This window comes from Myiozetetes cayanensis, unplaced genomic scaffold (genome assembly GCF_022539395.1).
Source record: "Myiozetetes cayanensis isolate MyiCay16 unplaced genomic scaffold, myiCay2020 scf4, whole genome shotgun sequence".
Classification (NCBI taxonomy): domain Eukaryota; kingdom Metazoa; phylum Chordata; class Aves; order Passeriformes; family Tyrannidae; genus Myiozetetes; species Myiozetetes cayanensis.
Window position 1 is genome coordinate 45,177,601 of NW_026087631.1, and position 288,358 is coordinate 45,465,958.

General features: G+C 40.2%; 3 protein-coding genes and 2 long non-coding RNA genes across 14 annotated transcripts; 3 read left to right on the plus strand and 2 right to left on the minus strand.

The window, feature by feature from the left end:
* Positions 1-3,759: 3,759 nt before the first annotated feature.
* IL31RA (interleukin 31 receptor A) lies at positions 3,760-40,509 on the plus strand. Its single transcript, XM_050329926.1, has 16 exons — positions 3,760-3,912; positions 16,248-16,329; positions 17,201-17,497; positions 18,812-18,932; positions 20,365-20,534; positions 21,684-21,835; positions 24,688-24,853; positions 25,474-25,556; positions 26,107-26,323; positions 27,562-27,744; positions 28,990-29,091; positions 30,070-30,216; positions 32,993-33,133; positions 34,500-34,593; positions 36,111-36,189; positions 37,001-40,509. The coding sequence occupies exons 2-16, from the start codon at positions 16,278-16,280 to the stop codon at positions 37,595-37,597; spliced, it is 2,601 nt and encodes an 866-aa protein (XP_050185883.1). The 5' UTR covers positions 3,760-3,912; positions 16,248-16,277; the 3' UTR covers positions 37,598-40,509.
* Positions 40,510-47,433: 6,924 nt separating this feature from the next.
* IL6ST (interleukin 6 cytokine family signal transducer) lies at positions 47,434-83,290 on the minus strand. 3 transcript variants are annotated; one of them, XM_050329922.1, is made up of 16 exons: positions 82,636-82,654; positions 77,444-77,524; positions 76,595-76,906; positions 74,983-75,115; positions 73,537-73,697; positions 73,052-73,203; positions 70,405-70,564; positions 65,968-66,050; positions 64,483-64,702; positions 63,108-63,284; positions 62,322-62,420; positions 61,676-61,822; positions 56,811-56,951; positions 55,687-55,783; positions 54,272-54,353; positions 47,434-53,466 (listed from the first exon to the last, which is right to left on the minus strand). In XM_050329922.1, the coding sequence occupies exons 2-16, from the start codon at positions 77,508-77,510 to the stop codon at positions 52,741-52,743; spliced, it is 2,757 nt and encodes a 918-aa protein (XP_050185879.1). In that variant the 5' UTR covers positions 77,511-77,524; positions 82,636-82,654; the 3' UTR covers positions 47,434-52,740. The 3 variants fall into 3 exon arrangements, with proteins under 3 accessions (XP_050185879.1, XP_050185881.1, XP_050185882.1); XM_050329924.1 differs by lacking the exon at positions 82,636-82,654 and adding an exon at positions 79,887-79,896; XM_050329925.1 differs by lacking the exons at positions 47,434-53,466; positions 82,636-82,654 and adding exons at positions 53,495-54,186; positions 83,214-83,290.
* Positions 83,291-83,432: 142 nt separating this feature from the next.
* LOC126647584 (uncharacterized) lies at positions 83,433-103,296 on the plus strand. 6 transcript variants are annotated; one of them, XR_007630620.1, is made up of 3 exons: positions 83,433-83,462; positions 84,326-92,218; positions 97,957-103,296. It is a non-coding gene; the product is annotated as an uncharacterized LOC126647584 (long non-coding RNA). The 6 variants fall into 6 exon arrangements; XR_007630619.1 differs by lacking the exon at positions 83,433-83,462 and having other exon boundaries at positions 83,870-90,388; positions 90,760-92,218; XR_007630621.1 differs by lacking the exon at positions 83,433-83,462 and having other exon boundaries at positions 83,871-91,300; positions 92,150-92,218.
* A 5,743-nt stretch (positions 103,297-109,039) lies between these two features.
* ANKRD55 (ankyrin repeat domain 55) lies at positions 109,040-153,395 on the minus strand. 3 transcript variants are annotated; one of them, XM_050329928.1, is made up of 11 exons: positions 153,049-153,395; positions 146,159-146,281; positions 144,237-144,367; positions 142,025-142,134; positions 138,618-138,678; positions 134,820-134,948; positions 123,870-124,054; positions 122,033-122,200; positions 120,049-120,710; positions 114,554-114,655; positions 109,040-109,754 (listed from the first exon to the last, which is right to left on the minus strand). In XM_050329928.1, the coding sequence occupies exons 1-11, from the start codon at positions 153,086-153,088 to the stop codon at positions 109,501-109,503; spliced, it is 1,965 nt and encodes a 654-aa protein (XP_050185885.1). In that variant the 5' UTR covers positions 153,089-153,395; the 3' UTR covers positions 109,040-109,500. The 3 variants fall into 3 exon arrangements, with proteins under 3 accessions (XP_050185885.1, XP_050185884.1, XP_050185886.1); XM_050329927.1 differs by having other exon boundaries at positions 120,049-120,713; XM_050329929.1 differs by lacking the exon at positions 114,554-114,655 and having other exon boundaries at positions 120,049-120,713.
* Positions 153,396-155,986: 2,591 nt separating this feature from the next.
* On the plus strand, positions 155,987-174,217 carry LOC126647585 (uncharacterized). Its single transcript, XR_007630625.1, has 3 exons — positions 155,987-156,049; positions 171,314-171,356; positions 173,927-174,217. It is a non-coding gene; the product is annotated as an uncharacterized LOC126647585 (long non-coding RNA).
* The last annotated feature ends 114,141 nt before the right edge of the window (positions 174,218-288,358 follow it).

Below are 288,358 nucleotides of genomic sequence, written 5' to 3' on the forward strand. Positions count from 1 at the left end.
GTGGTTTTGGGGTGGAAAATTACAAGAAATGGCACCTTGTAGTCGTGCTATTAAAGCCACTCAGAATTTTCAGTAATTCCTTTACCCTGTTTGTACAAATGGGTTTAATTATGTTTCTCTGCTTTTGCAATCGTAGTAAAAGGCTTGGGAAGCTTCAATTACCATAGAATGAAAACATGTAAAAAATTTCTGTAATAAACCAGCAAAGCCATCACTCTGGGAATAGAGTTGCTTCTTTGCCAGCAGAGTTGCAATACAGCTGTTGTTGCAGTGTTGCAATGATGTGAATGAAGATGTGACCAAAAGGAAGTATTGTGTAGTTCTCTATTCTGAAATTGACAAAGGCTTTGTGGCATTTTTTTGCAAAATACCTGATTCTTTTCTTGAGGAATAAGTCTTCTCTAGAGCAGAGATTAAGAAGATTCACAAATAATTACACTTAGGCATTAAAACCTTTCTGTGTATATTAAATGTTGCACACTGCACAGCATAGGAATTGGCACATTTCCTACTCCTTTTGTTAGGTTTGAATAGTTTGTAGATCTGCCTCTAAAACTATGTCAAATTAGAGTCATACAGTTGTTGCCTGTTGTAGAGGCCCACAGAAGCTGATTTGAGTCACAGGATGGATTGTGGTGGTGCACTCTGTCTCTCTTTTTCTCTTACTTTCTCTCTTTCATTCTTTAATTCATTTCTCGCTCTCTAATTCCTCTCTCCCTTTTCACCCCACCATTTCATCCAGATCCCACTGCTGTGTGCTTATATAGTGGATCAGGGACTAACATACCAATTTCCATGTGAAATGTATAATTTACTAATAAAACACTGATTGTTTGCAGACCCTCTGACTTTTTTTGTTCATTTTGATGAATAAGCATTAACAAATCTTAGGGGTTTCCTTCCCCTCAAGGGTGGATCATCATACCCGATATTGTTGCTTCTTCATTGATATGGGAGTCATTAGCTTGGAGAATGTATTGCATTTAAATGAAAGATGTAGTCATAAGTTAGTAAGTTAAAAGGGTGGTTTTGAGGGTACTGCTGCTATTGAATTTTTATGTTATACTCAAGTGAAATCTAAGAGCTACATATTAATTCTTCACCCCTTAAGAGCAGCCTTGCATGGAGGTTGAGTCTAGAGTACTTCTGGTGACTATTTACTGAAAACCAGTTATGTATACTCAGAAATTGATTTCAGAATCTTGTTATTTTCACTGGATTTTTCTTCCCACAAATGACATCACTAAGGAATAGGAGGGCACTCATGATTTTTACTTGTATTCTGCAATGGTTTAAGTCCATGGAAATCAGCATCCAGTGCCCTCCTCTTTACACTGGGAGAAGTGAAGCGGTCAGGTGGTGGTTCAGGTCAATGACCCAGGAAGAAATCAGCCTTACAAGTTACTTGATTAAAACCAGCTTTGTAACTTCTCAAGGTACATTTCTGTACATACTTTTCATCCAATCTGCTTTCATTATGACTACATATTTAAATGCTGCAAGGTCTTTTTCCAGACTGGCAGTGAAAATGGACCTCATTTTTCCACTTAACTACGTAATTCACTGTTCTGTGCCAGTGTGTTAATTCGTACAGACTCACTGTAATTATACCGTGGTCAGTAAGATCATAGGATGTGGTCGCACAGAAGTTAAATACTTTTCAAAACTGAGCTACCACAGGTAAATTAATTTACGAGGGTCAGATTTTTAGCAGTAGTTCTGCAGTGTCCTGTCCCTGACAGAAGGGACAGTGCAAATGCCTCCCTTTAAGAAGGGGTACCATCTGGGATCAACTAGTCCCTGGAGCAGCCACTTCTGAATCACCAACCAAAAGAACACAGGCAATGAAAACTGGAAGTCTTCCTGTTGAAAACACTTCCTGCCACATGTTTCAGGAACAGCAGCTCAACTTTGCTCCCACTTTCAGGAAGAAGAGTTATTTCTTTTAAAACATTCATGTGCAAAGTAGATAAAAGCATCTCTAAGTGTGGATATGAAAACACACTTCTGGCATGATTTCTATTGTACTCTAAAGGTTTACTGTCTTCTGTTTCGAATCACTTTTGGTAAATCACGTCACCTTTTTTGGGTAAGATGTTTTTTTTCTCCGCTATTAAATTGTTACCAATTGCGGTAGCTGAAACAGTTACTGACAGTATCACTAAGTGCCCTCTGCATCCTGGAATCTCCTAAGTGCTACTGCCCAGTCCCCACCCAAACATTTAAGACTATGGTCGCTTAAAGCATATAAGCAGTCCTGGAGACAGAAGAATGACTCAAGGTTTTTAAAAGTTAAGCATGTGTTTAACTAATCTAGTAGGTCTGGTGCAACTTTTCATCACTTTGAAAGGCTGAGCAGTCATCTTTCAGTGAGTCAATAAAAACAATGTTTTAATCTCTGAGTACTAGCAACTAATCAGACCAAGTCTAGAAGTTAATTTCCATTCAATTAGAATTAATTAAGGGTCTAGTCCTGCCCTTTCTTTTGTGCTCATTAGGAAAACATATCTGATATGTCAAGGAGCGTTTAGATTACACTTTGGGTCTGTTTCTGCTGAATCACATTTCTGTTCTATCTGTTACCTGCTAATAAAATAAACGCAAGTTTTCAAAATATCACTATAATGCTAATGTATCTAAATATCAAAGAGAATTTAGAAACAGTAAAACAGTTTAGAGGGTAGCCTTACACTGAGGTTATGGATAATGGGGAGATGGCAACATTATTCAAACGTAAAAAGGAAATCAATGGGCTGAATCTGATGATTAGATAAAGAGAGTGAAGGCTTGTGGGTGCTCTGAAAGTTGGAATGGGCGTTGAGCTCATGTGTTAAAATAACTGCTGTGGGGGAAAGAAGGCTAAACAAACCTGATCCGAACAAGTGATGGAAGTTAGAATGAGTCAGTGTACAGTTTTTCTTACTTAGTGACACTAGTGTAGGACAAACACATTTGTTGTCTGTAATGGATCTCTTCCTGAATTGGGGCTAAGACCTCTTGATGACATCCATATTGACTGAATTATTAAAATGCAATAGCTGTTCTTGGAGAGTGTCTGATTAGCAAAGACTGTCTGCTTAATAGGATGAACATTACTATGGACTTCGGCTTTCCATTTACTGATTTCACCGTATCTATTTTAATTGCAAGGTTCTTTCTGATTTTCAATCCTGCTATTCCTTTTTGTGTTGCTGATGGCGGCATTCTTCTTGCAAGTCATTAGTCGGAATACATTTGTTAGCTTTAAAAGGAATTATCACTTGAGTTGTTCCTCTCACAGTGCTGATGTCCTAAATGTTTCGTAAGGTACCTACTCGTGAGTGCTCTTAGTTGGTGACTATTATTCGATACGCTTGTCTCGCTGTGCGTGTTTGTGCCATTTGAACGCGCAGCTGAATTGATTCACCGGCACCAAAATGCTGCACACATCACCGCACAGCCGGCTGCTCGCTGCCCTTCGAGAGGGCTGTGAGGTTTGTGCCACGGGGGGCCGGGTCCCCGCGCCGTCCCCGCCCCGCGGAGATGGGGCGGTGTGGGGTGTCCGCGGGACGGGCGGAGCTGCTGTGCGGGGTCCGGCGGGGCGGAGAGCGGCGTGGGCGGTGCCCCTCGGTCCATGCGGTCCCCGCGGCCGTCGCTCAGCGCGGCCGGTGCCTGTCGGGGGGCTCCGGCCGCCGGGGAAGGCAGAGCATCCCCCCCGCCGCAGACCTCGCTGACGGCGGAGCCCAGCGCCGTGCGGAGTCCGGCACCGCTCCCCGCGAGTCCTGGCGGCGAGGGCGGACGTTTCTGGCCTTCAGAATTACAGGAAAAAGCGTTACTTGGGCTGAGCCGGGCAACTTCCTATTTTGTACGCCCATTCGCGTTCTCGGAGGGGCAGAGGCGCCTGCTAAACCAAACGCCCGTTCTGCAGGTGAGGTAAGTGGAAAGGATGTTTTCAGCAGAGGTCCCTCTGCTCATTTCTGTTAACACGAAGTCTTGATGAGTGTGAAGCTCTTCCCCGGACTGTTACTCGCGTGGATCTCTAACAGTGGCGATGCATGCTTGCGTTCCTGTCTCTCCAGCTGTTCACCCCAGACTTGGGGCAGGGCGTGCTTTTGCATCTATCCGGGCCAAGAAGCTCCTTTCAGTTTCTTTCTTTCAGGTCCATGAGACAGTAAGAATTGAAATTCCCCGTTTAGCTCATTGCCTTCACCTCATTTTGGAAAGAATGGGATACAGATGCTTGGCAGTGGTTTTCTTCGTGTGTCTCATGGTTGAGTCAGTTTTCAAAATGTTTGCAGCATATGCAGTCACAAAGGCAGTAAAAGCTCTTTCCTAATTGCTCTCTGCTTAAATCTTTTCTATTAAGTCAAATTTTCTCGAAGTGATGTATAAGATTTTAATGCACTGGCCCTGTGTTTCTTCAATGCTTGCAGTTTCTGCCTACTGATAAAAAATATTTTTATGTTGTGTTTGTGTCCATCACGAGTATCATCCTCACATACCCATGCTCAAAGCGGAGAAGTGTCACTTAGCTTCTCTCCTGTAATGGACTGTGTGATTTGTCTTTTGGAGGTGGAGGGTCTGGAGCACAAATCTGGTGAGGACCATCTGAGGGAGCTGGAGGTGTTTAGCCTGGAGAAAAGGAGGCTCAGGGGGGACCTTATCGTTCTCTACAAGTACCTAAAACGAGATGTAACCAGGTGGGGGTTGCTCTCTTCTCCCAGTTAACAAGAAATAGGACAAGAAAAAATTACCTCAAATTACACCAGAAGAGTTTTAGATCAGATGTTAGGAAAACTTTCTTCACAGAAGGAGTTGTCAAGCGTTGAAACAGGTTGCCCTTGGGGAGTGGTGGAGCCATGGTCCCTGGAGGTACTTAAAAGACGTGTAGATGTGGCACTTTCGGGACATGGTTTAGTGGCGGAGTTGGCAGTCTTGGGTTAACAGTTGGGCTTGAGGTATTTTGAACCAAAATGATTCTATGATTGTCTAAAATAGATGAAATCCAACTTTTAGACTCTACCTGTGAATTAAAACACTGATTGGGTAAGAGCATGTTTTCATACTTGAAGGAAGATTCAGGTGTTGTGCAGAAGAACAGAATAGTCAGTTCAGATTCTTCTGTCAGATAGAGGCTTCTGAGTTACAGAACAGTTCTCAAAAGGGATAAAAACAAGGAGAAAGAAGTTTTAGATTTATATCATAGAGATTGCAGCATTGGACATTGGACAAAGATCTTGATTTTTCTGTAATAATCATGTAAACCTGGTGAATTTTCACATTATTTGGTGCTTATAGGGAACATTTTCAATTAAAAAATGCCATACTAGGGGAGATGTCAAAATGTAATTTTGTTCAGTAGGTCTTCTGGAGCCTGATTTCACACCTCTGTGCTGTGCTTTGGCTGGCAGTTTCGACTGGGATACAAAAGTATTGTTAGTAAACTTTATATAACTAGTAAACAAGAGAAAAGCAGGATATATAACTTCTATGAGTTGATCTGAAGTAGCAGGGTAATGTGACAAATGTCTTATGCAGGTCAACACCAAGACAAACATATTTGGGATCAAGGAATACAGAGGACGCTCAACAGGACAAAAAAAGTCTTTAAAAGTAGTAATGTAAAGAATATTTTAGATAACTTCATCTGTCCTCTGTTAGGGAAAAGAAAAGGGCTAGTGTTCTGCTTCAGTGTACAGTAAATAGGAATAGCAGGTGTGTGCCTCATAGTGATCCTGTGTCCCTGTAAGAACATACCTGAGGTGTTTAACATACAGCGGTGAAAGGTGGTAAGGAATATGGGGAGGTTAGCTGTTCATGTATACATTCACTGCATTAATGCAGTAGAGATTGTAGCTCATTTCTGTAAGTTTTTCTCTGACCATTCCACACTTGAGGAAGGGTAAGAAATACCTGAGAACCTTCAAAAGAGAATATAAAAAAATAACCAAAGGGAATGGAAACCAGTGATGTATTATGTGTTGAGTGATAAGAAAGTATAAAAGTGAAGTTTTGTGCTTCTTTTGTTCCCTTCTTATGTCTGTGGGAGCACAGAATTACCTACACTGTCCTTTGTGTTCTTCTAACACTTGCAGCACTGCAGTAGGACAGGGATTATAATTATATCCTTCATTTTGGGGCTGTAACTGATTCCTTGAACAGTCCAGGAAAGTTTCTATTTTCTTTCTAAAACACATTTTGTTAATGTTATTTAAGCAGATGTGTGATTTATTCCAGAACATCTAGTTCCAGTCTTAGTTTAAGAGGCAGGACTGGTGAAGGTGAAGTAATGCTCTGGAGCAGTACAGAAAATCTTGCTTCTGATTTTTTTTTTTTTGAATCCTCCTGCACTGCCCATCCATTTTGCTCACCTAGTTGCTTGCCACAGCAGAGCCACCTTGTTCTCCACTAATGCAAAGGGGCATGAGGGCAACCATCCTGTCTAATAATATCTTACTAACTGAAAATGTCTGATAGAAAATCATCTCTCAAAGTAGATTCCTGTAGCCCAAATAGACTTCATAGTAATTCAAACACCGAGCCTAAGAAGAAGACTTCAAGACCAGACCTGTACATGAAGCCTGTTTAAACCATAACTTGTCTGGTTTTTCTTTCTCAATAAAAGAACAGGGAACGACATTGCTGCTATAAAGCTACATTCTTCTGTATCACCAACATGTATTTCTAATGATAGTGATGACCTGGCCTTTCTTTCAGTGAGCATTATCAAGTTAGATACAATCGTGTAGTTAAAATAAATGACCCCTATGTAAAGATAAATTACTCATATGTAAAGATAAAGTAAATCTAGTTTTGTGTGTTGGTAACTTTAAACTTTCTCCCTAAAATGTAAGTTTCTGTTATAAGGTACAATATATTCATTAGTAAAGAAATACCTGTTTTGCAGCTTTTTTTCTCTAGCTGAGCATTTTATACCTTAAGATATATTTAGAGGCTTATTTGTTATGCTTGTTCAGAAAAGAATGAATTATATTCTGTTTACTAGATATAGATTAATTATTTTTCTGTATTAGTATCAAGCTGTATGTAGTCAAAAATTATATTTAAATTCTAATATAACAACATTTTATATTAAAATGTATTCATATCCAGTATGCTGTTAATTATTGTTTCATAAGAAAACAAAGGTTTTATCAAAACATGTTTTGCATTTGTAATTCTAGGATATACTAAGCAAAATAACTATTATCAGCAGTTATTAACAGAACTGACCTTTCCTGGTCACTGTGTCCTTCAGAATTTTAGAACAAAAGTATCTTATCCTTTTGTTCTTGTTTTTGCTATTTAGAGACTGAAAGAGGAAAATAGCTTTCCTGCTTTTTCAGTTTCCAGTTGATTTGCAGCTTTTATTAATAAGTTGTTGAACTTGATTTTTTTGGTTGTTTAGAACATGTTTCTGTGGTCAAAAGTTGGCATGGCATTTCAAGGGCCTCTGCTTAATGTGGCTCCTTCAGATCTGTCTGTAAGCTTAGAAGTCTTCTCAACAAATATATATTGTCTGAATTTATTTAATTTATTGTTTGAATTCATTTCATATATGTGATGTTAGTAGATTATAACATTGTATTTTCAGGTAGACCATCATAATTTCAAATTTAATAGGTTTATTTTCAAAATAAAATACGCCTAGCATCTGTTTCAATAAAGTTCTATGTAAATGTTAATATTATAAATCATACTCATCCTGGTCTGACGTTCAGCTGACTATTTTTAGCTTAGTTAAGGACAGTGGATTGAGAAACAGCATGCTCAGGATCTTTCACTAGAGTGTCATTTTCCCCATAGATGGGCTTGTCATTGAATGATTTATAGGGATTAGAGAGCTGGGAAACCCCTCAAATTTACTGCTTTCTCCAATATGTTTCTGTGTCATTCTCTTCTCTGATCTGTGTAGAAAAACCTCCGTTTTCCTCTTCTGATGCTCACTGGTACACACCTTTGATGTAGTCCTGACCAAAGCTTGAAGATGATGTGCCTTGTTATCAAGAAAGGACACTGAAGTTCATATTTGGATCAGTTGCCTGAAATGTCCTCTTTCTCTCTAGGATTTGTGTAAATGCTGATGGATTTGAATCTTGCAGTTCTGAAAACTATTAGTTATTGCTTTTCCAGTTGCATCTGTGCAGAACATCACAGTCAGGTGGCCCAGTGGGGCAGAATGGAGGCTTGGGCTTCTGGCATTCAGCATTTGCTGGCCACATATAGGACAAGGTCTGTCTCTCCATAAGGCAGCTGGCACGGCAGAGATGCAATTGATAGTGAAGACTAAATAAAAGGAGTGTCTATTCAGCTTCTTTTCTCTTTCATAGTTGGTAGAAGAGTGTCAGACTTGGTAGGAAAGTATTCCCTGCCACATTCCAGCAAAGATATTAAGATATCCAGCAAAGATATTAAGAATTCTTGAAGATGACTGGAACAGAGAGTGGCAGCCAGTTGCTATTGGTGTTCCCCAGGACTCAGGATTTGAGCCAGTCCTGTTTAATTAATCTTTACTGATGATCCTGACAAGGAGATCAAGTTTCCTCTCAATTTGTTTGAGAATGACCCTGAGTTGTGTGTGAGTGTTGATCTGCTGGAGCATAGAAAGGCTCTTCAGAGGGATCTGGACAGGCTGGATTGATGGGCTGAGGCCAGTGGTATGAGATTCAACAAGGCCAAGTGCTGGGTCCTGCCCTTGGGTCACAACTATCCCAGGCAGCACTGCAGGCTATGGGAAGAGTGGCTGGAAAGCTGCCTGGTGGAAGAGGGCTTGGGTATGCTGGTTGACAGCAGCTAAACATGATCCAGCAGTGTACCAAGATGTCCAAGAAGGCCAGTGGCATCCTGGCTTGGATCAGCAATAGTGTGGTCAGGAGGATCCAGGCAGTGAGCATCCCCCTGTACTCGGCACTGGGCACTGAGCACCTCAAACAAATATGTTGCAAGGAGAGAAAGACTAGGGGTAATGTGGTCCTGCTTTGGAAGGAAAGAGCAGACCTGGATACCCTGGACAAAGAGAAGGCCAAGGTTCTCAACCATTTCTATACCTCAGTATTCAGCAGCAAGTGCTCCAGCCATATCACCTGAGTTGAGAAAGGCAAATGGGAGAATGATGACTCTAAACTCACCATAGAAGAGGATTGGTTCTGAGACCGTCTGAGGAACCTGAATGTACACAAGTCCATGGGACCCAATGAGAAACATCCATGGGTCCTGAGGGAACTGGCAGATGACGTTGCTAAACCACTATCCATCATTGAAAAATCAGTCCCTGTTGACTGGAAAGAGGTAAATATAATGCCCAATTTTAAAAAGGGGAAAGTGGAAGACCCTGGGCACTACAGAGAGTCAGTCTCACCTCTGTGCCAGGCAAGATCATTGAGCAGATTCTCCTGGACACTATGCTATGGAAGATATGGAAAACCAAGAGCTGATTGGTAATAGTCAACATGGTTTTACAAAGGGAAAATCATGGCTGACAAATTTGGTGACCTTCTATGATGGACCTACAGTATTTGTGGATGGGGCAGAGCATTGTCTACCTGGACTTCTGCAAAGTGTTTGACACCATCCCACATGACATCCTTGTCTCTATATTGGAGAGACAAGGATTTGACGGATGGACTCAGTGGATAAAGAACTGGCTGGATGGCAGCACACGAAGAGTTGTGGTCAGCGGCTCATTGTCCACACAGAGACCAGTGACAAGTGCTGTCCCTCATCAGTCAGTACTGGGGCCTGTTCAACATCTTTGTCAGTGACACGGAGAGTGGGATTGAGTGCACCCTCAGCACCAAGCTGTGCGGGGCAGTAAACATGCTGGAGGGAAGGGATGCCATCCAGAGGGACCTTACAGGCTGGAGAGATGGGCCAGTGCAAACCTCATGAGGTTCTACAAAGCAAAGTGCAGGGTCCTACACCTGGGGCAGGGCAATCCTGGGCACTCCTACAGGCTGGGGGGAGAAGTGACTGAGAGCAGCCCTGTGGAGAAGGACTGGGGCGTGATGATTGATGTAAAACTTAACATGAGCTGGCAGTATGTGCTCACAGCCCTGAATGCCAATGAAATCCTGGGCTACATCAAAATCAATGTGGCCAGCAGGTCAAGGGAGGTGATTCTGCTCCTCTGCTCTGCTCTTCTGAGACCCCACCTGGAGTGCTGCATCCAGCTCTGGGGTCCCCAACATGAGAAGGACATGGAACTGTTGGAGCAAGTCCAGAGGTGGGCCATGAAGTTGATAAGAGGATTGGAGCACCTCCCCTATGAAGATAGGCTGAGAAAGTTGTGGCTGTTCAGCCTGGAGAAGAGGTTATGTGGAGGCCTCAGAGCACCTTCCAGTATCTGAAGGGGGCCTATAGAAAATCCAGAGAGGGACTCTTTGTCAGGAACTACAGTGATCAGACAAGAAGTAATAGGTACAAACTGAAACAAGGGAAGTTTAGGTTAGGTATTATGAAGAAACTTTTTGCTGTGCAGGTGGTGAGACAGTAGAACAGGTTGCCCAGGGAGTTTGTGGATGCTCCAGTCCTGGCAATGTTGAAAACCAGGTTGGATAAGGCTTTGAGCAACGTTGTCTAGTGGGAAGAGTCACTGCCCATGGCAGGTGAGTCTGGGATTGGATGATCTTTAAGGTCCATTACAACCCCTTAACACTCTGTGCTTCTATGACATACTGCCTTTCCATTTATCCATGTGGCATGTTCTTTATTCCTGGTGTAATATCTACACTGCATGCAGAATTGTGCATGTAGTTAAAAACAATCTTAAAATTGGACCTGAATGGAAAGGATTTCCATGAAATGGGGGAGAACGATGATTAAGAAATGGTCTTACATACCGTATGGGGAAAAGTTACTTTGGATAATTTTTCCCTCTGGCTTCTTTAAATTTTTAAACCATAGCACTTTCAAACGCTGAAATTTCAAAATGAAAATGGAAAATCAGAAGTATAGAGAAAATATTGTTTCATCAAGTATGTTACACAAATTTTATCTATTTAATGTGACGTTTATTGAGATTGCGTCTGCCTGCAAGAAATCTGGGTTTGGTGAATCAATTCTTGAATTATTTGAAGAAGACAGTTCTGTTCATGCTGTTTGTTTAGTTATCTGAATTTACCTTACATGGGCATCTTGAAGTGAAACACTTCTTAATTTATAATGTGACTTTCACTCAGACATACTGTTTCATCACTTTTATGTGTGCAACCTCTTCAGTAAACAGCCAAAGAGCCGTTCAGTCATGTATCAGTATCATGACAAGCAGGTGAGACTCAAGCAGCATTGTAACCTGCTGAGTCACTACCCTGGTTTCTTGCAGGTAGTAACTAGCAGCTGGCATGTCAAATAAACAGCTGCTAATTGGTACTGGAGAAAGTGGAAGCAGGAGGACTGAACTAAATTAATAGCTCACAGTTAGGAAGAGAATGTTATGGAGGTCTCTCTCCCCAGTCCTCTGCTTTATTTCACCAGCTAAGATGACTGTCTAATCATGTAAGCAAGTTGCTTACATTTGCTAACTTAGCACAAATTCTTTCTGTTCTTAATGTTCTGCTATTTTGGCATGTGGAAGTGACTTACTGTGTGGTAAGTAGGACACTAGAGGAGCACTAGAAGAAGGGGGGAAAGGTAGCTGTTGTTACAGGGTGAGGAGCATCCACTGAGTGTGGTAGGGATCTTTGTTTAATCTTTCTGGTGAACGTGTGAAATCAGAATTTTCTCAAGGGCTTCTAAATTGGCATCACAGCCAAATTTGCTATGCCTGTTCTTTTAGCGCTGTGCTCCACTGTGGAGCAGTGGGATATGTGGTGGTATGCACTATTTTTGGCACAAGGATAATTCAAAAATGTTTTCATGATTTCCCAGTGCTTCTGAGTTCCAATTCCTGGCTAAAAAAGTGTGGGATTTCTGGAGCTAATTAAAGGAATATGATGAAGAAATGTTGTCTTTATTCTTGAAAACAGCTGAACTATTTTGGCTGAAATGCAGCCTCTTCTGATTCATGTACCCTCAAAAACAGCAAACGAGAATATGCAGAATATCAGCAGAAATTTTATTGTGGGGAAAAACAAGAGGAGTTAGATATGTACCACACGCCTGCAGGGCTGTGATCTTTGGACATCATGGAGATGCAGCGGGATGGTTCCTATGACTGGAGTGTTGAAATGGCTCTTTAGGAAGGACAGGCAGGGGAGTTGAGGAGGCAGTGTTGTCCTGTATGTCAGTGATCAGCTGGAGAGCATGAAGCTCCTCCAGGGGATGGATGAGCCAAACAAGAGCTTATGGGCCAGGATTTAAGAGTGGACAGGGACAGGGAACATTATAGTGGGAGTCTGCTATAGGGCAGGAAGACCAAGTGGATGAGGCTCTCTGCAGACAGATGAGAACAGCCTCATGTTCGTGTGTCCTGGTCCTCATGGGGAACTTAAACACCCCAACATGTGTTGGAGGGACAACAAAGTAGGGGACCCAAGTGACAGAGAAGCCAGTGAGGAGAGATTCTGTGCTGTACTTTGTTCTCACCAGCAAAGAAGGACTGGTAGAAAGGTGAAGTTCAAGGGCAGTCTTGGCAGCTGTGAAATGCTCAAGTTGAAAATCCTTAAGGCAGCAAGGACACTAGGCTCATTACCCTGGACTTAAGGGGAGCAGAATTTGGCTTCTTCAGGAATCTGCCTGGTAGAGTACCATGGGATAAAGCTGTGGAGGGAAGAGGGGCCCAAGAGAGCTGGAATGATATTCAAGGATCATTTTCTTCAAACTAAGGAGCAATGCATCCCAGCAAAGAGGAAGTCAGGCAGAAACACTGTGAGGCCTGCTTGGATTAACAAGACACTCCCAGACAAACACAAGCACAGAAAGGAAGTCTACAGAGGGTAGAAGCAGGGACAGGTAGCCTGGGTGAAATACAGTGAGCGGCCATGGATCAGGTGAGGAAAACTAAAGCCTTGATAGAATTAAATCTGGCCAGGAACATCAGGGGCAATGAGAAAGGTTTCTGTAGGTATGCTGATGCAGAATACTTGGAACAATTGCTAAAGGTTCTTTTTTTTTTTTATTGACATCAATAGTGTAACCTGTCTACTGCTTTAAGAATAAGAACATACATCCTAGGCAACTGAAGTAGTAATAGATTCTCTTTATGTACTGGCTTTGTTTCCTGTTGGAACACATCTTGCTACTGCTGGTTTTTTTGGAGTGTGTCCCTGAGCAAACTCTTCCCTCATTTTTCTTTTTATCCCATTGTCCTTTTAACTTTGTTCCTCCTGTTTCATACTGTCATAGCCTCAAAGTTTATAAAATGCTTTCCAAGAAAAACTGAAAATAGTATTCAAGATGAGTTCTGAGAGAAACTGAGCACAAATCATTGTTTTCACTATGGTTTTGTCTTTCAGATTACTGAAGACAATTTTTAATAAGCCAAAGTTTTTGTATAAGAAACCATAACATAGGACATAACTCCCTCTGCCTATATCCCACTCTGTCCTTAATGGTGACCTGGTGCTCAACTGCTTCCTATCATTGTCTGAACCTGTGGGAGGAGGAGATACCTTGTTCTGCCTGAAAGCTGCTGGTTTATCTGTTTTAGGGAAATAGGACTTGCCTCCCACCTAGAGCCTTCCGGAGATACAGGTTTGCATGGAGAGCTGAAATTCCAGATTAATACGAAAACCTAACATGAAACAGGGACCCTAACTAGCTGCAGCAATGGTAATGCCCACCTTTTGCTTATTAACATAGTAGCTGGAGCTCCTTGTCCAGTAAGTAGGAATATTGAGCTCTAGGCCCTCATCTGGTGAAGGGGATCTGAAATCTTCTACTGGCAGGTCTGCTTACTGGCTAAAGGAGTAGTCTGGATTGCTGAGAAGTTGGGCTGCTTTACAGACAGGAGTTGTTACAGACAAACTGATGAAGCATGGACTGCATGGGCAGACAGTGAGGTGGATTTAAAGCTGGCTTAACAAATGGACCCCGAGGGTGGAGATCAGTGGCATGAAGTCCAGTTGGAGGCCAGTGACTAGTGATGTTCCCCAGGGGACAATACTGGATCTAGTCCTGTTCAGCATTTTCATTAATGTGCTGGGTTTTCTCACTCAGATCTGCACTGGTGCAGCCTCACCTTGAATACTGTGTGCAGTTTTGGGCACTGCAATATAGGAAAGATTAGAGAGCATCAGAGCTACTAGAGAGCATCCAAAGGGGGGCAATGGAGGGTGAAGGGGCTTGAGAGGAAGCCGTATGAGGAGTGGCTGAGGTCGCTTGGTCTGTTCAGCCTGGAGGAGACTGAGGAGAGACCTCTTTGCAGTCGCAACTTCCTCATGAGGGGAAGAGGAGGGGCAGGCACTGATCTCTTCTCTGTGGTGACCAGTGACAGGACCAAAGGGAATGATCTGAAGTTGTGTCAGGGGAGCTTTAGGTTGGATGTTAGAGAAAGGTTCTTCACTCAGAGGGTGGGTGGGCACTGGAACAGTCTCCCCAGGGCAGTGGTCACAGCACCAAACTTGACAGAGTTTGAGAAGCATTTGGATGACACTCCCAGGCACATGGTGTGACTCTTGGGGATGGTCCTGTGTAGGGTCAGACATTGGTCTTCATGATTCTTGTGGGTCCCTTCCAACTTGGGCATATTCTGTGATTCTGCAGATTAGAATGCTCTGGCAAGAGTGTACCCTCAGCGAGTTTGCTGATCACACAAAACTGGAATGTGTGACTAATAAAACAGAGGGTTGAGTGCTGACCATAGGGACCTTGGCAAACTGGAGAAATAGGCTGACAGGAACTTCATGAAGTTCAACAAGGAGAAGTGCCAAATTCTTCAATGGGGAGGTACAAGCTCAGACACCACAAAGTACAGGGGGCTGGCCAGGTGGAGGGCAGCTTTGCAGCAAAGGCGCTGGGGCTCCTGGTGGACACCGGGTAGAACATAAACTAGCAATGTGCTGTTGTGACGAATGCTAGTGCTGCCCTGGGCTGTGTTAGGAGGAGTGTAACCAGCAGGTCGAGGTATCCTGCCTATCTGTTCAGTTCCTCTGAGGCCACATTGAGTATTTTGTCCAGTTCTGGACTGTACAGTACAAGAGAGACATAAACGTGCTGGAGAGACTTCAATGAATGGCCACCATAATGATTAAAGGAGGGGAGCATCTCTCATATGGGAGAAGCCTGAGAGGGTTGTGACTATTTAGCCTGAAGAAGAGAAGGTTCAGAGGGGATCTCAGCAGTACTTGAAAGAAGGGTGCAAAAAGAACAGAGCTAGACTCTTTCCAGTCATGGGAACAGGACGAGGGGGCACAAACTGAAACATAGGAGGTTTCCTCTGAACATCAGGAAAGGCTTTTTAGCTGTTAAGAATGACTGAGTCCTGGAGCAGGTTACCCAGAGAGTTTGTGCAGTCTCCATCGATAGAGGTCATCAAAAGCTGTCTGGACATGGTCCTGGGCAGCTGGCTCTAGGGGCGTTTATGAGCAGGGAGTTTGGATTAGATGGTCTGTAGAGGTCTCTTCCAAACTCACACATGGTGGGATTCTGTGGCTGCTGACAGCAGTGCTTGAGGCAAGACATGTTTGATTTTCATAATTTTCCCTCTGGAACCTTTTAGAAGAAATTGGTCTATGTCTTAGCTTTGCTCCTTCTTTCCCTAGGGTTTGGGGTTTTTTAGCTGCACAGTAGTTCAGCTTCAAAGAGCAAGCCAAAGGGAGGCGCCTTCCTTTGTCTTTGTGGAGTGTCCTTTAATCTGTTGCCAGGGGCACTTAACTGGGATAAAACCAATGCGAATTCACTCTCTTTTGGGTGAAAGGTGACCTGGACTGTTGTTCCCCTCCTGAACAATTGTTTTACTAGGTCGTGATGCAGAAGATAAGTGGATCACTCCTTCTCCTGCAACAGCTTTCATTTTCAAAGGAATTCACAAAGTGAATCTACTCAGAAGATGACTAGGCAGGCTGAATATCCAGTGAATATATATATATTTCTTACTAGTTCTTTATGTAATCCTTGGGAGGTAAATTACTTGGGTGGATTGGATTACCCTCAGCAGTATTTTAGGTACACTTCTCTCTCTCTTTGTTGTAGAAAATATGTGCATATGTCTTAGGAAAACTGCACTGAATTTCTTCCATTGTGCAGGAAAATAACACTCAGACAAAACAATAATTAATTTGAATACAAGTGAGAAATGCTAAATAGCATTATTAACTCTTACACAAACACTAACAAAGTATTACAGGGACATCTTTACTAGAAGGATATATTTTTTTTTCTTTTTATGACAGCATTTCTTGCCTGTAGTTACTGAGAAGGAAATGTTCAACTCTTTGATTTGGATGTTCGTCCTGCTCTGCAGCTCTGTAGCAGGTATGTTTCTTGATTATTAGCATCTATCTTGCCATAAGAAAATTTTCCAAAAGGTGATGTCCTCCAAATGAAATTCTGAAGAGTTCTGAAACAGAAAAGTGTATTTTAAAAGTCGATTGACTAAGTAGTGTACAGTATATGTAGAAAAATTAATTTATGGCAGTCTTGATGTCCTCTTGTGTACAGATTTATTTATGAAACTTATTAATGATTTAATAATTACAAATTTATGAAAGTTGGCTTCAAGAAATAAGTAACAGCAAAACAAAACAATACAAAACATGTAGCTCTTTGCAAGACTTTATTGGGTGATTCTTGCACTGTTTGATAACTTCTTTGTTGAATTCATTCATTCAGCCTACTTAAGTGTTTTTCTTTTACATGTATTTTGATTACAATTCCTGCACTCTATCTGGCAGTATAAATTCCAGGAGGTGTACAGGTACTAATGAGATACTGAAATATATTCCAGCTTAGTTATAAATTTTAACCTTATGAGTTTAATGTATTTTCTGGTATTGTAGTTAATAATGATAACATGTAAATGGTATGCATATATTTGACATATAGGAGTGTTTTACAAAATCATATTTTTCTTCACTTAGAACTAGAAGCATCTGAGTTGAAATGTCCCAATTATTTCAGTGAAGTTTTAGAAATGTCACTCCAATGTAACACCTCTTCTAATATGGTAATTAATATGAACTGAGTTTTCAAACAGCAGTGTCTGATTTGAGTGACTGAGCATTTTATTTGAGCTCCCTTTGACAAAAAGAAAAAAATTATTCCTAGATAACAAAATAACTTACCATTTTTTCCACTGGTATTTAAGATGAATTAGGCTATGTCATGTCTTTGATTTTGTTTTTAGATGAAAACTCTATCAGAGATGCTGACATTTTTCCTTCATCTACTGAAATTGAAAGAGGATCCCCTCTGAAACGATTTTGTGTTCTTGGAAAACGCCACCTGCCTCACAGAAACGCAAGCCACATCATCTGGAAATTGAATGATGAATTGATTGCTCCAGAAAACTATAACATCGTGAATGAGACTGTATCTAGTATAACCATTCCTAATTTCACTTACAGCAGAGCTTATCTGAAATGTTTCATGAAGTACTTGGACAAGGAACAGCTTCTGGTTCACACAGAAGTTAAATCTGGCTGTAAGTACAAATACAGAAAAATGAATTTTAACACTTTTTAATAATTTAGTAATTTTTCTTTTAAAAGAGCTACTTTTGTTTTTTTATCTTGTGGCATTGTAAAACACCTGTATTCAAGTATCTCATTTTTTCCCCCCTGAAATAAATAAAGTATGAATTTATGGGCATTCCTTACTGACACTGTTTTAAAACCTCTCTGATCCCAACTTTTAGCCAGTTGAGTTCCAAAGGTGCTTGGTTATATCTTCTGTCTAACTTTGCTAAATTTAGCTTTCTCCAGAGAGGACTTCTTTTCTAGTCCTCTCTTCCAAAGAAATTTTAATTATAAATCTCTTATGGAGAAGGTTAAAGTATGTATACAAATGCTCTAGTTTATTGAACAGATTAAGTCCAGATTATACTAATGTATGCCTGGAGGTCCCATTCTAATAAAAAAGGAATAAATACAGAAAGACATCTGTAGAATAAAATCCAGCAGAAGGTATTGCTTCTCTGTGAAGTTCATTGTGCCATAAACTTGTCAATAACAGAAAGTTCTTTTAAATGTTCTATTAGAGGGGCCACAAAAGTACTGTTTTGAAAAGAAGGCTTTTTCATCCAACTTATTTCAGTGGGCACAGTTCTCTTCCTTTCCACTCCAGTTTTTTCTAACCAGTGAAGTAATCTGGCTGTAACAAAGAAATCTTTGAGGATGTTACATTTTTATGGATGACTTCAGACTACAGAGATCACAGAAGATTATCTCCTTTATGCTGTTTTGTATAAAGAGATAAAGAGAGTCCAGAATTAGTGATCTTTTCAAGGTCACCTAGATCTGTTTCCCAGGAATTTGTCTTCTGCACTCTGTATGTGATTAGATGTTCTCTGAGAGAATCAAGAGGAGTTTTATCCTTCAAAGAATGCCTCTTTTTTTGGAACTTCTGTACTATTTCTTTGTTTTTCTTTTACTGCCTGGACTGGCATCGAGCTACAGGTGTGTTGCAGGTGGGAGGTGGGGTGCGTGTGTGTTTAGAGGTTCAGGACAGTGTATGTAACAAGATAGTTAATCAGTTACTGCCTTTAGGCCACCTAGTAAAGTATTTCCAAGAAGTAGCTGGAGAAAATCTCTCTGTCTCCCAAGGGAAACACAGACTGGTTTTGATTTTGATTTTATGAGGAGTTTTGAGGACAGTAAGGAATAGTAAAATGAAGTGCTATGCAATACACTGGATGAAGTTTGCTATAACCTGCTTTTTGACCAACAAAATCAGCTGTACATTAAAATTACTTATTTGTTCTTTTTTTTTTTTTTTTTTTAAACCTTTGTCATTGTAGTTCCTCCAGACACTCCAGGAAATATTTCCTGCATTTATTACTTTGATGCTAATCTTACCTGTACCTGGAATTCAGGAAGAGAAACAAGTTTAGCAAGAAACTATACTCTTTACCGAAAACTGTAAGTATAGGAGGTATTGGGAACTGGGTTGCTGGAGTGTGATAACCAGCCCCTTTCCCCTCTCATCCTGACTTCTGTTTAAAGAAAACCTGGAAACATCATGGAGTTCAGAGTTGTGGCATTAATGTAAATTAATCCAAGGTTGGTAATTGTTGAAAAAAGTTACAGCGACCTTTCTAGTGTACTGTGTAAATTAACAGTATTCTCAACCCAATATTCAGTAGAGGAATGTTTATATCAGAATTGATTTGCACTTGTTCCCTTGAAGTGGCATTACTAATTAGATTAAAATTGTAGGGTAGGAAAACCTCTTTAGTTTTATCTCCATTTTAGGTTTAACATTTTAGGCTTCTACCTTTTCTATGTGGAACTTTCTTACTTCTTCTACTGCTTATATAACTTATAACTTACCTGGGTTTGTGAAATCAGAAGCTAGAACAGCTACTGAAAGTGCGTTTCAATATTATTCTTTTCTGTACAAGCACAAATTCTTCAGTAACCGTAAAGTGAGTTGGACTGCAGAACTATTTCCAATCAAATCTAAGCATTAATTTTAATCCAGATAACTGCCCAGCTGAGTTTAGTATATGACTACAAAAGCATTGGTACAAGGGGTAGAGAACCATGGGTGGAAAACCAACAACTCCGCATTAAAGAGAAGGTTGGACTGCTGCTTTTTGCAGTAGCACAGGCTTACACTAGCTTAAAATGTTGATGAAATACCAACCCCAAACTGCATTTTGAGTTACAAAATTATCTGCTTGCTTACTGCATCATCTGAAATATTTAGCACAAGCCCCTTATCTGAGTTTTCATTAGCTGAAGAATTTCTCTGTGGGACAGTAAAATGAAACGTATTTTGTTAGTTTTGCATTCTACACTACTTATTATGAAAGTATATGCTGTAAAGACAATATAATATCAGTATGTTCTTTTGGTCAAAGTTCTGTTACCTTGGGATATAGTTTGGCAGTGGTGGATCCTGGCTTTTTTCTGTATTTAAAAAATGAATAAAAGCTTTTTATTAAATAGTTCCATGTGGCATGTGTTACTAGCTCAGTCAACCTAACAGTATTTTTAAAGGAAGTCCTGTATGGAGTTATATGATTTCCCTTATCTTTGAGATTTTAATAAAAAATAATCATAGCGTGTGGATTTCCTTTTAAGGCCTTTTTACTCTTTGCTTTGCTCCTGGAAAATACTAATTGCTATTAAAATTAACTGACTCTGTACAGGCCATTTATATGCATTTACATAAGTAAATGCAAGTAGGAAAGAGTATTCATTTGCACAAACAAATCATCTAGAGATGTTCACTGGTAAAAAAGTCCTGCAACCTCAAAAATATATAAATAAATAATAACCAAACAGTCAGTTGAATTATTCTAAGAAAAATCTCTAACTCCTATAATTTTTCTCTTATGTTTTTTAGGGCGATTAATCCAAATATTACAGACAGCACCTGCGAGAGTAAAAGAGAGTCATGTTCATTTCATCATCCAGATACTCCATATGGTAGTTCTTTTTGTTTTCAGGTGAAAGCTGAAAATGTTTTGGGTGAAGCCTTGTCGAAGTGTGTTCCTATAGCTATGGGAAAAATAGGTAACTAAAGAAGAGTTAAATAAAGATTTTATTAATGGTCTTTCTGTATAAAATTCTTCAAAGTGGTTTTGTTACAACAGTAGTTTTCATAATTTTCTTGATCTTACAGAGAGTTGATGAAAAATGACAGGGTGCTGTACATTCATACAATGAAACATCTAACTGCAGCAACATTTTTTTAGGCTAATGTCTGATGTATCCATATAAATTATTAAGTTTTAATTATTGACAAGTAAAGGCAATATACTAAAGTTTTTTTTCAAAATAAGTGGTATTTGGACTGTACTTTTCTATTTCTGAGTGGTACCAAATGTACTGCAACATCCAGATATAAATGAATAGTGATATTATAATTTCTCCAGGGCCACCCATAATTTACTCTGCTATTCTACGTTCTGGTTAGGCATGTTAAAAAACACCTGCTCTGTGTGCAATAATAATAATTGCACAGAGGAGCAAAAATAATATTTTGTCTACCTCTTCTCCCTCAGCCCTGTGCTCTGTTTTCCTCTGTTCACTTCGGTGTAGATGATCAATAATGCTTATAGCTGACTTTTTGCTGCAGCACTCATCAGCTTTTCAGTCATATGTTCCTTTATTCCTGTGTTCCAACCTGCTGTGGCTCCTCATTACTCTTCACATTCTCTGCACTAGCCATTTCTTTCCATACTAATCCGTTCTTTCCCCACTTCACCCTTCACACTTCTCTCCCCCTCAAATCCTTTTCAGCTGAATTCTTCCTTCCTCTGCAGTTCAGACTTGTCTTTGGCATCCCAACTCTGCTTTATTTATTTTCCCTGCTGTTATCTCTGAGTAGTATTTTTCAGTGCTGATACAGATGAAAGAAATCTGCACATTTGTTTGAGAGCAGGTTTGTGAGCAAAATCATAGAAAAGCTTGGCTGGCCAGGACACCTTCTACTAGATCAGGTAGTTCAAAGTCCCATTTAAGTAAAATCAGTTATGTGTGCAATTTCTCTTACAGACAACTTCCCAGACATAGAGTTATGACTGTGAAATAGACCATCACATGAATACTCTGATAGGATATGTGTTATTGAGATACTGATAAACTTCTTGGAATGCACATAGCCAGAGAAATTTATAGAGGCATTTTCCCCTCTTGATGTTTTTTTTTTCTTCATTCTAGAGAAATTTGACCCTCCTGAAATACTTTTAGTTAAAACGATCACTGGTATAAAGCAGTTACTTACAGTAATCTGGAAAATGCCTGAAAAGATTGTCGCTTCACAAGGTTTAACTTGCCAGGTTCAATACAGAAACTTGTATTCCAACTCTACAGTAAGTTACATCATTTCTCTTCTGAATGCCAGTATCTTTGTGACTAATAGTGACTAATGTGATAAAAGTTTAAATAGGAAAAAGGCAACAGTTAGTTTGAAATAATGCTTAAAACTTTATTCTAATGGTATGTAATAAGGTATTCATGGTTTTAAGAACACTGTTTTGTTGTCTAGGATTAATTGTTCTCTTTCTTTTGCTCCTTTTCTGTTTTGGTACATACCATACTTCTCAGTATATTTCTTTGAAAGGCTAAGGGATGATCCTAGGCCAAGGGATTACACAGGCAGTCAGTCAAAATATTTTATTTTACCCTTGTATTCTGATGTGGAAAACAGCACTTACTTCCAAACACAATAGTTGACTCTGATTAAGAGGAACTAATGTTACATTAATTTTAAAGTGAACTAAAATATGAAATTTGCAAGATGGAAAATAAGGGAAGTTATTTTTCTGAGTTTGTCTTTCTGACAGTTAAATGGAAATGTAGATGTCAGATGATCTATTCCTATGTTCCTCAATATGGAAGGGATTCTGTTTGAAGTTTTACTGTTTCCTCTGTCATATTCAAAAATGGGACAGGTTTCTTGGCTTACTTTTCTGAGTTCATTGAACTTAGCTGTCTGCCTTGATCTTACTGTTTTATACATTATATGTGTAATTTTGTGAAGGAAGAATTCATCAAGGTAGTCTTCAGAGCTTTCAAGAAGTTCCTAATATTGAAGATGTTTCTAATTAGCATTCATCTCACATTCTCATGGCAAACGTCAGTACCATAGATACGACATACTGATTTTTGGATTCAAGATATAATATTTGGGATGATTGGATGGGTAGAGGAGCTCAAATCCACCTGGGATATTAGAAGTGGAACTAATAGTTATTAAAAAGACCTGCTCAAGATGTTTATCTCTTTGGAGTAAAGGCACTGGTGTCCTTGTGATGCTTGCTTGCTATGGGGTCCTTCCCCAATGTTGAAAACATTCACATTTTTGCAAAGTTACAGCTTTATGGTGTATTGTGTCTGTTTTTCAGCACCAGCATTAGAAATCACGTGTCTGCTTTTCCACTACTGAATACAGTCTACATCCATTTGCTTCCTCAGATCTTACCTGCATTTTCCCACAGACAATCTAGAGAAAAAACAGTAGCTATCCATAATCAGCAAAGACATAAGACGTGCTTTTCTGTCAGCACACATGTGCAAAAAAAAAATCCCAACCAACCAACCAACGAAAAAATTTGAGCCTTTTAAGCTGTCCTACCAAAAAACAGTCTAAACAGTTTGGTGTGAACTGTTTTTACCGAGTTAAAAAACAGATGAACTGTTTTTCTGTCTGCATATACCGAGTTTCTAATAAATTTCTGATTATAATGAAATATTGTTAACAGCCTTTTGGCAAGTAACTAAAACCTAGTCTGTGATGTTTCCAGTTCTATGTCAGGTTCTGCAGGAGGCTGATAATAGTTTTGAAGTCCTTTTTGCTATAGGTTCAATGAAGAGGCTGTCACTTAGAGTGGTTTGTAGGTCCCTGAATTCATTCTCATAGAAGCAGTTTTCTTTTTTTGACAGTGAGTTTCTTGGGATCAGAATGGACTAAAAATTTCAGTTTCATTAAACAGTGCACTTTCTTTAAAAGTGCGCTTCCCATTATGGTGTTTATAGGAGTGGGTGTCTGCATTTTGTATTGTTGTAGTTTGATTCAATTTTTAATTGGAAGATTCAACTGGTGGAAGACAAGAATTTCTTCACAGTTTTTTAGTCCTGCTGAGAATCTATGTGACTTTACTACTTCAATTCAGCTCCCAAGAGGGAATCTTCCTTATTCAAAAACTTGCCTTTGCTGACCTTGTTAGAATTTAGCTTGCTTGAACACTTATTTTGGTGTCTTTCTGTTTCAGTAATCTGAAATTTAAGTGGGGAAGAGTTGGTAATTATTGAGTAATTTTTGCAGTTTGGAAGATAAGACATTAATGTTGGGTTTATATTAGTCATTATGTATTGGATATTATATTGGTGATTATATGTATATGACAACAATGCTTCATGTTGTCAGTCCAATTGAGTTGATGCATCAACTCCAGTTCCTGGTTTTCATATCTATTTTATTTGTTTTGGAAGAGCAATCTAGCTTCTGTCTTCCATCAGTAAGAAGTGAGTAGAGCTTCTTTTAAGACAAAGAAATTACTCACTTTGTCATTACTTTTCCAAAAATATGCTGCATCGGTTATTTCTCATGCTCTTTATCTTCCTTCACCATATAAAGGCTCCATCTTCTTTTCTTTTTTTTAACTCTTGATACCAAACTTTTATGTGTTTCATTTGCCTTTTCATTTTAATCCTTTGCTGATAATCTTTGGAATGGCCTACAGCCACGGTATTGTATGGCTAAGAGCTAGAAGACCTTGTAACTCAGAGAAGAAAAACAAGAAGGGAAAGAAGTACCCAGCTGGCTCACAAAATTCTTCCCCCAGGATGCTGTTGTGGGACATTATTATGATAATAGCTTTGCAGCAAGCAGCGGCTTCCCATCAGTGTCAACTGTATTCATCCAACACATCCTATGGCAGCACAGCTGTTCTTGAATCATGTGTGAACTGTACACAATTCAAACCACAGGACACCCAGTACAAACCTAGTTTTGGCTCAGGTTTTTCAAACCCTGAGGTTTTGCTGGAAGAATGAAGGGCCTACACAGAAAAAATGAAATACAATCTTGAGTTTCAGAGGGGGGAGGTGGGAAATATTAAAACTGCGTCTTTTGTGTTATTTTTGTTTTGATTTTTTTAATAAGTCAAATATCTGCATACAATTTTCTATCAAATAATTTTGTTCATGTACCCACTTTCAGAAATGTGTCACTGTCTCAATGAATTCTGCAGAGAAAATAGGATCACTTAATCTCACAGGTCTATGGGACTCCACAGAATATTCTGTTGCCATTCGGTGTATCAGTAATGAATCAATATTTTGGAGTGAATGGAGTGGAGAGAAAAATGGAAGCACAGAAGAGATAGGTGGGCTGACTACATGTAAAAGTTTTCTTTAGTTATACTTTGAGGCACTAGGATTTAATAAAGAAAAACTGTGTTTTCAGTCTGTTGTCTATCGCATTTAGAATTCTATTGCTTAAACAGAACATGTGCATTTTGTTAAAAGATAGAAGAGGAAAACTAAAAGACAAGAGCGTGATGGAGGAGATTTGAAAAGTGATTCAAACAGTATAGGGATAAAGAAGAAAATGGGTGAGTAGACAGTGAAGAGAGAGAAAATTAAGAGTGCAGATGCAGATTGAACATTGCAAAATAGAATAATAGCAGAAATGTAGTATAGCAAGTATGTTCAATACAATTAATCATAAGTAGAGACACTAAATTTCCAGTTATAAAACAAGACTATGAAATCTCCTCTAGGAGACTCTAATACTTAACAAATAAAAGAAAGCAGAAGGAAATTTATTGAAAGAGAGAAGCTGTACTTACTAGGGAAAAAAGGCACAGCATTATACAAGAGAAAACTTATTTTTAATAAGTTTCTCTCAGTCTGTATGTTTGAAACCTTTTGATTGTTTTTACCATATTAGACTATCTTTTTAATATAACAAACACATTCAAGTTATTTTTTTGTCCTTACATAGCTCCTTCAGAAAAAGTGGATTTGTGGAGAGTAATTGAGTCTTCACACTCACCTGGAAGTAGATCTGTGCATCTTATGTGGAAGGTATATACTGTTTTTATACTCTTTATGTGAATTGATAATCATATTGGTATCCTATTACTGATGTTGTGTTTAAGCATTTTAGAGTTGTAGGACATATTACTGCTAGGGTTTGCTGTCATTGGAAAAAACCTCACTGAACTAAAGCAGGATTAAAAAGGCTTTTATTTACTGAATGGTAGATGAATAGAGTTTTGTAATGTCTGTGGAAAGGAAGCATTTAATTGTGTTCAGATCACTGGAAAATCTGATTGAAAGTCTTTACAACTGCTTTGAAATAATATGGTTTACCAATGCTATGTTAAATTCACTTTAATCTTCTAGTAAATTGTCCAAAGGCTCTTTGTGTTTCAAATCTCAGGACTTTTGAACTTTTCCTTCAAGGAAATTGTTATCACTCTCTGTCCTGAAGCTGGGACTTAAGAAAGTACGTTGCTTTTCTAAATATGGTATAATCATTTTGTAATTTGGTCTGGACTCTTCAACACAGCATATATTTTTGGTTGTGCAAATAACACTGTGAAACACTTACTACTGCTTATTTTTTTAATAGCCATTAAATAGCTTCCCACCTCCTGGAAAAATTCTAGGCTACAAAATACAGTATTTTCCAGAAAACAAGACTGCGCTTAAAATGATAAAAAACTCTACTGACAAGAAAATCACTTTACTTTTAAATGAAGAGGCATATGTAGTATCTGTTACTGCCTATAACTCTGCTGGAAATTCTCCTGAAGCTGTTATGAGGATTCCATCCACAGATGAAAAAAGTAAGATTTTTTAATGCCATGTTATGTTTTTCTCATTAACAAAAAAATTATTTTCATGACATCTGTTTAAGTTCTGTTATAGTGGAAGCAAATTTGTGTTATGGACTTCTGTCATACATCTATATCTATACCTATACCTATATCTGTACCTTGTTGTTGTGCTTTGCTGTCATGAATCTCTGTTAGGGATTTTATTTTGAGATACAGTTGTTAAGATATGAATTTATGATGTCTTATTTCTATATGATTTCTATTGTATTACTTTCTGAGGTTTTTTTGGTTTGGTTTGTGTTTTTTTCTAACCTTGTACCTCCCAAATAAATTTCTAGAGTGCTGCCCAATTCTGTCACATTGCTTTGCCAGATCATAAAATTATTTACCACAGGGCAATATTGCAGAGCATTAAACAGCATAATTCAAAGATGCTTTAAATAGAAATCTCTCAGATGTGTCAGTGGAAGCAGAGAGAGAAGCTTTGTATTTATTCTCATTTCGTGTGCATTCCCAGAGTACCCCATCCCACCCACTGCCAGGGTCAGTAAGCTGGTCTGCTCTAGCACAACAGCTGAGCTCTTTGTCTCTTATGTTTTAATTCTGATACCTCTGTGAGCTTTGTATTGCAACATCCTGCTGCCTACCATAATCCAGAAGAGAGGCTACATTTGGAACACTTGAATAATTTCTGTATCAGTTGTTCATGAAATAAGTGCAAGTGTCCCCCTGGAAGTACTCAAACAAATTCCATTTCTTATTAAAAAAATGAATGTGTAGATGTGCTGCATCTTGCCCTGGAGGTTTCTGATTACCTCTCTACCTACTTCTGTATGCCACCGTAAATGTTTTTCTGATTTTTGCATGCTGTGACATGCTTTCCCCTCCCTACCCCTAGATGCATCTATTTTTCCCTCTGCTTCATCAGGTCTTTTTTGCCTCTGCTTTGCCAGGTAGGGTTTTCACTCAGACTTTCATGATGTCTGTTCTGCAGGCTGGTGGTGCACCTTTGCTTCACTGTCACTCATGACCTTGCTGACTTACTTTATGGTTCTTCTGTTGCCTTTGTTGTCTCAATCAAAACTTGCTTGTCTGCACAAACTGCAAAACTGGTAGTAAATTGGTTTGCAAGATTTTACCAACGGTAAAATTCAGATTCTAAAAGAGAAACTGGTGTTTGGATTCTGTATGTATTTTTGAAGTTTTTATGAAAATAGAATTGCTGATATTATCTGTTAAATTTTTAGCTGCTCAGATTATTGAAACAGTGAATACCCCTCCATCAAATGAAGAAGTGATTGTGGAATGGGTAACCTCTAAACCAAAAGCAACAGAATATGTAATTGAGTGGTATGAGGACTTGGAGATGGATCCTTTTGCTAGGTCGTGGCAATATGTGTTGAATTCTACAACCTGGAAAACTAACAAAAGTACGTTTATTTATCGGCTACAGCTGTAATAATGTACAGATGTATATATATTTATGGAAAGAACAAACAAGAATGAACTCATCCAGCTTTCTTCAAACCATTTTAAACATAGCAGTGTTATTACATGCTTTATTGAAATCTTTACAAGTAATTTAATAGCAATTTTAACTCTTTCAAATTTTCACGCAACACGCAAGGTGGTGTTTGCTCCCACGTAAGATTAGGCTACAGATTTTGTGTTTAAGCACCTCCGTGGCTTGATCTTATGCCAGCAGGGAGGCCTATGGCAGTTGTATGCTATTTTAGCAGAGAAATCTACAATGAAAAAGATTAATTTAAATATGGGAAAAGATCATGTATTTTAGAAGAGAGCAAGACACCTGAAAAAGGATTTGAGTGAGAATTCTACTTTGAAATAAGCAAGTGGAGTGATTGATCAATCTGGCATGTTAGATGTTATATAACCACATTTGTAGTATGATCTAAGGCATTTTTAAGGATTTTCAGTGACCTTATGAAGCACTGACAAATGGAGGAGGATCTTCTCAGGTTTCTTTCTAGAGGCTGACTTTTTAAAATCTCTGTAACTGCTAATGTTTTGACTATGCCTTTGTAGTTTCAATGACGAACCAAAAAGGGTACAGAGCTCAAGAGATATGTACAAAGGCAAAGCTGTGAATGTTGATGCCTGTTCCAATGCTCAACCACCCTCTGGGTGAAAAACCTTCTCCTAATTTGCCTGACACAACTTCACGCTGTTCCCTTAGGTTCTAAGTATTAAGAGCTGGGGTTGCACTGCACCTTTTAAACTATTTGATGCATGAGATGAAACTGTCTTCTGCAGAGCAGTACACATAAAGAAATGTGAAATTAAAAATATTAGCATAAGTGCAATTTTATACTAGTTATTTGAAAATAGAAACCTCCTCCAAAACCATAAACTCTTTTGAGATGGATGAGTTCATATAGAGAAGTCATATAAGGCTGAAATCTGATGATCCATTCAAAGTATTTCTAGTGAAAAATGAGTCAGAAACCACATGCTCTTATGAATACTACTAGCAAAAAAGTGTGTTAAGGGCAATAATGAACATTCAAAGTAATAAATACATGTTGTACTTGCTAAAGAGTTGAAGGAATAATCTGTAACACTATATTTAGAACTTCTTTGGGATTTAATCTATTTTCATTGTATTAATCTCACACAGAGAATTGTATGTAAATATTCCTTTTTTTCCTTTACAGAAAACTTTAAACCATTTGTATGCTATAACATCTCAGTGTATCCTCTTTATGGAAATAAAGTAGCAGCTCCATATACCATACAAACTCATGTTCAAGAAAGAAGTATGTATGCTTGATTTGAATGCTTGACTGCATTTGTTAGTGCTAATGTATGATGAAATTCTACTCACAAAATAATATTAATGGTTTGAAAATCTTGCTTTTTGTTAAATCTTATAATGTAACAAAATATTTGCAGTCTGCTTGTGAAAAACAGTAGGAAGCCATGACGTGTGTAGTTAGATAGAAACCGTAGATTAAATAGTGTTGGGAGGAAAGAGGAGGAATGTTTCTTTATTTGTAGAAGTTTAATGTGAATTTATACTCACAGATGTAAGAATGTAGTTTACTGGTAATTTTAAGATTTCATATGAAAATGTTGATTTGTGTGTGTGCATATACAGGACAATGCTCTACTAAACAGCATTAATTACTGGGAAGAGGAAGTGGAGTATTTTATGTTTGAGTAATACTTACTAGCACAATTAGAGCTGTACTTTGAATGCTTTCCTGTTTATAGGTAGCTGTGACAGCACTCAAGGTTGTCAGAGAATGGGAAGGAAGTTATTTGTTTTACAGCTGAAATGCAGAAAACTCTTCCTTAAGAGTTATGAGCAATGCGTTTGAGGTTGTATTGTGTAAGTAGAAAGGCTCTGTCTAATGTAATGTGCAAGACTGGGTGTGCTGAGTTAAATCTCAGCTCAGCCAGAGATGTCCTGCATGCACAGTGACCTTGCACCTGGTTCCTCCATGAGAACGTAACGTTGCTTTACCCTTGATCTGTCTCTGATCTTGTGAGGAAAGGCAATAGCACTTAGAACTATGCTAACACCAGAATAGATGAGGGGAGGTTTTATCATAAGAAATCCCATATTAAATAGAGTGATTAAAGTTAAGGAGTACTTCAGAGCACTAAGATGACACATTTTCTTGTGCATTTGTTGCCTCTAATTTTACTAGTATGTGTGAAGTAACAGAGATGGATAACATTGTGGTATATTGACTCTTACACTTTTTCTATCTTCTGATGCTTCTGTGTAGAACCATCAGAAGGACCTGTGGCTGACACAGGCATGCTGGGAAAAAATGAAGTTACTATAAAATGGAATGAGATTTCAAAGGATAAAAGAAATGGATGTATCACTAACTATACAATATTTTATAAACCTGAGGATGGAAAAGAATTGAGTAAGTATACACTAAATAGTGATGTTTTCAACAGAATTATGACAATGTGCTGTCTGCAGATAGTTATTGTCATCGTTACTAGCAAGTCTTTGTTATTGTATATCATATTGTATATCATATGTAAATATGTCTGAAAATACTGGTACTAAAATGTAGCTTACATAAAGATTGCAAAAATGTTTAGTTTCAATGGAAATGATGTGGTCTTCTGGTGAATAGTCCCTGCTTTAGTACTTTAATACAGTACATGTGTCCTCTGTTTTGTACAAGACTATTTACTCTCAGTGGAGCCCCTGGTGGTCTAGAGGTAAAGGCGCGGCGCTGTCACCGCGGAGACCCGGGTTCGATTCCCGGTCAGGGCCACTCCCGGGCAGGTGGGGCTCGTTAGCCCTTAAAGGCAACCCATCTACGTCCTGAGGACCTCGCTGCCACCGTCCAAGCTCGCTTGGCCCCGGCAGATGAACCTTAGGATTAAAGGGTGGGCTCAGTTCCGCGCACACTGTGTCTCACCTAAAAAATCCAATGCGCAGGCTGGAAAGTGTAAAGACCTTCCCCGGATCTTCGCTCGCGAAGGCTGGCCATTATTTACTCTCAGTTTACTGATAGTGTTATACTACCCATGGTAATACAGTCTTGACTGTTGACTACACTGTACTGCTTCTCAGATGTAAATCTGAGGGATCTCTAGGTGATAAATTTAGTCAGTGTATGTCAGCACTGTCATTCCTCTTCTCTTCCAGACCAGGATGAAAACCCACATATGAGGAACATTTGGCAGATTGTTTGCCGTTAACAGTAAAAAAAAAAAAAAAAAAAAAGAAATTTGCCAGATTACGCCAAATTAATGAGTATTACTAGTCAGATACTTGCTGTTTTACCATTTTACGTATGTAGTAGTGTCTCTCCATCTTCACTCTGTCTTCCATCGTGAAACACCTTTGAACTCAATTGAAAAATAATGACAGGAGTAGAGGAGCTAAAATAACATTGGAGAGTCACAGGTCTTGTGCAAATTCATGGATCATGAAGGTTCAGTGGGTTTATAAATTCCATTCATGTCCTTGGAAGGACATACCTTCAGCTTCTGCAACCCTTCAACCTCTGGAACAGTATGGTGGATATTTTCTGTTAAAAATGTTTTTACAGTCAATTTTTTATTAAAAGCAAATTAGGAAATAACAGTCGAGAAGCTAAAATAAGATGCCAGAAATAGTTTCTCTGGACACAGTTTTTAGATAAGTTTCTTGGTTTTCTGTGCTTGGTGTTGCTTTTCTTGTCTGGAGGCTGATAGCATAACTTTGAGCATATTCCTAATCTCTACCTCAGGAACCATATCCATACAATCTGACAGTGTAATGCTATCTGTTCAGAACTTCTTCAGAACAGTTTAAATCTTAGCAGAATCTTTTATGAAAAGGGTTTTGGTAACCTAAATTTATCTTCCTATATAGTTTATGAAGAATGCTGTTGGAACATTCAGTGCTTCAGAAATGTTTTTTTTCCTGCTATTTTATGAGACATCACTGTTAGCAAGCACCTAACACAATCTCTTTTGAAAATTTCTCAGACTTTCAAATCTTGCAATGTCTTCTGTTTCTTCTGGATATCCACTTCAGAGCCAGGGCATGAGTATTCTTGGTAATTTTTAAATTTGAAAGAGAAAGCTAATTATTTTTTTCAGATTCAGTCCTCTACATGCAATTTTTCCTGCCACATTGGTTTCTGAGTAATTTAATGCTGACTGCTTTGTGCAGGGTCATCCTTGTGATGTGCAGCCTCATGTTACAGAGCCATATTTGTCCATATTACTTCTGATGTAAAGCAAACTGTGTCCATTTTAGGGGTTTAGCTTAGTTTCTTTAGAAAATTAGTTCTAAATATGAACTCAGGGGAGTTAAATTTAAATGACAGAAACATACTGTACTGAAACATACCGTACCGATGTTTTTGAGGCTTCGCTGATGTCACATCTTCTTGATAAGAATAGAACATGGGATTTGTGCCAATGTGAATTCACTGGTGGCCTTTAACTCTAAAACTTCACTTTTCCCTCCTTGATTTAAGAGAAACTCAATTTATTTTAACTCTGGGCATATTGCAGCATAGCTGTTTCCTGAGTATTTCTTGACTGAACTGAATGATGACATGAGGTGGCTTAGACTTTATGCACCAGAAAATGTTTTAGTGACTGTAATTTCATAGTAGGAAGATGCTTTTGGTACTGTTAGTAGACATAGGATGGTAGAATATATACTCTGCTTAAAAAAATGTAAAGGTGAAGCTAATTTCAGTATTGGACAAGGTATTGGAAACGTTGAATTCTATTCATAAAACCATTTTGAAACTTGGAAAAAAATTCCTGTTGATTTTGGCTTTCCTTTGCCTTAATTGGGGTAATATCCCAGGGCTGATAGATTGATCAGCCAAAAAGATGCAATGTCTAACTGCACGTACTAGAAATATAGGTAAATTTCACAAGCTACAGAAACTATTTTAAGTTCCTAATTTCTGAGCCAACTATTTTAAGGAAACAAAGTTCTCAAAGCACTGATTTCAGTGATAAAATAAACTACAGGAGATCATAATTCACCTGTCTTTAATATTAGAAAAAATATTTGTATTTATTTTTGAAAAATAAATACATAATGGTTTGTGTCTTTGCTTTAAATTTTAAGTAATATTGAAAACATTTTTAAGTAAATTAAGTTTTCCCCATAAAAGAATTAACAAGATCACTTTTTTGTGTGTTTATTGACATAAATCTTCTCCTAAAAAGATGAAACAGTGAACTCTGATGTTCTACAATACAGACTGAAGTCGTTACAGAGTAATACACAGTATACTGTCTATATCATGGCAAGCAATCGAGCTGGTGGAACCACTGGAGAGCCAAAGACCTTCAAAACTTTGAAACTGGGTAAGTAATATTCCAGGTTAGTTATTACTATTTTAAAAATGGGTTTGGGAATAAGAAATACGGAACAAGGGACATTGTTGTTTAGGCAAGTTTTAGCTTTTTTTTTTTTTAAGTACTATTGAACAAAACAAGGAAGAATTGCCAGCAGTAGCTGAATTTAACGCAATTTCACTAACTGTCTCACAGACTAAAAGCTCAAGATTAGAAGTCACACCTCAAAATCTTTACCTAGTAGTCAGTAAAGCTGTGGAGTGCTGTGGATGTTTGTGGAAGCAGCAGTTTGTGTACTGTCAGTTATGGAACGGAATGCCTAAGAGTTTATTAAAAAGTAGACTTTTCCATCTGAGATATTAGGTTTAGAATAACCAGGCGTTGTGTTGTACTTTTTGTGGTATATAAGCTTAACTGATAAATGAGTGCACAGGTTATGGCCAGTATGTGTGGGGAAATACCTTTTCCTATTTCTAGCTATTTGTTCTAGCCAGATATTACTAAGGAGGTTGGTGTGATGGGAGCAGATCAGAAGTTCAGAGATTTCCACATTTCATCTTCTGGAAGAATGTTTTCAGTACATTGCTAACTTGTCATAGTGGTGGCCAAACTAAAATAGAAAAAAGTGCATGAACTGTCCCTAAACTTGTCATGGGACTCAAAGCTAATTAATTTTTTTGCCTGTAAATTAATCTGCTGATTTGCTAGTCAAATACAAGGTGTGTTAGAGTGTGCTGAGGTCAGGTCTCTTGCTGTCAGTACCTGCCTCTGGTACTTGGAAGCTAGCTCAGAAATCTGTGCAGTGTTTCAGTCAGAGTTACTGTATTTTTTGTGATTTAAAATCTATTTCCTGCACTTACTCGCTATTTATTTTGTTGTAACTGATAGAAGTGGCACTATATGTCAGTGTCAGGCGACTGTAAAGTAACGGGTGCCCAAAGCAGTGGTAGAGTCTTCATCCTAGGATGCTCTTGAAGATTGTCTTGGTAGGACCCTAGGCAGTTTAATATTAGTTTTAAAGTTGGGTGAGGTGACCTACAGATGTCCCCTCTCATCTAAATTACTGTGCGATTCTATTAAATAAAGGAAATTTTAAAATGCAATACACATGTTCCTGAGAAATCCTGAGAAGTCTCATCATGACCTAGTTTTCTGGCTGAGTAACTGGCTTGTTGGATTCAAAATACTCATCTTTTGACACATCATACAGTGCACATCATACAGTGTTCTGAGTAATTTTGGCTCTTTAGAAATGTGCTAATTAGGTGACCTGGATGTTGAAAATTAACTGTCTCCAAGGAATACATGAAGAAATGACATCTGTGGACTGATTGTTGTTTTGTTTTTTCCATTTGTGTGTTTTTTTCCTCTAAAGATAAAGAAGATGTTGTTTTCATTGCTCTACTTGTTGGAATAAGCATGTTCTGCCTGTTAGGCCTTTGGGTAACATGTGTTTTGAAAAAACACACGTAAGTACATTTTCTACTGTCTAAAACCAAATTCAACCTGTTAATTTCACCTTGTAAAAGGCAAATTTTTATGTGTCTTACAAATGCTTTTGTTTGGCTCAAAACCAGTGTCAAATTAAGAAAATAAGCAATTAGAGTAACAAATAAATAAGCATACAGTTACACTTTAACTGTAATTTATGTGCTGTAGTCCAAAAATAACTACTAATTTTTAGAAAGTTCAGTAAATCAGAACAAAATAAACGGGAGAAACAGATTTACATATCACCTGTATCATTTTATGGAAAATGCTATATGCCATTTGCCATAAGGAAGCATACCTAAAGTCAGTTACTGAAAAATTAATAATGCCAAAAAATAAAGTTTCCTAGGCATTTTTAATGTATCTGCTAGTATGGCAATAGAACCTATTTCATATAATTGCTTATCTTAGCTATAATAATATTGCTTTTGTTACTTTGTGATGCTTCCCTTGACCTGTAAAAAAGTCATGCTTTGTGTGAAAGCGTTTGGATGCTTGATCCATGATTATGGATCCGTATCCGTATGTGATCCATAGTATACTGTCACAGGTGTCCCCTGCCAGATTTGAAATTGCTTTCTCAGAGCATGGGGATGTAATAACATCCCAATGATGAATGTGAGTTTTTTTAAGGTTATAAAATATGTTTTTCTTTCACATAAAGTGACTGGGTTGTTTGGCTGAAGCTTAATGAGAAAGTTAAAAATCTTAACTATTTTGGGGTGTTCTAAGCTATTAGAACCAATATTGTGTTATTCAGCCAAGTATGGCTGAATAAATAAGTAAAATTTCCAGCTCTTTTATATCTTCTTCTGTGTTGTGGATTCTGTATTTTTGCAATAATAAGAAACTGTATTTTGGTACTGGACAATATTTGAGATGCAGTTGAATGTTTATATTCTTGTGTAATCAAACTGTAATGTGAAAAGTCAAGCTATGGACTGTTTTTCATTCCCTTACGTATATACTCAGTATCAGTGAGGGATTCAGTGGGTGAGCATCATTTATCTGCAGCTAACATTGGAACCCAGCTTAGCTCTAGTGTGATGCAGTGCTTGGGATACTTTCCTTGGCCAAAGTTTACCTGAAGCGGCTTTTCACTGAGGAAACACCCTGAAACGTGATCACAACAGATTTTGTATACAGCCTTATTTTGACATGCTATTATTTCATATATTATACTATGAGAAACATAAGAAGTATATACGTAATTATATACATAGAAATATATAATGTAATTAAAAATTACTTCTGTGAGTTATTAATTTTTCTACAATGTCTCTGTAACCCAAGAGATCTTGTTGAGATCTTTTGTAATAAAAATCAGTGTATGGGAAAACAATTTTATTGAAAAAACCTGTGTTAATATAGAAAAGACCTCCTTTGTGAAAGTTTGGTATTTTAGCAGTATTTGCACTTTATGGAGGTTTGTTCATTTTATTTTTAATAATTTATTTCTTTCACAATTTGACTAAAATTACTGTCTCCATGATAGGTTTAAGAAAGTTTGCTGGCCTGATATACCAAATCCCGCAGAGAGCATTGCAGTGGAATGGCCTCTTGCTGCATCGATGGTAATAATTGCAATTTTATACATTAAAGAAGGAATCAAATGGAGAGAAAAGAAGTCCTTCTCTGACAGTAATTTTATAACTTAAAAAAAAAGTATATTGAATTTCATTCTTCTTTTTAAGTGCTATAAAATGCTCTTCATAAGAGAGAACATGCATCTTCATAAAGTGTATTCTTTTAATTCTCATATGATAACAAGAAATAATGCTTTGAAGTTCCTAAGCGATTGGCCGACATGGTTGATTTAACAAAGTCAGTTAAATTTGCACAGCTTATTGTGTCTACTGAGTCAGGTTCCCACATTTGGATACTTCCTCCCTTCTCCATAAAAATGTGTTGCCACATATAGTAAGATTTAGTATATTATTGTACTAATATTTCCATCTTTTTATTTATGCCTTATTAAAGTTTTATGTATATTTGAATGAAGTGGAGTTGATCAGTTTTACATAGAAAGTGTAGTCTGTGGAGAATGAGATTTAAAGTTTTTTCCCCATAAGTGACTGGTTAGAGCAGACAAGACGAACTCAGTCCAAACCTGATTCTGAGCGTTCATGGAAACTCCTTATTTCACTAAGCACAGAAGACCTACCATGAAAATGTTTCACAAATGAACAGAATAACATTGTCATTTTTAGTACTCATTGACATATAACTGCATCCCTGCTGAAATGCACATGAACTCTTTATTAGTGCACTTCTAAAATTACGAGTCAAATAGAGCTCAAATGGCAATAATTTATATTTTAAAACATAAACTAATACATTATCTCTCTGTATATAACTGTCCAATTTATCTCTTGATACTGACAGAATAATTCACTTTTGAAGAGATTGGCATCTGAGGCTAAAACTTTAGACTTTGAAGACATAAGTGTTTTGGAAAATTGTTTTCCTGAAGAAAGTCAGGAAGGATCACTACTAGTGAATTGTGAAAACCATGTTTCTGAATGTGTTGATATTAATGCAGAAGACATGATCAATGGAGATAAAAAGACACTGTATAAACAAGAAAATGAAGCCGCTAAATGCTTTTCGCCATCCATGCCTTATGTAATCACTGATCAATTTACCAGAAGCCAAATGAAGTCAACTTTGATACCAGTGAAGGAAATCCAACCCATAGAAATGCTGGCAAATGATTTGTGTGGATCCCAACAGAATTCAGTCAAAAACGAAGAAAATGATGATGAAGTTTTAAAGCTGGAAAATTTCAGTGAGAAAACACTGTTCAATCCATACCTTAAAAATTCTGTTAAAACAAGGGAATTTCTGTTTTCTGAGAGCTTACCAGAGCACAGTATGCATGAACACAAAAGCCAGTCAAGTGTCTTACTTCCTTTTCAACAAAATGTAGCAGGACAACCCTACATAACACTGGACACGTTTGAGCTGGCCACAGCTCAGTAGCGTGAGAAGATTTTCCGTTGTAAAATCCCCCCGTGAAAAACCTCTTGGCACTGCTGCTCATGTGCATTCCTATGTTTCAACCTGTCTGATCTCCCTTAATTTGGATGGAAACACCCTCTTCCTTCAAACAGCTGTGAAATTATTTTTTGCACTGTGTTTATACATGTCAGGGTTCACTTTTGGTGTGGGTGGGTTTGTTTTTGGGTGTTTGAGGGGTGTTGTTTTGATTTGTTTGTTTGTGGATTTTTACCAGACATGCCAGTACTGAGGCAAAAGAAATAGCTTTTGTTGTTTCTTCTTAGTTCTCCCATAATCAGCCTACTAAAACAAACTTGTGTTTGCTGTGACAGCATCCAGCAATGCAAACAGCTCATCGATTTCCCCCCAGGTAGGCAGTTCCCAAGGCTCAGCTCTGCTGGGGAAACATGGACTGACTTGAACAGAGCCAGAATCTGATGACATCTTCCTTCAGTTACATGAAGTAAAACTACTGCCCTGTTCTTACTGTCCTTGATTGTTTTATATATGGTTTTATGTATAGTCTTCCTTTTGTATCACAAATGCCTTGTAGATTTGAGTAGTTGTCTTTTTGTATCTTGAGTCTTGAATCAATGGTTTGGTTTATAGTTTCTTTGTCTTTAATGAGAGTATATTTGTATGTTATCTGCATTTGAAAAAGACAGGTTTATGCTGTCTATGTAGCTCCTTTCTCTCATGTTTTTAGTCATTCTCTGCATTTTGTGCTGCTTTTGTCTCTCCTGTTTGTTTCCTGATTTTAAATACTATTTACTGAAGCATAACTTCTTATCTCCTTATTCCTTGGCCTCTAATTCGTCACAGTTTAAATATTCTGTGTTCCTCAGCTGAGCAGTTGAGATTTTGATATTTTGAACTAAAAAAAAAAAAAAACCCAAGGCATATTCTGTTGGAATAAGCAGTAAGTTAGGAAGTTATTTTTCTGGGAGGTAATGAAAAAAAACACTAAGTTTAAAAATATTGCTATATATCCTCTGGTAGCTGATTTAGGTTAGGTATTTCTACATGAAGGCTATAACTTTTGTAATTTGTTTTATGATTTTGATGAATCATAAAACTGCTTGTGTTTTCCATTTTACAAAACGACAATTAAGCAGGAAACACTCAATCACACCTTTTTTTTTTTTTTTTTTTTTTCAGGAAATTGGCCATTACTGTAAAATTCTTACTGAAATATTTACTCTGTTAAATAACAGGTTGAAAAGGATGAAGAGTCTAAAGAATTTGATCTTCATTATGACACATGTGACTTATGGTCACTTTAAGACTTTAATGTAATTTTACAGTACTTAAAGGCTTGATGTCATCAGTCTTGTTTGCACATAACTACAGACTTCTCTTGGGATAAAAAAAGATAGAGGAGTTATGGGGATAGAAAAACAAAAAACAAATGTGAATAGGAACAGAAAGTCTTTCTTTTCTGTGAAGGAAGAGAAGTGGGAGAATGGAAAATATATTGTCCAGCATGAATGAGAAGACTGAGCCTTTCTCTGGATGTATGGGCTATTACTTGCATTGTGTTGGGGAAGACAGGGTAAAGTTTGCATTCAGGATTTTCATCTACAGTTTGGAAGTTGCTTTTCATTACAATGATATTTGTAGTTTTCAAGGAAGGATAAGAAAACCAGTTTCTGCAAATATTCCTTGGTCAGCATCACAGATTTCCATCTCTCATATTTGTTGGGTCGCTGACTCAATCACAGAATTTTTTTTCACTTAAATCTCAGTATTTGTTTTAATATCACAAGATATAAAAATAAAGAGATGCAGAGGTATTTTGGGGCTGTCTAGGAATTTTTTAGCAGCCATATGAAAGTTGCATACTCTGTGTTGAGATCGAGACAGGTAAAAATTAAAAATAATCCAGTCTGTAATATCTCTTAGCTTTTGGAGGCTAAGTATAATCTCATTTTCTGTCCCATTATATTTCCTTCTCTACTGATATTCTGATTTTCTGTCCTCATTTTTCTCTTTTCCTTGCCCATTGTTTTCTCTGAAAAAGCAAAATGCAAGTAACTGGGCTCAGTACATTCCAGAAATTAAGGCTGCATTTTGCACATGCTTTGAAATGCCAGCTTCTTGTAATGGGTTTGTTTTGCATTGGGAATTGTACTCCTGAGCTTTTACAATTTGTCTTTCAAACTAATACTGTGACTCATTAAAAAAATAAAATTGAGAGAACACAGAAAAGTTTTTTATTGATTTATACTAAATACACCATTTAGACATTTTAGATTTTCATGTTCATTTAGAAATGTGTTCCTAGTTTGAGAGGGATTTACAATAGTACACCTGCTGTAGACGGACTGGCAAGGCATCTGACCTAGCTGGTGCTATTTAGTGTTTATCTTCCCAAAAGATGTATTTCATTACAGATAACGTGGTTTTCTCTTCCTGTTCCTGAAACATTGATTTATAATAAATAACCCAGCTAGCATGGGTTTAGGAAAGGCAGGTCCTGCTTGACCAACCTGATCACCTTCTATGATAGGGTGAAACATTTGGTGGATAATGAAAAGGCTGTAGGTGTCTGTTGTTTTGTAAAGCTTTTGGCAGTGTTTCCCATGGCATTCTGCTGAAGAAACTGGCAGCCCATGGCTTGTACAGGTGCACTCTTCCCTGGGTAAAAACTGGCTGGCCAGACAGGCTCAGAGAGTGGTGGTGAATGGAATTACATCCAAATGGCAACTGGTCACTAGTCATGTTCCCCAGGGATCAGTATTGGGACCAGTCTTATTTAATGTTTTTATTAATGATCTGGACAAAGGGATTGAGTGCACCCTCAGTCAGTTTGCTGATGACACCAAGCTGGGTGGGGATATTCATCTGCTGAAGAACAGGAAGCCTATGAAGAAGGAGCTAAGCAAGTAAGATTATAATCATGGATTTCTGAAGAGGTAACTTAGCCCATTTAGGGGTCTTCTTGGAAGAATCCCATGGGAACATATCCTGCAGGGAAGAGGGGTTTTAAGCATATGCATTGACTTCACATCTGAGTTTCCCATGTGATGAGGTGACTGTCTCCCTCCATTCACCATTCAGTGCAAACCAACACTCAAGCAGTCTGGATGATGAAGAAGCTTCAGATACATGGAGGCTCAAGTCCAGAACTACAGTGTAGATGCTCCCATGGTACAGATAATTGCTAAGATCAATAGTAAGATAATAACTTTAAATGACTAAATGAAATGGAATTCTAAATCTCAGTGGTCACGCAAAACAGTGATTTTAATAAAGTCACTCTTCTTAGAATTGTGAGGTGATTTGTGAATATTTATTCAACAGTTTATCTTTTACCAGCAGTATTCTGAAATAGATAAGATATTCTGCTGAAGGTTACTTGAAAATAACACATAGAACTTATATATCAAAATTTTTTTAAGGCTATATAAAACTTGCTTGTAAACAGATGAAATGAGTTCTAATTTAAGCTAATGTCCAAGTTGCTTTGCTCTTCTATCAAATCTACTGCAAAGATAGTGAAAGGTTTTTTCTGCTGCTCTGTGTTAATGTTTGGCATACTGACAGCAGAGAGCAGGGCATATGCTCAGTGTAGGTAAGTCTTGAGCCAGTAAGTATATGGGATTATTGCAAGTTCAGGTAGTTGTTAATAGCAGCCTCTTATACCTCCTGGCAAGACAAAAGTAAAATATGAAGTGGTTTTATGGTGTTCCTGTAGAAGGGTTATTTACCAGAAAATGTGCTACTCTCTGCTCAAAAGTAAAGGATAAGTAAAGGAATTCATGTATCCTGTATACAAAGGATGACATTTATAAATAGAGCCAACAACAACAACAAAATTAAGCACTCTTTTTGTAGCATGAACTGTTCTTAGTCATAATGTTTATTAGGCATTTTTGTTACAAAATACTAATTGTACCCTTCGCATGTACGTGTTGTACTTCGCAGTCTGACAACTTAGAAGGGTGGCTCTGAGCAAAATAGTGTCATATTCATCCTTTATATCTTTCAGTTTTCTTCTACTTTGCAGAAATTATTTTTTCAGCATTTCACAAAAATGCAGTTATTCTAGTGAATTTTCCTGGACTTTTCAATGATTATTTTGTTTACCCTTTTTTAAGAGTAAATAGTCATTTCACTGTTGCCTCGCTATTTAATTCTAAACTACTCTTTTATTTAGGTCTTTTAAACTCAGAGCTTGAACATGAAGAGTGACAATCCAAAAATGGGAACAGACATTTGACTAACATAATCTTCTGTGAAATAAGATTTTTTAAAAATAGTGATTTTTAAGACTATCAAAACATGAACAGAAACAAATGTGCATATGTATGGTGTAGATTTATTCTCCAAACAGTATTCTAACAGGATATTTGAAAAGTAAACAGAATTACAATTCCCATGCTGCCCATTCCTATGCCCTAATTCCTTCAGCTGTTAAAAGACAACACATGTGGAAAATGCTTCACTCAGACAGAAAGTTTCAAACCAGTCACGTATCTAAGTTTCTGAGAGATTTGTGCTCTAGGGCTCAGTCTACCCTGAGTTGCCCCAATTATAGATTAGTAATGTCCATTCCCAGAGTCATGAGTTATTCAGGTTGGTTGAGTGAGCTTTGGGAGCGTGGAGGAGGGTGGAGGTTACCCCACCACTCTCTGGCTGGGGGAGAGTTTCTGCAGCCCAGTGGGTGCTCAGTAACAGAACAGTCCATCTAAGGTTGCAGTGGACTTGTGCTGCCCACTTCAAGCTGTCAAAGAAATTATGATGTAATATTGTAGTTTATATTTTAGAAGTGCTGTTTTAAGATTGATTAGTCCTGCTGAGTAATGAGGCCAATACTTTTGAGTTTGAATGTCTGCTGCCAGTATTTTTGTCTGTCTCTTAGATCATCTTGGTTTTCATGCACTGCTTAGCTTCACGCTGCTGAGCAGAAAGCCTGCTGAGCCAACTAGTTTTGTCTAGGTTTCAGTGTATGACCTGATACAACTGAAGTTTCAGAGTACTTATTCCTTAGAAAAGCAGCCTTATTTACACTCCTGGGTTTGTCACTGCTGGCCTCAGAGAGCAGTACTAACTTAGCCAAGGCTAACTTCTGGAGAATTTTCATCATTACATGAGCAACTCTATGTCTAATGGAGTTTGATGCAGAAGTAGCATATTTCATAATCACGGAAAGATTATGCAATCCAGGATTTTCAGAAACAATGGGCATAAGATTACAATCGGGGTTAATGCTCTGGGATGCTCGCTTAGAACATCACTGAACTAAACCAAACACTTTATTCTAAAACAAAAGAGCATGAAAGGCTTTCTAAAATGTTACTATGGCTAATTATGTCCTAAAGTAAGAGAATACAAAGACTTTCTTAATTCTACCAAATGAGCACAGCACAATTCTGAAGTGAATCTTCTTGTAGTCAGTGTCTTCCAAGTCTGGGCATGGACTCTGTTGTCTGAAACAGTTGGGTTTGAACTGCGAGGGGTTTCATTTTTTCTTTGCTTTTCCTGTTTGGTTATTTTTTGCTTTCTTCTAGTGATTGGAATTTATGCCAGCATCAATACTTTAAGAGCTACAGATATTTCTGTTTACAAAATGTGTTTTTAAATCCTGTGGACACAGGAGGATTTAAACAGTGGGGGGTGGTGTCTTTGCTTTTAATGTAAAACTTTCTTGTAACTAGCATACTGCCCAGAAAAGCTCATATCCATTTGACTTCATGGCTTGCTGCCTTTGCTGCCTGCTTCTCTCTCCCATGACCTTACACCTCCTCCTAACATCCTCCATGCATTTGCTTTCTTGTCCGGAGATTTTTTTTGTTTTATAGCTTGGCTCACGAAGAGCCCCAGGCTTTTGCTTGCCTTTAGGGACTGTATCTCTCCTGTTGTGCTTTTGCTTTTATTTTCAGGAAGTCTTAATTGCTTTTACACATCTGATCTGCAAGAGGAAGGAAGCAGGGGAGTGTTGAATAATTTTGGATGAAAATGAATGTGCAGGAGTTTAGACTTCACTAATTTTTGCCTTTCTTCCAGCACACAGGGCTGGTTTTCTGTTTATAAGTACTGTCTTTATAAAGTAAAGCATGATCCTGGATATAAGCTGTGCACTGTATCTCTTGATACACTGTGGTAAGACGGAGAGGATATGTTTGATCTCAAATAGAGGTGACCCCATCCTTTGTGCCCATTCCTTTTCACCTTCCTTGTGAAACCCACCCACTTCCCCAGCCCCACGTCCCTAGGGACATAAAATTTCCTTGTGCCATTGATTTGTGTGAATGTCTAAATGCAAAACTACTAAACAAGTTGCTGTAAAATTACCTAAGCTTTGGATTTATTAGCAGGTCTGCTAGTTCGTAGACATGGGCTAGGTTCCTGATCTGAATTTAGGAGTGAGGTAGCTCACTTCTCAGTGAAAGTGAGCTGGCAAGGCTGTATCTAATATCGATAGGAGCATAGGTGTGCAGGGAAAATCTCTCATGTGCCTCTACTTACTTTGTGGTGACAGTTTTTTTGTTGCCATGTCCTCAGATAAATTCTTGGATGCATTGTCTCCAGCTTGTAGTTCCCCTGCTCCCTCCACTGGAGTTCTTCTGCTCCCTCCCTCTTGTAAGGACTGATTTTTTTCTTTAATGATATGGCCATGTAACTTGAGTTTCTCTCTGGAACCACGCGTTGTGTGAGAAATCTCTGTTAACTCCAGCTTTTGTGGATGAGTCTCAGTTTCAATGCCTTTAAAGGAGTTTGTTCTCCATCTGTGTTTGTTAATTTTTGGTGTTTCTATGTTGATATTTTTATTTGAATTACTTCACATGCTGCACTCTTATAGAGTCTTACCTTTTTCCTGCATTGCATTTAGGCTAATTTTGAAGGCTGATACTCATGTAACAATACAATTTGCTTTTATTTACAGATGCATTACCTATCTAAAAGGAATTAATTTATATAAATAAAATGGAAAAGATCTCTGACACATGCAGGAATGTTAATAGTTTCAGGAAGATATCCAGCAAACAGAGGAGTAAAAACACATGCAGCAAGTGGAGTATAATGGGGACATGCTGAAAGAACCGTGTCCTGAGCAGGCTCTAGAGGCATCTGCTTTTGTCCTGGGGTACTTGTGTCTGGGAGAACAAGGTGGGGAAGGGAAGAGGTGGCCTCTTCAGGTATCTGGCTGAACACTGGAAGCTTCATGTAGTCCATAATAAAGTGCAGCCAGAATCTGCTTTAAAGTTTATTACAGTGACCCATTTAGGGAAGTTTGTCTTAGTACCAAAACAGCACCCTTGCCTCGTCCATAGCAGAGTCCTGCAGTGGTGGAGGAGAGAGGCAATGTGCACAGAGTGTGTGCAAGATGTGCCCACGACTCTTTGGTGCACATGTAGTCACGCACGTTCTTTCACCAATGACACATCTCCAAACACGGGAAAAAGCTGCATCTGTTCAAGCAGGAAGAGTTTTGCTGCCAGAGGTCTGGTCCAGAAATGGTCTTCAGGAGTCTCATGCTTTTTGCCAACTGCTTGGGTCAGTGGTGATTACTTATCTGGGCAGAGCAGGGCAGTGATTCAGGCTGTAGAAGTGCATGAGAACAGGCTTCCTGTCAGCAAACCCCAGCACACTCATCAGCCCATGGGGACAAGGAAACAGTAATCTGGGCCTGTTTCATGTGGATCGGCTATTGTGTGGCCCCATCCAAGAGGATGGTGTGCCAAGTGGGCTGTGGAATTGTGACCTGCCTGGCAGCAGGCAGGGGCTGAGCCTGCCCATGGGGCTGGGGTTTATTATCCCACTCAGGGATGCGGGTGATGGAAGAACATAACAAGGGTCAGAGCTTTTGCTGGCAAGTGGAGAGGAAGAAAAATAGCCAAGGGGACTTGCTAGACTGTCAGAGAATAAATATTAAAAACCCACAGTTACTGGAGCAGTCAGCCTGTCCGACTATTACAAGCAACACGTGCTGCCATCTCCTGGCACGGTCCAGCACGGTTTAATGGGCCGTGGAGTGCTGGGGCCCAGCTGGTCCCCCTCCCAGAAATGCCCTGAGAGGCCAGAATTAGGGCTGTGCTATGCTCCTGAAAGCAGTGGTTCTGTAGCATGCCTGGTTCCCAGGAGATGCCCACTGTCCCAACACCACAGTGCTCTCTCACTGGCCTCAGTTAATGACGCTGGCATGTGTCTGCTGCTTGGCAGCACCCTGGTGGTAATGAGGGCTCCAGGCACTTGGAGCCTGAAGAGCATTGTCTGAGGAGCTTTACTTGGGATTCTGGTGCTCATAACCTGCCCCATGTCACTGTGCACTCGGTAATGGGCTGTGCTGGTGGTACCTGAGGACCAGCTGAGTGCTGCTGGAGCTGGGTGCGTGGCTCCTGCATAGCTCTCCCCTCACTGAAACCTGCTGCTGGCCCCTGACCCAGCTTTGTGTCCAAGCTCCCTGTGTGGCTCAGGCGTTGTTGTAAAAGGAAAACCAGAGTGATGCCTGGTACCTCAGTGCACATTATGTTTTCATTTTCCAGACAAGCCTGGAGTCAGATTAACTCGCTCTGAAAGTCATCCTGCATCTCCCAGCTGGTTCAATAGTGCTCAGAGCCTCCCTGGCTGCACCAGGAATTTCCTAGCTATTTTGTAGGGAGTTGGGGGAATATTTTGGCTCTGCTAGTTATTTCATGATAGATGGAGACTGCTGGGAAGTCAGAAAGGCACTGCATCACTCTGCATTTTCCAGACATTTGTGCTGTTTGTGGCAAAGATGCTTTTGCAGAGAGGTTCAATGTTACTGTGATTACCAGTGGCCAGAACGAAGCAGTAATCCCCCAGCCACCCTCCCACCACATTGCCTGGAAGTGTGCAGGGCTGGCAGGAATCCTGTGCACCGTCCCGAGGCTGTTGTGCTGTGTTGCTCTCCAGTGACCATCCTGGCTGGACAAACCCAGGTTATTCCAAGGGTAGCTCATGGTTAGGCACATCCCCTGCTCTGTCGCAGCAGACTCTACTCGCCTCTGCTGTGGGGAATGGAGAAATGTTTCCAGGAACCTGGCTGTTTCTGGCATTCTGATGTGTACCCTGCGCAAGTATGTGTTTTCAGTATTGCTCTGGCAGCAGGGAAGAAGTCTGTAAAAGACACAGCTGCTGCCTCCTCTTCTGTGCACACTTGGTCCTGCAGTAGTGAAGCACAACCACACTAATGCTCAATCAGCTGAGTGCAGGGGAGGAGGACAGGCCAAAAAATGCTGTGTCTCTGTAAAAACTTGAGGGGGCTTTTATGAAACAGTAGTAAGTGAACTACTGTGCTCTAAACTATCATTTTGGAAAAGGAGTCTAGTGGTTTTTTTGCATCTAATACCAGTAAAGCGTTGAGATGTATGATGTGCCTCAGAAGGCTTTTCTGTGGCTGCAATTATTTCTGGTGACACATAATATAACACCCCCATCCCCACGCTCCCTCAGAGTCACATGGGTCTGAGTCTGTTCAACCGAGAATTTTAGCCAGGGACGGGATGATATCTTTCCCCAGCTACCACCCCCTTGAAGCCTTTTGGGAAGGTGACCAGCCTTTGAAGGTCCACCTGTGCTTTTTCACTATGGAGAGCAATGTCAGACAAAGCTCTGTGCTGCCTTTCTTGGAAATAAGTCTGTGGGGTAGACAGCAATACATCTATTTCCTATTTTCCAAGGCTATTCACCTGCTGCTGAACATGCCCACATGTGCAAAGGTAGCCTTTTATCATGGTATTTCATGGTCATGTCTGTCTGTTTCTTGCCTATGAGGTAGTGACCCAGACTCTTCTCCTTCCTTGATTATTATTTAAGTTAGCCTCCCAAAACACTGACTCCAGGACACAAGGTAAGTATGGAATTTTGTTTTGTTTTCTTTGTGTATTATGTACTACAGAAATGCAATATTCAGGCTTAGTCAGGTAACAAAGAGGAAGACACTCAAAGCTGATCATAAAATAAATTGTAAAAAGCGGATTTTATATGACAATAGGCATGCAGCTTGCAAAAGAATGAAGACAGTGAACTAGTATTAAAACACATTTCCATACAGAGACAGCTTATGCAGTAATTTACAAGTTTAACCTCTGGCCGGAATACATAAGCCCTTTAAGCTGGCATTCAAATTACCACTAGCTTAATCAGCCATACTTATTTAAAGTACATAGTAAAATTTAACTTAATGTTTACATTCACTAGCCATCCAATCCAGCATCAAGGCACTTTCCTTGTTGGTGTATCTGTTCCTGTGTCGCACACCTCTGCTTACCTAGATGCATATATTGGCACAGCAAATTGGGTGACCAGTAACTCCTTATCCCCAAATAAAAGCAATTGGTTACCAGACATCCCTGGCTGTATCGAAGTGTCAGGCTATATGTGACACTGTAAACAAAACTGGTGTGTTAAAAAAAGCACAGCAAGTTGACTGGAGCCATTAACAAATGTGCTTTGATGACAAAAAGTGATAGGTGTTATCAGTTTCAACACTGCAGAGAATGCTCATCTATCACTTGGAGAACAGGCTGAGCAGGAGGATGTGGAGCTTTCCAGCCATCAGTCAACAGTTGTGCCATAAGTGTTTTTCATCTATTGTTACAGAAGTGTGCTTCTGCAGAGTAGCAATGACGTTATTGCATATATCCCCTTCAAGGTTGTCTTTGCAAATAAATACAAGTACTAGCTAAGGCTGCATTCTGGGAGGTACTTGCTGCCCACCCTCTCTCTACACTACAGTTAAGAGGCGGGGGGAAGTGGATAATTGTTGAAATCTGGCTCTTTGTAATTATTTTTAAGTTTGTTTTATCAAATCTGGTGGCCTTAGAAATGCATCCTTGTGCAGGAAGTCAGCACTGCTTTCATTTTCAGGAATGGCTCAGATTGCATAAGTACTACAAAGGAAACAACACTGATAGCAAATATACATGCATTTCAGCTTTTTTTTTTTTTTTTTTAACTGATGCTTTCCCTTTAAAGGAGGAGAAACAGGAATTTGAAAGTCCAATTCAAGATACTTAATTTCAACCTGCTCCAGGCTTTTGCATTTATACTTCCACTTTACTGCAGCTTTCTGGATCAACAGCAAAGCTGGAGACTCTGAGCTTGGCTTTCACTCTGTAACAGCTGTTTCATGACAAAAAACTCAAAACATTTTTCACATAAACTTTTTCTGAATAACACTAAAAGCAACTTCTGGAATTTGAAATGGCTATATGTATCCATCCTTGCAGACAGACAGGAGGTTACAAGGATTAATAAAATTTTACAGTTGATCAGTCAAGAGAACTTTTTAACACAGGTAAAGGAATGTGTCCAAATAACAGTTAATCTCAATTAGAACCACTGTCTCATAAGGGGAAATAAACTAGTGTATTTAGTCCCATTTAATGCACCTAAAATACAGTGTAAAATGCATATGTCCTGGGGTGGGGCAGACTATTAACATTCTGACAGTCTTTGGAGTTTCAGATTCCACTAAGTCTATACCATAGCAGCACATACTGATGTGGGTCTTGGATATTCAAGACCTAGCAATAATTAAACAAGCTCAGTTATTGAATTTAAATCAGTATGTGATTCCCACATACTGGGCATACTAAATGTAAGTTTTAATCATCTGGCAATGCTCATGATTTACAGACAAAGTTGAAGCTCCAAACCCCACCTGAGGTCATGGGGCTTCTCCAGTGCCGCAGAACGGGACTCAGCCTTTGCATGCAAACTCCCTCATCCTCCCGGGGCCAAAGTTTCTTCCAGCTTTTGCTAGGCTCCTGTAGGACAACCTAGCACATACTTGGCACAAAGCTCTCCAAAACAAAGTTTAGAAAAATTTCTGCTCTGCTGTGCTTTGTGCTGCCATGTTAAGGCCTAAAAGGCAGCAAGTGACAGTCCCAAGACTTTCACTACAATGGGAATGGATATTTCTAAACTAATTGACTTGAGAGTGGACCAACACACTCCAGAAAGAACACCAATCACCTTCTGGTCTAACAGAACCACCACAACAGAAGTACTTACTCCCTTGTAAACAGGGGAGCCCTTAGCCAGCCTGCAGGTAACAGATTTTTCAAATATGCTAATACAGGAAAATACTTCATAGTTCTACTAGCCTCCCTTTCCTGCCACCAAATTAAGAGTCTTACAACTATTCTTCCACCTCTACCTGAAAAATTCCATGCCATGAAATCAAGATGGATAAAAGTGTCTATACTGAAGTGTGGTTTTACTTTAATAGCCTTTGTTTTGTGAAGTGGACCACCAGCCATTAGTCGGAGGGGAGAAAACTTTTTAATGACTATGTTAGGCCCAAGTTTCAGAAAATTTCAGTTGATTGCTATAATTATGCTACAGATACTCTTAAAAATCTGTATCCAATAGTTTGATACAATTAGATTTTTACAGTCCGAAGTACAAAATCAAGTTAAACCCTGAACATTACATGATATATTTGGCACATAGGTTTATGAACTAGCTGTAAACCTTTTATTTATAAATATTGTGGCTTCTCAAAGCTGTTCACCCACTGGATCTCCTGCTTAGTCTTTAGTATTTTAACCCTAGATAAATGCACAAGCTCAAGTCAGAGCATATAACTGCCAGTCAGAACTCTCTCTAGGATCCACTCCTACACGATTCTTGGTTTATTACCACTGGCACATAAACATCAAAGAAAAATGCCAGAACTGACAGGCCAGAACTCTTGTTAGCACAGACTTTTAAAAATGGGAATCATCTTGACGCTCTAACATTAGCAATGATCCACAAGTAACAGCAACTGAGGATAAAATGCCTTCCCCTTTACATAACAGAAAAGCAAGTAGTAACTTAAGCAATAACTGACGTTCTCCCTCAAATAACAAATGTTATCAAAAGCTAGCATCCCTGGATCACAAAAACAATTAAAAAAAATCATGAGCATGTTTTTGAAAACATTCAGACCTTTTAAAGCAGTGTTTAGGCTACACAGCCCGGTTGTGGCCTACGATATTTCAGAAATGAGAAATCGAGCTGTGGCTCCTGGGCAGCCAGCGTGCTTCTAATAAGCACACACTGCTCAACAGAGACTTTCCGTTTAGTTGTGGTTTCTACAGTCACTGTAAAGTTTGCATAGAGAAGACAACTCATCCCCCAGTAAAGTAACTGCTATTTCTTTCCAAGAGGAATGTGTTCTGACAAAGGAATGCTCCTTAAACCTCTTAAAGAATGGAAGGTGGTCTCTGCTGCTTCATGACAGCAGAGTTTTCATTATACCTTTGCCCTCTGTGAGAGAGTTTGAAGGTGTTGAGGTGCAGTGGGTGAAAAGGAAGGGGACCAGTCTGATGAAAGGTGTAATTACAGTAAGCTGCAACATAGCCTTTTAGTTTAAAAAAAAGTGCCCAGATACAGAAAAATACTGTCAGGAGAAAGGAACTGTGGAATACTGAAATGTTAAAGTTTCTGCATTCTTTATCTGTTTTAAATATTCCAGTCTTAAAGAGATAATCTTATGAATTTACTCTTGCACTAAATTTCTTTGTAACAGAAGCAAAAGACACATAGACATTTATATGTACACCCACCCTTCCATGCAAGCTGTCAGACAAGGACAAGGGAAGATGAAATGATACTGACACATGCCTTTCCAGGGCCTTTAGCAAGTGCTCTGCAGAACAGCAGTGCCAGAGGTCACAGCACAAAAGGTTTCAGGTGGTTTTAAATATATAGCTCTTTTGCTGAAGGAGAAATAAAACACTTGTTTTATTCTCACAACACAGCATTTAGTGTTTTGAAATAAAGTTTTATTAGTGTCAGATTAGAAAGCTGACTAGACTAAGTTAGGTTTAAAAATAATTAAAAAAAATCTTTAGGCGTGCCATACGATTTCTGGTTATCAATGGAAAAGGGGTTTATTTTCATGTAATTGAATTTTTCTTTAAACACTGGTAGAGACAGTTTCCAAGAAATGTAGCTTTTTCAAAAAATGGAAACCATATGAGTAGGAAAAAAGTGAGACATTAAGAAAAAAGTAAGGAATTTTAACAACCACCTAAGTGTTATTTGTGGCTCATGATTGCTAATAGATACATTCTACCAAAGTTCAAATTCAGGTTTTGGTTTTAGTTTCAAGAGTGTCAGTGATTTTAATGCTTTGGCTGCTTTCAGTTTCAAGAAGGTCCTGCAGTATTAGCAGCAAGGCTACAGCACACTAATAGTTGTAGTCAATCAGGAAGAAGGTGATATTCCCTTTCTCCTGAGGGGTTAGAAAAATGGTAAAAGCTTGTTACTTGCCTCTCAAGCTGTATACAGCAAAGGTGCACTTATTAAACAAAGACATATGATTAAAGAGGTGGAATCAGACAGTGATTGGGGTACAAAATAATTTAAGCAACTGTTAATCGGTGTTGTCACCTGATTTTTAAATTTTTGAACATGAGACTGAACTGCCGTGCGTCAAGTTGCAAGGCACATATTTTAGGCCAAATTATTATACAGTTAATGTGTATACACATCTAAATGTAGATAAAATACCAGTTACTATAGTAGCATTCAGATTCAAGCAATCTTGGTGTTTTCCTATTTGCACACCACAGCAAGTTATATTTAATTTTTATAATTTTTAAACAAGGATGAACATGATTTGAATGTCCGCTAAGCTGAAAATTAAGGCACTGGGCCAAGTCAAAATTCAGTAAGTCAAACAAGTTATTGAAAAGTATATGACACAAGTATTCCATGTCAGAATACTAAGCTTCAGTCTCACTGTTGCACAAAGGTGCTCTGCACAACTAGAGTTGGCTTTTAGGCTTGTACACTGTCACAAATCAAAGTACATCTTCTAGGAGGTCTATTGGCTGATGTGATTAATTAAAACTTGCTCTTTCCATTCATGTGAAATTCTGGTATGAAAAGACCACAAAACCCCCAATATAGCACAAAGGCTTGTTCAGCTATCTAGACATAAGATTTTATGTAGTGCATAAAAGTAAGTCTCCAGGAGGTCTGGACTGCAAATTTTCCACAAAAACACAGTCCTTATTGTACTTTGTCAAATTAGTCTTCACTTAATTTCAATATTTCTATCTGCATTCAGATAAAAATACCTAGCTTAATTTATCAGAAACACTGGGGAAAATATGAACAGGCACTAATGAAGGGCTAAACAGAGCCAGTCTCTTCTCTCACTGAGGCATATAGCCCCCTTGTCTCACAGTCTGTGGAAGGTAACTTTTTGGCATTTCATCAACTGATAGGGGATTTTCTTCCACTGTTTCAGGTCTCACAGTTTGTCCTTCAGTACTTGCCTGAAAAACATTTGATAAAGCAGCTTCCTGGGTATTTTTTTCCATCCCAAGGCCCAATGGCTGTGAACTCTGACCTGAGATCTGCAGTTGTACAAATCCAACAAGATCCCCCTCATTAGCATGAGTAATTTGCTTTGTTCTGTCAAAGCATGGTCTGTCTGTGTTGGTTTCATCCTGACCACCATTTTGTCTGAAATACTGCTGCCTCTGTGCTGTACTGTCACCTCCTCCAGCATGATCCTCTGATCTCTCTTCTGAATCAAGCAGTGGCTGAGTTGACTCAGACCTTGAAAAGACTTGTACAGGAGTTTGATCTCTGTAGCCATTAAGAACTACAGTTGAATACTGCACAGTACTTGAAGTGTTTTGTGCCGTTTCACCGTCATCACTGTCAGAGACGCTTTGTCTAGGAGAAGACATACACGAGGATCCTCCAATACCACTGCTGTGCCCTTCTGAAGTACTTTTTTCTTTTTTAAGCAAGTCAAAGGGTTTTAAATCTTGTTCTGAAAAAGACTTCTTATCATCAGCTTCTATTTCCACGACGCTTACATCTGTAAAGCTGCCTTCTGGGTACATCTGATCTTTGGAACTAAAGTTATGCTGAAAGAAAGATGTACGTTGCCTAAGAGGAAGGTCATGTTAAAAAAATCAACAGCCTCATTAAATATCTGAATTTTTATTCTCTAATGGCTTTCAATCGCTTCATATAAGCTTTATCCTTACTAAATCTGGCAATATCTCCAAAGTATTTGTTAAATGATAAAGGACATAGCTTTGTTCCCAATGCAAAGCTTTAATTATGCAGCTACTTCAAAATCATAGGGGATGTGTGGGCAAGCTTTGCTCTCATTTAATTATCCTTAAGAGCTGTAAGCATAAAACCATTTGCTATACAGCACAGGAATATTCTATATTGAGAACCATACGTTAGTTCAAATAATGTATTCAACATCACAGCACTTCTTCACAGAAGTTAGCCAATATTTCTTGAACAGAATTTGCTATCTCATTCACGCCACGCAGGGCATAAATTTTGCTGCTATCTTCTCATCCATGAGAAACTCTGTGGAGTTTTCACTCTCATTCATGAGTGAACTGTGCAAACAAGTCACTCCAGGGTTTTAATAATGAGAATCACGAATTGTTTACTTAATCCTAATTAAGTAAATTAGGACTTGGCTCCTCCAACTAGTAAACTGAATCTAACTCACAATGTATTTCTAATGTTGAATCTACTGATGCAATGAAGTCTTCTAACCATATTGTATCACAATGTTAATGAAACTTAACATCCAGGTTTTTCCTTGAAATCCGTATGTGCTAGAAGACAGAAAACTCCCATTGGTTAGTTTATCTGAAACCTTGTGAACTAGGAAGATATAGAATGCAGAAAGGTTAGTACTACCTTAGCTGGAACTTGAGGAGACCACTGAGCAATGTTACTCTTGGATGGATCAGGTACTATAGGCCAGATATGCTTTTTAATTCTGCAAAAGATTGAAACCAGAAAAGTTACAAGATGCACTCCCCAAATTCCCATTCTCATAGCAAGTACAGCATAATCCAGGACACCACTCCTTTACGCAGCAATTTTGCAAGAATATTTATTTCCAAATAAGAATGCTTCTTATGATACTTTACATCTTTGTAAGAAGTCGTACTACGCAGTAAAACATAGCACTGCATTTAATTCCTCCACACATTAGATGCAGTCATCCAACATAAGGCAAAACAACAAATGGTAACAGTTAGCAATGGATTTTCAAATTTATAGCACTCCAGAATCTACAGAGCAATTACTTAGGTAGAGTCTATGATGCATGTCAGTATAAAAATACACTCTTGCTTCATTAAGATAACTATGAGTATCACAGGTCAAATTCCAAGATAACTTCACAGTTAAAAGTAAAATGAAAATATTGAAGAAAAACTTGCTTTGTAACTTTAAAGTTTAAGAATGTACTGTCACTTAACAAAAGTTTCTGTTGATACATCCCCCCAAACAAACCAACTTTTAACCTGATGCATCTATCCTGCTCTTTATAAACAGGTTCCAACAACAGATCCTCTCTAGGAGAACTATGAAGAACATTACAAGATGTGCTTTCCAACTGATGTCCATTAAGACTGATACTAGGAGCAGCAGAGATGTCAGAAATAAAAGGCCACAAAATGCTGACTTTAATTAGAAAGAAAGGAAGTTGACAAGGGACATCAGAGAGGTTCTATTCCTTGCCAAGGGAAACACTACAGCAATCTTGGTTAAGGCCACAGACAAGAGCTCTGGGTTGAGGGAACAGGCAGTTTGTTTCCCAGAAGACAGTAAACAGACACAGAATTTGACTGAGGTTATACAAGGTATATCAAGATGTCTGCCTAACTTTTTTTTTGCCTGTAAAGCCTAATGTTTGTTAACATTGTAATTAAATAGCCCAAATACAGCTAACAAATAGACCTCCTGTGCTTCACAAACTGGTGACCATCATTCCACTCATATGACGACTGAGAAAACAGACAGTATATCCTGATCAAAACCTAAGAAACCTAATCCTAACCAACTCTAGGCAAGAAAAGCAGGAATTTACTTACAGGATTGAGTCATGGAACATTTCATAAGTGTGCAGTTAACAGTAAGAAATCAGTATCAGAAGAGGCCCTGATTTCTCAAGGAAAACACAAAAAGTTTTTAACACCAATCAGGGTATGTGTGTTTTACCTTTTTTTCTACACTAACTGCAGAATACTTACTTGTTTAGTATTGAATTAACATTTTTGTTATGCTCAGAAATATAGGAAGAAAAAGATTTCATTTATACTTACAAGTCACGTTTGTTGAAGCAAAACAGAACTGCAAGGAGCACAATCAGCAGGAATGCTAGACACACAGGTACAACTATGGCTTCTATTTCTCCTTTCCCTGAAGAAGATGAAGAGAAGCAGTTATAGCACCCTTTGACATTTAACAAACTCAGCAGTGGATCAGGGAAAACCTGAAACTGAACACACCTTCAACACTCAAGTCTCAAGCTTCACACTCAGAAGGAAAAGAGGCTATTTATTGGTGAAAACATGAAGAGCTCTGTCCTAACAATATAATGCCTTGCATCAACAAAAAACAGGGGTTGTTCGAGAAGCTGTAATACTGACAGAGCAAATAATTTTTGCAGTTTGGGCAGGTATGACAGTAATGTCTGTGTCAATTTGTGTGCCATCCAGGGGTTTCAGTGGCCTGTTGGCTGCCATAACATGGTCATGGTCAAATACGTAATATAAGCAAAGTAACTACTCATCCATCAGTTTATTCTGTATATGAAAGTAACCTCTGCTTGTAAACACTTAAGTCCACCTTACTATTATGTATTCCTTTCAGTGTTATACATATTCTTAATTAACCTTAGAGAATGCTTAGAGAAGAGCAACACTATACAGAAAATAATACCTCTGCTAAATCTAAAGAAGTATCTTCCACAAATAAATTCAGTTAATAAAAAGACCATTACAAATAAGAACTCTAAAGCCGAACATACAATAAATTTAAGTATTCAAATTTAAGTATTCAAAATGAGTCTCTGTAGAGAACTGTAGCAAACTTTAATAGTAGTATAAAGGAGAATGCAGAACCTGAGGAAGGGCTGTAAGAATGGCACATGCTGACTAGAACCTAGATCAGCAGATCAAGATCCAAGCGCACCTGTCTGCAGCTTCTTAGGACACCTGAATCAGGGTAATAAAGGCCAACCTATCTTCAGAATAAAACAAAGACACTGACCAGGATAGGTGCCACTGGACACCAGAAGAGATAAGAACATTGAGTAAATCCTAATGACACATGAAAAGTCAGGGCAAAACAACACTATAATCTAAAGTATACACAAAATACATTGAAATCAGCGTGCTTGACAACATAAAAAGAGTAACTGAGGAGAACTGCCACTCTTCCTTACCAAATTTTTGTGTAGTAAATGTGAAATCAGGACCACTCCTGCTTCCATTATCTGTGGATGCCATCATCCGCACAGTATACAGTGTGTCACTGGTTAGAGAGGAAAGGGTATATTCTGTCTTGGAAGGATCCACTGTCACAACTGAAGAGAGGAAGAAATTTATACTAGTTTTCTGTAAAATTTATTAGATCTCCAAAAAACCAGCAGCATTAAGACATTCAAGACTTCAGACATATAAGACAGTTTTAGTAGAATGTACGGTTGTACAGAAAACACAACACACAGAAAGACTACAAACCTGTACAAGAAATGTCGAGATTTGTTTCTATTTGAATGTTTTAAATTAGTCTTTTTTTGATGGTATTTTATATTTAGTTTAATTTCCCCTGAGATTTTTTCCCCAGAATGCATCAATAAACTAAACTAGTAGTACAGTTGAGGCTTAAAGGTGTCTAATAAGCCAAATACACAGCTAACTAGAAATAGCTGTTTACTGACTAGAAAAAAAACACATGGTTAAAAATAATAAGACATAGGGTATGCATAAGTACCTGGTCCTTCTAATTTAAGCAAATCTAGGAAGGAAATTTTGATAGTGCTAGTTTCCTGTCTTATGTCTGCAGTTCATACACATTACTGAAAACTAAGATGTACTTAAAGCAAAATGATTTGGCTTATGACTGAATGCCTCTAAGTCAGAATCCCGCCTAGACGCAGCAATCCTGCAGTGCCGCTGGCACCTCGGTGGGTTCGTGATAAATGGCTGCCTGACCCAGATGGGCCCGGTGCGGACCACTGCTCGTTGTTGGAAATGGAGGGGTGGATGGATGCGGCGCTGCCTTTTCCCCTGTCATGTACCACATGATTGTGGGGCACCCGGCGCTAAATCATTTGTAGATGACCTGATTCTGGGTCAGGGTTTTGTATGCAGCAGAGCAGCTTTCTTGCTGCGATCTATTGAGAATCAGCCCTTGACACAAGTTTTTGTTTTCTTCTTCTTCTTTTTTTTTTTTTTTCTCTTTTTTTTTTTTTTTTTAGTAGGAGACTCCCTGAGTTAATTCGACCCTCAAATTATTCTCCACTGTTGGTAGTTCAGGCTGGCAGCGAGGATGTTAATGGAAGAAGTACCAGAGTGATTAAAAAGGATTTCAAGGTACTGAGTAGATTAGTTAATGGGACAGGAGCACAGGTGGTATTCGCTTCAATTCCTGCAGCAGCAGGGATGAATGAGGAGAGGAGTAGGAAAACCCATCTCATCAACAGGTGGCTAAAGGATTGGTGCCACTGGCAGAATTTTGGGTTTTTTGACCATGGGGCTAATTCCATGGTCTGCTAGTCTCCTCAAATCAGATGGGCTTCATCCGTCTAGCAAGGGCAAAAGGACTACAGCCCGTAAGTTGGCAGGGTTGATCAGGAGAGCTTTAAACTAAGTTTGAAGGGGGAAGGGATTGAAACCAGGCTCTCCAGAGATGAGCCTAGGGGTGGAAAGCCAGATTTAGAATCAGCAGCCCAGCTGAAGTGCATGTACACCAATGCACACAGTGTGGGTAACAAACAGGAGGAGCTGGAAGCCATCGTGCAGCAGGAAAGCTGTGATGTGATCGCCGTCACAGAAACGTGGTGGGATGACTCGCATGACTGGAGTGCTGCCATGGATGGCTACAAGCTCTCCAGAAGGGACAGGCAAGGCAGGAGAGGTGGAGGAGGCTCTGTATGTTAGAGACTCTCTTGACTCTGCAGAACCTGAAGTCAGTAACGATAAGGTGGAGTGCCTGTGGATCAGAATCAGGGGGAAGGACAATAAGGCTGACATCCTGGTGGGAGTCTGTTACAGACCACCCAACCAGGATGATGAGGGTGATGAATTATTCTGCAAGCAGCTGATGGATGTGTCAAAATCTCCAGCCCTTGTTCTTGTGGGTGACTTTAACCTGCCAAATGTCTGCTGGGAACTCCCCACAGTGGAGAAGAGGCAGTCTAGGAGATTCCTAGAGTGTATAGAGGATAATTTCCTGCTTCAGCTGGCAAATGAGCCTACCAGGGGTGGGGCCCTGCTAGACCTGCTGTTCACAAACAGGGAGAGCCTGGTGGGAGATGTGGTGGTTGGAGGCCCTCTGGGGCACAGTGACATGAAATAATAGAGTTTTCTATACTCAGGGATGCAAAGAGGGTCCTCAATAAAACTTCTACCCTGGACTTCTGGAGGGTAGATTTCGGCCTTCTCAGAAGACTGGTCCAATGCATACCCTGAGAAACAGCCCCTGAAAACAAAGGGGTCCAGGAGGGATGGACATGCTTCAAGAAGGAAGTCTTGAACGCACAAGAGAAGGCTGTCCCAGTCTGCCTAAAGGCAAGCCAACAGGGAAGACAACTGGTCTGCCTGAACAGGGAGATTTTAAAGTAAATAAGGGTAAAAAAGAGAACCTACCGATTATGAAAAAAAAGGCTGGCTACTCAGGAGGAGTTTAGGAATATAGTTACATCTTGCTGAAAGAAAATCAGAGAGATGAAGGCAAAACTTGAACTTGATCTTGCCCCTTCTGTTAGGGATAACAAAAAGTCTTTCTATAGATACATCAATAGCAAAAGGAAGGACAACCTCCATTCTTTATTGGACATGGGTGGGAACATAGTTATCAAAGATGAGGACAAGGTTGAGGTATTTAACACCTTCTTTACCTCAGTCTTCAACAGTAAGACAGGTTGTTCTCAGGACAACTGGCTTCTGGAGCTTGTGGACAGGGATAAGAAGCTGAATAGTCCCCCTGTAATCCAGGAGGAAACAGTGACCTGCTGAGACACTTGGATGCTCACAAGTCTATGTGACCAGATGGGATCCACCCAAGGGTGATGAGGGAGTTGGCAGAGGAGCTTGCCAAGCCGCTCTCCATCAAATGACAGAGAGTCAGTCCTGGCTCTCTGGGGAGGTTCCAGATGATTGGAAGTTGGCGAATGCCACGCCGATCCACAAAAAGAGCTGCAAGGAGGACCTGGGAAACTCCAGGCTTGTCAGCCTGACCTCAGTGCCTGGCAAGGTTATGGAGCAGATCATCCTGACTGCAATCACACAGCACCTACAGGATGGACAAGGGATCAGACCCAGCCAGCACAGGTTTAGGAAGGGCAGGTCCTGTCTGACCAGCCTGATCTCCTTTTATGATCAGGTGACCCGCCTGGTGGATGAGGGGAAGGCTGTGGATGTGTCTGTCTGGACTTCAGCAAAGCCTTTGACACCATCTCCCACAGCATTCTCCTGGAAAAGCTGCAGCCCACGGCTTGGACAGGGACACTCTGTGCTGGGTTAGGAACTGGCTGGAAGGCCGGGCCCAGAGAGTGCTGGTGAACGGGGCTGCATCCAGCTGGCAGCCGGTCACCAGTGGTGTCCCCCAGGGATCAGTGCTGGGCCCAGTCCTGTTTAATATCTTTATTGATGATCTGGATGAGGGGATCGAGGGTATCATCAGCAAACTTGCAGATGACACCAAGCTGGGGGCAAGTGTTGATCAGCTGGAAGGCAGGAGGGCTCTGCAGAGGGACCTGGATAGGCTGGAGAGTTGGGCTGATTCCAACAGGATGAAGTTCAACAAGGCCAAGTGCCGGGTCCTGCACTTTGGCCACAACAACCCCTGCAGCGCTACAGGCTGGGCACAGAGTGGTTGGAGAGCAGTCAGGTGGAAAGGGACCTGGGAGTTTGGATTGACAGGAAGCTGAACATGAGCCAGCAGTGTGCCCAGGTGGCCAAGAAGGCCAATGGCATCCTGGCCTGCATCAAGAACAGTGTGGCCAGCAGGAGCAGGGAAGTGATCCTTCCCCTGTACTCAGCGCTGGTGAAGACACCTGGAGTGCTGTGTCCAGTTCTGGGCCCCTCAGTTCAAGAAGGACATTGAGGTGCTGGAGCAGGTCCAGAGAAGAGCAACGAGGTTGGTGAAGGGACTCAAGCACAAGTCCTGTGAGGAGAGGCTGAGGGAGCTGGGGTTGTTTAGCCTGGAGAAGAGAAGGCTCAGGGCAGACCTCATCACTCTCTACAACTCCCTGAAAAGACATTGTAGCCAGGTGGGTGTTGGTCTCTTCTCCCAGGCAGCAATCAGTAAGACAAGAGGGCATGGTCTCAAGCTCTGCCAGGGGAGGTTTAGGTTGGATATTAGGAAGAAATTCTTTACAGAGAAGGTAATCAGGCATTGGAATGGGCTGCCCAGGGAAGTGGTGGATTCACTGTCCCTGGAGGTTTTTAAGATGAGATTGGGTGTAGCACTTAGTGCCACAGGCTGGTAACTGGGGTGGTAGTGGATCAATGGTTGGACTTGATGATCTCAGAGGTCCTTTCCAACCCATCTGATTCTATGATTCACATCCGTACTATACCAATCTATAGGTCCAGAAGGATTAATAAACTCCTCCCCATGTCCCCTTTTTTAAGGTTTTATCATAGTTAAATTATAGAACCATGGAATTAACTGGGTTGGAAGAGACCTATGAGATCATCAAGTCCAACCCTTGATCCAACCAGTCCAACCCTTGATCCAACCAAATGCAGTCAACTCCTTTTATATCTTGAAACGGTCTACCACCATCTTGATATACCACCATCTCACTCTGTATTTAGACAGAAATACGGGATGGGAGCACAATATCCACAAATCAGCTTTCAGAAGCTAAACTCAGTACCCTGCTATACATAGACAATGTTCTGAATTCTCTGCTAGGGACTCTTCTGTTCTAGATAGAGAACTTTGACCCAGACATCAGCTTTATGTTATCAGAACAGACTCTCAACCACACTTGATTCTTTTTTTTCCAGAAACAAACATAAGGAAGGAGACAGATGAAACACTTCAATGCCACAAACCACTTCTGTTTTTTGGTACCTGTTTCATTTCCATCAATAGTTTTGTAAAGTATGGTGTAATTTCTGATAAATCCATTTTGTTCATCCACTGTGAGATGGTTCCATGTCAAAACAGCTTCAGCTTTTCCTACTTTTTTTGTCTGAACGGTAGGTCCTTTTGAAGGACCTGTAATGGGAAATGAAAATTAGTTCCTGTTTGGTAGGCTTACATCCACAGAAGCAAGTGTATCAACGAGCACTGAATTGCTACCGCATAAAAACTTCAAAAGAATAGTTGGACTAACTCTTCTGGAAAGCACTATTTTCAGAAAATATAAAAACTACAAAGATGTTTTAAAAAAGAAACTTTCAGGAAAACAAATATGAAAAAGAATAATTAATTAGTCTTGGTTTTATACTTGAAATTTAAAATAAATCAGCATATAAATATCACTATACCAAATTATCTGATAGAGGTTGGAAAAACAAAATGTGCCAGCCACAGACATCTATTTAACTCCTAAATACTGTAAATAAGCAGAATGGATACAAACAGAAGAGACTAGATCAATTATGTCAGAAGTATTAGATTGTTTTTCAGTACGTAGTCCACATTAAAGCAAAGGCCTCATTTTTTTGTCAAAAAGGTCAGTGTATGTACTCCAAGATGATGATTCTGTACTTACGGTCTTGCTTCAGATAAGCCTTCACCGACTGTCCACTTCCCTGGCCATCAGCATATAGAGGGTACACAGTTATCAAGTAACACTTGAATGGCTTTATACCTAGCAAAAGGAATTTAAAAGGTGTTGTTTATTCACAGAGAGCCAAATTGCTCACCATCCTTCTCATTTACTTCAGATACAGACTTCCAAGTTTTGTCTGTTTAATTACTTGTATCTAAGGTAGCTGAGTATTTTCTAGAGCTCATTGACATACTGCTCCAAAATATCAACTAAAGGAACTGAATTCGCATTGAAATGTTAAATTTAATAAACAGGCTTCAAAGAAGTCAGGGGTCTTTTTCTAAATTATTTTAAATAAAAAGCCTTTATCTGTCTGCAGCACTAGCTCCCAAAATTACTGATTTGAGTTACTGTTCATAATCTGAAAAGAACAGTAAAGCTGATCAAGTTTCAATATTTGAACTGAAGAAGGATCAGAGAGTTTGATTTTGAAGGAACTAAGTCTGTTCACTATTTTAATGGTTTCCAAGACTGAAAAGACTAAAACCAAAATGCAGATAAAACCACTTGCTGTTACATGACATAAATTTCAAAATGCAAGATCAGATACAGTTTGACAAAAATATACTCATAATAAACTAAAAGAAAAAACTTTCTCAGCACTAACCCAGTTTCCTGTTCTACCACAAAACTGATCAGCATGAGGATGTTCTTCACCTTGGGAATACTCACTAGGTTTTTACAGCATCCCACTGTAAAACTTTTGTACACTTATGAGCTGAATACCTTTTAAGTCTATTCCTTGAACATCTCCTTGTGCAATCTGCCATTCTATGATGCAGTCTGAGCGGCTGGACACCAGACACCATTCGATCACATATTTAAGAACATAACTGTTAGGAGCAGTCCACCCTACCCACAACTTGTCATATTTAGGCAATGTTCTAAGATTCTTCACAGGAGCTGCAATGAAAGAAAACAGAAAGGTGATCAATACTAACCATTCTTCCACTAAATATTCATTATAAGAGATACTCTGAAAAATGTTGATAGTTTTGGGTTATTGCAGTGGTGGTAAACTGACAGAACCTATGTAAAAACCATTTTCTGAAATATGGAGGTATACACCTGAATCTTTGTATCAGAGATCCAAAGTAAGCAGTATTAGGCTATATGAAAACTGGAAATTAGACTCTGCTTCTCTGTTCTCCAACACAGTAAGATGCCTCATTGTATGTAAACAGACACTATGTTTCTTTCTTCCAAAAGAAAGGGTCTATTTCAGAGAGAAATCAAACTCAGAATAGGAATTTAAAGTGTATCAAACAGTCACACTTAAAAACCTTATGAAGATTTATACCTTACCTATAGTATATATATATATGTATATACATATATAAATACAGTATATATATGTTATATACTTGTATACCTTATATATAAACTACATACTCACACCTTAGCAAGTGCTTACTTGCGTCTGCAATGCTACTTTATTTGAATCATACCCTTAACTAATTCATCTAATGGTTATAGAACCAGCAGTTCTCCCTTGTGTTTACTCTAAAAGCAGCATCTACCCATAAAACTGTTTTTTGCTTCCTCTCTTGGTAATGTTTGGGCTGGAAATAAGGAGAAACCAGCCTGTAGTTCTTATTACTGTATAATAAAAAGAACATGAAAAGGAACACGAGCAGCAAGGAAACAGTGGAAACATATGACAAAGCAATGAGGCAAGATACTGAAAACATGGGAGAGTGAGACTGGGAAAAGCAAACAAAGAGGTAGAAAGAAGAGCAATGGCAAAACTGTAAGTACATGAAGTAAATGATGCTTGCTTCTTCAACACTTTTTTAAAAGAAGGACACAAAAATGCCTGCTGTGCTAAGAAAAAACCAACAGGGAATATCGGCGCACAGCAGTTCTAAGGATCAAATCCCAGCAAAACACACACATAGCTTCAAATGACCCTATGAGTACATAAATCCACATGTTCCCTGGTATATAAATGGTAGAACAGTTATAAACACAAGAGACTGTAGATACATTCAGTAGTGCTTTAATTGTGTCCATGTAAAAGGTATAATTTTACAACATTAAAGATTTTTTATAACAAAAGCCATGCAGATTTATTTGACAGAGACATTACCAGGACACTAACCTTTTGAATTACTTGCTGGGATAAGTAAAACTGATGGAGGAGACGCCCCAATTCTGTTATGGGCAGTCACAGTCACTTCATAAGTTCCATTTGGCAGTTGTAATGTAAGGTTGGTGCTGGTAACATTGAATTTCTTCACTGGACTGGAGAGAGATGATTTATCTCTGACAGTCAGTTCATATTGCAAGATTACCCCATTGGCTTCAGAAGGCTTCAATGTCTGTCAGAAACATCTTTGATTAAACTAATGTGACATGTCCCTTACTGTCTTTAATTCAAAACTCTAAAACCAAAAAAGTTGCATAGATCAAATATCTGCATATTTAAGACAAGCATAAATAACCCTTGTTCATTTATGTAAAACAGTAAATTCAAAACCTCTTTCTCGTTTAAATACTATTTTTCTTGGATCACAATCTCACCTAGTGACTTAATAAAAGCTATTCTGTAAAGATCACAAAACATGTGTTGATAAAATCCCTGTTTTATGTGACTTTACAACACAGTAACATAAAAAGGAGTCTCACATCTTAAGCTGTGTTGAATCTGAAGCAAAACACCCCAAGCAGTTTTATTATGCATGGGAAAAATACTTGTTTGTGTCATCTAACAACACAGAAAAACACTATATTTCTGTGTAACAGTATCAGTTTCCAGAAAAATTAAGGGAAAATTGAAACTGTAAGGTAACAGCAGTTTTTCTATTCTAAGCTAAATAATGTCACAATCAGAATTACAGAACATTCTGAGTTGGAAGGGACCCTCATGGATCACTGAAGTCCAGCTCCTGGCCTTGTCCAGGACCATCCCACAAATCACACCATGTGCCTATCAGTTGTCACAAGAGGTGTCAGAAAGTGTTGTCACAAGAGGTGTCAGAAAATAATGCCTTATCAATTTACATGTAACTTCACACAATCCACCTAGCAATAGGGGAGAATTAATAATAAAAAGACAGTTGGGAAACAGTTTACGGAACAAAAGAAAGCAGAGGATAGGGACTGACCGTAATTACATTCCCTGTCTCAGCTGAACCAATCATCCAATTGGACACAGCAGCCTACTGCGTGCAAACATGCAATACTGTATTTAACAAGCTTGATCTGTGCAGGATTTCTATGTTTAATGGATTTTGCAGCTGGGGTTCACTGTCCAGACAGTGAAGCTTTAGATTACAGCACAAGGCATAACATGAAGGTTTGCTTTGTTCAAGTCAAAGTTCCAAAATCACAGACTTCTTAAGGACAAGGCAGGAATCTCCAAGTGTATTCTGTATACTCTGGATCACAGTTGTGTGTCAGTTAACTGATGGCCTTTACATCTCTACTTTTAACTTTTCATAACTCATTACTATAGTAAGAACACTAAAGGAACTTCTCACATAATAAAACCTGTACTTTCCCAGGACCCTACTCAAGATTGTTGGGGCACATTTCTCCACTTAAAAAGAATTCTTGATTTCTGCAGTTTACCATGTTGCTTTACCTTCCACATTAGATGCACAGTCCAGGAAGCTGGTGAGTGAGATGCATCAATGATCCTCCATATGGGTGGTCCTTTAGATGGTTCTGATGAAAGAAACAATACTTGATAGTAGACATATTTTTATTTAATCTGTTTAAATTCATAATTATCATATGCTTTAAATATACATAATTTTAATATTTTGTACATTAATAATTTTTTGTCTGTTTTACCTCAAAAACCCCTTAGTGTTAAGTATACAGTGTGCACCTTGTTTCTTATGATTTACATTATGAAGGAAGGAGAAAAAGGAATTGAGGCAAAGGGAGCTCTTAACCTCACTTGAGTACCTGCATTTGATTTACATGAAAACGAAGCAACTGTACATCTTGCCTAATATGGATTGCGTTCATTTGCTACTACAACACCATTGTTTGAATGCTAAAATAAGACACGGCTAGTTAATCAATATTAACAGTATTTTTGCAGTTACTAGAATACTGAAATAATATTTTACAATATCTCCCCCAGAGAAAGTAAATTTTGCACAAAACTGGCGCAATGCCATTATGCACAAAATATTCACTTTTTTAATGCAAAAATTACTAAAATATTAGTCTTATTGTGCCAATTTAAGATGACAAATTCATTCAGTTAGAGCTCATTATTGCAAACTCAGTCAGGATAAACAAAGAAGGATTTCTGACCTGTTTTAACAATTGAACCTATATTGGTTTAGCTTTGTATAAGGACACGCTCTGAACTTTGCAGTAAACAGATGGCTTAGAAGTGAGCACACCTTGGAGGGCGTTATGGAATACACAGGATATTACAGAAAGAAGACTAGATGCAAGAAGAAAAGGCTAAAGGCCATTAAAAAAAAAAAGAAATCAGGTTGACCAGAAGTTAAACTGCTATCACAAAGTATTTGTAGCAATGGAAAGTAAGAATAGATCCCTACTGAGTATTAAGTACACAAACATTGGCTCCACATGGGATAGGATCAGCACAGACCAGAAACAAAGCCAATTTTGCAGGCTATCGAAGCAGAAGAGAAATGGACATTGAGCCAAGCTGAAGTATTTTAATTCTTCACAACTTTAGAATGAGTTTCTAACTGATACTAATAATCAAGTTCCTAGAAAAACAAGATAAAATCCCCACGTTATTTAATTCCCTTTAAAGTCAGAAATCAGCAAGTGATTCTCAATGCTGCTACTACTGATGATTCAGGAGGAAACCAAACAAACTTTTAAAATAAAATCCCTTTGAGGGCAATTTACTAATTCTAGAATCCCCAGAAATCAAAATGCATATTATTGTAACTTACATAGCTATGCAACAAACCTATTCTGCTGGATATGAAGACGCTTGGCTAGAATCACTACTTGGAAGTAAAAAGTAGCTATTTCCTCATAAGGATTATGTAGTAAAATAACTGCCAAAAGATTTCAAAATTGTCAGAATGCTTGCATTACTCTAACACTGTAATTCTGCATTTGTGCATTTCCATTTACGGATTCTATTGCAACTTCAGTTGATTAGTTACAATACTTAATGCTTGGAAATCTAACACTTGGATAAAACCATATAAAAAATACAGAAGAATACCTTCCTCAAAACAGTAAACAAGCCTGTATCTTGGCAGCTTGCTACTGAGACAAACACCAAATCTTTGAATGCAGAGGGCAAGCAGATGTGGAGCCTTCTGGGATGTGTGTGTAACAATCTTAGACAAAGCACAGTATTCAGAAGTTAATTTTCTAATTTGACTGAGGGCAATAACTGTGTAAGTAACTTAAGCGTCCAGTGTCTGCTTGTTTCTCATTTAATCTTTGCAACTCAAAAATAAAAATATATTATTAAAGTTTTGGTTTAGTTTTGCCAAAATTGCAACCTGGAGTCCTTTGTCTAAGCCTGACACTGGGTAGAAAAAGAATCACGAAACTACGTACTTCATAACCTTTCCAATTAAAGTTATTCCACTATCCTGTAAATTTACGACAGTATCTGCAAGAGGTGACCACACCGTTTAAGTTGCCCATAAGTGAACTCAGAATAGGAAATTATCCTACTGGTAACCTATTCCTATAATAGCACAAAGTGCCATCTGACTAGCAAGCAATGTAGGAAAAGTGTGACTACCCTATTGTCATTAGGAAGGCTAGTTATGACAATTAGTTAAAACTCTTCTCTACCAGTAAACACACTGTATTTTCATTTACAACAAATCACAACTAATGACATAGGTATTCAACAGCTTATTGCACAATGAAATTAATTATTTTTACCTTTAGCAAGAGACAATACACTAATGTAGGGTGTTCTGACACCAATACAGGTTCAAAAACATTTCAAACATATATTAAAGATGTTGAATTAGTTCCAGTCCAGACTATGCAGATTACTAAGATGAACAACAAAATGAAAACAGATCACAGAAAGCTAAGTTCTTGATGAAAGTCTGGGGGTTTTATACTGAAAGCCAATTAAAGGGTCAAATGAACAGGTCTAGGCTGTGTTGCAATATGTGCTGCACGTAATTCTGTTCTGTTAATGGAAAAATGTAAGAAATTACTATTTGAGAAGAGGATTTTTCACTCAGTAACAAATGCAGGGGCGTGATTTGAATGTGATTTTACTGCTCAGTTATTGTTGTGCAACTTTAGACGAGTTTCCAGTTGCTTGCCACAATTGCTAAGTCATTAAATGCTGCAGAACAAAACAGCTAAAAAACATCAGTAACAAAAAATACTAAATATACTCAACTAATGGTTTTAGCACAACTCAGTGGCAGAAGGTACAGTCTCTGTACTTAAGCACAAACTTGAGGGAAAGCCACTCTAGTGGGGACATACTGCAGTGATTTCCATGAGTTGAGAAGTCTCCTGAATTCATACCACAGCAAGTTCTACTTACTTTAATGCCACGGTACATTTCAAGCAATGAGTGTGTTCATGACCCACTCAAAGCAACCACTGAAGTTAAAAAACATGCTGTGGAATGCAGTGGACACACATCTTAGAAGACAAAGAATGCAGTCTCAGTGCCACTGTCCTGAAGGAATATGAATATGACCAGGCTGACATAGAACACCTGTAGAACACGCAGTTCAATGTAAACAGAGAATGCCGTAACAGCTAACTGAAGCACTGCAAGTATTTGAAAGGCCAGGCAAGTTGGTGAGCCGGTTGTAGCATGAACAGATTTAGTGCATGGTAACAGTTTTACAATGCTGAGGATTTGTTTCACAAAGCACTGAAAGCTGAGGCTTGACTGACACTCTTAAGCAGTTTTTTTTTTTTAAACAGGGCTATGAACTTTAAGCCTAGTGGTTTGCTACCTTTTGTGTATCTTTAAAATTTACACTTTGAAATTGTATGTATCCTGCTTGCAAAGTCCTTTTGTGCAAGACTAAACGTGATTCAAATACTGCCCCAAAGAGCTGAAGTATGAAGCTGGTAAGAAGTTTTCCTCATTAAATTATGACAGTAGCAATAAGTGTTCCCCCCTATTGAAAGGAACAGGATATTACAAGTCAGATCTATAAAACAACTCCAGTGGTACCTCATCAAGAAGGAACACTGAGAAAACACTGAATATTGTGATTAATTATAAACAAAATAGAACCATTTTCCACACAAACTCAATCTTGCTTAAACTGCTTAAAGATGACTTCTATAGATGGCATTCTCTTTCTTATTCCTCTCCCAGTGACAACCATATCAGTGATGAGCAGTAGGACTCTTGATTACTGTGTGTATAATGTAAAGAGTGGGTACAAGATGGTGCAGAGACAGCTCTAAGTGACTAATAAGCAATAAAGTGTTACAGATGCAGAAAACCTTAGGAAAAGTTAAAAGTAAATCAGAATGTTTTATTCAGATGCTTTGGTGCATAAGAGGCTACAGTTACTACATGTACATTATTTTGTATCATTGCTTTACTAAGTTTGTGAAGAAGCCTATGCATCCTATGTGACTGCTTCTGTTTCATGATTGTTGATGCTTGTTCACCTACAGCTTTATCTACTGGCATCCTAAACATCAAGTTGTTCTCAAAGCAAGGCAGTAGGTCTACCAATAAAACACTTTCTAATAGGTAGAATAACTTCTGTTCGAGGATAACCTTCAGAATAAAAAAAGAAAAGCATAAAGCCTACAGCTCCTCTAGAAGACTTTGAAAATAGAGTTTTCTGTGAAGAAAGCTCTTCTTCCCTTCCTCCCATTTCAGCTGTTTCCAGGAAGCACCACTAGACTAGCTTAATGGGAAGCTATTCTTATGCTCCTTGGAATGCTTGGGTCAAGTCAGTCAGTGCTGAAAGTAACTCACGAGAGCTTTGTTGCATGTCTAATCAAGAAACTAAAGTGAGGATCAGCAACTTCAGCTGGCTATTGCCAAAATGCTGAACACTCACACACTTCGAAAGTCAGTGACCTACTTTCATATACTACTTACTATCTTCAGTGGTGACCCCAGCCTTCTCTTCACTCCAGTCACTCCAGTAGCCCACTCCATCTTCCTTCATGCAACGAATGGAAAAGACATACTCTGTGAAGGGTTGGAGCCCTTGGACACTGAATGAAGTTCTTGGGGAAGCTGTATCTTCTGAAGGAATCTGTACATAGAAGAAATATTTTAAAGGCACTGATCAAAATACTGTAAAGCTGAGTTCTGTGCTACTACAGCTGTCATCCAACTGGGCTCCCCACTCCATATACACCCATAACAAACAACAGTTTCCTCCCTGCTTATTTCCAGAAGCTTCAAATCTCCACCATTGTTTGACAAAGATTCAATCACAATTGTGTTTCTTTACCAAGTATAACAACATACATGCACTAGAATAGTTAAGCACCTACCTCATATTCTGTTTTTTTAAAACGAGCTTATATCTCCCTCTTCTTCCTTCTCATGTAATTCTGCTATTTACTGATCTGTAATATCCTGTCTCACATTTCTGAACTTCACTAGGTTATCTACTTAATAATTGATTGCAAAATTATTGATTGCTAGAAACTTTCTGTGTAGCTAAACAGTCCAGGTTCATTGCTTCCACTGACACAAAACAGTGTTTCTTAACTGAAATTGAAAATAATTCTGGAGTAATTTATACTTTTGCTAATAAATCAGTTTATTTTCATAGACTCTTTTGTTAATCTTAGGTGAGCAACTGAATGCCAGAAAAATAATCTTACTTCCTATGTACAGAAACAGGTGTGATGTAGATAACAGACACAAGTAGGTACATACACACTCTGACTGTCACATGCCATTCCATTTGCAATAATGTTTTTATAGTGAGGAATCCTGCAAGAGGAATGACTGAAGATAAAACATAAATGTGGAACACTTAAGAGGTTAATCTTGAGAGCAAAGAATTACCAAGATAGTCAAATTTTACCACAGTTAAGCAAGTTCAGTTAATTTAAACTTACTATTACAATGGTCTTGTGAACATGTTAAAAAAGGCAAAACAAGTTAAAAGAACTTGCCCTATCATCCTATAAAGACAAAATATCCACAGATCCTGAAGTTGCAGACTACATTGTGCAGGTCAGTGTTCTTTAAAATATCAGTACAGGTGACTTTAATAAATAGTCTCTGCATCTAAAGCCACATTAGTCACAAAGGCAGCTGAGTTATGTCACCTGCTCCAAATACAGTATTTTGGTAAAATCAGAAGCAGCCTTCCTTCCAAGTAGTCATGGAATTCAGAATATTTTCAGGCCTCTGCACTGAAATAGGATCTTGGAAAAAAAGAGCATGTCTGGAGTACTGCTGCTCTAATAGAAGGCCTAAAATAAGGAAAAACTGAGAAGCTATTAAAAATATGTCCATAGACACAGAAGGAAAAAAAAACAACGCCAGAGATCTTGATGATGGGAAGATAAGGCAAGGCATATTCCTTACTCTTCTCCCGTTCCTCGACTGCAACACACTTAAGGCAGGGGCAGCCAGATTTACAGAATTACACAATCATTTAGGTTGGAAGACATCACTGAGGCCAACCACAAACCTATCACTGCTAAGTCCACCACTGAACTGTGTCCTTAAGTGCCACATCTAGACACTTTACAAACAGTTCCATGAATGGTGACTCTACAGCTTCCCTGGGTAGCCTGTGCCAATGCTTGACAACCCTTTCCATGAAGAAATTCTTCCTCATATCCAATCTAAACTGGCCCAGCACAACTTGAAGCCATTTCTTCTAGTCCTAACGCTTCTTACTGAGGAGAACAGACTGACCCTGACCTCGCTACAGTCTCTTTTCTGTTACTTGTAGAGAGCGATATGGTCTCCCCTGAGCCTCCTTTTCTCTGGGCTGAGTACCCCCAACTGTTCTCTGTAACACTTGTGCTTGAGACCCCTCACTAGTTTCACTGCCCTTTTCTGGACACTCCCCAGCACCTCAATGTCCTTCTAGTAGTGAGGGGCTCAAAACTAAACACAGGATTCAAGGTGCAGCCTCATCAACGCCAAGTATGTGGAGACACTCACTGTCCTGGTTCTGCTGGCCATATTATTTCTTATCCAAGCCAGGATGCCACTGGCCTTCTTGGCCACCTGGGCACACTGTTGGCTCATGTTCAGCTGCTGTTGACCAGCATTCCCAGATCCTTTTCTGCCAAGCAGTTTTCCAACCACTCTGCCCCAAGGCCATACTGCTGCTTGGGGTTATTGCAACCCTACTGCAGATATAGTAAGTTCAAAAAAGCATTCCAGAATGGTACAGTGTTTACCCAAGCTTTAACTGACATTTAGATCACTGTATCTGCAGTGCATGGGAAGTAGAAAGTTCATGAATGCTCTGAATGTTGCACATGCAGAATAAAATTCAAAATAAACATACTGCACTGTGATGGGGAGAACGGCAGAGAAGTCCACAAAGATAAGAGAAGGTCACTGTACTCAGACTGTGCCAAAAGACTGCTAATTCACAGCTTTCATGAACAGTTCAGATAAACTACCATAGGTAGCCATAAAAGGTGTAACAAAATAAAACTGAATGCTCTGAACTGCAACCGTGAGGGAACTTCTGCAGTTTGACGGATGGCTGGCTGGGTTACACAAGAAGAGTGGCAAGGGACATAAGTGGTATTACCTCCATCCAGTTTGTGTCACCAATGATTCTATAGCGAATATTGAATTTCAGCTTCATCACAGCAGATGAAATACGATTCTCCCAGGAAAGCTTCAGGACAGTAGGCAGTATTCCTGAGCCGACGTTTACATTGTGGGGAGACAGTGGTTTAACTATAAGAGAAGAAGTCAGAGTCAGGTCCACAGTTGTATTTTACAATGACTTTAGGAGCTGGTACACTCTATTGCAATACTACCATTAAAGCCTTTCAGAAGCTTATATGCTTGCTACTTCATATTATTTCTAAAGCAGACTACTCAAACTTGCCATCTGAATTGTGATGAAATCTCTCTGTCTCTACCTTTGGCCAGCACAGTTGAAATTCTAGTCAGTAACATTTTTGCAGTGTTAATTTTTATAGTGAACAAACATTAAAATACTAATTCAGCAATATTCACAGAAGTAGCAGTAATGTACTATTAAAGCTTTAACAGGCATATAGTTACCAATATCAATGGGATCAAGAACAAGGTGATCAGATTCAGCCTTCCCAAGAGCATTTGCTGCTTCTACCCAGATCTCCAGGTTAACAAAGAACTGAACATCAGGAATTGTACAAGAATTGTTTACATCTTTTGGTATACAGTCGGGAAAATTCTCTCGTGGCCTAAATAAAAGAGAAGGAAAAACAAGGTACAAAGCAGTAAGTTTGGTTTCCTTTAGAGAATATTTTAAAGTAGATCAGAGTGATCAATCAGTTTATCTTGTATGTTTCCCCTCTACCATTCCTACGCCTTATCTGTAAGCAGAGGAGTGGGAAGAAAAAGTAAACAGATGAAAATGGCTGGTTCAGCCACAAATGCATAATTGCATTAGAATTGAAAGGAGAATAAAATCTCTTGGCTTCCAGTCACATATCTTCAAAAGCACAAGCCACAGTATTTTAATTAAAGTTGTATAAAAACCTGACTTAGCTTAAAAAATTAAAGATCAAGAACTGATACAACTAATCAAAAGCAACACTGCTACTAAATAGAAGCATATTCACACATTAAAGGATGTAGTCGGTACTACCTGTATATCCATCAAGAGTACAGTGTTAGAGGTGCAACACAATTTCTGTTCACCACCTCTGCTACATTAACAGCAGATAATTCTAGGGCATCAGGATATTTGCAAAGGATTAAGGTTTTATATCTGTGCATACTTTCTACTACAGCTGTTACCACAACACTTCAGCAAACTGGGTAGATGGAAAGCTGGAGGCAGTCACTCCTGTTTCCAGAGCAGAGCAACAATTCCGCTCATTCCATTTTAAACTACAAGAGACCATTTGAATAGTCTGAAAAGTACTTAATTTGCTTTCACAGTAGAAATACTTTGCTGAAGCTTTCATATTAGGATTAACTCAGAATAGTGTTTGTCCATGATTCTTACAAAGTGCAGAGTAGATAATACCTCTGCAAAATTCAGTCACTATACGTTGGTTTCTCTACTTAGAATGACAGAATGGTTTGGATTGGAAGGGACCCTGTAAAGGTCACTTAGTCTGATCCTCCTAAAATGGGCAGAGACCTCTTCTACTTGTTTAGAATGTGACAGAACAGTCAACTCAGAAAAATGAAAAATATATAATTTGGGTACAGCCACCTTTTATTAGGCATATTGTACTCAAGCCACACTTATCATGTATTTGAAAAATGGAAAATCACAAGATTGTTGTTAATCCAAAACAAGTGCAGCAACAAAATTTCACGTCTGACTTAGAATCTTCCAATGACAACTTCTTTAACTCTTCCCTTCCCCCTCAAACCAGACAAATAACAATGCTTCAAAAAACTGGACTTAAATGTTAAGAACTCTTCCAAAGCATCAAGGAATTTCAAGGAAGTTTGGCTTAGCCTACAAGTATTCTTCAAAATTATTTAGATATTCTATAGAGGGCTACTTACCATCTGTATTTTAACCTGAACTGAGTATCCAGGAATGTATGCCTTCCAGGGTTCCAGGTACAAGTCATAGGATATGTGAGTTTTGATATCTGATGCACAATGCAACTTAAGTTCTTGGGTTTCTCTGGGGGCACTGTACAGAAAGTTAGTAATAATTAATCTATACAGACATTTCAACCCAATAAAAAATCATTAAAAGTGTCCCATTAGAGCAATTTCAGTGAACACCAGAAGTATTTACTCAATTTTATTTCTAAAGGAGGTGGCAAAAAAACTCTAAAGTATGATTCAGCAACCAAAGTCAAGAAGCTTAACCAGCTGCTTTGAAAAACAGCAGGCTGTATAAGGAACAAGCACCTGCCAGTAAGGAATGACAAAGATTTCTCATTCTGAGGCAGAAAATCTGATATCAACCAATTCTCATCTAAATATATTTTAATTCATACAGGATGCTTTAGCTGCAAATGCATGCAAGAAGATTAGGGATCTTCATCAGTGCACTGTACTGTGTAAGAAACTTCTTCAGAATGCAGCAAAACTATTTGCTTTCCTTCCTAAACTTGCATTCTTCTCAAACCTGTTGTTAGCCTCATTATTTATTTTGTTTTTCTTTAACTGAAATCAAAATACAATAGCTTTAAATACAAATGCATGTCAAGATGCATAATGTGAATTACAACTGTAGAATGTCATCTGTACTGTCCTTTAGTTTATCATAATTTATCTGTCCTCACCTTTCCCTGTATTTTATCTGTCACATCTTTTCCGGTGAAATATTTACTCCTCAGAAGTTGAAACAGGAAACATTACTTTTCTGAGAAAGTATTTTGCAAGTCATGCTAGAACCACATTAGTCTAAATTGTGAACTCAAGCCAGCGGACCATTGAACAACTGCAGTACCTTTGGCCAACACCAGGAGACAACATAATTCATCAGCCACATTGTACGATATTTAGGACACTTGAACACTTATTACATAAGTGGGATGCCAAGTAATTAAGAAGTAGCATATTAAGTTATTCATGTGACTTTCTCAAGACTTCAGTCTTGTCTCAAAGAGACCATTTGCTCAGAACTACGCAAGTACTACCACTCTTGAACAAGGAAAGTTTACAATGAGTTAAATGTATTCCCTTATGTTTAGAAGTAAAGTAATACAAGTAATACGTTCCATCCTTAAGGTAGTTCAGGTTAGCTATAGTGACAAACATGGACTAAGTATTTCTCAATCCATCAGTGAAGAAAACCTTAATTTCAATATTCAAAATCAACACTGATACAGAAGTAAGAAAAAGTTAATTTCCTAGGATCTATTTCTGTTAAATCCATATCTTAGTTCTGTAACTCAAATCTTCCTGCTAAAAGTTTTTTCTGTTGTTCTGTTTTCATCCTATTTAAACACTGAAAATGCTGAGTATTTTCTGTTTTTTAGAACGCTTTATTCAGTGCATATTTACCAGCTTTGCTGTCATGTAATTTGACACTATTTTTCTACAATTATGCATGAACTGAGGGATTGAAAATAAGTGTTTCAAGATATGCACACTTTCCATTGTTTTAATTTTCCCGTTTCTCAGAAGACCAGAATAACACGAAAAAAATGGTACTCACAGCCTACTGTAACTGTAATTCCATAAATGTTCTGTTCAATCTGTCCATCTGCTAAAATGTTGCATGTCAGAGGAGTAGCTAGTGAAGAAGTGTCATTAAATGTGACACTGGAAACCGTTCTGTTTATTTCACGATACTGTTCTTTAGGTACCACTCTATTTTTAATTTTCCAGATAATTTGACTAGCATAGATATTGCCAAAGTCAAGACAACTCTCATTCAGAATACATAATGCTGTGAAATTGGAACCAAGGGCCAACACAGGAGACTCTGGGATGATGTGACCACATGACTGCACAAGTCCACCTGAAGCTAAAAAGAAAAAAAGATTTAATCTTTCTTAAAAACTACAGAGCATTCCATAATCAATACTGCTGATACACTGCTAGTGTAATGTTAAAAATACTACATGTCTAAGCAGGAAGTTAAGTAGTTACTTGACAGTTATAAAACTGAAATGCATTAGTAGACCACCAAGCAGATCTAGGGGGCAAAATTAGTGTAGTGTTCCTTTGGCTTTACAAAAGCATTTTACCAAGCAAAAAAAGCTCTATTCACAAACAAGAGCATTTAGAGAGAGGAGAGTCTAGGGTTGAATGTTTATGTTTTGAAGGAAGAAGTTATTACCCTTGAGGTTACTCTTACAATAAAAAGGTATTTCCTATTAAGAAAGTTAAGACAGAGAAATCAGGGTAAGTGTGGACCTTTGTTGTGGTGGATTAGCATTAGAAGAAAAGTGGGTGTCCTAACACACCTTGCTTTCTGTCCCCATCCCACAAGTATCTAGACAAAAACCAAGTATTCCAGAAGTTGTACAAGTCTCTTGTGTTTGAGAAACAGAACTCTTACCTTCAAGAGAACAAATATTCAGCAGCAGATAGAAGCCATAGGCCACCCAGTTCCACCCAGAAAGCATGCTGCACGGAATTCCTGTAACAGAGAAAGATATACATATATTTTAATTTAACCTATTACTCTTTAGTTTAGATCAACGTCAAATTCAGCTTTGCATTTGCTTTAAGATCATTTCTCACTTATGCACATTTACTTTCCTGAAAGAGTTTGTACATTCTCACTCTAGAGAAAGAATGGGCATATCATTTTCATTTCCCTCACTGCTAAAATAATATTAAATATCTACTTAAGACAACTGACACAGTTTAAAGCCTCATCAGGTACAAATTTAAGAAATGTATAAGTTTAAGGTTTTCATGTTGTATGTGAAAACAAACCTCACTGGTACTTCCGTGGGAGGTTCAGTTAGAACACAGAGTGTAACACTGTGGTTCAAGTTTTAAAATATATCCCTACGAAATTGGTTATGGTTACCATATTCACCTAGCTTTCAACGGCTTTGAACAAGGTTCAGAACAATTCATCACAAAACCACCATCTCTCATTCACAAGAGTGACTTAAAATACATTCCATATCAAGAACTGTTATCTACTATAGAAAAAGCTCTAATTATTTCTTTAAAACATTACAAGGGAGTTCACAATTCCTCAAAAGCTGGGAAACCTTTTATAACATCTTATTTATTTTCATATTTCAGCAGAGCTCACTTATTCTGTTTTGACAAATCTATAAAACAGTTCAGAGGAACTGAAGCATTCACACAGTAGCTTCCACCTCAGTTGTTTTGAAGCCACAAAACTTGTTCTTGTTTTCTCAACTTGCAGTTGTAAAGCAGCCCTAAACTACTAAAAGCAAGTGACCATTTTTACATTTTAAAACCCAATTAATTTCATACATTTGTATAAATTTACATGGTAAATACAACAAAACTCTGAAGAGTATTCTCTTTTAGTTTAAGTCACTAAACCAGAACATAGGAATCTACTTTAATATCTTAGCTTACACTAACACTTATTAGAATACTGCTTTCTACCTAAAGTTTGTTGTTCTCTATTACGGACAGACCTCAGGCTCTGTCACTTTAAGCAAGACTCATTTAAAACTATTTAAGTAGGGCAATTTGAGTTGTAGAAGATCTGAAATTCATCAGAAACCTGAGGGCAACTACAAGGTAGGTGGAAAGATGCAGCAGCTCCACTTCACTGCTAATTGCCAACAACCACAAAACAACAGCAGAAGCACCTTCCACACTGAAGGGGAAAGAATGAAACAGATGTGAAAAGGCAAAAAGGAAAATTTTTAAAATGATGTTCAGTATAGCAGTTCTCTCCCATTTGGAGTCATTCGGCATAACACATTAGAATAATGGCACTGTCAGCTAAACTAAGTATAACATCATTACAAGTTATTGGTTTTCTTTTTGGTCATTATTTACTCTGATGAAATGGTATTTCCACAAAACTATTCAATGATTTTCACACCGGAAGTTATTAAGTATGGTTCAGGTTAGAAAAAAAAACAACTGCAAAGCAACTGAAAATAAATAAAAAGCAACAGTCATCAGAAGTAAACAGTAACATGGAATTATCATAGATTTTATCCTAAAGTATGATGTTTTTCATAGGAAATTTAAATAAAATTACTATCTTTTTTAAGAAAGTCATTTCTGTATGTAACTGTTTTCCAGGCTTGGAATACTACATTTCAGTTGTCCTGAGCAGATTAATTCACATATGAGAGGCTTAAGTCCAAATCTCTACACTACCTCGCACTTTGGAAATTTAGCACCTGTTCTGAGGGAGCAATGAAACCCTCCACAGGTTATGGTACTTAATTCCACTGCATTCAGCTCCTAAAACACAAGAGAATCGAGACTCATGCTCCATCAACTGCAAAGGAGAGTTAAGTGGAAAGCTCACCCACCTACCTACAGAATGGGAACCAAGCAGTTGTGACTATAGAGTCAAAATCATGCTACAGTTCAGCATACATTTGCTTTAGGCAATTCTGACATATTCTACCTCTCCCCCCCTCCACTGATCAATACAGTTTGAAGAAGACTGAAGCTACACACCTCCCAACCCACAAAGGGTCTATTACCATCCCTTCTAATGTATACTATTTTAATAATTTAATTCTAGGGGAAAGAACCAGAATTACACTAGACACCTCCGTTCATCTACCCTACATGAAAGCTGTAAAAAAACCGAAAAAACAAAACAAAACAAAAAACCAAACCAAACGGTGGGGCTTGTAACTAACAAAACAAGGACCCATACATAACATTAGAATGAGGAAGATACTTCAGTGCAAAGTAGCATTTTCTTATCTGAGCATGTAAAAATGCTAAAGCAAAGAAACCCTGCATATAAGCCAACCCAAACTTTAAAAGATAGTGGCAACATTCAACAGAAATGATAATCACTAATTGTTCACCTTTAACTCCTTTAAGTGAAGCTAAGCCCATAGTCTAGAGACAACAGAAAATGCAGTAGTTTCTTCCACTCATTATGCAGAGCCCAAAGCTGGTATAGTGTATAAGGAATCTAAGGTTCAAGTTGAACCTGATGCCTGAAGTTTGCAAGTTACTCTCAGTTTAGTCTGCTTAAGTGACAGGGGATCAAAGTCCATCAAAATAGTACAAACAACATGGTCAATTTAGAACTGCTGTCGGTAACAGACCTTAACTCCGAACTTAAGTTATTTCAAAGAGGAAGAAAACCTGTTAAAATGCTCTGATTATTTCAGTAAAGACAGACTTACAAAACTTATACGCTGTGAGATCACCCCATTTAAAACCTAAATCATACAGAACTTCTATTACTCTTCTTCACATCCTAAAACCATTTAGAAAGGAAAGCACTAACCTTTGATGCCTGAACCTTAAGGTGATATTTCAGGCAGTGTCCTGTGAAAAGCTAAGAACGACCCTAAAGCCAAGCTTCATATGCACAAAGTAGCAACACTGTTGAGTTTTATAATTAACCTGTGACCTGTTTTTGGAAAAGTGTCAGGCATTCATCCAAAACAGGTATCATTACTTACTCTGAGCAAGGGAGAAGTCTTAAAAATTAATCTTCTTTCATAAATCATGAGAACTTCCCCAAAATGAATACAGATGTCATATAATGAATTATCATCTCTCCGTTTCAGAGAGGTGACAATTACTTTCCAAATGACCGGCAAATGACAATGTCAGCTTAGGAAACTGTAGCCAGAACATGTACTTGCCAGCAAAGCCGGCTTGCAAGTCAGGAAGTACAGATAACACCACAACCACCACAGGAAGGTGTTCAGTCTATTAAGGCTCATCACCACATAAATCATGGAAGACCAAAGGTTGCTGGCAAATGGATTTACAGAAATTCCTCAAAAAATTAAGAGCCAAGTTTAGTGCTTCAAATGGTAATCTCTCACTAAGAATCCACACAGCTCAGGTAGATAGGGCCAGTGATACCGCACCAAGCAGTTACTGCTTGAGGTTTTATAACAAGCCAGGCAGATACTTAAAGCCCATCTAAAAGCTGCAGCTATCCTCAAGGAATTCTGATTACTCCAACAGTAACTGCTTTCTAATTAAGAGTATTTAATCTGCAAGCTTCCTTCCTTCCTCTAAGCTTACTTCCTTCTTGGAAATATTTATGAGGTTGAAACAACACCAAACACCTCTAAGACAAGCACTTGAAAATATTACATAACATTCCTTATATGTGCAGCATATTCTGAAATTAATTCTCATATTTAAAGTCTCTCTATGTGAAAGTGATGATCTCCATCCTTTTCACCCTATAGGTATGTAATTTCTCTACATTACTCACTCCTTTGCCTCTAGAAGAAGGCTTCTCCATACCTCTGGGGTTTTAGTATAACACTCAGAGTAAAAATAAACAGAAAAAAAGAAAAACAAAAAAGGGACACAGATTAAAATTACTGAAATACCTAATTAGAGGAACCAAATATTTGCTAGCAATAATTAAGTTCTTCCTGGTATTTTCTTAAGACTGTAAATAATTCTGTCTGAAATACTTCAGGATTTTTTCAAAGCTAATAAGTAGTTTTAGTCCAAAAATTAAACTAATTTATACAAAATAAAGTCTTAGCATTCCATGCACTCATCTTGAAGTTAAACCTTCCAAAGTGATCACCAGCAATGCTGGTTCTCTAATTTAGACAGTTCTTACTAATAAAAAAATAATTATTAAAAAAATGGCCAAATTTATTTATTTGCATATAATTGTGCTACTGTTAATCCTCCAGACAAGCAGCACAGGAAACAATGTATCTCCATTTTACATACTCACTTACGGATGTGCAAGTATCTTCCCCCTACAGCCAAAAATATTTACGTATTTGGTTTACTTGAAGCTATCACATTTCTAGACACGTAAACAAGATCCAAATAATTACTTCTAGTGCTCAACTTCTAGGAAGTAATCTCAAAATTTCATCATCATTGTGATACATCAACATACAGATTAAAAAATCTTTTGAGTTCAGAAGTTAGATGCTCTAAAGAGGTATCTTTTACATAATTATTCCTCTGAAAGTAACAGTATATAAGAAGAGAAATTTTATGTTTTTATAAAAAAAGAGGGTGAAAGAAAAAAGACCATTAACTCCCATTAATTAATTAACCATTAACAAAAGTATCCAATCTCTTCAAGTTGTGGATCTCTCCCTTTTTTCCCCCATCCTCAGTGACAGGACAGATCACCAATAACAAAACTATAATCCCACATAATTCTACTTCCAGGTTTCTCCTTCAGAAATGTCTCAGAAGTAACAAGAAGCCACCAGCTGGCAAACTCCTAGTCAGCCTAACATAAGGATGAAAACTGAGACTGGGATTTATTCTCCTCTGCACTGCCAACACACTTGGCAGACTGCTTTCCTTTGTGCCTCAGTTTCATCATCTGAGAGAAGAAAATAATGACGCCTGTTTTCTCTAGGGAAAGCATCCTAGCCCTACTACAGGGATGACTGGAGCTCCAGAGCACGTTGGAAATTACCAGAGGACCCAGACTGACCACTGCACCCACCCGCTCCTCCCTAATTCCTTAGGGAATCACTACTTGACCAGCGATAAGAACAAGCGTGCGTCTCTTTCAAGGCCAGCAGTTTTCTACCTTCTCATCCACAGGCAACAAGAGCAGACCTCTTCTGGTAAAGGTAACCAAACACTAACCTTTCCCTCAAGGAAATGTCCGCCGATAGCGCGGCCGAGCTTATCACGGAGCCGAGAGTGCCCAGGAGACGCGAGCTCAGCGAGGGTCGCGGCCCCTCTGTCAGCGCAGAGCGCCGGCACTCGCCACCCCACCTGGGGGAGAGCCCAGACACCCTCCGGCCTGACCTCCTCCCCGGGCCAGGGGAGGGGCAGCGGGCGGGACCCCCGGCACCGGCCCCGCGGGGGGATGGACGCGCGGAGCGGCCCCGACCGAGGCCTTGTCGCGTTCGGAGCGTCACCGCCGGGCAGCCCCGCCGGCGCTGCGAGGGGAGGCGGGACGAGGCGGGACACGGCCGCGGGGCACGGCTGGCGGTCGGCCCGGGGAACGAGTGGCGCAAGTGCCGCCCGCCCCCACAACAGCCCCGGCGCGAATCCCCGTCAGCCCCGGACGAACGAACCGGTGCCCCCCCCCGCCCGCGGCGCGCGGCCCCGGCAGCGGACGCCCCTCAGGGCGAGGGCGCTGAGGGGCCGAAGGGGAGGGAGTGGGACGGGACGGGACGGGACGGGATAACCGCACTGACCGGGCCCGCACCCCTTACCCGGCGCCGCCGCCGCTCGCGCCCCGCGGCTGCTGCCCCTACGGAGCGGCCAGGCCGCCTCGCGCCATCGCGCCGCAGTCCCGCACGCGCAGCCCCGCGAGCAGCCGCGAGCAGCCGCGAGCAGCCACGCGCCGGCCGCCCCGGCCCCCGCGCGTCCGTCCGCCCCCTCCTCTCCCTGCGTCGCCATTGGTCCACGACCTCCGTGACGTCTCCAGAGTGGGCGTGTCCAGCGAAGGGAAGGGGCTTCCCGTAAGGCGGCGGCCCGTGCCGGGGATGGCGGAGCAGGAGGCGGAGGGCGGTGCCCGTGCCGGGATGGCGGGGAGCAGGGGCCCGGAGGGCGGTGCCCGTGCCGGGATGGCGGGGAGCAGGGGCCCGGAGGGGCGGGGCCCGTGCACGGGATGGCGGGGAGCAGGGCCCGGAGGCAGGGCCCGTGCCGGGATGGCGGGGAGCAGGGGCCCGGAGGGCGGGGCCCGTGCCGGGATGGCGGGGGAGCGGGGCCCGGAGGGGGCGGTGCCCGTGCCGGGATGGCGGGGGAGCGGGGCCCGGAGGGGGCGGGGCCCCGTCCCACCACCCATTTGTCCGCCTGCGCTGGGGTGTGTACGCCCTTTGGCCCCGCGCGGCTCTGCTTCGGGATGTGTGCCAGGTGTTGCGCTCTCTTGAGGAGAGCCGGCCCCTGCCCAGGCCACCGCCGGCCGGGCCACTGGAAGCCTCTCCCGGCCCGTGTCCTGCGGGGCCTGCGCTGGCGGCGCGGCGGGAGTGTTGTCCTTGGGCAGGCCCGAGCAGCCAGCGACCGTCCCTCCGTTTTGCAAGGCTCCCCTGGGAACACGGGCGGCTGGGGAATGCGCTTGTCAACAGCTGCGGTGTGAGCAGAGCGTTGCGAGCGAGGGCAGGCTCGGTGCCCGAAAGTCACGGTGTCAGTCCTGAAAAAGGTGTTTGTGGAAGGCCGGGTTGCTAAGGAATGGTTCTTAATGTAGTTCGTTGTTGTGATCATGATCCAGCGAAGCCTCTATGTTCTCTCCATGGTTGTACTTGCACATTTCTTCATTCCATAACCCTGAAAAAATGACTTTTGTATTTTTATATCAGACACTAACATACCCTCTTCATTCCAGATTAATTCCAGTTCAAGAGTGAGAAGGAACACATTCCAGTGACATGCCACAGACTTCGGTGGTCCCGAGAGTGTCCAAGGAGGCTCTTTCTAGTCAGGAAAGCACCAGACATCACTAATGCATACCCGAGTTGCTTCCTGCCATACAGTTTAGGCTTTTGCCCATTCACTTCTTAAATTGTCTTTGGGCTTGAGTAGGATATGAGCTATATTATATTTTTAGTTACGTCTTTAGAGGAATGGGCAGATTCACTAGGTGAATAGGGCATCTAGTCCAATATCCGGTTTCAAGCACTGGCATGAGCTGCTATTGAGAAAAGATTAAGAACTTTGGAAAAAAGATAGTGGAAGATACCTTATTTCTTACGTGTTTAGTACCAGTCTCTGATTATGTTTCTATAAACCGTTACTTTCTGCAATGGCTTAATATCCCCAACAAAAATGTTTTGCTTACTCTGAGAATGTTGTAGATTTTGAACACAACAAAGTAGAGCTGGATGGACACTTCAAAAGTCATTTAATTCCTCTGCTTAGGCAAAATTGTCTATACTTAAATAGTGTCTGATAGATATTTATCTAACCTACAGGTTAAGTTTATTACTCTATGTCCCTGCTCACAGCTGTGCTCTTCGTAGTAACCTTAGATTCTGTAAATGCTGCTGTTTCTCCCATTGGTGGTCTCTACACTCAATAGTCTTAGTCCTTTCCATTTTCTACAGGTTTTTTAGTGTTCAAGCCCTTCTTAATGTATCAGGACAACTGACATCTGGGAATAAGTTTCACAGTTTTTTTCATTATAAAAAAAGCAGTTTGACACTTTTGCTTTCTCTTCAAATTGTGGTTGGTGTGTCATTATGAGCCTGAGATTGTACAAGTACGGTTCAATTCTACAATTGACAGATTTCGGTCTGTATGGATATGCCTCCTTCAGCACCCTCAAAAATTGGTGTTAGGCAACAAAGGTTTAAGTGGAACCAGGCTCTAACTAGAGGGACTGAAAAAATAATGTTGTGGGCTTTTTTCCTCGTTTCAGCACGCCTTCTATGTCTTGTAAGATCACTTGAGTTCTGCTGCTAAATAGACATTTCAGAGTAGACTCCACTCTCCCCCCTCCCCCGCGTGACAGAAAGCCTCCTGTGACATTCTTTTTCTGAAATCCTATAGCCTGAAGTGATTTCTGGTATATTGCCAAAGCTAGTAGAACAATTTCCCCCACCCGCTTTAAAACAGATTCCGTGTCAGGCTTCACTTACATACGACATGTATTGTAACTCTTTAAATAAGCAAGAGCTCTTGTATTTCACAGGCTATTTATGAACTTAATGTAAAACTATTTACACATAGCTGAAGTTGCACAGAAAACCAAAATTATTTGTTTGCAACTGTGCTTAATTTTTTTCTGTATTGGCACAAAATATCATTTATTCAGTAACAATTTAGTTGCCAAAAATCTGGCTTGTATTCTTAGACATTAGGCATCTTCTGTTGCAAGCAGGTATAAAGTTACTATTGCAGCTGCCACTTGATAGAACTGGGATATTGGGGATCCCTGGTAAAGAAAAGAGTTAAACCCTTCAAGCATGTTGTGAAGTGCCTTTTCTGCACATAGACCATTTCCTGAAAGACTCTTCAATTTGATTTATTGTTTATAGTCTTACCTGCTGAAACATGTTATACAGCTTTATAGTGTACTGTATATGCAGCATAGTACTGGTATAGGTAATATAAACATCAGTAATTTAAAGTTTCAAATACTCAGAGAAGTGCAAAATTCTGGCCACATTTTAAAAATGTTCCTTCAAGCTAGCATTTTAATCTGGACATTGAATGAAGCATTATATTAAATGTTTATATATTTAATGAAATGTTTAGTCATATATTCCCTAAATATATGAGGAAAGAATAAAAGGAAGTTAATTATCAGGAATTGGAAGGCCTTTGAGATTAATTACTTACCTACCTTTTTAGACTGCAGTTTGTGTTCCAGTGCAGTTTTCAGATCAGGGCTATATAGGATATTTCCAAGCTCCCGCAATCCACAGCTAGGATATAAGTAGGTGGAGCATGTCTTCACACCCTTTACTTCTTCATCCCCAGGAAGAAGAGGATAGCCTGGGAGTGCGGAGATGGGCAGTGATGCTAGGAAAACATTTAGTGATTGGCTAAGGTTTCTAGGTAGCTGTTTGACTGTGGGAGCAGAGATATTTTTAGAGATGCTCTTAGAGATTGCCAGGGAACAAACTTGTACCACTCTTTCTGGATATTTGAAGCAGTTTTGTAACAGGCTGTGACAAGGTTTGCAGTCAGTACAAAAGCTACTGAATCCTACAATAGGTATGCCATAGAAAGGAAAATATATTTCCGGAAATTATTATTATCTTGGTATAAGGACATGAAGCATCCTATAGATCAGGGATGTGAAAAGATTCCTCAGTCTGGATACATGTGAGGTTTTTTTGAGATGGGTTGCTTTTGGGAAAGATTTCACAAGTAAGGGAGAAGCTGAACAAGAAGACCCTTCAGTGGCAATGTTCTGACTAATGGCAAGTCAAAGTCATTTTCTGTGAGATGGCTGAATTACTATATAGAACTATTTGCCTGTAAGGTTCAGTGAAACATCCAAACCTCTTGCTGTAATGATGATGTTATCTCAGCTTATATGATTCTCCTGAACTTGAACTTAGGATCTACAGAGTCTGACGTTTGTTAACATGAAGAAGAGTCACTTTTTTTCCCCACTCAAGAGTGGAGAAGACTAGTCCTTTGGCCTGAGCTGTCAGAACAGTAGCAGACTGTTCTGTTGAAGCTTGTAGGTCATGAAGTTATGGTAAAGTCCTTTGAAGAAGTAGGGAGCACACAGGCTGGGAGGCCACAGCAAGGAAAAAAAATGGCTGATGTAAGTGTTGGAAATGATTTAATGACAGTTACGGCATTTCATAGTCCTATAACTTAGCAAACATGAGCTACTCCGTGGCAGGAAAAAATAGGCTTATTAATTCATTACTTCCTTTTGAGGCAGATATGAGTATATTTTCTTTTTCATAAGAGCAAGTACGTGTTTGTCACCCTGTGATGAAGGAGTAAAGTTCACTGAGCCTCAAACAACCATTATTGCAAACAAACAAATATGTACGACTTGATACTTGATGGCATCTGTTTCACGAGGGAATGAGTGATGCATATGGCAACAGGACTGCCCTCATTCCTTAGCATTGCTTATACCCAGTAGGTTGCTAAAATCTGAGGCTCTGGATGAGATCTTGCAAAATTCAGTCAGGGTTTGTAGGGTTGCAGCTAGGCTTCAGAACTTCAGGAAAATCTTGTTATCGTTGGTAAAAATTAGGAATGGGGATAGTTGACTCTTTCACATGTGAAATGCTTGGCAGGAAAGCTGTGGGTTGTTGAAGAGGACTTGACCCAGTTCTTTGTTGTTTTCATTCAGGAATAGAAATGGTAACATCATGAAGCTGCAGCAGGACATATGGAAAAGAAAGGGCATTGGTTATAGCCCACTTTAAATTAATGGCACATCTAACAGAGCAGTGTGGAACCTAGCAACCTGCTTGTTTTTCTGGAATGGAAATCATACAGCTAATGTCATTTTAGACCTAGGCAGTAAAGCTTTGACTAATGGAACATGTTGCTGGGGGTGTTTTTTTCCAAAAGGATGGTGGGCAGGACAATCTTAAAATAAGGGGTCTGGTCTTCTTGGTAAACAAGAGTAAACGTGAGACCAGAAAAAGGAAAACCAATATGAAATTTCAATGATGATGAAATGAAAATACTGTAAAGGAATAAATTAATCAAACGCATAAGATGGTTAAGTCAGAATAAGCAATACTGTTCACTGCAAAGAAGTACTGATTCAGAGCTAGGATAAGGTTAAGGTGTTATGACATGCTGCAGTCATTTATGCCACATGTGTGAGCTGCCCATGAATTTAGTATGTTTTTGGCAGCTACTGGAGCTGAAATGCCTTTGGAGTGATTCTGCACCCACAGACTGAATTTAGATGTATCCTTTCACAAATGCTTTAGGCAAAACTCTTAGACGTGGGCAAGAAGACCCAACTAGGAGTAGCAGAAGATGATGAGAAAGAAGAGGAAGATATCTTCAGAATGAGGGGAATTGTCTTTCCTACTTGGCCACAAAGAGCAGTGTAGCCAATAACAAATATGCAAGAAAATGTCAGTCCTTTTTTGCCAAAGTAATTGTTTGGACGAATCAACGTCGTGTGAACAACAACTGAGCTGGGCCTGAATACTGGGCTGGCAGAAGTGATACCAGCAGTAGAAAAGGGCATTCTGAAACCGAGGCTGTGGTTCAGTCTCCTCTGTTATGGGAAGCCAGTCTGTGTTATATAGATGTGACTGTGGGTTCCTTTTTGATGTTGACCTCTTAAAAAACACATAAGTGGCACTTTCTGTCCTTTCTAGTGGGTGAGGGAACAGTTCTAGTCAGCCAAATCATCATTGGCCATGGTTATCCATGCCTTCCCTTTGTGTTCTGAGCAGGCTGTAACAAGGTTCAAGTTTGTGCAGAACAACATCCCATGACTTTCAGGTTGTATGAGAACTGGCATACAAGGTGCAGAGCTACAAATGAAGCTTGTGTTCCTAGTCCTCAACTGCAGAGCACAGCAAGTACAGCACAGGGGGTGCCTGGCCCCATGCTCCACACTGTGGTTACTCCATCGAGCAGTGGAGTCTACAGACTAAGGCTAAAACTTGTTTGTGTGAGTGCTGGTCTTAGGGAGTGGAATGACTCTAAACACAAAGAGTGTGTATGAGTTAAGCTTTGTTATGGTTGGAAGTGGTTTGGCTTTCTGATACTAGAGCTTGTGCCTTCTCAGTATAAGGTGGTAGAGACACATTGAAGAAACTGTATATGGAGCTTACAGAGAAGAAATAAGCTACAGGCAAACTACTGACAAGTCATTTTTGTAATTTTCCCTGCTATACCTGCTGTTATACACTATACCACTGAAATCAGTCCAGTGATATACCACTTGGTTGCCTGGAAGAGAGCTATCAGCAATGATATATAATTTCCTTAAAGTGACACATTTTAAAAAACTGGTCTTAACAGCTGTGTGCTTGAAGTTTTCTGCTTGAGCTGTTAGAAAACACAAAATGCTGGAGCCTGTCTCACCACATGCTGTAACAAGTACTTTGCAGTCAAACTTTGGCGAACAAAAATGATAATGATCATGCATAATAATAATAATAATAATAATAATAATAATAATATAATGGCCAGTCTTCAAGCCCAGTTTCTCAGTACTGAAGCTCCTCTACAGCGCCAATAGCAGCAAAAGCTTGCTTGAAGAGATAAGCCAGATACATATGAATCACAGTCTGAGAGCATCTCCTACAGTGAGCTGTAAACATTCTCTTTAGAGCCTACTCCCCAGTATAGAATTTGTCATTGTTACTTGGAATTCTGGTATGAATATTTGTAATCAAGCTTTAACTTCTGAGAACAGAATTTTGGAGGTTTTGTGTTTTCTGTTTAGTCTTGTTGCAGCACTCAGATTTCCCAGACTGGAGTAGGAGCAGTCGTCTTGCTGATGTGTAAATGTATGGGAAAATGTAGACCTTCTCCAGAATCAGAGGTCCTAAAGGACAAAAGAAAACAGCAGACAAACATTAGTGGTAAGGGATGTAACACAGACACCAAACCATTATCATAATCATAGATTAATGCTCTCTCGTTCTTTACATTATCATTGTCTACTATTTCTTCTTCACTTTCTTGTTTCTTTTCTTTTGCCCTTACTTTCTTCTGTCATCAAAGCCACTTCTTATTCAGTCTGTAAAGGTTGACTTGAATATATTTTGTCTATAGTTAATTAAGCAGTGGGAGAATCCTCTTGGAGAGATCTGCATACTCAAGACATGTCATGTCAATGTCAGTATATCCTGAAACGTATAAACTGCTGCTATTCATATTTCAATGCCCTTTCTGAATAGATCCTTTATGAAACAACTTACTAGTATCTGCACCTGGATTTGTTTGGTGTTGTCCAGGGCATGTCTCACCATCAGGAGGCAAATTTGATTAGGTAGGTTGGTATTTATGTGATATATGGGAACCCTTGCTACTGACAGAAGTACTAGGGGAGATACAGACAGGGAAGAAAAGGAAGCTGTCATTAACAAGCTGCTGTTCTCAGTGCCTGAGTTAGGACTTGATGGTGGCCTTACTTGGCACTCGTGAGGGCACCTTGAATCTTGTTTCCAGTTCTGGGCCCCTCACTACAAAAACGACATTGAGGTGCTGAAGTGTGTCCAGAGAAGGGCAACAGAGCTGGGGAAGGGTCTAGGAAGTAAGTTATATGAGGAGTTTTGGAGAGAGCTGGACCTGAAGAGGAGTCTTACGCTCTCCAACTATCTGAAAGGAGGCTGTAGCCAGGTGGGAGTCGATCTCTTCCAGGCAACTGGCAACAAGACAAGATGAAATGGCCTCAAGCTGCACCAGGGGAGGTTCTGGTTGGACATCAGGAGGAAGTTGTTCAAGGAATGGATACCCAAGGAGTCACCATCCATGGAAATGTTTAAGAAATGACTGACGTGGCAGTTAGTGCCATGGTATAGTTGACAAGGTTGAGATCAGTCAAAGGTTGGACTCGATAATCTTGGAGGTCTTTTGCAACCTAAATGATTGTGATTCTGTGAAACTAGTTCTTCATATGCAGATGGGCTATTGACTGTATGGTGGTGGGATCCTGTCCCTTGGGAAGCAGCAGTTCCTGGCTCCTGCTGAATTCCAGCAAGTTCAACCACTGAATCAGAAAAGAAAAATACAATCTGACATATAATCCTTGACAAGTTGCTGACCCTTGTATCTGAGCGATAAGAGGAAATTATTCTCTGTGTTCATGCAGTTCTTTTCTCTGTAAACAGCAATTCTTCATCCACAGCCTTAAGAAAAAAAAAGTCGGTTGAAGGCAGAAAGCTCAGTCTCATTTCTGAGTGTAAGAAGGCCCTTTTACAGATGGTTGAATTCAGCCTTGTCTGAAGTGAATGTAACAATTGCTTAATAATGTGAAGCCTTAAATCATATCCAGCAGATTCTGTAGGGGGATTTTGCAGGCAGGAAGAAGTCAATTTATTCAAAGCTGGATGCAGATCAAGGTTTATTGGCTTATACACTGTAAACTTGATAGCTCTAAAGTGGTAACTGACATACTTTTGTAAAATGTCATTTGTGAGCATGTGCAATGCTGTAAGAAGGTGTTTTTCCATCCAGGTCAAGAAACAACTTTTTACTTACTCATTAATCAGTTACACTTTTCTTGAGAAAAGGCATGTAATCCAACATAATATTCCAAAATTTACTGGAAAGAAAAATCCAAGTAGAAGCTTTTCAGGTTATGATTAAGGATTCCTTTGCTTGTTTGTTGGGTTTTTCCCCCCTTGGAATAGTCAGAGTCAACATAACCAGCATGTTTTCTGGTAAGAGAAACCTTTACTTCAGCAGCAACCTTCTTATCCTGTATGAGATTTTATACTGTTAATGCAGAGTGTCTGTGTTAACACTCATTTAAATGAGTTTGATCCTGTTATTTTTTTTTTCATAGACAAGTCTAAAATGCAAACAAAAAAATGATACCTCTGGCAGACAGAATTAATTTTCTGCAAGGGAGTTTCATCTGTTTTGCTTAGCAAAAATGTAATGCTGAAATAATGTTTTGTGACATTGGCTGTGTACAAAGGGAGACTGAAAAATCACATTTCCATGGAAAAGTTTAATGTATAAAAAAAGAAGTAGAGGGAAATTCTGTTCTCAGTGAAGTTAATTTTTTTCTCTTGTCTTTTACAAGGTCAGTTTTCATCTCACCAGTTGAGTAAATGCAATCTAACAAAAAATGTTAAGAGCCACAGTGACAGAGGTAATCTACATTTTCAGCCTTTAATGGTACCTTTCTTACAATGTGTACCTTTTCAATTACTGTTGATTTTTGAAACATATCTTGATTTTTGAAATGTTGATGACAATACTGGTGTCAGTTTCTCTGTGAAATGAAGCTCCAATATAATGGTGAAATGAAACGGAAAATCAAGAAAACAAGGACAGGATGCAAACTGCTTGAAAGGAAACAGGGTGAATTCACTTCCTATTTGAGTCAAACCCTAGTGCTAAAAAAAGAACCAGTGATTGGAACAGCAAAGTAAGTTACTTTGAAGGGGCCATGAGTTGTCAAAAGTAAAAAGGAGGAAAAGACAAGTAACAAGATTATTGGAGATACAGAACACATTGTGGCTCTGTCAGTGATATTTGGAGTATTATATAAATTTTAGCTATTGCAAGAAAAGAAAATCTTTTATTGTTTAACCTAAACAAATAATGCTTCAAATAAATTGCTTTAAACAATTGATTGCTTTAAAACCCCACCAAATTTCAACATTTAGTCTTCTCTATTTCTAAATTTTCTGTTTCTAAAACCTCTGTGGTTTCTGTTGACTTTTGAATACATTTGCAAAATGGGTGTACAACTCACTCTTTTGTGAAATCAAACATATTGCTGTAATTATTATGAATGTGTTATATTTCCTAGGAAATCATTTGCTGATTTTTCTAAGGTATATTAGGTGATTATATTAGGTATAGCAAGTGTTGTGTTGTCTAATGTAGTTATGGGAAATGCTTTCTCGCCCTAACTAACAACACAAGGAGGAGATGTGATAATTGTACCATTTTAGTCTAATATTGGTTGTGGTATACTAGCAGTAGAGTCAAACCCTGCACTGTTCCCCTCAGATACAAGTTTGTTAAGGCTTTTCATAGCAGCTTGTATTTCCTAGATAACAATCAACATTTAATCAAGGTCTTGCATTTAAATGAAGGGTTTGAATTTGTGAGCCAGACTGTATAAGTTTACTGTCACTAGACCTTTCAGAATCTGTAAAATTTCATTTTTTTTCGGGACATCTGTTATTTTGCTAAGCCTGATCGTCAAGCTAAGCCCTTTATGTTCTCCACTAACCATGATTAGCCATCTGGCAGCTGTCTGTAGATTTAGTTTACCAAACCGTAATTTCTTTACAGTGCTAAGCCTAGATGGATGACTAGGGGCCTCCACTGGCGCCTGCTTTTTTGTTATTTTAAAAAATTACTTCCAGTATTTCTGCCCAGTACTTAGCACCCTTGTTTACTTTAGAGTATTTCCAGCAGATGGGGAAGAATGTTTCATTTTCCTCACATTCAGCACATTTCCAAAGAATGCTGATTTCCTTTTCTTGAGCTATAATGGAGCAAGATAGCACTGGAATAACATGTTTCAAAAGGGGTTTCTTTTATGTTTGTACTTTCTGATGATGCTAGAGATCTCTTAGATGCCACTGCTCATCATCTTGCCTCTTGTTACTTTGACTATGCCATAAAAGCAGAAGCATAGTCTGTAGAGTGAGTCTGGTCTGAAGAAGTACTCTACCGCTTCATATGGCTCTGCATTCATGAAAACCATGCTAACCATGGCTGACAATTACAACTGACAAAACAAACAACTGCTATAGATTACAGGAAGAACAAAATAGTGCTCAACTTCCAAGATAAGAATGGTTAAAAAAGAAAAGAAAAAAACCCACAAAACCACCACAAAAAAAAAAAAACCAACCCAGTTTATCTGTAGTTTTTCTTCTGATTTGGAAGAGTGACAGATTTTTATGCTATGGAGACTTGTAGAAGCTTTGAGTTACAAAGACTAACACAATGGTTTTGGTAGTGCTTTATGCCAGTGACATGACTTCCACACCCTCAGCTCAATATACAGGGTTTATATTATAAATATATTAATCAATACCACTGCAAGGCCGGAAAGCACAAACTCCTCATGCACTTAGCAGTGCTGGGAAACCAGTGAAGCTAAGTTAAAGTTATGCTGATGTGGTTTACTTTTAAGGGTGATGAGGATGGTGCTTTACTTCACTTTTGTAATGCAGTGTCAGAAAGGCAAAAACCTGCTGCTTTCCACTTACATACTTTGTGGCTCACTCTCAAGTTTTACCTAGGTAAGATTATTTTAAGGAGTGTTCTCAGCAGACAGACTACTACATTTACACTGAAACAGTTCAGTTCCAAGAGTACAGACAAGAAATCAAATAGAAACATTCATTTAAACTTTGTGGTTAAATAATTATTTGTAGCAGGAAGTCTGCCTTCCTATTTTTTTATCAGCTGATTCATTTAGATCAGATCTTATGTCAGTTTTGAATGGATTGAAGTCAGTGTAATTTAGAAAGCTCTCAAGGTTTCTGAACCTTTTCTGTCTTGTGTTAAGAAAGGTTGTGGGTAGTGTAGCTGAATGATAGGCCTCTCTGTATGCCCAGAAAACTGTTATGCAGGACACAGAATACACTCAAATAACACTTGTGGGGAAAGTCCAGGGAAGGATCATGGGAATATATCATGGTTTCTAATCTTTCCAGGCTGCAGCAGGCAGAAGTGACAGGCAGAAGCTGTTTCATAGTGTATTCTGGAAGAGAGGGTGTGGAGGGTTCAGCAGGTGAATTCCCCCTTCACAAACATGCTCATAGCCTGCAGCTCCTGGCATCTTGCCTGTTTTTCTGGTTTGAAAAGGGAGGAGTGAATTTCCATGTATAAAAGTCTTTCTGTCTACAGGTCACCTCAAATAGCTGTTAAAGAGCTGCCACACTTTCTAGCTGGCCTTAAGCCTCAAAATCTATGATAGAGAAACTTTTTTTTCTAAAGGCACAGGGGGACATAAAATACTATCTTTTGTGATTTTAAAAAAAATACAAACATTTGAACTACATTGGAAATATTGTTCAGATATAAATTGGACTTTCTCCTAAAGAGGGCAAGAAATATTTGGGGAGAAAGATGTTTGTATTTCTGTTTTCACTTTCTACATTAAATCATTCAATGCTTGTGGGTACTGCATTTCCTCTTTACTTCTTGTAATGCTCTAATTGAAACACTTATATAAGCACTCGAACAAATAGCTCTGGCATTTTCTTTTTTCACCTCAGGATTGTAAATATATGAAATTCTAAAAAATGCTTTATAATACCAACAAAACAGGTGCTTGTGACATGAGAAAAAAGGGTTTCTGAAAGTCCTGCTGCACTTATCTACTGGTAAGTGCATCCCAGAGCTCCATAACTGTTATTTTAAAATTGACTAGAACATTTGAATCTAAATCACTTGCTTGATTCTGACTGGCCAAATGTTCATCTACAATGATTTCACACTAGAATATTCAAGAATTCCAACAGCTGTACTTTTCAACTGGCCTAGCAATCTTCCATTTTAGAAAATATGTTTAAATCTCTGGTTTCTAAAAATAGTAATAGGAATGAGGTGAGGGGTGAGACATGCTCTGCGTGAAGATTAAAGAGCACTCTGTAAAAGATTCTTTGAAAGAATGAGGCTCTGTAACTCTTTAAAGAACAGAGATACCTTATTTTATATACATTGCTGACACATCTGGAGGAGCACAGGCTGTTATCATTAATTTTGAAATAGTCAATAGTTAGAGAAAGTCTAGGCAATTATATATATGTAAGAATTTTATTTTATCCACTGCTAAAATGCAGTGTAGGGTGAAACACAGTAACTGTTAAAAAGGACTTAACCGTGCCGCAGGGGTTTTAGATGTCTGATAACCAGTGACTGATATTAATGGATGACTTCAGAATACCACAGTTTTAAGTCATTCACTGCAAACGGTCATCATGTTTTCAATCTTAAAAAGCTACTAACAGGATGTATGGCTGAATCAAGAAACCAACCAAGACATCTTTGCTGTATCACCTTGACAAAAATAGTTTCATTTTTCCACTCTCTGTGTAGCCTGCTTACTTCATCTATAAACTTTTGGAATTACAGAGTGTATTTCTTGTAATGTTTTTGAACAGTAAGAAGCACAATGAGGTTTAAATCCTCACTGGAATGTCTAGGTGCTACTTTGATATGAGTAAATAAGTTACGAACAGTTAAATAAGTAGTCACATTTTAAGATGCACTTTAGTGCAATTACAGTCTGCAGGAATAAGAATGAATAGCAAAAGATTTGCCTGCAGCTTGGGAGAGGATGGATGCAGTCTGAGACAATGCTGGCTTCTGCCACAGGCTGTATTTCCAGTTATGCTGACTGCAAAGTGAAAGAATATTTTGCATATTGGAATTCGCCTTTTTTTTCCCTATATGAGCCAACCACAGAAATCACACCCTAAATTGCTCTTTTATAAGTCACAGTACAGATTACTATCATGTGCTGCTCAGTGACATTCCACTCTCTCATAAACATATTTATTGGTTACTTTCTTAAATTCCTGCTAGAGACTATTAAAAGTACTTACCAGTAAGATCTTAATTTAAACGGGATAAGTATTCCCAGAAAGTCAAAACTGTTAGCATAGTCCTTGCACTATATGGCACAGTTGTATGATGCTAAACAATTTGGATGTATATAGAACATATTCCTGAGGTGGTGCCTCAGCCAGCTGTGCTCGTGCTAGCCAGTATGAATAGGTGGTGTGAAAATCAGTGTATGTTCACAGCAGAAGGTGGCCAGGAATCCAAGAGAAGGGAGAGAGTCACTGTTAGGATGACAATAGTAAAAGAAGGAGTAAGCTTCTCTGGCTCTGCCTGGAAAGCAGGTCCCTTTTTTGAACAAAACTGGAACTGTATTGTAGTGCTTGTTTCTTTATATGTGGGAAGCATAACCCTGCAGATTCTCTTGAAAAAATAATCAGATCAAGTCAGAGACTGTGCTGCTTACCTTTCATGTATCTTATTTAGATTTTTTTGCTGGTCACTTAGGATCCATACAGTAGTTGTTTTCACAACTACTGTGAATACCTCCCTGAAAATTCTTGATTCAACTCAAATCACACTGTGAGGTTCACCTTGGAAATGGGACATGATGTGGTTGTTCCTTGGTTCCTTCCTTCCCCCTAGCAAGAGCTTTCCCGTATGCTTCTGTTTGGGCAAATGGGACTTGGAGCTCAACACACTGAGTTTCATTTTGTTGCTCTGCTGCTCTATTCTGTTGAACTGGGCTCTACTGTTTCCTGTTTGCAGAGCATTGGAGTGGCAAGTGTAAGCCCCAGGAAGCAAGTGCTGATTTTAAAATAATGTACCTTACTAATCCATTGAAAAAGTGAATGTAACATACCATTTTTATAAAGAAAGTGACACTTTTTTCAGAGTAAACAGCAGAAAGTAACTGGTGATCTGAAACAGTCATTTTTGTTTTCCTAGAACTTCAACATTCAACTGACACTCCTTTAGCATTAAAAACAAAACAAAAAACCACACAACCACCCCACATCACCAAGTACTCTTACTCAGTATCTTCTTAGTCATTGTACAGACAAGACTACACACTCTGGGAGATCTGCCCAGGAAGATTGGGTAATCAGTTTAAAAATGACAAAAATGACAGACTGAGAGTTTTAGTCCAAAAATCTAATGCCTGAACAAATACTTGTCATTACAGTGAGGTGGTACACCATACCCTGATATAGTGCAACTAATTACAACCATTTGATGTTGTAACATGGCTGTTTGAGCAAGTTCATGTGTTACCATTTCAAATAATGCATCACAAATACTCTGTGTTGTTGGCATTGAGGAGTTACCACTCTTCATTTTACCACGTAGGTAACAATTCAACAGCTGGAGGATCAGTGTGGGCTACTTTCAGGAATCACCCACATACAGAAGAAAGAAATACTCCCCTGGAGACTGCAGACCCTTGAAGATACCCAAATGGTTGCCAAAACAAAAATGTCATAGAATCACAGAATTGTTTAGTTTGGAAAAAACCCTTTAAGATCATGAAGTCCAGCTGTTAGCTGAGAACTGCCAAGTCTACCACTAAACCACGTCCGTAAGTGCCATATCTACACATCTTCTAAATAACCTCAAGGATGGTGACTCCATTACTACCCTGGACAGTTTGTGCCAATGCTTGACGTCTTGTTACTTGGGAGAAGAGACTGACCACTACTTGGCCACAACCTTCTTTCAGGCAGTTGTAGAGAGCAAGAAAATCTCTCCTGAACCACCTCCTCTTGAGGCTAAACACCCTCAGCAACCTCAGCCACTCCTCACAGGACTTGTGCTCCAGAGTCTCTCCCAGCTCCATTGCCCTTCTGTGGACTCGCTTCAGACCCTCAATGTCCTTACAGGGGTGAGGGGCCCAGAACTGGATTTGAAGTACAGCTTCACTAGTGCTGAGTACAGAGGGATGATCACAACCCTGGTCCTTCTGGCCACACTATTGCTGATCCAAGCCAGGATGCCTGTGACCTTGCCACCTGGGCACACTGCTGGCTCATGTTCAGCCTCTGTCAACTAATACTCCCAGGTCCTTTTCCACTAGGCAGCTTTCCAGCCACTCTTCCCATAGCCTGTAGCACTCCCTGGGATTGTTATGATCCAAGTGCAGGACTTAGCATTTGGTCAGGTTGAACCTCATAAAACTGGCCTTAGCCCATTTATCCAGCCTGTCCTGATTCTTCTGCAGAGCCTTTCTGTTCTCCAGGAGATCAACACTCTCAACTTAGTGAGGATGCCCTTGATTCCCTCATCCAGATCATTGATAAGGATATTAAATAGGACTGGCTTAAATACTGAGCCCTTTGGGACACCACTTGTGACCGGCTGCCAACTGGATGTAACTCCATTCACCACCACTCTCTGGGTCCTACCATCCTGACAGTTTTTACCCTGTGAAGAGTGCACCTGTCCAAGTCATGTGCTGCCAGCTTCTCCAGAAAAGTGATGTCAAAGGCTTTAATGAAGTGCAGGTTAGACAGCATTCACAGCTTCTCCCTGAGAAGATCAGGTGGGTCAAGCAGCACCTGCCTTTCCTAAACCCATGATGGCTGGGCCTGATCTCCTAGTTGTCCTGCATGCTCTTAGTGATGGCACTCACACTGATCTGCTCCATGACCTTCCCAACACCAGGGTCAGGTTGACAGGCCTGGATCCCCCTTTCAGCCTGTCTTGTATGGTGACATCACATTTGCCATCCTCCAGTCAACTGGGGCCAGCCTGGTTAGCCAGGACTGTTGGTAAATGATGAAAATGGCTTGGTGAGCTGTTCCACCAGCTCCCTCAGTACCCTTGGGTGGATCCTATCTGCCCCCATAGACCTGTGTGTGTCTAAGTGGTGTAGCAGGTAATTGACTGTCTCCCCTTGGATTATAGTCTTCATTCTGCCCATCTCTGTCTTCCACATCAGTGGGCTGAGTATCCAGAAAAAAACTGGTTTTGCTATTAAAGACTGAGGGAAATAAGGCATTAAGTTCCTCATCTGCTTCCTCATCCCTTGTCACAATGTCTCCCTCTGCATCCAGTAAATGATAGAGATTTTCCTTTTGTTGGTGGTGTATTTTTAGAAACATTTTTTCTTGTCTTTTACAGTAGTAGGCATTTTAAATTCTTGTTGAGTTTTGGCCCTTCACTAGGATGTTTTTCTCTGTAAAAATTCTCTTTTGACCTGAGACATGATTTCTGTTATGAAAATATATTTAAAAATAGCTTGAAAGGCGGTTTCTCAGACTAAGACTGAAATTGTTGGTAGATGGGCTTGCAAGGAAGTAGTTCACACCTGTGGTGACATTTCTTTGTGGGTCTCTTCATTTAGAGAACATTTTGACACAGATCTAATACCTCTCAACTTCAGGCAGCTGAGAGGATTAAATTTTTTCTTAAAAAATGGTTGGAAAAAATAAATCAACTTGATTGTCAATGTAATATTTTTACATAGGTAAATAATACAAAGTGATTATCTGTAGCAACAAAAAAAAAACCCAACCCAACCTAAACTGTTGTGTGGAATGCAGAATTTATCACACTCCTAGAGATTGTAAACTTGCAGAAATGCATATGAATGTGAGAATTAGCTGATGTCTGACAGCATTGAGAAGATGGGCCAGGAGATGAGTAAAGTTTCTACTCACGTAAACCATAAATAAGTGACATTTAGTGCAGAGACAGAAGTCTACAGGCTTTATTCATATTTTAAATTAGCATATTTTAAATTATCACTCGAAGCAATTTGTACTTGTTAGTTTGAACTGGCCCAGTTGTTGAACTTAGCCCAACATTTGGGTAACTAAACTTGTATTATGGAGTTCAGAATGTTAAACAAGGGAGTTATGCTAATGTGGATTTTATTTTCATGGCTCTGTGTATTTGGTTGGCAAAACAAACTTTTCAGACTGGTCTGTTGATGTAAAAGAGTATGTCATTAAGAACTGAACTCATCCTATAGCTTTCCACTGGCCTCTGTGGTTTGAATTGGTGATTTTGGTTCAGCTCACAGAAGCCAGTTGTGTAAGCACTGTTAGCACTGGCCTTTTAAATCTTGAAGGCATGACAACCCCACTTTGTCCTCATCACTTTGCTATGTTTAACCTGTAAATACAACTCTGCATTCCAAGTACTGTTCACCCAGCAAGTTGTCTGGGGGAAAATGATGTGCTGAGGTGCTTACCAAATGGTGCTACCCAAGAAAAGTTGCACTGACTACATGTATGTCGTGGTTTTGCCCAGCCAGCCAGCCCCTGGGGCTGAGAATGGTTTTGTCCAGGTGGATTTCCAGACAAGAAGCCAATTAAAACTCTCACTAATGCCTTTGTTAATTACATATTTAAGAAAAATGGAAGAGAAGGTTGGTGGCGTAGTTGAAATTAGTAGCAGTAGCCATGCAGGAGAGACGGTGGGCCCCGAGGTGGGCCAAGGCCCCCTCCTCTCCTGGCCTGGACCAGGGGCAAGTGTAGCACTGAAGTCCTCTCTTCTCTTATGTAAGAGAGTGAAGAAAAAAATAAACTTTAAAGGACTGACTGCTTGGATGAGAAACGCTGCAGAAGAAATTCCAGCAAAGAGATAATGAAGTGTCCAAGGTCAAAGCTGGCAGCTACAGGAGAGAGAAGAAAAGTGCAAAGGGGGGCTTGCTGCTCCCTCCTTTCGGTCTCTCCCTTCAGCAGGGAAAAGACTGAAAAATAATCCCTACCACCTGTAGAAGATTGTTGGGGTGAGGAGACCCTCATGCAGCTCACAGAGGAGCTTGTGGATGTACCAGGGAGCCGAGACTTCATGAGAGGCCTGAGGTGAGGCAGAGTCCTGTTGAAGATTTGTGACCCTGAGGAAAATCTACACTGGAGCGAGATGGCCCGGGTAGGATGTTGGAATCCATGTGTGAAATCCATGCCAGACCCACGTTGGAGAGGTCTATCAAGAACTGTTCTCCCGTGGGGAGGGACCTCCACAGAAAACGGGTGGACTCATAAGCCATTATCCCCTGTAATCCTGTGGAAGAAGATCCATGGTAAGCAAGTGTCCCCTTGCAAGTCCATGGAAAAGAAAACCTTCAGGGCCTGGGTAATCCCCAGCCTCTGGTCTTAGCCAAGGAGGAGGGTAGGCCCAGCCCTGGAGGCTGACACAGAGCAAGAGAGAAAGAAAAAGAGTTCCAGCTGCAACAAGAGTACTGCAGAGTTATTGAAGAGACCTGGAGCTCCGAGAATGGAGAAAGAGGCTGCTTCTCCTCCTTGGACTGATATAAAGGGGGGAGAAGTATTTCTGTAAATACATAGTTCTTTTACTTAAGTAAAACTGTTGTAATTATAGTTCTTTAGTTTTAGCTTACTAGTAATAAATGTTAATATTATTTTCCCAAATCAGGCCTCTTTTGTCTGCATAAACCTTCTCTCAACTAATAGTAATTGTGTGTGGGGTGTGAGAGCAAATTGACCCAGAGCAAAACCATGACAATGTAGCATATCTGCTGTACCTTCATGGGTGGTATTAGAAGGCAACAACATTTTTATTTGGATTAGCTAGAGGATGTGAAACAAAACCGTCCTCTGTGACGATGAGTATTATGTTATGAGTTCAGTTAGAATTCTCAAAACCTGTCAGGAGAGCAGCTGGAACATGCTCTTCATGTATTAACTTGTTTAATCTTTTTTCTGTAGTTTGGGATGTCAGAGTGGTACTGTGACTCCAAAATCTCTGCCTATGCTCTTCCATCTTCTAAGAGAATTAAGGAGATGAAAGGACAAAGAAGATCAACGAGACAAAATTAGAGCTAATCTCAGCTGGCACCTCTACCTTCCTAACCCAGAGACTAATCACACAAAGTAACTACCATGAAGAAGGCTGGCACTTCATTTACCTGAAGATAAAGTCAATTTCTCGGTCCTTTCCTTCTGCAGATTTTTGCGAAGAATAAGCATAGTCCAGTGGCTAGGATCTGCTGTTAGGCTCTATGTCTACACTGTGCCCTGAGAATAGCCACCTAAAATCTTTTCAGCCCTTAATTTGCTTCCTGCATTCCTCCACCTGATTGTCATAAATTTTGAACACTCAAAACAAGCTCCTGTAGGGAGGAAAAATAGAAATATTTTGGAGGGTTAACACCTGAACACTGAAGTTAGTCCCTGTCAGCCCCAGTTCTAAGAAATCACTATTGGAAATTTAGTGTGTCATCCTTCTGCCATATGTGCCATTGGGATAATACTATTTGCAAGCCTACTGGGAAGATTTCAGTGATGGAATGATTACTTTTTGTTAAGTGCTAAATTTCATTAGAATGTATAAAAATATCCTCCAGTTTGCTACAAAATCTCTGTGGATTTTAGGAAGCAGGCACTATCCTCACATAAAAACTGACAGGAGAATAAAAGCTCTGTGAAAGCAGACTCTCTTCCTGTTTGCCACCTTACCAAAAAACACCAGAAGCAAGCAAAAACTGGTGCTTGCTTTTTTTGTCCCCCTCATTTACATAAAGAACTCATCCTGGTTCCTGCCACAGTTTTACGGTATGCTTTTTACACTTATCTGACATGTGCTGATCTTATATTTACAAAATATGGAAAACTAGTGTTGGTAGGTGTGACAGTCAAATGTAATTTTCTTTGTGAAAATTAAATTGGAAAAGTATTTCTTGCTGTTTTGTGTGACAATTATCACAATTAAGAAGGTGGTGCTTGAAATATCAAAAACTACTCTAATAAAGGAGTAATATGACTGAAAGTCCTGACATATTGATTTTTGCATTTCTGAAACTAAGTATTATGAGCTCTGCATCAGTGTTGGAGAGGCTTGAGCTGTGCTTTTAAAGTGTCTATAAATGCAGCATTTGATTCACTGAACAGTAGGTGTGAACATATGAGTGAAAACACTGAAATCCTGATGTGAATTTGTTAGGCATAAAAAACCCCCAACATAACAGAAGGAAGTAGAAGGACAGCAAGGACACAAATTGCTCCTCATGACCTATGCCACTGATAAGTCACTACATCTGAGTGGAAATTTCCATGTATATTAATTATAGTGAACCCTTTTAGTGGATGTGAGTTTGTTTTCATGAAGAAACCTAAGCAGTGGCAAACCAGAGGCAGCTTTCAAAAGACATGTGTTGAAGTCCACAATAAAAATAAGATGGGAAATTTGTTTACAGGAAAATCAATCTTTTCAAAATGTTTAGCTGAGAGAGAAAGACTACGGAGACAATGACAATCTTCAAGTGGCTTCAGTCTATAGTTTCTAGGACATTATGGAAAAATGGCCCAAATCAATAATGGGAGGAAAATCTTTGCAAGATCAACATAGTGAGCTGTGGAAAAAACACTAGACACTGTAACAGGAGAGGTCAAAGCACAAAAAATAGTTTCAAGGATTAGAATTTTCAAAACATCCAACTCCTTCTGATAAATTTCCTACACAGAATGTCTCTTTGGGTCAACAACTGGAGGGTGAATGAACCTTTAGGAAGCTCCAGACCTCCAGATCAGAAAAAATCATATTTCTTGTGCGCTAGGAGTTGGATAGAATGGGAGGCAGAGCCTCCCCCTGGGTTCACAGAATCATTCATAATTTGGTTTAGCTGTTCTTACTAATAAATCTCTGCTTATTTTGTAGAGTCCAAGGGTCACTTCAAAAACAGGACAAGATTGACAAATTTTAGAAACTGAAAATGCAGTCTTTCCGACTGTATATTTAGTATAGCCTTTTGGTTAGACCTTATATTTCTTCCTTCCTCAGGTGATATTTACCCTCATCCTTTGTATATGAAAGATTTCAGTCCCGTTTCTTTCAATTATTTAAGTGCAGCCAACTATTCATGCAATGTGGGAAGATCTCCCTTCATAGTTTTCAGAATATGTGCAAAGTTATTTTCAGCCAAGTTGACAAGCTGAAAATACAGCTGAAGGTTTTGGCACTCTGTTTGAACAGGGGATCTGCTTTTCCTGCCCCTTCCCCTCACTTCCCATCTTACCAAGCTAATCTTCCTGATGTAATCTTGCTAGAAAAGGCTATGACTGTGGGGTAGTGATGACTGTGGTAAGAGACACATTGGGAGGGCTGGATCAGACCTTTTCTTAGTGTGTTGATGTGTTCAGAGAGTTTCAGCCTGCTCCTGTGTGATGCATTTGTCCACCATATTCTTCTTCCAGAGTATGGAATCCCACTTTCTGAACACAGAAACACGTGCAAAGGTTCAGGAAGGCACATGTGCATACAATGGACAGGTATGGACATGCCCTCGACTCTGTGGGTTCTTCCTCATGTAGGGAGAGTAGCAGAAAGTCACACCATGATGCCAAGTATCATAAAGCACCACCAGTTAGATGGAGAATGAAAAGTTAACTGCAGGAGGCTGTACAATGTAAGCGAGCAGGGAGGTCAAACCAGATGACCCGCTATGGTCTCTTCCAACCGGACACATTCTCTGATTCTGTGTCCTTACTAAGCGCAGTAGCACCTGCATCAGGCAGGCCCTTGTCAGTACTGACTGTCTGGGTCAAAATAGTTGGACTTCAGGATCCTGACGGGAATGAGTTCATTCTTTGGCTCTTTGTCAAGTGCTTCACATCAAATACTACTCTCTGCCCTTGGTCAGAGGTGGCTTTGAGGCTGGACACTGACAACCTCTGGTCTGAACTGGCTCTGTCATAATGCTGAGCTTTTCCACCAATAGGGCCAGCACAGAAAAATCTCTGGATCTAAGGAACATAGGAAAACCCTATGAAAATAATGCAAAAAATCCCACTTTTAAAATACAAAGGCAAACAATATATACATTCAGTACTTCTTCTAAATAATTTTTGTAATGCAGATGCAGAGGAGGAGTGTTAGTCATGATGACAGCATCATTAGATGAGCTCTTATAGTCCCCTTGCAGTTGTTAGAAAAGTTGCTATGCTTTTATGTCCCAAAGTGGTAACTATGTGTTTTGCATTGGCAAAACATGGGGACATTCCTGTAGTGATGGTAGCAGTATGCAGTGTATTAAGGAGTGAAGAGACAGAGATCTCTACTTTTAGCAGTGGTAGGGGTATTTAAAATGCTTTATTAGGACTGAATTTTAGAGGATATAGCTTCCTTTTTGGGTATTTATACAAGAAAATTAACCTGCTGATCAGATACTCTGCTCACCAGTAGGAAAGCCTGTGAAAGATCCTAATATTGGATGATCCTTTATTTTACATATGAACATTTTTCTCTGTATTATGGACTAATGCTAATCTCCTGCACAGTCTACTGTTTACTCAATTTAGTATCAGTGTTTAAGTAAATGATCTACTGGAATAAAGGCTGCACCATTTTAAAAGCATTTTGAAATTACATTCATAAGAATGATATAAGGAATGTAGAGTGTATTCAGGTGAGGAAATATAGGGTTTTTTGGTCAGAAAATATATCCTGTATGTGTATGTATTTTCTTAGCTCTCAGTACCACGTGAAACTCCCCAGATACCTGAGTACTGCACACTCTATGAGTAAACACTCCACTAGTGTCACAGAAGAATATGCCAGGGATATTTAATTGCTAGACAGAGAGGAAAAAAGTCTGTGTCATGACCTACTGACCAGACATTTCTTGGCAATTGGTAATCAACTATGTTAGCCTTTTATTGTCTCTCCTGCCATTATCTTCCAGGAAAGGTCTAAGCAAAAGGTCAGGGTAGGTATTGGTTCATTTGTTATCTTTCATGCAGTATGCTGCAGTCAACAGTGTGCTCTCCTCTGAAGGTGAAAGACTTCAGCTTAATTTATCTTGTTTATTTACTGTAGAATTTGGCTACCAAACTCAAACGATAACAATCAAACGATAACAGTTTCTGGTGGTAAGAATAGTTTCTCATTTCTGAGAATAATTTTTAATCTTTTCTATGAGCATTAAATTTTAAAAGATCTGTATTTGGCAACACACGAACTCCTTTACTGACAGCCTACAGAAGAAACACATTAGAACAGTGACCTGGATCTTAGTTCAGATTACCATTCATTTAAGACTCATTCTGTTCAGGTAAGGACTGTATTTTGTGCTTACCTGTGAACAGGCAATTGGATTTGCATTCCTTTCCCAAAAAAGTCCTTCCTGGTTGCAGGCCCACAGAAGAAAACACTCATTCATAGAAAAAGATGAGGAAAAAAGGGGCAAATGATAGGAAAAAATCATCTAGCAGCTGCATCCTCTCAGTCAAATGTATTGCATAGAAAGGAGGCAGTGGTAATGTGTATTTCTAGCTTCAGGTGACTTGACTCAAAGTTCTGCATTTTTTGAAGGAATTTAATTTGAAAGTGTTATCTTTGATCAAAGATTGTTCCTTATTCACCTTTGTCCTCCCATGCTACATTAACAAAACACAACTAAATAGGAAAAACGGACAGCTGATTACTTTCTTTCTGGGAATGGAAGTGTCTAGACTAAGGCATGGGGAAACTTCTCTCCCTATCTCTCCTGCTGTAATACTGGAAACATTTGAAATTTATTCAAGCCTCTGTGGGAAGCCAACACAGACTGCTCCTATATTTGTCTCCAGCATGGAACAGCAGCTGGCAAACAAATGGGCGCCACCACAGCTTTTATGATTGCCATTAGGCAGCCCAGGACTCTACTGGTCCCTGGACAGGCAGGGTAACACAAGAGATAGGAGAGATTGACTTCCTTCCTCAAAGCCAATAGTTACAATGAGGATCCCCTTCTATTCAGGAAAAAATGGAGTTGCAATGTGTGACCTGCCTCTTTTAATAGCTAAAAGCATGGTTTTCTTACCCACTGAAAAGGGCTTGTGTGGCAATGGAGACCTCACTGGGTCTCCTGAGCCATTTACCTGAGCCATTTGGTCTTCCATTCCTTCCATATGCTGTACTCATTCCCAAGCAGTGTGTTGAACTAAAGATAATTAATCTCTGCCAGAGTGGTTACTTTGGGTTTTCACTCTGTGAAGACAAACCTCATTGTTGCGATGTCTACAATGACACTTAGAGTTTACACAGAGGTTATTTGCTGCCAGCCAGAACTATATGAATTAGATTTTCCTTCTCCTCTGTGCAGTCTGCACCAAACCCATTTGCTTTGTACTGAGTGACAGTGCCATGAAGTCTGCAATAAAGCTTTAATATTTCTAGGAAATTACTTATGAGCCACTTGTTCCTTGTGTGAGGCTACAGGGAGAGGTACAAAGGGGCATGGGTTAGAATAGAGATTTTGGGACTTGGAAGAGGTGGAGTTTCAAGCAGAGAAGTTCGGGGCTCTGGAGAGGAGAGCAACTCTGGTAGTGGCCTTGTAGAGCAATTACTGGTCTGCTACACTGTAGGAGAGACTTTGGACTTTTCAGTGAGGCTGTACTGAGCAGGACTGGTCAGGTGCAAAAAGAGCATGGCAGAATTGATTTTTCGTATAACAGAACACGCTTCTGTCATGCAGTGTTTTTTCCATACAGCCTCAGGGATTAGGTTGCTCTCATGTTTTTCATTAAGAAGCTAGATGTTTGCATCACTTGTTGAATTTGAGCTTTATACCCTGACATTTGGACTAGATGTTTAAAAATAAAATGTTCTTTTATTTATGTGCAAAAGTTCCCTCTTTGGTGTGTTGCATGAGAGCAGCTCTTGTTATGCTCTGCTTTTTTTCCTTCTGGGACTGTCTGTGACAGCCACCAGCCCTCATTCTATTTACAGTTGTTACCACAAGGAAATTGGAAACTGCAGCTACCGGGACATGATTATCTTCTTCGTCGTGTCAGGTTTGTTTTCTACTGCGACACAGCAAAAAAACTGTTTGTACAGCTAATAGAACATTTATCTAGAGATAAGTAAAGTGTTGTGTCCTGGCTGCTGATGTAGAGCTAATTTTGGACGGTCTTACTACCAGTGGTGAGAAAGAAGGGTGTCAGAAGGGGACTACCTCCCCCCACCCCTCACCTACAATAATGCCCACATCCCTTCTATAATCAGAAGTGTGGAAGCCTCTAAAGTAATGGCAGCAAGATTTAGATAAGAATCCTGAAGCAAGCAGAGGCTGGCATCCTTGTTGACCTCTAGGAAAGGATAGTCTTGTGCAATGTTTAGTCAAAGGCTTATAGCACTTGCCAAAGTGCTTGACTAAACAGCGGTCTAGTTATATTTCCTTCAGTTCAGTGATCAAAGTGATGAAATAATGCCTAAAAAGTCAGGACTCTGCAATCCTTGTTTTATGAAGATAATACACAACTGCATTTTTGTCACTGGGGTGTATGAAGAATTAAATGAAAGAGACACAAATCAGGCAGTGAAATGAACAGTTTTGAACAGTGTACACTACAGCCCTGTCTGTCCCACAGGGGTTAGTGTTTCATTATACTTTCTTACCTTGTTGAATTCACGAAACCCACAAACTTAATTTAGCAAAAATGTGAAAAACAAAGAGACAAAAGACCTGAACTGCTAAAACTGCCTTTTATTTTCAGCTTATTGTTTTAATTTTAAAAAGATTTTTTTGATGGTACACAGCATCCAATCAGCACCTTTGTATTTACAAACTACAGAGAAACCCTGCCAATGTTTGTTTCCTAGTTCTGACTTTTAAATCATGCGCAAAATTTTACTCTTTGTTCGTTTTCTCTGCACATTACTGCAACAAAGTCATGTGTTGAGGATTCCATTCATAAGTTTACAGCACATTAAATATTTAGTAATTTCATAATAAATGAAATCTATAATGAAAATGCATATATATATATATGTATATGTGTGTGTATATCTATATATAGTGCAGCTTTTGTGATGTGCCATATTTTCTTGGGTTTTATTTATTTACAGTCAAGTTTATAGGAGTATCATTAGTGCAAATTAATGAGATTTTGCTATACAGTTATCTTGTAACAAGCACTTACTTCAACTGATTTAGGCCAGTGTGATGAGTTAATTTTCAGCATCTGGTTTGATGAGAGATTTCTCAAGCTCTTCTGCAGTATTAGATTTCTTCTGGCTTGGGATAGCAGGCAGGACATGGCTTAGTCTCAGAGGCTCTCCTGATAGACCCGGCAAGCGAGAATAGAGGATATGACTCTGAGAATGTCCCCTTTTCTGGGATCTGGAGATTGGAGGTGGTGGGAGAATGACTGCACCAGTCCCTAGGGACTTAAACTTCTTAGCACCCTGAGGTGATAGCTGAACTAGAGGTACAAAAAAAAAGAGAGCGCACAAATTCAAACACACAGCATTTTTATAAATGAGTTTGCTACTTTCTTTGAACTATTGTCTCTTATTGTCTGTACTCAAACCTGTATTTGGAAAATGTGATCAAAATATTAATAAAAAACCCACATAAGCCTGGCATGGCTAATCTTCAGCTGAAGAAAACAACTGCAGTGTTAAGTGATTTATTTTGGGTTCAGTGAAAAATAAGACTTGACAAATTCAAAGGTTTGATTTTGATAAGCAGAGAATCTGTAATTTGTCTGGAGAAAACTTGGTCTTTTGGAGAGATTTCCACAACACATTTTTTCATCACAAACCACAGGCTGACTGAAACAGAAATATTTCATGGGAATATATTATTTTTAACAAAAATGCTCTATTATCCAGCATAAATGCTGATAAATACCTTAGGAAGATGAAATGGAAGAATGTGAAACATTGTGTCTGAGTTGATCTAGGCACATAAAGACATCATAAAGACAGGTCTATACATGCTCTGCTATTCACAGGCCACAGAAGTAGCCCATTACCCTGTGACACAGTGAGATGCACACTGAAACACCAAAGACACACCTGTTGTATCCATCACAGTCTTGTAAGAAGCCGTAAATTTAATAATCTTTAATTTCCACATCACGCTCAACAGTGTAACATTATGCTTTAATGTTAATACAGTTCTATATCTTTTCTAAAATTTATAGTTCTATATCTTCTCTCTTAAAAACAATAGAACTAAAATATAATTCTGTATCTTCTCTCTAAACTGAAATCCTTAAGCTCCTTCATTTTGACAACTCACTGATTTTCGGATTTTTTAAAAGGAGAATTGAAAACCTTAATGCAGACCTATTTTTCTCTGCCTTGGAATTTATTGTAAATTGCATTAGCTTCTTTTCATTTTATTCTCCATTTTATTCACAAGCTCATTGTATGCAAACAGTTCAGAAGAGTTCCCTACTGGAGTTAACACCACCTCAGTTTCGGCTACAGAATTTTTCCTTGCAATTTTTCACATCCATTTTTCCTTGACTGCATTCTCATTGCATCTGTGATTTCCTTCCATCTGCCTATTTGTGATGAACATATGAGAGGCTATTAGCATTTTCCTGAGGTGTTCTGGTTTGAAATTTTGTGTTTTATTTTGCCCTGTTGAAAATATAAAATGTTATCTCTCTAATGTATACAGTAGGCCCTGACTGCATATCTCTTCCTCTATCTCTGTATCTGTCTGGAGCAGTATTTTTCCAAGACTTACCAGGTATTGATTTAGGGCAAAGCAGAATCTTTATAGAGAGGATTTAGAAACTTGGTAGACTTTTTTTTTTTTTTTAAAGCTAATTTCAATTACTATTCAAGCTGTTCTGAGCAGACAGTATTTACCAGAGCTGCCAGGCCTTTGGCAGTGTACTGCAATTTGTGAGTCATATTCAAGGTTAATTCATGTTCAGAAAGTCAGAAAATCACTTAGTTCTCCTTTCCATGAAAAAAACCCAAACCAAACCATTAATACTTTGCTTTAGCTGGTATTCTATTTGTGTGACTCAGAAGGAGCTAAATACAATAAATGAGCCCATTTGTTTTCTGGCACATGGCAGAGTGCTTTGAATTCACTGAAATTTTGGTGAGTAAACCAAAAGCATTTGTGAGGCTCACTTGTTTTCCTTTTTGGAACATAGTCACACGTTAATGTATTCAAAGTTCATAACTGTGGGAAAAATATCCAGAACACTTTATGCACCAGCTAAGCCCTTAGTGATGGGCTTAAGTAGGGCAAAAGCACTGTAGCCACCCCAATAACCGGGTAGCCATGACAAACCCATGTTCATTCAAAGAATCCAAACGTCAGTGATTTCCACCTAGTCCCACATACTACACTCAGTTTAGAATATTTGATTCAGGACTTACGGTACATGGATGGCTCTGAAACAATAAATATAATGATTAGTATTAGTACATGTATTGAAACCCATGAGCCTGGACCTTGAACTGGGATCTGTGAGAGGCAGAGCCCTTAAGGCAGGCTCTCATACATCCAGGAGCTACATATAGCAAAAGCACCAGTAATTATTCACATGCAAAGGGCACAGTCACCCACTGAAGACCTAGTGGTACAGTACAAGTACTAATTCAGGGAGCTTTTTCTACTCACTAGTGACTCTTGAGAGGCTGCTATTACAAACTGCAGAGGTAAAAATAAGGCTATTGAAGAGGCATTGCCCAAGGAGTATATTGTCCAGCAGAAGGGACTGCTCTTAGGCTCCCTTCCTTTGCAAACAGTGGACAATGCTGGCCTTCTGCAGAGATGTGTGTGCTTTTGTGAAGTGGTTTGCAGTTAACCTGGGAAAGAAGAAACTTCAAATCATGATGATTAACAGGAAAACCAACCACCACTCCCGAGAAAATATTGTTAAATGATCTGTAGAAACAGATTTTTAAAATATTTTTTTGTTTGGGGTTTTTGTTGTTTTTTCATTCAACAAGTACTAAGGTCACTTTCTCCAGAAACAATGTGGTGTAAGACCTTCTAAGCCATATGAAGAAGTGAGAGCAGCCAAGAGTTCTCTAAAGTCCCATATTTTTATTGGAAAATTATTCTGTCATTCTGTGAGGGGTGTGTAATAGTTATAAGCCTGTTTTCCAGGGCTTGTTAGGAGTGTTGCATGATGAAATACAAAGAGTGTTCTGGGGGTGAAGCAGCAGCATGCAGAATAAGAGATGCAGTATGTGCTGAGGCTACTCAAGAAACCATGTGAGGAACCTCACTGACCTTGAGAATATCTTGAGCATGAGAATTTATAAACTGTGGTTTAAAGTCACTCAAGTACTCTTTTCGTAGGTTGCTGTTTCATTTTCCATTTTCTAATATGTGTTTTTGAATGTTTCTGCTCAGAGATTTAAGCATTTCTTTTTTTTTTTCATTGCCCTTCCTTTTTTAGGGGAGATGTTTCTTCTTTCTGTTAATCTCTGAGTAGTTTCAGTTCTCTTTCTCGTTTATGCTTATTTTATTGTTCTAGCTTTTTGGTCGATTTTTTATATTGCATGTTTTCAACACGTATCTTATGTAATATAAATATTAGAGAAACACAAATGATGATATTCAATCTTTGTTGCTGGAGCACTTTGCCTGGATAAAGGCTGTGTGTCCAGAACAGTAATATTTTTAGGGTTGGATGAAGAACGAGTGAAATCTTGGCTCTAGAACAACTATTTGGAAAGCTCTAGGAGCAAATGTGTCATTTGTGTTAAGAAAGAAAAAACGTAATTTATTTTGCAAATAATTTTGCTTTTCTGTTACTGGCTTGAAATAATATTCAGCCAGTAATGGTACCTGGATGAATGTGCTGTGTTAGTTAATTATTATTAGTTGTGGTAATTTTATCTTATTTGTAAAACAAATTTTTTGGCAAGAGACTAGAACTAAATTCTTGACTATTTATATGAATTACTGCAAGAACAGCAACGATTATGAAATATTTTTTTTACAATTATGCTATAAGTAGAAGACACAGAGAATGCTAGTAGAAAGTTTAAAAAATTGAACACTTGGAGTTGAGAATTTAAAAGCACTTTTCTTTCCTCAGAGCAGACAGAGAATACCACTTCAGTAGTTCACATATCTCTACTTTTTCCTTTTTCATTTGCAGAGAAGCAGCAGTGCAGGATTCTGTATATCCCCACCCTATCTGATGTTCCCTATGAAACCTCTGCTGTTTCATTTTTAGTAATATTGTTATAACTGCAGAACTGCTTCTGAAACTCAGATTATAAGAGGCAGAGAGTCTTAAATTTAGCTCTGAAATGTGAGTGGTTTGGAGTCTGGCTGATCTGCAGGATGACAAACAATAGACTGCAAATCCTCATCCAGTATACACTGGGAGATTTGTCCTCTGTGGAACAGAAAAATGAGAGGGCAGGACACTGCTGGGGGCAGGGCTAGTGTTTGTATATGAAGAACACCCCAGCTGCTGGCTTGATCCAGCCTTGAACAATCACTAAGTCTTGACACTCTGCCAGGGCTGTGGGAGCAGGATGAAGCTTTCCTGCTCTTTGGGACTGTACTTCAACAAGCTGAGTGTGAGCCAGTAATGTGCTCTTGAAGCTAAAAGTGCCAACAGCATCTGGGGCTGCATGAGGAAAAGCATTACCAGCAGATTGTGGGAGGGGATTTTTCCCCTCTACTCAGCTTGGGTGAGACATCTGGAGTAGTCAGTTCAGTTCTGAGGCCCCTGGTATAAGAGAGACATGGACATACTTAAGGAAGTCCAGTAAAGGGCAATAGAGATGATTAAAGGATTGGAGTGTCCAGTGTCAAAGGGAAGACTGAAAGAGCTGGGACTGTTCAGCCTTGAGAAGAGATGGCAGCTCAGCGAATCTTGTTAATATGTATAGATATTTGATTGGGGAGAGTAATGGAGAATGAGACAGACTCTTCTCACTGGTGCCTTACACAGGGAAAAGAGTCAATGGCCAGAAATAAGTAAGAAGAAACTTTTTTACTCTGAAGGTGGTTAAACACGAACAGTTGGCCCAGAGAAATTGCATAGTCTCAATCTGCATTCACAGATGTATTTAAAACATAACTGGATTGATCCTGAGCAATCTGCCTTAGGAGATTTCTCTGTGGGCAGAGGGGTTTACAGAGTCTCCAGAGGTGTCTTCCAACCTCAGCCATTCTATACTTTGAAAAAGGAACATGAAACCTCTCTCAAGCCCTCAGATGCCAGTGATGGAGGCACACAGTGTGATATTTTAACTGATACTTGTCTGTACTTACTTTTGTGAGCACAGTGGTTGGGTATGGGAGCTAAGGTGTTCCGTATAGGAATAAGATTTTTTTTTTTGTGTTGGTCTATGGACATCTGTTGAAAACATTTACCTGTGAAAGAAAAATAATTGTAAATAATACACTGTGCACTGTAAATTTCTAACTTCTAGGAAAGAAAAATAGAAAACTTAGTAATTCTGAGAACTGTGTAATAACAAGAAACCACTGACTGAGAAGAAAAGCTGTTGCTTAGTTTGCTTTATATTAATTAAAAGGATTAATATAACCTTCACATATAGTCTTACCACTATCTCTCATATAATATAGTATTAGCTCTTAAAACAGGCACAGTGCAATAGCTAGCTCTCCATAAGAATATTTGGACACTAAATTAGTAGAATTATTCATCTAGATGGATTTGATTTCAGAATTGAAGCTTTAGTTTGCCAAATACTCTAGTAGGGTCTCATCCTTTCTTAGTACTAGAACACAAATGGAGTTCAACTGCTGGTTGGAAAAGGAGACTGGCTGAAGTCTATTTGCAGTAAAGATGAGCTTTGAGAGTGTTTTGCTGCAGATGAAAATGTATGAGAATTTATATAAACTGATACTGATCCTTATTAAACTCTGTTCATGGCAATTTCATTTTTACAAAGAAGAATGGATACTGAAAGATGAAAGCTTGATTAGCTAACTGTGGCATATCACTGGTTAAGACTAAAGTTAACTTTGGTCTAATACTATTAAAATAGACAGTATGTTAGATGATGCAATGCATTTCACTAAATAAATGGCACAACTAATATTGAAAAAGTAAAAAGGCAAGCATCAAATCATTATTTTTCCCAGATTCTTTTCCTGAGTTGATCTTACTCTGTGATGTTTGAGTCCCTCAAATTATTTTTCTCGTTATCACCAGATCTACGATGAGCTTTGTTATGAGTTGTCCTGCAAATAGCTGCTCATCCATCAGGATATTGTAACATAGCTCACTGCAGAGCAAGCATATGCTCTGTCAGCACACAGGGACAAGGGGAGACACAGGATGGATGTAGCAGGACAACTTAAGCAATAGGAAGAGACAGAATGACATTCGTTGCCTTTGAGGCTTTGTAAAGACTTGTAACTTGTAAAACCTTGAAAATACCTATGTAATGCTGGACTGTGCAAGACAAAGCTATGGAAAAATAGCTGTATAGTTGTTTACTAGAGCTGCACTGAAGTAGCTGTCAAGACTGCTGTAACTACCTCACTGCTTTACTACCACATTAAATGGGTTCTGTGTGAAAGAAGCTAAACTGGTGTTTATGAGACAAACCACCACGTTATAGTGCAGCCTTCATCTCAGTATGGAAGAAGATTCTCATCCAAAAACCACAACAGTTATAGACATTGGGTCAGTTTGCTGGATCTTGTGAGTAAAGATGATGTGTATTGAGCTAAAGCATGAAGAATCTTGTATAAGGGAGCTGTGCCTAATAGAAACAGACTTTGTTTTCCTTTTCCTGTACTTTACTCTTTATTTAGTCTTTAACACTTCTAGTGTCTAGTTGGTAAATTTCTTCTACAGACATTGCATCCACTTTGCACAAAGAACTAAATATATCAATTTCAATATAGCAGAGAATCATCTGTTGCTCTCATTAGTGCAATTTGAATTATATTGGTTTAAGTGATGCTTATGCTGAGAACTAATGGATTATTATGTATGTACCATTATGGCTTTCATGATGGGAGGTTGTTGTTGCTATCAAGAGATATGTTTATTTCATGAATGGGGATATCTGGCAGCAAAACAACAGTACAAAGCATAATCTTGTTTGCAAGGCTGATCTGAATGCTTGGAAAAGAATACTTTTTAAAAAAGTTCTGGCATCCAGTGGAAGTATTCTTCTGCTCTTCCTTCCTATTTGTTCCACGTAACGTCTGAAAAGATAGTTTTTCTTTCTTTGAGACATCATCTTTGCTGTCCCCAGGAGTACACTTATGATGGCATTTATTTTTGAATGAAATGGAAAGGAAGCAATTTCATTATTATAAAATGCAGGACTGCATTTGGTTTTGTTTGCTGACATTTTTTTACACGTTGTTCTTTTTGAACCAGGTTGAGCTGTGTTTTAGGTAAAAGTTGTTAATATTATGATGAATGTCCCACTGTAAATTGGTTCTTCAGCTTGAGAAAGCAACACCCACTCCGATCAGCTTTGCTCTACTCTTTCCTGGCCAAGAAATATTTCCTGTTGGACTACACCATCCTGCTTATACCAACATAAACTTAATAATAGCCTGCTTTTCACATTACCTATTTGAGCAAATAGAAGGTACTGGGCTACTGTAATAAAATCTGTAATGAAGTATCATTGTAGACCTGGAAGTTTAGTAATCTAAAAAATGAGTGGGTGATACGCTCTCAGAGCTGCCTTGTATTTGAGACAGGCTTCCTTTTTCACGTCACTTGGAATTTCTCTACTTACACCATTTTTCCCTGTGGAATGTAACTGGCAGTACATTTTGCAAAAAGAGATGATTGCAAAGCTCACAAATACAAAATGCTTTGGATTGTTGATGCCAGCTCAGTACTGTGGCTGGGAAACCCTCTTGCAGTATTGACAGTATTTTTTGGTATAGTCTATCTTTGCTCTTCTCAGTAGAGGCAAGACAAAGCAGTAATTCTGAGAGAAACCAAGGACATAAAAGTAAGGTAATTCTCACTGTTACCCATAGCAACCTCTCCCCTTTGTGTAAGTGCTAATGCTCAGCTAGTAAATTGACTCATCTTTCATTCCCAGGAGCACAGAAAACAGAACAAAAAACCTCTAAAAGGTTTGGCACATGTGCGTGCCAGCTGCCTTTGTAGCAGTGAGCACAAAAATTAGCTTTGACTTTAATAAACAGACATGGCCATGCAAGACATTCAACACTGTGTGTCAACAGAGAAAAAATTTTCAAATGGAGTTCCTTTAGATTATTGATATCCATAATCCTGGCCTAAGTATTCAGTGAGTAGGAAATTACATGTAGCCCCTACAGTCATGAATTGAGAAATGAAGTATTAACACTTCAATGCCTTCAAAACTCAGATGTTTTTACTACTCAGCTAAGTCTTCTGCAGAAAAAACCCTAAAACAAACCAACTGAAAAACTCCAACAACAAACAACAACATATATTTTTCCTCAGAGAGGGCTGCCTGCATAGCACTGCTGGCTGGACTGGAGCCAGGCTTACTTTGCTTCTGATCCCTCTAAGTCCTGCAGGCACAGTGCACTGGAGACCTGGAAGCCCTGGAGCTCATACAGTAAATGCAGTTCTAATTCACAGCAAGTCAGGTGGCTTTAATTACAGGGGCAGACAGATTTAAACCACACACATAGACATGAAGAGGGATAAGCGGATCTTTTTATCATGAAGAAATGTTAGACAATATCTGTGTTGAGCAATGTATTCCTCTGCCTCCTTACAGGCTTTCAATTCATATGTTTCAGAGGAAGTCCTTGCCAGCTACAGGAATCTTTTTTATTATTGGAAAATTTTGCTAAAGGGAGCTGGTACAAAAAGAACTGGGCTTAAAGCAGACTTAGTATTTTTATTCTCTAAGGGATATAACAAAATTTCAGAAATAAAATTACTTAGTTTTTCTTTGGACATGCAAAAGTGGCTCCCATTGTAACAATTAGAAGAATTCAAATAACTGATATGACTTTGCCCTTATTCATACATGTAGACTTCTGGTACTATTCCCAGTTCCTGCGCAGATCATGGAACACCGAGTGGATGCACAGTCTGTCCTGTTTCAGCTGATTTTTATCATAGGATGTTCATAGAAACATCTTTTCTAGAAAAACCACCTATCCTTCTGTCCAGAGCAAACAAGGATTTAAATTTTTTCTTGAGACTGTAGCATATTAATTTGATAATACATCAAATGTTTTAAAAGTCTAGCAAATTAAAAAACATTTCCCAGAAATAACTGTCCTCCAGTTTGGTTTATCCAGTTTGAGTTCATTCCTCCTACTGCTGTCCATTTCAATAATCTCAAATATCTTAGCCTCACTGTGCCCTGTTACACTGAGGCTGTAAAGAAGCCCTGCAGGTATTCTCATGTTCCACATGTGAGCTGAACCTTGCAGAATTCAGTGCAGAATGAGTCGTGCAGAAGAAATCCTTGCTAGGCATATGGAGAGTAGGGTTCATATGGTTGAGTGAACAGGGGAAGAGTGCATAGTAAAAAAGCAGTGACACCTATAGAGCAGTTCTGTTAAGCTTTCAGGAATGTGGCCTGATGTTTGGGAAGTGGAACTTTCTGAATAGATCCTTTTTTCCTGGAAAAGCCTTTATTTGCACAACATAAAATGGCCTGTCATTCTGAAGTTGCTGTCTCTATTTGTCAGATGTGCACAAAGATCTGCTTTTTTATAGTTCACTTAGATGTCAGTGATAGTGCAGTTTGCACTATCATGTAGCTAACTGGGGGTTCTTCCTAGACAGGGTTTCTGTTCACTCCTCTTTCCACTGGAGGGTAATGGCTCATGTCTCTTGGGGTGAGTATAGATTAACTTATTGTACAATGTTTACTCCTTTTAATGGTGTACTGGTAAGTTTGGGGTTGCTTGCTTCATTTTCAGTTGGATGTTGCAATAGTTGGAAGGTATGCTAGATGTGTTTAATTTTGGCATGGGACTAATCCCAAAGGAGATGAAGTTGAAGACACTGATACGTTGAAATAAACTCCTGCACACAGGCCAGCCAGCCAGATTCATTTAAACATGGATGTGAGTCAAACAAAATAACAGATCCCAAATCCAGCCAAACCCTGGTTTCAAATTCACCTTAGAATTCTCAGGCTCTGCTTCATTACTGTTGCATTACAATTTCCAGACCACTGCATAAAAGCATTTACTCCATCTCTGTAAATTTATCAACCCAAATTCAGCTTTGGAGAAACCTGAGGAACAGCATGTTAGGCCAAAGAGGTGGCACTAAGGGTGAGAGGAGTGGAAAGGGGTGCCACTGCAGAATATTCGTATATGGGGAAAGTGGCATGGTGTAGAGCTGTCCAGCATGGCAGTGGCTGTGGTTGGATCGAGAGGCAGCTCTCAGCACAGTTTCAGTTTTGAGTGCAGTGCTGTTCCCTTGCACATTGTCCACGACACACATCTACTTCCAGGACCAGATGTGGACACAAGGCAGCAGGAGTGGTAGTGGGTGTTAGCGTGCAATTCACAAAGCATGTATATGATCTGGAGGCACTTACTGCCCAAGTTCCTTACGTGCTTCCTAAACATCTGCATTTTTGCTTGCTCGTAAGACCTACTCAATTCTCTTATTTCCCACACCTTCAGCTTTCAAGTGATGTCCCATAGTAGTGACTACTATATATTGGGAGAAGATACTGAAAAAATATTAAAGAGATAGAAATGTTATGGGTCCCTATTTTTTTCTGACTCAGCTTGCCACATCAGTCTGTACTATAAGATTTATGACAAAGAGAAGAAAAAAAGATTACCTGATGGAGAACTGGAAAGTGAGGGAAGGCAGGGAGGGCACGAAAGCACATGGTGAGATCTATCAGAGTTTAAGCCATTTATCAGTTTGTCTGAAGAAGTTCTAGACCAGACTTTGTAGGAGAGTAGCTGGTTAGAGTCTGCATTCCAGGGATCATCTAGCAAAGCCTGGCAGCTGCTTCTGTGGTCCAGCAAGTTGTGTTCACTCCTACTCTTTTGAGACTTGAGTGGGAAATGGTGGGTACTGGTGCTAAAAGAGAGGCTTGACATTGTGCTCTGGGAAGCAGTTAGAAAGGAATTGCCTGCAGTGATTGGGGGGAGGCTCTGTGTGCTGACCGGCAGAAGTCCCTGACACGCTGGTTGCTTCTTTTCTGGAATGAGATACTTTGTGTCTGTGCTCCTTCTTTTAAAGTCAGGGGTGGTCATACAGTGATCTGGAATGTCTTTGCAATTTGTGTTCATAATGCAATCAAAACGGGTGATGATATCATCTACTTCTGAGGTCTCTTCTTTAGGATATTGATCTCTGCTTCTCTCCTTTTGACTGGTTTTCTGAACTTCTTTCTTCTTTTTGCAAGAGAAGATGTGGTTCAGCATACTGAATCGTCCTTCTTTCTTTATACGTATGTCGTCCTGGGAAGCAAACTGATGAACTGACTCAGATCTACTGAAAGTACAAATCAAAATGTGATGGCAGTATTACCAAACAATTTAAAAATACTAACTGTGTTAGTCCATGAAATAAGTCATATACTGTTCAGATACATTTGCAAGGGTGGTTCAAGTGGGCAGAAAATTCAGACTCCAAATTTGTAATTAACAAAGACTGAAAATGTCACTGTGTTACTTCCCTCTTTCTTATCAATTAATTGCCTTACAGTCATCTTAATGTAACCCAATGCAGCTATCTGGGAAAAACAAACAAACTTTTCTGGCTTCAGCATGTACCAGCTGCAATGATTCAATGTCAACAGCAAGATGCTGGGTTCAAAACCGGTGGTCTTTGTATTATGATCTATTTGGAAAATGGTATTTCCAACAGTACAGCTGTTGCTAACACTGTAACAAAGGCACTAGTTTGCCATTACTTCCCTCCTTTTTCCCTTTCCTTTTCCCCCTTTGCCCTTTCCCCTTGTCTTGCCTTGCCTGTGTTTAAGGAGTCCAGCACAGTTTCAGATCGATCAAGATAATTACCTACAGTGGTATTGCTATAGTGGTTTTGAGATTAATGTCCTCTAACAGACAGAGTGCAGGAGAAGGAGGAGAGGTAATAGTACCCATGTCTCACAATTTGTAACATAGGAAATAATACTAACGGCTGACTGGAATGGAAGGGAAAGCACAAAGAAACGTGATGATAAATGTTAAGTGCATGCTCATTTACCAAAGTTGAAGAATGGAAGTTGATTAAATAACAGCTGCTGAAACACGAAAAATACAAAGAGAGAGGAAGATCATAAGCAGTAACTCTTTTGTTATACTTTTAAACAAAGAAGAACTCAGAAGAGACAATCAAGGTAGAGAAGTAAAGAAGGCTAGAAAATAATCTCAAACCCTTACCTTGAGGATGAAAACTTGAGATTTAGTTTATTGTCCAACTGAGAGAGCTGCTTTTGTATTCTGTCTGTCTTATTACACAAACACACAGCTAGTGCATAGAGAGTTCAAAAAAGTGGGATATATATTTGAGGGTTGAAACTATTTTGTAGGACAGATTTTCTGCTCGAAGGTGACTGGGCCAGAGCTATACTCACTACTTCAGAACCCTGTGCTGGTTGGTAGACTAGTACTGTAACCTCAGTAATGCATCTTTGGTAGATGACTAATTCTGATGTTGCTACCTTGGTGGAAAGCTTGAACTGAGTACTGCATGGGAATCATGAAGACATCACACAGGGCTCAAACTCTTCACTAGCATACAGAAAGCAATACATTCATTTTCTAGTAAGTGGCAACATGTGAGCAAGGTGTGAACTTTACCTTTACCTGCTTTCCTGAGACAGCAGCTTGATGCATGCTGTGTGCCCACAGTACATTGCATATGTCAGAGGAGTGTTTTCATTGATGTCTCGAGGGCTGCTGTCTATCCCCAGTTCCAGCAGTGTCTGCACACAGTCAGCTCTCCCTGCTGCTGCAGCCCAGTGCAAAGGAGTCCTACAGAAAAAAGGGAAGTATCATTAAAAGAGATGATAACTGTTAATGACATAATGAGGTGTGCATTGGATATGCTCCTTGTCCAGTTTTATGACATACATTTTAAGGAATTCTTCAGCAACTTATTCCACATTGGCACAGATGCATTTATTTAGCTGTAGATAAAGTAGATATAGGGCTATACTATACATGCTGTAAAACAGCATCTCCTCCACTGCTGGAATTGCAGAGTAGGAGGAGTGCATAAAGTTTGCAGAGAAGAATATGAAAAAAACCTTTGTAGTGCTGCATAGGGAATTTGTCCCGCTGCATAGGGACACACTCTGCTCATCTTTAGACAAACACAATTAGCTTTGGTTGGCACAGGGTTCTCAATGAAGGTAGTAAGAGAAGAAGCCTCTCCTAGATGAATGAGAAGGACTGAACACATCTTCCAGAGTGCCACTGCCACTTTGCCGATTTCTGTGTTCTATGATGGGCACAGACCAAAGCACATACAATTGTTTTGAATCTATGTAGAAGAATCAAACTGATGTTCTGCTTGGCAGAAAATCTGCATCTTGTATTTGGAAACTTTAGTCCAGTTTTGAAATTGTAATATTATGGTCTTGTGAAAAAGTGGAAAGCATAAAAAACATCACAAGTAAATAGTTTAAGAATGAAAAATAAAATTGACATTTCTTTGTCTGTTTCTTTGCAATCCCAGCAATTTCAAATGGGTGCAGTTAGAAACACAATAGAATGAAAATCTGTTTTGTGTGTTAATAGCGAACAGCTTATTTTCCCCCCTCTTCAAGTACAATATGTTTTGTGGAAATATCTGAGAATTTGTAATAGGTGGTCGTGTCTTAATGAACTCTGAAGTGTTGTTAATCTCCTTCCTTTGCCCTTCTTTCCATAGAAACACAGCCTTCTCAACTACATTTTACTGGTGTTTAAAATTTCTCCAGAACCCTGTTTGTTTTATTTCTGTTCCGTTTTACAGCACTTTTCCGTGAAGAATGATATTATTTTAAGTACTTGAAGGTCTAAGCCAAGAAAACCTTGGCTTTCAGTGAGCAGGATAATCAGTGTGAACAGCCAGTTGGTTCTGTTTGCATTAATTAAATTTATGAGCAAAGTTCCAAGGGAGGTAGGTGTGGGTGAAAAAGAGGAACGATGACTCTTCTGTACTTATGACACAGAGATTTCAACCTAAAAGGAATCAAATGCCTTGTCAGAATGGAAAGTGAAGATCCTCTAGTCCCATAGGAATACTGTGTTAACATCGTAAATGCAACAAAGGAACATTGCCATTTCTTAAATACACATAGCAGCAGGATCGTGGCTTCAAGTTGTAGGATCCTGTTCTATTGTTTTGAAAAGAATGTTCACTTTTGATTGAAAGAAGTCAAGTGGTGACAAAGTTCTTTCACAAATAATCTTATCTTTTCCTACCAGAAACACAAAGCTTAATAGCCTTCCTACTAGTCCATTATTATACTAGGTATGATACATGCGAGCTGGGCTGGTTTGCAGTGTTTCTGAGCAAGCAGAGTTCTCTGTAGAGTGCAGTTCATTAACTAGCCCATGGCCTGTGAAGCACGAACATGATTATATAATAAACAGAGCTGGTCTCAGGTTAATAAAAAGGAAGCAGCAATTTCAATTTCAGAGTTTCCATGGTTACCTGTCATCCACATCCAGGGCCTGCAGGTTGCACTTTGGGACTTTGGCCAGCTCACTGATAATATCACTGTAGCCTGCAGCAGCAGCAATGTGCATACATGTTTTGCCATTCTCATCGTCGTAGTTTATTATTGAGGGTCCCTGGCAGTGGTCCAGAATGATGGAACACAGAACCCTGTTGCCACTCTGGAAGGAAGTTCAGAGAAGAAAAGCATTTTACAATGGAGCTCACACCAAGATGCATTTTCTCTGCTAGAGAATGCTGAATACAATAATGGAGGTTTTTTGTGTATACCAGACTCCCCAGGTATGAAGCCAAAAGCTTCCAATCTCCTTCTGGGAATTGTGTTTGCTTTATGAATTTCCTAGAACACTCTGAACACTGGAAAAATAATAAATAATGTACCACTGCAGATACCTCCAAAAGTTGCAGAGTGTAAGTTACTCAACAGAAATTACTTGGGATTTTGCTGTTTGCTAAGCCAGACTCCAAAAGACACAAGCTTGTATTTTCTCATAGAAATTTAGGGCTGGAAAGAAATTTAGGGCTGAAGAGACCAAACCATAACTGTAAGTCTGTTCTAGTACATCTAGAAAGGCCACGTCAAATATTTGCTCAAGTGGTTCTTGAAAACTTTCTTGATGAATTTGCTTCAGTGTCTTAATAGAAAGTTGACATTGTTCTCTAACTTGCAAATGAAATTGAACACTTTTAATCCTAACTTGGTGGAAATAGAGAAAAGAAATTCATGACTTTTTTTATAACCACAGAAACATAGGGTTGGAAAGGTCTTTCTCTATCATCAAACTCAATCCCTGCAGTCACTTGTAGCTATGTTACATCATCCCTTTCATAAAATTCCTGTGTTCACTAAAGACAATTAAGTTTTTCTGCCCCCATTACTCCCAAAGGAATGTAGTTCAAGACCTTCTTTGTTCTACTGATTAGTATCTCTAATTTCTATTCATACTCATGTCTGATTATATCCCTTTTTTTCTGTTCCAGGAATATTATTTAGATTAAATACTTCTTTCCTTTAACTGGTATTTGTTCTTCAGATGTATTTATAAGCAATCATCATATCTCTTCCCATGTTGTTCTTCTGCTGCTCTAATCAATCAAGGTCGTTTAAGTTTTCTTTGAAAAATATGCTTCCGATTTCTCTTATCAACCTACTAACCCTTCTTCTTTTTAGTTGTGTTTCCTTGAACAGGGGTGACTAAAATTGTACCTAGTCATACATAGACATTTTTCCTGATCTCTGTACAATGTCACTAGCTCTTCCCTATTTGTATTGGAGGTATTTCGTGTTAGAAATAGCTCGTTTGGTACATCATAGAACACCATTTGTCTCATTTACAGCTGTGTTCCATTAAAAGCCCCTAGTCATTTTGGAATAACCCTTTACACATCAGTACTTGTCTTCCATAGTTGTTTCCTACCCTAGAGTTTCTAGTTTTGGGGAGGACCTTCTGTTACACCCAAATGCCTGACTTAAACTGTTTATCCTATTAAATTTTGTCCTGATTGTATTACTCAAGACTTAAAGGTGATCCAGCTTCCCTTGTACTGATATCCCCATTCTATTAATGTCTTCCATTTTTTTATTATTTGTAGATTTCATCAGAAAGCCCCTGTATTTTGTGCCAAGTTATTATGGAAATATTAAGCAAGAATGATTTCAAGTTTTATCCCTGAAAGTAATTTTCTTCCAGTCTCTATTCAACATTTAATCATACTCTCAACTTACTGATTTTAAGACAACACCTGTCACTCCCCTGTACTTTTGCATCTTATTTTGTAGGATAGGTGTTTATTCTAAATATATCTTTTAAAGATGGATAGGCATCAAGCCTCTTCTATATACTTTTCTTCTCCACTCTCAGTATGCATCTTCCTGCTAAAATTTGCACCATTGAGAGGATACATTCCAGGTCCCTGGAACATTGTGCTCTCACAGCTACACAGACCAGATGAGAATTTAATTTATCAAAACATGTCCCCCTAAAAACAGTATTTTTGTTTTGTATGTACATTGTTTACTCAGATGTTTAATTGAGAATCTGCTCTTGATCACGCCAAGCTTATTTTCTATGACCAGGCATTTTATAATGTCCTCATTACCATGTTAAAATTGTTAATTTATAGTTGCCGGATCTTCATTTTCAGGAATAGTGACATCCTATAAATAACACTTGTTTTTATTCTCCCTATGCCAAATACCAATATCCTCCATGCTAGTGTAATTCCCAGTTATAGTTTTTGGTCATTAGCATAAGAGAAATCTCTACTCACATTCAGGGCTAACTGAGTTTAGAAGTCTATTACATACTTCTAGTATTACCAAAATAAATATCTATCTATTACCATCCTCCTCTAAGTCAGTTTTGATACAGAAATTTGTTAACATTAGCATCTTACTATTTCTGTATTCACATTATTGTGACACTGCTATTCCTCTGGTTTTATACTGTTTTGGTAAGTACAAATTTCACCACCTGCTCCTGATGTTTAAGTCCCTCAGTGTTCTTGCACAACTCTTAGCATTCACATAAGACAATTCCCACTGTTCTTACTGCAATTTAAACATGTACACACTGTTCTGCCTCCCACAAATCTTCCATTTTCTAGACTAAACAAACCATTTCAACCTCTCTGGGCAGGTCAATATTTCCAACCCACTTATCATACTTGGTCCTTACTTTAGGCCTGTTTCCAGTTTGTCTACAGCTTTTTTCAACCACGGCACTCCAAAGGACATAACTATCCAGCTAAGGCTCCTGTCCTGACACTGAAAATGACATTGCTACTTCCTGTAGCCCACATGTACCATACTTTTGTTAATATGTTCCAGAATTATGTTTGTTTGATTTATATCAACACTGGAACTTAAACTCCTACTCACTTTTGTAATCTACTGATCTATTACTCTTAATTTTGTACAAACAGCTTTAATTCTTCACAGTTCTGTATACAGTGTTATTTTATTAATTTCAGTTAATTCCTAAAATTTATCAAAATAATTTTGAGTTTCATCCTGACCCATGAACTGCTTGGTGTCCCAGTAATTTGGTTCTAACTGTGGGTTATATATGTGTTCTGTATTCCATGACCTTGTCATGGAACAAATAAAAACACTCATATGATAAATCCCTTGTTGGACTCTCTATGAGATGTTCCCCTCCAAAGATTATTTAAACTGTCCTGAATCTGGCTGATAGAGAGTATAAGATGTGTGACAGAAGTCCCTGGTTGATTTTGATTGCATTATTCCTTATTCTTCCCCTCTGGCACACCTATTTTGGACTGAATTCTCGTTCCATTATAGCATGCTGTGCTTATAAAAATTGTAATACTGATGTCATTGAGTGTGATTAAACTTGCATGTACTGTTCAAAACAGAAAGGGACAATTAGACTTTAAATGATCACTCTACTTGCCACATGCTTAACAAGGTTTCTCTACCATGTGATGAGTTTTATCTTGTTGGCACTTTTTCAGTATTTTTGTGTTGCACTACATGGGATTAAACTGAGAAACTGACATTCAAACATGCTATATGTAATAGCATCTTATCTGAGGAAACAATAGTTGCTTTGAAGATGGCTATGAAATTTCTGACCCATTTTAACAATTCAATCAAACTGTTAATTCCATTTTCTAAGTAAACAAAGGATATCTCCTAATTTTTGACCCTTCTGCTGAACTAAATCTCTGGCCAACAGCTCTGTGGCTTTTCAGTTCTCTCTTCTTAGGAATGCCTTCTTATCTTTACATTCATCTTGGCTCTTTTAAATTGCACACAAAATTATCCTAAAATGCTTACACTGCCCTTATTCTTAGATTGATAGGTTTGAGTTGTGGTCACCAAAAACGTAGTGCTCCAGTGGTAAATTTACCACAGTACTATTGTTAGACCAGGATGTTCAGCAGTAAATTTACCATAGGAAAATTACATGTTTTTGTAACCTTACAAAACCTTTCAAATTCTTTTCAACAATATTCTCAGAGATAATCAGTCCATTTTGCTATATATTTCTATACAGTTCTGCAGGGGCACCCCCCTCAGGTTTCGTTAAACTTCTGTCCGTCTCACACTTTTATCTGCTTCCACCCATTATTCATTCTGCTTAGTGAACTTCTCTTCTTTCTTAGATCACTTATCTCAATTAAACTTAATTTAGGAAGAAGAAATATCCTAAAGCTTCAATCCACGAGCCTTTGTAAGGAAAACTCTCTTTGTGCTTTATGCAATCTTTTGTCTGAGATTTGTGTTATTTCCAGACAATTCACTAACAACAGCAAATTCACTAACAGGGTATTTAGTTCTCACAGTTGGTTCTAACTCCATTTTCTATAGGTTGGTTAATAAAATGTCAAACTTCAGACAGTTGCATCTCTTGCTGCTTTCCAAATAAGAAAATAATACCTCAGGAAGTTATCTACTGCCTCAAGCACCATGAGGAGGACACGTTTCTGGTTTTGACACTTCTTTAACCTATGCCTGCTCAATTTATCATCATTGTTACTACAGTCATGGTTCTTATACTTCAGCATTTTCTATGTCCAACTGATATATAGAAGAAAAATCTTACTTGGAAAGTTTATTGTCACTTAGGTTATATTCTACCACGACATCGCATTTCATTCTATCAAGTCTTCAGTCGTAAGTATTACAATGTTTTCTTTGTTCACTGTACTGTATAGAGGGTTAATTTTTTTTCCTCTCTTCAGAATACTCTAGTAAACTAAGTAATTTGATGCCAAAGAGGAGAGTTATGTGAAAGGAGTTTGCTAAGCTGGCTACCAGTAATGTAGAGGTGGGAGGGGGAGAAGGACAACCTATGGACCACTTAACTGTTTTCAGGAAACCTGGCCAAAATATTTTTCTTCCAAGAAAATGCCTCTGGAGATTATATGGTTAGGTTGTATTAGTTCTCCCATATTTCCTGTCACCTTGTATTAGTGAGCAGTTTAAAGCCTTGCTGTATCTATAGCCAGCTTTGCTGGATGGAAATTCTCCACCAGGACCTCTTGATGTTTCTTATCATTAGCACTGCACTTTAGGTCTGCCTGTTTTTCCTATTCTACATTTTTTCCTCTTTCAATTGCACAACTGCAAATTTGAAGCTTTGACTTTCTCTCTGAGGTCCTCTGCTCTGACCCTGAATGGCTTGAGATTTTAACCATTATTTCACTCCTTTCTGCAGCAACAAACAAATACCATTCCCATTGTACTACTCTGGGAGGTAACTCACCTTTATAAAAACGTAAAATACATTACTACAGATTAAATAATATTTGCATAAATACTTCTGGCTTCCTCCTGGAAACCACCTATGTGCATCATTGGGTGCTGTATGAGTTCTGTTACAGAATCCAAGCCCTTTTATCTTTCCTCTTATCCTTCACAGACAGACACAGAGTATTTCAATATGAAATTGCCTGTAATGCCAGTAGGGCCAGTGGAAAATAAACCAGCCAAAGAAAACAAAGACCTTTCTCTCCTTGGCTGAAATAAAGTAACCATTTCAAGTATTTTTTGAACAACCCATAGCAAAATTTGAACAAATAACTTGTCTGTGGACTTTTTACTTTATAACTCCAGCTGAGGCTATTACATTGGTAAATATATCTTTCCTTTCAAAGTCACTTTTTTTGTTGTTTTTTATTTTATTCTGAAATTCAGTATTTACCTAAAGCAAAAGCCATTACACATTTTTTCCACGTGGATCTGTTGTCTGGGTCTTAAAAAGTCTAGATCTTTGACTAAAGGCTATGCTGTCAGAAGCTGTGTGTTTAATTACAGCTACACTGGCAGAACTGAACTATTGCTCCAATACAATTGTTTTCTCTTATGTGATTAATTTCACTGAAGTGCCATTTTCCTCATGTTCATGTTTCAGAACACAGAAGCAGTGTATCATGTCATTACTTTAAGTGTAACACAAATTTAGAATTTCATTTTAGAATCAGAGAAAAACAAAAAATGCATCAGCCATGAGGATATGTCAGGCTGGGATCAGATACTATGGCTTTATCAGAACAACACGCCCCTATCTTGCTGTAGATGCAGTGTCTGCTGTTTAAAAGATGGAGAATGCCAAACTTAAAAGCAGAGGCATAATGTTGCTCTTAATCTGCAGCCAACAGTGCAGTGAGAAATGTCCTTAAACTGGTAGCTTGGGTTGCTGAAGAGTTTTGCACACATGGGAGCTTTCTCCCATGTGTTAAGGACTTCTAGCTTCTGCCCCTCTGTACCCCAGACTAGAGAAAGTGAAGGAATGTCATTGCCTGGCTGCCGGATGGCTGCATTAGCAGTGGAGAAGTGTGCAAACATTCAGAGCACCCTGTGATTTCTCTACCCTGAGAGGACAGAGACAACTGCGCCCTGTGCTGAGGAAAGAAACAATTCATGCTACCATCTTCATCTTTCCTCCTGCCCTGGAAACTGTGCCAAAGGTTCCCTGGATGGAGCCCAGGCACTTCCCAGGGTGTGTTTCTGATTGCAAACCAACATAAATTAACAACAACCCTACTGACGCCGCTGTAGTTATATTGGTGAGACTCAGTCAGCTCACAGAGAAGCTCATTTGTCTTCTCCTCACCCTAATGCTGCAGCTTTACACGCCCACAGAGACACCTTCTGTTGCAAACTTAAGAGTGTCACAGCTCTGTGGTACTCTTGGAAAGAGAATCTGTTGTCGCTTCTGCATTCTGGTACAGATAGAGGACACAGTGTTTTTTTAAATATTTATCCTCTTAGCAGTCTTAGTGGGTGTTTGTAAAAGCTACCAAATGACAAAGTCGGTCATGGAGGCATGACTACCTATGGCTATCATATGTCCCTGTCTTTCTTACCTTCCATTTGCTCAAAAAAAATCATTGCATGAAATACTAGCCAAGCCTCTCTCAGAATTTGTTTCACTTGGAGTCCTCTATTGTAAGTTTGTATGATTTACTGTGTAAATGACTATGACTAAAATTACTTGGCAACTTTTCTCTGATATTACATTGTTTTGAGGACTTATTTCTCTGGATGAGATGTTTATTTTGAAAAAGAGTTAATTTTAAAACACTACAGTAGAATAAGTGGCATCCACTTGTGGAGTTACACATAGACTCTGTGCTGGGAAGAGGTCTTGCAATTATCCTGTACTTACATACAGGCTTTGCCTGAGACAAACTCCTTCTTAGCTCAGAGGTAGCTCTTCAATTGATTACCTCAGAAATCTGATTGGCATGCATAACTACATCATCAATGGCATGTTCATACTTGAAATGTTTACTGTTCAACAGTCACTTATTTCTGTAAAGGCAGTTTTTCCAGTGATCTGTTGTACTGATGAGTTTTTATGTCAGTACTGCTGTACCATGTAGAAATCACAAAAGGACCTTTGGCTTAGAAACTGACTTAAAGTGAAGAAATAGGTTGCAGCTATACAAAAAGCTAAGTAGCACTAGAGAGCATCCCTCAGCATCGGAACTTGGTTGTCTGTACCATAAAATTCTTAAAATCCTCACTGGCATTGTTTTATCTTGGGTCAATGAACACTTTCCCTTCCAGTTCCTGGAGCTAGCATGGGCCACAGACCATTCCCTGCAGGTAGTCCGTATATGACCACCCTGTTTCAGAGAAAAAAAGAGTTTAGGAGTAGAGTTACAGGTTGTTCCATAATAGCCTCAGTGCTAGAGCCAAGACTCAGGCACATTTAATTCACTGTCACGGACGCTGTTGCAAATATTTAAGGCATGGAAAAATATTCTGGAGGTATTGAAACAAGTTTATTTCTTGCTCAAAACTATTTCCAAACTCTCTTCGTTCTTGTTTTGCAACTTGACAGCTCACTCTGGAGAGCCCTGCTGCTATGCAACGTTCCAGCCTCCATCAGCAACAGCTGTACAATTGCTGGAATGACAATATTTACACAAGAAAGAGGTTTCTTAAGGATATGGTTAAAAAATGCAAATTGAGTCTGGTTTTGACTTGTTTGTTAGCAGTCAAAATTGTTTTTAAAGCTTAGTAACATAAACAAGGAAATCACTACTCTCCCTTTCAAGAAATCTCTAGAAAACATCATGAAACAAGGAGAAAACAAGTATGATTTTGCAGAGAAAAAAATTTGCCTGAAACCAAACAGACAGTGAACCATGCCAAGCAAATGCACCTTTTCTGGCCAATTCAACAACAGATGTATCTGCCATGGAGAAATACCTACTAAGTTTCAAGAAGTCTTGGGAAGTCTCTCTGAATTCTTCCACTTAATGCAGCCCACATTAAAAAATAGGGTGCTGGGCAGCGAGAAGGAGAGCAGTGATCCCTCAGGAGAGATCCTGAGCCACTCATGCCTTCCCTGGCCCCTTCCTCTGCTCTGATGCGTGGCCAGCTGCCCAGTTGCAACAGAGGGATTTATTCCTAGAGACCCTGACACTTAAGAGGCTGCAATGCTTGCTCAGTCAAACACAAATGAATAATTACCTATGCTTTTCTTTAATAATGTGTTTAAAATCTATAGGTATTTCACTCTGTTCTCAGGTGGGGAATGAAATAACTGCACTGCTGCTATGGAGCAAATATGCAGGCTCCTAAACTTTGTACTACAAAGCAGCCTATTCAAAAACCAGAAGCACAGGTCTACATGGCAGAATATTATTTTTAATGGCTTCTTTTTAGTTGCCTTCTTTCTATCCCTAGAGGTTTGGATTTTTCACTTTAGAAGAAATCTTTGTTTATTCTTTACCTGAGAGCTGATATTTTTACATAATCATATGACTTTGGGAGCCACAGTCTTTGAGAAAGGTACAAAGAAAATACTGGTAAAAATAAAGACAACTGTCAAGGCAAGGTAGGAAGCTTTCAAATGTTCTCAGACTATTTCCAAGGTACTTGTAATATTATTATTGTAAAATAGTATGTAGTATGATAGTGTATGCGGTACAGTATATACTGTATTTTTCTAGTATTTTAACTATACCATTATCTAGAATGGTAAGAATGGCTTTACCCTTTGTTCCAGTATCAGTTAACAGATTGTTGTTGCAAAGGTGTGTTTCCTTTTCATTACAGTAATTAATGCTGGCTGCAGTGAAAGGAGAGAAATACCTCCTGAGACACTTCTAATAGCCCTGTCTGTGTCAGCTCTTAACATTATTGCATGTGTAAAAAAATGTGGCATGAGATATTCTCACTTCAAACAGTCGTGACCAGTGCTTTTGACACCTATGTGACACATTTGCTCTGAAGATGTGAACCCGAGCGGCAGGAGGTTTGAGCTTTTCAAAAGAGCAGACCCTGCTGCAGACAAGGTCTGTCTGGTTACACGGCTGGGACTGATCAGCCCATGATGTCTGATGGAAGACAAAGCCACAAACACATGTGAAAAAGCCAGCAAGGAACAATGATTTCATACGAAACACGACCCATGCCCAAGAATTTGGTTTTGAATGGTGGGTAGTGGTTTTTATGTGGCCCTGCTCTATGTTTCGGCTCAGGGTGTATAAACTGCCTCTTTCCTGCAACTTCTGAAAAAAGTTTCTGTGCAGTGCCTGGTCTTCCTCTTACTGCATTTTTTAAAAAATGAAATTAAACACTGGGCCCTATTCAGCTGAAAATAACCCCTGCATCTGGTACTGCCTGAGCTCTGTGAGTCTCTTGTTCTCTAAAGATATTTATACAACTCTTAAAGGAAAAATATCCCTTTTCCAGATGCCATGGAGGAGGCCATTACACATAATGATGATCCCATCCAGTAGAGCTGTTGTTCTGTTCTCCGTCACAGGAGAGAAAGTTGTGCCTGTCCACAGTATTTAAGTCTCTAGAGTCTAATAGGGCAGCAGAACATGCTGGCTGAAGTTTTTATTTGTTGGCCAAGCTTGAGTAAGAGAAATATTAACAAATCTATTTCATGCTCTGGTATTTCAATTGCCCCTTCTGGACTTAGAATGTGAAGAAGAATGTGGATGGAAGAAGCAATTTATAAGGTTTCATGGCAAGAATCTCTCAAGAAGAAAAAAAGTGGGGGGTCATCCTGCACATTTCCTCTTGACTTCTGTGAGCAGTTTAAAGGAAGAGAGAAGCTGGATTTGTGATCTGCCTTCACCTGAGGCCAAGTGGGTTTTGTGTAGTTTCCATTTTCCTGTTTCTCAAGAGTTATTCTGCACATATTGTGAAAGAAAGATGGGGATGGGAATTAACGGTAGAATTAAATAATAAACTGTACAAAATACAGAATCAGGGAAAGCTTAAGGAAGGAGGGGAACTCTAAGGGGATTGCCTTTTGTCTTTCTGTTTGAAGGACAGCTCGTACCCAGAACTGTGATACAGATCACTGTCTAGCATGCAGGAGCTTGTATGAGTTTCAGAGATTTCCCACTGGAAGCAGCCGGAACTGGAATAAGCCTGGTAAAAATACACATCAGATACAGTAGATATCTTTAGTCTCCTAAGGTAAATAGCAATTTTTTTGCATAGGAGATAGAAACATACAGCTCTGTGGGAAATGTGTTCGACTCCTTGTCTTCCCCACTCTCCAGAGAAATAGGGTCTTAGCCCTTCAGCTAATTATTCCTCAGCTGCAGTTGTTCAAATGTGTTTTAACTTCTGTTTACATTATTTTATTCCCAAAATCCTTTGTCAAGACTATTTAAGCTTCTGACTTCTGCAAACCTGATTTGGTGTAAAAAAATCAGGCATGCATTCAACATGAAGCACACGCATAGTCCCAGCGAGATAAATAATAACTTTGTTTAGGGCAACAGTGCTAAGCCTACATTAAATAGACCTTGCTCCCCAAAGATGCTAGATCCTTGATTTGTAACCACTTGCAAAATACTGGGGCTTAGTGGATATTCCTAGCATCCATTTTCCTCATTTCACAGCCAAAATTTCCTCAGGAGTATTTGGGACACCACAACAGCCAACTCAGCTCAATAAACATCCCAGTGGCTCACCTGTACCGCCCAGTGCAGAGCTGTTTTGAAGTCCTTGTCCACCAGAGTTGGGTCTGCTCCCTTGTGCAGCAGAGTCTGGGTGTGCTGGGGTCTGTTGTGGAATGCAGCCCAGTGGAGTGAAGTCATTCCCTGCAAGCCACAATCCCGGAGGAGAAATTACTGTTGCTCACAGGAGCACCCTTCAAGCCTCTATAGATAAGGTAGGCAGTTGTGAAACCATTCAGGATGAACAGATTCTTCCCTCTCCATCTTGATTTGAAATAATTAGCAGCAGCTTCTGAATTAGGGCGGTCATAAGGGGGAATCTAGCAATAAGCTTTTTCTCAGAATTAATTTTCTGAGAATTATTATAAAAATAGATACAAATGCTTCCTCTGTACGTGACTACATCATGTTATAAACAGTTATAAACAGTGTGTGATCAGGACCACGATGGTGGGCAGACAGTTCTTCACTGCTCAGCCTAGATCCTGTGAGAAAAGCCTGTTTTAGACTGGTGCTTTGACATTACGCAGTGTGATGGTTATATTTAGTCTTATCTTTGATTCAAAATAAACATTGTAAACTAGTACTGTAGCTGGCACTACTCAGCAAGATAAAGAAGTGACACAGTGATATCAAAAAAAAAGTCACAATATAAACATCTTATATTTGCTGTTTTGAGAGAAAACGAAGTGAATGATGAGCTGTTCACCTGCACTGTCGCTCCGTCTTAGCTGCATCCAGTCAGTCTTGGTAGATCAGAGAATTCATGGCCTGTATTTGCACCATGAACATTGTTACACAAACTTACATTTTACTCTATATATGTAATAATTAAGATTTTCTATATAAATTTACCCATTTATTGTGTTTATTAAAAATTGCTAGTGTTTTTCTGGTGTGGTTACATTTTATTTTGAGCAGGTGTTGTTTACTCTCTCTTAGTGGGAAAAATGCATTTCAAGGGTCTTGTTTGGTTTCCAAAATGATAAGAGTGGAAAAGAAATTAAAACTTGAAATAGAACCCCATAAAGCCAATTGATAACAACTCAGGTAAATTATGAGCTATAACACATTGATATAGACAGCTTATCAGTGCATTAATAGTGGGGGTTGTTTGCAGTGATTTTCTGACTAAAAGCTTGAATGCTTAAACATGAGTTTCCTCTCACTCATCAGATATCTTCTAAGTCCCCAGGTGGCTTAAGTCCGGGTGATGACGAAACAGAGCTCTTGAACAAGAGCAGTTTTGGTTTTACTTATGGTTTGCAAAGCTTAATCATGGGGATTTTCGTTTTGTAAAACCAAAATTGAAGGTTAACTCCTGCTCTAACTGAAATTAATGGGAGGTCTGCCAATGATGTCAGTAGTCCAAGATTTCAACACAAGGGACTTAGTAATACTGTTGACAGACACTCAGTATTTGAGTGATATGAATGAGTGATATGAGGCTTCACTTAAATGATTCCCAGCTGGGAAATGGGTACTCATTGCTGGTTCTGGAGAGCAGGAAAAATCACTGAGAAAGGAGAAGCTACAGCGTAGCCCCAGGCCAGTTTCCTGTCATCCTCTCTCTTGATATGGGCAAAAAAGATCCTTGAAAAATCAACTTTCTTTCTGTTTCTACTGCGGTAACCAGCAGAATCATCTGTAACATAAGAGTGTAAAACTGTGGGTAGGGTTCAAAGATCTCTCTAGTACAGGGACACAGCTCAAACAGGTCAGTAGCAGATGAAAAAATATAAGGAATAAGGCTTGACAGCAGACTGCCACCTAATATTTGGTAATCAGGCTAAAGATTTCCTATGACATTTACATCTCCACAGACCTTCACAGGGTAATGATGCATTTTCTGAAAAAGTGTTTATTTTACTTTTCTTTGAAACAATCACGTGGTAATTTCTGTAGATGTTCCTACAATTTTATATGAAAAAAAACCCCAGCTAGTAATACATCTCTTTTCATCTTCTCCATGCAATTTATGTTACCATGGGTTTATATTGTCCCTCTGACACAGCTGCCAGGCTGAAAGCCCTACTGTAGTTTGTTTGCTCTAGCCGTTAGCCTGCCCATGAAAGGAAGCTGCTCTATAACTATTATCATCTTTGTAGTCCTTTTTCTGTTCCTTTTCTTGTATATCCTTTTTCAAGGATTACTCTTGTATCTGACACTTGCCATGTGGTAGTACCAAGGATTCAGACAGAGCTTCCTGTTTTGTTCTCTATATCCTTTTCACTATTACGTACATTCCATGCGTCCTTTGGGAGCACTCAACTGAGTAAAGTGCATTGAGCTGTTTGTAGCAGGAGCTCCCACACGTGGCAGGCAACAGCTGTCTGGCTGTCTAGCCCACACCGTTTGATTTGCACACAGTGTTACCACGCTTGAGTGGCATCTGTCGGCAGACCGCTGTTTGTGAGAGGAAGTATGAAAGTTGTAGCAAAACTGTCAAAGCTGAAGGTCCAACATAATTATAACCTTTAAGGTGAGACAGCCAAACATAAGGATGCAATAAGGATGCAAAAAATAAGGAGCAATAGGGGACATAAAAGGACAAAACTCAAGAAATGCCTGGGAGAAATACACTTGTGCCCAGATTCAAGGCTATTTTCAGGGAATGTTTCTTCACATTGTCGTCTCACAGGCTTCATAAGTAAACCCACAGAAAGCCATAGCTGTGGAAACTGTGAAACCTCCAGATGTGTTTCTTACTGTTTATGTGTTCATGCATTCATCAGGGTGTTTTTTCCAAGTGTCAGATGGGAAAACTGAAGTGTTTTACTTATGCCAAGAGAACAGTTCTATTAGCTGCAATCATTGGTGAAGATCCACATTTTTCAGAAAATATGAGTATTCAGGACTTAGTACTGACTCTTGAACAAGTACATTGTCCATGCCAAATAACAGTGAGATGGACTAAAAGTTCCAAATTACGTGCAGCAATGTATTACAGCAAAGCATTATAGCTTGAAATTATGATCCACAGTGTCATGCAATTCATTAGCAACACATGTCTGGTTTAGGATGTTGTATGGAGGGTGTGCAAACCTTTCAGTGGATAAGGAAGAGGAAATACTAACAGCCCCCTGGCCATCCTGGTGCTGTGGAGAAGAGACATGTCCTTGAGCAATTGTTACAATGAAGCAAAACGTATGAAAAGACACTCAGAATCTCTCGTGTCTCTCTTGTGGCTTCTCTCTTTGGAGAAAAATATATATGGAAAGTTAACAGTCTCCTATGTACCCTTATATAATACACAGAGAACACAATTCTGTATGGATCATAGAACAGCATAAATTTTGTAGTTCCATGGCTGTTAACGTAATACCAGCTCCTTGTTTCTTTTCCTGAGAACAATAGTTGAATGATGGGATCAAGGAATCATAGAATCATAGAATGGTTTGGAGAATATCTCGTTCCAGCCTCCCTGCCATGAGCAGAGACATCTTTCACTAGACCAGGTTGCTCAGAGCCCCATCCAACCTGGCCTTGAACACTCAGGATTGGTAAAGCTGGAGATTCACTCCATTGTCTAGCTTCAGAAGAATCAAAGGCAATTTTTGTTCTTGTTAAGTGATTTAACAGACTGGTTCAAGGTACTTCACAGTTGCCTAGATGGTTTATTAGCCTACAGGTGCATGATGTATAGTACGAAAAAAGAGATACTTTGCAGAATTCAGCAAAAGCATTATAGAAATTTTTGACTAATGCACAGTCTCATCATAGAAGTGATTGTACAGTGGACTCTTTCTGGACAGAATGACTTCTAATCCCCCAGAGCCTGGGGACTGTGAGTTGTAGAACAAGCTCACTTACCTCATTGTCCTGATGATTAATTTCACTAAGATTTGACTGCTGCAGAAGAACGTTCAGAAGCCTGTGGAAGCAACGACATAATCAGTGTGCTGTACTCCTGACTAAACTTGAAAAGCTGAGTTTTTTAAAAAACAATATGCACAACTTTGTGAAAAATCAGTATCAGTGATGGGTGTAGGTCAGAATCTTTGGTCTGAGCTTTGTCATGTGAGAAAAGCAAACATGACTTTGTAGCTTACTGTAACAAGGAGTTTAGTGCTGGGAATTAAAAGCAGATCCACTAGGAATAATTCTTGTGCTGATTGCCAAGTTAGAAGCAGGGTGTGTAATATTATACATGTGTGCAGGTTTTGGCAGCTTAGCAATTCACTGCCAACCTACCTTACAATGTCTTAAACCAACAGAAATGCCAGCTTCTGCAAGGATTTTTCACTCTATTTAATTCTTGGAGTAATGCTATGTAGTGTACATATTTGTGTGTATGCGTGTGTTGTATACATATTTACTGTATATTTACACACACAATCCCCAGTATTTTACAAGGCCTTACAGTATGTCTCTGGAATAGGGCCACTATTATGGTATAAAACATAGCAATGCATGGGCTCACATTTTACTGAATATTGGACTACAAACACTCCCCTCTGGTGGAGGGAACATTTACAATAAAGTAGTTACATGAAATATTATTCAAGTGCAATAATTTTTTCAACACTTCACGGATTTTGCTTTTCCCTTCCTTTTGGTATCCTGTGAAGATGTTCTGAAATCACTACAGGTTTGACAAAGATGGTTGTGTTTTATAGTAGGATGCTAAGTGTTTGGATCACTTATGTGGCTGGACCATGGAAATGGAAAACACCATACTGTTATAGCTTTAACAAAGCCAAATAGCACACATCCTAACATGAATGTACAGTTCTTATGACTGCAACAAGAGGAAGGATATATCCTAGGGGATCATTGTGCAATTCTGTAGCTCATCTGTAATTTTCATGAGTGAATTTGTGTGAATTTGCTAGAAATCTTCAAAACATGGACATTAAAAAGGCATGCTCTTTTGCAAGGAAATTAAAAGATGGTAAAGTGTAAAGGAAAGAAGTCTGATAAATGTACAGAGAACACACAGACTTGCGTGTATACAACCCTGCATTTATTCCCATGCACAGGAGACTGAATGAAAAACTTTGCTGCTTTTCCTTAGGTCAATCTTAAACAACTTTCTGTATATTTTCTGGATTGAACTGTGCTCAGGCGTGTGGATCAGATCAAGTTGAGAATGTTGCTTATCAAATTTGTTCTCCCCTACCAATAAGAAAGAACTAGATATGTAAATCATTCAAAAGAAGGTATTTACAGGTGCTTAGGGATGATTTTGGCCATTCCACAGCTGAAAAGCTTCTCCACTGTTAACACCTTCTTTGGGTGCCAAAAGTCTAAAGCCAAGTTTTTTTAATGTCGAAAATACGTAAACGGTGATTGCTGGGTAGATCCAAGTGTAGGGATTTTGCTTTGACTTCAAATACTTCTGTACATGGATACAAATACTTGTAGAGTTACACCTCCTTTTCTGAATGGAGTCATACCATAGGAACCCTGAAAAGGATGACACTTTACGATTGCTGTGATTAGTTTGGTAAATGTTTGTAAAAGGGAAGAGAAATTTTGTGGTCATTTAGCACAATCACTCAGAATATCAGAAATTCAGTGCCTGAAAACAGGCTCTGGTAAAAATGGACTACTGAGCAGAAAGCAATTGAGATAACCATAATATGCTTGTAAAACCCATTTATCACATACTTATAGAATGTGATTCAGGGCTCTATGGTCCAACCCCAGATATGATCAATGAAACCACTGTATGCGAAAGAAATCTAATTCTTTGGATGTAGAACCTTTATCAGCAACAAACTTTGGCTCACTTACATTGTTAGACCATTATGGCAACACAAGTGCTACCATTTAAGTATGTAGATACCCAACCATGCAGCTGAGATTTCTCTGATATCTGCTCTTAAAGGCATAGCTCAGGAATGGATTCTCTTTCCACCTTGCCTGTTAGGCTCTGTGGGATGCACTGAAGCACATACATCAAATATCAAATCAACACATAAACGGCCTCTATCTTTCCATGTAGTTCACATGCTGCCTCCAGCACATAAGGCTGCAGTAGTGGACTGCCAGCTTTCAGATTTGGCTGAAAAAGCATTTTATAGCTGACCACTGCATGTTCCCTTTTGGTAAGGACGTAGGATTCAAGAGAGTGATAGTGACCACAATGGAAAAGACTCCCCCTCAGTGCTCCAGGTATGTGTTCTGGGCATGGGGCAAACCAGTGGGAAGACAGGGGAAAAGGAATTTATCAACTGGTAAACTCCTGTGCTGAGCAAAGAAAGGTCTTCCTGTACCCATGGAGAACACGAAAAACATTCAAGGAACCCAATGTATTCCTGGGAAAGCAGATTACTGTTTCCTTTCAAGTAGCAGCATGTGCAATGTTGTACAAACATTGTCTTCTTTCCATGTTGGCTTTGTTTAATGATAGTGATCTCTACTTTTGCAGAAATCTCAAACTATTCTCTCCAAGTGATGCATGAAAAGGAATGATAATGTGGAAAATTATTAAAGATGGTAAAAAAGGCTGGAGAGCAGATCAGCATAAATGCCCAGAGGTCTGGGCTGGTATGATATAGTGACAGCAGCAAAATTGTAGACTCAGTGATTATGTCACATGAACATTTTGCATTTACTGAACGTTTTACCTGTCTCTAATGTCTTCCCATACCTCTTCACTTAGGAGAGTTTTTTTAGTGAATTTATTCAGATGTACAAATCAAAATTTGTTAAACCTTCCTATTGTCACAGGCTAGAATGAGACAAAGAGAATCTTTCTTTAAGAGTTCTTTAGAAGACGCTCTATAGTTTTTACTCCACCTTCAGTAAAAGTAGTTAAAAATGAGCCAGACCACTAATCCTCAACTTCCCCTTTATGGAAGGGGCTCTCAAAGAGGTTGTAGTGTGGAAAATTTTTCTCATGTTTGCCATTCTACTCAGAGGAGAAGTCCAGAGAAGTAGCTTCTTGTAATATTTCACGTGAGGAGGTAGCAGAAAGGTAGTGGGGCAGGGGAAACCCAGGGTTTCAAACTCTGTTATAATATTTTTACCGCCCTCAATCTCTTGTTATCTTAAACCAGGCTCCTCACTTTACTTGGCCATCGATCTCTGGTACACAAGTGTGGTAAAATGTTTTTCCTCCTCTCTACTCTCTTCATGATAACCACTGAACAAAGCAGCAAGTTACACACAAGTGTAGCTGTCACAGCTGTTCTTCCTTACATGGGCTCTCCCTGGGTTGCTGACTACCTACTGAGATTCAATTAACAAAATTGTGGGAGCCTGGGACATACCTCACGTCAGGCTCTGCAGTTGCAGCATGTAGTGGCAACCTCCCGGTTTTGTCAGGTATGTTCTGCTTAGCACCATTCCTGAGCAAGCTGACACAGCCTTCCAGCCAGCCCTAAAACAGAAGAGCATGTCAAAGAGGAAAGTGAAATGCATCAGGCCAGATCTTTTCTTGTTGGTGCTGGCATTCGTGTGTGACTGCAGCCATTTCTGCCAGCAGAGGAACTGTTTTTTTTTTTTTCCCCAGTTGAGGTTTCTCTGCACCGAGAGTGGTTCTCTTTAGAGCCTGGGCCTCAAACTAGCTTGGTCATTAATTTCTCTGATAAGGTGAGGTGTTTCATTTACACTCTACTTTGTTTTTTTCTGCAGCTGTGGCAAGTACTGACTGCCTAAACAGTGATTAAAACACTGTTTAAAACACAGTTCCTGTATCACTAGCAAATGCTATACATAGTCTTGCATGGGAATAAAATTATGCTAGATTAAACCAAGAACATGAACATTTAATCTCATTTCTTTTGTGAGATTTTAGCAGGGATGTCAAATCACTAGTAAAAACCCCAGAGCGTTGTCTTATAAACATTCTTGCAGAAGTTTGTATTAGTGACAATGCTAGACTGAAAGTAGCACCAGAACAGATGGGATGAATCAGTTCTTGGACTAAAACCTTCTACTGATCACCCTAGCATAAAAGCAAGTAAACAGTCTGGTTATAAGTTATAACTGCATACATCTTTCAGCATATATATAAATCCCAGAGAAATCAAGCATCGGTTTAAGTGTTTTGCTAAAATTTCCACAGCCAGTCAGTAAAGACCATTCCCTCCTATATGAGCTACATTGGATTGGCATTACTGGCATTTTTAGGGAAAAGCGGTGGAATGGTGCAATCAGAACACACTTGTTGGAGCTCTTAGTGGAAGTGCAAGACCACCAAATCCTGCATGCGATTGTGACGGTGCAGCTCTGCTGAATTCAGTTCTGGACTGACACGTCAGTCTGGACAGACATCACAGCCAAATGCTCCCTAGACCTCTCGTTATATCTATCACAGAAACAGAAATGGAAACTTCTAAGCCTGGGTGGTTTAAATCTTTTCCAGTAATTTCTTTTTTTCCCAAAGATTATTTTTTCTCCTCCGGGAAAGGAGGAAGGAAAAAAGGAACATGACACTAATTATGGAATTTTTTGGAAATATCTTGCAGAGAAAATGTTTGTTCTCAAGTAAGTGGGACATGCTCCTTGCACTGGATAAGACTGCCTGTTTTGCTATTTTCTATGCTTATTTTCAGGCTGAGCATTGCAAAGCTAAGCAGAAGCATTGTTTTTATCCTGAATTTTCGGGAAGAAACTAGATGCAAGGGATGTCATTTAATTAGGTTGCCACAGTATCTGTTTAAATGGGTTGGCAGTCATCCAGCCATAACTCATACTATGCAGCACGGGTGAAAATTCCTTCTTTCTGTCCAAATAATAATGGAAGCACACTCTGCTTAGATAACTTGGTCCCCATTCTCTCTCTGAAACCTGAATTACCTCCTGCAAGGAGTAAATGACTAAGGAAAAGAGGACCATCCTTGCTGCTTCAGACAGGTGTGCCACATCTCCCTTCCCAAATGTCTCAGTGAGGTGTCTGCCCCTACTGTCACTTGCATGTAGGCTGATCAGGGGATTGGATTGCTTATGATCTTAATATTTGGCACTTGCAGCACCTTGAATTTCAGTTCTCAACCAGGCCATGCAAAGTCCAGCACTACAGTGAAGAGAAGCAATGCCCTGGCTCATGTGGTGTGCAGGAACACCAGCCTGCTGACCACCAGAATTTGAGACAGGAATGCCCTCACTGGAGCATAAGTATCTGCTGCTGTGAGAGGGGAAGAAGTTAATCTGCATATAAGGACAAGAGGGGACCTTCTAGTGCACAGAAAAGAAGTGATTTTCTTGAAACCACACAGAGGAACCTGAATCCTACTGAGATCCTCATACCATGCACTGACTTTACAGCCTGAAAGAGAAAGAAGACTCTGACAGGAGTCCTAATCCTCTTCTAATACTCATCGCTCCAGCTTTGCATCACAGCAAAGTTTCAAAAACAATTAAGCTGTAGTCTAGAAACAAATGTTTTGAAATTTTTTTCCTTCTACAGTATAAACAGAAATCTTTTTTGTCTGCACATTTACTCCCTTCACTCCATCCTTCTCTCCCAAGTATTGGTACCAGATAAGTTGCCAGAGATAAACTGGTACGTCCATAGGCATCTTGAGTATTAATATTGGCTCCCATCTTCAACAGAAGCTTCACTGTATCAACCTGGCGTCCTGACACAGCATGCATCAAAGGGGTGCAACCTGGGGAAGAAAGCCGAATTTTTTTTACAATTTTCGTCAAAGCCTAAGATACAGTTTCTTATTTGCTAATGTTAGCCCTGGCAAATTAACAAATCCTTCCTCTGGCAACTGTCCAACAGTTGTACTCAGCTTTTTGTAAGCAGGAAGTAACTGCTATGCCACTTACTGACCACCAAGTTTAAAAAGAGTGTGACTTCATTAGCAAAAGCTTCGCCTCATTAACTCTGCTCCTGGAGGAAAAAGCACTTTTCTGTTGACAAGTTCCCAAAATGAGCTTTTGGTTTTGTACACCATTTTGGAGGCTGACAGTCTTCAGAATGACTAGTAGCAAGATATGGTGCTTGGCTAATCTTCTCAAATACTGTATTTGTTCTTTTTCTATGTATTCAAAACAATTATGAAATCAAGCCCCATCCCTTGCAAAGGTATATGTGTGTGAGTTGGTGCTTTATGTAGACAACAACCTAATTTGAAGACTGGATTTGCTCTAGGATATTTTCTTTTCTGTTTTCTTAAGAACTTTTTTAATATTCTGCAAACAATTTCTGTGCTGTAAAAAACCGGAAATCCACATTCAAACCTAATACTTGACTTTCTCACAAAGTATTACAATGTCATTTAATTGCTTCCTCTTCCTTCCAGTCTGTTAACTGCTGAAAAACAGCATGACATTTTCCTGCAGAATCCGACAAATCAATTTAAAATTACTATGCTGGGCATAAATAAGTAAACGTAAGACTAGAAACTGTAAGACACAACTGAAGAATAATTATTCTTACTGGATTCAATTAGACTGCTGAGGAAAGGTTCTACTCAACCTGAGATCACACAGACTGACACACATGCAGGATATGAGCTGTGTGTTTTGCATTGCACAACTCGTCTTTAATTACATTTGTATGTACAGTGTAGCAAACAAGTTAATGGTAGACATGAAAGACTTCTATTTGCTGATCAGCCCATCTCCACCCACTCCACCCGCTCTTTGTACCTAGTCCCTCCCCCATTAAAAATCCAGACTGAGAGAATTTTATCTTGATTAAGCTTTTCCCTACTGACCAGTAAATGTTTTAAAGATAACAGTTAGAATGTTTGCTTTAAAGTGTAAAAAAACTGGTAGCTAAATAAAAGCTGTTTGAGATTAGAACAGACAGTGTTCATATACAAGAAACTGCAATTAAAAAAATACTTTTGATAAACAAAATCTTCCTTGAGAACAGCTTCCAGAGATCTGTGGCTCTAATTCACTTGGGAAACAGATGCATATAAACCTCAGCCAATGTACAAGAACTAAGCATTAAACAGTAACCTGAACACAAAATGCGCATAGTCTCACAGATAAAACAGATTATTTAGATGATTGCACATTGTACAACCAACCCTTTGGCAAACAATTACTTGACAAAATCATTCAAGCTGTGACTGTACACATACTTTTTAAGTGCAAAAGACTGTAATCTACTTCAGAAATGTGTAGAATGTAAGGCATTTGGCTTTGACAAAAATATCCTTTTTCCTTCTCTGAAACGACAACAATTTCTCAGCACCTCGCTAAGATAAACTAATGATACTAATTATAGCAAAACAGCTTATTTGTATCCATATAAAAATTGAAGTTACAATTACAGGGAGATAGAAAAACTCAAACTGTGCATTTCCAGTGGAATAACTAAAATTTATTCTGCTATTAAATATAATCTGCTGCACACAAACATCAGGATAAGAATTTGGAAAATTTAATTGCAAGCTGAAGCAACAAATCTCCTGAGAACAAACCCAGCCTTCATTTACCCTCTCTGTCACAACACTCCAGGATAGAAGGATCTTCCCGAATCACTGCAGTCAGTGTGTTCACATCGCCATTGGCTGCTGCTTGGTAAATCACAGTCAAGTCGATCTCTTCTGCTGCATCAGCTGCAGAGAAGGAGCATGTCCATGAGTAAGCAGAGAGCAAGTACAAAACTGATAAACAGTGAAAATAATGACACTTATCTCACTGAGTTTTAATGCCTATGTAACTTGGAACAAAGTATATCTAAAAAGTGCTATAGGTTTTGTTAGTCATCTGGAACTTGATTGTCACCATAGCTTCTTCCAAAAACTTTCAGACACAGGCACTGAAAGGACTTTTTTTCTGGAAAGTTTCCACCTCTTTTAAAAAATTATACTAATATTAATGTAACATGAAATGAGAAACAATGAAGTAATAACTGAATTAGCTCATAATGTTGCTGGCTACACTTTTATGACAGAGGAAGAAATCAGGACCCAGCTGTTTTCAGTTTAAATGTTATCCTTGCACCAGTCAGAAGACTGAGGCTTTTCACTTCCCTGTGTTGTCCAAGGGAAATCTCTTCTCAGGAGAGTGAACTTCTGGCAACTATAGTTTGTGTTGATTATTTCCACAAAAAGGAAAAATGGAATATTGCTTGGAACACAGGATAAGTTTACTTTGTTTGGCAACTACAGTGTGAATTAATATTTAAACCAATGCCTTGCAGGATCTGTTCCTGAATGCTCCTCAGATTTTTCTTTCTAGAGAAATTAATGTGATGATTCCTTCTTTGCTTGCAGGCTAGTCATCCCATGTTCCACGTGGCTATACCTCCTTTGGCTTCAAGTAGACTATTAACCTGTTAACTCTAGGAGTCAAAAGAGTTAATTTTTTGGTGCTGGGTCAAATCCGACACACTGGTAAAATGCTCTAGATATGTGTATCTAGGTCAGACATAACCGCATGTTTTTGATCTCTATTAATTCAAAAAGAAGTCCACCAGCAGCGGGATCAGCTGTTCACAGTGGCTGAGGGTCTGCTGTGGTTTAACCCCAAATGTTGGTCTGTGGTATGGAAAATCCCTTTGGCCAGTTTGGGTCAGCTCTCCTGGCCATGATCTCCCCAGCCTCTCGTACTCCTGCTTGCTGACACTGAAAAGTCCTTGACTTAGGATGAGCAGTACTGAGCAACAACTAAAGTACCATCATGTCACCAGCATTATTCTTTTACTAAACACAAAATACAGCACTGTACCAGCTTTTAAGAAGAAAATTATCTATCTTAAGTGAAACCAGGACAGAGTCAGAGCTCTAGAACATAAAATTTGTCCAGCTGCTGCACTACCTTCCTAACAGGAGAATGTAATACTGACACCTAAATCACACTAGAGAGTTGATCAAAGGAAGGACAGATTAAGCGACTGGTGACTTATCTGTACCGTTCATATCTTCTGGAGATAGCATGACTATGTAGGCTGTGCAGAAAAAATGGAGATAGTTTAAAAAGAGTTTGAAAAGTTAGTATAAAGTCTTTATCATAATCAAATAATACATTATTCTTAACACATTGATAGAAATAATATTTTAAATATTGTCATACATATTTTTGAGTGATCTTTAAATATCATTGTAAAGCATTAACCACACTATTCATGTTGTGATTAGACTTTGTCTCAGATGAACCTGCATGAGATCTGTGTTGGGATTTACAGCTTAATTCCCATGTGCTACCTTCTCTCCCTGTGGTGCAATCAGCACCCTGGACTTCAAAATTTGGCTGCCATGGAAACACAATCTGTTCTTACTCTGGAATAGTCTGTCAAAGCTGGAGTTCTGGCTGTTGGCTTTGGAAAATTAGAAAGCTGATGTTAATTCTGCCTTTGCCACAGATTCCCTTTCCACTGCTCCTCAACTAAAGACAACCGAATTATTTTCTTTCTTCTAACTGGTATTTTAAATTACAGATTTCATAAACATGGTGAATAAAAATGTTAACCTGATTTTTTATTCTACTGGGGAGTCGACTGCTGAAGGAACTTTTCATTTGGCTCAGAAGATTTGTCCTTTGTGCCTGGGACATCAGGAGGGACTAAGAGTCTGCCTCTGGAGAGTCATCATCAGTGACTAGTATATGAAAAAAAGAAGTAACTTTACCACAGGGCCAGTTAATAATATTTCCTTATCACATCAGACTTGCAGGCACCTCTTACAATTGCTAAACTCGGCAAAAACATGTTAGTAACACGCTCAGGTCTGAACTAGTCCCTTACTCGAAGAGAGGTGCAGTTTGGGCTGGGTGGGAGGCAAGGAGACAGGACAGAGGTTGATTGCTTGTGTTGTTCCTCTTGGCCAGACTCTGGAGGTATACAGGAGGTGCTAACCAAAAGCACCAACACAGGTCCTTCCACAGCTTCATGTCGTGTACATCTGTGCAGTTACTGTTTGGATATGGTACAGAGAAGATGCTGCTGGCATTGGGAAAGAAACCACCAGATGCACTGAGACAGTGAATCAAAAGGGAGCTCACCTGTTTTGATGCATTACACATTTTGTACTTTTTTTGCCTTGTAAGTACTGTTATATCTTCCTGTTGTGAGTCAGGAGCAGAGAAATCCAACACAAAAAGAAAATCTTTATCTCCTGAGCACAGCAGTTGCTTACCCAAAGGGTGGTATGGCAGGAAGATGAGGACATGGATGCACACCTTCATGTGGGTCTCTGACTGCCTTTACCATCTAGGTAAAACTGAAACACCTTCCCTGTGCCTTTGCTTGTGCTAGGCTGCATCTGCTTTCCTCAGAGTAATTACCCTTCTATATAAGGAGAGAAAGCAAAACTCTAAATGAATGGATGGATGAATGAATGAGTACAGTTTTTCCCATGCCTGATCTTGCAGAACACAGGTTCCATTCCTGCTAGGGGATGATGGCGTGAAGCCACAAGGATTCACATGTCCTCCCAAAGTCCTAGCTGTCAGAGCAAGGAGAGGCAGGTGGACCAGGCTGCCACCCTGATGGCAAGGGAGCCTGGGCCAGGAGGAATTGATTAGTGTCCTTATTATTCATCTGATATAAAGTAGACTGATTCCTAATTTCACTAATTCCATTTCTGTAGGGTGACACAATCTACAGTGGGTGTCTTTAACATGACCCATATGACTTTACATGGTGGGTGAGGAGGAAGACAGATGTATAGTCTTCCGATGCTTCACATGATAGGGAGCAGAAGATGCCAGGAGGGCTTGGATGTCATTTATGCTGGATGCACTTGGTTCCAGGTGACACAACATCTACCATTTCATCTTCCTCCAGCATACTTTGTCAAGGAAGGAAAGAGCATAGGCACAAAGCTCACAGGCCATTTCTTTTAGACACCTCCCTGGACAGAAGAGGAGTGGTTCGGAAAGTCAGCATTTTGCAGAAGGCAATAGTCAGGTACTGAGGGTTTGTGTCCCACCCCCCTCAGTGAGCTTACTCTGCTGGGGGGCTTGGTTGTGGCTGGGGTGCCAGCACCACGTGGCCTAGAGGTATTGTGAAATGCCTGATACTCCATCTTCAAATATGCAAGAGTTACTCCATTACTATCTTGCAGTTCTATAAATGCCAGTCCCATTTCACATACATTTTACATTTTATTTTGGAAAACTGCTGTGCTACTGGTGAAAGGAAGCTATCAGTCAGCTTCAGAAAGGCAGAATGTCCAAATAAGAGCCTGCGTATAGAACAAGGGAGAAACTGCAGGCTGACACAACAGCGGTGCAGAAAGGTCTGGAAGAAAAGACCAAATGACATATGGGGTTGTGACATCTTTTGTAGCTAAAATGCTGGGAAAGAATCATAGTTAAAAGCCAATCTATCTGAAACAAACTGCAGTGTTTTTAAAGTGTGTCATTTCTTCAAGATGAAGTAGCTGTCTTTTGATCAGAAAAGGGGGTATACAAAGTGAGACACAGAATGATCACAGCATTCAGAACAATGAAATTATACTGTCTGTGATGTTAATTCTCCTCTGACTGTCCTATGAAGAATGCACGTGTTACACAATTTGTGTTGTTGGCTGATGTGTTGTTTTAAGAAATATATGTTAAGATGTATGTAAGTGCATGCTTTCTTATGCATGGGGATTTTTAAGGTATAAATAAATTTGCTGGAGCTTAATGTGCATCCTCTTGACAATGGCAGATTTAGAACTTTCTAAAATGCAAAGTATAGGAAACCAAAGACAGGAAAATAGGGTATTTTATATTCATTGTGAAGAAGAAATATTTATGCATGTAATTTACTCCCCTCTCTCTCATAAAGCCTTGTCTCCACCTTATATGATTTATATAAGCCTTATATGATTTCCTGCACCTTGTTGTCAGGACACAACACTGGGCAGTTAGTTTGGTTTCAGCACATCAGTGCCAAAGGTCAGCGGGGGGTGGATGAGTGCAGTTTTTGGAAACTGTAACTCACTCTTTAATAGTATGGATTTATGGAATGCTTAACAAAGTAATAATCCCTGTGTGTGCCTGGCTGTGCATGTACCAGCGCAGGAGTTTGCCTAGCCTCTCTGTTTAACTGGTAAACACCTGAAGCCAGGAACAGCATATATTTACTTAAACGCACTGAGCAGTATTAAGAGAGAAGAGGTTTCTGGTTTGGGTGCTGCTTGCCTTCTGTAAGTCCCATGTTCCTATTGTTACTGTTATGTTACTATTGTTAAGTATTATAAGATATTAATGAGCAGTACTACAGGATGTGTTGTAAAGAGACAGTATGATTTTTAAGCCTGGAACACTGTTTTGTTTTTTTTTTTTTAATCTGATGTGTGCGGTGGAGAAAAAAAGGTTTGTGGGGAAGGTTGAAGTATTTTTTAGGACCAACAGATATCAATCTAGTTTGTTTGAAAGCTAGTTTGTATTATTCTATTATTATAAATTGCTCCAGTGAAAGACATTCTCCTTCTCCTTGCTTAAAAAATTACGTCTCCTAAATCAGTACTGTGCCACAAAATTAAGATGGTATTTAGATAAAATCCACCATGCACTGTTAGTTTCAAACAGAACACTATTTGCATGATAACCAGTGAGTTCACTGTCCCATTGCTGTGTGTTTTATGCTCCTGCTCCCCATTCACCTCCCACGCAGCTAGCAGGGAAGGCGAACAGTAAGCCACTAATTACCTAATGAGCAAGCATTCCTGCAGTGGTGGTGAAGGGTGAATTTATCTGGAGGATTTGCTATGAGTAGAGTGTGACATGGACTGGAGATGATGCTGGACAGGAATTAGAACAGGTCAATGTGGAGAGTGGCCTGGTAGGAAGAGGGGCTGCGGACTAGGAGCAAAGGGAGGTATAGGCAGATGTTGCCTCCCAGCTCTCTCACTTCTATCTGGATAAGCTGGTTAGGGTCAGTAGTCTCATGCATTGCTCTCTGCCCCCTAATCCATCTGGAAACTTGACTTCTCTCCTTCCCTACCACTGGTGGTATTCCAGCCTCATTCCTTGCACTACTTCCATCGGCTCCCTGGCAGCCATCCTCATGGCACTAAGCATGCAGGGTTTCCTCTCTGCCTTCCCCCGTCTGAGACCTGCTGCGTCAGAATGTGGTGCAGGGAACAGTCCTAGTGCTGCACAAGTCGAGATTATTGAGAATGGCTGTTTGGAGCTGCAGAAGCTCAGTCAGCTCCCCACCTATGTCCTGCTGGGGAAAATACTCCTTTTGTCATTCACACTGTTAGGAGCATCTGTCTCTATTCCTGCAGTACAGATCTACCTTCTACCATTGCACTTCCCTGCCTCCTTTATTCTTGCTGATAGTATTTGTCTCTTGACACTCAGTTTTGCTTCCCACCCTCCCTGCCACTACATGGGGTGGGGTCCCAGCTGGACTGGCGTAAACCAGTACTGCCACGACTCGCTCAGGCTTTAAGTGCTGCTGTGGCTGAAGGGTAGCCATAAACCCACCACTTTACATGGGCTGTAATTACCTTGGTTTCACCAAAGAATTGTAGGCAAGCACAAAAGTACAGCCTGTGGGACCTGGCTGCCCAGAGGGCACCACAGTGTTTGCCTTCCTTCTGGCCTTCATCCTCGTTCCACAGCCAGCACCCTCACTATGGGGCCAGTGAGGTCATGTCAGCTCAGACATTTTCCAGGTATGCACTGGAAACTGTGGCCACTGCACATATGATATTTGTCAAGTTGAGTTAAAAGACACTTTGTGGCAACATACATGATCAAACAGTGACAGCTTCCTACTTTCAGAACATGAAAAGGATGCCACTTGTAGTCTACTTGTAGCAGACTAAGCCATAAAACATAAAAGCTTATACTGGCAAATAAAAACACAAAACTTAACATTTAGCTGCAAAACAGACAACAAAGATATATTTGCATTTCCATAGCAACCTTACAATGTAGAAAATCTTCATGTTGGAGGGTTTAATGATATATAAAATTCACAATTATGAGAATACTCACCAATACAGCTTAGATTTGCCAAAACAAAGTCGATCAGTTGTCAGCATCTAATCCTTTCAGTGTAGACTTATGACAATCGGTTATTGTTAAATCTTTACTCCATTTTAAACTGCTGTTTGCCAGTACTGCATTAACTTTTAATATATATCCATAAGTGAATATACAATATAAAAAATACCTACATTCATCTCTCAGTACTAAGCATACGAGTAATCAGATGCTGTTGCTATTCTGCTGAAAAATTTATTTTAAAAAAATCACTGTAGCAATAGACTGAAATATCTGTCTGAAACTGATGGAAGAAATTCCTTTATGTGCAAACAAAATAAAACTGTTCTTCTCCAAAAATTTATGTTGTTCATTCTGTCACGTAATCTTAGTACATTTGCATGGGACGCATGGGAGGACCAAAGGATTTTGAAATTAGTAGCAGGTGACTTACCTTTGTGCTGATCAAACACGGATGATGAACTGAAATCCATTGTGATCTATCTAATTATTTACAACCAGACCAGACAAATGCCATCTCCAGGGTTTTCAGGGAAGAATGTCATGTATTATAGTACACACTGCAACGATAGCTGTTACTAGTCTCCCTGTCAGAGAATGAAACTCGCTTTACGGCTGCAGGTTGTAGACAAGGCAAGAGCCTGATGGAAACGCTGTTATGGACCTTCTTAAAAGGACGTCCCTCGCAGCTGAACTGAGATTCTGAAAAATGTCACGTCTTCAGCGAGTGGCACTGCCTACGAGGAGCCGAGAGATGCTGCGGCTCCCCCAGCCCCAGCAGCCGAGGGCTGGGTGAGTGGGACTGGGCTGGCAGACGGAGCATGTGCAGAGCTCCAGCGCAGCTCGGGTGCAGACATCCATCCTGGCTCCACGTGCTCCAGGGATGGACAGCCCTGCGGGCAGCGTGCCTGTGCGCTCACACTCAGCATGTGGCTGGGGATGGTTTGTGAAACGATGCTTTCAGACATCGCCTGATTTAGCACCTTCACATTGAACACAAATTAGCAAATTCAGAGTTTGTTAAAGTACAATGAAGGGATAACAACTGACAGCATATTACTGTGGCTGGAGTGGACAGCATTAGCTACAACCACACAGCACAACAGATAGAACAGTGCACAGCTGTGCTGGTTTTGGCTCGGGTAGAGTTAATTTTCTTCAAAGCAGCTGGTGAGTGTATGGCTGTGTTTTGGGTTTGCTGGAAAGAGAGATGTTTTAGCTGTTGCTGAGCTGTGCTTACACAAGGTCTGGGCCTTTTCTGCTCCTCACCTCACCCCACCATGCTGGAGAGCACAAGGAGCTGGGAGGGGACACTGCCAGGACATTTGATCCTAGCTAGGCACAGGGATATCCCATCCCATATGGTGGCATTCTCAGCATGTAAAGCTGGAGGAACAAGGAGGAAGGAAGGGACATTCAGAATGATGGTGTTTGTCGTCCCAAGTCACCATTACATGTGATGGAGCCCTGCTGTCCTGGGGAATGGCTGAACACCTGCCTGCTCAGGGGAAGGGGTGAATGAATCCCTTGTTTTGCTTTCCTTGTGCACACAGCTTTTGCTTTCCCTGTTAAACTATCTCAACCCATGAGTTCATTCACTCCTCCAGTTCTCTCTCCTATCCCACTGTGGGAAGTGAGTGGCTGTGTAGGGCTGAGTTGCCAGCTGGTTTTAAACAACAGGGAATGCTTTTTTTTGACTGGGCCTCTGCCTTTCCAGGTTGAGAACTCAGACTCTGTATTGTAAAGGGAAGGGGACCCTGGTCAGCTTTGCTTTTTGCTACGTTATTTCTGTGGAAGAAATAATATTAAATGGGCTAACTTGGAATTTACCTGGGGGAGTAGATGGCCAGCAGTGCCTAGTGACTGATGGATGGGAGGAATATAAAAAAGTCACTTAGCACTGGTGCACTGAAAGAGACACATCATTACTGCTAAATAGGGCAAAGTAATATATGAAAATTAGGAAAGGCAATATACTTTTGGCCCAAAAGTGAAGGTAGGACCTACACTAAAGCTGTGCCTATGTTTGGTCAGCTTAGGAAGCCCCTACACTTTACTGATTGTATTTATTCTGTTCTGGTGTTTTGACTAATTCCTGTGACTACTGCAGATGCTAGTGACAACATACACGTGGACACTGTAGGAGTTGTATCTGGAGCTCATTCACAACCAAGCACCTGTTCCTGAACATAAACACCAACTATGTGTTTGAGAGAAGATAGTATGGTCCAGGAAGCAACACAGCCTCAACAGCTTGAAATGAACACTGAAATTTTCCGAATTGTGGCAGTGTGATGTACTCAAAGGTCCTTAACTGTGGAGCGGCATGCAGGAGGACTGTGAAGCCAGACACTGGCTGTTCTTCTTTTCCCTACTGCTTTCGTTTTGTGGTTTGCTTTGGCTCAGGCAAACCTGTTTACATTGAGGAGGGACCCACCATGTGGCAAGTGCTGTCTGTGCAGTCTGGGAGCAGAGTCTTGGTTGTGCAGATTGTCGGCTCCTAACTGGCATCTCCTTGCCAGGAGGGTGGCTCCGGTTGTGGCCCTGGCAGAGGAAGTCCAGTCCATCCAGTCTAAAACCCTGCCATGGCTGCTGACTTCATGGAGGAGACACTGGAGACATCAGTGTCTCCTGACCAGTGTCTCTGGTCAGGAATTTTGAACTGCAATTCATCACCCCGGTGATCTGTGAAAGATATGACCAGAGGCCCTGTATCCTCTGTGTACACAGGATTTCTGAGCCTGGGCACTGCTACAGTGCAGGTTACACAGGTGGTCCACTGTCCTCTACTTAAGCCAGTCAGTTAAATACTCAGAATTTTACCTGCCCATTTGCTATTACCAGGTCCTCATATTTTTATTCGGCTCCTGAAATGAAGGCAGCGGACCTTGGAGAATACTAGTTCAGTCTCTCTTGCAGTGCATTAGCCTGGGGATGAGGTGCACTGCAGGTATGCAGCCACGGAAATCGGGGGAGGAACACCTGGCAGCTGATGGCTTGTGGGTCCCACATGTGGACAAATTGGCTACAGCACATTTACCAGGCATCAGCTGGCCTTCAGCTACAGCAAATTAGGCACTTCCTCTGAGACAGGTGTCCACAGCCCACAGACACAGAGTTGTGTTTAAGACCTGACAACTTCTTCCCTCTACATCCATCAGAAGGGAAGCAAGGCCAATGCTTTAGCAAAACACCTTCTCCCATGTAGATGCAAGCACCAGGTGAATACGGTTCTGTGCCTTGGCTGTGGTAGACATACCACAACTCAGAGGCTGCCAGAAAAGCTGATTGAGGAGTTGGGCTTAAGTCACTGACTTCTCTATCTTGCCTCTTTAGAAGAAGGAAATACCTCCAAATTCCTCAGGACATCTTCAGCTCAAGTGGCTATGAAAGCAACCCTGGCTAAGGTCAACAAAGCAACAAAAGTATTAGAGGTTAGTATAGGCAGTAAATAAAAATGGTAGCTTTAATGTTGTTAATTTACATTATTCTTTAATTTCAGCAAATTGACTTTTTATGCTGTCAGCAGCACTTATTTTTTTGGGGGATTTTTTGTGGGGGAGGAGAGGGGAAGAAAGCCCAGGTACTGAAAAGTGAAGAAGAGAGAGTAGCAGAAACACAGAGCTTTTTTTAATTTTATTTTCATGTTTGTTTGCCCACATTTGCTGTGTATCAGTGTTTTGCTGTATACAGGGTAGTAAACTCTCCTTCTCCTTCTAATTGTTGTTCACTGGGTGAAAGTAAAAGTTGCAGTGAAGTCACAGGGAGTGAGTGAAACATGTATTCAAATGCTATGTAAATATTGTTTACTCGGCTGCAGAGCAGGGCTGAAGACTGGCAATACAGCGACTGAGAGCTCTTTGGTGCTTCCTGCTGACAGCTCCTGCTCTGTGCCATCATGAACAGACTCAGCTTACAGATCTTCTCTTCTGCTGCCCCTGCAGAGGACACTGGCAAGTGGGCAAGGGTTTTGCATTCCTTGGATGCAATGACACAGTCAGTGCATTAGAGGAAGGATAAGCCTTTTCCCTTGCACGGTGCCTGGAGCAGCAGTGCCCTCGTCTGTAAGGAGCACTGCCAGCAGTCACTACTGCAGAGGTAGCAGCTCCAGTGGTGAAGTGCTTCCCTTTCTTCAGGCTTTCATCACAAGCCTGACTGTTCACACCCTCAGTATTGCTTGGCAAGCATGCAATCTAGGGAATTGAAGGCAAAATTAACAGAGGGATACCATCAGGCTTCACTTCTGGTTTCTAATGAATCTATTAGTAATAATTGGATTGTATTTGACATATCATGCTATACATAAACTAACTCTTCATCGAATTTGGAGCTCCATCTGCAATGTTTGGAATGTTAGCACCAAACTCAGATGTGTGAAGAAGTCAGACCACTAGCCAGGCAGAAAAAGTCAGCTGTGCTTACTGGTTGGGACTGATTTGGGATGCACCCAAATGAACAAAACCTCCCTCGAAATGTCAGCAGATAAACAGTGACTGGAGAAAGGAGAATAAAGTCACAACACATATTAGAGATTCCCACATGGAATATAAGACAGAGTGAGGACCTACTCTACTTTGCTCCATGCTTTATAAGGCCAAATACATCCTCTGCTCAGTCAGTATGACCTTTTGCTCTTGACTTCAATGGGATAAGGGCATCTCTTATGGTATGATTTATTGGGATATCAGTAGCAACCTGTGAAACAAATTTAGTAACAAGCCAATATGCCTTAAAGTCAATTCTGTAACTAGAGTAGGGCTGTTAAACAGTTACTGGGTTTATGGGTATTGTTTTCCCAAATGATAATCTGTTTGTAATTAATGAACCCAAACTTATTTTTTTTTTTTCTAAGTGTGATTGCTGTGCCCACTTCAGAAGGAGTGGGGAGTCTCTCAGTGAGTTTACTGCCCTTACCATGCTTCTTGTTACCCTCCAAAGACTTCCTTATGATATTCCAGGTCTAAACCTGCATTCAGTGCCTCTGGCATGGTGTAAGGCTGGTTTGGTGAGCCAGTCGCAGTGCTTGAGCCAGATGTGCCCGTGGAGGAGCAGATGGGGTGGGTGTGGAGACCTGCTGAGTCAGGAGAGTCACAGCTCAGGTGTATCTGTCCTGGGTACACACCCTGTCTGAGACACCAAGGAGCCAGAGGTGGGGCATGTCACTTTCGTAGTTTTACTCTATTAACGAGAAATTTCTTTGCAAACCCTCACTTTTAAATTTATTTTAAAAATACCCTGTTATTGTTTGTTCTACAGGATAACTTAAAGAAAGAAAGGCAAGTATCTGTTCCAGGTCAGATCAAAAGTTTACCTGTCCTGGTCATCACAATGTCTGACCAATAGCGCTCACCAGCAGCTGTCTGGTGACTTACAGGACCAGTGTGCAGTGAGTGACATTTTGTCTGAGCACTCCCCTGGTCTCCTGCCCTTTTAATATCTTGCAGTGTGGTCTCCAAGGCTGTGATGCTGCAGAGTTCCAGAAGGTGGTGGGCTAGGATCAGCACTTGGCTCCCTGAACCAGCAGGAGCAACTCTTGAGTAGAGTAGAGAACACTTACATTGCTTTCCATTAAATCCTTTTAAGCACTGAAAGAAAAGTTCATTTGTGGGGAACCAGTAATCTCTGACATTATGTAGTGTGTTAAGAATGCCTCAAAATTAATGAAGTCCCATTCCACATATCACATAACAATACAGAGCATGACTAATCATCTATGAATGTGAAGCTCTGAGAGCCTTGATGTAAACCTTTGTGATAGTAGGTTTGCATTGGTAAAATACAGGAAAAGCTTAACATGTGTCTTTACCCCTTTGACTCCAAAATGCTCTATCTTAAACAAGGAAAGCTAGGAATTTAAATATAGATAGCAAATTACAGGTGGATTGGAAACAATATTGAGGAGAATGGATCAAAAAGACAAAACAGAGTGACTGGTGTAAGTTAAAAGCAAAGGGAGAAAATCACCCATTGTAGCATTGCCTCAGGAGAAGGGCTTGTTGCCAGTGGATGAGGATGTATGCAGTGGAAATTGAGATTTTGCTAGGACAGCCAGACCAACTCATCTTTGTACTGGATCCGGAGCAATAACACCCAGTGGATGTCTGAATGTCTTTGGAAGCCTATTTGCACCATTCTGCTTTTGTATGATTGCTGTACCAGTTTTCCTATGGTACACACAAGATTGGGCTGGTGAGGGAGTGTCAGCTGCTCTGGGAGCACTACCTGCTATACGGATGGCTGTGTTCAAACTCTGCAATGGGACACATGGATGACACTGGCAGTGTAACAAATCCAAACAGGCACAACTAGACAGGGAACAGGAAATCTAAGTGAGAAGTAAATTCTTAGAGGAACAGCTTAAAAAAAATCCCTATTTCATCCCCTGCTTTTGAACACTTTTATATTATGTGAAAGCCAGATGTGAAGCATCCAGTTCAATTAGCTGGGGTTGTAGAAACAACAGAAATCTATTTATGGTGTTGTAGGATTATTATATCATGAAGATCTCCTCTGTTCCTTATTAATGCTTACAATATACTGATATCAGTCAGCCACACTTTATATTTTTTTCCGTAGCAAGCCATGGAACTGCATGCCTTCCTTCTAGTCCTGTTTCTCTGAATTTCTTTCTCTGCCTCTTAATGCAGAAATCAGAGGACAATAATAAGACTAAATTGCCCACCTGTGTCTTTGTGTTGTGTTCTTTTTAATGATTGCATCTTCATATAATATAGTGGATGTTTCTGTACCAGGGCTAAGTTTATGTCCTTGGGCTGCTGCCCCCTCCTGTCTGACCTGTGAAAACCCCAACATTGCTTACAGCCCTTATCCTGACAACTTACCACTGGACTGGGGAGGTAGCATGGCGCAGGGAAGTTGACTGGCACAGTGAGGAAGTTGTCAAGGCATGGCTGCAGTCAGTGACAAATCAGATTTACACATAAGACAAGTGGTTGCTGGAGAAAGTAGTAACATCGACAAAAGTGTTTTGGTGGGGTCACGTTGCGATGGCAGATGACATTATGAAGGTGACCATCAGAATTTACACAGTGCCAGAAGAATAACTTTTTGCTTCCTCCATTTATGTCTTGTTATTGACTTGTGTCATTTTTCTATTTACAACTACAACCTGAAAGCAGTTTACTTTTTCAACTGCTGATCATTTTTCTACTGTATATTAACTCCATCACATGCAGGCAAAAGTAAGTACAATGCAATGACTTGTGGCAGAATGTTACTTGTGCAGCTTCAGCAATGGCCAGGGTAGTCCAGATGTAAACAGATAAGTAATGCAGCTGCATAATATTGCATCAAAAGCTGCTCCTCTGACTCTCTTTAGTGTGATAACAGTGAGGTGTGTAATATGGAGTGAATGAGCTGATGAATTCTTTTTTTATTTGGGATAGTTGAAGGTATTAAATAAAGTCTTTGATTAGCAATATTTTACATTTCATTGCCAAACTATGTCAAAGCTCCAGATATGAGAAACACACAAAAAAGGTGTCAGTAACATGCAAGCTATAAATTATGGCACAAGGGATTTAATCCTGCATTCCTGGCATACCTGGGACCCCTTGTGATATCTTATCCCAGATTATGAGCTTTACTTCACGTTTGCAAGGTGACAAGTGCATTAGTAGTGATGGAACACATAAGTCTGTGGTTTGGCATTGTTACACTTACATAGAAGGGGCAATTTAATTATGTGCCAATGAAAGTCAAACAAACCCACAAACATTTAACCAGTATCTCACCATATGTAGTGCACTCACTGACAGAATTTGAAGTTAAGCAGCTGAGTGCTACTTAACTCAAGCAGGTTAACTGAGGCAGGTTCAGAAGAAAGCCAAACACACCAAGCTAAACAACATGATCCTTTAGAAGACTTACACTCTTCTGATAGTCCAAGGTGCATCAGATTTGCAGCCCATCAGGTCTCTGGATTGCAGCAGCATTTATCATTGCTTTGCTGTAGCCAGAATAGTTCCCAGACTTAGAAGACCTGTTTATGGATGCCTCCTTCCCCTGCACAATTACTATATAATTATGATGAAATTATGATGGTATTGGGAGGGCTAAGCAGACACTGTGCTCCCATGGTGTCATGTAGGACTGAAACCCAACCTTAAAAGGGTTTGAGGTCCCAAGATTTTCCAGTATACCTAGAGAAGACATAAAAAGGTTAGGAAAAGTCAGTGAGGTCAAGTGTATTGTAGAGAACACTTGGAATGCCATAGCAGGGTCACACATCTGGCTTGCAGTTGTGGGACTATCAAAGGGCTTCCAAATGGCCATGGCAGGTGAGTGCTGGGTCACTTGATATCCTGGTCTTGGAGCAAGGATGGCCTCACTGATTAAATACTAAATTGGAAGAGCGTTGTGTTCTGCTGCAAGTCTGCCCGCACAGGCTCTGCCGTTTCAGTTTACGGGAGATAATAATATTGTAATAATATTCATTGGTTATTTATAGAAAGCAAAAGGTTTGTACACAGAACTGATACGGTTTTAAATGCTGGAGTGGGTGTTTGCAGGAGGGCTGTTGTAAAGTTTGCTCATTTCTCACTGTGATCTGTAGAATGAGTGTGCAACAGAAATTTAGAAAACATATTTTGCTGCTGACAAGTGGCTTTCATATGAAGTATTTTTTGAACTTTGTAGGACCTTTGCTGAGATTAGAAAACCATCCAAGTGGGTCAAAGCACAGCCTTAAAATATGTGTATACATTAACTGGCAAGAGAAACTGGAAGCTCTTTGGAACCACTTGAAAACTCTGTGTGTGCTTAATCTGTCTGTCCACAATATCTCATTTGTATGCATGGGAAAAGTAAGTACCAAGAGGAACTCTTGCTCTACAAATATAACTGAAATCTCCAGATATGTTGGTCATGAGTAATTAATGGATTACACATGAAGATTGTGGTGCAGGAACAGGAACACAAGAGTGGACAAAATGAGGTGCTGCAGCTGAAAGGGATGCAGCACCCACACAGGGTGCTGTGACACATGGCCTGGAGTGCAGCGCAGAGCTGTGTCTCATACCAGGTTTTCCACGGCACAGTTGGTGATGGACAAAACCCCATGGCTTTGTCCCTGCCCTGTGGAACCCATGCTAAGCATGTCTCCCCAAAGGTTAAACGAGCATAGTTCTTCCTGGTGAAATTGCTTTACTTCAGATGTTTCTTATAGAGAGGGAAATGTTTTTCGGTCTGCTTAGTCAAGCTACAGGAAAAAAAAAAATCCTAGAATATAGTGAAAACAGGCATTAGCTAAGGGAACATGCACAGCTTCTTTGGAGACATAGCTTGTGGGGAAATGACTGCTTCATCTCAGCTGGTTTAGAAGACAGCTTTCATGGCAGAAACTGTCAGTGGTGGCAATGCCATGTTTACAGGTCCAGCCTGGCCTGGGCACTCCAGTGACTGCAGGTGGACTGGCAGCTGTCAGGTGGCAGGGAGGGTCTGTGCCTGTGACCGATGCATGGCTGTGTAGCACCCTGAGGCCAGTATGGCTTCTTAGTTGGCCAGGTTTCCTACACCTCCCAGCAAGCTTCCCTGCCTCTGGGCTTACCCTCATCCTGAGTGTCAGCCTGGGGCTGTGCTGAAGTGTGATTTTTGTGATGGGGCTATAGAATCAGTTGTAGTTTTGTGCCTGCCTGAGCTCTTTTGCATAGATGAGGTGTCTACAGCAAATTCAGGACAGCAGGGGAAAATATACAGGGAAGCAAGAATTGCCCGTGCCCTCATTAATTCTGTTTTTCCTCACTATCAGACTGTGTGGCTTTTGATTTTGCTCCTTCCTCACTCCTCTTCAGGCCTGCTGTACTTGCTGATGGCTGGTGGGTAGGATGAGAACACATCCCCATAGTGCCCCTGGACTCCATACCACGTGTTGCCCTGCTGTCTTGGAGCAGCTGCTGGTGCAGGCAGGGCTCACCCAGCCAGCCTTCAGGCAACCCTGCAGTGCACGGCAGCAGGAAGGCAAGGTGTGGTGAGAAGTGCATAGGAGTGGTTACAGCTGTTTTTCCACTAACCTTGGCACTAACCTACAGACCCATCCCTTCTTCCCTTCTGGGCGCTTTGCGAAACAACTCCAACAACATTGAAAAAAACACGCGAGACTCCAAAAATGGTTTTGTGATGTGCTGTATGACTGAGTTAAGGAAGAAGTATTTTAAAGTTCTTTGAGCACATTCTGTTATTGAAATATTTTGAAATTATGGCACTTTCACCTGTTGTATAGCTTCTTTCTCTTTCAAAGTGTCTGGAGTCACTTTGGCAGTTTGTACATCCTAAGCTATTTGTTATAACATTATCAGGAGTTGATAGGGCCGCATATAAGTAAATATAAGTACTTTGATTTTTTGAAAATGTGAGTCTTATGCAATAGGCCAAGATTTTTTTAAGTATGAGAAAATGTATGCTGATTTCTTTGCGCTAACATTCAAGTTGACTTAATAGTAAAGAAAGTCCTTTGCAATTATTTTTTCTATTTCACAACTGGTGACTTTTGAGGTTATAATCCACAACTGTCTGGGCAGCTGCATGAATATGAAATTGTTGTGTTTGCAAATTATGAAGATGTCATGACTCTCTCTATAAATGAGTGAGATTTTTTATCTGGCTTCTGTTATTCTGCTTTTATAAATTACCACTCATTAGCTACTTTTCTGAGGGTTTTATGGTACTTGCTTTCCCCCCAAAAGTGATAAGTACGCATAAATCTTTTAGGACAATGCTGACACTGCAGGGATTTAAATCTATGCAATCAAGGCTGGAGCTTTACAATCTCAGAAAGCATTTTAGCATTTTGTGTTATACATAATGCTTGTAGATGACCATTCAAACAAAAAGGACAATAAATAATTAACAGTCATTTTCCTACCGAGATTTGCAAAACCATACGCATGCAGACACAGACATTCACAACACATTGTATTTTCACACAAACACACTCTAGGGCCTTTGCCTGTCTTTAGCTGGAAGCTAAAACAGATTATAGAAGTTCACCAAGAAGATACTGCAGAGGGCTCAGACGCAGTGGAAAAAAAAAAAAGGAAATCTGTACGAAATAAAGCCAGATAACAGACAACCTTTTGCTGAACTTGCTTAATCCAGGAGGGGATTTGCTAGTGGATGGTGGGGAGGGGTCAGGAGACTGTCCCTGCTCCTCCTAAAGGAACATACTTCATGTCACGCGGAAGGGGAGCAGCTGTGCAGCCTCTCCAATCCACTCTATGGCTGTAGTGAGCCCTGCATAATCCATGGCAGATTTATAACTCACCTGAGGTGGGGCTATGTAAAATCACTCCATCAAAATTCTACAAGAAAGTTACATGATGCTAAAGTCACTGTGGACCTTTATCTTCAAAGATACTACAGGATCTCCAATTTTTATGAGACAAGTAGGCATCTGCATGAGTGTCTTACCCAACAACCATGAGCAGCAGGTGCTTTCAAGTGTAGAAACTCTATCAGTGGTGCATAGGGATCTACATTTCTCCAAATTTCTGGGTCTAGTTCCTTTTATGCAGATGTTACTTAAGCCAGTAGCTAGTGCAGATATTTTGAGTTTGGTGGATATCTGCCACGGTGAAGAACAGCAAAATGGTGAATTCTTCCAGTAGAAAAAATGCATTTTCTTGCTCAGATTTTCCAGCTGAGCACCATGAAATTAAATAAATGGAATGAAATTATGAAAAAACTTCCTAGAATAAGTGCCCATGTATCAGAGCTAATAGGATGCAGGTATTTCTGTGCCGTTTTCTAAGGAAAACATTGTCAATACAGAGCTGAGCCAGAGCACGTACAGCAGCCACTTAAACTTGGGGGATAAATTTCTATAGAACGATCTGCTGCTGAATCAGTGGAGCTCCAGAAGCAATGAAATCAGACCAGTAATTACTAAAACAGATTAAATATAGCAGACAGAGCTTATAGTACAAAATACCTGCCAGCAGTATTTGTCATGAAGCCAGAAAGGCTTCTTAAGTATCTTATAGCAGGTTTACTTTTCTTTTAGTAGTAGGGTACTCAAGAGAGGAGAGACAATAATGTTCTTAGACTGTAAAGAGGTTAGAAAGCTTAAAGTTGCTCAGCAAACACTTGCAAACTGTGGCTTATAGTAAGGCCATTTCTATTGCAGTCTGCTGCCATGTTTTACTTTGAGCAGGGAAGACAGTATTTCACAGAGTTGTTATCAGAGGTGGAGCAAATATAGCTCCAGAAGTCTCTGGGCCATACATTGTGCAGTAGAGAGTGTGTGTTCAGAATGCCAAAAAAAGTAAGAGCCAGAGTGACAAGAGGAGAAGGGGATAGGGTATAGAAGTTGTTTTTTGGGATACAGCATTCCATTCTTTGGTTCTTCTACTTGTACAAAAGATGCAACTGATTTGGTGTTCCTATCTGTATTTCTCTCTATTGGATGCTAAGCATTGCATAAACACAGCAATATATTCAAACATATACGTATGTTTGAATATATGTATATACCCCCATCCCTGCACACATTTACACCCACATACATAGTGGCCAACCTAATATATATGTACAATTGATGTTTGTTGTGATATGCTTATTTGGAATGCAATTGATGGTGCAGTTCCCTAAAAACTATTGTGATGTCTACTGTTTCTTTTTAGACAATCTATTTGTAAAAAGCCTTCAGAAGTAGAACACAGTATTTTATTATTTGAGGACAATTGAAAATGAAGATTTTCTTTGGATCCACGTTTTTCTCATCCTATTAAATATTTGTCACCTGGACGTTTTAATCAGGATTATGCTCCCTAATAAGATTAATTAGATAACACTTGTTAATTATGGGGGTTGTCTACTAGACTTTTTCTGAACAGCATGTGGGTTCATGAAACAGAATGTTTTGGAGGACAAGTGACTGTGTGAGACCGAGACTGGAGGTAGGATGGTGCAGGATATATGACAGTACAAACATGAGTGTTAGAATAGAAGTGCTTTTTAAACCAGTCTATTAAAAGATAGGAACAGGAAAAATGCATGACAGACATACTTTTATAGGAGTAATAATGTCTGTTAAACTGCTATTCAATTGCTATTCAAGTGTATTTATTCAATTTGGATAGATAATGTGGGCAGACTGCAGTTAAAAAAATTACAATGAGAAAGTTTATTTTTAAGAAATACTAGAAAAGAGCTAATTAATTTCTTGCTCTGAATAGTTCTGAGGTGGAGATATTTGCATGATGCTGGGCACTGTCATCTTTGGAGAGTTTCAATTGGATGCACTTGAGTCCCACTTACATTTTCTGTCTACATAAGTCCAGAATTCTTTGCACTTCACTTGAAAACAGAACACAAAGAAGTCCTGATACTTTGCTTAGAAGGAAGGACAACAATTCAAAACTGTGGGATAAAACAAAATATAGTAAAATGTAGGCTGAATATCCAGATAGATGTCATGACAGTAAGATAAATTAGACTGTAAAAGACTCTAATGAAAGCCTGAGAGTCATTTCAAGTAGAAAGAAGAAAGCTACCTGACATATATCTGTCCAGAACAACCCTATGCTCATGGGATAACATGATATCGTAGGTCTTTCCCATCATTTATTTTCTAATGTCTATAGTCTGTGATAAAGCATACTTTTCAGGAGAGTGGCCAATATTTTTAAGCCTAGCACTGGCATTTGGATCTAGTTTAGACATGACACAAGAGGATCTGAGATGTTACTGTGTTCAATCAACAGACTGTTTAAAAAAGCAGGGCCTACCTAGGAGCACACATCTGTATAGAGCTTATTCATACAATGCTCCCTTTGCCATTGACTCCTACATATTACTAGATCAAAAATCATAATGGTTAGTAACAGAGTACTGGCTTTGTGATGCCAGTACCTGAATACAAAACCTCAGAACAAACCTGCATATAGATCTTGCAAACCATGTTATGGTTTTGGAATATAAAAGGCAAAAATAATTTGTAGCACTTGAGTTTTATCCCTTCCACATAAGACAGCATATCCTTTGTTTTCCTTAGCATCTTAAGAACTAACACTGAGAGCTTACTGTTAAAGATATGGACTGTGACTATGTACGATGGGTGTAATTTTACCATTAGCTGCTGGCCTCAAATATGCAACATACATGAAAATAAAAACATGTAAGAGCCTTGTAGCTTTTGTGCTCATAATATTACAGCAATATTTTCCTCTCAGTATTACAAACATGGGAATTACAAATACAAAAGGTTAGAAACTTAAATGCAGCTGTGGCCAATTGAATTTGGAGCTCACTCTTCTCCCACTGATATCATTTTGAGTTGTACATTCACTTGAGAGGAAGTTATAGAATATGTTTTTTAAAATCTCACTCATGGCATACAGGAAATGCATGTCTGTTCTTTTTTTTTCCTGAAATACGAGCTTTGGACCCTGAAGATACACTATGAATGACCAACAGTGTTACCAGGCATGGCATTCATGGCGGGGAGGTCATGTCACTCATCACCAGTTCTGGATAAATCCTCTGCTGTATGATGCAATGTCATGAGTAACAAGTAACTACAAGTGCAAATTGGTTGCTTAGCATTTCTCTGTCTCCAGAGAACCTGATAAAAACTTACCTAATGAAAACTACAAAACTACATTACTAAAAATAACCTGAAATAACAGAAAAGAGTGAGCCTCATCACCTCCCAGTTATTTAAAGTCTGATTGTAGATCTTCACCATATTTCAGTTTGAGCATGTGAGATACCTTAAAAATTATAATTAAAAAAATATGTGCTGATTTGTAGTTACTTTTCCAGTGAAAGAGTAGTTTCAGAATCAAATGCATTCTTATATTAATGCAATTTACAGTTGTTTTCTTAGTTAGTCTGTCACAGCATAGCCAGCCACAAAATGTGTGCATTTCAGTTGATCATTGCTGGAGAAACCTTTAGCAGTATCCATATTTTTGAGCTGAAAATCCTTAAGTTCCCCCAGGAGTTGCAGCTGATAGAGAATACAGATGAGTTAATAATGAGTGCATTTAACAAACAAAATTGCAGATGTGAAGCCTGGACTGAATTGCATCTGTTTCTTGGAAGCCTTTCAAATGTTGATTATAACCTGAAGAGTCTCATGCAGTAGGCTTTGAGAGGTGCTTGAATATCAGTATATACTGGTGGCCTTGGGTCTTTTCAGCTTTTTTCTGAGGAAGGTGAGAAATATTTTAGCTTAATTTGACCTCAGGTAGGGAGGGGCAATACTTTTCCTGTGTTTACTGATGTGGGTTGTGCCATGTTTTTGGAATATGGCTCACATAGAGTCAAGGGCAATTTTAAGATGTCATGATACATTAACGAAAGTAATTAGAGAAAGAATGTGAGCTGGCACTCACTTGGATTAATACTGCTTAGTAATTAATAGCATAGCTCAATCTTACTGGCTCTTGTAAGAATCTGCAGGCTTGACCCAGAGCTTCTGCTTTTGTTTCTGCCTGCTTGACCCTGAGTAACTATGGCATCCCACCCTTCTGAGCAGTTGTGGAGGAGACTATTTGGACTGGCATTAGATTGCCCCAGATGGTACTCTTATGCTCAACACCTGCTACGACTCCTTCACTTCTTCTGATGTGTGCCACAGCTTTTATATGTGCCTTTTTGAAGATTGTTTTGCGGAACAGGAAGAGGGAAGGAAAGAAGAAGAGTGAGGGAGAGAAGGAAGGAAGAAGGGAGAGTCACTGTCCCATACAAGGTGAATGCAGAGAAGTGGTATTTGCTTGGTGCTTCACTGGCACACCAGTTTCAGCACAATGAGTGTGAGAATCCTGCAAGCCATGGACAGCAGTAACTCCGTTCATTGAGTCATCTCTTGTGTGCTGATCTAGGAGAGTCCAAACACTCATATCTCAGCAAAAATACATTATCTGGCTACTGTGGCTCTTCTAATACTGAAAGAGTTTTTATGGAGGTTTTCCCTTTTCCCTTCATGACTATGGAAATTGAAGACATTGTAAGCCACCATTCCTGAAAAAGTGCCAAAACTGTATTTGTGAAACAACCCCATATTTAAATTAATAAAACAACCTCATGTGTAGACCCCTCATAAAATATCTGATACCTACCTGAAGGCTCTTCCTGACTGAGCACAACTTTTCCAGTAGCTGTTGAGAACATGACTAATATTACTTAATATTGCACAGAAGGAGACTGAAGTCGTAGACCAGCTGCTTTCTGAGGCAGTCACAGAAAGAAAGATCAGCTTAATGGACTGGACATGTGTTGTAATTAAAATGTTCTACTAAATCAGGCTCTCCCAGTGCAAGATCCCATAGGGCAAATATAGATCCATGTCTGGAACTAATAAATGACAAGATGTCAGTCTGGTCCTCCTGGTAGATCTGTTTTAGTCACCAAATTGATTTTATTTCAAGGGGATATGCATTTATCATTCCTCCTGACCAAACAGTGGCAGCACAGCAGAACAGATCCTCAGATGCTGCAAACCAGCAGAGCACCACTGACACCATTTTACCCAAAATGAAAAGTTGGCTAACCCTAGGCACCCTGGGTTTGGCACACAGCACTTTGTGGCTGAAATGTACCCTTGATCTCTGGACCTAATAGCAGTCTGAAAAGGAGCAGGCTGTCTGCAGGCAGTTCTGACTGCTTCCTGTGCATGTAGGCAAAAGGGGAGGAATCCTGGAAAACAAATCCACATTACTAAATAACAATGAGAAAAAAAAATATGGTCAAGGGGTCAGGAGATTGTGATGTGCTTGCAGGGCATCTGCTAAATTTTTAGTACACATTGTCTGATTCCTTGCTACCTGATCCAAGTTTCTGTTTGCTAGAGATAGCTCAAACAAGTTTTAATCAATAATTAAAAACGCGTTCAGAAGAAGTTTGGCATGAGAACCTCAGTTCCATCAGAAAGCAGTCACTGTCTGGTTTAGGATCCCCCAGTACATGAGATGATGTGTGAAATGGTAGCATCCTACATACCCAGGGCAGTACTTTAGTATCAAGAAACATTAAAATACCAAGTTTCAATACCTTCTCTTTAGTCTGTGGGATTTTTTATTTTTGATAATTTTACAAATCCATTATGGGAAAAAATATTTTCCTTCCTTTTATTATAGCTCTAGGTAAAGTATTCTACACAGATCAGACTGTTAAACAATATCTAGGAAAGTCGTGAAAGGATTGTCAGGTGGTATTTTTCAAAAGTTTCTATTTTAATTAATTCAAAAATGACTGTAGCATGCCATTTTAAGTCAGTCATGTTGTATTTCATGAAGGTTACTTGTTGGTGAATGATGATGGTATATGACACTGTGCAGACAAACAAACATAGAGCTCAGCTAATTTATTCTGTCTCTCAAATTTTTCTCATGGTAAATAACTGACTGCTATCATTAATTTGATGCAAGAAAGCATTCTACCATTTTGTTATCTTTTCTAAGAATCTTTCCAGAATATATTCCATAGGTGGAGTTTTCCTCCTGTAAACATGCATTGGTTTTGGACTGAGATCCTAGAAGGAAGAGATTGCATTGCGTAGCTTGTAATCCTATTTGTTTCAGAATAAGTATGTCCTTGCACTTAGAATTGACTAACCTATGCTATGGATATGTATTTGCACTGAAGATACCAGTTTCTGAGTTAGTGACTCTGGAGTCCCTCACAGCGAAAACAGGTGTTGCTAGCACATAGTTAATCTCATCCTGAAGCAAATGTGAAAAGCAGGTCAGATGAATGGCATTCTTAACATGTAGGACAGGAGAAATATATGAAATTGAAATACACCTGGAGAAAATGGGAAGAGTTCATGTGCTTGTTTTGCATGGCTTCAAGGTGAAATGAAATCAGGCTGTTCTGAACTGTCAGCACTAAAACACCGGTGGTCCTCCAGGGTCACTCACAGTGTTGGTATTTCCACACACTCTTGCACTAAGACATGGATCCTACAAACTTCTATGGGAATTTTTGAGAACTGACATTGGTATGATGTCAGATTTTTAAATTATTTCAAAACTGCTGTCAAATTACAGTGACGTTATCCAGGTCCACTGAAACAGAAAGATGTCTTCTATTTATACAGACTTTTGCTTGAACATGTTTCAATCCTGTGCTGTTCCAGTTTGTGTGATAAAAGAATCCATGAAGATGGGAAATACAGGTTTGCCTTTCAATTAAATTAAATCAGTTGAGCAAGGTTAAGATTACTGGAAAGATTAACACACTTGAAGGCATGTTTTCTGTAATCATTGAAGTCACATGCAAAATGCAAGCAGCTCCTGCAAAGTCTTTGTGAATTCCCAGAACAGCTTGATAAAAGTTACCTTACATTTACCTTGCAATCCAAGCCAAGATAACCCTCTCTCTCTGGAAGTATTTCTTCCAACTCCTATATATACTTCACTTTTATACTATACTTTTTGCTTCGTCACAAATTCAGTAAGTTCAAGAACCTCAATACACGAAGACAAGTCCACAACATCAGTAATCCATTTGTTGCCATGCGAAACAAAAAAGTCATCTCAGGCTAACCTTGGAACTGCTTTCAAAGTTTGGTCAGTTGCATAATTTGGTCACATTTTTGGCACATGTTCTTAGTATTTATAATAAATATGGTCTTTATAATTACAGTATTATGCTTTTCACTGAAAAATGACTTCAGATTTCTTTTTTTAAAATTTATTTATTTATTTATTATTTATTTTATTTTTTTAAATCAGCTGAAGGCATACCAAAACCAGATTGCTTACTTCTGCTTTACTGGTAGGTCTGCTAGTAAGCTTATTGTGATGCACTCTCATCATCATACAGAAATATTTCATGTTTCTTCTGTGCCTTATGCTAGCAGTCTATTTTATCAAAATGTTTATTGGACTAGATTTTGCTAGATACCACTGACAACCTCAGTGTGTCCATATAACATGTTTATATTGCTGTTTTCCTGCCAAGTTCTGTACATCTTTGTTTGTGCTTTCTGTTCTTCCCTGATTTGGGGGGTGATGAAAGAAGGTATATCTGTAACTTCACTCAATAAATTGTTTAGTGCACAATGGCTTGATAAGTTAACTGGCATTCAATATGTTTGGAGCACCTATAAAGAAAAGCATACCAGGTGGATCTAAAGCAATTTCATCTGTGGTTTGGCTTTTGAGAAAGTGAAGATGTAGAAACTTGCAAAAATGAAGCTGAAGTCACCAGTTCTGAAAGGCCAATAAGGCTAATCTGAAAGCTTGCCTTTAGTTCATAAGATACCCTAGGTCTGAAGGTGACCTCAGTTCTTTGGGTGCTTTTTTTTGCCAAGGCTTTTATAAATTGCAATGTGTCATGATTACATTTCTTGAAATCTGCTTTCATTTGGTTTTTAAGTGTGTACTGTGTCTTGGTATTACAAATGAGATATGAAGTGTGCTACTTGCAGAATGACAAAAAGTGCATTGGTCTAGATGTCATACTTAATTTCATCATTGGCCTTGGTGACTGACACACCACCTTGTACGTACATCCCTTGTACTAACAAAGCACCAAGTTACCAAACATTTTGATTCTCCTTTAGAATAAGAACACTCACTGCAGATTTTTTTTCTGTAATTTCTTTATTTAATGAGTGGTTTTAGTGTAATTTTTTTATCTTATTGTAATGTTGGTAACAAAGCATTGGAATTACATATATGTAATTCTTCAACTTTTAAACAGAATATTTATTGAATTTTGCTGGCATTCTCTAATCCTCTTCTGATTGTCATGAGCTGCTGCTCATTTACTGTCTTCAAAGAATTCCATGAAAGTCATCATGAAAGAGAATATTTAGTTTATCTAATCGTGGTTGGGCAAATCCTGAAATGCCTCCCAAGTCCATAAAACTGCTATTTTTTAATTTTCACCTCAATATATTCTCCTCATTCACAGTACCTTCTGAACTTACCCATTAAGGCATTAACAGCTTGCACATTCGCATACATAAATACAGGCTGGTGGCATGCGTGCTCCAGTGAGTAATCTCAAATACTCTAGTGATTACAGTACTGAAAGACAGCCCATCTGCTTTTAATTAATAGGCTGAAGTTCCTGGAAGGACATTGAGATAACTGAATAGATAAAGAAAGAAACTTTATAAATAGAGAAAAAGAGTGAGTCTTTCAAAAGGGAAGAACATATAGCAAGTGCACCAATTGATCACGAATAGATGTCTCACTCGAATACTTCCAACACAGTGAATGACTTCTTGTAGATCACAAAATAACTATGTCACAGACATATACACTGTATTCGCTTTTCACTGAACTTGGCTGGCATTTAGATGTTTGGTTCCAGCTCAGGATCTATCATCTTTAGATTAAAGAGCTGTTATAACTCACTGTTTGTTTGGAAACAGATTAATGATTACCCCCCTGTTTTATCAGACACAGACTTTATTCTGCCTAGTGTGAGTTATTAAAAATGCTGGCCAGGATGCTCTAACTGAAAGATCAAAGGTGTAAATCAGCCAACTTTGACATAAAACAGATGACATATTTTAGGTAAGGTTACATTTGATATAGGTTCATTATCTACATAGTTCTACTGATAAAGACACAGTATGTCAGAGATAAGAAAAGTAAAATGGCTGTGAGTTTTGCACCAAGTGAACTATTCTCTCTGTTGAGACAGCTATTTGACCTAGCTGGAAAACAGCAAAGTAAACACGGAAAACAGACAATTAAAAAAAAAAAAATCCCAATCAGCTACTTACCTCTTTTTCACCTTTCGTGAACAATAGATTAAATGTAAAGATTATTGGAGATACTGGTGTATAATTTTTTGTCTGTTACTGCCATACTGCATGATCACTGTCATCATGACCATCTTTGTAATGCTTCCCAGTTTGTGCCTGTTATCCTTCATCATCTGTGAACAGTTTCGTGTTGACTTTACCCAACGCTTGCCTGGAGTCGGTATCAGTGACCTAGCAGGTCTGCTTTGGCTTGGCTTCTTCTCAGACTACGTCTATGCTTGTGAATAAAGCACAGCTGGAGAATGCCTGACTAGCCATGTTTGTGCTACATAGCTTTTGACCCTAGTGTCCTCTGTGTCCCATGCAGTCCTTCTTGCCCACAGGAAGTGTGCTTTTTTGGTTTTCATTTCATGGTATCTGAAATAAAGTGATTACTTTTTTGCAAAGTACCAGGGCATCACCAGTATGAAACAGGTGTGGCTACAAAGGTAACCAAGATATAGGACTGGGAGAGGTAGGATGAAGAAAGCCAAACCTTATACAACACTGACCCTGCTGCCTAATGGATTCCTACAGTACAGTGCTGTGGATGTTAACCTATTCTGTGCTCTTTTTCTCCTAGAGGGTTTGTCCAAACACTTACTGAACTCTGTCAGGCTTGGTGTTGTGATCACTTCCCTGGGGAGCCTGTTTCAGTGCCCGGCAACCCTCTGGGTGAAGAATCTTTTCCTAATATCCAGCCTCCTCTGACCCAGCTTCATGCAGTTCCCTTGGGTCCTGTCATTGGTCACCAGAGAGAAGAGATCAGTGCCTGCCTCTCCACTTTCCCTCACTGTAGACTGCTACAAGTTCTACCCTCAGTCTCCTCTCCTCCAGACTATACAGAAATTTTTTCTGATCTTTGCATCCAGTAATGAGAATTGCAATTTCTACCTTCCATGAGCTGGCTCCTTTCTCTGGCTAAGAACATATCCGCTCCAGGGCTATTGAGCTTTAGTGGGATCTGGGACAGATCTCCCCATGGCTGCCTCTCTGACGTAATAGTATGTATCAACAAATAAATGTTTATGAGCAACACATTCCTTAATCTATTGTAAGGCTGCCATCAGTGCCAGTAATTATCTGCATGCAAAGTAAAGACAGTTGAACTTTAAGGATCACATCTTAGGTGCTTTCAACTGACCACTAAATCCCAATACTGAAGTATTTAGTGCCAGTAACTTTTATCTTTGCTTTCTGACACACTGAGCTGTTTGTGCTTACGAGACAGGATATCATTGCTGTCATATGGTCTCAAAAATATATGCATTTATAATCAGAGTAGATTTTTTTTTCTGACTGATACCAGAATAATATATCAGAATCTGAGACTTTACTTTTGAATAACTTTAGATTATTTTACTGTCAGTTCTGGGCTAAATCTGTGTAGGTCAAGAAATATACCCTGATATCACACATGTGAACTGTATGTACTTTCAAGTGTTTTCACTGTACTGTGGGAGATGCACTGGTAATTCTTTGAATTGTTCATGGGGTCAAATCATATAATAATCATATGAAATAATTTATGAGATACAAAAAATACAAAGTATTTCTCATTTTGCCATGTAAAATAAATGTTGAAAAAGCCTTATATATGAGAGATTTTTAAAAGCTGTCTGAAATAGATCATCGTCCAAACTGAAGTGGCATCAATGAAAAGAGATTTGTCAGATAATTAGAGATTACAGGTAGAGAGAGACCAAGGGAAAAGGAATTGATTGGTTATAAGTGAAATGTGACTGACAAGTATCCATGACATCTCTGTTGAATACCCTTCAACTGAGGTTTGTCTTTCTTAATAGATTAAGCCTCACATACATATCTGCTTATTCTGTAGAAATAGGCCTACCAGGAGGATTTGCACAAGGATAAATTTCTCTCTCCCTCCATGCATGTACACATACATGTGTGGAATTAAGTAGCATTTTATACCAGAAAGCCAGGAATCACAAGAAACAACTTCACTTCCCACATAGTCTAACTTCTTTAAGATCCGTGTGGATGTGTGTATTTGGTCTGGCTGAATGGGAGTTCATTTCCTGTGCAAGCCCCTCACAGTGCTGTGCTTTGCATTGATAGCTGCCTGTCTATATTTCCTATCAGGTCATTTTTCAGAAGGAAACCAAACACCCCTTCCCATAACCCAACAAAAACCTGACCTTGCAATAAACTATAAAATATGGTCCTTTTGCTGACATATGAACACTGTATGCTTTTTATCACCTCTTAATTCTTCAGTTGAGAGTTTTTCTGATTATGATATCAGGGATGTTTTATATCTGCTGAATTGTGCTATGCTGTATCAAGCATTACCAACCCTGGAGAAAAGAGACTGAAAATCATTGTTATGTGAGTATTTTCTGGATTTAAAATATTTCTGTCTTATTCTGTCATGGGCAGTTAATAAAAAAGCAATATCAAAACCAAAGTGAACTTTATGTTTTTTTACTGCAAATCTACAATTTTAATCCCACCTAAAGCAGCACCACCCAGAAAATGGCTGTAGGTTCACATCAGTCCCTAGGGATTGAAACCATCATCTTTTCTTTCTTTCCCAGGCATTTCTTTAATCATTAGCTGGACAATAATTGGGGAACAGAGGGAAAACATTAACTTCCACCATTCCCACAGAGGTTACTGACCCTTGTGAAAATGATGTTCAGACATCATTTTCACAGAAGACAGACAGACTCAGGCTTAGATGATACAATGTTGTCTGGGCTCCTGTACTGGCCCTGCTTGGCATGGTGCATGCTCCCGGATTGTGGGATCTAGCCTTGCCTTCTGTCTGGGTGGCCCCACACTTACGAGAAGTGTAGGGAAAGAAGTCTTGGAGAGATTAGGGGAAGGCTTTGACTGCAACTCTCTTGTCATTTTAAGCATACAGTATTTTCCTCAGCAAAAAACATGTTCTCAAGGTTTGAAGAATCATTCAGTGACTGATATTTGGACTGGTAGTTTACCCTGTACACAGTACTGTTGGGCCAGATTTGCACAGAATAATAGAATGGATTGTGTTGGAAAGCACTTAAGTTCAGGTTAGAGATTCATGTGGCTTTTCCAAAAATTTGACCCTAATTAATATGTTTAGGGCCTGGCCAAAGTCTTACACTTGCACCTGCTTTTAATTCTGAAGTTTGATGCTGTGCTCTATGAAAAAAGTAGAATGTGACCCATAATGGGTAAAAATTATAATCAGAAAAGAATTAATGAGCTGAAATCAGACTGTATTTTAAATATAAAAAGCAAACACAGTCCTTAAAATGAATTTAGCATGCCTAATTTCAGTCCAGAATAAGTTTGTATATTAATGTTTGAGTTGATTGTGAACACTAAAATATGTGTATCTACATCTGTGTGCAGAGCTATGATGAATGAGGATCAATATACCCAGAAAGCTGCAACTGATATGACTATAGAATTTGTTGAATGTTTGTCAGAAAAAGCCAAGTTGTTTTCTGACTTTATTCTGGATTAACCACGAATATGAGAAATGACCTTGTATGGTATAAATCCTCAGGAAATATGTGTGTAGCTGTGTTAATATAACATCCAGTCATTAGAGATTACTTTTGCTCTGTGCAAACAAGATAGAGGGAATATTTGTCTGTCAATGAACCCCACAGTTTTATAGAGCCACTCTTATGTGCCAGTTATCAGTTTCTGTTTTATCTTCCCCTCCCCCATGAAGTTATCTTCCCAAGAAAACCTCCCTGAATGTATGTTGCTTGTTTGTACTTATTTGTCACTGACTGTTGCTCAAGAAGTCTACCAAATTTTTCAGAAACAAGGGTTGTTTATCAAATCCAGCAAATGTCTGAGCACATGCATAGTGTTTACTGTGCAGCTGTTCAGTAACAGAGAATTCCAACAACATCACATGAGAAAGGATCTTTAATTATTTCGGCCACTCATAATTAGTTTAATGATCTGAGCTTACTTGGTTGATTAGGCTGTGGTAAATTGGTCTAGCATGTTCTGGCCTCTTCATTGATTTGTAAAGTATTCCATGTAATGTTAATATTTGACGAGCGATTACTCAGAGCCTTCACAATATGACAAGAGATATCTGCATCCCTTGGATACCTCTGTGTGTATATTTCAGTTAACATATCCCGTAGCAGCATCACGGTTTGGAAAGTTTCTGTTGCAAGTCTCTCACTGTTTGTCTTTGTTGTGAAGGAGGTGAAACATAGTGTTACACTGGAAAAAAAAAGGGCTTTCTTATTATTAGCTCTTCTGTGTATGAGGTATATAAGGCTTTGGTGCTGTTACCTGCGCTGCATTCGTAGTCGTGCATTCAATAATGTGCTGCGAACTGAATTGGCAGACATTTTAACTTTCTTTTTCAACATCTGAACAAATGTTGAAGAACATTCCTTGATTCAGCTGGGAGAGAGAACGGTAGGAAAGAAACAGAGTACATCAACATTATGCACAATTGCCACCACCCTCACACAAGCCAATTCTCCTGGTCATGAAACAGCAGTGGGGAAGGTCTGTGCATCTGTCCCTGTGTCCACAGATCAGAGCTCCTGTTGATCTGAATTTCCCCTGATCCTACCTGATAATTTTTTGTACCCTCTTTGGGGGAAAAAAATTAAATGAGTCTTCTGTGTACTCTAGATCCATCTTGATTTGATTAAAATACATAGCTGCCAAACGAGTGAGATATTTTGACCTATGTCTTTTCCCACTTGGCTGGTTGTGGAGCTCTAGATTTCTCCTAGGCTACTTGAAAAAAGCTTTGCATTCAGTTGTTCTGTGTAGTGTTGTAAGTAATACTTACTTAGACTGCAACACAGACTAGTTCCAGATGCTTCCTGTGGTAGGAAAACTTCCTGTTCAAAAGCAATATTTCACATGCAATTTATACACAAGCGTGCTGTGCTTGCTATATTTGCATCATATCCGAGTACTGCAAATCAGCAGGTTCACTTCTAAGGACACAGATCCTTCTCCAGTAAACCAGCCTTCAACCTTTTCTGCAGCCCCTGGCTTTGGGTGCTTCATGACAGGCTTTCAGGAGAGTTTCTTTATTTTCTGATGCTAACACCGGTGGCAGCAGCCTTCTTTATGGAAGCTGTAGTAACACTTTCAGTTCTTCTTAGAAAGCAGAAATAAGAAGACAAAGGGATATGCTTTGATTTCACAACTTCTGTTTTCTCTTTTAGTATTTTCATGTGAAGATTTTTTCATCTCCTGTTTTATGCTGACTCTTTGCCAAGTCCTGCCATTTGCACATATATGTTTCAGACCTTCTAAGATGCAGGGATCTGAAGCAAGCAATTGGTAAGGCCATATGCACGAAACTGTATGTACCACTGAACATTATGCACCTGAGATTTGTGACCTTTGTCTCAGTACTTGCCTAAATTTATATGGGCCCTAAGTTCAAGATGGAAAATCACATTCTGCATCAGTGTCAAAACCCCTCAATCTTGGAGAGTCTAAACATCTTAATCCTGATATTACACTAACCTGCCACTGGGTTGTACAAATATAAGTTCATCTGCAGTTACTAGAAAAGAGCTTCAGAGCACATGTGATGCATATCCACAAGACTAGGCTCTACATAAAACACACTGGCAGAAAGTGCTTTTATTTAAAATTAAGACAGGAGGACCCACAATACAGTCACTAATCTAGCAGTTACGCTTTTGAAATGCAGTCAAATGCACTGGAGACTGATTTGCGTCCTGTAAGTGTATGTATGAAATTTGTATTTACACAACTGTCTAAACATTAGAATTCATTGTTATTAATACTAGAGGAGTCCAGAACTTCCTTGTGTAAGGTAGCTAGCTTCTTGCAAGTCATTCTTCTACTACTAAACTAAATAATTTGTATTAGTACAGTTTCCAGTTTATGTACTGTCTTCCAAAACACACAGTCATCGGAGGGACAAGCAGTATGGTTGTATGAGGCTGTATGCGTGGACTATTAGTGTTCTCACTGACACAAAGAAGTTTTTGGGCCAAAGGAACTCAAAATAAATTCAGTCTAGATGGCCACAGGCCCCATACTCTGGCTGTGATCAACTGTCAAGGCAGGGTGATGGCTCCTTTTTTGAAAGGTGTGTTCAAATTGCTTTTCACCTGTGGAAAACACAACAAGCACTAAACTGAGTGGGTAGGCCTCTTCTGTTTTCTGGTTAGCAAATTCTCTCTGCTGATGGAGTTATTCCAAACCATTTGTATCATTTTCTTCTTGTGCCATCATATCTGTGGCCCTTGTTAAAGCCCCTATAATAAGGGTCAACGCGGTAGGAGGACTAGCTGTTTTAATTAGAGAAGGTAGAATGTGTCAGAAACAAAATAGAGGAAAATGGGCTGAAATACCTGCCTGAGGCCTGGTTTTCATCTGATGTATTTCTGGATGAGAGCAGCCTCCTGTCTGGATGCCAAGGAAGTCCTTTTCCTGCTGCCACCACTGAAATTTGGCATTTTGCCTCTTAGCTTTAGCATGTGTCGTGCTGCCCATGCTGAGCTCTCCCCTTCACATCCTGTCTGCCAGACTGGTCCCCTGCTCTGGGGATTCTGGCTGGGAGCCATCCCCCTGTCCTCCACCCAACACAGCTCCCTGACACTGCAGGTGGGGCAGGGAGCCCTCTGTCTCTGCTGCTGCTCCAGCAAAGGATCCGAACAAATGGAGCACAGGAAGGCAGCCCACAAGGCAAGGCAAGAGTAGTGTGGTCAGCAGCCAGACTTTAGGTCTTTGGCCAATAAACACATTAGTAATAGTAGATTAGGGATGGTTAAGCAAGCAGGATGACCTGGAATGTGGCTAGGAGTCAATGAGGAGCTGGGACCAGGAATGTGTGGGAACAGAGACAGGAACCAGGCTTGGGAGGCAGTGGCAGGATAGATGGGCCACCTGCTTCTTGTCCTAACCTCCATCCCCCAGGTATAACAGGCTTTTTGCTTTCTTGATCTTGTCTGACCACATTTTCATCTTGCCCATGTGCAGTCAAGACAAGATGCTCTTCTCAGATAATCGCACTTCCCAGCATCCTGACCATTGAGCCAAAACATCCATATTCAGGACAAAATTTCCTGGGAAGCAGAGTGTCCTGAAGCAACTAGTGGGCTACACTTGTGTAGTAGATGAAGTGATATGACATCTGTGTGACCTACTGTGAAGACCTGGTTGGTGCATGGAAAAAGGTTGCTCTGGCCTGATGTGATCTGTGATTCAGCTCCTGCGCTAAACGTTACTGTGGCTGGTCGATGTTCCGATGGGTTTCAGTAGGCATTTGTTGATTAAGGGCTGGAGAAGCTTTGGTGGCTTTGAGCACACTGAAGAGAAGCAATGTGAATCTCTTTCTCTGGGTCTAGCATCTCTTCCAAGCTATTGAAAACAGAGAAAAGGCACAGGAGAATTTCCCAGACCTTCAGAGCCCTAGGCATGGGACCGACTGTCATCGTGCTGTCTAATGACATTGTCCTGAAAAAGTGAGACTGGCCAAACCAAATCAATCCAGAGTTCCTGCTACCCAAGTGCCGTGTCTCCAAAAGTGGCCCACAATTAGGAAGAGAACAAGAATAAAACCAGACCTGTGGTAATAATTCCTCAAAATGTTCCTTCAGCTTCCAGCATGCTGTTTGGTAGATGGGGGAGTGCACTGAGATGGAGAGAGAAGTTTAGATTTCCCTCATGCTGCCTTCCATCCACATGAGACATAGTTTTATTCCACATTGCAAAAATATCACAAAAGGGACAGGGAAGTGGCAGCTATTTTGATTGTGACCCGTGGCATTCCTGAAACTAGGGATGGATGGTGACAGTGATGAATAAAGGCCAAAAAATGTCCCAGGCCAAAAAATGTCCCAGGGTTTTCTAAAGAGATGCAGAAATCAGGAGGTATTGTCCCATGAGGGTCTTTTTATGTTAATGTCTTCTGCTGCTGCTTTTGAAAATATGAGCTGACCTCATGTATTTTGTCAAACTAAGTAAGGTTCAGGTACTATAGGAGTTTACAGGTGCTGATAACCAACATATCTAAACAGTGATTATTCATTAATAAGATGGTATTTGTCAGAGTTTTGCAAATGTCTCAGTTCCTCTCTGTACTTAGAATAGAAAGTAATTGTGGAGACTGACTTTTGGAGTCAGTGCCTCTTGTGCGTTGGCTTCTGCAATGAATATATCTATACATCCTCCCTGTAATAAATAAGCAGGGAAACAACTTACAGAAAACATTCCAGTCAGGACTGCTTGAAGACTGCAAAGTTCGTGACCATTAATTTTTCCTCCTCAAACATTTTTTGCATCAAAAATTGAATGAAGTGATGACCCAAAGGGGAGGGCTTTTGAAAGCTTATCAGGAATAAATATTTAGAAAAGTTTGCTATTAGAGCATCATTCCTGACAAGTTTATATTAAAAAACTCATGCTTTATACTATCTTCCAGCCCAGAACTTGCACAAAAATGGACATTTGAAGTGGTTTCATCTGAAGCATATTCAGGCTTTCCATATGTGTTTCTGTGTTTCCCTAGACATCACTTTGAACTATTTAGGAAATCTCAAGGGCGGTGTTTGTTTAAAATTGGTGAACAGAATGGCACTGCAGCCTGGGAACTGCACAAGCAAAAGAGAAATATTGTCCTCAAGAAATACACTGTGGATGCCTTGAATTGCTTTGTATTATAGCTGATGCTAAAGTTAGCATTGCAGTGTTATTTTTGTGGGAGCATAGGGAGTGTGCTGTAGCACAAGCACAGCTTCAGTGGCAGCACCCTGGCCTGGACAGGATGGGAGCTCCCACTGTTCTCCTGCCTGGAAATGCCATATTTCTCTTATGTTTCTCAATTTAAAAAAAGTATTACTTTCACCCTGTGCTGAAAATATAAAGTGCTTCAATTTTTTTTCTTTGTGCACATGAAAAAGTCATCATTATTTTTCTGTGTTTTAATACTTTTGTCCTTGAAAACCATGTTGTGAGTAAATACCTTTCACATGAGCAAAGGCTGCAAGGAGTAGTCCGTGCATGAACAGGGACACTTCACATGGATGCAAAGAGGCTATGCATTTTTTTACCTTCCAGTAAGGGCTTATTATTAATTCTTCATAGGATTGTCTGAGTTAAAAAGAGACAAACAATGAAAGTTTTCTTGCAGGTTGTCATGACTGTTTATTTGTTTGTGTTTTGTCTTTCTAAAACAAAGAAAACTGTGGCTAAAAGTTTCAGCCCAAAGGTATGTTACTACTTCTAGCTGTGCTCCAGCTCTCCTATACTCATACGTCCTCAGACTCATGGGGAATGTGGAAACAGATTTTTTACTTAAGGAAACAGGAAAATGATCAGGAAAAGCTTGATCATGCTCTCTGTGCTTTTATACAAGAAAAAGAACAGGACAAAAAATGCAACCATAGCTTTGCCCATTATCTGGAAACAAATACTAAATGCCTAGCTTTATACTTCAGGCACCCCAGTCGTATTTCCAGTTCCTTTTTTCTCCTGTTTTACTCACAGACTTAGGTAGGAACAGGGCTGGCCCTCCATTATACCTATTTACCTGCTTTGATATCCTCTGTACCAGCTCTTTATCCAGATCCTCCTGTTCAGTTCTGTAATCTCTCCTGCATGGGCAGACACATTTTCACCATTACTGGTCAGGACTACTTATATATCTTGTATATATACTACTTATAGATCTACAATACCTACATTTTCACTATTACTGGTCAGTATTGGTCGTGCTACAAAGTCAGCTTCAGATCAGCGCTGCTCTTGGGTCTCAGGCTCTTTCTGGGCAGAGAGTAGGTACGGTGTAGGGAAGCTGGTCAGAGCAGGGCATACTCTTCACAGGAAGCAGGCAGCCATCACTGTGCCACATCAATTCAGAGCATACCAGGGAAAACAGAAGTATTTGCTAAGGAGAATGTTTGTGAACCAGTTTGAGACATCACAGGTAGAGTAGAGCAAATCTTTCTCAGGATTTTAGCCCCTTTTACCAACATGTTGTCCTGTCCTTATCCCAGGTAGCCACAAATGTAGCTGGGCTTGCAAACTGTGATGCAAGTGAATGAAAAATTGGTTAAGAAGAACCTGGGAATTTTTCAGTAGAGATCATAGTATTTAAATATCTCCAATAATGCAGCAGAAGTCAAGCAGCCAAGCAGAAGATCCTTTCTTTCAGGAACCTCGTCACATAACACTATACTGCTACAGGAAAATAGTTTTCACTGAAAAACCACTTTGAATAAGAGATGTTTTGAATCACATGCACACAGAAAAGCTCTGGTGCATTTTCAACTACATTTTAAAGTGTTGCCCTTCCCCTTGGCCCCCCAAAACTGTCTATTCCACTTGTCTGACAGAGGTTGCCACTAGCACTCCATGCACATATGACAGGTCCAATGTGCTTACACCTACTACAAATACACAGATGCTGGCTGGAGGCAGCAGCACACAATAGGTCTGCTTTTCGTGCTGCTAGGTCTCCATGGGTTGTGCAAATATTTGCTTTGCTCTGCAGTATCATGGCACTCCCTAAGTTTCTGCTCTGAATGGGCCCAAAATGCTTAAATTGAGGTCAAGTGAAACTGACATTTTTCAGGTGGTTTTGCACTGAAACCACATCAAGATACATCAGCACTATTCCACAGACCATTGTGGAAAGGTATATTTAGGAAAGCTAAAAAAGGCAGTGAGACTTGATCAAACTGATATTTAGAGCCACTTTACACTGAATGGTGGATCCAGAGCTCTCACATGTTAAAGTGAGCTAAAATACATACTGTCCATAATAATTCATCAGTATTTCCAAGAAATGCTTTTTCATCCCACACCATTTAACTTAAAGATGTGAAACCATCAGATGAGGTGCCAGCTCACCTTCATTCTTGTCAGTCTAAACACCTGGCTGCAGAGCCAGCCATCCTCCCTTACTAGGGCAGGACTGGGGCCGCCAGCTGAAGCTCAGGCTTGACAGTAATGTTACAGGAGAGTATTACATGGGAGGAAGTGTTGCCGATGACAAGCTACAGTGATGTTTGCTGAAGCACCAGGGCTGGAAACAATTACAGGAAAGGACAAGATTAGGAGCACAGAGTGGTCAGATCAGCATTTGCCAGGCTGCTGTAGCTCCAAGCTGCTAAATCCTCCCTCTATCCACATTACAAACCCAAGTGTCAGTAACTTACCTTAAGGCTGTCCACTCCTATCACCTCAGGGGAGCTCAGAGACTGTCTCCTTTGCTTGCACTTGGGCAAACTTACATTTCAATTACAATGCTTGTATTTTTCGTAAACCCTTAAATTTTTGCTAACAAACCTCAATCCCTCTTTTCAGCAGTGACTCTATGAGCAGAGTTCATGAAGGCTTTAAAATCCTTCTGAAAACCGAATACCTATGTTAAAGCATTGGTAGAGCACTGATTATCAGTAGTGTTGTCTCTCCCAGAACGAAATAGGTGACTGTGCAGGTCGAGACTGAAGCTGGTTCCCTGCAGAGTACAATCGGAGCTGTTGGGCAGCTGTCCATTCCCAAATATATAGCCATAGCCTACAACATATAGAGTTTAACACTGCGTGGAGCACTGGCTAAATGCGTTTAATGTCTAAAATACCTTTTAAAAAAGTAGCATAAGCTCTCAAATCGCTTCAACGTATCTGACCATGTTATTCTAGTTGCTGAATAATAATGCTTCAGAAGCATTAGGGGACAAATCTGTAAAGTAATTTGATTTCTATTTAGAGATGGCTGTCATAAATTGAAAAAAAATCTGTCAATAGGAAATAGAGACACAGAGTGAGAGCAATGAACACTAAGAAAACAAAAACACAGGTAAAGATGGGACAGTATACTGCCTTGTTTCTTTTTTTCTTTTTTTTTTTTAATCAAAAGAACAGAGGAAAAAGGAAAGAAAACAAGCCCACACAAAACTCATCTTGAACAATGTCCCCAAGTGCTAATACCTCAAGATACATGTTGATGATTCAGGCCTGTGTTGACATTTGAATCAGGACAGGAGTAAGGGTCACATCTCAGTTATGTCTTTATCCATTTGAGATCACTGAAGATCTGCTACGGTTCAGCACTATTAGGCTGTGCTTTCAAAGGGGTAGTGTTGGTATAGAGAAGTTGTACACAATGGCTCAAACTGGGCAGCAAAGGGGATGCAGCATAGCCAGGAGACAACAGTTAGTCAGTCCTTGCTAGTGCGTGCTGCATTTTGAGGTAATTATAACACCTTTTTTTTCCTCCAGATGAATTAAAATCTCCCATTTGTATTTATTCAGTAGGCCCAGCAACCTGCTGTTGAAGAGAGGATCAGAAGATGATAGCAGCTGGATTCTTTCCCTGTCCCACATTACACACTGCTCCAAGCTATGCTCAGTCACACACTCTGGGAAAGACTCATGTTTCAGTGTGACTTTTGGTTTCTGACACTGCAGACTGTGGGGACTGGCTGGTATTTTTCATCCATCTGCTGCAAGTATCAGTAAGGATTTCTTGTCTGGAACCACTTCCTTGCTTGTATTCCACACAAGGATTTACAACAGCCTACAAGAAATAAAGAAAGAGATAAATGAGTAGGAAGAAGAAGGAGGAAGGCATAAAAAAAGAGTGAAAAATGATTCAGATATGTCTGTTCTTTCCGTTCAAGCCACTGTACAGAAACTATGCTTCTATTGTGGGACAAAGACCTTTGAGCACAGTGAGATGTGTTTATGCTGCTCCTATCAAAGAGCCTTTCATCTCCACAAAGCAAATTATTAACACATTCCACTGAAGATGTGGGGGTGGAGGCCTGGCCTTGGAAAAAAAGCTGGCCAAAAATGAACAATTTTTTTATAAACACTTTTAATGATAGTGAATGGCGCCTTGCCAAGACCTTCATGCCCAGTGAAGCACTGCAGGCTGATTGTTTGTCTGGAGAAGTCCCGTGGGCTGAGTCTTTTGTGCTGAGGAATTTCTCATTTGAAAGGCAGTGGTGTGGGAGGTATGAGCCTTTCCAGGTTCATCGAGTTAAGGCTTGCACTGCCAGTTGCCTTAAACCTGCACCAGAGATTAATTTATGTTGGATGAATGAACACCCGCCTCTGTTCCAGGCAGTAAATCTTGTTCTTTCAGAAGAAGCTCAAAACAAGAGGAGTAACCCACACAAAATACGCAGAATAGCTCTGTTAATAAACTACTCCCCATGCATTCCCAGTATCTTGCACAGATTTCTGGATACCTAGCAAAATTTTTGCTTACTGTTATTCTGTGAATGAGTAAATATTTTATGTTTCCTCCCTTTAGGAGTGGATTAATATTGTCTTCCCTAGAAGTAAAGCTTATTGATAGTAAATGAAGACCTCAAGTCAGTTTAACAATAACTCTGATAAAAATCTCTTTTACTTCTCTCACTAGTTTTTTTCCTGTTTCATTTGAAAAATAATGCCATTGTTTGTGTGAGCTTCATATTTCTTCTTTATATATATATATAAAGGAATTACAATGAGTTTGACAGGTTTGTGTGATTCAAAGGACAGCTGCTGTCCTTGGAAGACAATATATTTCTTCTAGGGCACCATTTAAGTAGAGCTCCAGAGACTTCCTGTAAGGGGAGCACCCAGCTTCTTTCACACTGAAGATTTGACCTTTGGGCAGTCATGGATCCCAGGGTGGAATGGGAGTTTCTATGTGCTTTAGTTGCTGTGTGCTTGTGCATCTCTGTTGTTTATGTCCTTGTGTTAGCTGATTTCCAGTTAAGATACTTAAGGAGACCCTTCTTCAAACGTTTTTCCCAAGATACAAATGTTCATATCCAACACTGGGCAGTAGCTTTATAGTTTGAACTAACTAACTTGCCAGTTCCAGTTTACAATGCACAGACTGGCCTGTGGTTAGTGTTGCAGAACAGTGCCAGCTGAGATGATAAAAGTTTTCAGCTTCCTGTTGTAAAAACAAACATTTCATGCTTGAGAAAGGAATCAGAACTGGGTATAACGAAAAATGCTTCCAATTTTTGAGAGATATCAATATTAAAAAACAATTAATCTTTTTCTGATCTCCAGGAGTTAAAAAGTAGTCTCCAAAAATAGGGAAGATACTAGTTTATAGCACTGTAGCACAGAGGCTGCAGGAGACCCATAGTCTAAACTTGAAGACAGCTGATCTGAGACCTAAGGACTTAACAAATCCTGAGAAATGCCAGTGGCTTATCAGCTGGGAAGACAGAATTCCTGGGTCCTTGGTCATCCTTTGGCCTAGGTGGACAGATGAAGAGAAATCAGGAAAAATGTCTACAGAAAAACCACCATGTTGTTGGAACGGTAGCATTTTTATGCAACTTGAAAATTTCAAATAAAAAAATTCTCACCCAAAATGTTTCAGCAGTCTTGATTTGAGTGAGAGCTGAGTTAGGTGCAGCCTAGAAATACACCAAGGGTTGGTAAACCAGCATAATGTTTCATACACACAGGTATTCTCGTCCCTAGACAAAAACAGTTTCACTCAATGAATTTTCCTCTGTGTGTATACATGCACACAGATGTATAACACATGTACACCCTCTGTACATTACTATGATACTGATAAATTCAAGACTTCATTATTTTTGAAGCCCACATGGGAAGGTTTTGTCAAAGGTCCCTTACCAACAACTTAGCAGGTGTAGCTGAACTTAAGCAGAAACAACTGTAACGCCCATTATAGCAGTTCAACTCAAATGGAAATAAAGTTTCTTCCTTTCTTTATAAAAATTTCTTTATACTTATATGTCTTTATAATTCATTCAAATGATAAATTTTCAAAACCTTTTCATGGTCGGTTTTTAAACTCCCAAAGCACATGTTGTTTATAAGGTGTATGTTATCTCTGATAACATACAGTGGTTAAAGCCTGGCTCCCTTGCAGCCAAAAGCAAAGCCCCTGATTGATTATGGCAAAACTAGGATTTCACCTGGCCAGCTTCACTGACAAGCACAGTATGAAATCCACATCTCCAGAAATCCAGTCATTTGACATTATTTTTTCCTCAGTCAGCTCTTCTCTGTTCTGCTGGAGGACAGCTGAGCCCAAGAGATCAAAAGACCCACAGACTTTTAATCTACCCTTACTCAGAGGGATTTGTTTTGTTTTGTTGTTTGCTTGCTTTTCCACTGAAAGCTGTTTCCCTGCTCTACTTACCCTGTGTGAGAAAGTCTGAGTAGAAATGGTACTGAAAAGACTGTCTCCGCAATATCTGTGATCAGAGGCATCCTTTCACTAAGCTAATGGAAAGCTATTGTTCAGTGAGAACTGGCTTTGGGATTCACACTGCCGAACCCATCAGGATGTCGCTTTCTTAGCTCTGAGTGCAGTGCAAACAGGCACACGGGAACAGTCTACTTCAGAAATCTTGCGTGTCTAGTCTACCACTTTAGGTATCAGGCAGTAATATTAGTTTACTATGTATCTTATAGACAGAGTTTTAAAAGCTTTTAAGGGTAAAGACAAGTAAGACTCAGTTTTTGCCCAATTTGTATAACTACATTGCAGCCAGTATGTTATTAAAACTATAAACACAAGAGCAGTTAAACTGTGAAGTGTTTAGTAACTACAGTGGATGTGTGCTTAAGATTAAAGTTAGAATTCATTCTACTGTTCCTAAGTAAAGTTGGAATAAATTTAAGAACCTCCTAGGACTTCATATTGCTTCAAGAGGCTCATCTGCTAACTTTAATCCATATTTTCTACATGTAAAAATCCATGAGGGTCCAATGACTTTGGGCGATCCCATGATTCTTAGGAGTTTGCTGTCTCTTTAGAAGTAGCTGCCCTTCAATGTGCATTTTATAAAAATGCTCTGGGCAATACAGTTCAGTTTGTTGCTTAGACTTCTTGTCTCAACTCTGCTTACTCACCCTCCAGTGGTCCGACATTTGATTTGGATGTAATACCAAATACCAGATCTCTGCTTATTTTGGACTCTTGATTTGTTTTTAGCCAGCACTACACTGTCACTTGTGAATATGGAGGTATACATAAATCATCTCTCTTCAACCATATAGTTTCAAAAATATATAGTAAGTGTCTGTTTTCTGATATCCTAAAACCAAAATACATAGTCACAAATGTCTTGCTTGCTGTATGTTGAGTTGCATAACAGGTCAGTGCTGTGATGAGTCACAGGTACCTGATGCATTGATGCTCTGCATGTCATGGCTATACTTTTGGGGTCCTGCATGGACCTTCTCGGAGTTTTGGTGTTCCTCATGATTTATTTCAGTCCAGTGTGCATTTGCCATTTCTGAAGCACTAGAGTAAGCTTTCATAAGATTTCATGTTCCTTATTATAAACATCAGTGTTTTGCCTTCGTCCATGGTCCTAAGGGACAATTTGAAATGGTACTTTTATTTCTAGCTCTCTGCTTTTCTGCACATTTGTCCTCTCTAGCCCTCAGGTATGAGGTATGAGGGCTAGAGTCCTATGCAGTTTGTGATGCTTAATCTAGTCAGACTTGCCGTTTCAAGTTATATTTGTTTTCCTTTGGCAGCAAAATTTAGTTTACAATGTGGCAGACTCTGATGTTGTCTAGGCAGATATAAATTCCACATTTCCCTTAGTATTTTAACAGGAACAGGACTAAGGTAAGTAAGTCTACCTTTGAATAAATTCACACATGAGAGAGTGAAGCAGACATTATCATCTGACCAGGACTGGTGCGTCAGTCTGCCTTTGCTCCTGTTTGTAGGACACTGAAAGAGGTGGTTGGAAACATTGCAGTTAATCAACTGCAAAAATTGAATTCCAAGACTAGCAAGTGTGTGGTTGACTTTTTGCAGCAGGTTATCTGACAGATGATGGTTAAGGATGCAATCTCATTAAAGAGTAATGTCTATGCAAGTTTATTTCAAGTACCTTCCTCCTTACAAGGGCTCAAGAACAGACAGATTTCACCTAAAGACAGTGAAAAACACCAGCTCCTTGTACTGTTCTCCCAGTCTGTGACTTATCTGAAAGCTTAGTTTCCAATTTCTCTTTGATTCTTTTCTTTGTCACTGCTGCAGGCAGCTGACTTCCCTGATGGGAGGCAGAAAACTGCTAACAGGGAAACACCTTTCTCTGTGTTTTGGTTGATTTTTTAATCAAGAGGATATTTCCTAGGATGGGAAACTGTCAAAGGATGTGAGTATTTTAGGAGGATGGGAGGAAATGGAGAAAGAGGGAGATCATTTGCCAACAGCATTGCAGCTGCTCCAACCCTTGCCCAGTTAAGATTTTAGAATGGAGGTGAAGCCAAAGCTTTAATCAATCAAACAAGTTTGGAAAAAAATTCTGCCAAAAGTGAGCAATGGTCTTGATGGAATTAGTGAAAAAAAATTGAGATGTGAGGTGGGAGTCAGCTCTATCCTCACAAAGGGAGCAGAAACTGGTAAATACTGGGGGAACGGCTCTTTCCTCAATGAGAGTGGGAGAGTGCCCCATAAAATCCTCCCAACTTATGGAGTTACCCCTGTTTAAAAAAGCACTTGCACTCACATAAAAGCTATGTGTATATTTATAAACACACATGTTATACTACTATCAATCTTGGCCTTATTGATGGCTTTATCTTGGCTCTTCTTTTCATGAATAAAGATGAGGCTCTTTGAAAACAGTCAGGTACAGTGCAGCTACATGGGTGAACCCAGGCTTAACTCTGACTTTATGCCTTCATTGCATACAAAGTCTATATGGAGAAGTCCAGCTTGCCACTTGTTAATGCTGTATGATTTAAACACGTCAAAACAATCACTGCTGGCAAAAAAGACAGAAATTTGGGTATGAAAGCAAACTAGCTATCCCATGTCATTCAAGAAGGGAAAAAAATCAGAAAGTTGTTTAGCAAAAGGCATTTCCCTTTTAGCTGAGCTAAAAGAGACCCTTCCTGGACTGAAGATACCAAAGGTGATGAAGACAGAACAAACACAGCAACCAGTAGAGAATAATAAGGCATGAAGAGTAAACCTTGTGTTCCCTGAGTCAGTCTTTTTTATAAGTCATTAATACTCATCTGTGAGCTAGGATTACAACTGTTTCTTTTGCAAAGGGAGGAATTATACAAACCACACATTTTGCTATTTAAGACTTGTTGGGAACAACTAAATTGTTGTTAGATATGTAAACGTGAAGAAAAAGCTTCTAGTTTTTTTTTTTTTCTGTACTAAAACTACTTTAGAAATGAGGAAGTAAAGAATTCACAGACATCAAATATCTGAAAAAAATAGCAAGCATTAAAGTATTTATTTATATAAATGCTTTAAAAAATATATTTTGATTTATAGGTGACTGCCTAGCGGGGTTAATTTTAGATCAGCAGTGTCACAAGGCTTCATGGAATGTGAAGTACATTTTGTTATTTTTAGTTCAGGGTAAAACAGCAAGTTAATAAAAATCTCTCTGGGCTTCCCACTCTGGCATGCAGCAGCTCCAGCTTCAGAGAGGGATGGGAGAGAACAGATGCAAACTGTTTGTCACAGTTTTCTCCAGCCATTACTTCCCTCCCTGGTCTTTGATAGTGGAGTAGCAAGGGACTACACAAGGCATGTGGACCTGTTCCTGACAATGTACAGCAGTCACAGCTTGCAGAAGGACTTGTGTCATTTTTTCCCTTAGGGACAGTGAGAAAGCAATCAGGGTGCTGAGTCAGTACAAGCACAGATGCCCAGGAATGCTTACAGTGGTGTCTCCGTATTGTCTCACCTCGTGCCTCCTGATCATACCCTGAAAAACAAAGCTCCCTGCACTGCTCCATGTGGACAGAGATCGTTTTTGGGCAGTACTGAAGCAATGCTCCCTTCTGCTTTGGTCCTGTTACCGTTTGATAACACGGGCTACTGCTTCACTGGCATTTATCCATCATGTTATGTCTGGAAACTGGGTCAGAGAAGACTAGCTTTTTGACATACACTTTATAATCATCACTCTTCATTGTGAGCTCCAAGGTCACACAATTCAGTGGCCTGAGGAGAGACATAGATGCACTGAACCACTGCCAGCTGAAAAAGAGATCCTATTCATTGCAGATTACATGTTTTGACCTAACTCTGACAGAAAAGCATACCTGTCAGCTCCATGGCAGGCTGATTAGGTTAATTAAGTCCTTGCCTATGAGTAAAATAATTAGAACTGTCGGTTGTTTAAATGATGACAGAAGAAAGGCAAGATTCAAGGAGAAGCACTGAAGTTTGGAAGTATTAATGATATAGGAGGAAATCCATAGCAGGCAGTGATTTAACACTTCTCTTCAGGCAACCTCATTTATGAATAATGCTGCAGGGAGAAGAAACGTATGTCCAGAGGGGATTATTTTGTTTTGCATTTAAGGTAATGAGAATCAAGATAGTTAATAATTTTATAAATCAGATTTATAGGCTGCAGGCTTAACTGTAGCTTAGGGATAACCTTGAAAAGCTTCACTCTTTTCACAGGGAAAGTTTGCAGAACAAGAAGAATAGTGCATATTTTCTCATCCTCTCTACAAAAGTATGAGAAGCCATCTCGTGTATTCTTGTAGCTTTGGATTTGTCAGCACATGCCATGCACCAGGGTGATAAGTTATAGCAGTAGCATGGTTAGTAGTACAATATGGGAAGAAATGGAAGCTAAAAGAAACAAACTCAGGAGATCCATATGTAAGGCCAGAAAATATGACTGCTCAGTGTTGAGAAGCCTCTCAGGAAGTTTGATTTTTGTGCCTTGTGGTTTCAGATATAAATAAATTTGCAGGATACCAGAGAAAAGAGAATGAAATAACAGTGTGTCTGGAAAACCTAACTTGCTTGGAGCAGAATTGAGTTTTCTTAATTCAAAACAAAGAGGAGACTGTGGAGGAAAAGAGGATGGTCATCGTAACACCATTCCAGTGTGGTAAGTGCAAGTGCGATGTTCATTGAATCATACGGCAGTTGAGTGAAGGACAGGAAGAAAAAGAAAACTTTTTAAGTGTCAACATGGTTAAGATATTAGAAGAGGCTAAGAGTGTGGTGAAAATACTTGAAAGTATTAAGAAGATGACAAGTAAACATTTATTTGCATTAGGGGAGGAAGATATCTTATCTACTTGTGACTCTGTAGGGGCTTATGATTTAGATGTGTTCAGGTTAAGATGCCAGGAAAGCATCTCCTAGAGAAAGTCGGGAAAAAATATAAATAAGGGTGGAACAGAATGGAAGGAAAATGATTACGAGCTGCAAGTCAAATATGGGAACTGAGACTAAGAGGAGGTTTGGAACTATGGGTAGATCAAATTATGCAAGGAAAAGTGCAGAGCAGCTTGATAAAGAGTCCAAAGTCTCAAAAAAGCTATGCAGGCACCGCAACAAAGGCTATTGTAACGACAGACAGAGAGTAGAAATAAAAAGGAGTAGAGAAAAGTAATGGAGACTGGCCACTTTCTGTAGGAGTATAACTAACAGCAGAACTAAGGAAGAATAGAATGAACAGAGGCCTGGAGACTTATCGTTGAGGTCACTGAAAGCCTCAGTCATGAAAGGACTAAGGTGCTGAGGTGCAAGCAAGTCTTTATTGTAACTCTGCAGCATTAAAATCAGATTAAAAGAATGTCATTGTGTGTGTTTTTTAAAGAACACATCTGCCCCCAATTTTTTATCATGCACACATACACCACAAAAAATCAAGTTAAGCCAAGCAATAATTAGAAAAACCTTCCAGAAAACATTACTGACTTGTCTTTGTGGAGCTGAACAGTTTCTCATCCTACTAACTCAATCTTAACAAGCCTGTGTACAGATTGATTTGGACGTGGCTTGGGGAAGGAGAGGTAATACACAGATGTGAGGTTCTCAACCATTTCCTCATATTGCTGTAAAGCACAGAATATTTCATAAGCATGGCAGTGATAACAACCTTGTTTTTTACTGACACTAAATAAGTTTTCTGTATGATTGCCATCAGACGCTAGAAGAAGCTTGTGAGTTATATCTCGAGAAGAAATGCCAGAGCCAATCCCTTTCCCACCAACACTAACAGTTGTCATGCATTAGTAGTTTTACAGTTTAATAAATTTAGTGACTAACAGCAGTGATCCTCAGGGATCGTGATTGCTCGTGCTGTTTTGTGTCAACAAGAGGCAGCTCCAGCCAGCACTGTAAGTCACGCTGCTTGCCTGCTGCCAGGTATTAAATACCAGTTATTGAGGAAACTTCACTGCAGCTTTTTTATTTCTACAGGAAAGAAGTAAACAGTATTTAAATGGCACAGTGTACTGCTCTGCTCTCTTCTCTCTGAAACTCAAGTGCTTTAGCTGTGGACCTAAAGATGAAAATCAGAGGTTTCTGATAACTATGGCATTTTGTTACTCAATCCCTTCCCATGCAGTGCTTATCCCTGGGCTGCACACTGGCACGTATCTCCTCAGCTCTTCTTGATGAATAGAGAGGCAACTGTGGGAGCCTCTGCTTTAAAATAATTCAGAAATTAACAGGGAGTAAATATCTAAATCACAGTAATGCCCTGAAATCAGGTTAGAAGGAGAATGTTGCTGTTTACCATCCTTTCAATGATATTTAGCTTAACGGAGTCAGGAATGTCCATGCTACTGAACCAGATAGAAAGCATAACAATTTTAATTTGAAACACTTTTTTAGCGACAGATCTATATGTGTAGAATGTTGTCTCATTCCAAATCCTAAAATTAGACTAGTGGCTGCCTCACACAATATTTTACAAACTGAAAGTAATTTATAAAGAAAAGTCTTCAACACACAATGGGATCATGAGTCCACAGGATCACGAGTCCTCACTTTTCAATAGGCAGAGTTCTTGTATGTGGTCTCATCTTACCGCAAGAGTGCGAGAGCCAAGGCAGCTATGTTTCACAAAGGAACAAGGAGAAGACCCTCTGCATTTACCATGGGGAAAGGGCTTCATGCAGGCAGCTCACAGTCACTGAACATGGTGCTCTAACTAATTTAAGGACTGAATTTTTCCAGATCACTCAGCAAGAGGAAAAAAATTTCAGCTGTAACTATAAGAAATCTTGACTAAAATGAGCTTAATTTTACAGATTCTGAAAACATTTTAAAACTCTTAAATTTTTGCCCTATGTTGTGCTCTTAAATCCCTGGTTTACATAAAAAAGGCATGGATTTCCTGAGAAATGGGGCCTGATGTGAGCAGAGCAGTGCAGTGGTTGTAGGCTGGAGCTGGTTGGCTTGGGTACCAAAGGGCAGCCATCCAGCCCTGATGCTGCACAGTACAAACAGACAGACACTTGCATACCTACTGGACCCTGTAAGATTTGGATGTGGGGTTTGCATGCTTTTATGTGAACCTTCTCTGTGAGGACTGCTGCTTTTGGACTTACCAGAGCTAACAGACCTGCTGTTAAAGCATCCACCCAATTAAAAAGTACTTCACTGTAGAGTTCATCCAAGGGGATTTTGTCTGGCAAATGATAATTTCAGGGAGGACCCTGTGGTATTCTGAAAGCATTGGATACCCACGGGAGACAGGATTGGTAATTTAATAACTTCTTGCTCTGGATTTACAAAGTAATTGTAGGTAACAAGGTATAATGACCAGTACAGGAGAAAAATAGCATAGAACAAATCTTATGCTGAGGAAATAAAGGCTGATGGAATTGTCTTAGGGGCTTTTGAGCACCTATATTTCATAGTCTGATGATGATGTCTACATTTATCTAGTAACACATACAAGATGAAGATGACATGAATAAAAAAGTACAGTTAACTGGAGGGTGACTTGTAAAAAACAAGAAGAAGAACCAGAAAAAGCAAGAAGTCAAAACTCAGATAATAATAACTGGTTTTAGCTGCAAGATGGATATCAAGACCAAGGACTTTAACCCTTCCTGAATTAGAGACTGTTTGGATGTATGGTTTTATTTCAGGCACAACACTATTTATAAATAACAAGAGTCTTCATGCAACCTGCCAATTTATGCAGACGGACAAAGACAGCTTTGGAGGCTTAATAAATGATTTTTTTGTTTTACAATACTAGATCTGTTTTAGATAATGAAGGAATACTGTTTAATAAGATCTTTCATATAAGCTTCCAGTTTAATATCTCTCTCTAATCACTTCAGCTACTCATATCAGAGAAATTAAACTAGAAAAATGGTACAATGACAAGAGTCAGATCTGAGCAAAGACATAAACGAGTGAAGCAAATTGAATCTATAGAAATGCTCTGGTCAACAAACTAATATAAAGTTTTATTTTCTTACCCCTTGACAAAGACTACGTTTTATTAAGCAAGCCCCTTCTGACAGCTGTGTTGATACAGTTAGATGATGTTGCTGAGAAACTCACCAGAGAAACATCAGGACATAGATGAGGTCTCCACTTTGACTTAAAAGCAGAATGAAGTTTAAAATAGGACCATTTAAAAATAGATTCAACCTCTGACCTGCCATTGAGAATAACTTGAAACTCATTTTTTGACTAAAATCTGACAACTCATCCAGAGTTTTGACAAGTCTGCAAAACCAATGACGTCCTTTCTTGTCTGGCATCACTGTTGTTCTTAACAGCATTCAAGATTTGATCTGATTCTACTATCTGGAAAAATCCAGAAAAGTTTAGAAAGACCCTCAAATGATGTAAGCTCAGTAGCCTCTTTTACAACAGTTTACCCAAGAAGAGCATGTGCCCATTAAAAATTTTTCTGCATCCTACATCCAGTAAGGCTAAATCTTTACTTTCATGACTATTCTAAGTGCCAGATTTTAAAAATCATTATCAAATATTTAATTTTGCCTATATTGGCTGCACCCTGCCTTCCCTGAACGAAGTTTTGAGTGGAAAAAAGGTGGAGGCAGAGATTGCCCATGAACATCAGGAGTAGAAGTGAATGTCTGTCTTGCTGTTCCAGACATTGCTGCAGTCTGGTGCCAGAAATATTTTCTCATTGTGCTAATTCCTTAATAGTAGCATACTAGCATGCTGCAATGCCAGTTCTGTGCTTTACATGACTTGACAGAGGCCTTTTGTTAGCATTGATTGCTGGAGGAAGTTGCTCAGGTCCACCAAGATCCGCCCAGTCAGCTGTCAGACTCTGCAGCCCAGGCTGCAGTACGGGAAAATCAGTCATATTTGGCTCGTCCATGGGGATCCTGGAGACCAGCACCAGCCTCTGGCTGGCAGAGCATATTCCCTCTTTGATACGTTGTCTCCGAAGGCTGCCGCAGCAGCAGCAGCTCATCGCAGATGGCTGAGCCGTGGGGTGGCCGTGGGTGGGGGTGAAGGGAGCCCTGCCCGACTGCCAGGATCTGAGAGGGCTGCCATTCACATGGCCCAGCTTGGCCCCAGCCTTGCCAGCACATTTGGCACACAGTGACACTGTAGCCTCTGTTTGTATCAGTGCCTCTTTCAGCCAGCATGTGCGGAGTCTCTTTGCCTGGGGCCACTCGGGTGTCCTATCTGGGGAAATTCCCTCCTCCCCCACAGTCATTTGCAGGCATCGGGGTCCTGGTGCTGTGTTGGTGATACCTTGTATCACCTGAACATTCCTCATCCAGTAGAAGCAAGGCAGGACATATGTGCGCCTGTGTGTGGCCATATATATATATATCAGCCCTAAATTGCATGGAAAAGACTATGAAGTTTGTGAAATCAGGGATTTTAAAGATACCCCCCCCAAAATCTAAACTGAACATGGGCAGCATGGAAGAGCCAAGACTGGTGCAATGACAGCCATGATGAGAGCCTGGGAGGTAGCTTGTTGTGACATCTCACAACCTTTTGATGACATTGACAGCCCTGCTCTGCCAATTCTCCCTCCCCTCTCCCACCTTGTACACTCTCCATCCCACACGTCCAACTCCTTTCAGGTGCTCCAAGGAGAGTCCTGGGGCCGGCTGCGAAGATGCTCTTAGAGCAGTGGTTGCTGAAGGTGCCTTCCCAGTCCCTGTGTCCCTGAGCTGCACTTGGCAGCATGGTTTGCAGCAGGTCCTGACAGCAGGTGAGGGATGTGCTGGCTGATGGAGGTCATGAGGGTGGGGGGACCAAGCCCTGGCGTGTGTCAGAGGAGGAAATCTACTCCATGGAGGAAATCAGCAGAAACAAGCAATGCTCTGACATGAGCATAGTACTTTTGTTCTCCTGTGTGGTAAAGGATCTTCGACAATGTAGGGGTAATAATTAAAGATGTTTCATTCATCATTAATGCATTCATGTTACATGCTATTCTGAGAGTCTGACTTAGTACTGCTTTTATATGTGTGGAATAACATCAATAAAGCCAAGTTTGAAGTATTTTTCTCTAGGTTTTCCTGATCATAAAATAGATGCATTTCTGAAGTGTTGTTCCACAAACTATTTTAGACTCTATTTTAGACTAGCTACCTTTTCTGCTATTATAATTTACTTAGATTCTGTGAGAAAGTAACAAGTGAGTTTTCTGATGAAATCTAGTTCCAACCTTTTTGATTAAACAGCAAGCGTTTGATGTCTCCTGTTACTACATTTTAATATGCATTTAATAAAACTCCTTAAAAACCAAGACCCAAATCCTTATCTGAAGAACCATTGCCTGATGCACAGAGGGTCCTTGTTTCACAGTTTGCTTTCCTCACTCCAATCATGGTCTGTGGTCTGTTGAAGCAGCAGCTTCCCAGTCTGACACGGGAGCTGCTAATATGAAATAAAAGGTCTTGACTTTGCTCTATTTCTTGTTGTCTTGCTGTCACTTGCTCCAGCTGGATGTCACAGGAAGCAGCTACATTTTCTTCTCTTTCTTCCTCAGTGTGGCCATGACCAAAGTGGTGGTGATGGAAACATTTCTGAAGAATACAAAGAGAGTACAGAGAAACTCATCTCTCTGCATACCTGTCGGTGAACTGTTGCTGGCCAGTTGAACAGACTTAAAGTCTCCATGGGACTTAAAACTTATCCCTCTGCTGGTACAAATGGCTATATATACCGTGATGAGGAAATAAAACCTGAGGATGACTGTTTGGATAGGAAAGGAGAAGCAGAGGCTGACATCTCAGGAAGCAAAGTCTTGATCACCCCTCATCTTAAAGTTCTTTTGAACACCACTAAAAAATGTACTATTTATCATTTGGGCAAATTATTCTTCCTATCTGTAAGTCTTTGGCTGTGTTGAGTTGGCCATCATGGTGATAAGCAGGTGCTGCAGTCCTGGCTGCCCATGGCGGTGGAGTTCCTGAATATGGTTTCAAATCCCATGGGAAAATAATTGCTATTGTGGGTATCCCACACACGTAATTCACAGGCATATCACGATTAGCACGATGTCATCATGTTCAGTTCCTGCAAACTCTTACTGTTGCAGTGGATTTTCATATGGCAGACTGCAATACATTAATTTTTTTCTTATTATAAACTCCAGGGAATAAAGCGTGCTTTCTCTGATTAACAAAGAAACCAGATGTTCAGTATAATTATTGAAGCACAAGCGAAGTCAAAGCCAAATAAAGCAAGTATGCCTGGATACAGTCTCTTCAAGATCTGCTTTCTCTCCCTTCAGTCCCTCAGCATGAAAAAATAAAAATCTTGCTGAGTGATAACACAAAAGTGGATGATTAATTGTATAACTTTCTCTCTGGGGTATTTAATTGCTGGGAACCATGTCACACACAGCCCTTAAATGACTACAAACCTTATCCATATGCAGTAAAATATTATAAAGATTTCTCCCTGTATGCAACTCCTCTTATGATCTAAATAATGTCAGGGGTTCAATTGTCCTTCCTTATTTAGAATTCAAGCATCATATGCGAAGGACTCTATTGGCTACATTTTCAACATGAAAGGCAGAGAGCTGTAAAGGACATAGCAAACTTACTCACGATCACATTGAATGGGTTATGACTTTGTGTGAATATTTTTGAGAAGTGCAGGTGTTTGGTGAACAATGTGCTTATTTGTATAAGCAAACATGGTAACTGGGCTTCCACAAGTAGAGAATTTCTAGTATATATAGTTTTGTATAGGCTCTATAGAACAATAAGCTCTTCTGTCCAGTAGTCAACAGAAGGCAAGCATGAATTCCTCAGGGTGTTTGTTTGTGCTCTTTATACAATGAAAACATATTCACCTTTCTAAGTCTAGGAGTGTTTCCAGAAAGAAAATTCATCCAGAGTATCAGTTTGGGGGTATACAATCGTCACTCCTGTCCAATGTTTTAGTATATATCTTCCTTGACATACTACTTGAGCATGTGTTGCACACTGAAATACATACAGATGCAATATACATTGCAGAGCACTACAGGAAGATACTTATTTTAATCTAGAAATAATTTCTTCTTGTGAGCTTGGTTTTGGTCTGGTTCTGTTTCTTCAGCTTTGTTTAGGTCCCTAAAAGATAATTGAGGAATGCAAATAACTTACAGAAGCTTTGGAAAGTAGCATGATTCATTATACCAATATCTACTGTTGTAGAGCATTAATTTCTTAATAATAAAGTCTTTCAAATCAAACACTACTGACTCAACAGTACACTTGAATTAGTGACACAATAGTGTCACACAATAGTGACTTGACTGAACATAAGAAAGAATCATTACCTTTATCCTTTTGTCCACTGTATTATCTTTGACCTCTATACACAGGCAATTTTCATTACATTTTACTTTTTAAAAAAGATGAACTCTCTATACATATATCTTGTATATTTTGGGCTATTCACTCTGTCTACCACAAAAAAAAAAAAAAAAAAAAAAAAAAAAAAGGGGGGGAGGGCTGTTTTGCTAGATGTGGATTCTTTTATGCTAAAAGAGGTCAGGACAAACTGTGCTTTCCCTTGTGTATCGCAGCTGAAATCTTATCACAAATAATTTTTCATTAATCTCAAATACACAAAATATTGCAGCAGAAGTAAAAAGCTGGTATCTTTGATGGATTTCCATTCGTAAATAAAGTAAAAAGGGATTATCATGTTACAGATCCATACACCTTCTTAACTTGTAGAAATGAACTGTGCTTTCCAAGTGTTGCTAGAGGAAAAAGGTAGCAGCCATATCACTCACAAGCTGAAATGAAGCTTGACCACTACTATGGAGTCGCAGTTTGTGGGCACTGAGGATGTACATTCTCCCTGTGTGGAGCTTTACACAGTGCTAAAAGCAGCAGCGGTGCCAGTATAGCAGTGGATACTCAGCATTTATTCCAACTGGGCCTGAAAGTCTCAGGCTGGGCAATGAAGATCAGACCATCTGGTAGATGTTAAGATAAAGCAATTTTACTTTATGACAAAGAAAGGAAAAATTTTTTTTTCAACAATGACCCCAGAGTCGACCCCAACTGAACAAGTATCCTGTAGGGAAACTGTATGTGGTCAGTAACCGAGGACTCTATCCTGTGTTGAGGTGAGACTGGGGAAGAATGGGAGTCAGTGCCTCATAGGCTGTTTGAGTATCTCAGTTTTGGGGCATTTAACCTGCTCTTCTAATCTAACTCTGTAAGTAAAAGTTCTGTGGAAACAAACTGAAAAAAATGTAGAAATACCACCAAACCAGCATGGCATTCCTGTCACATAGTGCCAGGGTAGGTAACATAGGTCTCATGGCCCTGGCCTCTGCCACATGAGCTGCTGTGGTTCTGGTCAGCCACACTGGTATCACTCACTGCCTCAGTGCTTGGCTTGTTTTTGGTACATAGCATATTTTCACTGTTGCTAGGCCAGCCCAATCTCTAGAGACAATCTTTCATCCTAGCCTGCTCAGTGTAGAACAGGTTCTGCAGGAAAGGCACTGACCGGCGACGCCTTGATCAGAGCTAACTACAAGTCATGGGAGTGTGTAGAGTCCTGATCCGGCCTTGGCCCTGAGAGGGAAGTGACAAGAGCACATGTTGTTCCTCACCAGTGTCACCCTCCTCTGGTGTCACTCTCCGCTTGTCTGCAACCTTCTTCCTTTCCAAGCACCTGTAAATGGTAGATTTGAACAGGAGGTAGCTTTGCCGAAAGGTCCCAGGCTTCATACAAAGCACTTTTACCTTATCTCAATAAAGATTCAAGTGTTGCTTTTCAGATTTTCCAGAGTTTGAACATCTTGAGAGAACATGTCAGTCACAGCACAGTTATGTTTGGATACACTCAAAATAGTTTTCCTGAGAGAAAGACTTCTAGGAGTAAAAATGGCCCAAGGTGAGGTAAAGTCCATAGCATGGAAAATTTCAGCCCAACAGTTAAAGTTTGACAAAACTCTCTGCAACAGAAAAGGGATACTCTGCCAACTCATGCATCTGAAATTATTAATTCATGGAAAAACAACTGCAGGAGCCGCTGGATGCCAATGGAAGCACCGCATGGCCGTTTCAATACCGAGCACGCTACTGCCCTGGGAAAGTAGAAAGAGATTCGGCGAGCAGCCAGAATTTAGGCAGAAACGCACCAGCGTTAACACACCCTTTTCCTTTTTCCTTCTTTTTTTTTTTTTTTCCATGGGAGGAGCGCTACTGCCTCTGTCTCTGGCCAGCAGAGGTCAGGGCCTGCCAGCGCAGCCCCGCCGAGCGCCCGTCCCGTACGGCAGAGGCCCCGAGGGCAGCGCCCCAGCGCCCTGCGCGGCCTTTGGGAGCCACTCTGACTAAAGCACAGCTCTCGGGGACGCGATTCCCGCCTGCACAGGGACCGCTCTGTCCCTCCTAGCGGCCGAGAAGGGATTAATGCTCTGCTTCGTGTTGAAGGGTCCCTGGGGACCTCTGCGGAGCCCCTAAAAATAGTGACAAACGCTGCCATGGGGAGCCTCCGAAATCTTGCCGGAGAAGGCAAAGAGAGAGGTGAAGTAACTATTTCGGTGTCATGCAGTAGGTTAGTAGAAGAATGTCACATCTTCTGATCCCACCTTTGGGAAACCACCCTGTTCTGTGTGTCTGAGGGATTCAGAAACCTTCCAAGCCAATCATCCAATCATGCTACATTTGGATGATGTTACTGAGAATCTTCACAAATTTTAGGTAAACAGGCCTCTACTTCAAACATAAATTTGTCAAAAATCCAGTGCTATGGCTCTTTTCCTCCTTCCCACCATCCTCTTGCTGTTCAGTTGTCACACTGGACAACTGTTTGCTGCAGTCTCCCAGCCCCTCTAGCTGTGTTGTGCACAAAGCAGAGGGGCACCATCGTTCCCGAGACAATTACTGTTATGTTTATTCAAAAGCTATACAACAATATTCTGGGAGGCTGTTTTGAACATGAAAGGAACATCCTTTCCCTGAATCATGTAGTATTTTAAGATATCCCTTCCAATACTAAAACCTGTTAAGTTTCAAGTTATTGCTAACCTCTATCTCTGTTCTGACTTGAGACTAGTTTTGTGCTTTAATGTTTAAGTTAGCCAATCTAATACAAACAGCTTTTTCAGTGTTAGAAGTTTGTTTGGTCCTAATTTACTGTTGTTAATTCCTAGGCAAATAATAAATAATTCATAGAACATTCTTTTGTGTTGCAATTTCACTGGGTACTCATTTACATGTACTCATAGACCAGATCATAAAATAAACGTCTGATTATGTATATTGCACCCTATAGTAGCGGGCCCTCTTCCTAGGTATCTACAGAATACACTCATTTAAGCTGAAGAAAGAGTATTAAAAAGAAGTAATGTCTTAATGGTTTTTTTTTTCCTTTTTCATATTTTATATTCCTAATATAAAAGTTACTAAAAGTAAAGTTGTAGTAACGTTAAAGTTATTTAAATGCAGGGTTTTCCTACTCAGGCTGAAATCCAGCCATATAACCTTCAAAAGTTTTAAACAGCTCTTTCATATTGGATTGAAAATAGAATAGAAACTTGATCCTGGCCTATAATTGACTGCAGTGGGAGAAAATATTTGAATCCAGCAGGATATGTAATCAAATAAAGCAGCAAATTGAGCCTAATGAATCAGAGGTCAGTCTGGAGAAACTAGAAACCAACGGATGTTTGTAAAATCAGAAGTGTCTGGAACAGCATATCAAGAGATGTAGGAGGAAAGCAGGCAGTTTTCAAAATGTCTGTATCTGCCAAAGATGGGCAGGGGACATCATCATGAACGTCTTCTTCTCACCATCAACTGCCATCACCTGGACTCCCCAGATCCCCGTGGAGGGTGCTGTGACATCCACTGTAGTTGCCTAATGTGGGCCTTCGGATGCCAGAGGAGCACAGCTCTGCCTCTGTTTCCAGCCAAAGTATGAGTGAGAACCCCCCAAAGGTGAACATAATGAACAGGAAACAAGAAAACATGTGGAGTTAACCAGTTCCAGTGAACTGGCATTTTCTCATTAAAATGTGTTCAGTTGGGCCCATGAAGTGGAGAACTGCTGCCCTCCCTAAAATTATATCCTGGTTCTCACACAGTCAGTTTATTCAGGAAATGAAACCGGATGATGCATCCTCTCAGCTTCTACATGAATTCCTGTTTTTTGTTTACATTTGTGGCAAGTCTGGATGTTTTCTTGACTTCATTAGAAAGCAAGAAGCATCTCTTCAATTTTCAGTGACCAATGCTCAAAAATGCTTTGCTGAAGGCCTTATTTGTGAAAATATTAGGAGGATTTTTTGTTGAAAATTACAAGTCCAATTACACTTGTTCAGTAGCTGTATCACTTCTTCAGCAGCTGTATCATTTAAAAAAGATTTTAGTACATTTTCTGTCTTCAGAGTTAAATATTCAGGTCAGAGATTTGCTGGTTTGTCCTCTACTTCAGTGAAAAGAGAATATATTTGTGTAGTATTAATCCACACATATTTTACTATCAAAATCAGTAAGGAAAACAAGATAAACTGTGTATGTGAAACAGCTGGATTAATTGAGGTCAGATGGTGAGTTAATGGAAGTAAACCAGTTGCTTTAACACAGAAGTAGAGCAGTTTGGAAGGACAATATTTCCATGGAAGAAGACCAGAATTTAGTTTCCAACAAGCTCAACACAAGAAATAAATTTTATTTTAAATAAGTGATCCACAAACTACTAATGAAGAAAATATGATCCTGAAGGACCTGCACAACACTAAGAGATATATTTCAAACACATATGGATCTTAGTTTTTGGATGTATTTTTCTTGTTTATTACAATCGTCTTTAGTCTTAAGTTTATGTTAGCTAGTATGAAAGCAATCTGTGCCATATCTATCCTAAACAGCAGCATAAACCCAAAACTTCACAGCCAAGGTATCTCACTCATAGAATCATAGAATTGTTAAGGGAAAGGATCTTGTTGCCGGACATGGCTGAAGGGGATTAGAGTTGCCGTAATGGTGGGGCTGCAGGACAAAATGGGAGGCTATTATCCCCATGTTCCCATTTTATAAGCAAACCATTTACCCTGAAGGGCCAAAGAAGTCCTGAGGTTATGCCTCAGGTCAGCAACTATGTGGGCACATCTGACTTTGGTTTACAAGGGTATGCTGGGCTAATCCTGCATGGAACTGCAGCAATTTCTTCTGTTTCATCTGTGTGGGAAGGAAAATCTCAGATTTCATGGCACCAGCTCTCTGTCCTTCATTTGCACAAGAACAGCATGGTCTACCTGACACTCCATGCTCTCAGAAATGGCTTCACTTCCAGGGCAATCTGCACTGCGTCTTGTGAGCTGCATAAATCCAAATTGCACCCCTAAGGACACCTGGGCTTCAGGGTCCCTGGAGTGCTCTGGATGCCTTTCTTCGAAGTTACTCACCTAGCCAGGCAACTGTCCTCCACGGGCCAGCTTAGAGGCAAGGTGCACTCCAGATTTGCAGCATTCATGGGCAAACAAAGACCTGATGCTTTCTCTGCCCTGCATCACTATGTTTTACACAAGACACCACCTCCAGTGGTTTCAGCACTATTGTGCCTTTATCCAGTCCCTCTGCTTTCATTGCTATTCCCATTTTTTGTTTTAGCCAATACCGACAAGTATCAGTCAAATGTGAGTACTTATGCCTCAATCATATCAGTGTCACCAAAACACCATTAGCATCGTTTTGAGCACTTTGTAAATCCTGGGCCCAGTTAGGGCCTCACTGAGACTGATGGAAATTGCACGATACTTTGCGGTATTCACCATAGTTTCATTAGTGTCAAACTTGTGCAAAACATGTCAGAGCGCAGCCTGTGATTTTACACAGAGTTGTAATAAAGCAATTTCTAATATTTTTCTGCTGTAAGCTCAATTGAAAAAAAATCCTCAAGAAATGCTTTGTGTTTCCAGATGGGCACCTTCAGTGCCAGTAGCTGTCTCAGTACTTGTTCAGCTCATCAGAAGTGGCAGTGCTGCCTGTGAGCACTGAGCTGTGCAGCCCCATTGAAAATTCATTTGTTTTTAAATGTCTATGCTTAGCAGTTGCAGGGCAGTTTTCTTGGAGAAAATAAAACTTAGGAGGTGGCAAGTGAAATGTCAGCTTTCAAGGTGCTCTTTCTGATAGGACACATCACTTCTGCTGTACCAGTTGTTAACACCTACAAGCTGGGCTGTTATCTGGACAATCAATCTGTCCCTTTAGCTACAGATCCTCACTCTTTAGTGATGATTTGGCTTTTCTTCAAGGTAATTGGCAATATGGCTCCTTTTAATTTTGACCAAAGTTCAAACATCTGTTTCTGACAACTATAATGAAAGTAAAAGCATAATCATATTCATAACCACAAACTGTGCATGACGAAAAAGTCACATGAAGTTTTCTCTGCAAGGCATTTATTCCTGATGTGCTGCTTTAACTGCTAAGCTGCACTTATATATACAGCTAAGAGCAAGCCCTCTTGTCATGCATTTGTGCACAGACATCCCACGTTGCCTCCTGTAACAACAGCCACATTATGCTTCCTTGCACAAAACCAGCTGTCAGTTTAGATTTCCTTAATCCTGCCAGATTCCAACTCAGCCAGCTTACAACCATTATCTATGGGAAACCCTTCTGTGAAATAAAGCAATGTCCTTACAGAAATGACATGTCATAAAAATTAGTTTGGTCACCAATCCGACAACATACTTTGTTTAAGTTTGAAAACTACTGGTGGTAGTACACTGGTGGTATCATGTTCCCTGGTGCTATGTATCTCAGAAATGATGAGCAGGACAGCACAGTAACAGCATGCAGGACCAGATCCCTGCTTGCCCTAATCATGTAACACACTTAAACAGTACAATTATGTTTTGCAGTGGCCACTTTCTTGGTTACAAGCTGGTTACCAGGAAGGCATAGACTAAAACTTTCACAGCAAGTTATTGCTGTGTAGACAGTGTGCTTGTATGGCCAATGGTGCAATACCCTCTGGCATAACCTTTCCAAACTCCATCAGTATAAACAAGGAATGTGTACCATGAGGGTTTTGATCTGGCAGCCTTAGGATGGCTCATTTGAAAGCAACCTGGTATCACCAGTGAAAGAGTCAAAGGGGATAATTGTTCCTCAAAAGGACATGGTAATGGTTTTTATGGGCTTTTCAGGGGAAGGCTAAGGAGAAGACAAATGATGGGTGTATACTACAGAGATTATTCCTGCCTGTGGTAAACAAGAGGCAGAAGAAAACCAGGCCGTGTTTCCTGACCCAGGACACAGAACACCATATGGATCAGATCAATGAATGGCCATAACCATCTTCATTGCAATGATCCTCAGCCTTCTGAGCCCACAGTGAACCCTACAAATCCTATATGCTTTACCTGGCTCACAGGGCAGAAAGAGGGAGGAAGGCTGGTTGCGAGCTCAGCCCATAAGGACCTTGGTACCTGAGAAAAGGAAGCCAACCCTAAGTCAAGTCAAACAGTTCAAATATGATGCCACTGCCAAGTCTATAAGCACATGACAGTTTGACAAGAATTGCAGCTTCTCAGGACACCAGCTGGGGAAAGCTGAATGTTTCCTCCAGGTTTTTCTGCTTTGTCATTGTTTTTGTGCATTTGTAACATAAATTTTGTAACCACAGTCAGTTTAAAGCCGGGAGTCAGTTGCCAACATCTCAGTAGATTGTCTTAAAAGGAAAATTCAAAGCTATGGGATTTTTTAACTTGTATTTTAGGTATCATTAAAACAGTTAAGGAGATATTTTATGCCTTTTTTTTTTTTTTTTTTTCACTCAGTCATGTCCAGTAATAAGGGAAAAATCTATTTTTTTCTTTGCAATGATAGCTTAGACCTTTACAGTTTACAAGATTTGGCACCAGGGACTTTCAGAAAAAAAATCATGATGTATAGTGGGACTCATGATAAAATACCAAGAGCTGCCAATCCATACAGAATCTGATAATCCTTTTACATCCTAATCATCAAAGACAGCAAGGGTTTTAGTGTGTTTAAATATGATTCTCTTCATGACATTGCAAACCACAAACCAGATTTGGTTTTCTGTTCACAAAATAGAATACAGCCCACAGCTGTGCTCTAACCACACAAATAAAAACATGTACTTCCTTTTTTGGGAGGAATATCATGCCCTTTTGAAGATAAAGGTTTTTATGTGGATAAGGAAGAAGGATTGGTATCTTTTTGAACAAATGTAGTAACCACCATTTAATGAGCTTTTCTTTAAAATATGGCTTTTTCTAAATGAAAACTATGCTTCTTTATTAATAGTTATTTCCAACCTAATTATTTTGGTTCTCTTGAGTTCAAACAGCTATTTAGAGAGGAAAAAAAACAACTGTGGCCTGTTCCCTGTAGGCTGATGGAGACCTCTAGGCAATCAAAATAATCAGAGCGCTGTCTCAGGGTCAGCTTGATCCTTGCAGAGATCTCTGCAGAGGCTGCAGCTGAGCTTTTCACATCATGTTTGGAAGTTGTGCACATTTTATGCAAAAAGCAACAGTCACAAGCATGCTAGAAAGGTGTTTCAACAGGACAGTGGTGCAAACCTGTTTTCAGAAGTCAGTATTAAATCACATAGCAGCTGTATTTTTGGAAACAGAAAAAAACCCACCAAAACAAACACACAGCCATAAAAAACTTCCCTTAAGCATTGTTTCTAGAATGAGAGAAAACAATAAAATGATGGTCTTGTGATAAATGGTCAGAGGGGGTACAAGTCTGTTTCTACTACAGACCTCCAATGTGATTTTATGGTACTGTCTGTGCTTATATTTCTTTCTTCTGCTGCTGAAGGGAGACAGCAGCACCCCCTTTCTGGACCTTTTTATCTGTCCAGTCAATTTAGACTTAAGTGCTTAGTGTGAGACACTCTCTCCTCCTCAGTGGCATAGCAGTGTCCTGCACAATGAAACCCTAATCTCTGCTGAAGCCCAGCAATGCTGCAATAGCAATGGTAAGAATGAAGCAGAAAGTGCAGTATTGAAAGACAGCAGAAGAACATGGTAGGGCAAGATCACCTCAGATGAAATCTTTCTGACTGAGTAATTACTGGGTGATGATTCTACCCTGGACTTCCAGAGGGCAGATTTCAGCTACTCAGAAAACTGGTTCAGAGGGTACCTTGGGAAACAGCACTTGAAAACAAAGGGGTCCAGGAGGGATGGACATGCTTCAAGAAGCCAGTCTGGAACACACAGGAGCAGGCTGTCCCAGTCTGCCAAAAGGCACACCAGCAGGGAAGATGTCCAGCCTGGATGAACAGGGAGATTTCAAAGGAAATTACAGGAAAAAAGAGAGCTTACCAACTATGGAAAAAAGGGTTGGTTATTCATGATGAGTTTAGGAATATAGTTAGGTCATGTAGAAAGAAAATTAGAGAGACAAAGGCACAATTTGAACTCAATCTAGCCAATTCTATTAGGGATGACAAGAAGTGCTTCTACAAATACATCAATAGCAAAAGGAGGGGCCAGGAAAACCTCCATTCTTTGTTGGACATGGTGGGGAACACAGTCACCAAAGATGAGGAAAAGGCTGAGGTGCTTAATACCCTCTTTGCCTCAGTTTTCAACAGTAAGACAGGTTGTTCTCAGGACAACTGGCCTTTGGAGCTGATAGACAGAGACAGGAAGCCAAATAGCCCCCTGTAATCCAGGAGGGAACAGTTAGAGACCTGCTGAGCCACTTGGATCCTCACAAGTCTGTGGGACCAGATGGGATCCACCCAAGGATGATGAGGGAGCTGGCAGAAGAGCTTGCCAAGCTGCTCTCCATCATTCACCAACAGTCCTGGCTCTCTGGGGAGGTCCCAGATGATTGGAAGTTGGCGAATGCCACGCCAATCCACAAAAAGGGTTGCAAGGAGGACCTGGGAAACTCCAGACCTGTGAGCCTGACCTCAATGTCTGGCAAGGTTATGGAGCAGATCATCCTGAGTGCAATCACACAGCACCTATAGGATGGACAAGGGATCAGAGCCAGCCAGCACGGGTTTAGGAGGGGCAGGTCCTGTCTAACCAACCTGATCTCCTTTTATGATCAGGTGACCCGCCTGGTGGATGAGGGGAAGGCTGTGGATGTGTCTGTCTGGACTTCAGCAAAGCCTTTGACATTGTCTCCCACAGCATTCTCCTGGAAGAGCTGGCAGCCCACGGCTTGGACAGGGGCACTCTGTGCTGGGTTAGGAACTGGCTGGAGGGCCGGGCCCAGAGAGTGCTGGTGAACGGGGCTGCATCCAGCTGGCAGCCGGTCACCAGTGGTGTCCCCCAGGGATCAGTGCTGGGCCCAGTTCTGTTTAACATCTTTATGGATGATCTGGATGAGGGGATCGAGGGTACCATCAGCAAATTTGCAGATGACACCAAGCTGGGGGCAAGTGTTGATCAGCTGGAAGGCAGGAGGGCTCTGCAGAGGGACCTGGACAGACTGGAGAGTTGGGCTGATTCCAGTGGGATGAGGTTCAACAAGGCCAAGTGCCAGGTCCTGCACTTTGGCCACAACAACCCCTGCAGCGCTACAGGCTGGGGACAGAGTGGCTGGAGAGCAACCAGGCAGAAAGGGACCTGGGGGTGCTGATTGACAGGAAGCTGAACATGAGCCAGCAGTGTGCCCAGGTGGCCAAGAAGGCCAATGGCATCCTGGCCTGGATCAGGAACAGTGTGGCCAGCAGGAGCAGGGAAGTGATCCTTCCCCTGTACTCAGTGCTGGTGAGGCCACCCCTGGAGTGCTGTGTCCAGTTCTGGGCCCCTCAGTTCAGGAAGGATATTGAGGTGCTGGAACAGGTCCAGAGAAGAGCAACGAGGCTGGTGAAGGGACTTGAGCACAAGTCCTGTGAGGAGAAGTTGAGGGAGCTGGGGTTGTTCAGCTTGGAGAAGAGGAGGCTCAGGGTAGACCTCATCACTCTCTACAACTCCCTGAAAGGAGGTTGTAACCAGGCAACCAGCAGTAGGACAAGAGGGTATGGTCTCAAGCTCTGCCAGGGAGGTTTAGTTTGGATATTAGGAAGAAATTTTTTAGAGAGAGAGTAATCAGACATTGGAATGGGCTGCCCAGGGAAGTGGTGGATTCTCCGTCCCTGGAGGTTTTTAAGATGAAACTTGATGTGGCACTGAGTGCCATGGTCTAATAACCACAGCAGTGTTGGATCAAGGGTTGGACTTGATGTTCTCAGAGATCTTTTCCAACCTGGTTGATCCTATTATTCTATGATAGGTGAGCAGTGTAAATAGTTTGATTATTTTCAAAGCAGAGATGGCTTTATAAATTCTACTCTATATGGACATTGGCAGGGCTCCTGCATCCTGTCTGATGGATGAAAGACTTCAATTCCTATAACATGGTTCTTAAAACCTCAGTGTGTCCATGCACTATGGCAAAAATATTGAAGTTTCAAAGTTGAACATTCAAATGTCAAGAAAAAATGATAGAACTGTAATTCAACCCCTTTCCTGTGTGTAATGGTAGTGTCTGAGCACTACTATTTTGTGGTATAGTCCCTCCCCCATCTAGTGCAAATGATGGATAGTGGTTGAGTAGTGCTTATAACAGCTGCTACTGTGGGAAAGATTTTGGAAAGAGTGTATTTACTGCCACTCCACACCAGGGTCAAGCCTATCCATAACCCAGAAATAAAGACCCTCCCTGTTAGGAAGGCCCTACAGGAAAGGGCCACAGATCTAGAACCTCTGATTAATTTGGAGAATTTTTCTATGAAAAGACTAGGCATGAAGGGAGGCGCAGTGCTGGATGTGGAAGAAGGTAAGGAGCTCTGGTGGCACCCTTCATGGTTGGAGATATCCAGTGCTCAAAGCAGCCTGTTGGGAGATTGAGCCAAAAGGGCCTGGTCCCAGCATCCCAGAAGAACCACCATCCCTTCTTCTGAAAGCTTGCAGTGGGCAGGACAAGAAGCTCGGGAGAAAAGAGGTGGCCTTGTGGTAAGAGTAATTTAAATATTGCCCTGGAGAATTGGATTCTGTGAAATTTGATCATGTCACAGCATTTTAATTGCTAGGAAGAACACTTAAAACATGTGGAAACTCTGTGTAGGTTCCTCTTTCTCTGGTGTCTGTTTCCTGAGACATCTGGGTCTGATTTGCACTGTGTCAGCTCAAGGCATTGGAGCTGCCATTGTGTCTGCACATTACTACATGTTACTGCACATTACTGCCTCACTGTGCTGTGGTGCCACAGTCAGGAGGAAGAGATCAGCCACGTTCTCACAATGTGGCATGGGTGAGTGACTCAATACTTGTGCATCGAGGTAAATTTGCAAGTACCACAGCAGTGGACAAATGAGCCTGTTGTCAGAGCAGCACTTGGACACTGTCCCAGAGACACCTCTGTACCACTGGGCCACACGCTGTCAGCAGTGAGACATAACCCAGCCATTCATTCCTCTAGTGGCCTTTCTTCTGCACTGAATGGGCACAGGGACCTGGGGAGGGGAGGTCAGTCACTTCAGCGCTCTTGTAGTATGTATCTGGCAGAGACATCGATGACTCTGCCTTCTGGGTGCTTTTCTTTGCTTTTCTTTGGTTATTAATAACCTTGTACATAATAACTCATTTTCTGGTATGAGAGGTATTGCTGCTTCAGGGACATTTTAGGGTCTTTCAATATAAAGGAGTGCTGAGTCCCATGCAGAGTGCACTGGATTGATGTTCAGAGTGCAGGTTCATTTCTGGCTCTTGTTCTCATTTCCTTGGTCACATTATTTCTCTACAACCTCTCAGTACATCTGCTTTACCATATGGAAAACATTGTAAAGTTCTTGAAATTACTTGTGGTTGCAGGGCCTATTTTAATGACATGCATTAATATACCTGTCAATTCCTGCACATGTCCTGATGCACTTGGCCAGACTGGATTTCTATGGAAACAATCTGAAGGAGCTGAAAGTAGATCTATGGAGATGGAACATTGTGAAAACCCTTGAAGTTCAAGAGTGACCTATTCTATACAGAAAATACTCTACTTTCTTGAAAAACCAAGGAGGTAGTACTTTGCAGAGTTTGGATGAAGGGTGCTTATAGCTAATCCAGCTCAGAACAAGTAGAACTAGAAAATATAAAAGAAAATATGTTTTCATGGTTTTTTTTTCCCACATAAGACTCTTGCTTTGAAAAGTTTGTCCAAATATGAGAAAGGCAGGAATGTCATGAACATTAATAAAGAAGCATAATTTCATGGAATCAGAATACAGCAATGTGGGTAAGAACAATATTAGGCAAAGAGTTGTTGATTTTTCTTGTCGTTTAAGCACCTTCAAAGCCCTGAATGGGCTGGTCAAGAGCCAAAACAAATGACATATATGACAAGTGAGGAGGGCAAAACTAGCCAGGGGTGTGGGATGGATATGCTTTGCTTCTGCTGGCAATGGAAAGATCTGTTTTGTGAAGTGGTCTAATGACTGTTTTTTCCCTCTTCAGTTAAGGCAGAGGTGTGTCCTTCATTTCCCTTGACATCAGTTTGAAATCTTACACACATCCCAGCTGTACTCCGGTCTCCCACTGATGGAACTTGTGCTCAGAGGGTTCAGTGTCATGTGCAAATGCTCAGCCTCTTGCTTGAGGGAGCATAGGCAATATAGCTATATCCAAATTCTGCAAGCAAAGAAGCCAAATACTAGTTTAAGCAAACAGTTCCTTTACAGACTTCTGATATTGCTTTCCTTTGTGTTTGCATTTCTCTAAAAGTATCGCATGTGGCCACAGATGCAATTGTCCCAACTTCATTTGTGGTACTTAGCTATTGTTTTGCAACACAAACTGTCTGGAAAGTTAGATGAGTAAGACAGCTTGAAAGTTTTGCACTTGAAAGCAATCAAACCTAGTTCTCTTTTACGCTTTGAAGTGTATGTCTCATCAGGAAATTTCACATACATTGTTTCATTAAAATTTCTTCATAAAAGAAGAAAATTACTTCATAAAAATTTCACCTCAATTAATTTTATTTTTTAAATCTACAGCTAACAGAATTGATTGATGTAAAAGGAGAATAGCAGCTTCAGAAAAACTTTGCTCACTGGTTTGTACTATAAATGCATGATAGAAGGATAACATATAAAACCATTCTATCCTGAAGACAGATGACTACGAATGGAACATGGGATGGCATCCGGAAATTCATGTCTTCTCACTGCGATCTCCCTATAAAGCTGCAGTTTCTTAGAGTCTTTGCTGTATAGATGTTTGCATCAGTATTTCTCAGATATCTTGGTTTGGATTAGACACCTGTGAGCCGTGATCAGTCTGAGCTAGTTTTAAAAGTCTACAGGTTTGTCTTGAAAGCAATTCAGATGAAGAAAAGACTGTTTTCTTGAACTATTTCAGTGGCAGGAGTTTGTGCCCTAGTTGCTTTGCTTGATTCCAGAAACCAACTACCAGAACATTGCTGTTGCTCCTATTGACCAGCTTTCTGACGAATTTCAGGGAATTCCCAAAAATGTGAGAGAAAGGCAGTCTCTTTGGACTATCTAAGCTTTCTAAAAGGGTACTCAGATTGGTCTTTTTGTATAACATATCCTACAGGTGTATATATTTTTTTTTTTATCCAACTTCTTCGTGGGTGATACAGAAGTTATGCTCTTTTTCAAGGAGAATGTGCCATGGTACAGGAGTTCACTAAGGTAATGGGAAATGTACTGGACCAGATATTAGATGCATTGAGGTGTACGTTTGGTTGCACTGTGGCTCAATAACCTGTCGCAAAATTTGTAATCTTTCATTTTTGCCTCCTTTTCTCATCTTGTTTTCTATTTGTCTTTAGATTATTTTAATCTTGTCCCGTCCATGTACTACAAATACCACAAAAGTCCAGGGTTGCTCAGAGTTTTGGGAAGTAACAAAACACAAAGATTAACTTATGACTGTGGCTAGTTGGAGACTCTTCATTTTGGGTAAACAGGAACTGACACACATTTAAATTCAACAGGAGATTTCAGTTCTGACCAAGTTTCCTGTGAATTCCCCCTTATGCTGCACTTGCATATGCCAGGAGCCTCCACAGAGAATGCACTTTCCTCTCTCTCCCTGATGGTTGATTATTTTTTATGAGTTCCATGTGCAGCAATGGTATGTGAGGTGTTACAAATTTCACTCCCTGGAGCTGAGGGATCTAACCTGAGGAGTCAATATGCTCACACAGAGAGGATCAGTCTCACGTATTTTCAGTTCTCCTAGTTCTGCTTTTGTTGCAGGTGTACAGTGACTCCACAGGGTGTGAGGGGTCTGGAGGCTGAAAGAGGTCCTACAATCAGGCATGATTCCAGCTGCTACTGGTGCACAGACCCTGCTCACCATTTGGTCACCACTGCAGAAGTGGCAGCCATTCTTCCTCTGGCACAGGCTTTCGACTCACTTTACTGCATATTCCCTTGGCAGTCAGCAGAAAGGTCATATTTTTTATGCTCTAATCCAGGGATTTACACACAGCGTGAGCACAGTTAACTAGCAGAAGCTGGCAAGCAGTGGTTTGTGGGAAGAGGTTCAGAGGAGCATGGCTCATGGCTGGTGCTGCCCACTGTGATGATGAGGCAGCAGCAGGGCTGAGCTGTTGTGCTCCCTCCTCTGTACTGTAGTGCTGTACAGCTGCACATCCAGCCCTGCAAGCTGTGCCTGGGCTCCTATCACAGGTTTACGCTGTTAGCCATTTTCTCACCTTTGGCTCTCCCAGGCAGGCTGGGAGCCATCTCAGCCACCGTTGAGGACAGTTCAGGGACCTTCCCCAGACTGGCTTGCTGGGACTCAGTGCCGTTTCCCCAGCAATTTGCTGGCCACTCCCACTGTTCAGCCACAGAACTTTATAGCTGGTTCATAAAAGCAGGCTCCAGAAATTCACAAAAGCAACTTAAAAAACATAAGATTATACCAAGTTATAAACCATGGCATTTTTAATTAGTTTTTGGGATTTCAGCTTTTACCTTGAAAATACAAGGACTAAATATTTATTTTATCTTAAATGTATTCTGTGGTTCCCAAATAAACACACACAGACACAGGGCAGGCACGAGAAAGCATATGTGGGAAACAATCAGAAAAGATGCACAGTGTAATTAATACCAGCCAACAGGGTCCCTTTCCTGTAACAATTATCAGGTTAATGAGACTGTAGTCTTACCATGTTGATAAGATTGTAGTCTTGTAAAGGTAATACAGTGAGAGAAACAGATGACACATGCAGATGAGGTGGATTGACTAGCTTTGTGGGTCTATCTGGGCAATATATGCTTTAATCATGGAGTCATAGAACTGTGTAAGTTGGAAAAGACCTTTAAGGTCATTAAGGCCAATTTTTAACCCAGCCCTGCCAAGTCCACCATTAAATCATGTCTCTCAGCTCCACATCTACATGTCTTTTAAATATCTCCAGGGATGGTGACTCATCCACTTTTCTGGGCAGCCTGTTCCAGTGCTTGATAATATGAAAAGGCAGAATTGCTGTGGGAAAGCTGAAGAACATAGAAGGAAAGGCACACCGCTGGAGCAGATTGAGGGAAGTAGTGGGTAATCACTAAACATCAGCTCCCAGGATGTTTTTATTGCTAACTCTATAAAACTACGACTCCAAGAACTTTAAAATAAACACTGACCACTACAAGATTATAATAAAGTCATGAGAGTTGGCAACACTATCAGCCCCCATCCCCTCTGGTGTGCCTCTGTGTCAGGGTCTCTTGTGTGTGAGGGAATGTGCTGTCTGTGATTTCTGCAGAAGGGCTGTTCAGCTACTAAGACTTGTGGATCCTTCCTTGGGGTTGCTTGCATTGGAGGGGTAGTGATTAGGAATCAGCCTCTCTGTAGCACTCTGATCACCTCATATCTTTGACTGTCCTGCTAGTGGAAATGCACTCTAAGGTGTGACATATGTATTATCTTGCATGACTGTAATCACAGAGAACAGTGCAGGGCTCACAATTCCATAACCTTCTCTGAGCCCAACCAGTTGAGTGGTCCTCTTTTCAAGGGCTGGAGGCAATGATGAAGAGAGTCTGTGCATATACTCAGATGATCCATGTTTTTGCTGGAACCATGAAACAGGGAAAATGGGTGTGATTAGGATGCACCACTGCTATAGCAATCCAGAAATTATGAGAAGGTGCAAGTCAGAGCAGGTTTTGTAAAGTTTGTGCGGTCTGGGTGAGGGAGATGGATAAAACACATCTTAAAGCAGGCAGTTTGAAGAAGCTAACAAAACCTACAGCTCACACCACTGCGACTTGCAATCTGCTTCCTCCTGACATTTTGAGGCTGTCTCTCACTCAAAAATGTTTATGCATTAACACTTTGTATTATGCCTCAGTCAAACTTAAGGATTGCATGTCTTCTTCCTGTCCCTAAGATGTGAGGCTACAGGTTTAATGTGCTTTCCTTTCCATTCCTTGCACAGGGATGTATGCTGTCTTCATTTAATGAGACTGTGGGATATTTTTGAGTGTCTTCTGAGCTCTAGCAGAGGAAGATTGGTGACAGTGTTTGTCTCTTTGATTCAAAAATATCAGCAATATTAGAGAAGTCGTAAAACCTTGGTCATGTTTCTCCATTTTTCCTATTATGCTCAGAGTTTACATAGTGTGCAATTTCTCTTTGAAGAGTCCATGGACATTTTTATAGTAAGAAAATGGTGCAGACATGCAAAGAGGAGACAAGCTGTAGTGGAGCTTTAGCAGTGTCAGCAAGGGGCATGTATCTGATGTTCATCTTGGTGGCAAGCCAAAGTGATGGGTTTCTGGAAGAGGGGACCCAAGGCAACTGCATGAAGGAAGTGGAACAGAAAGTGTCAGGAGAAACAAAAATGAGAAAGAGCAAAGTAGAAGAAGAAGACAGTTGTGGAGACAGAGCCAAACAGATGCGGAAAACATAGAAACAACATTAAGGGACATTGAAAAAAGTACAAGGGCTCAGATATAGGATTCACATCCCCATTTTTATGTTGGCTGTTTTCAATTACCCATTTTCCAAGGTCTCTTATCTGCTACAGGGGAGGTCTAGGCAGTTATCACAGATCAGACAAATGGCTCATTTCATCTCAGGGAAGGGCAATGGCAGTTGGGAGCAAATTTCAAAGCTGCTCAGCCAGTTGCTCAGCCTCTCCACATGAAAGAGCTTTCCTTCATGGGACTTGATAACTTGAAATCACTCCCAGTCAGGCTGCAATACTGTGATGTGTAATTGTTACTGACCTCTAAAAAATGCTCAGATTTCAGGTACAGCAATACAGTTGCCTGACAGCTCAGTCTCTGTCAGGTAGGGAATATAAACATGTCAGGCAAAGCACTTCTCTTGCCTTTCTTCACTCAGAAACAGAGGAGGAACTCTTTCACCTGGAATAGTTTTACCATTATGCATTATTTACTTAGCCCCTGGTGGTCTAGTGGTAAAGGCGCGGCGCTATAAGCGCCGAGGCCTAGGTTCGATTCCCGGTCAGGGCCACTCCTGGGCAGGTGGAGCTCGTTAACCCTTAAAAAGGCAATCCATCTACGTCCTGAGGACCTCGCTGCCACCGTCCAAGCTCGCTTGGCCCCGGCAGATGAACCTTAGGATTAAAGGGTGGGCTCAGTTCCGCGCACGCTGTGTCTCACCTAAAAAATCCAATGCGCAGGCTGGAAGGTGTAAAGACCTTCTCCGGATCTTCACTCACGAAGACTGGCCATTATTTACTTAGAGTTATTATGTGTAAACTCTGTCTCTCTCTCTCTATATATACACACACATACATATTTATATGCTATATAGTATTTAATATATAATACATACATACATGATGTACATATGAATGGTATCTATGGATTTTGGGGGATGGTTTCAGGGAAGGCGCTATCACTCTTTACAATTACCTGAAAGGCAGTTGTAGCAAGGTGGAGATCGGCCTCTTCCAGGCAGCTAGGGACAGGACGAGAGGAAATGGTCTCAAGCTGCACCAGGTTGGATATCAAAAAGATTTTTTTCACAAAAAGGGTGGTTAAGCATTGGAATGATCTGTCCAGGTAGGTGGTGGAGTCATCATCCCTGGAGGTGTTCAAGAAATGACAGGACATGGCACTCAGTACCATGGTCTAATTGACAAGATAGTGTTTGGTAAAAGGTTGGACTTGATGATCTTGAAGATCTTTTCCAGCTTTAATGATTCTGTGAATCTATGATTTGTATGTATTATAAATGAGAAAGCTTGAGCTTTTAAGTCTGTTGTGAATTTTTCTTGCCCTTCAGTTAGTAGGGGACATGATTTATTGATGAAAATGGAAAACAAAAATATGTGAAAGGTAACAACATTAAACAACACTAAAGTGTTGATCTTTTCAATTTCTGGGGACCCAAGAGATATCAGATCCTGTGCAACTGCAAAAGCATCTCTAAGGGGATGTTTATATGCAGTAATTTACATGAGCAATGTTTACAGCAGTTGAGGTCTGCTTAACAGAGTACAAAATGAAGATAAGCATAGGCAGAAATTTGTAGGAAGTCTGACAGAAAAAGAGTGCTGTGGTTTGTAGTTTGTCACAAATAAAGAATGTGGCAGTATTTGATGCACATGGGAAAGACCTACCAGTACAGATAAGATACCATCTATGTACTGTCACTTCTGGGCAAATTAGGAGCCTCTGAAGTTGGTCTCTTGTCACACATGGCATACTGCTCTGTCTCAAGGGCAGAACAAGTCAAGAGACAGGAATATCTTGATCCTGAAATGTAAAACAACATTGTGCAGTGTGAAGTATGCAGCCAGGGAGGGTTCACGTGATATAATTTGTAATAAGAAATAATACAGGAACAGAAACCATATTTACAAAAAGCCTATAGTATTTCCATTCGTAAGGACAATTAACCACAGACACAGTCTGCTGACAGGTTAGAATTAAAGAGCAATCAGTAGAAGTCCAAGTCAAACAAGTCCAAAGAAACACAGTTGTCAGTACTGTTGGAAATTGACCAGTTTCTCAAACGAAGAGGAATCCCAGGGAGGGCAGGTCACAGGCTAGCCACATTGGCAGCTGACTTGCAGAGAAGCAGTAAGTCTCTTCCTGCCCCCTAAGGCAGCTTTGCCTTCCTCAAGAAGCTTTCTCCCTCTGCACTGAAAGGACACTGAGTGTGGCAAAGACTGCCAGGTGCTAAAGCTTTATGGGCAAAACTTATTCATGACAGTGTCCAGGAGAAAATCCACAGAATAAAGCAGAAGTGCACAGAATAAACAGATGCCTACTCCTAGTGGAAGTTTGAAATGTTATCTATGATAGAAGAGGAAGACACTGCAGAAGCTACTTGAGTTTCAATTTTTGCCCTGGATTATCAGCTGGGTGGAAATTTTTTGCGGATGGGGCTGCAGTTGAGGAGACAAAGGAAGGCAGCATTTCCTGCAGTCCCCAGTGCAGCCCAGGCTCTCTGTAGCATGGAGAGGTAGTGATGTCAAGTACATCCTATGTCCACTGTGGTAAGCTCAGATTCCCAGGATACATTATGCATTACATATCCTTGCACTGTGGTCAGGTGAAAAGTGTTCACACATTTGGGGGTTAGTTTAGCACCCACACTTGAAGGGGTTTGCACCTGGGCTTTGCCAACCTATGACTGCATTTTTGCTGTGTTCTGCACAGCTGAACATTGCCTGGTGGCATTTGCTATTCGTCATAATGAAAACATTTCTTAGAATTAAAAAATCATATTATTTGGAGCATGGTCACATAGAAACTATTTCTCTGGACAGACATAACCTGGATAACCTGGAATGCAGTGTTCTGTTTATTTCACTGGGGTGATATCTATATACAGAGGTTGTCCCATTCTAAAACACTATAGAGGTTGACCAGACAAGTAACTGTCCTCTCAAGCCAGAGTAAAGTCAGGACTCTGACAGTCAGCATATTTTAGATATTATGTGCTACACTATAAATCTTCCAAGCCTAAAGAGATGCTGACAAATCACATAACAAATAATGAAATATTAATGCACATTAGGTATTTTCTTCAGAAAAAGAAGATCTTATAAAATTATGCTAATAGTTGAATTATACTGGGTTTTGACTTTACACATGCCTTTTAATGGGTGGATGCAACTACCATAATGCCTTCTTCCATTTATTTATTTTTCAGAATAAGTTAATAGCAAAGCACAGATGGTCCAATGTCCTCTTATGCATTTAATCCCAGGCAAAAATCCAGGAGGCCATTAAGGAAACAATGGGCAAGCTTTGTTCACATTATAGATATTTGAAGAAGTGCAAATATCTAGTTGAGTGATGTACTTCAAAATTTGTAATAATAGAAAAATTGATTTAAAAGGAAAAACCTTTAATCTGGAGAAAGTTGAGTTTTATATTTGAATCAACTTTAGAAATGAAACCTAGATCTGGATAATAAATTATCCCACCTGTTCAGTAGAACATGTCTCCAAGCAAGGAAGGGTAAATAACAGATCCAGCATCTATCAAAATAAGGATTTTTTTCCTTTATTTGTTGAGACATGAGTTTTGTAACATGGAGATGAATCAGATTTCAGCATGAATATGATATAGCTCTACTAGCAAGACAGTGTCAACAATTAATCCATCAATACTTTGAAAATTAGCTAATAGACAGGAAAAAGGGGCTGACCTATTGGGATTCCAGACAACCTCCTGAACATGCCATTGCATCTCATAAAATTAATGCTCCCTTGCAGTTCATATCCAAGAGATAGCTCTGGGGTGCAGATGGTGTTACAGGATTGTCCAATGCTGAAAAGGACTTTTGAGAATGTCTGCAGGAATGACTGTCAGCACTGTGGTTGGCAGAGACAAGACTGCAAAGTTCCTGTATAAAACAAACAGAAAACTCATCCTGTTCCCCTTGCTGTTCTGCAACCACTTTTATTTTTAAATTGGGATTTGTTGCTGACTGTAAAAGAATGTAGTAATAACCTGAAACGCAAAAATTCCTCATTCAGTGGTGATGTGCGAGCTTTGAAAAGCTGCTTAGGTTCCTAATTCCTTCTGGCATGAGTGGAGTGAGGTGCCTGAGTGCCTTTTATCAGAACTCAAAGTTTTGTCTTGTTGTTTTTACAGTCTCTCTTCCCCAGCTACCCCAGGCAATCCCCTTGTGTATCCCAAGAGAGGGGCTTATACAGGATGGCAAAGGTTTTTTGCTCATTCAGGATGGGCTGATATGATGGGCACAGAAGGTGCCTCATCACTAATTCTCCAAAGCCTCTCTCTGCTGCCCACAGGAGGGGGTCTGCCTCGCAGGGACTCTGCACTTGGACGCATATGTGTCTCCTCTGTGGCTGCCAATAAGCATATCTCACCTGCTGTGTATGACAAAGGATTTGCAGCAATGCTTGGTGCTTGTTGACCATGAGGCTGTTGCCTGTGCATTCATGGTTTTGAAAGAAACACAGGTTTTAAAAGAAAACCCCTTTCCTCACATAATGGCTTATCTTTATTTTGGTGATTGCAATTGTTAGGCCTACCCAGTTATTTGCTCTCTGTGTATGGTTTGTTTTGGTCATCTCTTAGGCCCTGTGACATAACAGCCTGTCCTATGAAATGTAAGCACAATAATACACCTGCAGCTGTAAATCAGAAAAATTAGCAAGAGACCTGTTCTTTCCTACACCATACTTCCCTTGAAATCCACCCTGCATTGAAAAAGACATTGCTTGGAAGACCACATGCAATTGCCCCTTCCCACGGTGGAAGGTGACTGAGCGCTGCTCAGTCAGCCATTCCCATGCACAGAAACCCTGCACAGCCCTGTCTGTCCCCTCTCCCAGGAGGGAAGGCTGGTGCCCTCCCCGCTGGTTGCTCTTGTTTGCTTAGCCTGGTCTCTGGGCAGTATTCCCTCAGCTAATTCCAGCTGAAGTCACCTCCTGAGCTGACAAAGCTGGCCAGTGGACTGCCCTGCCCAGACTGCTGTCATTGCTCATTCCTCTTGCCAGATTTTTTTTTTATTATTATTATTTTTTATTTTCAGATTTGGCCAACCAATAAGTAAAAACTTTGTCTCCCAAGCAGAGGTGAGGTCATGCAGATACCAAGCAGATCTGGGAGTCTGAATGAGCCAGTTATGTCAGCCAGTTAATAACTTCACTGTTGTCATTTATTTGTCATTCATCCAGAAGAATCCAAAAGTGCTTTGCATTCTTTATAACCAGATTACAAGCTCTTCTTGCTAACGGGGTTGCTTCACGCCCCACTGAGAGCCCATCACTCCTTGGGAGCAGTGCAGAGCTCCTCAGTTGTGCCCTGCCACTCTGCCCTGAGGCAAAGACTAAGGGGAGTAACTGCAGTAGCCAGGGGTGCTCTGCCCAGGTGACCACTTGGATATTGTCCTGCAGCCCAGGGCTAAAGCTTCCCACCAGCACAGCGCTGTGGAAATAGACCATGGTGTCAGTGCCACCATGCCCATGGGACAGAGCCTTCTGAAGCTGCCAGGGGACCCTGACCTGCACTGCCTGGGCTTCTCAGTAACCTGGGTATGTGTTCAGGAACTTGGCTGTTTCTCAGTGATGTTATGGAAAATATTACATATAAGTTCAGTACCCAGAATCACTTCTCTTGTTAAAGAGTGAAAATATCACTAGCTGGGATATCTCAGAAATAGTTTGTACGGAGGAAGTAATTCAGTTTTCCACGGTGTTTTGAGAAAGGCTCAGAACAAAATAGTGCTTGCCCTGCCATGGCTCATGTTACTTCACTGCACTGAGAGAGAGAGAAGCTGCATGAGTGAGTGCACAGCACGCTAATCTCCCAACCCAAATCCCATCACATAGTTATTCAATAAATTTTGTGTCACTCTCTCCTGGCACCTCTGCTCCAGGAATGGGTTGGAATATTTTCATATATGTTGACAGTCCAACCCATGCTTCTTTTCAACACTTGACTAAATACAGTCTTTTCTATGACACACACTGTTCAGAGTTTTTTTGGTTTTGTTTTTTTTCCTCTGTCTAATGGCTTATTAAGTGAATCAAAGCAGTGAACACTTGCCCGAAGTTTTCACACTGCTTTTTTTTACCTGAGAGCTGGGAAATTGATTAGTACAGCTCCATGGGGTGTCTGTGGGTAGGTCTCGGAGCTCAGTGTGTGGGTCTCACTTTACTCTGAGACTGGAGGACTTGTGTTCCCTGGAACTTTCTGAGGCCTTGCAGGGAAAGGGATGCTAAAGGGAGGAATAGGGACATTCCCATTTCCCCTGCACTCTCTGAGGCCATGCTGACTTTGGGCCAGCTTCCTATCCAGCACAGATGCCTTCCCTGACATGGTCACTGTCCCACCTTAGCTTTTCTCCTGCCCTCACACACGTTCCACATCTCTACCACTTTTTTTCTCCTGCTTCTTGCCCCTTGGGAAGGCCTCTGACACTCCAGCACCCACTCCATCTCTCACAAGTTTTCTTGCAGCTCTCTCACCAAGGTGCCCTTCTGCTTCCAATCGCAGTTTTGATCATACCACTGTGACGTTCTCAGTCTACAATTCATAAATAGTTCAACAGTTGAAGTTTCCCCCCTCCCCATAAAACTAAGAGTAACTTGCAAGTGTAAATAGCCTTGGACAACAGGTATAGAGCTCACAGCTACTCCATGTTTCTGCTGTTCATGGAAAGCAAGTCCAAGTCCTCTGTAATCTGGAACAAAATAGCCAGAAGGCATCAAAGCAAGTTTGACAACCACCTGCTCACACTTTTTATGATTCCTTCCTGAAGGAAGGCCTATATTAACTAGATGTGTTTATGAAATCCTTGTCCAAATCAATGATGCCTAAGGAACTATAGTTACCCTAGGTTTCCTTTGGGGTTTTTTGTTTGTTTATTTGTGTGTTTTTTAGTTTAGTTTAGTTGTTTTGATTTTTTTTCTTTCTCTTTTTAGGCTAATGGAAATGTTTTAGATATTTAAATGTTGTGTTGTTCTTTTATTTTTTTTTTGTTTGTTTGTTTTAAGGAAAGTAAATACATTTTTTGGCTAACACAAAATTATGTGTCTTGCAAAATGAATCTTGTATTCCGTTTTGATTTTACAGCCCGGACTTTCCTGCCATAAAGTATTACCTGTGCTGCCTTACAGTCTTCCCTGAAGGGAAATGAGTTGGTGTGATGGGATCACAGTTGCACAGGAGGTGGGAGATTATCTATAATATAACAGATATTTTCCTTTGAAGAAACACATTTAATCAAAGCTCTTTTCAATGAAAATATATCTTCAAAAGGACATTTAAGTATTTATTTATAACTAATGTAATTAATCCCACGGGTCCTGTTTCCATTTCTGAAAGTGGCTGGGAAAGAACGAATGTTATACTTTGAGCTTCTTCATTGTGTTAGCAAATACTTGGGGTAAAATAGCTAATATTCAGGTAACTGTAGGATTAGGAAGAATTTTAGTGAAGTGGAAAATGTGTAGATTCTTCCTATTTTGCTAGTTTCCACTGTTGCATTTTCATTTCCTGTTCCTTTGCTACCAGTCTCTAATACAAGAACCAGACAGACTGAGACACTGATGTCCACAGGTTTGAGAGGAATTCCTGTCAGTTCTGTCTTTTGGGTTCTACCACCCATCTGTCTCAGCCAGTAAACATGCCATTCAACCTCTCCATTAAATTTGCTGAAATTAAGAATACGGCTATTGCTGGGGGTCAGGGTGTCTGTTATTTCCCTCTAGTTCACTATATTTATTGTGGTTTAATCTGGAGGGAGAATGCCCTGCATCAGCACACATTTCAGGCCTGTTCTGTTGCAGAGTTTTGACTTGTTACTGCAAAGCAGCTGCTGAAATCACAGCTACTTTGCAAACCTGCTGCTAAGAGCCGCCTTAGGTGACCACTTAAGACAGTTTTATTTCCAGGTCTCCACATGCAGAACATCCAGTGGCTATTCCTCCTTACCAAAGGTAAAAAACAATGGCTTGGCAGCTTGTTGCAAGCAGGGTATGCTGAAGTTTGATACTGGGACTATTATTGTTCAATGTCTTTATCAGTGACCTAGGAAATGACACTGAGCATACCCTCAGCAACCTGGAGATGACACTAGACCTGGAGCATGGCTGAGACACTGAAAGACAGACTTCACCCCAGAGACATTAGGATAAATGTTTCACTGGGTACACAGTTCAGCCAGGAGAATCTGGAACTGGGGTGGAATAACCTGGTGCATCACTACAGGTTGGGAAGTGACAGGCTGAACAACACCCAGATGAGAAGGACCAAGAAGTTATGGTGCGTGCCAGAGTCAGTGGTAGCCAGATGTGCTCCTGTCATGGAGAAGGCAAGTCTGTTCAAAGGGATGCAGAAAAACTGGAGAAAATACAATGAAGGGCTCCAAGATATTGAAACCTAATGCATAGAACCTGTAACAAAGGGCTGAGGGAACTGGGTTTGTTTAATCTGATGAAGAGGGGATGAAGAACTGATCTTATAGCAATGCATAGGTTCTTGAAAAGGACTTAATAAGACTGAATCCAAATTATTCCTAGCTGTGATAGATGATAAGAGGCAAGGGCAACAACCTGTAGATTGTCCAGGATGGGCATTGAGAAAAGCACTTTCACCAGGAGGTTGGCACAACACTGGAGTGGGTTACCCAACAAGGTTTTCAATCACCACCCTTGAAAGTTTCCACAACCTGGCTAAGTAAAGCCACGGTTGACCTGATCTCATGCTAGTGATATGCCTCTTTGAGATGGAGATCAGACTGTTTTGTGCAATGTTTGTGCTAGCCCTCCCCAGGCTGAGCAGTAGCTCACTTCCATGAAGCCAGGGGGTTCAGGAGAGCCTCTACCACACTCCTACCATGCAGGTGTCTGCTGGCTGGTCTGTTACCAACAGTTAATATCAACTAACTGGTCCTTGGCTAGTCCAAATTGTGATTGAAATCAATAAATAGTCACTAGTTTTCTTCAGTCTATCACCTGTTATAGTAAGGTAAAGGAGCAGAAATGGATTTTTTTTGGTATAAAACCGTAGAAGGATGAGAGCTAGAAATGAGGGAAGCAAATCTTTCCTGTTTCTGAGAGGACTCCTCAGTCAGCTTTTTATTTTGGTTACACTGTTACTCAAGAAGTTCATTACAATTAGTTGCTTCGATTCACTGTCTTTTCAAAAATTTTGTTATAAGAAATATACAGAAAAAATGAGATGAAAAGGGAACAACCTTGACCATGAAAAAAACTACATTTAACTAAAGCAAGCAAGGGAAAAGAAGTCTTTCATCACTTCACTAAGCTTGTTAACAACCAAAGGTAGAATTTGGGTCTTAGTAGTTTATTCAGTTCCCAAAGTTTGTAGAGGTAGGTGGTTTCTCTAATTGAATTGGTCTTCGCTGCCTCTCAAGCATGGGGTTGTGTTTGTTTATCAGTCTTTTCAGGCTGAGGATTGCCTTTCAAGTGAGACAATAACAGTGGTAATAAAATACTTTTCACTTCTAAATGCCCTTTCATCTGAGATGCACCCGTACTTTGCACAAATTAAATACTATACCAAAATGTAAGTATGGAATATTATCCCAGTGGCAGCAGAATCAGAACATAGGAAAGTGGGTTGCTCATGCTAGTGACAAAAAAAATGGAAATACCACAAGTTGCCGCACAAACCAAACATGGTTCATCTGCAAATCGGCTGTCCTTTGAGTGTCAGTGCTGAGACAAAGCTTAGCTTTTTTTATCTTGACCGCTACACCGGTTGTTGTTTTTAAGTTATTTTTGTGATGGTGAGTATTCAAGAGCAAATACAACTTTCATAGGAAATACCTCATTTCCAAACAGCAAAGGATGAGGGGGAAAACAAAAATGTTGATGGCTAATAAAAATCATCTGCATTTCCATCTCAAAGAGAAAGTGCATCTTATTCTAGTAAGCAGGGACATGCATGCTTCTGGTAATTTGGGGTAGGTGTATGCAAGCTGGGTAAGAAGGTAATTGAAAGGAAAGGCATATTTTCTCTCTCCTCCTTCTCCTCCACTCACCTCTACATCTCATGAGAACTGCCAGCTGCTCAAGTGCTTTAAGTCTACTACAACTGGGATTTTAGATTAGTGAAATGTCAAAAGAGTTGTCACAGCCTGAACCAGTTTTGCAGTCACTGTATAAACTGTGATTTTCAGTGCAAATCAAGCTAAACTGAACATAACCCAAAGGACTTAATTTAGTGGTGCTGGGTAGACTGAGAAGAAGCCGCTCTGCAAACAAAACTATTGTGTGCTGCTTTGATGGTGGAGCATAGGGTGCAACCAAGCTCAGTAAGAACAATTGGACAGCACAGGTCATGCTGCACCACGCTGTGAGCTGGGCTGGGGAAGAGGCATCACCATACCAGAGATCCTGCTGTCCCGAACCCTCATGCTGTCTGTCCACATTACTGCTTACACTGGGCTGTAGGCAGGGCTCAAAGCCTCCAGGGATGGTGTGTGCTTGGCTCTGCTGTGCATCCACCCAGATTTTATGAAAAGGTAGGTTGGAGCCTATGAGGCATAGAACATGCTGTGGTCTGCTGTCTCTAGAGCCTGCTGGAGTTTACACCATGGTGAACTCTTATATTGTGTCTGAAGAGATGGATCAGAGACAGTGAGCAAGCCCCAGTCTTGAGAAAAGCCTCAAACCATGCCTAATGTACCAAGTGAGAAACTTGCTCTGTGCCACAGTACCTTGAAGTAACTGAGAACACAACTCTGACAGTGCAGCTGATAGCAGTGTCCTTATTCCAGGTAAGCTTTGCATTTCTCTTGCCACATTTCAGTTTTTTTGAGACTCCCAGGTTTTCCTGCAGTTTGTCCAAAGCTGCAGACTATTTTATGGTCATCAGCATGGTGGAGTGTTTTCTTGTGTTGGTTTTTTGTTTGTGTTTATTTGTTTTTTAAAATTATTTAACAGTAAAAGGTAGGAAAAGTGGAGAAGAGCTTAACTACTCAGTTGTTTGCTATTACTGTTCAGTATGTATGAAGAAATCCATCTGGATTTTCTACTGACTGAAAAACACCCTGTTTCCTGGTGTCATCAGGATACTCTCAGATTTTGTATTCGGCAGTTATCTCACTGGAACAGCAGTTTCCCTCCTCCCATCTGTGCTCTGCACTGAAACAAAGAGGAAACTGGTGTCTGCTTGTTTTACGCAGCTTGATTCCCAGCCTGCAATTTTTGTGATTTGCGTGGCAGTGAAAGGCAAAGAAAGGGGAAAAAAGCCATAGCCCATGGAAGACAAGGAGAGAGAAGCTTAATTTTTCCCAAGCTGCCCTAGGACTGACCGCAACTCAGCTAGGGCTGATTTGTGGCCATCGAGTAAGCGAACACAAAAGCATCAGGGAAAAGGCACAAAAGGCTCTCCTTCAAGATTGACATCTTGTTAAGGACCATTATTAATACAAGTTCAACTTTAATGACAGGGTCACCTATATGATGCTGTTTGTGCTCCCTGCCCTGGTCAAATACCATTTTCCTACATTTTTATTCAGAAGGTTTATCTGATATACACATAACCCTGAATTCACTAACCTTTATCCTCAGTTATCTAATTTTCTGGACTGTGCACTAGCTTATCACTGAGTGAAAGGATATCACACTCACCACTGTTTTCCATCATCTTTAGTGGAAAGAGAAATCATTTGGGTAAAAATCTGCTATATGTTTGAATTTTAAAGGTCATATTTTATTAAGAAAATGAAATCAATTAGTGGCAAAGGACTGCATGAGAAGTAGTTACAGTGGTCTACTATTTAAAGGCATTTTCGCAGACTTCTAATATAGCATCTGTGTCTTAGGGATCCTGTAAACCAGGATGATGATTGGTGTCCTGAAGGATCTGACAAGTGGAAGAACCATTCCTCATCTCCAAAACAGTAAGAACATAGCTTAAGAGAAGACAATTTACCAAGAGAAAGCTAAATAGTTTACTTTAATGTCTGCTGGTGTTAATTGGTTTCTTACAAGATCCAAATCTAATTACCTTTATTACCTCCTTTTTTGGGAAGCACATAATGAGACCATTCCAGGGAATCTTCAATTAAATTAGACATTAAGGTTTCAAAATATAGATGGTATTTAATGAGCATCCTATGTATGGGAGAGATAAAGGAAAAATGCACGTTTTTCAAGCAGTATAATCTATGTGGTTATCAGACACCTCCCTGCTGACAATTCCTGTTAAATAGCAAGATGTTAAGAACTTCTTTTTTCCCCTGCCAGAAAGAACTGCAAAAGGATGACTTAACTGAGCATACACCTTCAACATCTGGTATAGTTAGTCCATACTGCTCCACTGTTTCCCAGCAGCATCCAGTTAAAAGGCATACAGGGAATAAAAGCTAAGGGTAAGGTGATCCAGTCCACGTCCATCCCCCTTTTTCCTTTTCTAAGAGGCTGTGCAAAGTCTCTGTATCCTTCACATCAGTAGCAGCAGAGGATAGCTTAACCAGCCTGTCCTGGGGGTTTACAGACTCAGATTTTGCAAGTCAACCCTTATTTTAGAAATCCACCTCTTTGCTTTAGAAACCAATACAAATTTGAATAAATAGTAAAAACCTGTGGTAGGGTGAAGGCAAAAAAAAAATAAATAAAATGTTCAGCAAATGTAAATCAGCATAATTCTATTTATTTCAGTGGTGCTACAGCAGGATGGGCAAACTGAAGCACTGTTATCACAGAGTATGTGGCAGTCTTTTGGGGACAAGATTTATCTGCAACATCTTATTTTATTACCTTTTTCCTGCCTAGTCCGTACTTGCTTTTCATTTTATTGTCATTGCCTCTGTAATAATCAACCTTTTTCTCTTTCAGGTCCTGAAGTTAAGCATTGTGCAACTTTAACAGCGGTCAGAGTCAGAGAAGAGGCCACCTACATAGTGTGATTCTTTCCATGATATTTAGGCACTAAAAGAAAATCTAAGAAACTGGGACAATTTGCTTAAAAAGAAAAAAAAAGTTGTGTGAGTTTAAGGCTGCTCAAGGGCAACCTTAATTTATGTGCCAATAAGTTACACAAATATTTTCTCTACTATTCAATTAAGAACAAGTAGTTTCCTTGGCAACGGCCACATTACATGGAACTTACCCGAGCTCTAGTTCCAGTAGAGTACTTTCCTTAAGAAAGGAACATACTCATCTATCATGTAAATGTCTAATTTGTACACGGTTTTGAGAGAGAGGGGAGAAAATGGAATTTCCGTCAAATTAACACAACCCTTCTTTTTTACTAGAGTCAGATCCATGCTCTTTTCTGTAGTTTTCTCCTGCTTGTTAATATCTCAATGACAACTTGTCTATTAAAATCATGAAAGAGTAGGATTTTGAGCTGGATATATTAAAAACTGCAAAAGGCGGGCAGGTTGCTGGTGAAAAGTGCAGTTTGGAGGGTCTGGGTTAAAAACAGGAAGGTGGCAGTCTTCTTCCATGCAGAGTTGCTATTGAAAGGGCTCTCTGGTTCAGATATGATGATGATGATTAGTTCTTTTGTGGGCAAAAATTAAGGATCTCAGCCTGATTACACACCAAATTGCTATTTCCCTTTAAACTACACCTTTCTCAGTGATGCATTACTTGGTTCTATAACTCTTGCCAGGCTCCTGGCTCTTTTCATGCAGTTCCCTTCGGAGGTGTGTGGGCAGCACATACCTGGGAGTAAGCTGGGGATCTGCATGGCTGTTGCCATGCTAGGGGCCCTCTACTGCCTTGAGGCATTCCCCAAAACAAACTGAACAGCTCAAGTCGGAGCCAAGCCTCAACATCATCTCTGGGTGTGGAAACATGCAGCTCTGTAGCAAGGGGAACAGCCTGCCCCACTTTAACCTCTGCAGGAATGCCTTGCTCCCCTTCCATTTGCTCTCTTCCCAGTGAAAGCTGTGACCAGCTTCCCCAGAAAAGTCCTGGCTCTGTGCTTCTATTTGCATAACCCTGCCATGGAAAATGGATTTGGCATTGTCAGATTTAATCCCCATGGAACTGTTTTTCTGCAAAATTGGAATAAAATATGTCCCACTGCTTTCATGTCCTGGCTTACGTTCAATTTGTAATTCAATTTTAGGTTTTTAAGATGTTCTATAGCTTTTTCCTCCATTCCTGTGCCTATTGACACTGTGAAGCTAGAAATCATTATTTTGAACTGTTTGCAGCCCTCTGCTCCTGGAAAAAGACTCTCTCTAGACAGTCTTCAAACTTTTACACTCTTTGAAATCACAGGTATTCTTTGTATTTGAAGATATCTCACAAGACGACAGGTCCTTTCCGGCCTCTCTGTGTTAGCAGGAATATTGCTATGGAGTGTGATGGTGGCAGAAGGCTGCACTCTCTGTGCTACTCCACTTTCCTTCAAGTTATCTATTTGATTTAGTTCCATTAATACTAAATGAATCTGTTTCAATCATATCTTTTATCTCTTGCACACCTGAGTCAAGTAGTATTATTTAATGGACTTACTATGGCAGCACTTTTCCTGTTGAACTGCATTCTGCTCTGAAGGAACAGCAATACAGAACAGCTTTGCAAAATTTGTTTCTTGCAGTTAGCAATTAGATTATTTCGTGTTTTACAAGACCTAAGGTCAAGTCTGCTCCAAGTCCAGATCAACATGAAGTTGTGATTGTGAAATACATCTTTCTTTTGACTTGATAAAATTTATGGGGCTGGCTACTCAGTGGTTAACATTTAGATTTAGGGCCTATGTCATAATTTATTTCATTTAAGTGCCTGAGCACTGCAAATGATGTGACAGATAAACACAGTGTCATCATGTAGTGGCCTCACCTAGATGTGCTCCCCTCCTTTTCAGCATTTAATTGTACCCAATCTTCAGTCTGTCTATTCCCCACTTAATGACATTCTGTAACATAAGAATTTCTCTAGCTACTTTAGAGGCTGGGAAATGAAAAGCCACTGCAAAGGCATCTCATCCATGAGCAGACAGTGTGGGGTGAGACAGGAAACACAGGTCACTGCCTTTGCTGTGTGTGCAGACAAGGTCTGATTTTTCTTTTGTCCAGTGGGAGCTGACACATTTTTGCTAACTTTGGGGTATTTTTTCCTTGCCCTGCTAACTCTAGTGAGAAGCTACCGCAAACTGAGATTTTGCTAGCTCAGGAGGTGTGTGAATATTTCCCTCATTTTCTGCCGATGAGGTAAAGGCAGCCCAGGATTGGTATGGTGACTTGCAATTAGCCTGTTTGCTTGAATGTGTTAGAGTGTGCAAATATCTTGCTGTGGATTTTTTTTTCTTTTCCTTTTCTTCCCCCTGCCCCCCTTCCTAGTACCCTCTCTACTGCAGTAATGATGCTAAGTTTACCCGGTCTATTCATCAAATACTGTATTATGATGCTATGCCAAAAAGAAATCACTTCTAAGGCCCATTTGGGAACAGATGCTAAATATTGTCATGACTCCTTCCAATTAAATTGACAGCATCAGTAGGAATTCATAAAAAAAAAGGTTTGTTTCTTCAATTCCTAAAGTCATCATAACCTTCCATGGAGCTCTAAGCAATTTAGCCATGCCGTTCTTACAAATCCAAACATATTTTTTAATAAAAATCACTCTAACATACTGTTAATTCTCCTTTCTTCAGGTCATATAATATTCCAGGCTACAATACGGAACATACTGAGCAACATCGTAGCAAATGCTTTTCTTATCCCTTTCATAAACTATTTTTAAAAGAAAAAGTTATGGTTGGGTAGGAAAATTATGTGACAAAAGCATGACTGTTTGTAATGAGTTCAATAAAGTGGCACATACACAAAATAAAAATCCTGTTGAACTTGCCCATCAAAGAAATTGTAATTTAAACATTTGGGAAATGAACTGAGGTGTTTTAGTAAATGCCAGAAGAACACATCTTATATACATCTCTTCATAAGTCTGCTCACCTCTGGTCAAATCACATCCAGTTAGGTCATTGTTTCTAATGGTGTTCAGAGACAGTGGACAACAGACCAACACATCCAGGCATGTAATAAGATTTGCTTATCTGGTACTAGAGAGCTAAACCCCCATATGGACACAGGAAATAGTCAATCCTCCTATATTAAAATAAAAGGCTTTATTTTAATCACAGCAAAAGAATAATTCACAGGGGTTTTTTTTCACCTTGGTATATGATGCCTTTCCTTCTAAAAGCTTGAAGATAGGAAGAATGTAAAGGATTAGGGACCATAAAATAACTCTGTAATGAGCTAGAGGCCTCATATAAAAATGCTATTTAAAGGATGACCTTCCATCTTTAATCCTACCTCTGACAAGTGGACTCCCTCTTATTTTGAAGAACCTTCTTGAAATGTTGAAATACCAGAGCATTTTAACAGACGTATGCCACAGGCACTAAAACAATCTTTACCATTAATCATACGCTCTTAAACTTTGCTTTCAGAGGAAAGGAAGTGTAATTACTTATTTTTGCCAAAAGAGTTAAATAAGTGACTTACCATGCTTGTTGTGCATTATTTGACTGCCTAATACACTACATGTCCCTACTTTCAAGACAGATCACTGTGCCAATTCTTTTTGGTGCGGTCTTCGTCAATACAGAAAGCTCATACAGCAACCCTCAACTTGTAAATGGAAACTTTTTGGAACAAGTTCTGTGAGCCTGACAATGACTGCATTGATCATAGTACTGAGACAGGAGTCTGCTCTTTGCATTCACGGAAATAATGGGGAAATGGTGCATAGGTACGAAGTTACGTGCAGAAATACAGAGACAGATGAGCTTTTCACCGTCTTCTCTTCAGAAGCAAGGCAGAGCTATTTCCCTCACACAAATAACATGGGAAATACAACCCTCAGTGCCACTCTATTGCATTTTTCGTTTCAGTGGTAATAATGTAACTGAGAGCTGAGAATGGTACAACGTGCTTTTTTCGTCCATCTGCCAAATTTAATGAAGTGGTAGAGAATCTTTTAAGCTGGATTTGGCCTGCATCATGCAATTAACTGGGGGAAGGGCCCCTGCTATGTGTTAGATGTGTTTTTGAGTAAAGATCAGATTTGCCTGGTTGCATGAATTCAGGGTATTTTACCTTTCTGCCTCCATAAGGTTCTATTAAAAACGTATTAATTATTTGGTACCCTTTAATTTTGGTGGCTGTCTTTCATTTTGATGGCTAGAAGCTAAACTTCTGCATGGCTTACTAACCTTTACTTAATGTTCTTTATTTTTTTACTTCTCCTTATTTCTATAATTTTGAATCAGCCTCTTTTAATTTCATGAGAAAGAATGTTTCCTTCAGAAAAGAACTGACTGCACAAAGATCTATGTCTGTGCGAGCCACCTGGAACTGGTAGAAACAGGTTTCTCATTGGAATTTCCTCTTGCAATAGGCAAGTCAATACATTTAATCCGGATGCTGTTGCTCCAGGGGCTTGTGGAGGCAAAGGTACAAAATTAACAATTTCTTCCACTTTGGGGTGACAGCTCAGAACCTCCCCTGTGCAGAAAACCTTGCCTATTTTAGCAATACTGGAAGGAGCATGTGGTGAAGGACAGCCTCAGACACTAGAAAGAATATATTGCATTGCATTATTATGATGGTAGGGTCTGAAATACTCCGTTGAGATCATAGCCCTGTTTTGTTGGATGTTATAGAACACTAAGTAAGGGATAAAGCCTTCCAGGATTCACTACATTACCAGGAGACAAATGGATACCAAGGGGATGTGAATTCAAATCCAGATTCAGTTTCATGCCAGATACATGGCATAGACACAGCTGGAAAAGATTAAGGCTTTCATTTGTGTCACATGGAAGCCTCTGACAGAGCAAGGAGCATTTCTTGGGTATCCATACTTTCAGTTTGCTGCATGGCCCAGAAGGTAATCCCTGCTGCCAGGGTGATGCTGACACCACTGCTCACAAGGGGACAGGCTGGCGGGAGGTGCTGCAGCACAGCTTGTGCCAAATAAAGTGGGTTGCACTGCAAGCTGTGTTGGCAACTCCATTTTATTACTTGAGGGAGAGACTGGGAGATATTTTAACCAGGGGAAGACTATCTGATGAGCACTGGTCATCAGTACTGGAGTGCAGCTGGTATGACACTGGCATGAAAACACTGCCATGCAATGTTGTTTGGTTTAGGTTATGCCACCACTACAACTGGGTCTTTTGTTGTGTTTTGGGGGCTCAGTGTCTGAGCTGTGTTGTGGTGTTTGAATTGTCACTGCTGCTGCTTGCAGGCACTTCACTCCTCTGGCCTCCATCTTGAGCAGAGCTACATTAAGGAGCTTCAGACTACATGGATTAGACATAATGTTTTTTCTGTTATTCAAGATGTTGAAAACAGTGATCTTGTATGGTATTTCCCTTTCCTATGTGGCACCTTTGACATAAACTTTTCCTCAGACTTCATGGCCATAAGAGCTTTGCAGTTTGGTTCATCATTGTCCTTGCAATCAGAAAATATGGGTTCCACTGGAGAAAGGACATAGCAGCATTGGATATTTCTCAGGCTAATGGCAAAGTGCAATGTCACCAGTGCCATAAGAGGTAACACTTATGAGGAGGAAGCAGTGGCTAACAGCCAAGGCAAGTGAAGTGAGAACAGCTTGGCGCTGAGCTGGTCCTCTGCAAAGTTTCATCTCTGTTTGGAGAGCTCCTACTGGAAGAAGCAGTCAATCCTACAGAGTACGAGGGCAGGGACAGAGGCTTGTGAGATGCCTTTGGGTGAGCTGGTTCTGGCCTGGAACCAGTGCAGTCACTGCTGAAGGCTGCTATCACTAACAAGTCCCATGGACAGACAGCACAATGCTCCATGGATGCTGCTATAGTACTTCCTGGATTGAGCCAATATACCATACAGAGGTTTGCCATACCTTTCCTCCCATCCCTATGAGCTTCCAGAAGTCTGTGCAGGATGTTCTGTGGCACAGAGCAGATATTTTCTGGGTATCCCACGTCTGGTATCTCGTAGCTGCTGGACAGACAGCTATTGTGTCAACTCAAAAGGCATGGGTGTTACTCTGTGCTATTTAGACACAGGAAATAACCAATGTCCTCTTAAAATTGAATATGAAAAGTGAGATCTGTGAAGCAAAACAAGATACCTTTACAGTGCCATAACAGTTTTTTGCATGCCTTAATAATGATAACCTGAGCGCCATATAGATGCTGTATGGTCAGGACAGACTGAATCACAGTCATAAGTTTTTTAACTTGATAGGCAAACAAAACACAAACAGTTTCAAAAAAAGCCCCAAGTGTCAGTGTACTCCTTAGTAACACAATTTTTCCACTGACAAAAATATACTTTTATCTTCACATATCCCTGTGATTTTGAGAACTGCACTAATATTGATGCATTCTGGTTGATCTGGAAAAATTGTCCTAAGCTGGTACCATGGGAAGGATGGTGTATCCCCTGGGGTTGTGCCTTGGGAGTGGCATGGTGGAGAAAGCAAAGCACTCTGGGGTGCCCCAGGACTCAGGCAGTAGGAAGGAAAGAAGACCAGCAAAACTGATGACACAGGCATTGGTGGGGGGGCTTGCCCACACACACACACAAAAAGAGGTTTTATTGGGCTGGTTACAGGGAGACAAGGATATGCCAGCCAAGACTCCTGGCAAGGATGAAACATAGTGAGCTGTCATGATTAATAATAGAGTTTAATCTGACACTGTGAGGCATAAAATATATTCAGAGCCCACCATGTTTCTGACATGCTGGAAACTCCCAGTGGAGATGTGTGCAGAGTTGCCAGATAGTGAAGAACTGGGAGAAGCACAAAGATTTCTGCACTCTGCTTCCTGTGATGCAGGGCTTGAAAGCTGTGCTGGTTTTGAACCCAGATTTTTACATCTCCCCAGCATGTTGCCCACAAGCACAAGGTGACAGACCTGTGGGCTCAGCAGCTGACTGCACTGCTACCATCACTGGTCCTGTCACAGCAGGCAAACCCTGAAAGCTGGAAGGGCTGGGGTTCATAAACAGCTGATGCTCCCTATAATATGAACTCTGTAAAACACTTTTCCTTCTTTTTTTTTTTTTTTAGCTATTTTCTTTTCTTTTCTTTTGACCTGTTACAATAAAATTGGAACTTCTTAGAGCCTTGCAACCTGTCCAACCCCAGAGCTTGTCTTCCAGCAATTGGCTTAGTCATAAAACCACAAAACTACAAAAAACTGTTGTAAACAACTAATTGAATATAAGTCTTTGGGGTCTAGATGAGTGAATCAGAAACTAGGTTTCGCACCCAAAAGATATTAATTTTGCTGCCTTTTGCTTTCATGCAAAAAGAATGATCCTGTACTACGCACAGGCAGCACCCGGAAGAAAGGAAAATGGTTGTAAAACCTCATTGTGAACTCAGATGCTGAAAGACTGGAAAATTTCTGTGAAATCTCTCTGAAACAAATTTTAACCAACACATTCCCAATTATCTGACAGCTAAATATTTTCCTGTTGATATTACATTCCAAGGTATAAGCCTTACCACACACAACCCGGATTAGTAAACACATTTACCCATTCCCATCTTTATTGGTAATTGAGTATTTTTCTATTCCTATTCTCCAAATAAAAACTTTGTGCTTGGGTCCATTACAGGTATTATAATCTGAGCCTCCAAGAAATGAGTGCACATTAGCTCAGATAGTCCCTGAATTTAGGTCTGTTGAGCACAGGTGTATACTGACGCTGGCAGTAAGTGGTTTAAAAAATTTTTTTCTACTATAATTTTTTTTAAACTTAATTTGTGATGTGTAGCCCATAAGAATTTAAGTTGTTATTAACTTCTCTAAAAGCTCTTAGACAGTTGTTTAAAATAATCTTTGCTGTCAGCAGGAGAACTTTGGGAGTTCATTGAACTGCTGATGATTTTGATTTGGGATTTTATTTTCTATTTTGTTTATTTGTTTATTTAAAAGCATAGCCATTAGTTAGTGCATAAAAATATATTACTTTATTCACCTTGTGATTCATTATAACTCACAAGAAAAGACAGAATCCTTTGTCATTAATAAAGTCTAGCACATAAACCGAAAGTACAGTGACCTTTTCCCACCCCAAGGATTAATAGGAGAACAGTCTTCTGTCTCCTTTGAAGGGCTTACACGTATTTCTGATACTTTTAGTATAAGATCATAAAATAGATCTTTCTTGATCTGCATTCCTGTGAAAAGCATGTGTATATATGCTGCGGTCTCTTAGGAGGGAAAAGTTACTTTCCAAGCGCAATCATATTTTAAATGTGGATATTTCCAAAGATTTTTATCTTTAACCATGATCACATATTTTAGACTACCTTAAAAAGAGAACATGGTACACAATTCCAGTTCAGGGCCAGAGGAGTACAAACCAAGGTCTGAGCACAAAGAATTTGGAGGTTTTGTTTAATTCTTACACTGTTAATTTAATTTAAAATTTGTTTCTACTCATTTTAGACATATCTGAAAATGAATTTCAGCCCAGAGGATTTTTTCCAAGGAAAATATGAAGGCTTGCAGTGGAAATGGAGGACAAGAACCTCTAAGCTTTACTCACAGAGAAAGAACCATGTAAGTGGAAGGTGGGAAAACAGGAAAACACAACTTCTTGCCGTGCTTTTTGGTTTTTCTCTCTCTCAGATTTCTGTATCAGGGATAATCCCTTGGAGTGCTGCAATAATTGGTTACTGATGGTGAAATTCCCATGACTGCACAGAGGAGTTACACTCTTCAGTCCCGCTGACTGTAATACAAATTAGACATTTAAATCCTTGAAGTGCTTTTGAGAAACTGATACTGAAATGTGCACAAAGGTTACAAGTTCAGCTCAAGGCTGCCTTGCAAGTGCTGGGCAAGCACAGTCCCAGTGCCCACCACTCACAATCTCATAAGTAATATCCTGATTATGGGCAGTCATATCAGTATTCCCCCTGTGTGGCAAGACAGACCTTGCATCTTCCTGTTGAAGACTGATGTATGCTCTGTGCACCCTCTGCTTGTATCTGATGCCACACTTCCCATCCCAAGATTTTGGCCTAAAAGAGACAGGTATGAAATTCAGAGAGGTTTATCAAACTCTGTGGGTGGCACCAAGGACTGAAACTTAAATCCGTGCCACACAGACAGGTTGAGAAAGGGAACAGCTGTCTGAGACCTTTTGAACTTTCTGAGAAAGTCAAGTATTGCCTCACAGCCTCATGTTTCTGTTTGTCCCCTTAGTAGCTGTTTATATCCTTTGCTATGGAAAAAGCAAGAGGTTTGAATCTAGAGGACTTTTTATATGTGCTTCTATGTTGCCCCAGTGCACAAATAAACTCTGTAGGTGCTTTGTGAATAATCTCACATGATCAGTCAAACATTGTTCTCTTGTCAACAGCAATTATCTAGAACCAGCCTTGTGTCCTGGACTGAATCCAGAATAAACAAGCACCCTGATGGAAATGCTCCATAAACACTCAGATTCTGGAGACGTTCTTAACTTGCAGGATGCCAAGTTTTCTCTGGGAAGTAAAAAACCCAAAACTAATATATTTGACATAGGGTCACATTTTAGATACAGAAAATTTCAAGTACATTAATTGTTAAAGAGAGTTTGGGAGTTGTATGCAGGTGTTTCAAAACCATTTTTTTTTTAAAATGACATTCTTTGTTATATACTGAGTAAGATACATGTAGGGCCAAATCAGTAGTGGCATAAATCATAAAGTATATTGGGGCTAATTAAGCTGCTACTCATTTACATTCTTAGATATTATGGTCCCATATTGCAGATCACAATATTCCTTTTCCTCTCAGTCATACTCATGGTAGATAAAGATAAAACTGATCAGGAAACTGATATTCCATATGAAATTGTGTCTACAAAGAACTTGCATATTCAATTAAAAAATTAAATGCATTCTGGACCAGCGTCAAACCTCACCTAATCTAGCATCCATAGCATTAATACAACTGTGGGACTCCTACCTTGCAATCTGATAGGATTTTAAATAAGATTGCTGGTTGTTGGGGGGGGGTGGTGGTTTACTAATCTGCAGGCTTCCAGTGGAGATGCTGAACATTTTTCCCAGCAGATGCAATATGTTGCTACTTCTTTTAATCCCCTAGCCATGGTATCCAGGGCTGACTCAGGACCTCTGCAGGGTACTCATGTTAAACTGAACAGCAATACCAGAGCTGCATAGTGCACCATTGATAAGCACTGCACCTGAAGATGTAGATTAATGATCCCCTGGAAAATAATGAAATATATTATTAAGAAAGTTTTAAGCACAGGGGCAAGCTGAAGCTGTAAAAACACCTGCATCTTTTGGTGCTGACTGCTGAAGGGTGGTCCTGACATCACGGGGCTGAGTATTTAGCCCTTAAGTTTTTTTCTCATAACCTTTCTGATTCTACCAATGCTCTGCCCTAGAAAGCCAGCATTTAACAGTGTGGGTTCATATCTGACAAAGGGATCTCTAACTAATCTCCAGTATTATCCCATTTACGGAAATTGCTGCTCCTCCATAAAATCAGAAGCAAGAATACTTCCTCTGAGAAAAACATTTCCATTCTCAAACTGCCCAAGGGAGGAATTAGAGCAAAAAGTATATACATCACAACAGGATGTACTCCAGTGTGTTACTGCTATTTCAGTATGCAGAACTTTATTTCCATTCCTGCCTTTCCACTCCTTGCTGTTCATTATCTTTCCCCTTGTGATGAAGCTTCAAGGCATTTCCACACTCTCTCTGCAGCTGAGAAAGAAGAAATGCTGGCAAAGAATTAGATTAGTGTGTGGAAGGGGGAATTCTCCTACTTTGGGTTACGCCCTTAGCAAGCTGTTTCACAACACTTGTATGTTATACTGCAAAGTCTATCATTCCACCCCTAAGAAAACCCCCCAGCAGCTCTGCAAATCTGCTAGTTTTATATTGAAAAAGTCATGGCTGAAGCATTTGCATGTGTTACCTACAGAAGGGCTAGGAGAATGTCAGGAGTGTAGCAGAAACAATAAATAGGTAGGAAGAAAAAGAAAGAAAAACACTGATGCACTCATTCCTTATTTCCTTCTTTCTGAACTCCATCTGTAGAAAACAAAGGAGCAGTCAGGACCATCATGACTATACCAGGTCCTGACCTAATAAAAGAGTGTGGGTTGAGGCAGTCAGGGTATCATGTGAGTGCTGGGAATTTGTATGCAGTGAGGAAAGTTGTAAGTGCGAGCCATTTTGCCTGCTCCCTTTTCTCTGCCCATGTAAATATGTACCTGGATCAGGTACAGCTACAAATGCATAAACATTTCTCAGATGAAGGGTGGGAAGATGGGAGTGTAAGATTGCCTGATTTTAGATTATTGTGGCACTGCCAACACTTGTTCTTTGCAGAAAATTAAAATTCCTTTTTTTCAGTCTTGAGTTTGGGGGTGGGTAAAGAAACTGCTTTATTAAGTCTCAGGCTGAGCTTCCCTTCATGTTTGTAACGAGGGCTAGCAAGCACTTCATGTACCATGGTCTGGCAGGGATCTGCACTGTACCAGGTGTCAGCTTGGAGGCTGATAGTACATCAGTACAGCAACCCATGAGACCAGAAGAGGCAACATAAGTCATTTCATGTTCCCATACAGATAATCAGTGGCAAAGAGATATTTGGCATGAGTTGTGTGCAGATTAGATGCAATAACAGTCCAGAGCATAATATGGTAGAACTGACTCCAAATGTTTTTTTGCTAGACTGTTGTCGCTGTAAATACAAAGGCAACACTGGAGATCATTGCTTTATACATAGGTTTAGCATGGTCTGAAACGTTGTGTACATCTCAAAGGTGTTTATAAATTGGAGGTAAATCAGACAAAAAAGAAAGACAAAATTTAGAAGCAAGGAAGTTAAACATAATGATATGTAAGAATCATAGAGTCATTTAGGTTGGAAAAGACCTCTAAGATTATCAAGGCTAACTTTTAGCCTCGCACCACCAAGTCCACCACTAAACTATGTCCTCAAGTGTCATATCTATGCTTCTTTTAAATACCTTCAGGGATGGTGGCTCAAACTCTTAATGCCCTGGGAAGCTTGACAACCCTTTTGGTGAAGAAATTTTCCCTAATATCCAATCTAAATCTCCATTGGTGCAACATAAGGCCATTTCCTCTTTTGGGCAAGACAGGTCAAGATAAGAAGAGAGTAGGCACATTGTCTGAGATAAAGAGGGTAGGAGAACTCTCAAAAGCAGGAAAAAGTAGTGTGGTAGAAAGATATTTCTGTTCAGGAACTGAAAGAATAGACACAAAAATTCAAGCACCTAAACAAGAAGTTTATCCAAGTCAAGAGGCATCTTCCACATCTCTTCAATTCCCTAGGGAAATCTTCTTTGTTCAAGTCATTTAGGATGAAATCAGCATGGCCATTGGGGATATATTTGTGGGAAGGTTGCCCTTGAGAAAGGAGGAATATGAGGGGTGACCAGCCTCAGCTCCTGTGCTTATGTTGCTGGTGAACAGTTCAAGCAGGACTCCCCTGACACCTCACACGACCAGCAGCAGGGCCGTGCCCAATCGATCTGGGTTAATCACAGGAATAAGGGAAGAAAATCCATCAAGGATGATCAGATCAACCCAACTGGGCCCATCCAAAGCCACTGGCATTTGGTGTCTGTGGAAAACTCCCAAGTGTCTGTTGCCCCACACTCCAAGCTCCCTGAGCAACATCCTGTACATATTTAGGCTCAAAATGGTCAAAAGTTTTGGCAAATGGATTGTAGGATGAAAAAGGGTGCCTGCCCAGCACAAGGTGGTCTCTTATGCCTCTCATGACTGTGTTTCCTCCAGATCTGGGTGAGTCAAGACTCAGATTTGATCCAGTCAAGGGTAAGTGAGATGGTGAAATGAAAATAGCGTCTTTGCTTTTTGAGCCTTGTTCCTTTTGTACAAGAGCACTCATGCTAAAGGTTTATTAGTTGCCATATGTACCCATGATTCTGATGTATGATTATTTATACTAACATAACATTAAGATAGCAGTGAACTGAGTCAATGGGAAAATTAAAATATTATCTGAAAAATAAGGAAAAGGACAGTGCAGTGATGTTGGAAATTGACAAGTATGCTCACACAAACAGATTTAGAGGTGGAATTATTACTTCCATCAGATCACTTTTTTGTTTTACATGTGGACTTCAGCCCAGCAAACTTCCAAAGTATTTTCCAGCACCATAATCTCCAAAATAGTTAATAATACTGTATAATTGTGCTTCATTAAAGTCCTTGTCCTAAAATCTGATCCCTCAACAAAATTTAGCATAGAAATTGTGGTCTAATTTATAGGTCCTGTGAAGACAGGGACACAAAGTCCATGTTCTGACTTCTCAGGAGGTGCAATGACCTGGTGGACCATAGCTGCTCACTTATTCCCCGTCTCTTATAACTTTCCCAGCCTCCCATGCAGGGCACCCTAATTCTCCCAGCCTCTTTCTGCTAACTTCTTCCCCTACCCATCCTTGAGATGTTGACCTGCCATGATTCACACAAGCTCATACACATGCAAGAGCTGAAAGAAGTTTCCTGAAGACAAAGACAACAAAGATCGATATTCTGAGCTGTACTTTCAGTTTTGCCAGGCTTCCTGTTTGGCTTGCTTTTGCACTGACTGACAAATACAACTGTAGAATATCAATTTCTAACATTTGATTATCTATTTTATATATATATTGATAGATATAGATAGATATATAAAATAGAGGTAACGGTCTCTAACATCTCAGCCTCAGAGCCCTTTTAACCTATCAGCATAACCCTGTTTGTAGAATCCACCCAGCAGAATGATATTACTTTAAATCCCTGTGTACATTCACAGCTCTTTAGGGTGTGAGGACAGAGTATCATCTGCCAGAATCTGAGGGTTTATCCACTTTTTATATCAGCTGAGGGACTAGCACAGAGGATCTTACCTGCCTGGTGAAACTCAGAATATTCTCTGTGCCATTCACAGTGTCGTGGTTTTGCTCTAGGTCAATTTGCTTTCACAACCTGCACACAATTACTATTAGTTGAGAGAAGGTTTAGGCAGACAAAAGAGACTTGATTTGAGAAAATAATATTAACATTTATTACTAGCAAATTAAAACTAAAGAACTGTATCTATAGCAGTTCTATTTAAGTAAAAGTACTATGTATTTACAGAAATACTTCTCCCCCCTTTATATCAGTCCAAGGAGGAAAAGTAGTTTCTTTCTCCATTCTCAGAGCTCCAAGTCTCTTCAATAACTCTGCAGCATTCTCATCGCAGCTGGAACTCTTTTTCTCTCTTGCTCTGTGTTGGCCTTCAGGGCTGGGCCTACCCCTCTCCTGGGCTAAGACCAGAGGCTGGGGGTTACCCAGGATCTGAAGGTTTTTCTTCCATGGTCTTGCAAGGGGACACTTGCCTACCATGGATCTTCTTCCATGAGGTTACAGGGGATAATGGTTTTTGAGTCCACCCCAGTTTCCCTATGGAGGTCCCTCTCCACGGGAGAACAGTCCTTGATAGACTTCTCCGATATGGGTCTAGCATGGATCCCACACATGGATCCCAACATCCTCACCCGAGCCATTTGCTTCGGCGTCAGGTTCTCTCTCAAGGTAACAAATCTTCAGTAGCAGCATGGATCCCTCACTCGGATCCCAAGCTTACTTGAGCCGTCTTTAGCTCTGGCGTAAGGCTCATCTCTTCAGGGTCATAAATCTTCAACAGGACTCTGCCTCATTTTAGTCCCTCTCATGAAGTCTCAGTTCTCTGGAACATCCACAAGCTCCTCTGTGAGCCGCATGGGGGGTCTCCTCACTCCAACAAACTTCTACAGGTAGCAGGGATTACTTTTCAGTCTTTTCCCTGCTGAAGGGAGAGAGCGAAAGGAGGAAGAAACAGCCCCCCCTCTTTCAAACTTTCCTTCTCTCTCCAGCTCTGGCCTTGAATATTTCGTTATCTCTTTGCTGGAATTCTTTTGCAGTGGTTTCTGTCTAAATAGTCAGTCCTTCTCTAAAGTTTTTTTCTTCACTCTCTTACAAGAGAGAAGGGGGGCTTCAGTGCCACACCTTCCCCTGGTCCAGGGTGGGGGGAGGAGAGGGCCTTGGCCCACCTCGGGACCCGCCGCTGCCTCTCCTACATGGCTGCTGCTCTTAATTTTAACTGCACCACCCCCCTTCTCTTCCGTTTTCTTAAATATGTAATTAGCGAAGGCGTTTTAATTGGCTTCATGTCTGGAAATCCACCTGGACAAAACCATTCTCAGCCCCAGGGGCTAGCCAGCTGGGCAAAACCACGACACACAGACCCAGCAGACTAGAGCGTGTAGTCCTGAAAGATGAGTGTTTTGAGCACCATGGCAGAGTAAGAGCTGAGCTGTTGAGAACTGGACCATACTAAGTGTCACAAAACCCACATGATCACATCCTGCTCCGTCTCCAATGAGGTCATCAGAAGAAGGGATAGAAACCCACATGGGCAGATGGAATAAAATCTGTCCCCTGAAAGTCCTCTAATCTCCACAGAGCCTGGTCAGGTCTGAGATGTGACCTGCTACAGCCCTTCTGAAAAGAATTTTTCATTAGAATATTTCACATTTTTGCTAATATTTAAAGATCCACCTCTTATTTGACTCTCGCTAAGTGTAAAACATTTGTATTGGAAAACTGTCACTCTCCTAAAAGCAAGCTTCCATTATGCACAACTGCAGCAGGAGATCCAAGAATGGGTCTTAAAAACAGGATCTCCTGGGATTTGACAACCCGCTGAGCTCTCAGCTGCCCAGTGGGCAGTTTTTCACTTCACTGTACACAATTAATATTAACCTAATTCACAACTATCTTGCAGAAGTTAATTAACTTTAGCAATGTATGTTGTGAGATCTTGAAGTATTTTACATTCAGTTTAATATGTATTTGCTCATATATTGATCTGGAGACTGTCAGGCATTGATCTGTTTTAGAACTTGAATAAACTAATAGACAATATTTTAAAAAAATCTAGTTATCTTTTTTTCCCCTCTTTTTGCAGAGAAGGATGAAAAAATAAATAAGCAAAAAAGATGCACCCTTGAGATATTTTCCTAGCTGTTGCTTGTACAGAGGCAAGGAGATAGAGAGAGCGAGAAAGAAGATAAGGTAGGGGAAGACTATGGAGAGAAAGTACATTTAGCTATAATTTGTAGGTCTTACAGAATGACCTTATATCCAAATTCATATCTGGTACTACTCCATCAGTCTATGTGAAATGCTGCCAGAAAGTGCTTTAGACTAGTGTTATGCAGCAGGAAAATGGGAAGCTTATCCATTCACAGAGAAACATGTGAAAGTAAAGGCTTACCCAGGAGCCATAAATCCAGTTATTATAATGGATAAAAGATAAAATGCTACATGAGCAGCCCTGCACTGCATGTGTCTGTGTACATCCATGGCTGTCCCCCTGCCCCCTGAGCCCCTGGGCTGTCTCCCCAGGCTGGCAGAGGCTGACACGCAAACTGAGGTGATGTAATGGTGCCTGGGAGCAGGCCAGTGGGGTGGAATGTCAGCAGGAGCAGACCTGACCTGCACCACTGGCTTGGTGAGCTGGACAGACATGACTGAGCCCTGAGCATGGCTGGGGCTTTGCTTCCAGCTGGCAGTGCCTCACAGCACACAGACGAGATGTGGGCACTGAGGCAGGAGCTGGTGCTTCCCAAAGGCTTTTGCCTCCTGTGGTCCAGTAGCAGCTGCAGCCTCTGGCCTTATTAGTGTGCTGTGGCTACCCAGCCAGCTTGCTGAAAGGTCACCACAAATCCCAGCAAGGACATTCCCTCCATCTGTGCCTCTCTGGGTGTGAGGGTGATGCATTGAGATCTAAAGACTGAGGAACATATTCAGCAATAACCTTTGCTGCAAAGACGCACTCAGTTTGCCTTTGTGCCATATGTGTTCTCTTAAAAGCCTTGAATTTAAATTTGTGTATTAAGAAGTAGTGACAAACCACACAAATTGTCAAGTGGCAGACATGCTGGAAAAAATGGCACCACATTTTGTGAGAAAGTTGCAAAATTCAAAAATCATTGCCCAATACTACTGTAAAAAACCCAAACATATTCCTAAATTTTGAATACAGCTTAATTTTGAATACAGAGTTAGTTAGAGAACTTGATTTCTGTTTTAGAGGGTTTAGAGTGAATAAAAAAACCCAAACCTGTACAAAGAAGATGCAGCTGTTTAGGACTTTCTTGACTTTAAAGTGCAAAGGCACCCTCTCCCTGTTGGATTTTGAAGGACTTTCTTGAAAGGTTGCTAATAGTTGCAGTGAATTACTGTAAAGTCAAAATTGCTGTGTTGCTCACATGCCTGCCTCAGGCCTTGCAGTTTGCTTCATTTGTTCCTGCTTCTGAACAAAGACTGCTGCTTGCAGAAAGTGCTATTATTAACCACATTTCTCCCTGGTGCAATGACTTCTGCAATAAGAAGTGACCCCTTGGCATATGACCTGAACAAATGTACATAAGCTTTACCTATAAACTACCAGAGCCTTTTTTATGAAGTATTCATTAAACTAGATAACAACAAAAGAAATCATCACCAGTGGAATAAGCAAGCTCTTCATCTAGTGCCAACAGAATTATTGCCAGGTCTTTTTATTGAAAACAAGAATGAGATTCTTTGTTGAAATACAAACAAGGTTGCTTCTTAGACATAGGCTGGCAAGTGGCAAATTAAAAAGTTCAAACCAAACCCCATTTGTGTAATAACAAACCTCCGAAGGATTCTGCCTCTTCTTTTGCCTCCCATTTCAGCTTTGTTATAATTCTCTCTTAAATACTCCAATTTAGATTCAATATGACTATGGCTTTTCAAATCATGTAGAATAAACAGAACTGCCAGAATAATCCCATACCCTTTGTATTATAAAATACCATGTTCATGTTTTAGGGCTATACTCTGATAGTTATGAAGGGGTTTTGTAAACATTTACTAAAAATTATCTGAGTTCAGTTTCTAAACTAGTGTGAGGAATATCCCCTTAGCTACCGACAAGGTCCAGTACAGATTCAGCTACCAGAATTCAATAAACTGACATTGTCTGAGAATAGACAGTATTTGTAATACTGTGTATTAAAGAATCTGTAATTCTGTCATATATATATAGGTTTTATATTACAAGCATGATGATCAAAATATGTGAAAGTCCTTAGTACATAATAACATATAAAAGTTTGCACACAAAGTTTATTGTTTCACGTTCTGTAACTGTGAACTGCAGATATGGACCTAGACGAAGGACTTAAGATCAGGATATGAAGTATTTTCAGAGGGACATTGACTTTGAAAAATTGACGAACAGGGATTCCTATCACAGGTAATGAAAATGCTGCAGGAATAGTGAAGTGAGTCCCGATCCTGCATTAAAACTAAAACTCATAAAGGCTTGTGAATGGAACGGGATCTTCACTGATATGTTTTTCAGATACTTCTTCCCTCTGGATTATTAAGACCCTTGGAAGTCGGGGACAAAGGTTTTCTGTGTAAGTTCATGCAAAAAGAGACGAAAAATCTAACCAGATAAGTGTTGCAAAAAATGAGTGAATATTATTAAATATTAGCAGCTGTTTTCCTGTGCAATGCAGCTTTGAAGTCCAGCAAACAGAGTTATTTGAAAATCAACAGATTTTTTATGGCACATGCTGTTTCTTGCTGGGTTACACAGCACTCTTTAGATGAGGGGAGTATTGGAGGGTTATTTTAGCATTACAGATGTAGAAAAAGAGAACACAAACAATTAAAGCTGCCACCGTATATACTTCGGAGCCAGGATGTTTCCTTTCAACTGTTAGTCCATGAATAGCATTATTCAATATGTGTAATCCTTCCGAGATTAGGAATAATTAGCTAATAAGATATGCCTTAGTGCATCTGTAACATCTGCAGTTTCCTGGTCACAGAAATGCATTTGTCAAAGGGAGTACAGAGAGGAAACAGGCAACGATTCCCCAGCTGAAAACCTTATGAAAGCAGGGACTTCTCAGAGGAGTCTGGGTGGGGAGGGGCACAGCTTTGCACGCTGCTTGCCTCCTTGCACAGGAAAAGCAGAGCTGATTTTAGAAAAATCCTCAGAAACCTGAGACTTTAAAAGACAAAACCAAAAAAATCCCAAATCCAACTAAACCAATACTTGTGGTTCTTCAAAGAAGTAGGCTCAAATAAAACCGTCTAGAAAGCAGAGAACGCTGCTAAGCTCTATGCTGCGCTCAGCATCCGTGTAAGTAACTCCACAATTATGAGCGGAGTCTATTTCACCACAACGGATTTAATTGTGCATTGACTCTGAGAGGGAGCGAGAGAGGGAGGGAGGGAGGGAGTGAGACTACAGTCAGCCTCGAGGAAGAGATTTATCCCCTCCTGTCAGGCAGTTTGATAAGGGATGTGGATTCTGCGATGTCTCACAATGGCTTTTTTATTTGTTTGCTAAAGACTGGGCTGTTTCAGAAACGCACACAGCTGAGCTGACAGGAGCTGCAAACAGAGCACACTCGTTTGGGAATTACGGGGGTGGTGGTACATAGGAAAATAGCCTCAGTCTTCTTCACAGGAAAGTCAGCTGATAAACTGATCTTAAGACAACATATCTTCCTTCCTGTGAAATGCAATAACAGACAGATCTTGCGACCTCGATGACCTTCTGCCGAGTTTACTCCTAACCAGGCAGGGAAGGGTGTGTGTAGGGGGGAGCTTTCTTTGGCAGACGTAGCGCACAGTGCCTATGTGAATCATGTGGCTAATGCTTAAAGTGAGAGCCAACAATACCAGCGCAGAGGGCCACATATCTTTCAAAGCAAGCGAGTTCACAAAGAAGTGCCCTGCTCGAGGAGATAAGCCAGAGCAGCCCTTTCATTAAACATCCGCTGTGTACTTCCCGTCAGGGTCGCGGGTTGGCCCAGGGGACGGCCGACTGACGAGAGCCAGCAGACACTCTCATGGCTTCTCGTTTTGCTATTTAGGCCCGATTTCCCCCGTAGCACTCGGCAGAGGGCAAAGAGAAACACACCACTTATGTCATCCTAGTAAATACACACCTCTTTTGCGGCCCTGCATCATGCTGCAGCTTTTCTCATCCCTCTCTTGGCTCTGCGCAACAGAGTAAACATCGTAAAGAACATAAAAAGGAGTTTTCCTGAATTTTCTCTGAACTTCCCTGGCAACAGAAAACTTTAACGGGGTGAGGAGGTTTTTTACCCTTGAGAAAACACTGCTCCGCCCTCCTTCCTCTTTAAATAAATTTGGCAAAAACCCAAGGTCTTGTGCTTGAGGGTTATGCTCAGGGGTCCTTTCCAGGAAACTTCATTCAGAAGAGTTAATGCAGCAGCTCACTTGTCTGCTTTGAATCATTCTGTGCTCATACTCACTTTTCCTCCCCTTGAATTAAATTTGCTTTGTAGTAACACAGATTGTTACACCTAACTCCTATCGTGCAGATTGACGGCAGTAAGCAGGCATCAGGCCAGGCTGCTTTGCACTGCAGATGGCCTCTTCCGTATCATAGAACCATAGAATCATAGAATCATAGAATTAACTGGGTTGGAAGAGACATCCGAGATCATCAAGTCCAACCCCTGATCCAACCCCACTGTGATTACTAGATCATGGCACTCTGTGCCACATCCAGCCTCATCTTAAAAACCTCCAGGGACGGTGAATCCACCACCTCTCTGGGCAGGCCATTCCAATGCCTGATCACTCTGAAAAGAACTTCTTTCTGATATCCACCCTAAACCTCCCCTGACACATGTGCTGCAATGTGTTTAAAACATTGCCATCTCAAATTTATTGGTGCTGTACACCCACCCTATTGCTTCTAAAAGCCAGATACCCTTCTCTAAATGATTCAAGAGTGCTCCCACTTAGTCCTTTCAGCATTTACAACTGTGGAAGTTTGTGCTGGTACAGAACCAAGAGCCTAGGGAAGGAGCTAATTTTATGAAGTGCTATATGTGAGTCCTGACTCAGGACCTTACAAGCCAAAAACAGCTAGACAAGACAAGCAAGTTAGGATTGGGTGCAGGCAGGATGCATGCACTCTAAATAGTGTGCATATATATCTTTAGTCTCTTAAGTTGCTATATAATTGTCTTTATTGTTATGATGAGAAAAATGAGGTTTAAATTAAAGTGGCTATTTTCCGAGTGAGACACTGTGCCACAGGTGCCATTGTGGCTCTGTGGTGATTGAAAACAGAATCAGAATTTTGCAAAGCAGGTCTGTGAGGTCTGTAGTAGGATCATTGTCTCAAGTAATGATATTTAAACCCCAGCAAGGCTGTCTGCAGCTTCACAGGGAGCTGATAGCTACTGCCACCAGAAATGGTACTTGCTGCCACTGCCAGCAGAGGCATTTGGTAGCAGAGGTCTGTGGACCTTGTGATCCTTTTAAGCAGATTTGTATTAAGCAGGAAGGCCAACATTTTCCATCATGACTAGTGGCACCTCATTCTCAGATGTCCTATTTGAAAGTGATGTGCTTGAGAGGGACATAGGCATATGAGCTGCTTGCTGACAAGCTGATTCCCACCCCCCTCCTTTCCTGGTCCCCTGGGCTGAGATGTGGCACCTCATTACCTGACATTTGGTGCCCATGTAGCATTGTCCAAGTCATACAGAACAAGAAGAAAAGGTCAAAGCATAGTTCTCATGCGGTCCTGCTTTTTCACCTGACGTACAAGGTGCAATCACATTTTCTGGCCAGCCAGCAGTCAGCAGCCCACCAGCAAGTGCCTAGATCTAGAATATAACTTTAAATGGAAATAAATATGTTGCAAATTCAACAACACTTCTGACTATTGAGCAGCATGCCCTGTAGCAGTTCAGGTTCAAAATTCTGCCATCTAAAACGGGCTCAATTAACAGAAAAAAAATCTAATGTCAGATGTCTGCTCATTAAGGAGGTTTTGGCACTTTCCTGTCTATATTTTTGTCCATCTGGAAGGATGAAAATCTCACGTGTCTGCTCCAGGGCATTTCTTAGGAGGAGGAAGGCATCCCCTCCCCCTTCTGCAGTGAAGTTAAACTCATGAAAACACAGCACCAGCATGTCTGACCCCAGGAAGTCTCTGTGCAACTCAGTGGTTATTTTTGCAGTACTCAGTGTGGGTTTTTTTACATGGAGTCTGAAAGTCACCTGATCTATCTGATGTGGGTCAAATGCATGGCAGGGAACACGCTAACGACAAATCTGTAAAGACGACTGCAGGGCTGTGCCTGATCCTGTGCTCTGGTGTCTTGGGTTTGCTAGAACATAACCTAAATGAATACTGATGCAGTAAAACATGTTGCAAAAAAATAACCCAAACTTTGCTCTAAAAGTCAATTTACCTGGTGCAAATGCATTTGGCTTGGAAATCACCCACGATTTTTACTCTTTGAACACAGTGAATTTCTTCTAGGATTACAGTTTTTTATAGAATGAGGTGGAGGGTAGGCAAATGATGACTCATAAAGGTTTTGCTGGATGTATGTCTAGTTTGAGATATACATTCCATCCGTAAGGTAAAGATACCCAAGAAGAGCAAGAAAGGACTTTTTATTAGTACCAAGAAAAAAGGGGAAAAAAAAAAAGAAAGAAAAAAAAAGAAAAAAAAAAAAAGAAAAACGGTGAAGGGAGGAAGTCCTATCCACACTTTCTTAACACAGCATAGTTGGGAAGGTTAAAGCCTGAATCCTGAATCTTTAACTTCCATAAAATTTTCATATGAAAGAATCATTTAAGATAGTTTCATCTTCCTGCTTGTTTCCTCAACAGTAACAAGAACTTGCCTTTGGTTCTAGAAGATCAGGTGTTTGTCTGAGCCAAAAGATAACAAGGCCGAATGTTTGTGTCAGTCACTGATCAGGGTTCCCATTTCAATTCCCATTCCTGTGTTCTGACTGTAAAATGATGAGCATGAACATGTTTTTGGGGAAAAGCGTAAACATACCGGTGGGTAATATTTGTATAGACTTGTCATTTATTAGAACAGTGTGCCCCTGCATGTGTGGAAGACAAATCCAGTCGCTCTCAGTGGCTCCCTCTTACTTACCTGGTCCAGGTCCATTGGAATGTTTTAGGAAATAATATATGAAATGGTATGAAAGGGAATGTTTCTTCACAATACACAGATTCTGTGAGCCGGACAGGCCGAACAGGCTGACCTTTAGGATGAAACATCAGTTTATGCAGTGCTACATAATACTACAGTGTGGAGTAGCCACAAGCTCTGCACAGGGCTGAGCTGGGCTCTACTGCAGACTATGTGGCATAGAAGAGCATTCACTTCAGTGAATCTGATAGCCTCAGCTGTAAGGTATGATGGCGCTTCCTCTTGAGTCTTTGTTCAAAGCGCATTTACTCAGTGAGAGGGATTGTGCAGCTGTTTGCAACACATTCTCTGGGGCCTATTTACAAATGTCTGGCTCAGATGGACCACTTTAATACCAACACTTTGGTGTGAACAGCAGCTCTCCCACCTCAGAAATGGGTTATGCAGTTGTAAATTCTTCTATTAGATTGTCCCCGAAAAGGAGTGACTTACTGTGGGAGCAATTATGTCATGTCCTCCTGCTCCTCTTCCTAACACATTCCCTCTCTCTTGACTGCAGATCATTAGACACTCCAGACATCTTATACAGTCCCTGTATCGTAACACTCATGAGGCCTCTCATCAAGTCAACAAGCAAATTACTCGTGACAGTCCTGGCCAAACTCATGATAAAGGTTCTGAAACACAATGACACCCTCACTCTTTCTTTCTCTCTTGTAAAATCAATCAGACTTATATTTTAAATAGGCAAATGGCCTAAAGGAGAAATTTTCCCAGACAGTCAGGGTCCTGGGAGGGGAAACCCGTTAAGCTCTACCTTCTCGTCATTTATTGTTGAAAAAAAGTGGGTTACACTGGAATTATAAATCTTCAAATGGAGAAGTTTATTTGTAAATAGTCCATAAATGACTGGTAATCTCTTTACCTTTCTGGCATTTCCATCCTGTATTTCACATCCTCCATTCTCTAAGTCAGACCTTTCTGATTTTGCTAAGGTGACAAGTCATTGTTAGAATTTGTTAAACTCAGTTACAGGAGTACATGAGGTGACTGATGTAATTGAGCATGAGGCTTTGGCTTGGGCAATTAGAAAAAAACTCATAGTTTGTGGAAACCCATGGCTAACAGGGCCACAGATTAAAAAAACAGCTAGCTACCCTATAAAGATGGTAACATTAGAACTCTCCAATTAGCAGGGCATTAGTTCGCATGCCGTATAAATTGTACATTGTGCCTCCCTCCAGATCACAGTTCTGAAAGTTTTGCAGTATTGCACAGAGCTTTTTCAGCAAGGGTTCACATACTTAAAGAGCTTTATAGAATTAATAACAGTCTTTTCCAGTGTTTACTCGTTTATATGTGAATTCGCAAAAAAAGTTTCCTGCACGTTTCCCACTCCTTGCAAATTAAATGAGGTTTGGCTATAGAGATTAATTGATTCAAAGTCAGAACTGCTAATACAAGACTTTTGATTATATTGAGCCAGGCCCCCACTTGGTGTGAGAGATTGAAACATAACAAATTTCCTTCTCTCACCCACCCTCCTCTCCCCTACCCTCCTGCCCCACTTCTTTTTATGTGCCTTTTGGATTCTGAAACTTCAGGGGTCACATTTTCAAGCCTCTCTTCACAACAATGTGACGCTCTTGCAGAAAAGACAAATGTCACTGAGATGTATTAGCAGGGGTGCTGGGTATAAGACAAGAGAGGTAATTATTCTGCTCTACTTGGCACTGGTGCAACCTCAGCTGAAGTAGTGCATCCAGATTTGGGCACTGCATTTTATGATAATGCAGTAAGATGATAAGAGGTTTAGAAAACATGAACCTCTGAGAAAGGTTAAGAGAACTGGGATTGTTTAGTCTAGGAAGTAGAGACAGAAGGAAGATGTTAACACTTTGCAAACATAAAATTTATTTTAAAGAAGGCAGAAATCAGTTTTTCCTTTTTCTAGAAAGGATAGGACAGGAAATCATAGAATCACAGAATTGTTTAGATAGTAAAAGACCTTTAAGACCATTGAGTCCAAGTATTAACCCAGCACTGCGAAGTCCACCTCTAAAGGATGTGGTAAAGGCCACATCTACATGTCTTTTAAATGCCTTCAGGGATGGTGACTCCACCACGTTCCTGGACAGCCTAGCCTAATGCTTGACAACTCTTTTGATGAAGGGATTTTTAAAATTATACAATTTTAAACCTCCTGTGGTGCAGCTTGAGGCCTACTTGTCCTGTCATTTGTTATATGCAGGTAAAAAATGGAGAGAAGCCTGACCCCCACCCAGCTACAACCTCTTTTCAAGTAGCTGTAGGGAGTGATGAGGTCTTCACTGAGCCTCCCTTCTCCAGACTAAACACCTCCAGCTCCCTCAGTTGGTCCTCATAGGACTTGTGCTCCAGACCCTTCACCAGCTCCATTGTCCTCTGGAAATGCTCCAGCACCTCAATGTCTTTCTTGGAGTGAGGGGTCCAACACTGAACATGTGATTCGATGTGTGGCCTCACCAGTGCAGAGTACAGATCACTGCCCTAGTCCTGCTGACCACACTATTGCTGATGCAGACCAGGATGCCACTGGCTTTCTTGACCACCTGGGCATGCTGCTGGCTCATGTTCTGACTCTGTTGACCAGCATCCCTGGTCCTTTTCCACTGAGCAAGTTTCCAGCCACGGTGCCCCAGCCTGTAGTGTTGTCTGGGGTTGCTGTGACCCAAGGGCAGCACTTGGTGCTTGGCTTTGTTGAATCCTCTGCTGTTGGCCAAAGCTCTCTGTTCAACCAGGTTTTCCTCCTCCCCCACCAGCTTGTGTTTTGGCACAAGGCCCATAGGATTTCCTCATGGAAAAAATACCTAGCCTTCCTGGACTCCTTTGCCCCTCAGGACTGCCTCCCAAGAGATATTCTCAACTACTGTCCTAAACAGGCCAAAGTCTGCCCTCTAAAATCCAAGGCACCAGTTCTGCACCCCTCCTTACTTCACCAAGAACTGAAAACTATCACTTCATTGTCACCATGCCCAAGATAACCTCCAATTATTCCATCACCCATCAGTTCTTCTCTGTTCACAAACAGCAGGTCCAGTGGGGCATCTTCCCTTCCTGGCTCACACACGGGCTGTGCCAGGAAGTTATCTTTCGTCAGGAACCTCGTAGACTGTCTTCTTTCTGCTGCATTGAATTTCCAGCAGATACGGGAAATTGAAGTCCCCCACAAGTATAAGGGCCAGTGACTGTGGGACTTCTCCCAGTTATTTGTAGAATATCTTGTCTGACTCTTCAAGTAATTGGCTAATTCACCACTTAAATTTAGAATAAGTCTTAGGAAAAATGGTCTGATTACAAATGCGATGTGGAACCAACTTTTCAGAAACATGGGGTTCTCCTTTACAGGAGGTTTTTAAGAACAGATCAGGGAAACATCTGGGACACATCATGCAGGTGGCGCAGTCCTGCTCCCCTGACTTGTGAGGATGACCTGCTGATGTTGCTTCCAGTTCCCCATTTCTACAATGTGGTGATTCTAAGAGTGTAGGCAAAAAACAAACTTAAAACAAGAAAAGTTGAGACTGCAACACAGCTGTTTACCTCCAGGCTTTGGCTTTGTGTGTGAAACCATCAGTTCTGTGAGAATCACGGTAAAATCCTCCAAGTCTACCATACTCTGGCTGGCAAGTTGTGACCCTTAACTTGGACCTCAAACATAGCAAATAGTGAATATCCCTTCTTGAGTGTCTCACTGAGCCCCATAATTTCTGATTGATTAAACACAGAAATATGTCCAAACTCTCTCTAAAAAGTCTTTGTTTCTTTCTCTAGCAAAAAAAGATTCCACTACATTGTTTTCTGTTCTTCTCGAAAGGCTAATTGTCTTAATGATCAGAAATCTGTGTTTTATTCCTATATATCCAGCTTTATCTGAGCTCTACTCAACTTCATTACGGTTGCTTCTGCCAGCGGATTTTATTCGTATTTAGAGACTTAAGGAAGGTCAGGTTGCCACATGGTCTGTTGATGAATAAGCTTAACAAAACTCATGCAACTCTTCTCTCATGGTAAGACTGTTTTTCTATTTCTCTAAAGACTCTTAAAGTTCATACCTGACCACCAAAGTTCAATACACATATGTGAATAAAGCCATGACCACAAAAATGCAGCAGGCAAAACAGACTGGTGTGTGACATGTCATCATATAGGCACTTACACCAGTATGTGCTATGACCACAAAACGGAATGTAAAAGCAGTGTAGCCAATATAAGTAATTCAATGTTATCTACCACATAAATGGTCTTTTACTGTCTTTCTCTCTGTCTTACACATACTTGTATTCATATATATTTATTCTGGTTACAGACATCAGAGGGAATTACTGTTTCCCCCTAATTGGACAAAATTGAGGACAAATACAAACATTTGTTTATACCCATAATTAAGTGCTACAATTTCCAGAATTGCTGACTGTTTGCTCTTGCAAACAGAGCAAGAATGGGTATTTGGGATTGCTGAAATCAAACTATTCAGTTAAATTTATCTGCATTGATTTGAGAGGTAAACTTTAAAGACACTGAAGCCCTGCACATGCTTCCTTTCAGGATAATATAACGGTCCTAACTAGTCTGTTTTACTCAGAAGCTATATTTCTCTTGTAGATTTGGATTTCCAAACTAAAAGCTTTCTTTCATATCCTTTTCAACAAATCCTAGCCCAGAAGAACCTCTTTAATAAGGAGCACAAGGCACTTTAGTGTCTTTGCTGATTAGGACCCTGGACAGAAGGTGAGGTTACTAACTAGAGCTGTTGCTAGGAGTAATTTTCCTGCTAACCTTGTCCACTGTCTAGGAAGAATTTTAGGAAGTCTGGTAAGATGCTATTAGACAATCATGCTTTTCAGTATCTAGGATCAGCCTTTGCCAGATTTGAACTAATTATCTGGAGTCGGAGTGGGGCAAATACTTTGTTTGGAATGGGTTTTGTCACGGTGGGCTTTTTTAAACTGGTCCCTGGTTTCTTGTCTGAATTAACTTGTTATAGCTGAATGGCAGATCATCTGCAAGTATGTTAAATGAAAGTAGACATTTTGTTGGATGTATTCTTAATGCAGTAACCTTGCTGGATAAATGTAACTTTTAGAATCAGATCCTGCAGCTACAAACACAATTATGTAGTCAGATTTGGCTTTGCTCACATACTCTGTAGATTTAGCCTAAGCATCCTTTGCTCTGGGAACATTTCCTAGAGTTGATGTATTTATTAGGGTATTTGTAGGAGGCAAATGTAAATGAGATGGAATTGAAGGAAAGAGAATTCACTTCAGAAACACAAGGAAGGTATCTGTGAGCCTAAAACCACAGCAACCTTTCCATCTACAGCTATGTGTTATTTCCAAAACTTCTACAAAAGACACTGCGTCCTTCTGCCGAGCCACCAGTCACTTCCCCAAAACAAAGTGCTTAACTGTTGACTTCACCCACAGTGTCAGGTCCAAGTATTGAGTATCAGTCATTAAGTGCTAGTTACACAGAAAATTTGGGCATGCCTCAAACTGTCAAGTCTACTTGTGCAAACTCAATATTTATATTAATTGAGGTGAGAAGTGATTCACAGTCAGACAACTGCTGTTTCCTTTGTTTGGATCTGATTGGCAGCACTAGATTATGCTGTGCAGTAACTGTCAAGGCGAGATAGGACATGTATCAACCCTTCAGCTTTAAAATGTTTGATGAGAGCTTTCCTGATATAAACATGTTTCTTGCTGTTCTTTATGACTTTTTTAAAAAATGAAACAGTAACATTAAATTAATCTAAAAGCTTTTATTTTTTGAAAAAAAAATTATCAATTAATTTACCAATGCTAATAAATATATGCCTGTTAGAGACCTACATTTTCCTGAAGTTTTGCTGCTTGAATCTGGGGTCTGAGATTGGCTCAATCTCTGTGTAATATATCAAGTGCAACTGTCATTTCCAAAAGTCAAGGATCTTCAGGTGAAATCAATAACACACTAGGGTCCTGAACAGCCACACACCCCATATATTGTTGGCAGAAACAAGGCTAGTCAGCTGTGAGTCACAAAGTAGAAAGTTTGATAATTATTTACAGTGCTTTCATAGAAATTTATATAAAAGGATGGGGATGACAGGTGGAAAAACAGCCTGCAGCCTTTTATCCATTTATATTCATTTGAATGAGTTTGGAAGCTATAGAATTCTGTCCAAAGGAAAACGTGTGCCATATTAGGTTGTAATTATGCCTAGGTGCTGTTCAAATTATTTAGACATTTAAGTATGCATGCCAAGAAGCTTCAGGTCACAGTATACCCAGTAATCTCTTCATTCACAATAAAACAGTTCCAAAGAGTTGCTGAACATCCATGTCTTATTTGCTATTTGAGGGATTATGAATCTATTACATCCTTTATAAGTAAAAATGAACTCTCAAGTGTATAGGATAAGATGGGCAGAGGTGGCACATCTAATGACACCATAAGAAAAATATCAAGAAGTTCATGTTCTATAGCTGTCAAGGCCTTCATTAGCTGTTTTTTAAAATTTGTTTTGCTTTTCCCCTGAGTAGTAAGTCTGATATCCCATCTAGGCTGGAACTTTCATAAGAGACTTAGACAACAGAAAGAAGAGAGGCTTGCAACAAAACACCACATTCAAGGAACATAATTTGTCAGAGGAAATAAAAAGGCAAGTTTAAAAGTACTGCTAATGACACAGATATCTCACTCAACCACAAGATAAGTGTTTATCCACTCAGCAAGCTTAGCTTAAATTTTACTGCAATGTTCCACATTACAGATGGCAGGAGGCTGATGCTGGGTGTTATTCTATCAAGCTAGTTTGTTTATCCCCTGTCTAAAACCAGTCTTCATGTTTCTCAAAGGTTTCTAATATTTAGAGTTTCTGCTTTACATCATTTGGTTTTCTGCATCTGATGAGGTTTTAAAGTAAATCATTGAAACTCAGGTCAAAAGAACAAAGCTCTTTGGTTCATATAATGTGGCATTTAGTAAGAGACAACTTCACTTGCTGGAAAAAAAGGCCAGATACAAAAACTAAGGGAAGCAAAGCATGATTCGTGGTGTCTCTCTAACATGTCACTGGAAATATCACTAGGACCAACCAAAAAACTCCAACAAATTCCTGATCTCTTTAATTAATTTTCCCCTTATTCTGCAAGCACCAATTAAAAACATTTACAGAATTAATGGCTACTGGTAGACAAATGGTCCCCAAGAAAGAAGACTGGATCACAAAGTCACACTATCCACTGCTAGCATGTTCATGGGCATGTTAAGGGTGGGGTTGGTCCGTCAGAGAGAAATAAAAGCCTTGTTTGCTTTTGTTTCTAAGGAAACCTCCACTCATGTGTGTCATCACGTACTCTTGCACAGGGGCTTTAAGAATTTGAGCCTTGAGGCTAAGGGATGAATATTGTTGTTTTAAGATGCAGATATGAGAGGGGTGGTGCATTTAAGCATATAATGGTCAGTTCATGCAATATTGCTATGCTTTATGTCCTAGCACTGTTACAATCAGGTGAGTGCTTCCCAGGAGACTTTTTGTTATGTTTTTCAGATTCTGTTTCAATAAATCTTTCTGCTTTCTTTCTCTCTTTTATTTTATTTTTTTAAAATTTATTTAGACAAGCCATAAAGATGGAGGCAAACCAGAGGAGAGAGCTGCAAGCTCACCTGGAAACAAACTGCCTGAGTGTGTATGCAGTCTGACCAAGCCATCTTCGCAGTCTTGTGTTTTGCACAGAAAGACAGACTCTTTCAGCAATCAGGAGAGCTTGAGGCACCTAGTAACTTGCAAAACAAGCCAAACCCCATGTGTTCTCAAAGAATACATCAGCTTCCATATGCAACTCAAGGAATCTTATTGTTTCTCTTACTTTGGAATAATTAATCGTTTTTACATTTGTGAAATCTCAGTTCTTATAAAAGTAACACATCCCATAATTTACTCTGATTTATCTTACCACTTAGCCAACTGCTCGGATATTGTTGCCCAGCTTCAGAGAATTGCTGTAACAGAAAACACTAGGGTCCTGTCAGACAACTTACTCCTGTTTTTTAACTTTATTTTATTGTAATAAAATTCCCATTGACTTCTGGTTTATATGTTCTGGGAATAAAGGCTGAATAAATCCAGAACAATGACTACAGGGACTGACTAGTACAAAGACAAAACCAAAGACTGATGGCCATTTACAAGCAGTTAAACATATTAGTTGCACTCGAAAAGACCACTTTCTTTTTATAGAAGTTTCTCTAACAAATTGTTTTAGCAGCTGGAGAAACCCATACAACTAATGTTGTGTTCTGCTGTTGCTGGTGCCATATAGAACAGAAAGCACAAGCTTTTGAAAGTGACTGTAAAGGGCTCTGCTTCTCTAGCACAATGTTTTACATCTAAATATCGTGGCTGGCTGGCATCTGATAGGCATTGGCCCACAGCATTCAGCTTCCTGGCAGAAAGGCAGACCCTGCTCCCCTCACTGCAGCAAAGTGGAGCGGAGGTGTGCAGGGTGGGACAGGCTGGGTGTCAGGAGGAGAGCGGTGTGTGACATAGCTCTCCTGCCCTCCCCAGGACAGGGTACTTCTGCAGAAGTACCCTGTGCCAGGTGCCATGCCTCCGAGGCAGTACATAAACAAATGGCAGTCCTAAATAACTTAAAAGTTCTAACCACTCTTAGCACTTCGAGGTGACTTCCTGATGCAGCCTCTCCGCTGGGCTTGGCAGAGCCAGCTCTGCCTGTGCTAGGTCTGAACCTGGCCCAGCATTGCTGCACAACCCTTATGTAAAGTCCCCTTTGCATTTCCAAAGAGCTGTAAAAATAGTCGTACATGACTCAAGAGATGTTTTTATGTTTTTTCTGGAGAGTGAAATGCCTCTGAGTTCCAGAGAAACATTTACCTGCCCAGCTCTCTGGATGAGCCAAACTATTTTTGGTCCTGAGAAAATTTTCAAGGACAAAGGGAACTGTTGAAGGCAACATGGTGCTCATGTAACTTTTTGTCTCTGCTAATGTCAACTCTGTATTCATTTTAATCAGTCACTGTGAAGGTCTCTGTTGATATGTATCAGAGAGACAGCTTACTCCACATCGCTCTGTCCCACTGGCTTCCAAATCACTTTCCTAGTAATCGCATTTGAAAGGACGATCATTTTTGCCTTGGATTAGTCTAAAAGCCTTGCTGTCATTAACCCCTTTTTCCTTCTATGCCTGAGGCAGTCTGAGATGAAAAGGTACTGGATGTTTCCTTTGATTTGTTTGTTTTGTTCTTTTTACAGCACCTTACTCTGGAGAAGGGGGACATCTCAAACACAGGCATAGCTGGTCCCCAGTCCCCTTCTGGAGGCACACTGCTATCCTTGGCATCATTCATTTTAATGAAGCCTGATGTGTTGTCACCCAGACTGGATTGCATCAGATGTGCAAAAGATTTTAAATGAAAATGAGCAAATTATGGCACATTTCCCAAATGTGTGGAGAGGGATTTATATAACCAATTTTTAAAAAACAGAGAGAAAGAGAGATGGCTGGCAAGAAGGAAAAGAAATAATCCCAAGGGCAAAAAGGAAGTACATGTAGGACAGGAGAAAACAATGTTTTAGTCATCATACATGAAGGGCTTTTAGGCACAATCCAAGAGCAAACTGGCACTCAGGATCAGGGAGGAACCAGTTTCATACCATGCACCAGGACTTAGTTCTAACACAGAGCACCACTGACCTGTAAGAGCAAAGGCAACAGGAAAAAAGAGCGACACATCTAGAGAAGACTAATGGGAAGAAATAAAGGCAACTCTAAAGAAGCCACAGAGAGAGGGGGGGAAGATTTTTTTTTTTTTTTAATTTATGGATCTCACTTTAGATTTCTTCAGTTTATATTATAATGTTGCCTTCCACATTATGAAGCTCATCATAACAGCCTGCTTCTTGTGACTCTCAGGCTTGCGGAAGACAGGGTTAAATGTCTATGTGAAATTCTCTGTCTTGTCCATTCACAGACCTAGAGATCAGTCTGGGATCAAATCAAAGGAGTACATGACTCAAAGTTTGGGCTGCTGGACTTGATTTGCTCCCAGAAAAGGGGACATGGCTGATACAGAAAATATTTCCTCCTGGAGGAGTTCCATGGAAAGACTAACTGCAGGGACCATCCCAGGAGCAATGGTTAGGGCAAGGGTTGAAACGTACATTCTGAACGCAGTCTGAACAGTCTGAGTGCAAGGACCAGATCATGGGATAAATTCATCCCCAGTGACCCAACTGTAGGCTTTACCAGATCAGCATGTGGATCTGGTCAACACTGCAGTGAGCTTCAATGACGAACCACAGAGAATGGAAAGGCTGCATGGTTACACAGGTATTCCTGTGGGAAGTCTGCAACCTTTGTCAATCCTTGTTTTGTAGTTCAGTGATGAAAGAAACGTCTGCAATTAGTGAAAGCCTTAAGTTGTGACATTAGCCAAAACACAAAGTAGGATGTCTTGCACTGATTTCAAAATACCATGCATTCCCATGCACTTTAAAGAAGTAGGATACCTTTTGTTACTTTTAAAAATGTTGAGTAATTCTATTGAAGGTTAATTCCCTTTAAAGGAAAATCACCTCAATGTTGAAAGAAAATGTCAGTGATGTTACCATAACTATATCGATAATAATTTCTGATTTATATGTTCCTAGACATGAAAATCTAAGTGAAATTTACTGTTTACACTGTCCTTTTTTTTTCCCCAATGAAGTGAAATCAGTACCAAAATGACATCTTTTTAGATTATATTTTGTTGACAGTATTCCCTGTAAACATTAACTCATTATTTATCTATCCCAAGGAATGGTATGCATTGAAAGACAATCGCCTTGCAGTGGAATGTGACCTTGGACAGTCAATAACAGCTAAAAAATGCCATCCCTCTGACATTATGTTGTTTTGATGGGAGGGAAAATCAGCTAACTTATTTGGAAAAGTTGCAAAAGAATCTTCAACCTCTTAGAATGAGTTCAGCTGACCTTTAGGCTCTCTCTTTGGGAATACCATTAGCTTGTGCTAGCACAGTATCTTTTACCTAAGAGCTTTTTGCAAAGTATTAAGAAAACATTAATTAAGATTACAGCATTTCAGGGGACAGAAAAAAGTTATCAACCTCACTTTAAATGTCAGACTCTGGGCCTGCTTTGTCTCTTTTCTACATCTGGAACAGTGGATGGAGTCTGCGACCATATATTTGTGGGATGCAACAGGGAGGGCACAGCTAACTCCGCACTCAGTCCTTGTCCTGGAACAGCCCTGCTCCTGCTGCTGCTGGGCAGGGCTGTCACTGAGTATAGTTCATTACATAGATGAACAGAAAACAACAAGCATCCTTTGCCATCCCAGAAAATGAGGATTGTATGGTAGTCCTGTTGTTCTCTTCACAGTCTTTCTGCAATAGAGGATATCTCCTCCAGAAGAATAATGTCCCAAAAGCCCTCTGTGATGCTTTAGCAAGTGCTTGTTCTGGGATGCTTGATCTGGTGTCAGGGAACATCTGGGATGCAGATGTTTTCACACTGTTAGTGAGTAGGGTGTGTTGGGAGACTAGCATCTGTAGGAATATGGTGCATCTCCTTGGATCACATTGGTCCAAGGAAATATTATAATTAACGACTATGGACACATTATACCCAGCGTTGATGGAACCTTCAGCAAAACACAATGTGTAAATAGCTCTTGCTAAATTTGTGTTTCTGGAATATCTACCCTGGGTCATTCAGTTTTCCAGAAATAATCTCTCTCTCTCAATCAGTCTCAGTGACCTCAGACTACAGCTTAACATAACTTGTTCTAAACTCTGCAGCAGCAGCTCTCTCAATGCTAATAATGATTTTCCCTTGTGATGTTGGCTGTTGATACCTAAGCTATGGGTCTGAAGTCATAGCAAGGAGCCTGGGTGTTGACACCATGGCTGAGCACCTCTCCGTAACTGAATGGACACTGTTGGACACCCAGTTCTGGAAATCAAACTGGGGCAATCAGAGAACTAAGGTCCACTTAAAGTAACATCTTAGGCTTGGATTAAGAGGATATTTCTGAGCAGAAATTTCTCAGCTTCCCCCCACTTGCTTTGTTTGGGATGACAGCCCATAGAGCAGTGTCAGAGCACCCAAACTGGGTTCCCTTCAGGTAAAACCCAAACTGAAGGATGTACTCTAGGACTGTTCCTAATGCCCTCTGACCACCTCTAGGGTCTTCAGTTCCTTCTGTCTAATTTTGGGAGAATTTTGTAGTCTTTTTTTATATACTCTATAGGAAGTAAGTAGATGATGCATGTGCAATGTTTGGCATGAGCACAAAGAAAAAGGTACCTCCTTCTTCTATTATTTTTTCTCATAATAGAAGTAACACATGAGTTAACTGCACTCTTCCCTCACCACAACTCTCACTTTTGCTCTTGTGATTTCCTTGTATTTGGATATTTCTGTCTGAAGTCATGCTACCTCAGGTGAGGGCACCTACTTGTTAGACAGTGGCTATTTTTTCTCATTATAAAGAGTCATTTTGATCTTCAGATTCACATGGTTAAGTTTTAATATTTAAATCAATCACACCTACATCAAGATTGAATGGTTCACATTATGCTGGACTGCTCATCAGAAAACAAAATTAACTCTCCCCAAAGAATCTCTCCCCTCATCCTTTGTCCTGTCCTGTCATCCTTCTCCCAAAACGGGGCTCATCAACTTTGTCCAACTGATTTTTATATCAGAATATCTTTATGGTAGATTTTAATTTTTTACTGGTTTCTCTGCCAAGCATCATGACATCTGCAACATTGCTGAGCTTGATACTAGACTGTGAGTCTACAGAAGAGAAAAACTGTAAGAATTTTCAATTGTTACCTAAAAGCATGTTATTTTTCCAAGCTCCTCTTGCAAATCAAAAAGACTTAGTTTTCATAAGGTACATATTTCTGTCATATGTATTGCTTAATGAATGCTGAGGAGAAGGGCAATTACTGGAGATTTGGTTGCAAGGCTAGAAAAATGTTAGGATAATGCCACATCTAAACATAAATTCACCAGGATTTTGGCAAAGAGGAAAATTCAATAAAATTTCATTTTTATATCCAACTATGCCCTAAAAATATATTTAACCTAATTTCTTGGGTTTTAACATTTTTTTCTAATCTTTAGTTTGAAGTCAAAATTAAAATGCAAAAGAATATTTATGAAATATTATAGTTAAAAATTAATAAAAAATGTACTATCCACAATACAGCTTTTAATGCTCCCACATCAGGGTTGCTGAAGAAGAGACACATTTGTAACTGTGTGCATAGTGAGACATCTAGTTTAATCAGCAGATTAGAAAAAACCTACAAAAATATCACCTTTCTACTTTGCCTTACAGCCTGAGTCATTGCTTGTGAAAAATGAATATGAAATGAGACTAAACAAAAGACATAGCATACCCAGCAGGCCAATCTGGGTGCTGATAGCAGTTATTCTTACACTAAAGCTACAATATCTAATGAGCATACTGTCAGTCACATAATGATCCATACACAGAGACAGCCATACCACGAATTCCACATCACAATTTGTATCAATGAACCCCTTGCTGACAAGCCTCTTTGAGAAGCCAAAGACTGAGCAGACTTGATGAGTGAACTCTCTCTAGTCATCAAGGTGGGCACACGAAAGCTGGCAAGGCAAAAAGTGTTCAGTGGAGAAGCCTGTATGCCTGCTGCTTTCTGCATTAAACAAGGAGTTGCCTCTTCTAGGCAAGAGCCTGTTACTTTTAGACATGCATCCTCTAAATATTTTAGCAAGCAGCATTTCTGCTTTACAGCCCACCTTCTGAGGGTATTGCAGATGATTTGCAGAAAGAAGGTTTCAGGCTTAGAGTCACAATAGCTTGTTACAGAAACCCTATCGTCAGACTGCTGTTTATCCAATCAGGAAATACAGCAGCGTCAGGCGATCTGAACAGTTTGCTTTGTAGTGCTCCCAGGGAACTAGTTACAGAAATAGCTATGACTTAATACCTATTTGCCACAAACTACTTAGCCAGTAATTTAAATACCAACTGAATTAGTGATAATCACTACCTGTGCAGAAAAGTACCATTTGCAAGATTAATAATTTCCTACAAATTATTTGACCCATTCTAATCTCTGTTACTGAACCACTGCAGTTATCTTTTCCCTCCAGGCTAGTTGCTCTCTAATTGCAAACTGACCTTGAGGTACAGATACTAATCCATCAGGTAGGGAAAATCTAACACAAGTGCCTAGAGTGGAGCTTCACCAGCAAAGCAGAGCTGTGGTTATTGCTCAGCAGTCATGACTTAGCCCTACTCTCCTGACTGCAAGCCCACTCTAGCACCTCTGCATTGAAAACCGCTTCTGCTCTTTATTGATCAAGTTCCTATTCTGGCTGCACATGAGGAAGCCTCAGAAATTATACAGCAGAGGTAGTATTTCATTAGCCAGTGGAAGGTCAATGTGAATCTCTCGTGGCTCAACCACCACCCAGCCAAATTCCTCACACAGCTTCAGACTCTCTGAGATGTAATTATCTAAGTCACAGTAACAACACAGAGTACCTAATACAGGACTCAGAGAAGGCAACTTGAATCTCACTCAGATGTGGCCAGAAAGTGTTACCTAAGTGTAATCAGAGAAAAACTTCTATTGGCCTTGAGCACAAACTGATCTGGTGGCATTAGCTGCTGGGGAAAGGGTTGTTCAGTAGGAGCTGTGACTGTCTGCCCTTTAATCTATGTGTCTTTGAATCACTGAAGGCCTTTAGACAGCCTAGTTCCTGTGCAGGAGGATGAGAGACTTCATCCTGCATGGAGTCAAAACCTGAGGACATGCTTTGGGGGTGAGAACTTGGCAAGCAGCAGCTCTGGCCTGCATTTCCTGAAGTTTTATCCAGCACTACCCTCCCTAAGCACTGGAGAGGAGTCTCCCTTGTGACACCCATCCAGAGCAGAGGCTCTCAAGGAGGCAGACTTGAGTCTGACAGGTGCTGGGGGTGCAGGGAAAGACTGGGAGCCAGGACATCAACATGGGGCTTTCCCCTCTTCTCCTATGGGATCTCCCGCACTATGTGCAAATCTGCAGGAGACAGGAGCCAAAGGCTCTGTTTTGCTTTGCAAAGGAGGTGGATATTTGGCACAGTTCAGGGAACAACTGGCTTCAGTGTTGTCCTTTTCTGGGTTTTCCTGCACAAGGGAGTGAGTTAGACCACTTCCTTGTTTTTAAAAGACTCCTATTTCACCCTTCTTCTTTGCAGAGAATTATGATAGAAAGTACAAGGTGTTGTAGAAACTTGTTTTTGAAAGATGGATTCTGGAAACTTGAATAAGAACTGGATTGCATTTCCAATTCCTGGGGCCAAATCCTTCTCTCAGTTACTCCCATAAAGCCAGAGTAACTAACCAGTGTAATTAAAGTTATTTCAGATACCTGTAATGTGATGGGAGAGTCATGTCTCATGACATTCAGACTCACAGCATTTCCCTAATAACTTCCAGTTGTCTTTAAATTACTTTTCTAGTATTCCAACAGGATGGATGTTTTTCAGGGAGTGATAAGTCTGTAAATATTTTCTTTGTTAAAAAGAAATACCACATCCAGTCTTGTCCCCTGGGAATGTGACATTGACAGGTGTTAGGGTTGAAAGATCAGAAAACAATAGCATTAACTTTGGAATGGACATGGGTTCCTGACCTGCTGTGTGGTAAGTGGAAAATTCACTCATCAAAGCCCTGGGAAATTAAACACTCCCCACTCTTCTGACTCTTTCATATTGTATTAGCTTTCCTTCATAAGGTTCGCTTATCCTTGCTTATTTTGAAATATGTCTGAAGATTTTGTTCTTGATATTGCATCAGATGACTTTTTATGTAGGGGTTGCTGTGGAACAGTACTGTTCAGATCCTGGTTGCATCGGCAAACTAAGAAGCTTGTGAATACATGTGTGTGTATATATGCATGCATTTGGGAAGCAGTCATGCTGTATTAAGATAATACATGTGATTTTTTCTTCTCCTTAATCCTGCTCTTCTTGCATATTTATGACCATCTGTCTGTATTTCATGCAGTGAAGATGTTCAATGATATCAATATTATGACAACTCAGTTCAACAGGTAAGTACATATCACTAGAAGAAGGCAATCTTCACAATGTAGGAATGCATTGTCTGGCCATCACTGTTTCAGGCATTATACTTGTCCTCTACTTCTGAGTTTTGCAAAAGCAGCACTCCTTATATTTTATTTCTACATTCCAGTGTGACAACTTCAGGTGTCTCATGTGGTTCTGCTCTAAGTACATCCCTGTTTGTCCCCAGATAGTGCCTTTGTAGTTAAAGAGTCTAAATTAGTCACCAGCATTTCTCTATCTGCAGCTGGAGTTTTCTGTCTTCCCTTGCAAATGCAAGAAACTCATCTCTTGAAGAGATGGAGGAGTTTGAGATTTGAATGCATTCATTTGTGTGGGTGGGTGAGCAGGCAAAGTTCCCGCTGGCTGTAGGAGAGTACTCACATGCTGTACATAGTCCAAACATGCCTCCTTCCTGGCCTTTATTTGCAATTCAAACAGCAACAATAATAAAGCAAACTTCAGCCAAAGTTCTCTCTCCAAACTTGGCTAAGATTTCTCTGCATGAATCCCCTCTGTCCCAGCCCCTTGTTTGTTCTCTATCAAAGAAAGAAACCCTTTTCACATCCCTGCTAGAGCCAGCAGGATCCACCTGCCAGCACAAGGCAGCTCTGTATTTTTGTGCAGGACACTAATACCTGAGCAGAGCATGACTAAGCAAAGTTGCTCTCCCTGTGCAGGAAAGAGCTACCCAGTTATAGGAGCTGTATTCAGTTCCTGTGCCTGCTTAACAACACACAAAAGCAGAAAAAGCATCAGGAGAACTAAGAATACCTCTCTGGGAAAAAGTTATAAGAGCTAATAAAATTATTTCAGTTTACAGAAGAGGAATTCAGCAAGTGTGTGGATCAGTTTGTAAGGCACTGTACAGAGAGAGTATCAGATACCATTTAATCCAACAGAGACTTAAGAAGACTTAATGTCTAGGTGTTGAGGCTAGACAGATTTACAGTGGAAATAAAATGCATATTTTTAACAGCAAGACTGACATATTCTCAGATTAATTTACTATGATGTGTGGTAAATGCCTTATGATATAAAATCTTTTAGCCTCTCAAGAAGCTGTGTATCTTCAGGGAGAAATTCCTATGAAAATGATATGTAGAAAGTAGAAATCCAAAGGAGACAGCTCAGAAGTGCTTGCCTTGCCTTTGAAATGACAGCTGGTCCTCCCCAGTGCACTGCCAGAGTGAGTATCATGGAATATCAAACTGGCAATATGACATTGGTCCTTTATGTCAGCCCATGGCCAATATTTTTATTGCTGATCCCACTCATTAGCCGTATCATACTCCTCGCTCCAGGACAAAGAGGCTGAGGTCAGTGTGTTAATATGCTTCAAGAACATTTGCCCCAGTGCTGCCTCCACTTTGAGCATAGTTTAGAAATGAGCATTCCCAGAAAACACCAAAGAAAGATCAAAGGTCTTCCTTATCAGCTGGAGTGCCCAGTGGATTGTGTTAGCATTTTACAGCATTGTCCCAACACAGATGAGAGATGAAGTGACAGGTCCTGTCATTATGCCCAGGATTTTTCACTCTGTGACCAGAGTTTTGAAATACAATATGGACAAAGCAGGATGGAATGAGGGTGCTGTGTGTGTTGACCCCTTTTCTGTGGGATTCATTCCTCTCCCCTTTCAGAAAAAAAAAAGAAAAAAAAAGGAAATAGATCCTCACTTTACACTAGGTATCATGAGCACGTCTTCCCACAGCAGGTGTCATGGACAGCCTTATTTCACGCTCCAGCAGAAGGACATGAAGCCTCTAGGAGTCAGAAGTTCTGCATGAAGTGATTCCTAACCGATGGAAGGGACTCTCTAGGACAGGGAACTCTCTTCCCGTAAAAAAGGCTGTTCATTTCACATTAAGTTTTAATTTAGCAGAACAATTGCTTGCTTTCTTCAGAGGAGGAGAACATGTTCCACGAACAAAGACTGTCTCTAACCATTAACTTTGGCCCCACTAAGCAAGAGGTCAGGTTTATTTTCCATGCACTGTGCCTGCCAGACCTGTTTTCCCTTGTTCCCTTCTACTGCTTTTCATCAGGTCATGCTTATTATAATTCATCTGTGAAAGAAAAGGATGAAAAGAAATCATTCCTTTAAAGCAAAATGAATTCAATTATCAACATGCAAGATAGAAATCAGAAATAACAACCAAGTTTAGAAATAAGCTTCTTTGACTAAGCAGAACACATCTCACAGTTGAAACAGGACAAGAACAAATATTTTTCTCGATTCAACAACTGGCAAAACCACATATGACAGTTTTAAAGGACTGAGAAATTAACATTAGAATTAGCTACAACTGTCTTTTAAGACAATGTAGTCACAAGTAAGGGAGGCACAGAGAGTTTAGTTTTGCCACCAGATTTTGTTCTGAGAAATTTAGATTTTGGCATTACATCAAATGACTAGTCCACTAATCACCACTTAAATGCTCTTTGCTTTTACATTTTCCTTTTTTAGTGAATAAGAGTATTTTGTCAATGACAAAGATATAAAGCCCCATACGTAGATTCATTTAGCAAAAAAATCCCACAGAAGACTGATATATTTTTTGTGTGTCCAAATACAGCCTTAAGATTCCTGAGAAAACCTGTGGAAGAAAAAATTATCTCACACTTGAGGATCTTCCAGACTTTGCAAAGAGAAAGCTTAGGTGGTTTAAGTGTTTGGGATGTATAAGCAGCAGCTTTAAAAACTCAGTTCAAAGGAGAAGGACACCAGAGGTCATCTTGATTTGGTGCAGGCTTGACTCCATAGCAATTAGTAGAAAGACTCAGAATCTTAGAAACTCCGGTGCAAGTGGTGCTGGGCGGCTGGCTGGTTAGCAGAGACCTGTGCAGCCCACAGGAGTTGACGCTCTGCCAGTGGGCATGGAAACGGATTTGACTGAGTTGCCAACTGAAGTCTTCTGCTTATCTGGCTGTGGGACAGTCATGCCACTGTCATCACTGTCATCAGAGAGCAGGATCTGGCCCTAGAGGGAGGAAGATGAGTGAAAAGCAAAGAATGTTCTAGCCCTTTGCTTAAGCACACAAGCCTCTCCTTGTGCTAAACTCACTTGAAAGAAGAGACACAGCACCTCCATTACAAATAATAATTCATCTGACCTAAACCACAAGCAAAACCACAAAGAGAATCTGGGATAGTGAAAGGCAATGCATCTATCATGAAACCTAGATATAGAAGGGACATTGAGGAGATTGTTTTCTCAGCAAATAAACCGCTGAACCTCAGATCCCTTCTTCCCCTTTGGAAACAGGCTGCCCTCAGCCATGGGCTTATTATTCTCAAGTTCAGTTTGTTTTGCTCAGTTTTGTTTGTTTCTGTAGTCCCTTCACAGTTTTTCTGAAAGGGATGCTAGCACACAGACACACTCAGAGTGGAAAAAAAATAGATGTTTTGCTTTCTGAAAACCCCATGGCTAAGACCAGCTAAAATGTCAGCTGCCAGCTTATACAGACATGACAAAGCATATGACTAGACATGGAACACAGCTGAGACCAATTCTATTCATTTCTTGTTACTATAAAAATGTCTTCTAGAAAAAACAAATAGAAGAAGAAAATTGGCAGGGCATTGAACTGGGGAGACCTAGCACTTCTAGACCTAGCCTCCTCCTCCTATTTCTTTTCCACATCCATCTTCTGCCTATAACCAAAGCTGGGATTTACCTATATCCTCTTTTCCTCTACAGTTCATAATTGATTAAAATCACTGGAAATATTATTTCTTCCCTCCCCATATTGACGCTATTCAAAAGGACTGGATGGGGAGAAAGAGGAGAGGTTGGCCCAGTCCTTTGGTCAGCTGACATCCCAAGCCCACTTGTGACAAAATCTTTGTATTGCAGTGAACGAACATAAAGATAAGAACTTCAGGTTTCTCTGCACCTTAGGTTGTGTTTATAGCCTCAGCTGGCTGGAAGGATGAAGCAGGGAATACTCCTGGTACAAAACCTCTCTGCATCCAGCAGAACATGGCTTCAAGCCAAACTCCAGGATGTAGCACATTTTATCCTTCCTCTCTGAAATTATCTTAGCTTCTTTTTATGGGATCCATTAAAGGAGAGACACAGTGCCAGATGACAGAATAAGAACAAAGCACTTCTTTACATGAGCTGTTTATTGGATGACTAAGGTTATCTTGCACCAGTAAGCAGGATACAGTGATGAATGCAACCAAGGAAGACAATGCTTAAGCCCCCTAGGACAATGCAGATGGAGAATGTTAGCACCTGCTAACATCTATCACAGGGTACTACTTTTTTCATCCTATATCCTTCACCACTATGGAGGATCTAGATTAGTTGCCTGATTGCTCTGCCTTTTATGGGATAAAGTCCTCAGCCATCACAATGGATAAAACAAGGTTGTCTCTTTAGCTGCTGTTTGCCCAAAGACCTTTGGAAGGAAGATGCAGTTTCTGCTCCTGAAGATTGCAGAGCAGGGACAAAGGGACCCCATGCCTGGCCTTTGCTAAAATGCAGAAGGCAATGCAATCACGTGGCAGTGACAGGGAAATTCCTCAAAAGGTCTGCCATTGCAGAGTCCAGACAGGCACAGGAATCACAGGAGGTCACCAGTTATGAAAGATGATGGAACTCAGTGACAGATGCTTGAAATCCAGGGATTTCAAAGGGAAAGCTGTTCTGTCCCAGACATGAAACTTAATGAAGAAATATGGAATTTGGCAGCAATACCCCCTTTTTGGTAGTGTACTACACCAGCACTGTCACGTGATAGGAGGAAAACATAATCCATCATTTTGAAGGATATACCAAGGTGCTAAAGAGCTGCTGGATCTTGGAGACACTTGAGTGCTACAGTTGGTCTCTTCCCCCACAGAGGAGCCTGGGGCTGATGGCTGGTAAAGCATGGCTGGGGTAGCACAGGAGGTAGCTGGTGCGTGACCTTTAATTCCTCAGTTAGAGGAAACTGCCTGCAAGAATGCAGGAGAAATTAGAGGAATTAACTTTGTTCTGTTAATACTAGATCTGTCAGTCTAGTTCTCTGGTTAAAGTGCATGACAAGTCCTGTAAACAACTGATGGCTTTAAAGGCTTTTAGCTAGAATTCTGGTCACCTTCCATCCCACTGTGCCTGACCTTGAGCCTTAATTAGAAGGTCTGTGATTCATGACTAAACAGCATAATTGCATAAAGCAGAGCAGAAAGGCATCCAGACATAACTGGATTTACTCTAAATGTGAATGTTTGTGCATGTACTGATCATCACTAGGATAATAATGTGGTACATTCCAGATCTTTATATATACCAGTGCAAAACAAATGGCCCCAGGTGGTTTCTGAAATGAACAGAATCCTGATCCCAGTCTGTAACTGTTAATTGTTAACTATTCAGATAAGCTTACATTACTCTTACTTTACAAATTAAACTCACTTGTCATCAATTATTGATTTAATAGATTTAACATTCAGTGAAAGAAAACAAACTGTAAAACAGAAAAAAGAAAATCTGTATCAGGATACGTTCCACTTTGTGTGCCATTTAATAAAAGATCTACAAAGAGCCGATCCCTTGTCATTGTCCAGCCTCCTCGTCCTTCCCCCTGGCTGCAAAACAGCAGAGGAAAAAGGGGTTGAAGAGGTTTTGCAGAGGTTTGCAGAGGTTTTGCAAAGGCAGATGAGCTCTGACAGGAAAGTCTTCCTCTTTTGGCCCCCTGACTGTCTCCACTCTTTCTAAGCAGCACACACATGGGCAGTACTGAAATGCAGTCACTGAATAATGCGGAGTAGACTTCAGTTCAAGTTTTAGTTTGGCACTGGAATACACCCTCCTGCTTTACCTACACCTGCTCCCAGGAAGGGAACAGGGTGTTAATTCTCCAGAAACCCTCTCATCACCCCTCCCCTCACAGAGTAGCCCTTGCTGCTGAGTGTGCTCTCTCCTGACCCTGGAGACATTCTGCAGATATCTGGCTTCTTCAAGCACAAAGGTTTGACAACAACACAAATGTTGCTATTCTGCCACATGCTTCTGGGAGTCAGGATCAAGCCTATGGTTTTCTTCAAAAGATATTTTTAAACATTTTGGAAGATGATAACTGCAGAGTTTCTGAACTCAGATGTGATAAAACCCTTCAAATGCATATATGCCCCTCTGTATCAGTGAATGCACATCAAACTTTTACTTTCATGAAATTCAAGCCCCCAACATTCAGGTCCTCAGTCCTTTACAGCCAGGAGGTACAACACCCACATCCTAACAGTGCAGAGACTTGCAGCGTGGCCTCTCCCCTCCACCCTTATGCTATTGCTATTTCTAGAAATCTGGGCTTTATTTTTTAAATTTCTGTAGGCAGAGTGGACCCAAAAAGAGATGGTGCCATGAAGTGTGTATTTGGCCTGTAATTAAGATTTGATAAAACAGATTTATCAAATCTAAATGTAGGAGGAACATCTCTCCTTTGATGAAGCAGATAAATTCTTTGGGTACTGTGTACATATTCCTGCTATTCCTTATTCAAGGGAGGAGGAATAAACAAAAGAGTAAAGTCGTAGAATTAGGCAAAAGCAAATTTTATATATATATATATATAAATATATATATATATATAAAAATATACTTCAACCATGACCTATATAGTAAATGTAAAGGTAGCAGAAGTGCCTGATTGGAGAAGACATGCAATTATCTGTGTAATACTACCTGGCTGCTTAAGCTGCCTTCATAATTGCAATACAATTCTTGTAATAGATGGGGTCAAATTTTTTGCAGACTTTCCTTCTTCCTGAAAGAGCTCCTCCAGTCTCTCTTTGGGGTCAGAGGTGCAAGGAGGAGGGCAGCAGTGAATAACAGGTCCGAACTGGGAGTCACTGCTACCATGGAGTAGTTGCATGTGTCCATCCCGACACAACTACAGGGCTTTAAGTAGCACAGCTGGCAAGTAAAACATCATTATAACAATGCTTTAATATTTTGAAAATGTTTTAACAGTGAAATAAATTAATCAAGTGGAGAGGGTGTTGCCTTACAGGAGGAGACCCTGCATACTTGTGCAGCATCAGATGCAAATAAGAAACTCTTTTGAGGAAGAGGAGCATTTAATGTTTTCAGGATTATTTTGGGAACCAAATCTCTCTTTTAACTGTGGACTATTTCAGATACCACTTACTTTAAATGAATCAATTTGAGCCAAATTTATTTGGTCCAAAATCATTGACCAAAACCAACAAAAATCATGTCTCTTTCTGAATGCTTATTCTCCACAAGGAATTCTCAACTGGATTTGTACTCAGCAGCACATATCAGACTATCTGATAAAATTATGTAGGGAATGAGATAAATGGGTTTGTATTCACAATGATGGCCCCATTTCCTGCTCTGCTCTGCTGATTAACCCTGCTCCCAGGGTCTGCTGAATGGTAAAACAGACACGCAAACGGCTCAGTCCATTACCATCTGGCACCCCTCCTAATTTCTGCCTTCACTGTGCAATGCAGGAGCAAACATCTAATGCAAAGCTCTGAAGAGAAGAGCATCACAGAGCAAGGTTATTAACCTTTATTGTGTCCTCCAGAGAGCTCCTCCCTCCTAAAGGTTAATTTTCTGATTTTACTGTTTTGCACTTGTTCTGTCCCCAAAGAGGAAGCACACAGAAGACTTCCTAAATGAACAGGAACCTAGTGAAAATGTGCATACTTTTGGAGATCTCTCTGTGTTGCTCCCAGCTCTCAGGTACCCAACATGAAAATCTAGAACAACCCCAGAGCGAGACAGTCCCCTTCCTTGATGGGCTGGTGGTGCTTTCCCTGATGCCCTCCAAGACACAGTTGGCTCTCCTGGCTGCCAGGGCACTGCTGACTCATATTCAACTTGCCATCAATCACAACCCCCAGGTCCCTTTCCACACCACTTCTTTCCAGGATCTCATTCCCCAGTTTGCCTGTACATCCTGGGTTGCCCCATCCCAGGTGCAGAATCTGGCACTTGCCCTTCCTGAACTTCATATGGTTGGTGACTGCCCAGCCCTCTAATTTGTTGAGGTTTCTCTGCAGGGCCTTCTCAAATGATTTTAAAATTGGCCTTATTTACTTTGTTAGACTGAATCAGGAAGAGCACATAATAACAAACTCTTCTATACAGTATCTTGGTCTGTGGATACCTGATGGACTCCTTGATGAACCTATGATTTAGGTGACGTGCAAGATGCACAGAGTTCACAAAACAACTTTGACTCCTTGTACCAAGTAACCTGCTTCATTCATTGCAATAAAAATAAATGTGGCAGGGAACTGTAGTGAATGTGCTTGAGGTAGGTGTGTCCAAATGTGGTTTTTTTAATCAATTGGACTCATTTTTGGCTATAAAATTCACATAAGCAGGTTGTTTATTCTGACCCTTGCATAAGTGGTTTTTAGATGTGCATTCCACAATTCTAGTACCTGATTTGAGGCAGAGCCTGGATGCAGGACTGCCAGACATTCACTCCTGTAATTATTCTCACATGTACTCCCATTGCTACCGCAAGACAGCTTTAGAGCAGGCTGAAGCTAAAAGAGACAGTGACACCTCCACCGCTGCTCCAGCTCCATGTTTGACCCTCTGCTCTATGCCTAGGGCACTCATCCAGGCAGAGTTATGTCCCTGCCAGGCTTTGACCAATTACAGATGTAAGCTGCCAGATTCTCTGTACTCTACCAGGGATGTTGGTTCTCTTAATTTTTCAAGAAAACAATTAGTTACTAGAAAACTCAATGATGCTGAAATTGAAGTCAGACAACAGACATTAGCAGTTGGGATCAAAATTCAATCTTCTCTTTGAGTCTTAATCCTCTCTGCACTTCCAAGTCCCTTTTATAGTGTCAACCTGAAATGTAGTGACAGCTAGAGATTATCAGAAAAATGATCCTGTGAAAGGCAACAGAGGTGCCATCATTGATTAAAGACTAAAGCAAATAGGATCAAATTAAGACCATGAAAGCTACCTTATTTCCAAACATATATCTGTTGTATTTTATAAATTAATCTTTTTTTAAGCATTCACTTGTATTTTGTGCAGGTCTGCTTCAGACAAGATATGCTAAGAGACTACACATGAAACACCTACTGCTTTAGTCCTTTCCACACACTGTTAAGAAATGTGAATGCAAAAGAGCATTAACATAAAAGCAGAAAAGAAAGACCACTCCTCCTGAGACCTGTAGAGGCAAGACCATCTTCTGAGTCAGGGGAAAACTGCAATTTTAAGGATTCTCCATTACAAGGTAGTTATTTTAGTTTTTGTCAGTGCTACTTTTATTGATAAAAATGTCTGGATTGGATTATGAGAGGCTGCATGACGCACAGGTGCATACGATTGTGCGTTTTTGTATACATATATATATAGGAAAGATCAGAAGAGAAAGTGAGCTTTCTCCTGCGTGTGGAGGAGAAAGTCACACTCCAGAGAGGGTGGAAAAGGTGAGACCACTGCCCCAACCAGTGCCTTGCACTGCAAGCAGAGTGTGGCCAGCACAGGGAAATGCCAGGTGAGCTGCCATTTGAGTGTATCCTGCCCAGGCTAACTGTGGCACAGCTCAGCTGTACTCTCCCAAGGCAATCTGGTTTCCTGCATGTCCATACAAACACACACACACAGAGACACACAAAGACACAGAGAGAGAGAGAAAAAAAAGTAAATGCATTCAGTGCACGCTTTCTCTGATCCAGGCCATGTTTGAAAGCGTCTGCAGAGCTCTAGATAGTAAGTTAATTTAAAAAGTTAGTCAGTTGAATTTTTCCTAGCAATCATGGCTTATAAACTTCTTCCATTATTTGGAGCCTGGCAGTTGTTAAGAAATGTAGGATGCTCAAGACTGTATGGCTGTGACTCCCCTGTTTGGAGAGAGAAGGCCTGAGGAAAGGCACTCTTACAGGCTTTCTCCTCAACAGTGCTGTCCCTACAGGGAGAGGCGAATCCCTGGAGAGAGAATGCTTTTAACAGTTACTTTTGCCATTGCTGCTGAACAAGCACTAACAGGAAATATTAGCCTGTCCTGTAAGGATGCACCTGTAGTCTGAGCCTTGTCCTCTTCAGCATACATAGTGCAGGTGGTATTTTTTCTGTCGGTGCTGGTTTGTCATATCTGACCCACTTTCTCTCTCTGATGATTATCTACCTCCCCCCTGCAAAAAGAGGGGTTTTTTTTGTTTGTTTGTTTTTGGTGTTTGGTGGTTTTTTTCCCCCTTTTTTTTTTTTTTCTTTTTGTTGTAACATCCTGAAGGCAAAAAAACAGCAGAGCCCTGCTTGGTGAAAATAGACCCCAGTTTCAACATGCATTACTTCTGTCCCATCAGAATCAGTTTGCTTTCAGCCTAGTGACTTGCCGCGGCTGGCCTGGGTTTGTCCAGTCATTTACAAGAGTTGAAAAATGTTGGCATCCTAGGAGGAGTTGATGTTAAATGACTGCTGTTGGTGTATCTGCCTGGTGATGGTTTGGTTTCCATCACACTTTGATCACCTCCAAAATCCAGTCCAGTTGTTCTCAGCCACTCTGCTCACTTGTGCCAGTTTACAGACTTGACACTGGCGGTTTCACGGCAAAAAGCTATTCTGAGAGTTTCTGAAACAAAGCCTTAATGATATATGGATGCCAAAGTTAGCTGTTTCACAGCTGTAATAGCACACTGTAGGCTGCATGGCAGCCAAGCTGTCTTTGTTACTGTATTAAGTGAGGTGTGAGTGCCTGGAATGCTACAGGCAGCAAGAGCCATCGTGGGTGGCAGCTGCCTTCAGAATCCTTGAAAGGATATGCTGAGATAACTTGATAAGGTTTTTGCATGTGTTAAAGGGCATGACATCCACAAAAGGTTCTCTGATGACAGCACAATTTTCTTTGGACGTGAGGTGCTCCAAATTGCATTAGAATTAGGGGGAAAATATGAGGCATGCTGTGTTTTTTGTACAGGACTCAAATCATTTCATGAGTAGTTTTCCTGCTAATGTCTGATTCAGTTAATATGTTTACAGAGTCTTTTAGACTGCTCCTCAATTTTCCAATCAGGATACATCTCATTTTGTTAGAAATCCTGACAGCCATAATACTGGGATGTGTCATTCCCAGTCTGGGGGCTAGTTTTTGTAAAGCTGGTGTAAATCATCAAGAATTCCACTGTAGTTATTTTAATGTAAACACAGGATAGGTAAGAAGAGTCCTAGACATGCTGTTCTTATTCTCTGCACCTATGTGGACCTAAATGCTCCACCCAACAAGACAATTTGATCACCATTCTAACTGGCATTCTCCTCTTTCTCCCAGCTCAAAACTGGTCTGTATGTTGAACAGAGTTTGCACTTCTGCAAACCATCAAGGAAAAGACACAAACAAAGTCTTCTCATAGTCAGATACTCTCTTCCCTGTTCTTGTCATCATCAGAAAGCCCCATCAGCCCGTTTGTGCACTCAGGTTCTACTCAGTCATTCTTGTTAGGTTGCTGTGGTTCTAGCTCATTGTTACCAGGCAGGGCAGCTCTTTAACACAAGTGTAAAGGATAATGTATCTCAGGGTTTATATAAGGGTGATTCTCCCTTCAGTCACGTCACTCTGTGGAGCTATGTTAGTAGAAGGGGGTAGGATGCAGGACCCATATATAGTGTGAATACTGGAATTCCCTGGAGAAGTATCAATGGTATGGCTGCGATCTTTAAATTGCCTGTAGTCATCCAGAGGTGCTGCAACTGTTTTTTCCGAATAACTGAGAAAGCTGATTTTAACATGGATTTGTTTTTTAGAAATGGCGATTACACCATGTGACTGATTGGCATGTCAGAACAATAGAGTATTTTAAGATTGTATCCTGCCCTTGATGAACAAACCTAATACACATGTTGAACATGGTATTTTTTGGTCCCGTTTCCTCCTGATGAAACCTCATATCTCATGAATACAAATTCTCGGGGCTTTTTCCCCTGGTCCATCACCCCTTATGATTCATTTGTCTAAATGCCACTGAAGTTGTTGAATTATGAAAAGTTTAACAGGAAGAAAATGAACCCTTAGTGATTGTCTTGTTTGAAGAATTAAATGGTTTAATTTTATAACTAAGCCAGGGATACAAGCCAAGTATGCCTGGTTGTGAGATAAACACATATGCTGAACAAGTTATTGATATTAGTGAATCATTTCTCTGGTGGGAACCTGAAATGAATGATTTGTACTGCAGTGCATTTAGCTTGTCACAAAATCTTTAAACTTGACAAGGCAAAAGCGCATGCTATATTGCATGTTGCTGCATTTGGGTTTCCATTTATACTATGTTAACTGAATAATGTGGTATACCGAGTTCCTGACCTCCAGGTTATTTTGGGATGCTGCAGAATGGGTGTAGCTGGAGATGCTGGGCACAGATGTTGGAAATAGAGTAGAAGTAAAGGAACATAAGACCTAATTTCTAAAATTTATCTAAAGAATTCAACACTTCTTGGGTTGCTCAGTTGCTCTTATTGCAACTGTTTTTATGCTTCCTGAAGCTACTTTTGTTCTGCATGTAAGAAACATGGAAGATACAAGAGAGATGTTCCACAAGCCTCCTCATAACATAAGCACAACAGATGTGCTGAAAATTCAGATGAGCTGAGAGTAACTTTTAACAGGAGGTTTTTAAATAGACTTATAAGTTGCAGCAATGCTGGTTTATTGTTGTACATTGGAACTTGCAACTTCAGTATAAAATACCTCAACAGCTGAAAAATCAGAATGTACTAAATTCCATCTGTCTTAACAGCTTCCTGAACTGTGTAGTAGCATTGTGTTTCTAGCTGAATGCCACATATTTTCAAGTTATTTCTTCTTCTGTTTGAACAGAAAACCTGACCTTGTAGGCTCTGCTGCACAGTCCTGTTGCACAGGCAGTGAGTGAGTGAGTCAGACATCAAAACTCACATGCGTGTGGGGATTTTTTTTTTTTTCTTTTTTTTTTTTTTTTCAGTAGCCAGGACTGTGATGGCACAGGCGGACACTGAGTTTAATTTCAGAATCCAAGTCATGGACTGGTTGGCAGCTTTCCTAGGGCATTCAACCCTAAAAAACAGAAGCACCAAGACACAAAGTGGTATTTTTGTTCCCTGCAGCTATTCAGCATTATTATTATTATTATTGTTGCTGTTATCAATACTATTGCAAAGGAGCAGTTACTCTTCTCAGTAGTAACAGGAAGAAATGGTCTGAAGAACAGCAGTTCAGTGAAAGTTCAAATAGCTACTTACCTAGCGTGCACAACAGATACAACATGTGGAGCCACATAGAAATGATAAACCTAGAAATCAACGTGGAGGTGATGAATCTTGTGTGTGTTGCGTTTATGTGTTAATCCAGCCATCTGGGAGCTATTTAAATTAATTCAAATTGTTTTGACAACAGATGAAGATAGCAAGTAATCATTCATACTATGGCTGTTACTCAGAGAGCAGTTGGGTTCCTGTCCTGCACATTTCTTCTGTCCCAGGGAAAACTTAAATCTGAATTTGTGTGGAGACGCATGAGCAGAAAAATCAACCAGGGAATTTATTTTTAAATGGTCTGTGAAAAGGCTGCTTGAGCCCTTTGTGACCCTCCACTCATCTCCCCCAATGACTTTCCCTTGGCCTTGTTCCCTGACTAAGCCAGGTGGCTGTGGGAAAGATGGTTTCGTGCTGCCCCATTCTACATTTGGACACAGGCAGAGATCAGAACTGATACTATAAAAAGTTTTAACTTCAGTGAGAAGTTCAAATCTGCTGCTCATCCTGTAGAACCCTCTGGGGTGCTGCCCTTCCTCCTAAGCCCCCTTCTCCCCTCACAGAGAGTCAGGAAACATTTGCTGAGTCTTAAACAGAGGTCATGCCTAAGACCCAGACACTTGGTTTTGCAAGCCCTTCATGTGCAAAACAAAGAACTAATTACAGATTTTTCCTCTAGCTTTGTTAGAAAAACACATGGAGGGACAGGTGGGGTCTGTGTTGTAGGAGGACAACAGAGCTGGGCAGCTGGAGGATCAGCAGAGCGAACCTGTGGAAGTCAGCGTCTCAGTGCTCAAGTCGTGCAGCTCTTGCATGTAGGAAGAAGCAGGTAAAAATTGTTGTAGACAGGGAAAGGACTTCAGAGGGGATGCTCTCTGTTTCCCACTTTCTGCAGCTACTTCCTCCAGGGGAGGAGAAGGGTTTCAGGTTTGGCTGGCTTGTCTAGCCTCTCCGCTGATAAATAGGTACCTGCTAGCTTCATTTCTCCTTCATTCAGCAGAAAAAGTGGTGGAGTTGTAAAGGACAAAAAAAAAAAAAAATCTGTGGTATTTTTGACACTTCCTTTAAATGTTCTGTGAGAATTCTCATGTGAGAATTCAACATGAGTTGAATGATGAGAACCAGAGTGTGTGTGTGTGTGTGTGTGTGTGTGTGTGTGTGTGTGTGTGTGTGTGTGATTCCTGGTTCATTCTGGATAACCTTGAAAGAAAGCCATTTTGCCAACATTTCAATAGAATCATAGAGTAGAATCATAGAGTCATTTGGGTTAGAAAAGACCCATAAGATCATTAAGTCCAAGCATTAACCCAGTACTGCCACATCCACCACTAAACCATGTTCCCCAGGGCCACATCTACACATCTCCCCCAGCGATGGTGACTTAACTATTTCCCTGGGCAGCCTGGTCCACTGCTTGACAATTCTTTCCATAAGGAAATTTTTCCTAATATCCCACCAAACCTCCTATAGTCCAGCTTGAGGCCATTTACTCTAGTCCTGTTGCTTGTTGCCTTTGAGAAGAGAGTGACACCCTCCTTTCAGGCTACAACCTCCTTTCAGGTAGCTGTAGAGAGGTCATCCCTGAACCACCTTTTCTTCAGGTGGAACAACCCCAAGCTCCCTCAGCTGTTCCCCTACACTGACTTGTGGATGGTAGCAAATCCTCTGTGGGGTGGCTGGATTGATGAAAAAAGACCAATTGGCAGTGCAGAGGTAAAACCCATCTGGGCTGCTGGATTGTGACAAGACTTTGCTGACTGGGTAGAGAAGTTGACTGTGAAAGCGTGTCATGTAGATAGATGCACATGTATCCAAGAGTTGGGCTACGGAAAAATATCGCAACAATGGACAGGGGGATTGTACTGCCAAGATTAAAGTGTTTCAGGTGGATTTGGACTGCCAACAAAAGGGTGAGTTATTTCTGGTTTGATGCGCCCATGACTCCTCAGGTCATCAGGGACGAGATGCACCATACAGATGGGCTCCTGATCAAGGGGTGTACTTAACCATGGACACTACTTCTCAGGTTATCCATAACTGTGAAATATGCACTGCAATCAAGCAGGCCAAGCGGGTAAAGCCCCTGTGGTATGGGGGGCGATGGTTGAAATACAAAAACAGAGAGGCCTGGCAGATCGATTACCTCACAATCCCATAGAACCGCCAAGGCAAGCACTACGTGCTTAACATGGTGGAAGCAACCACTGGATGGCTGGAGACATGTCCTGTGCCTCATGCCACTGCCTGGAACACCATCCTGGGCCTTGAAAAGCAAGTCCTGTGGCAAGGACATGGCACCCCAGAAAGAATTGAGTTGGACAATGGGACTCATTTCAAAAATAGCCTCATAGACATCTGAGCCATAGAGCATGGCATTGAGTGAGTGTATTATATTTCCTATCATGCACAAGCCTCTGGGAAAGTTGAACAGTACAATGGACTGTTGAAAACCACATTGAAAGCAGTGGGTGGTGGGACCTTCAAACTCTGGGATCTACATTTAGCAAAGACCATTTGGTTAGTTAATATTAGAGGCTCTATCAGTTGAGCTGGCCCTGCCCAGTCAAAACATCCACATACCGTTGAAGGCAATGATGCATATGAGAAATATGTCTTAAGGAAGACATATTTAGTCATTGGATTACTCCTGCCTCAATCAAAGACAAATCCATCTGTGGGATTGTTTTTGCTCAAGGACCTGGGTGCACTTGGTGTCTTAGATGTACGAAGGAAAGTTTTTATGATGGGTGGTGAAACACTGCAGTAAGTTGCCCAGAGAGGTGGTAGATGCTCTATTGCTGGAAATACTCAAGGCCAGGTAAAATGGCGGTCTGAGCAATTTGATCTAGTTAAAGAAGTTAAAGAAGTTAAAGAACTCCCTGTCCATTGCAGGAGGATAAAACTAGATGACCTTGAAAAGTCCCTTCTAACTCTAACTATTCTGCATTTCTAAGTATTGGCTCTTTGTAGATGGTATTTGTTGTGTTCTCTGCCAAAGTTGGTGGTTGATCAAATCCCTAGTGATGCCCAGAGACCAGGCCCTGGAATTTGCTGAAAACCACTTTTTGAGATGTGCTGTGAAGCCATTTGAGTTGTGTGTGCATCATACTTGGATTTGTTTCTAACTGAAGAATTAAACATGATGTATTACAGTATCTTAATGCAAATAGGTGAAATGGTCTCACTTTGTAATCCAGAAGGCTAAACACCTGCCACCCACTTGATTGGAAGAAGAAGACGCTGAGAATTTTCGGATGTATCAAGACTGAAAAGACTTGACCCAAAGTTATGAAGTGGTTCCTTTGAAGACTTGCTGTAGTCTTGTGTAGGGCTATGTCCCTCATATAGTGTGTCCCTGTACCTCACCACCTTCTGCAGGATTCATCTTTTCAATTGCATGAGTGAATGTTAAAGTTAATGTTAAAGTATATGGTCAGTGATGAAGAACCGTTGATGTGAATGAAGCTGCAGAGGCTTTGCTGTTCAGTTGCAAAGTGACTTTGTAAGTGTTGCATGGTCTTGGGTGAGTCTAAGAAAAAAGTGTTAATGTCTGAAAACAGAATAAATTTACATTCTTGTTTTTCCTAGCACATTTTAGAGATAATGGTATCAAGCACTACAAGCCAGCTCCTTTCTGATGTCACTGTAACATCATTTACAACATTGCAGCCAGACTGATTTAATTGGGTAGGACTATTTGCTGCCTTCCACATAGACCTTGATTATTTACATTTCAGAGACTCACACTGGATTCCAAATTGCAATTTTGTTTTTCAAACAACAGAGGAGACCAAGACAAGTTTTGAGATTCATTAGATATGGTAATCCCTCATCTATCACTTTTAAAGCAATTGCTATCCCCAGGACAAGACACTTATTTCCTGTGGAGCACATCCAAGCAATGGTGAGTCTAGACACATTTGCAGGTCAGCAGAAGTGTTTCAGACTGTCTGCACTAAAATATGTCTAACACTGATCATATTTAGGATGATATAAATACGTGCATCATATGACTTTAAACAGTTAGTAAGGGATTAATACTAATGTATGTTTAGCTCTCCAATTGTAATAGGCCTATTTTCAGCTATCTTTTTCTTTTCTGAAAATTTTATGTATGAGAGAATAGCAAAGCTGGCAACAATAATAGATGTCTACGTGCCTTTAGAAACATAAATATTCAGTATGGACTTTTGCGTAAGTCCTGGCATCAGCAGTTGTGCCCAGCTGTACGCTCATCTTCGCTGGGAAAGCGCAGGGGCTGTGGAACAAGGTGTCAGGGATGTTTGCATGGATACCTGCACTGGCTTCATTTTCCACTGTTTTGATAGAAAGTCCCAAATATCCCTGGTAATTTGGAGAGGTGACAATTAATGCTGTTGCATATGGCCTCATCCCAAAAATAAATTTAAAAGTAACTTACAAATACTGTCATTATGAGAAGCAATTCTAGAAAAGTCCTGATAAGTGGTTTTATGAATGAGATTTATACAATACATAAAGGGACAAGCATCATGACACTCTTTGTGGCAGTAAGCAAAGAGAGAT

Bases quoted from the DNA above. Each gene is read 5' to 3' on its own strand.
- IL31RA (XM_050329926.1), top strand. From the start codon at position 16,278: ATGTTCAACTCTTTGATTTGGATGTTCGTCCTGCTCTGCAGCTCTGTA. The intron at 17,498-18,811 runs GTAAGTACAAAT...TTGTCATTGTAG, and splicing joins CACAGAAGTTAAATCTGGCT to TTCCTCCAGACACTCCAGGA. The intron at 21,836-24,687 runs GTAAGTTACATC...ACCCACTTTCAG, and splicing joins ACTTGTATTCCAACTCTACA to AAATGTGTCACTGTCTCAAT.
- IL6ST (XM_050329922.1), bottom strand. From the start codon at position 77,510: ATGCTTTCTGGGTGGAACTGGGTGGCCTATGGCTTCTATCTGCTGCTG. The intron at 70,565-73,051 runs GTAATACCACTT...TTCTATGTACAG, and splicing joins GTGACACAAACTGGATGGAG to ATTCCTTCAGAAGATACAGC. The intron at 55,784-56,810 runs GTAAGGAAGAGT...CATCTTCTTCAG, and splicing joins ATTTACTACACAAAAATTTG to GGAAAGGAGAAATAGAAGCC.
- ANKRD55 (XM_050329927.1), bottom strand. From the start codon at position 153,088: ATGGATTTCAGTTCATCATCCGTGTTTGATCAGCACAAAG. The intron at 138,679-142,024 runs GTATGTCCCAGG...TTGCTTCCACAG, and splicing joins ACTGCAGAGCCTGACGTGAG to GCTTCTGAACGTTCTTCTGC. The intron at 124,055-134,819 runs GTGAGCCACTGG...ACTTCCTTCCAG, and splicing joins CTCTGCACTGGGCGGTACAG to AGTGGCAACAGGGTTCTGTG.